At 42.5% G+C, this 202,026-nt stretch overlaps 3 protein-coding genes across 15 annotated transcripts; 1 reads left to right on the plus strand and 2 right to left on the minus strand.

Moving 5' to 3' along the window:
• Positions 1-4,555: 4,555 nt before the first annotated feature.
• LOC140134003 (DNA damage-regulated autophagy modulator protein 1-like) lies at positions 4,556-34,532 on the minus strand. Of its 8 annotated transcripts, none has more exons than XM_072154672.1 (16): positions 32,518-32,712; positions 31,951-32,018; positions 31,625-31,767; positions 28,443-28,614; positions 27,353-27,408; positions 27,134-27,220; positions 26,288-26,467; positions 25,958-26,151; positions 25,719-25,804; positions 24,869-25,393; positions 24,630-24,715; positions 23,773-24,297; positions 23,533-23,619; positions 22,246-22,770; positions 22,007-22,092; positions 21,249-21,674 (listed from the first exon to the last, which is right to left on the minus strand). In XM_072154672.1, the coding sequence occupies exons 1-7, from the start codon at positions 32,634-32,636 to the stop codon at positions 26,387-26,389; spliced, it is 726 nt and encodes a 241-aa protein (XP_072010773.1). In that variant the 5' UTR covers positions 32,637-32,712; the 3' UTR covers positions 21,249-21,674; positions 22,007-22,092; positions 22,246-22,770; positions 23,533-23,619; positions 23,773-24,297; positions 24,630-24,715; positions 24,869-25,393; positions 25,719-25,804; positions 25,958-26,151; positions 26,288-26,386. The 8 variants fall into 8 exon arrangements, with proteins under 8 accessions (XP_072010777.1, XP_072010773.1, XP_072010774.1 ...); XM_072154673.1 differs by having other exon boundaries at positions 24,869-25,062; positions 25,199-25,393; positions 25,958-26,467; XM_072154671.1 differs by having other exon boundaries at positions 23,773-23,966; positions 24,103-24,297; positions 25,958-26,467.
• A 22,084-nt stretch (positions 34,533-56,616) lies between these two features.
• TCEA1 (transcription elongation factor A1) lies at positions 56,617-70,027 on the plus strand. Of its 2 annotated transcripts, none has more exons than XM_072151904.1 (10): positions 56,617-56,913; positions 59,110-59,172; positions 62,048-62,153; positions 62,364-62,451; positions 62,818-62,966; positions 66,567-66,623; positions 66,951-67,105; positions 67,598-67,744; positions 68,209-68,280; positions 69,365-70,027. In XM_072151904.1, the coding sequence occupies exons 1-10, from the start codon at positions 56,839-56,841 to the stop codon at positions 69,371-69,373; spliced, it is 921 nt and encodes a 306-aa protein (XP_072008005.1). In that variant the 5' UTR covers positions 56,617-56,838; the 3' UTR covers positions 69,374-70,027. The 2 variants fall into 2 exon arrangements, with proteins under 2 accessions (XP_072008005.1, XP_072008004.1); XM_072151903.1 differs by having other exon boundaries at positions 56,618-56,913; positions 62,815-62,966.
• A 3,411-nt stretch (positions 70,028-73,438) lies between these two features.
• RGS20 (regulator of G protein signaling 20) lies at positions 73,439-190,327 on the minus strand. Of its 5 annotated transcripts, XM_072151908.1 has the most exons (6): positions 115,285-115,904; positions 91,620-91,700; positions 87,079-87,227; positions 81,528-81,614; positions 79,795-80,029; positions 73,439-74,360 (listed from the first exon to the last, which is right to left on the minus strand). In XM_072151908.1, the coding sequence occupies exons 1-6, from the start codon at positions 115,390-115,392 to the stop codon at positions 74,172-74,174; spliced, it is 849 nt and encodes a 282-aa protein (XP_072008009.1). In that variant the 5' UTR covers positions 115,393-115,904; the 3' UTR covers positions 73,439-74,171. The 5 variants fall into 5 exon arrangements, with proteins under 5 accessions (XP_072008009.1, XP_072008010.1, XP_072008011.1 ...); XM_072151909.1 differs by lacking the exons at positions 91,620-91,700; positions 115,285-115,904 and adding an exon at positions 189,946-190,327; XM_072151910.1 differs by lacking the exon at positions 91,620-91,700 and having other exon boundaries at positions 115,285-115,893.
• Positions 190,328-202,026: the final 11,699 nt, after the last annotated feature.

Below are 202,026 nucleotides of genomic sequence, written 5' to 3' on the forward strand. Positions count from 1 at the left end.
CAATGATCAGGTGTTTGTAATGAAGTTTTATTGATAATCCTCTGTCCCATTACAGCAAAAAATTTTGAAAATCCTATTGTCACTGGGACAAAAAGAATTTTGTCTAGAGTTATATATTATATTATATAAGTTCCGACTTGTATACAAATTCAGTTTAAGGCTACATTTACACACAGGTGTGCACGCCGTGCCGTAGCACAGTGGGCGTACGGGAGAGGAGGAGAAGGTTAGCGCTGCTCGCCCCCGCCATTCTCCATAGCAATGCCTGGTATACGGTGCTGGAAAGCAAGGAAAGATAGGACATGTCCTATCTTTTCCCCGGGTACGGAGCAGTACAGTGGTGCACCTGTGTGGCACCGTACTGCTCCATGCGCCCATTGCCGGCCAATGTATATACAGTGGCTGTATATACGTCCCCCAACGGCCATGTGAATGTAGCCTAAGAACAAACCCAAAGAACTTAACTTGTACGTAACCCAGGGACTGTCTGTGTTTGTCTTGTATGTGCACTGCCCGTCTGTTACAGTCTGTGGGGATAGAAAAAACAGCTGCCATAATGGGTTTATCCTCATAGAGATGAATATAGCAGCTATATGTGTTCTTGGGATCGTGGGGGTTGCACTGTTTGAACCTAACTAGCCAGGGACTAGCCATCCATCCTCTGGAAGTCATAGGGGAAATCCGTGTACAGTTATTATTTTTGGTCTGCATGGTTTCCAAGAAACCAAATACATTAAATGTGACAACATCTCATAGTTGTGAAATTAATTATATTTATAGCAATTGGTGTAAATCCAAAGTCTACCCATAGCAGCCATTTAGGTTGTAGTTTTAGCCCTTTCCCCCTTAATGTAACCCATAAAACTTATTTGCATATTTATTAGGGTTGAGTAGATGAGATGGACATTGTAGATTTTTACAGGTTGGTAGACGGACTTCCGCTGCATACTGTACATTTCATTTGTTGTCAATAAGACTTCATCAATGTTTCAGGACTAGCAATGAACTTAAGCCATATGTTCTTATCTGTATTTTACGCCCCTGCCCTCTTCCCTAGTTTGTGTTTTAGTCTTTAATGTGAAAGGATGCGGTGTCTATATTTTCTCAGAATACAGCAGTTTTTATGGCAGGAGGTATTTCTCTATGTGAGCAGTTTTCTGTCTGTTGGAAGACGGGGAGATATTTCATGATGAATATGACTGATGCAAAAGTGAGAAAACAAATGTGTAGCGTGGATGTGGTTATGTTATAAATTGCAATCCTATTTTCTAAAACCAATGTGAACGAGCGTACTCTAAGGCTTTTTTTATGATCAATCTAATTGTGGAATAAAAAAAAAACTTCAAATAAATTTTTGTTTTATTTCTGACCTTTATTGCCATGTAGGACCATGCATTGCACGTTCAGGGCCCCTCTAGGAATGGTGGGAGTAGTAGAGTATGAGGGATTGTTGGATTCTGTAGCTTAAAAGGGATGTCTGTGTCTTTCCCACTGAATTGGGGACTGACCAGGCTGCTGTTAGGAGCTAGTCACACTTAGGCTACATTTAGACAAATGTATGGCCGGGCAGGCATACGGTCCAGTGCATACATCCCCTCTGTATAGAAATGGACGGTATATGGGCTGTGCACATGGAAAATAAGGACATGTCCTATCATTTCCGCATGTACGGTGGGGCTATTGCCATATGTGGGGAAAGTATGTACGGCTGCAAGCTTCAGTGTCGGACTGGCCCACCAGAGTACCAGAGGATCCTCCGGTGGGTCCTGGCTCAACCTAATACTGAAACCCAGAGGTCCATCAGAAAACGACACAATTTGGAGTCTTCTAGAGTATATTTCCTGGGGGATAATGAAGTATGGGCCCCCAAATTGATTTTATCTGGTGGGCCTAAGGAAACCCAGTCCGACACTGGCAATCTTGTTCCCGTACATACATCCTCCATATTTTCGTCTGAATGCAGCCTAAGGTGTAGTAACCCTGGGGTACTTTCTAATAGTATCAAGCTGATGTTGTGTGGGAGACCTGTAATAGTGAGGTGCAAAAGAGCTCAGTATCACGAGGACCTAAGGTGGCATATTTTCCCCTACCTGCGGGATAGGAAATGTGTTGATCAGTGATGGTCTGACTGCCTGAAGCACCCGGACTCCAGTTACGCCTATGAAATTAAGCACAGTAAGACCATCCTAGAGCTATCGTAATTGGCCATCATTGTAAGTCTAATATCAATGGAGACTAAATTAAATCTCCTAAGATTGGGGACATGGCAGACTTGAACAATCCCCTGCCCCTGATTGGTGGCGATGGGCCACAATCTGTGACATATAGATGATACACCACCATCTGCAGTATATGATTATGCTCCACCATACTGAGGCAACGTGGCAACAGAGTCAGATTTTCCCGGTCGGACGTCTCCACTTATTCCTGATGTTTTCTTCAGCATCCCAGCGATGCCAATGGCTGAGGCTTCCTTCTACTATGTATCTTGACTGTTCCCAACTAACTGGCCCAACACTGTCCAGATAAGATGAGTTGTTTCCATGGTTCCTTGGCCTCTTCTTATGCAGGATTTTTGGGTCCTGAATCTTCTCCCTGAGGCAAATGAAGACACCTTCTCTAGACAACTTTAGAGACAAGTGCTGAGAACAAAAAAGAGACCCTGCATTACAATCCATTGTTATACAATATATTACCGTATATACTCGTGTATAAGCCGAGTTTTTCAGCACAAAAAATGTGCTGAAAAACGTCCCCTCGGCTTATACACGAGTCAATACTTGTAAAGAATAATTAAAAATGGACTTAAAAAAAAACAAACTTATTTACTCACCCTCCGATGGCCCCGATGTCATTGCGGCTCCTCTTCTTGCTTCCGCGCCGTCTTCTGTCTTCTTCAACATCGTGTTGGGCGCCGCCATTGTTCTCCCGTCAGCATGATGTCAGCAGCGGCATGTCATTCTAGGCGCCGCATGGGAGAAGAACAATGGCGGAGCCCAACACGATGTTAAAGAAGACAGAAGCAAGAAGAGGAGCCGGGAAGCCAGAAGAGGAGCCGCGATGACATCGGGGGAGCAGCACTGCGCATCGGGGCCACCGGAGGGCGAGTAAATAAGTTTGTTTTTTTTAAGTCCATTTTTAATTATTCTTTACAAGTATTTCCTATACTACTGGGGGCAGGCTGGTGTGGCTGTATACTACTGGGGGATGGCTGTATACTACTGGGGGCAGGCTGGGGTGGCTGTATACTACTGGGGGCAGGCTGTATATTATAGGGGGCTGGCTGGCTATGTACTTGGCTGGGTCTGTGACCAATGCATTTCCCACCCTCGGCTTATACTCGAGTCAATAGGTTTTCCCAGTTTTTGGTGGTAAAATTAGGGGTCTCGGCTTATACTCGGGTTGGCTTATACTCGAGAATATACGGTACTTCTTCTCAATCTCAATGTTACTCTTCAAGCATGAAACTCTCACATATTTTTATTTTGAAGCGTCAGCCTTAAAATTTTCCCCGCAGGCGCTGCGATGCCCATATCCTGTGAGATGTTCTGGCCTCTTAGAAGATAAGAAGTGATCTCCTGACCAACACTGATTTGAGATTTCTACTGTAATCTTTCCGGTGGAGACTATACTAACTGCAGTGAGCCTTATTTACTAGAAAACTGACGGAGTAGACATATTAGGGCACATTTACTTACCCGACAATGCACTGCGCTGCGATACACTAAGATCATGCGCAGATATCCTGCATATCCTGCTCAGGTCTGCCGGAGTTCACCATCTTCTTCCTGGTGCATGTAAGTGCATTGCCTTGCGACACAATTTGAAAGTTAAATCCCGCGCTCAGTCCGAATCAGTCGGATTGTCCGATGGCACAACCGCCAATTTTTGTCGTATGGAAGCCAGGCAGCTGCGACACAATCTGATTGCGTGCAACACAATGCCAGTGCAGACCCCTGTTAAATACCTGTCACAGCCGTGCAAATCCAGAGATGTCGGAAAATACGACGAAAGTGCGCTTAGTAGTAGTTCTAGTTCTCCCCCTCCTGCCCCAGTTCTAGTCCCCCTTCCTGCTGCCCCCAGTTCTAGTGGCCCCCTGCAGTCCCCCAGTTGTAGTGCCCCCATGCTGCTCTGAGTTCTAGTTTCTCCTCACTGTGAGCAGTCCTGTTCAACAGGAGGCTGCATATAGGAGAAGCCGGAGGGTCATGTGATGATGACATCATCACAGGTCCTTCAGTTTCTCCTCTGTACAGAAGCCAGACAGGTCCTCAAGGAGTGTGTGCTTAGTGCACACTTGCCTTCTCCTGTTTTTGCCGCAAATCGCGGCAAAAACATAATAAGATCGCGACCCCTGTGTTTTGGTCGTTCGACCCCCAGTTTGAGAATCGCTGCTCTAAGAAGTTCTGGCTTCTTAGTAGATAAGGAAGTGATCTCCTCCTGACCAGTTCTGGGGAAAACATTTCTACTATAATCTTTCCGGCAGAGAATATACTAAATGCAGTGAGCCTGACAGAGTAGACATAATAAATCTCCCCCACTGTCTACTCACCTGGAAATCTGTCTAGTTGGTCAATTGGTGCAGTGTCAGGGCGATGAATCCCAGATATTCAGAGCTAATGCTGAAAGCGTGGAAGATCTGCAGAAGATAGGATAGATGTTAGTGCTGGGTTGTCCTCTCAAGTATCTATGAGATGGCAGAAGAACGGCCACACAGAATCTCCTTATTACTGTCACATTGAACAAAATTACATAAGATGGTGAAAACTGAAATAAACTCACCTCAAGACACTGGTCAGAACATAGGTGGAAATAGAAAAAGTGCCTGGAAAAACAGGTTAAGGAGAAGACACAAATATCTTATCCCTATAAAACTTTCTATGCAGGGAGTAACTAGGGGGACCAGGCCCCCCGTCCCCCTTAACAAAATATACATATTTGTATACTCACACGTGAGTTACAATCACACACATTTATATAGTTATATACATATATATATATACAATTTTTCACAGATATATACATTTATGCACTTATACATACAATATATACACATCATATACACACATGTAGTATTATATACTTCCTATAAACACTGTCAGTATATATGCATCACATATGCACACACAAATAAACATATACATACAATACCCAAAGAAAAAAAAAACCAAGGGTGGCACAGTGAAACGGATCTAGTCCAATGATGGGTGCACGCTTAAAACGGGGCTTACTCGGAAACCCCAAAATCAGCAGAACCATCCATACAATACCATATACAGACATACAGCACATGCATACAGTATATGCGGCATATACACATACATAATCAAGTATATATACGTCACATATACACAAACATACAGCATATTCACATCCTTACATTTATACACTTAAACCTCAGGCAATCTTCTTAGCTGAGGATGGTGTCATAGGCCACAGATCTGTGCCAATGGCTGCTGACAATATGGGGGATGTACATGTAGCAAAAAAGAAAAAGAGTGTCATACCAGCCCAGCAATTGTCAATAATAATAGCAATCTTTATTAGAACAAATATAACGACACAAGACCTCAAAAACATAAAAACACTTAAAAAATTGCAATAAAGCACACTGTACACAACTCGGTGAGTTGCATTGAAAATGTGTGAGACACTGAACAAACTCTGACTGAAAACTAATTGAACTCAAATGCAAAATGTCAGTTTTTCACTGACCAAACCCTGATCGCACCCTGATCAAACTCTGACGTGAGATGCAACGCAAGTGAGGAAGGGGCCTAACTATAGGGAGCTGTATCTACTTACCTAGAATGGAAGCTACCATGAAGACGGTTGTGTACACCGCCGACTCTGGGAGCTCTTTTCCCGTGTCACTGTGAAGTACAGAAAAATTTTGGGAATTAGAATAAGACGTCCATAAAATGATAGAAATCTTGAATAATGCAATATACAATTGAAACGAGAAGATACATACACTATATAAAAACACATGTTTTTCTCACTACTTGAAATGAAATCAGAACGAACCGTTTTTGTTTCGGTCAATTAGGGTTACCAAAATTGTTTAAATTTGCTAAATGCCAGATAAATGAGAGAGATAGAATTTGTAATTAATTTCTATGATTTTCTGTAAAGTTAACAGTTTACATACATAAGATTATTGTGAATTTAAAACATTTGGGATGGCCCAAATATAGAGTGGTAATTTCTTTAGAAGCTTTTGATGTGGATGTATTTGAAGGCACACCTGAAAAACACTGTTTCTTTATTTAACATCATGGGAAAGATTAAAGAATTCAGCCAAGATATAATGAAGTCATAAAAATGCCTTTTAAAACTCTCTCTCTTATTATTTTGGCATTTGACAAAGTAATTTTAGTAATTCTAACTGACCTAAAATGGGAAAGGCTTATTCGGATTTCATGTCACTAAGAAAACTTACATATGTGTCTTTTTATACAGTGACCAGTAAACGTCTGGTTTCTACAGTTTATACTAATTCAGCAGGAATATTTTAGGCATAACACTGATAATAGAATAACTATAATAATTATAGTATAAAGACTAGAATCTTGTCCCATCCCCTCTTACCTGATGTATGGGTATTTTTCGTGCCCTGAAATGACCGTTAAGGCAACTAGGGTTCCCAGACTCAGTAGCATCCATGTGATCCATAGGAGAGGGAAGAATCCCAACCCCCTGATCTCCATGGTGCAAAGCAAAGAATTTGCTGAGGAACTACAAAGACAAGTGAGCAAGAGCCAACTATCTCTGCTTGTTTCTTCTCTGAAGTCACAGATAAGAATGACAGGATAATGCCCAGGCAGTGGTAGTTGTAGGTTCTCTCATCTTGACATCATAGATGGGGAAAAAAAAATCAGTTTTGATGTTATTGGTCTTTATATATAATTTGCATGTTAATAAAAACAGTGGGCCTGTCTATGTTGCTAGCAGCTACGAATCAGAGCTAAGCTTATATGTTTTCTAGAACAGCGTAGGAAAGGAAAGCTAAGTTCTATTAGGTCGCTATGGGAAACAATTGCTGACGGGTTAACGCGGGCACCGTAGTGGCCCACACAGAGGCTTTAAGATGGCGGGTCCCTCGGGTGGCGGTCTGCTTCTTAGGGTGGCCTGCTAGCTGTAGGGTCACAGTGGCTAGCGGGTTAATCCCACCAATCTCTGTAGTCTGCTGGCTGATGTGGGGCTCGCTGTGGTGTCCGAAGGGGGGTGTGGATTGGTGTAACCCCGGGGCTTATAATCTCCTCGTTTATAGGTTGTGAATCAGAATGCCCTTGATGTTAAAATAAGAACCAGGAGGCAGGAGCGGTGATCTTACAGGCCCAGCTCACGGCTCAGTTTACTTCAATGCTTACAAATGTCCATATAATGAAGGCACATTTACACTTGTTCACATACAGTTCTGTATCTTTAAGATCCAAGCCCTAAAACTGTCACTTTGCTGCACTCCTGTGGCTGTGCTCTATCTTCACTGGACCCTTATGTCTGGGCCTAAGCTCCTCTGGCTTCTCTATGGTCTCCTTATTGTAGGCTGTGGCCTGTATACTGGGACATTCATCCAGCTGCTCCTGGAGACAATGTGACTTGGGGGTCCTTAGTCTCTCACCTTGGTGATGGGGGTATCTTTCTCCCTCTCTGTGAGCTGCAGATGATGGGATTTTGCCTGTGGTCAGGCTCCTGCTGCTGTGTCAGGCTGACACTCTCCTCAGCACACACTCACTGACTGAGGGCACACTCACTGAGCACATGTCTGGGGAGTTGTTCTGACACTCATAATAATAGGTAGCTCCTGCATATACAGGTTCTACCTCCCAACCTAGAAGGGCTTGACCCCTTAGCATACATAGCATACATGGATAATGACATAGGAATAGTGTTATCCCATTATAAACAGTGCACTGCAGTACAAAACACCACATTAATAAACATTAACCCCTTTCACCAATGTGGAGGGGTGTAAAGGTGTACTTTGGGATACTACACAATGACATTCTTACCATTAGACACTAGGGGGAGCTCAATGCTTATTCATTTGTTACATCATTTGATTGGAGCTGTATAAATCCTTATGCAGGTATCTGCCCCTGGTGGTGGCTGTATGGTGGTATAGAATGAAGCAGGGTGTATGGACCTTTATATCACAATATCAGACTCCATCTCCTGGATATAGAAATGTCTACTGCAATTTTATAGGAGGAAACCCTCACCTGGCCACACAATGAAATAAAATTTTCCCATATTTCCTTGGACTGCAGCAGCATCCGCAGAATCTGCATGGGCACAGGAAACAACCATATACCCATTAGCTTAACCACCCACCTAACTAATAAAACACAAAGACAAATTTCTTCTTGGAAAGGTGAATGGTCACAGCTTTGTTAATGTTCTAAATCTTTTACTAAATCATAACATTACATAACATAACAATATATTTTTCTGATAGCAGAGCTCTTGGCAACAACCGCAAATTATCATGTTATTATTTTGGTTGTAACAACCTCACCGATAAAATCAGTCTCCATATAACCAAATTGCACGCTCAGCGCACACCCCCAGCTCCACTCGCTGCAAACCTCCTAGCTGAGTGGCGAATGAAGATGTGGCCCTAGACCAACCATTGGAGACCGTAAACAACACCTTCTTCCCGGTTAAACACCGGGTAAAACATATCTTGTTTTAATCAAAACCACCATCTTTTGAATTATAGTGGCTATATAGTATAACCACAGCTTTACCTTCAAACTGGCTGTTGCCAAGAGCCCGCCAGGCATGGCGACATTGACCCCCTCAATTCGCCATGCTCCCCCACAACCGTACACAAAACTCAGCCACTTCAGCCAAACCAAAATTAAAAACGTCAAGGCCCACATCTGTCAAATGCACACCATCAGGGCCTGTATAGCTCTTGTCCTCATCCAGTAGAGAATGCCTCACAACCAGACCACCATTCAACCGCACCATTTTCACCACACTCTTGTTGATTTTAACTCGGCAACTGTTCAAAGCAGACACCGACACTGCATTACGCCAACTCTCCCTCCTGATTATATCGGACCAAGCAATCAACATTCTCGGATGACGGTCCCACAGACACAATAGATCCCTCTTGCTAGCTTTTATGAAAGAGCGCATGGGAAAACTACCCACATCATTGCCCCCAACATGCAGTATAAGTACATCCGGCGGGCCCCATCTCCTAAAATTTTCTAGTAGTTTTGGCCTCACACGACCCCAAGTAAGCCCTCTAAAACCCAGCCAGTGTGCACTTACCTGTTCAGGGTTAAGCCCTAGGTACCTACCCCATAAACGTAATCTCGCCCTCCTTTCTGCCCAATAAACGAAAGAATGGCCAAACACCCAAATTACACATTTTTTCATTCCTGGTAGAAAATACATAACTGTAATAATCCGAACAATAAACATACACCATCCCCAACCAATCAGTCCACAGTCCCCCCACTAAGGCTCCAGCAACTTCATTCTCACATACGACTTAAAGCGCTGCGACTCCCAACGCCCGATTCTCATTATCTCCTCCTCCTTAAGCCCCCACTGTGCAGCCTCTGTCGCTGCCCCAATTCTGAAGGAGTGAGAACTGTAACCACCTGGGATCAAACCAATGTGGGTTATGCATTGTTGGAACACCGCCCCAAATTGATATCTCGACAATGAGGTGCCATCCTCATGCACCAGAAGCGATTCCTTACCCAATATCCTAAAATTCATGAAAGCTTCATAACAAGCCACCGGACAAAATTTGCAACCATCCAGACGATACAACTGCACTAAAAAACCCTTATCCTTCTTGTCCGTTTTGGACCCGAATAACCAAATTCGAATCGAATCACTGCCCAATAACACATGCCAATGCTGAATTCCCCCAGCCACCGTCCGGCTGCTGCTCACCAACCCCCCCACCCTGAATGCCCCAAAAAATGCCCAAGAATAAGCCAAGCAAAACAGACGAAACTCATAGTCAGATTAGCGACCACTTTCAACTCTTCTACTACTTCCCCCAAGATTGTAAAAGAAACTTGTCGCCTACCCCCCACCCTCGCTCCGCTTTTAACGAAACCCTTCGTCGCTTGACGGATCAAAAACAATTGTGTAGCATCACCACCCCCAATCAACTTAAACAGGAATGATAGCACCGACAAAGTCTTGTGAACCATGGCCCCCGACATTCCCTTATCAAACATACCAATCATAAAACAAAAAAGCACGTCGCCTCGACTGCCACCCATGCTTTCGAATCCACATCCATCCTCAAACTCAAACCAACTTCGCCATACCTTCTGATAAGCCGCCCATGTCGATGGGGCCAACGACTTCTGCACCCATCGCAAAAACCTTACCACACCAGCTCCCATAAATGCCCTGGACATTGCAGAGGATCCCTCGCCGTCCCAGGGGCCAGCTCCCGAAATCTGTCCAACTGCAAACAAGACAGCGCATCAGCGATGGTATTCTCAAACCCTGGAACATGTACAGCCCGAAACATCACATTCCACTGCAAACATCGCAGCACCAACCGCTGCAACAACACAACCACAGGTGGAGACGAAGCAGTTTACTTATATATCACCTCGACCACAGCCATGTTATCACAGTGAAAAACCATATGTTGGTTCGCAAGCCGCATGCCCCAAAGCTCCACCGCAACTACGATTGGGAACAATTCTAGCAAACAAAGATTCGCAGTCAAACCATTTTCAATCCAATGCAAAGGCCAAGCCCCAATACTCCACTCCCCTTGACAGTAAGCCCCGTAGCCCACTGACCCTGCCGCATCCGTAAATAAATGCAGTGCCTCATTCGCCACCGGCTCTCTCATCCACAGCGTCTTACCATTAAAATTCAAGAAAAAACTGTCCCACACTCGCAAGTCGTCCCTGTGCTCTTTCTTTAACCTTATCGAGCACTCAGGTCTCCTAACAACCGCGGTCGCCTGCGCCAGTCTCCTGCAAAATACCCTCCCCATCGGCATTATTCCACATGCAAAGTTGAGCTTCCCAAGTAACGATTGTAATAGTTTCAATGATATTTTATTTTTAACTAGCGCCTCCTGTACCCTTAATCTCAGATCCTGAAATTTGTCACTTGGCAACCTGCATTCCATCGCCATTGAGTCAAGTTCATTCCCCAAAAAAAACAACCTCGTCGTAGGACATTCCGTTTTGTCTTCTGCTAACGGAACCCCAAATCTTGAAAAAACATCTGTCAATGTCTGCAACACTTTGTGGCAACACCAAGTATCCCCTGGACCCACGCACAAGAAGTCGTCCAAATAGTGCAAAACCCCTTGTGACCCGGATTCCCTCCGAATCACCCACTCCAAAAATGTGCTGAACGCCTCAAAATATGCACACGAAATGGAGCAACCCATTGGGAGGCACCCATCCACATAAAAGGCCCCGTCAAAGAAACAACCTAGCAGGTGCATAGACTTAGGATGCACAGGCAGGAGGCGAAATGCTGCTTCAATGTCAGCTTTATCAGCGCCCCCTGCCCCGCATCCCGCACCAATGCCACCGCCGCATCAAAGGAAGTATATAACACTGCAGTCAGGATGAACCCCAAGAGCAAGAGCCCTCGTTGTATTTCCAGCGATACCCCTTTTTTAAATGCGCCCGATGAGCTCGTCCCTTTTGCTCCGTCGGGCCCGGAGTGAAAAGAAGACCCACTACTAGCCCCCCCGCCCCCGAAAGGATTCCTGACTGGGGTCTTAGGAGCTGTCATTGTCTGCATCCACAATGATATGTCTGTATGATCCCACTGTAATGACGGCTGCACTGCCATTTGCTGCCTGAACTGTTCATCGTATTTTAACCAAGCCGTTCCCCCGTATGTCTTGTAAGCATCCCATATAGTGTCCAAATGTGCAAACAATCCTGAGCAACATTCTGGGTTCTTTTCACCAATTACACTTCCCAGAATCGCAAATGCGTGCAACCAATTCCCAAAATGACGGTGAAGCAGCCTGTACCGCCTATGTTCATCATCCTCCTCCTTCCTGTATTCCTTCCCTTTCTCCTACTTTTCAATACTAAATCGCTCCAGAGGCAGTAGAGTGAAATGTCTAAATTCTCACGCTTCCAGATCTTTTCTTTAACTTCTTGATTCAAATGACCTGCCAACGGCCCATTAAAACATATGTACAGATTCCCATTTGCAGCATCCGACACCGGGAGTGATTTCGCTACAGCTTTCTTTGTCGGAATCCCTGCATCACTTGACACTCCCGTCACTATTTGCTGTTCTACTAACAGCAAGTGCAAGCTCTGCGACAGATTTTTTTTTAAAAATGCGGCGGTTTTTCCGAATCCGTCGGGTTTCCGTTCGGCCACGCCCCCCCCCATTTCTGTCGTGTGCACGCCGGGACCGATGCGCCAAAATCCGATTGCGTGCGCCAAAATCCCGGGGCAATTCAGGGGAAATGGGCACAAATCGGAAATATTCGGGTAACACGTCGGGAAAACGCGAATCGGGCCCCTAGTAAATGACCCCCAATGAGTCATAAAAAAATATCAGACGAATACATTGGTTAGGGACAGTAATGGAGTTATGGTCCATCTCAGCCCAAGGGTGAATACATTTTTGGACTCTCATCAGGGAATTGCACAGATGTGATCATTAGGCTCTAGCATCCTTAGGTCCAGTGATATAAATATCTTGAGATGGGACCATAGCAAATGGGTCAGGCTTGGTATCAATGCAATCCAAGGATTCACCCAGATCCACTGATACCAGAACCCTGACCCTATGACTTCCCCTTGAGAAACTATGACTTCTCCAAGGTTCTGGACTTAATACTGGTTAGGACGGTCTTATGAGCCCTCCTGGGGGTGTGCAGGGGTGTGTCTGCACCAAATATAATCAGAACACCACTGATGCCCTTGTCTTTCTTATGGAAAACCATTTACCATCAAGTTCTGGAAGGATCATTAAATGTGGCCTATCAGTTTCCATTAGGCCCACACACACAAGGTAACTAACATACAAATTGCTGATACTTGTAGTTCTACCTGTGTATTTGTACTCTGTATATGTATCTATTGTATGTACTCTTTGTCTAGTGTCCTCTTAAGGCAATTAAATATAAAATGTAACCTCTGTTGCTCCTTTATCTCGATCCACAGATCCCCACGTCCATGTCTCGGTTATATACATGCTATCAGGTTGGTTCCTCACCCTATATAATCCCGTTATGGACCGGGCTTATATCTTTTTTTTTTTTTTATTTGTTTTATTAGGAGCAGGAGCACAAAAAGAAAACCAGGAACACAGTCCTTATCACATTACGTTACATCAAGTAAGAGTCACATGAGATAGTACATGTTACATAAAAGTCTTCAGATATGGCTACCACAAATTCAAGTTCTAGTTCTACCCATGCCCCCGCCAATTTTTAAATGATTTAAAGAACAAGGCCAAGGTAGAGACTCCAGGCTCCACAAGGAGACCATAGAGAATTCTCCAAGGCAACACGTAACTGCAACAACAGGAAAGAAAAGTAGGGAATGAGAAGAAATTAGTCAAAGTGGTAGGAGGGAGGAATGTGAGGAGGGGCAGTAAGGTAGACAAGGAGAAGTGTGAGGGCGTTCACGCCAGGGGAAGGATGAACAACCAAAGGAGGTCGAAAGAGAAGCTTCTCAAGTATATCAAATAGATTGCCTGTATTCAGCAGATCGTTGAAAGAGGGTCCATCGCTGGCAGGTTTTACTGAATTTAGCGTATGTGCCATGTACAGAAGAGGTAAGGTCCTCCATGTGCATGATATCATTTATTTTAGCAATCCACATAGCAATTGTTGGTGGAGTAGTCTATTTCCAGAGCAGTGGAATGCTAGACCGTTTACTACATTTATTAGAAAACGTAGTAAAGATTTCTTGTATGTCCGCGTTGAGATGTCCCAGTGATGGAGGATTAGGAGAGGAGGATTTAGTTCCACAGAATATCCACAGACTGAGAAGATTAGGCATTGCAAACTCTCCCAGAAAGGGGTGAGGATCCGACAAGACCAAAACATGTGGAGGAAGGACCCCTCCTCTTCTCCGCATCTCCAGCATGTAGAGGGTACCAGTGGGAAAATAGTATGTAACCTAGTAGGAACCCTATACCACCTGGACATAAGTTTGTACCCTTCTTCTTGGTATCTTGAGCTTACAGAGGTGCTGTGACATAATTCGAAAATGCGTGTTTTATGTTCAGGCGTGATTGAGATGTTTAAGTCAGTTTCCCACTGCGTCAGGTATTGTGGGCCAGGGTCGTCAGGGATGGAGAAAAGGCTGGAGTATGAGAAAGAGAGCGTGTGACAAGCTGTTCCCGTGCTGGAGCAAAGGCTTTCAAATGAGGTAGGCCTTTTGGAGAATTGAGAACATGGAGGTAGGGAGGTCAGATAGTGCCATAACTGTTGAGCTTTCCAAGCTCCTAGTGGACACGGGTCTGTTAGTTCAATGAGTTGTTGCGTAGTCATTCACACCGAGTCCTTACTAAAATGTTCTGCCCTAAACTTACCCGCCCATCTCCACTGTTTGAATACGATATCCTCGCATCCTGGAGAAAAGTCAGGGTTCCCAGAATTGGCGTCTTCGGGGACTGCTTAGGCAATAATCTTTCCCTAACTGTTTCCCACTGACAGTTATTAACTGTTTGACTGATCGTGGGGTGCGATTTTAGGGCTATAGTTTTTTCGGTAGGCAGCCACAGCAGCACCTGTAACGGGATTGTCGTGAAGGACTGCTTAAGACCACCCAAGGCTTAAGACTGGAATTACAGCACCAATCGATGGTTCTAGCTAGATGAGCTTCTGTGTGGTAACCTTTGAAATCCGGCAGTCCAATACCTCGTGAGATCTTTGAGCAATACATGGCAGTACGCTTGATTCTGGCAGGTTTACCAGCCCAGACAAACTTATGTTGGATAGCATTGAGGGAGCGAAAGTATGCTTTTGGTATTTTAATAGGGAGTGCTTGAAAAAGATAGAGGAAACATGGAAGTATATTCATTTTGAATATAGCACATCTCCCAAACCATGAAAAAATGCCCCTGGTCCATCTGGAGCAGTCCTCCTGCACTCTTTTAAGCATCGGAAGGAAATTGAGTGTGTAAAACTTGGATAAGTCAGCTGGTAGTTGGGTCCCTAAGTAAGTGATACCCTGGGATACCCATTTAGAGTTGAATGATCCTCTCAGTGTTTCCTGAAGATGGTCCGGGAGAGAAACATTTAGGGCTTCCGACTTGGACCAATTAATACGGAAGTGGGATATTTGGGCAAACGTGTGTATCTCTTTCATCAGATTGTGGAGCGAGATCTGTGGATTAGTCAGGAAAAAGAGAAGGTCATCCGCGTATTTGACGAAGAAAGGGTTCCAGGGAGAGGACAAAAAGTAGGAGCGACAGCAGGCAGCCGTGCCTGGTACCATTTCGTATCCCAAAGCTATCCGAGAGAGTACAATTCACTTGGACAGACGCTGAGGGGCAGGAGTATAGAGACATAATCCAGAGAAACATTTTAGTCCGGATACCAAATGCGCGAAGAACTTCGGACATGTAGGGCCAGCTCACTCTATCAAAAGCCTTTTCTGCTTCCGTTGATAGAAGCATGAGCAGCATATGTTCCATTTGGGCTTTGTATATCAAATTGATGGCCTTTGTAGTGTTGTCTCTCGCTTCCCTTCCCAGCAAAATCTCTGCCTTGTGAATGGCTCTGAGTAGCAGGAAGAGTAAGTCTCATCGCTATGTTTTTGGCAAAACCGGGCTTATATCTAAGGAGAACAGCTTATTGGTTTGATAATAAGGGTTGTCATTTATTGTTGTGCCATATCCAGAGGTTGTGTCGACAAATCTAAAACACTTCCTTCGCCCCTCAGAACCCGTGTGTTCCGGGAGTGCCTATAAAAAGATAATTAGTTGACCTTGCGTACCCCTCAGGGGCCCAATATGTCACGGTTTTCTTCACAGTATGTATGGTCGGATTTTTAATCTTTTGTTCTCTTGAGTATAAATTTTATTACAATCTTTTGCAGAAATAAAGTTTAATGCTTGAAAATGGAAATAAATTTCTAAGGCTATTGGGGGCATGGAGAAGCCTCAGACAGCTCCGGGGGCAAAGGCCACCAGTAGCTACTACAGTAGCCACACTAACATTAGCCACTACAGACCCACCTCTACCCGCTCTAGACGGACCATTCTTCTGGCATGTCCCCTGCAGCAATCAAGCTCTGCGCAAGCGCAGTAGCTCCTGTTCCACTGCCGGCGACCTGCTAGCACTAAGATACTGCACGTTCACAGAGCTCCAATGCTGCCGGATATGGACTAGAGCAGGTAGAGGCGGGTTGTTGCTACAGCCAGCCTCCGGCTTGGATCGCATAGGCTCTGCTTCTGAGCCTGTGTGATACCCATGACATTGGTTTAAGGGGTTAATAAATGTGGACCAGTATGTATTTGAAGGAAAAAACACTCACTGACTAGCACATAATTGGAAGAAAGCACCTCAGAATGAAAGGAAGGAAGAACTGACATAGAAGCAAATGTGCAAGTGTGTATACCAACCCACAACATCCTAATATCCCATGTTAGGGGAGACTTGTATGTACATATCATTTGATCAAAAAGGGAGAACATCATGTAGAGAAATAAAACGCACAGAAAGTAGTCAAATTCTAAGATAGACATAATTCGGCATGATTCAAAAACGCAGTTGAATAATGCAATGTTACTGTTGCAATGCTACTCACTGTGACATACAATGGGTCTTATTTACTAAGGGTCTGTGGCCGCACTTTCGTTGGACTTTCCAATGTTTACGGGTTTTGCGCGGCTGTGACAGGTATGTAGTAGGGGATTGTGTCACGCGCAATCATATTTTGGTGCAGCTGTGCTGGCTTTCATGCAACAGAAAGCAGGGGCCGTGGCTGCCGGACGATCCAACTGATTCGGACTGCGGGCTTTAACTTTCAAATTGTGTCACAAGATCAGCCACTTACATACCCCAGGAAGAAGAAGGTATACTCTGGCAGACCTGAGCAGAGAAGCGACACATGCAGGATATCGGGCGGACAATCTTAGTGAGTGGCAGCAGAGTGCATGATCGTCGGACAATGCACTTTCTGTGAACTCCTCCGGACGGGTAAGTAAATGTGCTCCAATATATATAAAGCGATCCTACCTTTCTAGAACGTTAGTACCTACTTCAACAGAACTGTAGCTAACAGTGTTCAATGTGAACAATATACTATCAAAAGTTACCAATAGTTCCTCAATCAAAGTACATAAGATCTGATCTATAATTTAATCCCATAGGGTAGTTGTGGCGAACCTATGGCATGGGTGCCACAGGTGGCACTCGGAGCCCTTTCTGTGGGCACTCAGGCCATCGTCCCAATTTCACCAAACAGGACCACATCCACCAAATCATCCTGCAGTCCTAAGCAACTGAAGGGATGCTGCTCTCAGCGCTTTTTTAAAGCGCCACTTTACTGGCTGTTTGAAACTGCAGGAAAGGTGAGAAGGTGATGAAATAACTGCATGGTCTTTGAGGTCATCCTGCTGGAGCCACCATTCTACATGGAGAGAAGCTACAATGACGGTCTGAATTTGCCCACCTTCTTTCAACTGCATTGGTGGCCTTAGGAGAGCCAATACAATTCAATGATGTTGAAGAACAGGTAGCAATAAGTTACTGTTTGAAATGCCATGTTGACACTTCATGGTAAATAAGTGGATTTTGGTTGTAGTTTGGGCACTTGGCCTCTAAAAGGTTCATCTTCACTGCCATAGGGCAGTGATGGCAAACCTTTTAGAGGCCGAGTGCCGAAACTACAACCAAGTCTCACTTATTTATTGCAAAGTGCCAACACAGAAATTTAATTTGTGATTTATACTCCCTTCTCTGTCACAGTTTTCATTGATAGCAGCACCCTGAGGACACCAATATAGCAGAAAATAGTCCCAGGTAGAGTTGTCACTTTAAAATAGCTCTGTACACAGCAAGTCCTGGGCCGTCTGGGAGTGCAGGAATATACCTGGAGTCATCTCTGGTGATGGCCTGAGTGCCCACAGAAAGGGCTCTGAGTGCCACCTCTGGCACCAGTGCCATAGGTTAGCCATCACTGCCATAGGGTGTCTGGTCTTTAATTGGAAAATCCAAAAAGCTTCCCCACCATAGGAGACTTTTTTCCAATGACCTCCGCATTTAGGTTTGGTGACCTGCTCAACACTATCTAAACACTTAGATCCTGGGACCAGAATCCAAGTGGCACCCGGTTTTCACCAGAGCCCGTGGCAAAGCAGTATGGCCTTGCTTCAGCGTGGTACCACCAGGTTGTTCCACAGGGATCAGAGTCGGGGACGTAGCAATAGGTCAAGGCAGGCGGAACAGGATCAAAGTCAATAGGAGTACCGAGGTCACAACGGAAATACAGAACAATAGCACCAGGCATACGACAAGCTTTTTCTAAGGTTGTGAGGCACAGCAGGGAAAGCTGGGAGAGGCCAGCTTTAAACTATATCCCTAGGAGTCGGGGACATAATAGGTGAGGGGCCCCTTCAAAATGACAGCCTTTCTCAAGGATGTTTGACAAAATCGCACCTAAATGGGGTCGTTTCTCTTAATAATCTGTTGACACTCAACACTGTAAACGTCACCCCGACATTGAAAGAAGTGGATCTGGAATGTTTGGACTTCTTATTGCAAGTAGCTAACTTTTCTATATAAAGTGGTATGGAACATACTCTGTTTTTGGACTGTGTAATATCTACCGCCCGAATCGTCCACATTGTTTTCGAGTCTGGGCTCCCCGGGCCGTATTCAGATCATTATTATTATGTGCCCCGAGGCCCCCCGACTTCTAAGTTTCCTCCTCTGCCATAGACGATAGGAGGCATACTATACAAAGATGGCAGGGTGGCAGGCCGTCGCCATCTTGGAACACCTCTGATATCCACTAGCGAGGGAAGGAGCTTGGCACGCATAGTAATTGCTGGGGGAGCTGTATATAGTGATTGCTGGGAGCTGTATATAGTGATTGCTGGGTAGCTGTATATAGTGATTGCTGGGGGAGCTGTATATAGTGATTGTTGAGGGGCTGCATATAGTGATTACTAGGACCTGTATATAGTGATTACTTGGGGAGCTGTATATAGTGATTGCTGGGGGAGCTGTATATAGTGATTACTGGGGGAGCTGTATAAATTGATTGCTTGGGAGCTGTATATAGTGATTACTGGTGAGTCTGTATATAGTTATTGCTGGGCCGCAGTATACAGCGATTACTTGGGGCTGTATATAGTGATTACTGGGGGAGCTGTAAAAAAGTGATTACTGGGGAGCTGTATAAATTGATTAGTGGTGAGTCTGTATATAGTTATTGCTGGGCCACAGTATACAGTGATTACTTGGGGCTGTATATAGTTAATAGTGAATACTGGGCCCTGTATATAGTGAATACTGGGCGCTGTATATAGGGATTACTGGGGAGGCTGTATATAGTGATTGCTGGGGAGCACTTTATAGCGATTGCTGTTTCCTGTCTGGACTACATGCAATGGGGGCCCCCACCAATCTTTATCCGGCCCTAGTTACATAAATCATAAATTCACACAACTCCTCTGAGTAAGGCTACATTCATACGAACGTATGGAGGACTTATATACAGCGTATATACATCCCCCCAGAGACAGCAATGGGCGCAAGGTGAACTACGGGAGCGGTATGAGCACACGTGCGGCACCATACCGTTCTGTAGCCGGGAGAAAGATAGGAGATGTCCCATCTTTCTCCGGAATACGGTGCCATGCGCAATGTTCCCCTTTGTGGAATGGAGCAGCGCTCAGCTGGGTTGATAGAGCTCGACATCTGCTCTTGCGGGACCCGATGTCCCGCCATCTTCTTCTTCAGAAGAAGTACTCTTAATGGCTGCTCTTAATCCACTCTCAAAAAATCTCCAGAAAAAATAGAGAATAGAACAGGTTTCTATAAATATTTTATATTTTTAATGAATAGTATACAAAGAAGCACATGGATCATAATTCTGGCTTTTTCTATCTATTTTTGGGACTTTTCTTGGCTTTTTGCTGGTCAGATTTCCTTACTGATACATGTTTGGTCTTTTGTACCTTTGCGACTTTTTAAAACAAAAGTTGGAATCACTTTTATATGCCTAGTCAGGGGCAGCCATAGATTTGCGCCAAAATTTGCGACATTTTTGAAAAAAAAAATTTGCAACCTTCACATCTGGATTCAGGTGATAACACCGGGAACATTGCAGAAATCTATACAATGGCAAACTTTGAAGAGAGACTGTCTTAAGCGCAAAGGAAGTCGCAAATGAGCACAAGCACCATAAAAAGTTTTAAAAATGAAATAAAAAGGCAAGCCAAAAGTTTGATACATGTGCCCCATAGTACACAGGGCAGTACAAGTCCACCAGTGCCGCCTGCGGTTGTGCCAATCCTCTGCAGGTGGTTGGTAGTATATATAAATCCTATTGTACCTCTAGGAAAACCCCCTAGAGGAAAAAGACAGACTAGAAATATACACAAATAGTGAAAAACGATACTTTATTTTGACAATACGTTAAAACATTAAAACATCTGGGTGGTGGCAAAAGCAGAGGAAAAGGGGGGCATCACCAGACACAAAAATGAAGGAACATGTATGTACATATAATCAGATAAGACTTGTATATTGAATGAATGGGGCACTTAGTATGAGCCAACAATAGGGCTGTATATCGTTCATACGTTCTACATAGTGATCAAGTAACATGGCAACCCATCATAGTAATGGAGGATCTTACCCTAGCGTTTAGGAATGACGACGCTCCACTGTCCGGGATGACGAAGGCTCATTCTGATCTGAAACGCGTGTCGGGTAGGGTGCCATCCCGGACAGTGGAGCGTCATTCCTAAACGCTAGGACAAGATCCTCCTTTACTATGATGGGTTGCCATGTTACTTGATCACTATGTAGAATGTATGAACGATATACAGCCCTATTGTTGGCTCATACTAAGTGCCCCATTCATTCAATATACAAGTCTTATCTGATTATATGTGTATACATGTTCCTCCATTTTTGTGTCCGGTGATGCCCCCCTTTTCCTCTGCTTTTGCCACCACCCGGATGTTTTAATGTTTTAACGTATTGTCAAAAGAAAGTATCTTTTTCCACTATTTGTGTATTTTTCTAGGCTGGCTTTTTCCTCTAGGCGGTTTTCCTAGAGGTACAATAGGATATATGTATATTTATCAGCCATTGTCTAGGGTGCATCAACCGGGGATCTATATGCTTAGGCAATAGAAATGCAATGATCCTATTACTCTTGTCTCAATATAGTTTTCTAGGTGGTTGGTAGTGTTGGGCCACAATATGTGACATCTGCAGTGCATGATTATGCTCCACCATACTGAGGCAACGTGACAACAGAGTCAGATTTTCCGGGTCAGATGTCTCTAGTTATTCCTCTTCAGCATACCAGCGATGCCAATGGCTTTCTGCTGCTATGTATCCTGAAGGTTCACAACAAGCTGGTCCAACGCTGTCCAGATAAGATAAGTTGTCTTGATGGTTCTTTGGTCTCTTCTTATCCAGGATTTTCCGTGTCCTGGATTTCCTCCCTGGAGACACCTTCTCTAGACAACTTTAGAGACAAGCACTAGGAAAAAAAAAGAAAAAAGACCTTGTATTATAATCCACTGTTATACAATATATTACTTCTGATCCTAATGTAACTCATTGAGCATGAAACTCTCACATATTTTTAAACTTCAGCCTTAGAATTTCCCCCGCTGGCGCTCCGTCATCTGTATCCTCTAAGAGGTTCTGGCTTCTTAGTAGATAAGGAAGTGATCTCCTCCTGACCAGTTCTGATTTGGCAGAGATTTCTACTATAACCTTTTTGGCAGAGACTTTGCTAAATGCAATGGACCTTCTTTACTAGGAAACTGACAGAGTAGAAATAATAAATCTTCCCCACTATCTACTCACCTGGAAATTTGTCCGGTTGGTCACGTGGGGCAGTGCAGAGTGCTGAATCCCAGATATTCAGAGCTCATGCCAAAAGCGTGGAAGATCTGCAGGAGATAGGATGGATGTTAGTGTTGGTTTGTCCTCACAAGTATCTCTGGCATGTGATGAGATGGCAGAAGGTCGGCCACACAGAATCTCTATATTACTGTCACATTGAACAGAATTACACAAGATGCTGAAAACTGAAATAAACTCACCTTTAGACACTGGTCAGAACAGTCTGAGTTTACGTCTGAGTTTTCTGGCACCTGGGTTAGGCCACATACCATTTCCTCTGTCAGTGTGGCACATGGCACTTCAGGCAGGACGATGAATATCCCCCATGGTGTAGAGTCCACCAGTGCCTCCTGCGTTAGTCCTCAGCCTTTGGTTGGTGGCGATGGGCCACAATCTGTGACATAAAGATAGATGATAAACCACCATCTGCAGTGCATGATTATGTTGCATCACACTGAGGCAACGTGGCAACGAGTCAGATTTTCCCAGTCAGACGTCTCCACTTATTCCTGATGTTTTCTTCAGCATACCAGAGATGCCAATGGCTGAGGCTTCCTGCTGCTATGTATCCTGGAGGTTCCAAACTAGCCGACCCAACGCTGTCCAGATACGATAAGTTGTCTTGATGGTTCTTCAGACTCTTATTATGCAGGATTTTCAGGGTCCTGGATCTTCTCCCTGAGGCATATGGAGACACCTTCTCTAGACAACTTTAGAGACAAGCGCTAAGAAAAAAAGAGACCCTGTATTATAATCCATTGTTATACAATATATTACTTCTGATCTCAATGTTACTCATCGAGCATGAAACTCTCACATTTTTATATGGAACCTTAAAATTTCTGGTGCTCTGACGCCTGTATCCTCTAAGAGGTTCTGGCTTCAGAGACTATACTAAATTCAGTGAGCCTTATTTACCGTATTTTCCGGGTCATAAGGCGGACCGGACTATAAGGTGCATTACTAAAAAGGCCTTATATATGGAATAATTCCATATATAAGGCGCACCGGACTATAAGGCGCAGGGTCCGGGGGCGTGGAGGAGGTCCGGGGTGTGGTGTTAAAACCAGCGACTCTCCACAGACCCGGCAAGAGGTGAGCGGTCTCCCCAGGGAGATGGGGAAGGGGGTCTGTTCAGGTGGAGGAGGGCAGCGGACCCTACTTACATAGGTCCCCGCTACCGGAAACAGCAGATCTCCAGCGGGAACTGCAGACCACGCGGCAGAAGTTGGTTCGCGCTATGGCGCCTGTTGTTCGTGCCGCGTGGTCTGCAGTTCCCGCTGGAGATCTGCTGTCTCCGGTAGCGGGGACCTATGTAAGTAGGGTCCGCTGCCCTCCTCCATACATAAGGCGCGCCGGACTATAAGGCGCACTTTGGATTTCTAAGCAAATCTTAGGTTTTTATGTGTGCGCCTTATAGTCCGGAAAATACGGTACTAGAAAACTGACAGAGTAGACATAATAAATCTCCCCCACTATCTACTCACCTGGAAATCTGTCCAGTTGGTCAATTGGTGCAGTGTCATGGCGATGAATCCCATATATTCAGAGCTAATGCTGAAAGTGTGGAAGATCTGCAGGAGATAGGATGGATGTTAGTGCTGGGTTGTCCTCACAAGTATCTCTGGCATGTGATGAGATGGCAGAAGGTTGGCCACACAGAATCTCTATATTACTGTCACATTGAACAAAATTACACAAGATGCTGAAAACTGAAATAAACTCACCTCAAGACGCTGGTCAGAACAGTCTGAGTTTACGTCTGAGTTTTCTGGCACCTGGGTTAGGCCACATACCATTTCCTCTGTCAATGTGGCACATGGCATTTCAGGCAGGACGATGAATATCCCCCATGGTGTAGAGTCCACCAGTGCCTCCTGCGTTAGTCCTCAGCCTTTGGTTGGTGGCAATGGGCCACAATCTGTGACATAAAGATAGATGATAAACCACCATCTGCAGTGCATGACTATGCTGCATCACACTGAGGCAACGTGGGAACGAGTCAGATTTTCCCAGTCAGACGTCTCCACTTATTCCTGATGTTTTCTTCAGCATACCAGCAATGCCAATGGCTGAGGCTTCCTGCTGCTATGTATCCTGGAGGTTCCAAACTAGCCGACCCAACGCTGTCCAGATACGATAAGTTGTCTTGTTGGTTCTTCGGTCTCTTCTTATGCAGGATTTTCAGGGTCCTGGATCTTCTCCCTGAGGCATATGGAGACACCTTCTCTAGACAACTTTAGAGACAAGCACTAGGAAAAAAAAAGAAAAAAGACCTTGTATTATAATCCACTGTTATACAATATATTACTTCTGATCCTAATGTAACTCATTGAGCATGAAACTCTCACATATTTTTAAACTTCAGCCTTAGAATTTCCCCCGCTGGCGCTCCGTCATCTGTATCCTTTAAGAGGTTCTGGCTTCTTAGTAGATAAGGAAGTGATCTCCTCCTGACCAGTTCTGATTTGGCAGAGATTTCTACTATAACCTTTTTGGCAGAGACTTTGCTAAATGCAATGGACCTTCTTTACTAGGAAACTGACAGAGTAGAAATAATAAATCTTCCCCACTATCTACTCACCTGGAAATTTGTCCGGTTGGTCACGTGGGGCAGTGCAGAGTGCTGAATCCCAGATATTCAGAGCTCATGCCAAAAGCGTGGAAGATCTGCAGGAGATAGGATGGATGTTAGTGCTGGGTTGTCCTCACAAGTATCTCTGGCATGTGATGAGATGGCAGAAGGTTGGCCACACAGAATCTCTATATTACTGTCACATTGAACAAAATTACACAAGATGCTGAAAACTGAAATAAACTCACCTCAAGACACTGGTCAGAACAGTCTGAGTTTACGTCTGAGTTTTCTGGCACCTGGGTTAGGCCACATACCATTTCCTCTGTCAATGTGGCACATGGCATTTCAGGCAGGATGATGAATATCCCCCATGGTGTAGAGTCCACCAGTGCCTCCTGCATTAGTCCTCAGCCTTTGGTTGGTGGCAATGGGCCACAATCTGTGACATAAAGATAGATGATAAACCACCATCTGCAGTGCATGACTATGCTGCATCACACTGAGGCAACGTGGGAACGAGTCAGATTTTCCCAGTCAGACGTCTCCACTTATTCCTGATGTTTTCTTCAGCATACCAGCAATGCCAATGGCTGAGGCTTCCTGCTGCTATGTATCCTGGAGGTTCCAAACTAGCCGACCCAACGCTGTCCAGATACGATAAGTTGTCTTGTTGGTTCTTCGGTCTCTTCTTATGCAGGATTTTCAGGGTCCTGGATCTTCTCCCTGAGGCATATGGAGACACCTTCTCTAGACAACTTTAGAGACAAGCGCTAAGAAAAAAAGAGACCCTGTATTATAATCCACTGTTATACAATATATTACTTCTGATCCTAATGTAACTCATTGAGCATGAAACTCTCACATATTTTTATAAGTCAGCCTTAGAATTTCCCCCGCTGGCGCTCCGTCACCTGTATCCTCTAAGAGCTTCTGGCTTCTTAGTAGATAAGGAAGTGATCTTCTCCTGACCAGTTCTGATTTGGCAGAGATTTCTACTATAACCTTTTTGGCAGAGACTTTGCTAAATGCAGTGGACCTTCTTTACTAGGAAACTGACAGAGTAGACATAATAAATCTCCCCCACTATCTACTCACCTGGAAATTTGTCCGGTTGGTCACGTGGGGCAGTGCAGGGCGCTGAATCCCAGATATTCAGAGCTCATGCCAAAAGCGTGGAAGATCTGCAGGAGATAGGATGGATGTTAGTGCTGGGTTGTCCTCACAAGTATCTCTGGCATGTGATGAGATGGCAGAAGGACGGCCACACAGAATCTCTATATTACTGTCACATTGAACAAAATTACACAAGATGCTGAAAACTGAAATAAACTCACCTCAAGACACTGGTCAGAACAGTCTGTGTTTACGTCTGAGTTTTCTGGCACCTGGGTTAGGCCACATACCATTTCCTCTGTCAGTGTGGCACATGGCATTTCAGGCAGGACGATGAATATCCCTCATGGTGTAGAGTCCACCAGTGCCTCCTGCGTTAGTCCTCAGCCTTTGGTTGGTGGCGATGGGCCACAATCTGTGACATAAAGATAGATGATAAAGCACCATCTGCAGTGCATGATTATGTTGCATCACACTGAGGCAACGTGGCAACGAGTCAGATTTTCCCAGTCAGACGTCTCCACTTATTCCTGATGTTTTCTTCAGCATACCAGAGATGCCAATGGCTGAGGCTTCCTGCTGCTATGTATCCTGGAGGTTCCAAACTAGCCAGATACGATAAGTTGTCTTGATGGTTCTTCGGACTCTTATTATGCAGGATTTTCAGGGTCCTGGATCTTCTCCCTGAGGCATATGGAGACACCTTCTCTAGACAACTTTAGAGACAAGCGCTAAGAAAAAAAAGAGACCCTGTATTATAATCCATTGTTATACATTGGGGGTCATTTACTAAGGGCCCGATTCGCGTTTTCCCGACGTGTTACCCGAATATTTCCGATTTGCGCCGATTGTACCTGAATTGCCCCGGGTTTTTGGCGCACGCGATCGGATTGTGGCGCATCGGCGCCGGCATGCGCGCGACGGAAATCGGGGGGCGTGGCCGAACGAAAACCCGACGTATTCGGAAAAACCGCCGCATTTAAAAACCGAAAAAGTGTCGCTCGGGAAGCGCTTACCTTCACCTGGTCCGAGGTGGTGCATTCCGGCGCGTTGAGATGATTTTCAGCGCAGCAGCGCCACCTGGTGGACGGCGGAGGAACTACCTTCACAAATCCCGGCCGGACCCGAATCCTGTGCAGAGAATGCGCCGCTGGATCGCGAATGGGCCGGGTAAGTAAATGTGCCCCAATATATTACTTCTGATCTCAATGTTACTCATCGAGCATGAAACTCTCACATTTTTATATGGCAACCTTAAAATTTCTGGTGCTCTGACGCCTGTATCCTCTAAGAGGTTCTGGCTTCAGAGACTATACTAAATTCAGTGAGCCTTATTTACCGTATTTTCCAGGTCATAAGGCGCACCGTAGACATAATAAATGTCCCCCACTACTCACCTGGAAATCTGTCCAGTTGGTCAATTGGTGCAGTGTCAGGGCGCTGAATCCCAGATATTCAGAGCTTATGCCAAAAGCATAAACTATCTGTAGAAGATAGAATAGATGTTAGGGCTGGGTTGTCCTCTCAAGTATCTATGAGATGGCAGAAGGACGGCCACACAGAATCTCCTTATTACTGTCACATTGAACTGATGTTGAAAACTGAAATAAACTCACCTTAAGACACTGGTCAGAACATAGGTGGAAATAGAAAAAGGTTTGCGTAAAAGCAACTGGAATGGAACATGTTAAGGAGAAGACACAAATATCTTACGCCTATAAAGCTTTCTTTATAGGGGCAAGACCCCCTTTCCCCCTATATACATATGTGTATACTCACATATGAGTTACAATAAAACACATTTATATAATTATATACATACAGTTCTTCGCTCATACACATTTATAAAATCTCACACACATTTATACTCAGATATATAGATTTACACACTTATACATACAGTACATGCACATCATATACACACACACACAGTATATATACTTCTTTTACATAACGACAGTATATACATACAAATAGTATATACACTTCACATATGCACACAGAGACACATGCAATACCATATACAGACATAAAACATATATATATACATACAGTAGTGCCATGTAAAGACATACACTACATGCATAAAGTATATACACCTTGTACACATACATAGTACACACATGACATCTAAAGCATATACACACATATCCAGCATAAATTGATCACATATACACAAACATACAGCATATTCACATCACATATCCACATCTGTACATTTTTACACTCCTACACACATATGTTTATACTCACCCTCAGGCAATTTTCTTATTCCAGGGCAGTGTCAGAGGCCACAGATTTGTGCCAGTGGCTGCAGACCACATGATGGAAGTAGACGGCAGGAAATAGAGATGAGAGATTCCAGTCCATCATTCTGCTGTCTGCTTCCACTCCACCAATATTTCTTATCTGAGCTGCCGACTCAGGTGTGTGCTGTGTTATATACATATTTTTCTGTACAATGTGCAGAATAACATGTATACTGATGCACATCCTCCAGCCTTTAATTTTTCAGGTCAGATACAGGGGCCCCCTGGACACTGTGAGCCCCATAGCAGCTGCTATGGCTGTCACTGCTCTAGTTAAGCCCCTGTTTCTATACGAACAGGTCTAATATATGCTACATTAGAGCCACTACTTAGCGGATACTCTCCAGAGTATCCAGCACACAACAGGTTAATGTATAGCCAAGTATATAAAGGATACAAATCACCAGTATTAAACAGGTAACTGAGGCAAAAGCCAGTCTAAGGTGGCACATCCGGCGGCTGCCGAAGGATCTCTTATACAGGCGGACTGCCTGACACACGTTGAAAAAGGCATTACATAGAAATGCCACTCCAGCGCCGATCCTGTGGGCTGTAGGGTTGGTCTTCAGCTACAACAGAACCAGAGAAATAAATGTCATCAGATCAGGAACATTATAGAACAGAGGGTTGCAGGAGGAGTGGAATTATTATGGGGTAGTAGGTCAGAGGGAGGGGGGGGCACCATTATAATAAGCGTCCATTATGCACAATTGAAAACTGATCAGCAATATCTATATGACTAAGCGAGGCAGCCATAGCATTTGTACAACCTAAGAAACTACACAGGGGCCCGGTCAGTAAAGGGCCACATCACACAGATAACCAGTGTCTTATGATGACTGATGAATCTGGACACTGTCTTGCTGTAGACTTTATATGAAGTCATATCATAGGATGTTACCCACAAAATAGCACAAGACATAAATCAGAGGTAATTTTTACGCAAATACTGGTTCCAATAGTTCGTAGGTATGTACAGTTTAAAAACCTTTGTTAGCAATATGAATAAACCCAGTCTTCTCCTCAATCCCTCACACATTTTTTGTGTGTTTTTTTAAACTTTTTATCTTCCCATTACTAGTATATGAACTAGTGATCATGTGATCGCTAGTTCATACTAATGTACTGCAATAACCATGTATTGCAGTGCATTAGAAGTGTCCACCTATATGGTCCAGCCCCAGGCCCGTAAAGTCCTTAGGTTAGGCCGACGGAGAAACCCGTCATCCTAGCCTAAGGCCCCTTAGTGACCGACAGAGAAATACGTATGGGTGGTCACTAAGAGGTTAAATCACTGGATTTATTCATAGTATCATAGTATCATAGTATATAAGGCTGGAAGGAGACGCAAGTCCATCAAGTCCAACCTTCAAGAATTAAATAAATGTTTTATCCACATAACCTGTGATATTTTTTCTCTCCAGAAAGGCATCCAGGCCTCTCTTGAACATGTACATAGAGTCCGCCATAACAACCTCCTGCGGCAGAGAGCTCCACAGTCTCACTGCTCTTACAGTAAAGAACCTTTGTCTATGTTGATGGTAAAATCGCCTCTCCTCTAAGCGTAGAGGATGCCCCCTTGTCCTGGTCACAGGCCGAGGTATAAAAAGATCTTTGGAGAGATCCTTGTACTGTCCGTTCAGGTATTTGTACATTGTAATGAGGTCTCCCCTCAGTCGTCTTTTTTCTAAACTGAATAATCCCAAATTTTGTAATCTGTCATTGTATTCTAGTCCCCCCATTCCCCTAATAATCCTGGTTGCTCTCCTCTGCACCCGTTCCAGCTCTACTATATCCTTTTTATATACTGGTGCCCAAAACTGTACACAATATTCCATGTGTGGTCTGACCAGGGATTTGTATAAGGGCAGAACTATGTCTTTATCATGAGAATCTATTCCTCTCTTGATACATCCCATTATTTTATTTGCTTTAGCAGCAGCCGCCTGGCTCTGGTCACTAAAATTAAGTTTACCATCCACCAATACGCCCAAGTCCTTTTCAGCTTCAGTTTTACTAAGTAATTGACCGTTTAGAACATAATTATACTTTTTGTTTCCATGGCCCAAGTGCATAACTTTACATTTATCTACATTAAACCTCATCAACCATTTCTCTGCCCATCCCTCAAGCTTCCACAAATCCCTCTGTAATGCTAAACTATCGACCTCAGTATTTATTACTTTACACAGCTTAGTATCATCTGCAAATATTGAAACTTGACTGTGTAAACCCACTACAAGGTCATTAATAAAAATATTAAAAAGAAGTGGCCCCAATACTGACCCCTGTGGCACTCCACTGGTAACATCAACCCAATCTGAGAATGTGCCATTAATGACCACCCTCTGTTTTCTATCACTAAGCCAATTACTTACCCAGATACACAGATTTTCTCCTACTCCCAGCAGTCTCATTTTATATACCAACCTTTTATGTGGCACGGTGTCAAATGCCTTTGAAAAGTCCAGATATACAACATCCACAGCGTCCCCCAGATCCAGTCTTGAACTTACCTCCTCGTAGAAACCAATCAGATTAGTCTGACAGGACCGATCTCTCATAAACCCATGCTGACGCTGGGTTATAAGGTTGTGCACAGTGAGATACTCCAGGATAGCATCTCTAATAAACCCCTCAAATATTTTCCCCACCACAGCAGTTAGACTTACGGGTCTGTAGTTTCCAGGATCGCTATTTGATCCTTTTTTGTATATTGGTACCACATTTGCTATGCGCCATTCCTGTGGAACATAACCAGTCCTCAGTGAATCTTCAAATATTAAAAATAACGGTCTGTCTATCACCGTACATAATTCATGCAGAACCCGGGGGTGTATGCCATCATATGGCTGACAAAGGCATTATTTTAATGAATATGCTATAGGCTAGTGATCCCCAACCTTTTTCTGCCCAGGGACCAGCTGTAAACATACATTTTCTTCAGGGACCAGTTCGGTGGGGGGTTGCGGTCTGGTGTCATAGTTTCATAGCTAAAAATGTATATTTGAATGCTCCACCATAACTCCCTGTGTGCTTAGCTTACATCGTTCCATTTCCTGAAGAAGCACCCCGACTTGTATTGTCCTTTTTCCTGTAGCATGCTCCCCTCCCTTTACTGCATTATGTTTTCCCTCCATGTCTCCTTTCTTTTGCTTCCCTCACCATATGCTTCCAATGTCCCCTTTTCCAGCTGAACTCTGTCAAAAACAAAAATACTTACCTTCCTCATTCCCCTGCAACAGTCTTCTCTTCCTAATAGCATGATGTTATGACATCATGGCGCTTGTCGTCAATAGAGCAGTGCATTATTTGGTGGGGGTTTTTTGGTTTTACAGAGGTCAGGCGCGGCCCAGTACCAGGTGTTCCAAGGCCCGGTCTTGGGCCGCGGACCGGTGGTTGGGGAACACTGCTATAGGCCATTGGAACCAGTCATCAGATCAAAATGACCTCCCTGATGACAGGTTCCCTTTAAAATCAGTTTTTGGCACAAATTACCCCAGAACTGTTGTGCATACTAGCCTGGGTCCTGACCATCTGTGAACTACTGGAGAATTTACAGAATTTCTGATAACTCACCGAATATGCAGCGCTTACGGCGGTTCCTATACACGCAATCCATCCCATGGCAAGGAGGATTCTCTGGCAGATGATATAACGCTTCTCCGATGGTTGAGATTGAATGATCATGAATCTGTATTGGATATAAGTGAGGCCAGCTCCTGAAATAGACAATAAATGTTCTCAGTCAGAGATTTCCATCTGTTATTGCTATAGACACTAGTAAGAGTCTCCAGGACCCAATAATGATAATAATCTACAGTGATCGGAGATATAACATGATCACTGAGCCCTGAAACTGCTGATTTCTTCACATCTAACTATATGGAGCTGTATCTACTTACCTAGAATGGAAGCTACCATAAAGACGGTTGTGTACACCGCTGACTCCGGGAGCTCTTTTCCAGTGTCACTGTGAAGTATAGAAAAAAAGTGGGAATTAGAAGAAGACAAGGTTGAGTGAAGACAAGGCTGAGTGAAGGTAAGTGCAAGCTCCGCGACAGATTTTTTGTTTTAAATGCGGCGTTTTTTCCGAATCCGTCGGTTTTCGTTCGCCCACCCCCCCCCCCCATTTCCGTCGCGTGTATGCCAAAATCCCGGGGCAATTCAGGGGAAATGGGCACAAATCGGAAATATTCGGGTAACACGTCGGGAAAACGCGAATCATGCCCTTAGTAAATGACCCCCAATGTTTTGGAGCGGCCCTCACAAAGCCCTGATCTCAATCCCATTTAACATTGATGTCACTGAGAAAACATACATATGTGTCTTTTTATATAGTTACCAGTAAACGTCTGGTTTCTACAGTATTTATAATAATGCATCAGGAATATTTTAGGCATAACACTGATAATAGAATAACTATAATAATTATAGTATAAAGACTAGAATATTGTCCCATCCCCTCTTACCTGATGTATGGATATTTTTCATGCCCTGAAATGACCGTTAAGGCAACTAGGGTTCCCAGACCCAGTAGCGTCCATGTGATCCATAGGAGAGGGAAGAATCCCAACCCCCTGATCTCCATGGTGCAAAGCAATGAATTTGCTGAGGAACTACAAAGACAAGTGAGCAAGAGCCAACTATCTCTGCTTGTTTCTTCTCTGAAGTCACAGATAAGAATGACAAGATAATGCCCTGGCAGTGGTATTTATAGGTACCCTCATTGTGACATCATAGATGGGACGAAATCAGCCAAGATATCAGAAAGGTGAAGGGGTTCTGTGTCCCAGAGATGAACTTAGTTTTGGTTTAAAATGTGCAAATCAACCCAAGAACAAAAGCTAAAGACTTGTGAAGATGCTGGCTGAACCTGGTAAGATGTGTCATTATCCACAGTGAAACTAGTACAGTATCAACTAAGGCTGGAAGACCACTCTGCCAGGAAGAAGCCATTACTCCAAAAGAAACATCAAAAAGCCAGATTAATGTTTGCAAATGCACACAGGAACATAATTCCTAGTTTTGGAGACATTTCCTGTCGTCTGCCAAAAATAAAATTATACTTTTTGCCAATAATGACCATTGTTATGTTTGGAGAAGCTTGTAAGTCAGAGAAGACCATCCCAACTGTATAACATGGGGGGCAGCATATGTTGAGGAGTCTCTGGTGAACTTCACAAAATAGATACATTACGACAAAACAACATTATGTGGCAATACTGAAGCAACATCTCAAGATATCAGCCTGGAAGTTAAAGGTTCGTTGCAAAAGGGTCTTCCTAAAGAACAATGACCTGACGTTACTGCCAGACTGGTTGCAATGTGGCTTAAGGATAACAAAGTCATTGGGGGTCATTTACTGAGGGCCCGATTCACGTTTTCCCAACGTGTTACCCGAATATTTCCGTTCTGCGCCGATTTTTCTTGAATTGCCCCGGGTTTTTGGCGCACGCGATCAGATTGTGGCGCATCGGCGTCGGCATGCACACGACGGAAATCGGGGGGCGTGCCCGAACGAAAACCCGATGGATTCGGAGGAACCGCCGCATTTTAAAAAAAAAAGTGTCGCTGGACACGCACTTACCTTCACCAAGTATAGGATCGTGAACTCCGGAACTGCCTTAGTGAATCACTGGAAGACCCGAATCCTCCGCAGAGAAAGCGCCGCTGGATCGCAAATGGACCGGGTAAGTAAATCTTCCCCATTGTTTTGGAGCGGCCATCACAAAGCCCTCATCGCAATCCTTACATAGTTTAGTTACATAGTTTATACAGTTGAAAAAAAAACATGTCCATCAAATTCCATTGAGGAACCATGTTCCTTATTGAACATTTATGGGAAAAGCCGAAAAGTCAGGAATAAGGAAGGTGGCAACAAACATGTTCTGTCAGGAGGAATGGGCCCAAATTGTTACCAACTGTGCTTAGAAGTTTGTGGAAGGATATCCAAAACATTTAACCTAAGTCATACAATGTAAGGGCAATTGTACCAAATACTAATGAATTGTATGTAGCCATAAAAATGCCTTAAAGAATTCTCTCTTCTTATTTTGGCTTTTGGCAAATATAAATAGTTTTGTTAATTCTAATGACCTAAAATGGGAAAGGCTTATTCTGTTTTCATGTCACTGATAAAACATACATATGTGTCTTTTTATACAGTGACCAGTAAACGTCTGGTTTCTACAGTTTATACTAATTCAGCAGGAATATTTTAGGCATAACACTGATAATAGAATAACTATAATAATTATAGTATAAAGACTAGAATCTTGTCCCATCCCCTCTTACCTGATGTATGGGTATTTTTCGTGCCCTGAAATGACCGTTAAGGCAACTAGGGTTCCCAGACCCAGTAGCGTCCATGTGATCCATAGGAGAGGGAAGAATCCCAACCCCCTGATCTCCATGGTGCAAAGCAATGAATTTGCTAAGGAACTACAAAGACAAGTGAGCAAGAGCCAACTATCTCTGCTTGTTTCTTCTCTGAAGTCACAGATAAGAATGACAAGATAATGCCCTGGCAGTGATATTTATAGGTACCCTCATTGTGACATCATAGATGAAAAGAACAATGGGCCTGTCTATGTTGCTAACAGCAACCAATCAGAGCTAAGCTTATATGTTTTCTAGAACAGCGTAGGAAAGGAAAGCTAAGTTATATTTGGTTGCTATGGGAATCAATGACATTCTTACCATTAGACACTAGGGGGAGCTCAATGCTTATTCATTTATTACATCATTTGATTGGAGATGTATACATCCTTATGCAGGGATCTGCCCCTGGTGGTGGCTGTATGGTGGTATAGAATGAAGCAGGGTGTATGGACCTTTATATCACAATATCAGACTCCATCTCCTGGATATAGAAATGTCTACTGCAATTTTATAGGAGGAAACCCTCACCTGGCCACACAATGAAATATAATTTTTTCCACATATTTTTTTGGCCTGCAGCAGCATCTGCAGAATCTTTTCTGGGCAGGATGGCAGGACGAGTGACACAAACATAGACTTAGTCATTACCCAGACCAGCGGTGCCAGGGTTACTGCAATGTGGAACCTTTCTGCTGCCGCAATACTGAACCAACAAAAACAACAAAACAAGATGTATGAGAGAACTGCATGGCACAAGTTTTGGGGGAACAATACCGATAGCATTGTTAAAGGGTATCAAATAGACCAGCACCTGGACCAGAGTCAGAACTGTTGCTGAAGTCAGCAGCATCCCTGTGCCATTTGCTTTGCCTTTTGGATATACCCAGTATATCAGTGGCTGCCAAGGCGAAAAACAGATTTGTAAGGCTTGTCGTCGGGGACTGGCAGGAGGTCAAGACAGGCAGCACAGGATCAGAGTCAGGGACGTAGCGGTAGGTCAGGGCTGGCATCATGGGATACACTAACAGAACCGGGGTCACAACAGGAAGTAACATAGGAAACACAGGGCATCAAGGTCAAGCTTTCTCAATGGCTATACGGCACAAAGATCTGGCGGAGTGTGCAGAAAGCCCTTAAATCTTCAGGAGCCGGAGCACGTGCGTACCTGCCTCCTTGGACTGACCATCAGACCGGGAGGGAACAGGGCAGTTTGAGCTGCAGGGCACAGGGGTACAGGTGAGCCCGCAACCCAAGACATGGGTCACGGGAGCACCCATGACAACTGATATATTATTAATTGGTGAGGCACATACTTGCCTCAAGAAGCAGAAAGTTCAGGTTCACCTTTGGTGTCAGTCCTGTGAAATACATCCTGTCCTTCAGAAATCTTCCAATATTAAAAAATAAATGATCTATCTATAAAAAATTCCTTCAGTAGCCAAGGGTGTATGTCATCTGGACCCAATGATTTGTCTGTTTCAGTGGTTTAATGTGGTGCTGTACTTCCTCCATTTAATATTGAATTTACATTATTCTTTACTATGTATCTGTAAAGGGATTTTCCTGTTTCTTGTTTTTGTTTTTTTTAATGTTTATTGTATATATATTATATAATGTCTTCTATTATATAATAAAAAATAAAAAAAAGAAAGAAAAAAAAGAGATTTACTAGCTCCATTTTTCCTAAAGGGTACTCCATTTTCCAACTTTTTCTCATGGAAATTCTCATGTTTTATATTTATTGCCCCTATGCATACAGATTCAATATTCATGATCTTCAAAATCAGCGACCACGGCTCTATTGCCTCTTATTGTGATATGTGGAGTCTCCAGTAGGTGCAATCGGCATGTCCAAGATGGCAGCTCTTCTCATTATTCTGGCGCACATGTGTCTCCACCTTCTTCCCCTAAACGTGGATGTATGTCAGCATGCAGCGCAGATTGGGACATCAGATTGCACCTAGAATCCTTGCCTACCAAGGCCGACCTGGAGGGCCTGGTGAGAAGCCTGGAGGCCTCATACGAGATGGAGGTGGATTCAGACCCAAAAGGCAAGTCTTCTATCTAGTAAAATTCGGCCTTTAGGCAGCCTTAGTAAGCAAACTCTCCAAAAGGAGAACTCTTAGGCCTCTTCCACACTAGCGTTGCGTTTCACGTCAGGGTGCAATGCGTGAAAAACTGACGTTTTTGGCTGCGTTTTTGGTCCATTTTTCCTTGGAGTAATTAGCGTTTTTGCGTTTTTCGCGCGCGGGTTGTTAGCGTTTTTTTTGCGTTTTCGGCGCATTTTTCACGCGCGAGTCAATGGGAGAATCAAGCATTTTTCAAAGGGACCATGGTTTGGGATTAAAATGGGTTATTTAATTAAAAAATAATGTCTTCAGATAAATTGCAAACATCTGCAATCTATTCTTCACTGTTCCCCGTGTATATTATCTCCCGACAAGTTAGCAGATGTGAAGAACAGTGAAGAATAGAATAAAACCAGTGAACACAGTGAAAACAGTGACCACAGGATCATTTAAGAGAAAAACACAGTGCAGAACACAGTGCAGAATAGATTACAGATGTTCGGCACATCTGCTTACTTGTCGGGAGATACGCGCAGAACGGTGCGGCCAAAATAGCATGTGAAGAACAATATATATGTGTGTGAAGAACACATTGCAGATGTTTAAATACATCTGGTTTTACTTTTTTTTCCAGTCAGTGCAAGTCATTCACATGGCGTTTAAATGAGAATTTCTTATTCACATTATTTATCATTAGTCCTATGCAGCTTCTTGGCGTATAACTGTCACAAACTTTTGCGCAAACATCATATTGCGGAGGTTTTTGTGAGGAAATACTGCAACTCTAAAGTCACGCAATGGCAGAAATAATACACCACAGAGTGTGCAACACAACATTTATCAAGTGAGAATTTTTTAAAAGAACGCAAATTTAATCGCAGAACTACATCACATAGGAAGTGGTATATGTGGGTCCATTGTTACTGCAGGGGAAGGTTTTTGCTCAATTTTAAAGTTTTTTGAGGTATCTGCAAAAACATCACAAAAAGGCAGAAATTGAGCAGATGTAACACTGCACATACACCAGACTATAAATCCAACTGTTGGAAACCTGCCAGTCTAACACATAGACAACTGCTCAAAATCCTGCCCAATGATAAAGCTCCCCCTATGTGTGAATGAGGTGAATCAGGCCTTTGTTAATTTTGCCTAGACCCACTCTGGTTCCCCTTCTATTCCCCCTGTTTCATGGTAAGATCTTAAAAGCAAAGTTAGGGGCATTTTATCTCACATGGGCTTGGTCTGCAGAGGTCTCTGCTAAGGTTTCTTCTCTTTTGGCCTACCTTGCATTTAGGATCAACCAATAAGAAGGCGTTCACCTCCTCTATCCAGGTGGAGATTTCTAACACACATCAGGTATTGCTCATTTATCTGGATAAAATAAACTTATGGCTAGGGAAAAGCAGTATAGACAATACAATGAGCTTTCACACAAATGCGGCCGTTGGCTGATCTGAGCCATACATTCAAAAACTAGGACACGAACATTACGCACTTTACCTCTAGAGAAGTAGCTGTACTCCACACTTCCCCCCAAATTGCAGAGGAATTCCAGAAGTATTATTCCTCTTCATACAGCATTTGTTCCACATTTTCATGATAGAATAGCTAAAATGAAAGCGTAGATCAAGCTGGATTTGTAGCTGGTAGAGAAACCAGGAATAACACCCTAAAAACAGTGGCCCATATTTATCAAAACTAGTTTGCCTGTGGAGTGTTCAGAGTGCTGCAGAGTAATCAAAACTGGTGCATGGTCTTCATTAATCTGGCGCCCCTTGCACTGCTCTGGCAGAATGCACCATTGTGCACTGTTCACGCTGCAGAATTGTGGCGCAAATTCAGACTAAGCATGCACCTTTAGGTGCACATTTTTTTTGTCCTGTCGGACACAGTGGGGTTGCAGCCAGTATCATCCACCACTTATGTCATACCTAGGGGGTCCCATTGTGCCTTCTAACGATTGATAGTGAAAAAGCTGGGACTTCATTAGATCAACGCTTGAGGCCCTCTATGCTCAGGAATTATATCCCTTTCTAGTTGCCTATCTGTTCAGGTTTTGGTCAATGGCACCTTGACTTCCCTATTTCCCATGGAATTGCAAAGGAATTCCCCTTGTTTTATTCAACTTTTCAAAAATACAAAGAAAGGATAGTATACAAGATATTCAACATTAATACAAACATATACAGTCTTATAGGCATACAATTTGTTAGGTTATCAGAGACACAACACACAATACAATGTTAAAGAGGTCACACGCATTCTATATGCTATCCCCTATTTAATAGAATTACAAAATTAGACTAGTAATCGTCATTTCACAAACTCTATACCCTTTGCCTAGTGGAACAGTTAATTAAAACATAATATTATTAGAGATGAGCGAACATACTCGTCCGAGCTTGATGCTCGTTCGAGCATTAACGTACTCGAAACTGCTCGTTGCTCGGACGAATACTTCGCCCGCTCGAGAAAATGGCAGCTCCCGCCGTTTTGCTTTTTGGCGGCCAGAAACAGAGCCAATCACAAGCCAGGAGACTCTGCACTCCACCCAGCATGACGTGGTACCCTTACACGTCGATAGCAGTGGTTGGCTGGCCAGATCAGGTGACCCTGGAATAGACTAGCCCCTGCCTGCGCTGCTCGGATCATTCTGTGCCTGGATGCCGCTAGGGAGAGAGCTGCTGCTGGTCAGGGAAAGCGTTAGGGTGTTCTATTAGAATAGTGTTAGGCAGGAGTGATTCTACAAGAACCCAACAGCCCTTCTTAGGGCTACAATAACGTTATACTTTTTTTTTTTTTATTTGCTTGTGGCTAGGCTTGCTGGCACTAGTAGTGCAGCTAGGACCATATTGTGAGGAATTTGCAGGGGAACTTGCTACCGTTGTGTTTAGCTCTTAGTGACACACATATCCACCTCAAACACCAAAGTGGGACAATTTATTAGGGGTTTGAGTAGAATTAGGCAGAGTCTGCTGATTTTTTTTTTCTTTTTAGCTGTATTTCATTTTATAGCTCAAACTCATCTTGCAAAGCAGTGTGCTTTCAGTGTAGGCTACAAAATAGCCATAGGAGAACCCCAACGGCTTACTTAGGCCTACAATAGCGTTATATTTCCCTTTTTTTTGTTTGCTTGTGGCTGGCCTTGCTGGCACTAGTAGTGCAGCTAGTACCATACTGTGAGGAATTTGCTGGGAGACCTGCGACCGTTGTGTTTAGCTCTTAGTGACACGCATATCCACCTCAAACACCGAAGTGGGACAATTTATTAGGGGTTTGAGTAGAATTAGGCAGAGTCTGCTGATTTTTTTTTTTTTTAGCTGTATTTCATTTTATAGCTCAAACTCCTCTTGCAAAGCACAAAATCCAGTTGTGTGCTGTCAGTGTAGGTTAGAAACTAGCCATAGCAATAGGATAGCATCGTTTTGTTAAAAAAAATAAAAAACTTAAAAAAAATAAACACAAAAAATTTTTTTTTTCAAGTTTACACTTTAATTTGGAAAATGTTTAACCCGAGGGCTAGGGGTAGAGGACGAGGGCGTGGACGTGGGCGTCCAACTACTGCAGGGGTCAGAGGCCGTGGTCCTGGGCGGGGTGAGACACCACCTGCTGATGGGGGAGCAGGGGAACGCCGCTAGGGCTAGATTTTCAGAAGTCTGGAGGTTCTTTAAAGAAACACCGGATGACCGACGGACTGTGGTGTGCAACCTGTGCCACACCAAGATCAGCAGGGGTTCCACCACTACTAGCTTAACTACCACCAGTATGCGCAGGCATCTGAATGCTAAACACCCCACTTAATGGCACCAAGCCCGTTCACCTCCAGCCGGGCACACAACTGCTCCTTCCCCTGTGTCATCTGCTAGTCAGCCCCCTGCCCAGGACCCCGGCCCAAACACCTCCCGTGCGAAAACCCCATCTTCGCCTCCACGATCTTCCACAGCATCCACCAGCGTTCAGCTCTCCATACCCCAGACGCTGGAGCGCAAAAGGATACCTCCCAAGCGCAACCCACCCACACGCCCAAGCCCTCAACGTCCACATCTCCAAGTTGCTTAGCCTGGAGATGCTGCCCTATAGGCTGGTAGAGACCGAGGCCTTTCGAAACCTCATGGCGGCGGCCGCCCCTCGGTATTCGGTCCCCAGCCGCCACTACTTTTCCCGATGTGCCGTCCCAGCCCTGCACAAGCACGTGTCAGAGAACATCCTCCGTGCCCTGACCAACGCCGTTTCTGACAAGGTCCACCTGACCACGGACACGTGGACGAGTGCTGCCGGGCAGGGCCACTATATATCGCTGACGGCACATTGGGTTAACTTGGTGGAGGCTGGGACCGAGTCTGACCCTGGGGCTGGTCATATACTGCCGACGCCGAGGATTGCGGGGCCTACCTCGGTCCAGGTCTCAAAGGCCTTCTATGCCTCCTCCTCCTCCCACCCCTCCTCCACCTCCTCCTCTGAATTACCATCCGTGGGCATGGCACCATCAGTCGGTAGCTCTAGGCACAGCAGCAGTGCCATCGCTAAGCGACAGCAGGCGGTGCTCAAACTGCTGAGCCTAGGCGATAAAAGGCACACCGCCCAAGAGTTATTACAGGGCATCACGGCGCAGACTGATCTGTGGCTGACACCGCTGAACCTGAAGCCAGGCATGGTTGTGTGTGACAACGGCCGTAACCTGGTGGCAGCTCAGCAACTCGGCAGACTGACACATGTGCCATGCCTGGCCCATGTGTTAAATCTCATAGTTCAGCGGTACCTCAAGACATACCCCAATCTGTCTGATTTGCTCACGAAGGTGCGCCGCATCTGTGCGCATTTCAGGAAGTCCAGCACAGATGCTGCCACTCTCAGGGCAGCGCAGCGCCGCCTCCAACTGCCCGCTCACCGACTGTTGTGCGACGTGCCCACGAGGTGGAATTCAACACTGACCATGTTATCCAGAGTTTACCAGCAGCGCAGAGCGATTGTAGACTGCCAGATGTCAACTTCCACCAGAACTGGTAGTCAGGTCAGTCAGCTTCCTCAAGTCTACAATGAGGAGTGGACGTGGATGTCTGATATCTGTCAGGTGCTGAGTAACTTTGAGGAGTCAACACAGATGGTCAGTGGTGATGCCGCCATCATCAGCCTCACCATCCCGCTGCTTGGCCTGTTGAAAAACTCTCTGGTCAGCATGAAGTCGGAAGCTTTGCGCTCGTCACAAGAGACGGGGGAAGAAGATTCCCTTGTTGATAGCCAAAGCACCCTTAGGTCTGTTTCTCAGCGCATATCGGAGGAGGTGGAGGTGGAGGAGGATGAGGAGGAAGAGGAGGAGAATGTTGGCGAGACAGAAGAGGGGACCATTGTTCAGTCCTTCACTGCTCAGCGTGTATGGGCAGAAGAAGAGGAGATGGAGGAGTTGGAGGAGGAGGAAATGGACAGTCAGGCCAGTGAGGGGAGTGAATTCTTGCGCGTTGGGACTCTGGCGCATATGGCAGATTTCATGCTAAGCTGCCTATCCCGTGACCCTCGCGTTCAAAGAATTTATTCCAGCACCGATTACTGGGTATTCACTCTCCTGGACCCACGGTACAAGCAAAATCTTTCCACTCTCATCACTGGAGAGGAAAGGAGTGTGAGAATGCATGAATACCAGCAGGCCCTGGTGCACAAGCTGAAACAGTATTTCCCTTCTGACAGCGCTAGCGGCAGAGTGCGTAGTTCTGCGGGACAAGTAGCGAGGGAGAGTAGGCGACCAGGCAGCTTGTCCAGCACTGGCAGGGGTACGCTTTACAAGGCCTTTGCCAGTTTTATGTCACCCCAGCAAGACACTGTCACCTGTCCCCAGTCTCGGCAGAGTAGGGCTGATCTTTACAGAAAGATGGTGAGGGAGTACGTAGCTGACCATACCATCGTCCTAAATGATCACACAGCTCCCTACAACTACTGGGTTTCAAAGCTGGACATGTGGCACGAACTGGCGCTGTACGCCTTGGAGGTTCTTGCCTGCCCTGTCGCTAGTGTGTTGTCCGAGCGGGTTTTCAGTGCAGCTGGTGGCATCATCACCGATAAGCGCACACGCCTGTCGACTGACAGCGCTGACAGGCTGACGCTTATTAAGATGAATAAAGCCTGGATTTCTCCGCATTTCCATTCTCCACCAGGTGAAAGAAGCTGAACCTGAATAATGTATGCACTCCTCCTCCTCATTGTCCTCCTTCTCCTCCTCTTTGTACACTAAAGCAGAGGAAACTGGCAATTTTTTTGCCAGGGCCAACTGGCTCTGGCTATAGTACTCTATGGGGCAAATTTACTTACCCGGCCCATTCGCGATCCAGCGGCGCGTTCTCTGCTCTGGATTCGGGTCCGGCCGGGATTCATGAAGGCAGTTCCTCCGCCGTCCACCAGGTGGCGCTGCTGCGCTGAAAATCATCTCCACGCGCCGGAATGCACCACCTCGGACCAGGTGAAGGTAAGCGGTCACCAAGCGACACTTTTTCGGGTTTTAAATGCGGCGGTTTTTCCGAATACGTCGGGTTTTCGTTCGGCCACGCCCCCCGATTTCCGTCGCGCGCATGCCGGCGCCGATGCGCCACAATCCGATCGCGTGCGACACAATCCCGGGGCAATTCAAGTACAATCGGCGCAAATCGGAAATATTCGGGTAACACGTCGGGAAAACGCGATTCGGGCCCTTAGTAAATGACCCCCTATGTATTTAATTTTTCTGGAGGGCCAACTACCCTGTCCTCTGTTTTAAACAATTTTTAGGAGTGCCACATACAGGCACTCAATCTATGTAATTTTTCTGGAGGACCAGCTACCTGCTCCTCTGGTTTGAAAACTTTTTTGGATTGCCACATACAGGCACTCAATTTATTTAATCTTTTTGGAGGACCAGCTACCTGCTCCTCTGGTTTGAAAACTTTTTTGGACTGCCACATACAGGCACTCAATCTATGTAATTTTTCTGGAGCACCAGCTACCTGCTCCTCTGGTTTGAAAACTTTTTTGGACTGCCACATACAGGCACTCAATCTATGTAATTTTTCTGGAGGACCAGCTACCTGCTCCTCTGGTTTGAAAACTTTTTTGGACTGCCACATACAGGCACTATCCAAATTACATTGTCTCCATAGCAGCCTCCACACGTCGTCTTTTTAGCTGCCTTCACACGTTGTCTCCATTGCTACCTCCACACGTCATCGCCATAGCTGCCTCCAAAAGTAGTCCATATAGCTGCCTCCATACATGGTCCCCTTATCAAACGAGCTGTGTCAGGCAGAATTTTGGGTTGTTTTCATGGCTTCCAGATCAAACTTGTTAACTTTGTCGCCACCCTGCTGTGTAATCCACAAAATATACTGGCAAACTTTTATCATTTACCAATATTATTTCAGCGATTCTTGCGCATCTGTTTACATTCCCCTCACCCGCCATATCCTAAACTTATAAGAACGCTACTACACTTGATCTTATACAAAAGGTTCTTAAAAGTGCTGTTTGGGGAGTAGCCTAGAGACAGGGGCTTGGATTGGCGAAAGCCCGCCTGGCAGCGGAGCGCCAGCTCCATCCAAAGATCCAACTAACATAGTTTTAACTGCAGCACCTTTAATCTACTAATAGTTCACTGCCTCCATACATGGTCCCCTTATCAAACGAGCTGTGTCAGGCAGAATTTTGGGTTGTTTTCATGGCTTCCTTATCAAACTTGTTAACTTTGTCGCCACCCTGCTGTGTAATCCATAAAATATACTGGCAAACTTTTATCATTTACCAATATTATTTGAGCGCTTCTTGCTCACCTCCTTTGGTTCCTCTCTGCCACCCATTGGTTTTAAGCCTGAGTCCATTTGGGGTATGTTGCCAAGACACTCTCTAGCCTGCCGCTGCTGCCGCTGCATGCCGTCCCTTATAGTGTCAGGGTCAATTATTGGATGTTTTAGATGCTATCTAGCCTCATTCGGTCACTCTGTCATTGCCATGCTGTTGCCCATAGTTTTGGCATAATGGTGCGATTAAGCAGCCTTAGAGGCATCCATGCATGCTGCCCCTGCTGTTTCCTGTCCATTTCCGTGGTGTTTCCATCCTTTTCTGAGGTTCCCAGGTGCTTGGCCAAGCTTCCCTGTGCAGATCCTTGGTCCCCTTGAAAAATGCTCGAGTCTCCCATTGACTTCAATGGGGCTCGTTATTCGAGACGAGCACTCGAGCATCGGGAAAAGTTCGTCTCGAATAACGAGTACCCGAGCATTTTAGTGCTCGCTCATCTCTAAATATTATACATTGTCCACCATGTATCAATAAATAAATATCTTAACATATATCCTATACAATTACCTCGCCAACCTTTCCCACCCTCCCTCCACCCCTCAGTCAGCAGGAACAAATTATTACATAGCCATCTTTTACGCCACAAAGGCATTGCTGCGGTTAAACGCAAACTAGCAACTATGCATTACACACCGAAAACACAACAGTTTGTCATAGAACTTTTGGAATTGGTTTTGCAAAAACAATTATTTTCTTTTTGGTGATGAATTTTATTTGCAGTTGATGGGTGTGGCAATGGGGGCTAATATGGCACCCACATATGCCAACATTGTCATGAGAGCCTTGGAGAAGGACGCCATCTATGTCTCCACTCACTTCAGGCATTGCCTGCGGTGGTGGAGGTACATAGATGACGTCTTCCTCCTCTGGACAGGCACTGAGTCTGAACTCCTTGCATTCCACTCCTTCCTGAACACCATTGATGAATCCATCAAATTCAACCTAGTACATTCTAGAGAGTCTATTCAATTTCTAGATGTCCAAGTTACATTACATGACGGCATGGTGGAGACTGATCTCTACGTAAAACCCACGGATAGGAACACCTTACTTAGGTATGAGAGTCACCATCCTCGTGCGATGGTAAAAACATTACCCTATAGCCAGTTACTGAGGGTCAAAACGATCACAAGTGACCCACACAAGACGAATACTAATTTAACGACAATGGCCAATAAATTATCCGCACGTGGCTACCCCCGCAGAGTCATGAAGAATAATTTGGACAAAACACAGCAAATCGACAGAGTCTCCCTATTAACTCCCTCCACTAAAAATTCAAGTGCAAATAGAATACCATTTGTGTCTACATACAACGAGCAGAGCTCTGCTATTTCCAATATCATCCGGAAACACTGGTCTAAGCTGTCAGGCAGTCCTGTCCCGGTTGTTGAATTCCAAAATCCCCCCCTTTTCTCCTATCGCAGATCCCAATCCATTAAAGACCGACTAGTAAAATCCGATGTGGGCCCGACACGCATTAACAGGCAAACTGCCATATTTGGACAGTTGAACAGGGGATCTTTCCCCTGCCGCAACTGTATCAACTGTAAACAGATGAACAGAGGCTCCTCATTCACTCATAATAATACTGAGTATCGAGTTAAACATTATCTCAACTGCGCTAGTTGTTTTGTGATCTACATGTTGAGCTGCCCGTGCGGTCTTCTTTACATTGGGGAAACGACCCTTGAATTTAAAGTCAGATTCACTCAACATAGATACACAATACGCAATGGTAGAAGGGATTTACCGGTGTCTAAACATTTTATTGAGGCAGGATATCTCGAAACAGAATTACCTTTCCAATTGATTGATCATGTGCCCCCATTACGGAGAGGTGGAGATAGGGAACGCATTCTCAAAAGAAAGGAATTACAGTGGATCCATACTTTAGACACTTTGAGACCCAAGGGGTTAAATGTCGACTTTAAATTGAGTAACATCTGATGGGTTAATACTATGTATAGTTCTGTGTCTTAACTTGCGGAGTTTCCTCCTGCCCTTACTGAGATATAGGTTGACAGTGACAATAACCTGTTTTACATATCTCAATAGTGTTACATGTACTTTAATTTTGTCAATTAATTTGTCATTAATTATTTTTTCTGCTTTTGCAGATTGTATCACGTCTTAAAGGCCACATCGGGACCATTCTCACCATCCCTTCTCCTGCTGTTGCTGCCTTCCCTCTGCCCAATGACCGCCAATACCATTTTTATGGAACGCTCAAATTATGCTTTTTCTTCTCTTTTTATGGTTATACTGCATTAAAGATTATATTATTAATATACCTTTGAGAGATCATGTTATGCGCCATGGGAGTGGCTACTATTGGATTTCCGGCAGAATATCGTTGGGGCATTGTGACAACACATCTATAGTCCCTCATGGACCCACAATTGGTGCCAGGGACATTATCTCTAAGCCATTGGCTATATGCCTGCACTCTTTATGGGGCTGAACCCAAATTATACACTGCCCACACTGCCTTTGTTTTTGCAAAGCCCTCCGCTGTGCCATTGATCTTCTCATATACATTCCCTTCTCTGCCATAGTGTACACAGATGGCTGGTGCGGTGTCCGGGACGCTCTGGATGTCAGTGTACGTTTACACATGACGTAGGTGGTTCCCTAGACAAAGCGGCACGGCCCCTGTTATGCGCAGACCATCCTCCTTCTAGCAGCGCTGTGTTTGACAGCTCCTGTCATGCGCAGTAGACTTCCCCCTTTCTTTCTTTTTTGCAGCTTGCGTTCCACCTGCGTTCCTCATTCGTTTTTGGTCGGCGTGCGCTGGGCGTCTACATTGCCCTTTTGTGCACCATCGCGGCTGAGAGGTGGCGAGATACCCGATACATGTGTATTTAACCCTTTCTTTTTGTACACTGCTTGCAATTATACTTGTTGCACTTGTCACTTTATTTGCACTTTGCACAGTAGGTGCTTTACAAGTTTACAAAGTTTACAAGTGTACAAGTTTACAAAAGTAATTTATATATGTATGCACTAGCACTGTATATGTATGCACTAGCACTTTATCCAGTTTTCTGTATATAATCTTTTATGCAATGTAAAGGGGGATTATGTTTTGACATCCTGACACGATATGTTAATTCAGGGGGTGGGGTTCATTTTGATCATGTGATCACTTACTTGTGGTATATATGTATCCTGTTCACATATGTCACTTGGCTTGAAAAAGGCTCCTTGGAGCCGAAACGTTGCTGCTGTACCTTGTTGTACTTCTGAACATGGAATAAAGCATTTTCACTTTCTTCACCTAACTATTGACGCCCTGGAGTGCTGCTTAATTCTCGTGTATTACATCTTTTACGCCAGATTTCCACTTTCCCTAAGTCTGCGAATTTAATTTTTAAAAAATTTTTCAGTCTATTTAGTCTGGTTTCCCACTCTTTAATAGAGATCTTTTTTGGGGACTTCCAAGAATAAACAAGCATACTTGCTACTTGCAATGCTAACCCGAGCCATTTAATTAGATGTGGGGAGCCAGTGATATCACCCATATTGCCTAATACCAGAACATCTGCTGTCATAGGAACCTTCAAGCATGTCGTCCGGCACACCTCTATGTGTACTTCTTCCTAGAATTTCAGTACCCATTTACAATTCCAGATCAGGTGGAGGAAATCAGCTTTTGATTCTTGACATTTCATGCATTTTTTTATCTGTACCCTCCTAAATGATTTAATGCCTCTGTGGTGTAGTATAGCCTATAGATAATTTTAAATTCAATAAGTCTAATTGATTCTGAACCTACCACATTAACATTTTGAAAGATACTCAACCATTGCCTTTCTGTCAGTGCCTTTTCCCATTTTCTTCCGCTGACATGCTGCCCTAAATTACCATATATACTTGAGTATAAGCCTAGTTTTTCAGCACATAAAATGTGCTGAAAACCCAAACTCGGCTTAAAAAAATCTATCAAAACTCACCTTTCCGGCTTCCCCCGCTGCTGGCTATATACTGGGGCAGGGGGCTGGCTATACACTGGGGCAGGGGCTGGATATATACTGGAGGATATGGGCTGGCAGGCTATATACTGGGGGGGGGGCAGGTGCTGGCTATATACTATGGGGCAGGGTCCGGCAGGCTATATATTGGGGAGGCTGTGACCAATGCATTTCCCACCCTCGGCTTATACTCGAGTCAGTAGGTTTTACCAGGTTTTTGTGGTAAAATTAGGGTCCTCGGCTTATACTTGGGTCGTCTTATACTCAAGTATATACGGTACTTAAATTCTTAATAATAAAATTATATATTTTAGAAAGTAATTCCCCCCCCCTAATTTTATGCAAAAAATCTATTAAATTCCTTTCTTTTAAATTCTTCTTCTTCTCCCCTAAACGCTTTACTCTGTGAACCAACTTAATATAGTGAAAGTAATTTTTGTTATTAATATTAAATGTGTCAAAAGAAATTAATCTATCTTCTGAAAAAAAATGTGGAATTAACTGAATTCCTTTGTTTTCCCCAAAAAAACTACCATGAAAGTGTTTTAACTCTTTCAACCTCTGATTTTTCCATATTGGCGAAAATTTTGTGCTAGTGTATATTTCAAAATTCTTTTTAACCCATTCCCAAGTTTTCCGAAAACAGTGACATAGTGGTACTACGGAACATCTAGCAGTTGCCATTAATGACAACCCACATATATGGGGAGTTTCTCATCATTGCAAGTTGTCCCTCTATGCAGATGACTTACTTTTGTAAGTTTCTGATCCTCATATAACTATTTCTAATCTGCTTTTGGAATTTAAAGCATTCAGGGCTCTGAGTAACTTTCAAGTAAACATGAATAAATCAGAAATCACAAACATTTCTATAAATCCTTTACATTCAAGTAGGGGGTGTTAAATATTTAGGAATCAGCTTGACAGCAGACAGATGATTTGTACTCCTCCAGCTATTATAAGTTAATGCAATTATTTGAAAGCCCTTATTTCTAGCTTGGTTTGCACCCTCCCTAAAATACCTTACATCTAGCGAGCCCTGGCGATTCCCTTCCCTAGGTCCTTTTTTTACCAAGCTCCGGTTTCAGATCATAAAATTCTTTGGAAGAGACAATGCTCCTGCATCAGCTATTCTCTACTAACCAGTCACAAACTAAAGGGGGCATTGGTCTTCCAGACCTTGAGCTATATCAGAAAGTGGTGATAAGCACTTGTGTGTTGAATCTTTATCACAACTTCTACTACAAATTGTGGGTCCAAGTGTTGTTCATGATGTCTACGATTCTGCCGAATGCGCATTTATGGTTTCCTCAGAGGAATCATATTAAACTACCACAGGAGGCCTTTTTCCTCAGACAATGGATAGTAATGTGGGACCGCCTCATGTTCCATTGGCCCTTATTCTCACAATTGGGCCCATTCAATCCAATTTCTTTTAACCCTACTTTTGGTATGCCACAATAAAGGCTTTCCTCTCTCTTACTGCAGTCCTACCTATTGTCAGAATGAGAAATGTGCTCATGACGTGGGCATACTACCACACTCCTCTGTGTCACCCTCTACCACAAGAGATTGGCTGACTTATGCCTCCTTGACTAAAGGGATTGAATATCTGGGATCGGTCGAGGCTTTGACCTGTATGCTAATAATGTGTCCAACCTCCCCCCAGCCCCCTCACATACGATATCCTTGGTCTCACACTGCTTCGGGGAAGTGGTGGGGATTTGCACTTGTGCCATCCCCACCTTATTTGAATAAATGAGAAGATGATCTGAATAGATTCTTCTAAGATGACTAGAAAATGGTGGGAAGTGTCAGGAAAGGGATTTTAAGATACTATAAAGATGGTATAGATGCCCTATGGTGGTGCATAGGTTTTTTCTGGAGGTGGATGATACATGTTGGCAATGCTTGTCTGCCAGGGGCACTAACCTCCACAAATTGTGGGATTGCTTTATCATTCAAAAATTTTGGGAAACAATTTTTGATCTCTTTTATGAGAGTAGATGGTAGTCTGACTTGTCCTTCATCAGAAATTTTCTTGTTATCCTTGTTTCCAGGCTCAGTAGCAAAGGCCATAAATGTCTACGTAAGCACGTAATAATTGTTAAATACTGTATTTCTTGCTGCCATTTGTTTAAAGTGATCCAACTATACACCCACGTCACAACAGGATCCTAAAATGTTTGAGGTACTATGCACCGGCCTGGATTGTTGTAGTTAGGGGGGGGGGGAGTTTGTCTCTAAGAAAGGGAGGGTGGGATAGGGATCTGTGTATTATCATCAAATCAAATCATTAAAAAAGATTTGATTTAAAAAAAAAATGATTGAAAGTTTTCATAACAATATGGTTTCGGTGTCGTTGGAAATGGTACAATAAAAATGCATATATAAATATCATAATGCTTGTTTAAACTTCTTAGGCACATTTGCTAATGGACCCAACAAAAGATAGACTCCAGTTATCTGTACTTGAACATCTTATCATAGAAATACACAAGGCATATTATTCATACATTAGCTGTTATCAAATAAAACAAACAGAACCAAACTGGCTGGGCACCATAGTGACTTCCAATTCCCACTCCTTCCACAAGTGGGCGACCTTTGTAGATCAGGTAATATACCATTCAAAGTGTTAGCGTGTGTATTTAGTCCTCTAAGACAGTGATGGTGACTCTTTGGGAGACCGATTGCCCAAACTGCAACTCAAAACCTACTTACTTATCACAAAGTGCCAGTACGGCAATTTAACCTGGAAACTGATGGTTTAGTTTAGAATCAATAAAATGATGTATTCCCGATCAGAGGTAGCTTAGCTCGGTTGCTTTTTATTCGCATTTCCAAACTGCCATACTCGTTACATACTTAATGTGTGACTCCCTTACGTTGAGGAAGAGGCAGCAGTCCATGGCAGCAGCTCACCTTCCTTCTTAACTCTTGACTAAGAGTACATTCACACAGCCATAATGGGGACCGCACGTGGTCCCCATTGTTGTCTATGGCGCCCGGTTATGGTGCAGTGAGTGCACAAAATTTGTGTTTGTGTCTGTCACAGAGAAAGTCACAAAAAAATATCAAAAGTCGAAGAACATAGACCAGGGTGGGACTTTCCGAAACGGAAAGTGGCAAAATCATGAATTCGGTCCTATTGTGAAAACTAGTCCATGCAAATAATTAATTGTGTGCAAGCAGATGTCAAAGTGACTTTTCACTGCTCTATGATCAGTTGGCGCAATGGAAACAGCATTTGTACCACAACTGCACCAAAACAATGCCAAACATAGACAAAAAAAACCCCAATTATAAATTACCCCCAATATGCTTAAAGCAAAAATGTTCAAAATATGAATGGAAATATGAAAGGGCTTTCCTCCAAAGACCCATATACTTTAGAGCAGTGATGGTGAACCTTTTAGAAAACGAGTGCCCAAACTACAACCAAAACCCACTTATTTAACCTGATGTGCCAATGTGCCATTTTAAGCAGTAACTTATTGCTACCTGTTCTTCCACTTCTTTAATTGTAACAGCCGCCTGAGGACACCAAAACAGTTGAAAGAAGGAGGGCAAATTCAGACTATCATTGTAGCTTCTTTCCAGGCTCTCTCTGTTTAGAAATAATGGTGGGTCCAGCATGAGGACCTCCAAAGATAATGCACTTCTTTCAACACCTTCTCACTTTTCAAGCAGTTCCAAACAGTCAATGAAGTGTTGCTGTAAAATAGTGCTGTGCGCAGCATGTTATAAGTTGCCTGGGACTGCAGGAACATTTAATGGATTTGTTCCTATTTGGTGAACTCTGTCCTGGGCTGATGGCCTGAGTGCCCACAGAAAGGGCTCTGAGTGCCACCTCTGGCACCAGTGCCATAGGTTCACCATCACTGCTATAGAGGGACAAAGGGAAACAAGGTAATAAACCACAAGCACACTTCCTTCCTACTATAATTACTATACAGGTGGTCCTCTACTTAAGAGCATACTTACATACGACCCCTAGTTACAAACGGACCTATAATTTTGCCTTAATAATTTACTTCAGCTATCACAGTTATCAAATGTGTCTACAATTAAGCTTTATTTTTTTTATAACTTTATTTTTTTTTTTTTTTGAGAAAATAGTATAAAATACAAAGCATATGCATGCCATGATAGAATGAATTCTTGCAAACATGTGGGTATGTTACATATGCATTGTGAACATGTAGAAAACATATAAACTATAGAAAACAAGTGCCTGTCAGTTGTTACACAATGATGGTATTTGTTAAGGTGCAGTACTACATATATAGCAAAGAGAAATTTACATTATATATGATGCCTGGAGACATAATTTGCCCAGTCCACCCACTTTTTTGCAAAAGCAGGTTTGCTTTCTATGTGATATGTGATTTGCCAATAGGGATTCTATATTGTAGTTGTTTTGGACCACAGATAATATCTGTTGGATAGAGGGCAATGCGATTGAGTTCCAGTTTTTGGCTATTAAGTTTCTTGTGGAATTAAGAAGATAACAGAGATAACAGTAAGGTGGGAAGAGGGCAAATCCTCTAATCCCAATGATAAGAGGGCTACTTCTGGTCCCCAGGCTATATGATATGGTATAATTTCTGTTAATTTATTATTGATTAAGTTCCAGAGGGTTTGCACATGGTAGCAAGACCACCATACGTGCAGTAAGGAGCCTATGGGGCTTATTTACTAAGGGTCCGCGGTCACACTTTCATTGGTTTTTCCGATGTTTTCGGGATTTGCGCCGGTGGTATTTACCCGGGGAGTCGGGCCGTCGACCTATCTGACTGATTCGGACCGAGCGGGATTAACTTTCAAATTGTGTCATGAGATCAAGCACTTACATGCACCATGAAGAAGAAGGTGAACTCCGGCGGACCTGAGCGGGGAAGCGACACATGCAGGATATTGGGCGCACGATCTTAGTGAATCGCAGCACAGTGCATGATCGTCAGACAATGCACTTTCGTGAATTCTGCAGGACCGGGTAAGTAATTGTGCCCCAATATCTTTGTTGCACCTCCAACAGAGATAAGTCCTATTTGGGTATATAAGAGCCAATCTATATGGCGTGAGGTACAATCTGTACATCAATTTCCTTGATGTTTCTATATGATCTGTGCGATTAGAAGTTTGAGAAGTGGCTGATAGGGCATGTCTCCATGCGTTTTCATCAAATTCCATATTGAGTTCTTTTTCCTATTTTAGTTGGAATTGAAGTTTTCCATGATGTGTCAGTGTTAGAATTTCTTTTTATCCTCTACCTTTGCCCTGTTTGCACAATTCTGTATTTGCGAAGAAAGTGCCGTATAGAGTTTTTTTTTTGTATGTGTTTAGGTTTAGTTTATTTATGGTTTCCCTCAGTCTAAAATATTTAAAGAAGTCCTCTCTGGGGATTTTGAATACATTTGTAATCTCTCTGAAAGTGTTTAATATATTATTTGTGCTTAATTATCCCAAGTTTTGTATGCCTTGTGAAATCCAATTTGAGAAATCAACCTTGGGGATCATTTTCTGTATAGTTTTCATTGGAAGGTCGGAGTGGTAATGGGATCAATTCTCTGGTGGGTTGATTTTTGATCCACATCTACATACCTGCTTTGATGGGTGAAGGGCATTTGGGGATTTTATTTGTAATAGCGGCATGCCAGAGAAGAGGTTTCATGTTTATATGATGTAACATTTCTGCTTCCATTTTGACCCAATGTTTAGTGTTATCAAAGTTCCACCATGCTTTGATTTGGTCCAGAATTGTGTCTTAAAGGTAAGAGTTTACACATGGACTATTTAGGACCCCTAAGTGGTTAGGTAAGTAAAGTGTTGTGGCTGCTATTCTGGCTTTTTGCTGTTTCCATATAAATTTTAGTATAATTTGTTGGATACGTTTAATTGTTGAGGTGGAGGTGAATTTCAGAAATAGTAGATAATTTTGGGTAGGATTCACATTTTTATTGCTGCAATTCTCCCTAACCAAGCGATTGGGTAGGTAGAGAAGTTTTGTATTTGGATAATAAGTTGGTTATGGTTAGTGGTAGCTAATTTATTTATTTTCGGCCCATATGTAGGGGAATTTATCTGCCAACTTGTTACGAGTGGTGTCTGGGATACCCATGTTTAGTATTAAGGATTTGGATTAATTTACTTTGTAGTAGCTTACTGTTCCAAATCTTTTAATTATTTGAGATAAATGGGGAAGTGTGTTTACTGGTGAAGACATATCACATCATCTGTGAAAAGCCTTATTCTTTGCTCTGTTTGGCCTACTAGCATTCCTTTTAGGAAAGGTGATAATCCAACGTGTTGTGCAAAAGGTTCCATTAGTAAAGTAAAAATTAATGGGTTAGGGGACACCCTTGATGTTTTCCGTTATTTTAAACGGGTCTGGTATAGCACCTGAGCTGTAAGTTCTTGCTTTAGGGTTTTTATATAAAGCTGGCATAAGAGTTAAGAATTTGATTTTGATGTTGAACACTTTGAGTGTCTCTTCCATATATTTCCAATGTACTCTATCAAACGCCTTCTCTGCATCCAAAGTCAGGAGCAGCCAGTAGTCTCAGCCAGAGAGATCAGATTTATAAATCTGCGAGTTGTGTCATAGGTTTGGCGACCTTTTATAAAACCTACTTGACCTATATTTACTGGGGATGGGATGATGTCTGCTAATCTGGTGAACATCGTACAAAAACAAAAGGAAACCAAAATTGACGATTTTCTTTTCCTCCATACTTTCAAGAGTTAATAAAATCTCATCAATAAGCTACAGACCCACTAAAATGAAATATTTGTGAAGTGCATCACATGTCGCAGAAAATAAGCCCTTATATGTCCAAATTGCCAAAAAATAAAGACTGTATAGCCATGAAATTGTCATGCTTTGTGCAGCGCTGCGTAATCTGTGTGCGCTGTATAAATAAAGAACTATTATTATTATAATGTGGCGCCACCTGCACTGCCCTAACAGAGTGAACCAACTTTTTTTGGTGTACCTTTAACATGGGGCGTGCAACACATTTCTGTCCAACTTTGCATGATAAATGTGGCGCACAATCCGCCTGAGCACCGGAAAGCTGCATTCAGTGAAGAAATTTATGCTACGTGAAGAATAGTGGAGCCGCACCACAATTGTGTTACGTGCGCCAGAAAACTCAGACACTTCTTAAATACAGTTTACACTAAAAAAATGAACAAAGTCCAACAGAAAACTGGTGCAAGCAACTAAGTAAATGTGGGCCTATGTTTTTTGTAGCTAAGGGGCCTGCAGTGACTTTTTATCAACATTGCAGAATTACGTGCTGTTCACACTGATATTTATAATCATTTGATCAGCAAATGGTTAAAACACCTGCATTCTACATATGAGCTCTTTCAGACTAGCATTTTCCCATTGTTGCCTATGTGGCTATTCACACATGGGAATAAATAGCGCAGTATGCATTCTGTATTCGTGCCTGCTGACCATAGACCCCCATAGAAGTCAATGAGGGTAAATTATCATTGGGGTTTTTGTTTGGCGCTGTTTTGCTGCAGTTATGGTACAAATGCTGTTTCACGAATTTTCATTGCACCAAATGAACATAGGACAGTGCAAAGTCACTTTGCCATAGACCGGCTAGCACCAAATTCATTATTTGCATTGACTAGTTTTCACAATAGGAATGAATCCATGAATTGCGACTTTCTGCTTAGAGAGGTTTTGGCAAAAATTGGCGCCCAGTCCTGGCCCTGGTCTATGTGCTATGACTTGATGTTTTTTTTGTGACTTTTCATGTGACTGCCCGCAAATAAAAGATATGGGGGGGGGGGGGGCAGGGGTTATCATACATTCCCAATCAATCTCCCCCATTGAGTACAATGGGTCAGAGTCCATTGCAAGTCCCACACATGCGCAAAAGATGCATGTGAAAACCGCTGATGTGAATAGGTCCCTACAGGTCTTCAGAAGAGTCGGATCACATTTTGCGCTAGCGTTGTCTTTACAGCCATTGGTTACCGATCTCATGTGTTTTCTTGGAAACGCTTATGCGATGGGGCTTGGCCCCGGCTCCTGACAATAGCATTTGTCAGGACGACCACACCCTTAGTGTCTGGTCTGATCTCATATAACTACAGAGGGTTTGATTATATTAATCCTGCCCCTTTAAATAAGCCCCAACCCTCCCATTGTGGTTAGGATTTTCTAGTGTAGCTTGACAGTCTCTACAACATGTATCAGCAGCTCCATCGCCGCCTGCAGCAAGGAGCCGCTACAGTGTACTACTCCCTCCAGCCGCCAGGTGTCGCCCTGTCACATAAGACTCTACTAGAAGCGTTAGGGGATTGTTGGTGTCGCTGAAGTGTGACTCTATGGTGCGGCACCAGGAAGAGGCAGATCCCTCGTCTAATGACAACATAGCAGCGGCCTCGCTTTCCAGCAGTGTCGGGAGCAGCTTCCGGCCGGGGTGTGTGGAGGACGCTGTAAGCGGGAAAGGAGCAGTGAGTGCGAGCGTTATTACCGGGGAGTGTGTGAGCGGTGCTGCTGCCCGGGGAGCGGGGAAGAGACACCATGAGCGCGGCCGGCGGGGAGGAGATCATCCGCATCGCCAAGAAGATGGAGCGGATGGTGCAGAAGAAGAACACGGTGAGTGTGCGGAGGATGTGTGTGCATAGAGCAGCCCATCCATACATCACATCCATACTGTCCCTGTGTGTAATCTCCTGTATGTGACACTGCTGCCGGGGGTGCCAGTTCTGGCTGTAGCTGGGTCACTGCTATAGAAATCTGATGGCCTCCGTGGCCCCTATACACAGAGCACAGGCTGGACCTTCATGTTCTGTTACATGACGCACACTATGGACGAATATAATGAAGATCCATTGTGGCATTTCTGATGCAGATCTGCACATCACCCTACCAGAGCCAGGCATCCCCTCTCACCGCAGGTGGCTGTCATCGATGTCACCAGCTGTAGGCTAAGGCCGTGTTCACACCGTGCGCTCGAATAGCGTTTTTGAAACTCTTTTAAAGCACAGCAGAGCTACTTCTCGTTGGTTACATAGGCAAAATATGTGTTGCTGCTCTAATTTGTTTCTGTCAGGGTAAAATTACTTGGCATTTCTGAGAAGTGTGTTTTTTTTTTTTTAATGTAAATGAGCACGTAACTTGTAGTAATATGGCGGATACACATGTATGTGTTCAGTCCGGGCTGTGTGCTGGATGAATGCCAAAGACTGAGCAGGGGGCACAGGACTGTTATTGCAGTATCCACGCTGCAGGCAGGGAGTCGGTAAATCCTTTTACCCTACAATGCAAGGACTCCCTATGCCCTATTCCCTATTGATTGAGCCCCACTATAGGCTGAACATATAGTAAACCTAGGGAAAGTTTGTCCGACAGTCATGGGATATAATGGAAGATGTTGTCCAGAGCCCCTGTGTGGGTAAATGGTGTGATCTGCACAGATGTTCTATGTAAGGTTGAAAGACTTGGATGTTGATGTGCAGTGAGGACAGAGCTCTTTCATTTCTGACTGTCCCAGGTAGTGATAGCTTTCACTTTCTGGGGTTCTAGCTGACTGATGTCAATCTTTACGAACGTACAACAAAGTTATAAAGATATGATACTTGGCTGTTATATCTATCCCTGTTATAGCCATGTTGCGCTATTTCCTATGGAGAGGGCGTGGTTGAGCAGCGCTGATCCTTCCCATCTCCAGCATACGGAAGTGTCCGGGCTACGGCCAGCCCGGTATTGTGGTATTTATTTTGTTGCAATAGTGGTGGTCATCATTATTTCTCTTTTTTCTAGTGGTATTGCTGGTTAATATTGGGCTAAATTACCATATTTGCTTGGTAAGTTAGCTTTGTTTTGCTATTTGGGCCCTCAGTCTCTCAAAGGTTCGCCCCCACTGCAATAGCTTATGTTATGTTGATATTAAAAATGTCTTTATCGGCATTCTGAACAATTGCACTACTTTATAAAACTTTATTTTACATTACCTTGCTCCCCGCCAGCAGCATGTGGGAAGTCCCAGGGGGAGGAGCAGTTTCCCCCTTATCATCCCTTACACTGGTGTGCTGATGTTAGTGGGAGGACTGCGCAGGGGCGAGATGGAGGGGAGATGAAATACATAAGATGGAGACGCAGCTCATTGGAGCAGCCAAACCCCACCTTGGACTCCCCACATACTGCTGGCAGAGCCAGGTAGTATAAAATAAGGTTGCATAAAGCAATTGTTCAGAATGGCGATAAAGGCATTTTTAATAGCAACATGCCATAGGTCAGTGATGGCTAACCTATGGCACTGGTGCCAGAGGTGGCACTCAGAGCCCTTTCTGTGGGCACTCAGGCCATCACCAGAGATGACTCCAGGTATCTTCCTACAGTCCCAGACAGCCCAGGACTTGCTGTGCACAGAGTTATTTTAAAGTGACAGCTCTACCTGGGACTATTTCCTGCTTTATTGGTGTCCTCAGGGGCTGGTATCAATGAAAACTGTGACAGAGCAAGGAGTATAAATCACAAATTAAATTTCTGTGTTGGCACTTTGCGATAAATAAGCGGGTCTTTGTTGTAGTTTGGGCACTCAGTCTCTAAAAGGTTTGCCATCACTGCCATAGGTTATTGGAACCTGTCATCATGTAAAAATGACCTTCCTAATGATAGGTCCCTTTAAGTTCCTGTGACTTGTATTTACCACTAAGCTGCTTTTACTGCGTATATAGTAATGTAGTAATAATAATTTTTCACTGGGACTTTTTCATTTCTGCATCATTACTGTACTTTCGGTTTCATTTTCTTGTATAATGTGTAATAAGTTTGTTCTTCTCTGTATAGGTTGGGGCGTTAGATTTACTCAAAGAACTTAAAAACCTTCCAATGACTTTGGAGCTTCTGCAGGTAAGTTTCCAGATCTTTACACCCTGGGAGGGTGAAAATATGTAACATACATTCAGCACATAAGCACCTGAGGAGGTTCATCTTAAAGTGATCATCCAGTGACAACAAGTTGTCATAATCAAGCCTAAATGTGGATTGGTGAAGGTTTCAGTGATGGTAACCCCATGCACTACAAGAACGAGGGTCAGTTGTACTCCCGTTACACCCGAAAAGAATGGAGTTGCCAGGTAAAGGTTGAGGATGCCTTCTGACTCATTAGCATAATTGTAAAGGTTCATTTTAACCCCTTAATTTAACGACCTGTCCCTTTTTTATTTTTTTATTTCAATGTTTTTTACTCCCAGTCTTCAAAAATATATATCTTTTTTTATATTTTTTCATGTACAGAGCTCTGTGAGGGCTTGTTTTCTGCATAACAAATTGCAGTTCATAGTGATAGTATTGAATATTCCACGCCATGTACTGGGAAGCAGGAAAAAAATTCCAAATGTAGCAAAAATGGTGAAAAAACACATTTGCACCGTTTTTTTTTTGTGGGCTTGGATTTTACGGCTTTCAATGTGCGCCCCGAATGATATGTCTACTTTATTCTTTGGGTCGGTGCGATCACGTCGATACCAAATTTGTACAGGTTTTATAATGTTTTCATACATTTACAAAAATTAAAACCTTGTGTACAAAATATTTTTTTTTGCTTTTGCCATCTTCTGGCTAATACCTTTTTTATACTTCGGTGTACGGAACTGTGGGTAGTGTCATATTTTTTTGCAAATTTTGATGATGTTTTCAATGCTACCATTTTTGGGACTATACAACCGTTTGATCACATTTATATATAACTTTTTTATATTTTTCAAAATGGCAAAAAAGTGCTATTTTCGACTTTGGGCACTATTTTCCCTTACGGGATTAAACGCAGTGAAAAACCTTTATTATATTTTGATCTGGCATTTTCGGACGCGCCGATACCTTATGTGATTTTTTTTTACTGTTTATTTATATAATACTGAGACCTCTCAATAGCTGGTAAGTCTATCAGCCGATCAGACAACCTAGGGTTAAAGTACCCTAGGGAGTCTTAAAATTAGTAAAAATAAAAAAAAAAGTTCAAAAAAGTACAGTACAGGCAGTCCCCGGGTTACATACAAGATAGGGTCTGGAGGTTTGTTCTTAAGTTGAATTTGTATGTAAGTCGAAACTGTATATTTTATAATGGAAGTTCTAGGAAATTTTTTTCTTTTGCCCCAGTGACAATTGGAGTTTCAAAATTTTTGGTGTAATTGGACCAAGAATTATCAATAAAGCTTCATTACAGACACCTTACAGCTGATCATTGCAGTCTGGGACTATAGTAAAGCATCCAGAGAGCTTCACCAGAGGTCACAGTGGGCAGAGGGGTCTGTCTGTAACTATGGGTTGTCTGTAAGTCGGGTGTCCTTAAGTAGGGGACCGCCTGTACACGGCATTTTAAATACAGTCACTATGAAATGCAATTTGTTACGCAGAAAACAAGCCGTCACACATGTGCTTTACATGGAACATTAAAAGTTATAGGTTTCTGAAGCTGGGGAGTGAAAAATCAAAGCTCAGAAACGGAAAAGGGCCTCGGCGGGAAGGGGTTAATGTCTTCTGTAAAGTTTGGTCGGTTTATGAAAATAAATCATTATGTACCATATTATGTCCATTATTGGTTTTATTTTTGTCTTGCTCCAACAATATCCCCAACAGCAGTAATGTTCTGATGGGAGTGTTATTGTGTATGTGTGTACATGTAATATATGCAGGGTGTAACAAAATCTGAAAATGGACCTTTGCAATACTTTTCTAATATTGTTAGACACTGAGAAAAACCCCATCTTCAGAGGGGAGGAGTCTTAAGTTCATTGTCTCTCCGATGAGTGAGAGGCCGCGGCTCCCCCCACAAGAGAACAGAAAACATGTCGTTGTTCCTGGGTTGCGCAGAATGCGATTCTTAAATAAAAAAATGAACCCCTTGTCCCCGGGGGTGAAAATACAGGGTAGTATCATTGTATAGAAATTTGTCACATATTGTGAATGGAAATGGCTTAAATTATTGATTAAAGACATAATAAAATGTCATTGGATAAATTTGTAAAAATTATTTCTCTTCTATATTTTTCGTTTTTCTATCCGATGTGTCCAGACTTTTAAATTACCCCAATTATCCTTATAGATGGTGCAAGGGATAAAAAGTTGTCTTTATCTCTTCTTCCCTTTTACATTAATAGTATAAAAGCAGTTTCCCTGAATAGGATGACCCCGGTCGTTTACTCTTTTATACAGACCTTGTTGTTTTCTAAGCTCATTCTGAGACCATTGTATAAGATGCAGAAGATATATGTACTAAGAGTCATATTCCTCATCCGTTGGGGCATAATTCCCACTTCCTTTCCTCTCATGTAACTTATACCAGACAAATAGGACTGCAATATGTATCACTTTTTAAAATTTAGTGTGAGTCTCGGCTACAAGTTTAAGCCATGGCATCTTCTAGTTTTCCTTGGTTTTAGGGCTTGCAGTATATGTTTAGGTCTGCAGGTGGCGTAGGTGCATGCGCTGCATATAGCTCTCTGCTGAAACTAATGGCACAAATTAAGGGGTGCACGGCCCTTGTGCTGAGAACAAACCATGCATGAGTTAACATTATACAGAACAAGTATCTGAACTCTGGTCCAATCATTTGTAAACCTGCGCTCCATTCACTCAATGTATCTGTCCTTGAGAAAAGATCATTGCCTTCAGTCCACTAGATATAAAAGCTTTAATGATTGAGATGTTTTGGATGTTGCTTTCCTCATTCAGCTTTTACATGTGATCAGATATTAACAGAACTTTCCTGTGATGTTTCTGACAGTCGACCCGAATCGGGATGTCTGTAAATGCCATCCGGAAGCAAAGCTCCGATGAGGACGTCACCTCTCTCGCCAAATCACTCATCAAATCCTGGAAAAAACTGCTCGGTAACCTCAACCTGCCTATCTTGTCATTTAGTTGCTATAAACTTCCTTCTAGCTATATATTCTCAATTGTTAAACTTCTGTCTTGGGTGACTACATCCGTCAGTCTGTCCCGGACAGTAATGTTTTGAACAGCCTGTATTTGGCTTTCTCCAGTTCTAGGATGTATACAATGGATGGTTTTTATTCTGTCTTATTATCACATTTATCTAGACGGCCCATCAGCTGAGAAAGATACAGAGGAAAAGAAGAAAGAGCAGCCTCCTCCTGCACAGAACAGCCCTGAAGCTAAGGAAGAGAGGTATTCTGCTATTCAGTACATTATTATACGTATACATAATGTATATGACACTACCAGGTTCTGCTTCCATAAGTGTCTGTGACTCTGAGGATGAGGGGATGGGAGATGATTTTGGCTCAGTATCTTGTCCTGTGTGTAATGACATAGTTGAGCATATCATTAGGATATGCAAGTAAATGCTTCCGAGTCTTGACTAGAGCGCCAATACTTACTATGTTCCTCAGTAGTTTTATGTAAACGTGTTAGAGAAACTGATGTATGTGGATGTTTTATGTTGTATTCAATTCATTTATTTTTTGAAGACTCTGCTGAGAACTACCAAATGTTTAGCATGTGAGAATTTTCCTGTCCTACTATCCCCAGTAGCAGTTCCAGCTGCAGCTCCAGTGGCCGGAAAGAAGATTGTGCTGCCCCATCCGAAAGCTTCATTACGTCTTTCCCCCGAGCTCCCAGCACCTCGGACCCTGTCAGAATCAAGTGCAGAGAGTTACTAGCCACAGCTCTGAAAACAGGAGGTGAGTTTTTGATGTAATATTTATTTTTATTCTCCTTTCTTGATTTGAAGGAAACCTTTTCAGGGTGATTTGGGATACTAAACCAAGTACAGGTTTTTAAAGACATGGGGTTTAGTGTCCCAAATTGCCCTATAATTCATTATGGCTATAAAGGAGAAGAAACTCTTGTTCTTGCCTAGAGATGAGTGGCATCAGACTTATCTGCGAAGATCTCGGCACTGGCTTCAATGAATCCAGGAAAGTACAACCTGGCTTCATTGTGCATGCGCTGTACCTATGGCGCAGTAAAGCTGGGGGTGTACTCTGCTGGCTTCACTGAATGCACACAGTCAAATAGCAGACAGCACCGGATTAAAGTAATGATCAAGATGGGTGCATGTAACCTTGTAAATCCTAGTTCATCGGATCCAAGATTTAACCATTGAGAGAAAAAATGGGTGGATTTTAACCATCGAGAGATGATGGAAAAAAAAAAGGTAGCTATGTCTTGTAAATAAAGAAATCTACCTGTTGTGCTGTGATTTCCTTATTTTTTTATTTTTTTTTTTTTAATCCAATCTTTTAATTGTGCGTTGTAAAATAGAACAATGTTCAACAAAAAAGAAAACCCTCCCCACCTCTCCCTTCGAGAGTTGTACAGTTTGAATGAACATTCTCATTGATATTTATCTATAAGGTATCTATAAAACAGTGACCTATTAGTGCAGGGAACCAAAGCCCCCAGATTTTCTCAAACCGCCTCCTGCTGCTTTCCTTTTTCCATACAAATAACTAATAGAAATAATACACAGATTTGAGGCACTAAACTACGAGTCCATTTGACTGACTAGTATAGTGTCCTAAATGGCCGTGCCTGGGTCTCTTTAACACCTTGGCACTCCGCACTGTACATGTACGGCGCTGGCTCCGCTATTAGCACTGATGCCGGTTCGGATCTGCACCCTAGCCGAGCTGGCGACGTGGGTTGCAGGGTGTCAGCGGTAATCTACCGCTGACATCCCGAGTAACACCCACAGTCGGAGTGGGCTCGTTCACGGGTGTTTAACCCATTACATGCCACGGTCAGTGCGACCGGTGCATTCAACTTGCCTTTGGGGGATCTTTCCCCCACGTTGCCATTGCTATGGCAGCCCAAGGGAGCTGCCTGCTGGCACTGCCTGAAAGATGGCGTCATCTATGCATGTGCATAGGCTGACACTGCTAATACCCTGCAATACATGAGTATTGCAGAGTATTATCATGAACAAGCAATCATATGATTGTTTGTTCATGTCCCATGGGGGAAATAGTAAAAAAAAAGTTTTTCAATAAAAAAATAAAGTAATAAATCAATAAAAATGTCCATAAGCCCCATAACATGTATAACACTAAAAAAAAAAGTCTAAGTCATAGCACAAATCCCACATGTATAGTATCACCGCGTCCGTAACAACGCATAGAATAAAATGAAATAATTATTGAATCTGTATGATGAACGCCGTAAAAAAAACTTTAAAAATAGGTAAATGATTTTTACCTATTGAATCCCACAAAAATGCAATAAAAAGTGATCAACAAAACATATGTACTCCAGAATGATACTGTTGCAAAGTACAACATGTCCCGCAAAAAATAAGCCATCAACCAGCTCTGTAGCCAAAAACGTAACAATGTTATGCCTCTTGGAAGACGGCGATGAACAAATGATTCCCCCCCCCACATTAGGGTTTTAGTTGGAAGATTTATTTAAACATAAGAAAAAATTGTCAAGTCTGAAATCCCCGTAATCGTATCGACCCATAGAATAAAGACAACATGATTATTAGGCTACACGGTGAACACCCCAAAAAAAAAAAAATCCGGTACAGAATTGATGCTTTTCTACTCCTGACCTAAAAAAAAAAAAGTTCATAAATTTTCAACAATAGGTGATACCAACCCCAAAATGGTAACACTGGAAAAAGCATCTCATCCCGCAAAAAAAAAAATGCCGTCACATGGCCCTAATAACGAAAAAACGAAAATTTTATAGCCTGCAAAATGGGCCAATGAGGAAACTAAAATCCTGGCAGCTGCAGGGCGCCCCCTCCCTTCTGCGCCTCGCCGTGCGCCCATGAAACAAGTAACAGACACGTGGGGGGTTTCTGTACTCGGGAGAAATTGTAGAACAAATTGTTTGGTGGTTTATCTCTTTTTATCTTTTGGAAATGTGTAAATTTTAGGGCTAAATGAACGTATAACCAACAAAATGTGACCATTCTAAATTTCACCGCCATTTTGATGTAATTACTGTGAAGATCTGAAGGGGTTAACAATCTTCGTAAAAGCTGTTTCTCCTAGTTTGAGGGGTGCAGATTTGAAAATGGGTTGATTAAATAGGGGGTTTTAGTGCTAAATATGTAAAATGTAATTCAAAACTGTATTTATCCCCAAAATAGTTAATTCTGAAAATACAAAAAAGCGATATTCAATTTGTAAGCCGCGTGACATCAAAATATATTATCCAGACATTTCAGAAATTATGAAAATGTAAAATAGACACATGGGAAATGTTATTCAGCAACTTATTTAGGTGGTAAATCGATCTGCCTGAAAATGTAACGATTTCGAAAATGGCAAATTTTTCAAAAACTTTTTTTTTTTTTTTTGTAAATAAATGCAAAACTTTACCACTAAAATGAAGTACAACATGTGGGGAAAAACAGTCTCAGAATCGCTTTGATAAGTAACAGAGTTGAAAAGTTGTAACCATATAAAGTGAGGCAAATCAGAATCCAAAAAATGGGGCTGAGCCTTAAGCTACAAAATGGCTGCGTCCTTAAAGGGTTAATTATGTAGCTGTTGTTTGTAGTGATTTGGTTGGCATATTGCGGGTTGTTGAAGGTGACAAGATGAGATGGTTTATAGAAGTCTACAGTAGCACTGTGCTACTATTTGACAAATTTGAATATGTTGTCCAAGGTTTGAAGCTTGACAGCTTGTCAGCTGTCACACATGTCAATCTGTTTGTTATTCGCTGCCCTGTGGACAGAGGATAACGTACTAATTTGAGACTACTCCTTAAAGCAGCACAGGCACTAAACATAATATCCTCCAACAGTTTATGAAACTTCTGCCTTATTATTTATTTATTTTTTTTGTTAAAAAGATAAATTTGATAAGTTTACCCGGCTTCTTACCAGTTGTTTCCTGACTTCCCAGCGTGTGGAGTAAGGAGCAGAGCACCCACCTTCGCCTCTGCACCTCTGAAGAACACTATAGTTCTTCCTCACTTTAAAAAGTAAAAAAAAAAAGTAATATTGGGGGCTGTGCTATAAGAGGAGATTTCCACCGCCATAATTAACCGTTTACTGACATTTAAGGGAACGTCCACGGGGCACTGAAACACTGCAGTTATTCTACTTCATTTCTTTAAATTTCTGATACTGTTTTGTGGCAGTGTACAATGGCAGTTCCACTACAGAATTAAGAAATTCAAAACATGCAAAAAAAAAAACCTTTAGTGTTCGGATAGCCAATATAAAGACTTTGGTTATAGCATGGGGGCCCTGGGTTAGGTGGATCTTGTATCTGTATTGAGAATGACACATTTATATACATGTATCTGTTTTTGTCTTGCAGATGACTACATTACTATTGGAGCAGACGATGAAGAACTTGGAGCACAAATTGAAGAAGATATCCTTTTTTATTTCTGTGCTTTTCATGTGATTTTTGCACTGTATTTGTTAATCATCAGTTTTGGAGTGGATCTGTACAGCGCATTGTATCTGTAGTGATATTGTGCATTGTAGATTGTTAAAGACAATCCCAATCTCCTTGCCTAATTTCCTCTTAAACATTTGACCCCTCAACGAGGAGTATGAATGAAATATAGGCACACTGTTGTCTTATTTGATGTCTATGGATCTGATATACACTTGAAGGGATAAGAAATAACTGGATCCTGAGAGATTGCTGGGATTAGGCTGTTGTGTACTAGGTTATTCCTTAACTCCTCTGCACCTGTCTACCAAGAATTTAAAAACACAGATGCAAAATACAAGAACCGAGTGCGAAGTAGAATCGCCAACTTGAAGGATGCTAAAAATCCCAATTTGAGGCGAAATGTGCTCTGCGGCAACATTGCCCCTGACGTGTTTGCTAGGATGTCAGCAGAGGTGAGTTCTGTGCATGGAAGGAAGGTGACAATATGCTTGTTATAGATAATCACTTAGTGTCTGATGTCATCTGGGCCTCTACACAGCGTTCTGCTCCCCCGAGTCCTGTACCTGCACTTCCACAAGGGATTGATGGCAACGTAAAAGTCACGGAAAGCCAGTTACTAAACAGCTTCTTTCTTTGCACAAATCACTTCCCATGTGGGTTACTTACTTCCTCCTCCTTCCTATATTTTAATAGTGGTTTTTAATTAGTTGGAGTTGACAAGTTCGCAAAATTAAAATTGACAGCATGTCCTAAAATCCTCCGTGTGTGACTAGCCCTTGCCCGTACTACTGTAGCTGTATATGAATGGTGCAGCACTAAATATCTGGATGTCTGCACTGCTACCGGAAACCACAGTAAAGTAATGGATTTATAAAATGTGCAACACAAATTTTTGCAGTATATGTATTATATTATATATATTCAAATGTTAATATCGTCTCCAGGAAATGGCAAGTGATGAACTAAAAGAAATGAGAAAAAACCTGACCAAGGAGGCCATCCGAGAACATCAGATGGCCAGGACTGGCGGCACACAGACTGACCTGTTTTCCTGTGGTAAATGCAAAAAGAAGAATTGTACTTACACACAGGTAAGTGTCCGCGCACTGCTGAAAGACTAGATTTTTCCTCCCCTTGCAAATCCCACATTTTTTTTTTTTGTCTGCGCACATTTTGCTTATCTCTGTATATACTGGTAGGTGAATACAAAGCTTAAAAGAACACTCCAGTCCCAGCTGATGAATTATACCTTGTGCACGGCCTGAACGGAGGAGGAGGACTCTAGGAGCATGAGGTTCTAGGAATACGATGAAAATGAGCCCTGCTCCTCCCTCCAGGCCATGCACCATGCATTATGCAATGAATTATCTGTGACTGGGTGTTCCTTTTAAATCCAGATATATGCGATTACCCCAACTCTGAGTAGTTTATCTGGTAATAATGGGGAGCGGCACAAACCTCTCTTCACTTACATGTGATTAATAATTGTATTTTCAGCACCACCATGAGATATTCTTGCCAAACTGACATATTTTTAAATGTTTTTATTCTTTAGGTTCAGACCCGCAGCGCTGATGAACCTATGACAACATTTGTGTTCTGTAATGAATGTGGAAATCGGTGGAAGGTAAGACCTGTGTATTGTACACTATTGTTTTTGGAATAGTATATATATTATATTATATCCATTATGCTGACTATGTACTCATATTCATTTACTGTATTTTTCTGAAGAAGATTGTACTTCCAGCCCCAAATGTACCCTGTATTATGTGGTATAGTTGGAGATTGCTTGTGTACAATCCTTCCTAGCGAAGATCAGATGGGCAGGCACCACAGGCGCACTCTTCAGCCCTGTAAGACTAGATCACTGCAGTGCAGTATAAAACCAGTGGCTATTTCATATTGTGGGGCTTCTGTACTAGTTTATTTCAAGCAGACACTGCCAGCATGTTGTGACTACCCCTGTAAAAATTCTCTAAGTGCAGGAAAAACCTACTGGTGGCACACACCTTGTCTGACAGTTTTATGGCGGATAAGACCCCTGAGTCTAAACCCCATTACAGAGCGTTGTTTCGGTTTTCCTCCTTGCACACCACTTTAGCACATTGTATTTGCTGTAGTACAATATAGTACTGACCTGGTCTAATCTGGCGGAGAGTGGTGGGCTACACTTCTGGATCTACTCTTGGTGAATTAAACATGCAGGGGGTGATAAAGACTGTCCATTTAGTACATCAAATTCATGGGAAGTGGTTCTGTTTTAAAGCAATTTTATTATTCTGTGCTGTGTAGTAACACTAAGAATCACAATGCAGCAGAAACTAACACCCCAGAGACTTCAGTTTCCACAATGAAGCACCAAATCTAATCCTGGAATGATGATAAACCATTCAGACCACAGAAAATAAAAATTAACTTTGTTAAAAAAAAAAAAGCACCCCCTACAGAGATCGCATTAACGCCTCTACAAGCTTCTCTGACGCATGTAGACGCAGTGTTACCCCTTGAAATGGCCTCGTGCGTATAAATCCACATCTCGCCTCCCAGTGTCTGTGCCGGGAGCTGCAGCCTCTTTATGTCACTGCTGTAGCTCCCTGCACAATAGGAGATTGCATTCAATGTACTCTCTATAGGCCCGAATGAATGTTAACTTTTTGTTGCCCGATTTGCAAATAAAAACTAAGTTTAACCTTTTATTTTTATTGCAGTTTTGTTAAAAGAAAAATCTTATTCCGACATCAAAAGAAGGAAGAGGCAGTTTTGTAATTGGGATAACAAAGTTCTCTTCCACAATATTTTTGCCTGTTTTTTTTTTTTTGTTTTTTGTTTTTTTTTAATTGAAGCTGGATTCATCTTGTGGGATCTTTTTGGAATTTTAAGCCCGAAAAACCATTTTGAAACGTGTTTTGCTTTTGAAGTCAAAGAAGCCGCAATTTTATGGTGCAAGTTTAGAAGAAAAAAAAATTACTACAAAAAAAAAATCTCCTTTTTTATAACACAGTCCACATGACATTTTATGGAAACCGCTGTGGCATCTTGTGTGAATATTTCCAAATCCGTTTGACTTTAGATCACATCCTGATTGTATTGTATGCTTTCATAGTCTTGCACCCTCGCATCCCCCCCCCCTCCCCCGAGCTGTTATAAAACGTGTAAATAGATTGCAATGGTTTGTGGGAAAAGAAATCAAAAACTTCTCCCAGATTCAATGTTAGAAACGCTCTAATCATGTGATAAGAAATGTTAACTACCTGGCACCAAATTAAGTTATTTTGTTAACTCATGGTTAGATTGACCTTCATTCCCGTTTAAATTGTTGTGCTTAATTTTTGTTTTATATAGCTTTTCATTAAAACTGAGAATGTTTGTAATTTGTGGACTGATATTTCTTCAATGGTTTTATGGGAATGGGGGGGGGGATTTTTTGGGATCCCTAAATAAGTATTTAATGCAGGTGATAAATATTGGTAAGTAATAAAATTCAGTAGTTAATGGGAACTCGGAACTCTGTCGCTACTTACCTCCTTAATTAGCTTCTATTAAACGGCATTTACCACCAGGATGAAGGACTGTATTCAAATAAACCTGAGGGGCTTCAGACACCATAGATGTTAATGAAGCCTGGAGCCCCTCGGGCTGATTTGCATACAGTCTTTAATCCAGGTGGTAGGTGTCCTGGCTGGAGACCAGTGCGGCTGCGCCAGGATAAGTGCTACGGAGCATGCCCGAGACTTGCGGAGAGCCGGGTGATGTCACTGGCTGTCTGCTGCGCTTGGAGGAGGGAGTTTCATCATATCGTTCATAATTTATTAGCGGCCGGAGCCAGGAGACGCTCGGCTGACATATGCCTGAGCGCCTCAGGGTTATTAACATATTTTTATGAAATCTGTTTCTTGGACAAACTGACCTTACAAAGGAGCCGAAAACCGCTGCAGAAGGCCCCCCCAAGGTTAACGAACATGAGAATGCTTTAGAAAGGAAGCGGGGCGCACCTTCTTGGTGACGTCATTGTCTCTCCTCCTGTATGCTGAGTAGTGATGCTGGTGGAGCTTGCCCCTATTGGCCGACATCACTGGATGGTGGGCGGAGCTTAGGCTATTTATAGACATGTGTGCACGCAGGACGTGCGGCCAAACCAGTGCCAGCGGTGTGTCTAGACAGGTAGCTAGTGTCATGTGTCATGTCAATGAGCCAGTCAGGTTGTTAAAGCACAATACACACCAGGGCTCTCTACCAATGCATGGAATAATGACAATACTAGTCTAGACGTCTATGAGCGCATTACAAACAATGAAAGTAGCATAGTGAGTGGTGCGATATGGCACACTCTGGCTGCGATGCGCTCCTTTTCTGATTCAATTTCATTCACACCTCTGATGAACTGCTACGCGGACCACTAGCAGGGAAACGCATCAGTGTTAACTCTGGGCTGTGTTCACATACATCTGATTGTGACACAGCGTAGAGAGAAGCCATGAGATCACAGATGCAGATATAATCTCTGTTTGGCTCTGTTTGTGCACTTTAGTAGGTCTCTCCGTGGAGTACCTAGTGGGGAACTAATTCCGGTCCAACTTGCATTACTTTAGTGTTACTGAGGTTCTGGTTTAGTGAACATACTCACATCTATCCAGATTGTCTATAATCCGAGTTTACACATATGGTATTATATGGCTGGGTGATGTGCAATATACCCCACGTTTAGGTATACCATGAGTAAGGCTTAGACAAGCTGAAACGCGTAGGCTTCCATTGCCTACTTACACACCGATGTATGCCTTTTAAAGAATGAAGAATAAAGTGTTTTAATCCCGTTGGATGTGCTTCGATTTCCTTCCTTTCTAAAGCCTTTGCAAGTTCAAGCCATAACCACGTGTGCACTCCAGGCATCCAACTTCCACCACCACTGGGACAACGGGATACGTGAAACCTTTCCCTATATGAATATGATAGTGGGGCAGTCTACCACCAGTAAAGCTAGTGGTAGATGTTCTTTAATGAAATACTATATTTCGGTGTGACTGGCATTGTCTACATTGTCTGGGCCCACAGGTTCAGCGGATACACGATGCCACACAGATAAACAGCACTTTAAATTCCCAGGATAATGTTTACTCGGGAACAAAAGGAAGTGAGACCTGAGGAAATGTGTAACAATATACAACAAAGGATTTGGAATATGGAATAGAGTAACAAATAACGCTATACCCCTAGTTCTTGCAGAAACTTTGAGGTAGAGATAGGTACTAGTCCTTTAAGAAGGACTAGTGTCTTTTCTGGATTGTCCCCTTGTTGGGGTGCACCCTGACTATTGCACAATACTATTTGTAATCCACAGGTAATTGCTGCCTTCTCCTTCGCCTCACTGCAGCTCTCCACTTAAGAGAAGCCAGAACAATATTCACATTTAGGCTGCATTCACACTACCGCAAGGGGGACGTATATACGGACGATATACGTCCCCCATAGACGGCAATGGGCGCGCGGCGCCCTACGGGAGCTGTATGGTGCGGCACTGTACTGCTCCGTACCCCGTGAAAAAATAGGACATGTCCTATTTTTTCAGGGCATACGACGCTGTGCGCCATATATCCCTATGGAGAGGGGCGGGGGTCAGTAGCGCTCTCCCCCTCCTCCTCTCCCCGCGCGCTGCCGTGTGCCCGGCGGGCATCGGTCGTGTGAATCCAGCCTTACATGCATTAATACATGTACTGTACTTATGGGCAGTTGGTTACTTTGCTGCCACCCACTGACCATAGTTGGTTACTACAGATGTATTGCTATACAACCTTCCAATAGAGGGATGAACGCAAGGAAGAAACCATGTGTTGTTAAAGAAGGTTCTGATACGCACTTGCAATCACTCTGCCATGAACCTGTATGAGAGGTCCAACTTCTGCTGCAGAAAACATTCCCCAAATCATTATACTTCCTCCACCGCCTTTCCCTGATTTCTTTACACACTTTGGGTTCAGTCTTTCCCCAGTTTGTTGACGAACATGATGTTTCACATCAGATCCAAATAAATTAAACTTGCTTCCCTAAAGTGAACTGTGGACCACTTCTCCTCTGTCCACACAACATGCTCCTGAGTCTAGCCTTCTGATTCTTTCTGCTAATGAGAGGTTTGGTGACTGCAGAGTGAACCTTCAGCTCAAATGTTCTTAAACGTTGAGACACTGTATGATGAGACAAATCCTTACTCTGTTCAGTGGTGAACTGGCAAAAAAATTCCAGCTACAGTGTTGTAGAAATTACCCATGGAGCTTCTCTGCGTTATTCTGTCCTCTCTTTAATAAGTTTGTGATGTTGTAATAGAAATCGCAGACTTGGAACTACCAACTGCTCTTGATATGGCTGATGGGGTCACCCTTTTCACCTTTATCAAGACAACCTGCTGCCAGAGTGGTACAGTCACTTTGGAACGGCTTGTTATTTTTGGAAAGTTGCGCTGTCAGTTTAATAGGATTGGTTAGATAATTAAGGAAATTAGTACCAGGTGCTAGATTAACAACTTGCAGTAATCAAAGTGTTCTCTAATTCTGATCAGTGACTTATACAATTGCCTCATTTTACACTTTTTTACACTTCTGTGCTTTAGAATATAAACAATTAATGAAATAAGCTTAAAATACTGCTATTTTACTCACGTTGGGAAATATTCCCATAGAATTACAAAATCACCTTGACACCTTGCGTGTCGTTCTCTAATTTTAATCTCCAGTGTATAATCGGAGTGCTCACTGGATATGGGTTCCTATGAGGGGAAAAAAACACCAATCTTTGGATAAAACTATTGTGCTTTATTACAGTTTAGAATTGTTTTTCTTCAATTCTCCCATTGTAAAAGAGGAAAAGTGAATATTCAAACCCCCTTATATCATTCACACAATAATAGGTAATAGTAGAATCACTGGTCTTCAATAAAAGGCCAGATTTGTTCCATGCCAATGGAAGTTGTTCCGCCGGCACACCGCTTGTATGTCATGTGTAGGTACATATGCATAGCTATATATACACATACACGCAAACATATATCCCCGCAGATAAGTGGAAGTACCCTCCTTAATAAACAGATGGATTTTTAGATCATTTACATTGTCTTTGTGTAATAGTCCAATCTAGTCCTAGGAAATAGACAAACACATCAAGGCACTTCCACCAGGGTAACGCTCGTCTTTGAATATATACTAATTACTGTTGTAAAAATACAACTACTATATATATTATATCATTTAAAAAGATTTCCATGTGTTTTTTTTTTACTCTTATTTGGAAAATATCACTAAAATTGATCACTAGCTGCGTCAGGCATAGCAACGAGCCCTCAGCCGGAGACGAAAAGTAACATAGTCCCTATATAAATATGCCTGAGTCGAATTTTCAGGTGAACATCATGGTAGCTCTAAACTCCCTGCCAGGTGTAGTACCCATTTTTTTTTCCGTTTGCTGTAAATAAATAAAAAGGACAATAAAAATTATAATTTTAAAAAACCCACAAAAACATCAACAAAACTAAGATTCGGCGGTGGTTTCCGATAAGGTCTGAAGAAGGTTTTTGTAGATTGCAGAGTTCATGAAACGTGGGTAAGAGTCTCTGTGCATTAAGGTGTAGATCTGAAGTTGCGCGTCGTCGAACGTGTGTTGCGAGGGCTCCAACATGTTCCTGTTGATGACTTCCCGCACTCTGGAATCCAGACTCACCTGAAAAAAAAAAAGTACATAGATTTCTTAAATGGGATGGGGAACATCTTATTGTGTCCAGAATTTTCCACCCCTGAGGTTTCCAAAGTTTTCCACATCCACTAAATAACTAACTTTTATCTTTGAATAATCAGTATGTAAAGTACATTATCACAGTCAATGAGGTGGTGATGCTTTAGAAGGAAGTTAAGATTGTTTCGGATAAGGAAGCAGCTATCCGGCTAGCACATGTGCTGTTCTGGAACATGTCTGGTAATGAAGCCAGGGCAAATGCACTCGTATGATGTACGATGAAGCCCGGCACCGGTAGGTACATCAGGAGGCCCAGTATCTGGTGGCCGTTCTGCACAGTGCACAATTCTGCACTAGGACCTACCTGGTGCAGATTTGTGCTATTAACCAGCGACCATTCAGCATGAATGGTCGCCAGCTATAGCAGGGGCGCAGGGCGTTCTTGCTCACTCTGCGGCCAGACAAGCCTCTTGGTGTGGAGGTGAATTAAAGGGGAAAATAATCACAAGTCATATCTGCCCTGGTTTCTTTGTGCATGCACCGAGTGGCTCCAGTTTTTGAGAAGAGTGAAAGAAGTAAAAAAAACAATAGCACATGCAGAGAATTGGGATTGTATACTGTCCACATTGCGTTGAATTTGGATACAGCTAACATGTCTTCTTTTCTTAATAAAATCCAGCATCTGCCTAAGATATATAAGAAGACTTGAACACAAGAATTTTGTTGAAGGTTTGTAGTGTAAAAAGCTCCTGAGACATTCCCTTTAAATCATAACTAAATAAGTACTAAACAAATGCATGTTAATAGAAAACCTTGTAATATACTTCATGAAGTAAAGCAGCCTCTCTGTGTCTTTTTCCTGTTTTTTTCTCCTGCAGTGAGCAGTGTATCTAAAAGCCTTCTGAAGTTCGTCCACTTCAGACAGATAAGGAGGCTAATGATTAACTCTTTCCATACCTACATGATATTTTACTTAAATATACAGCACTCTGAAGAGATTAGACTATCCAGTGTCTGCAAAGAGTGAAGTGATTGCTAACATTATTGCCACTTCAACTCTGAGCTGTCAGTGGATTATGGGACAGAAATCTGATTTACACAAACTGCTTAACTTCTTCACGACTGCCATAGGGCTATATGCATCCTATTTGCACATACCCAACTTCAGCCAACTTCAAACGTCACCTGAACCCTGGTACCTATAAACGCAATTCTGGTGTTATACTAACTAGGAGAAACTACCCTTTAAATGGGTTTGCCCATGAAAAAAAGTTCTCAATTTTGAATCCCCTAGTGATGTTTACACAATAAAGCTCATTTTTATGTCCTACTTTACAATTTTACTAAGTGCTGTTTTAGCTCCTATCACTCAGTGATGGTCAGTGTAAGATTCCAAAGTTTCTCTCTCAAAGCAGACACTTCATGATTCCTATATGCTATGAGATGCTTTATGCTGACAATGTGCTTAGATTATCAGGGTCCTGGGTTTATCTACACTTTTATTTAGCTTCTAAACATTCTACTAGTATCTGGCACATAGAAAAAGAGAGATGAGACAGATCAGAGATGAGAGACCCTTGAGATGGATATAACACACAATGACACACATCAGTTCTGCTACATCTCAGCTATAACACACAGAGTGCCACTCTCCTACCTGGATAAAGACTTTATCTTATCTGTAGCTTGTAGTGTAAATTCTGCATGCTGCTTGTGTCTGTGCCTAAACTGGTCTTGTAATGTAGGGGGGAGGAGGTGGATGTAGAGAGCAAACTGCCTCATGCAGACAAGAGAAGCTATTTGTGAAAAGAATCTGCCCTGCCCGACCATAGTCAGAAAATTTATGGTCAGATCCCGGGGCAACTAAAACCAGGACTGATAGAGACCGGTTGGAATCATAAATGTGAAATGCTGTATTTTTGTTAATAGCAGTTAATTAGAGAAAGTGATATTTTGTTATCCTGAGTATATTTAAAATACAGGCGGTCCCCTACTTAAGGACACCCGACTTACAGACAACCCATAGTTATAGACAGACCCCTCTGACCTCTGGTGAAGCTCTCTAAATGCTTTACTATAGTCCCAGACTGTAATAATCAGCTGTAAGGTGTTTGTAATGAAGTTTTATTGATAATCCTTGGTCCCATTATACCAAAAAATTTTTAAACTCCAATTGTCACTGGAGCCAAAATTTTTTTTGTCTGGATCTACAATTATAAAATATACAATTTCGACTTACATACAAATTCAACTTAAGAACAAACCTACGGACCCTATCTTGCACGTAACCCGGGGGCTGCTTGTGTACATATACAGGCGGTCCCCTACTTAAGAACACTCGACTTACATACGACCCCTAGTTACAAACGGACCTCTGGATATTGGTAATTTATTGTACTTTAGTCCTAGGCTACAATGATCAACTGTAACAGTTATCACAGGTGTCTGTAATGAAGCTTTAGTGTTAATCCTGATTCTTATGACAACCCAACATTTTTAAAATACAATTGTCACAGAGACCCAAAAAAGTTCTGACTGGGATTACAATGATAAAATATACAGTTCCGACTTACATACAAACTCAACTTAAGAACAAACCTACAGTCCCTATCTTGTATGTAACCCGGGGACTGCCTGTATATTGGATTGTGTGTGGATGCTTCACAGAACCAGAGATATCCACTCTTACATCATGGTTCTGTGGAGCTTCCATATGCAATATATCATATTAAACATTATTCTCCTGTTTAATATGACATTAGAATTGTGTTTGTGTTTGAAATGTTCCCCCTCCAGTCTGTCAGCTGAAGGCAGAATATAGAAGAAGCTGCAGAAAAGTCTTAGCTTACAGTTTGCAGAATTGCAGTACAGTACATGCACCCTCTGCATCTGTAGCTGAACTTGGGGAAAGGGTGATGAAATGATGCTGTACATATTTGTGACATATTTTGGTAAAAGTTTATTCAGTTTTACTACTTATTAAAAAAACTTGAATCGAAAAAATGTCCAAAAAGTTTATTTTTTCACATTTGTAGTCATTTATCGGCTATTTTTATAAAGAAAAAAATATGTTATTAATAAAAGTATCCTAAAGTCTCACATGTCATGAAAGAAAAAACAAAGTAAAAATTGCTTTGACATGTAAAGCTTTTCGGAAGATATCTTAGTTTGAAGAAGTGCATAACAGAACTGCAAAAATTGACCTGGACATTCAGGCACCAAGGACCCTCAGTCACAAAGGGGTTAAATAAGGAAGAAAGGCAGGGGAAAAAGAAGGATACAGAAATAGCTTTCTTTATTAAAATATATGATAAAGTTCAGTATTATGGTGTGCACTATTGATTTATATAATGTTGAAAGTTTAGTTACGATTTTAGTAACCTTTGCACAGAGAAGACGACCACTGACTGATCCCCCTGACTGTGAGCAGTGTAGTGGCTGTGCATGCTGTGCTATAATAAGCCACAGTCTCTATGTACTAAAATCATCTCTGGTGATTGACAGCTTTGTTTTCTTATCTCGATTCCCACTAATCATTCCATCTTTTATTGTCTGAGAATATAATACCTGAAAGGTCAGACTGTTAGGAGAATAATTATTCTCTTTCTCTCCAAGCCTTAAGATTCACCCCTTGGGGATCTCACATGGAGACCGTCTTAAATGTCTTACCATTGTTTATACCTACAGAACAGTCTCTGCACACGAAGCATCTTCGCAGTTTATTAGCCTTAAGAATCTATTTTTGTTTTACTGTTTTGCAGAGAAAATATTGGAATCCTAATAATAGTATTTATCTTGATCCCAAGAGCTTGGCCGGGAGACTGTTCCATGTGTGATTCTGTTCATATGGCACGGCCGATGTGATCACACTTCTGCTATTGCTTGTTTATCCATCAGTAGAAGAAGCATCTGTCAGTGTCATCTGAGATTACAACACTGTGCTAGCAAATTACAGAATATTCCTCAATGCTGAGACGATTTCCATATCAGGCAAGTAATGGAAGTGACTGAGGGTTGTATGGTGAACCCAAGGTTGTGACTTTTGCCAGGGTCATACCGTGACTACATTCACTTATATTACATTACACGCGTGTTGCAAGTCAATCTTTAGTGATGCGACAGTGGTCATAGCCACAATCGCTGTGAGGCCAGGGAGCTCAGCCAACCTATGTCATGATAGTGGTAATTGTCACTCCTAAGGAAGAAAACCTCCGTACATACAGTCGGATGGAATCAACAGAAAAAAAGTAGTGTGCAAAAGCATACACCACCACATGGAGGTACAGAAAGGACCTATACACTCATACAGGTGGTATATAACGGCACGGATAGAACATAAGGATACTCCTTAGGCCAGTGGTGGCGAACCTATGGCACGGGTGCCAGAGGCAGCACTCAGAGCCCTTTCTGTGGGCACCCGGGCCATCACCCCAGCACACCAGACAGGACTCAAAGAATCTTCCTGCAGTTCCAAGCAACTTAAAAGATGCTGCTTTCAGTCATATATTAAAGTGATACTTACTTCGCTACTTGGGACTGTAGTAAGAGGGAGAATGAGTAGACAGGACCTTTTTCTGTCCCATTGATTCTCTGTGTACAGAGGGACACTGGAAAGAAGCTAAAATGATGCCAATTTTCCATCTTGTCCTCAGGAGGCCAATATTATCAAAAGTTGTTGCAGAACAGGCAGCAATAAGTTACTGCTTTATTTTTTGGTTGGCACCTCATGATAAATAGGCGGGGTTTTGGGTTGCAGTTTGGGCACTCGGCCGCTAAAAGGTTCGCCATCACTGCCTTAGGCTCTGACAATAGTTATTTCTATTGTGATATACTAAGGAAATCCTGAAGACAAGACCTGAGAAACTCATTCTACACGAGGGCTGTTTCTACATAGACATACTCAACCATTAATGGATTATATGGTGGTTTAGGCGATGACCTGGGTCCCATGGCCACACAAACCACCCACCAAATTTTATACATGGGCCTTCACCCATGGAATCCGAGTACATCTCCTCTTAGTACACATGTACACAAGAGCCATTTTAGGACCTTGAGACCAGAAGAATGAATTCTCTATTTTCCAAGAATTCCAGACATGTAGGGGCTATAATATTCATACAGCCCAGAGGTAATAATCTCATTTCTTTGTAATGTTTCTCCTAGAATGAGTATAGTATTAAGACACCTCCTCAGCTTCATCTATCTTCTAGCTAGAGGTGTCCTCAGAGTTTGAGAAACACCATTCATAGATTCCAAGTACCGAATACACTTCCTCCTCAGTTACTAAACTATATAATAATATAAATCTTTATATAGCGAATATCAAATTGTGCAGCGCTATACAAATCATATCAGGAATGGTGACAGGTTATGGAATAAAGATTGAAACATCTGCACATGTACGGTAAGCAGGATGTACCTCTTTTGGAGACAATATGGAGATGTAGTCCTCGTATATTAGCCGGGCTTTCTCTTCTATGACATTTTTGTTGGCTTCCTTTTTCAGATCTTCACACGCCATCCAGAAAAGCATGTTCTCCTCACTGAACTCTGTTCGGAGAAATTCCCGGAAAGCATTTCTTCCAGCAGGAGTAGTCATAAGTTTGTCGAATGACTGGCCCCAAGAGTAGACATCTTCAAGGGTAGGGGTTGGACTGAAGAGAACATAAAGTCACCAGTTACTTATGATGAAATAACACTGGAACCATTCAATATATTTACATAGAAGTGAAGACTCAAATATTATTCAGAGGTGGCTATAAAATGATGTCCCTCCATGGGCTCTCATATCATTTATAGTATTTATAGTACTGTCAGCAGCGCTATTTCCATCCTTACCCCCCCTGGAAATAAATATAGTGATTTTACACCAAGCTTCAGAAGAGATGCTTGAGATTTCATATAGATATCTGACCTGTATGTTATGTGAAACCAAGTGGTAACCGGAGCTACACTGTGGTAGCATCACTACTATTGTGGGTACCATCACCAATGGGGGTCACACTGCAGGTGCACTATTGGTATGAAGGGCACAATAACCCATGTAGATCAAGCAACTAATAAGGGGAACACTATTCCTAATGGAGTATATACTGCAGGGTCATTATGTCTCTAGGAGTAACTATTACCAATGGAGGACATACCGAAGGAGCTTTTTAAATATTAGGTACTTTAAGTAATGGGCAAACTGGGATTATTACTAAGGGGTGCACTATTTTCTGTAAAATTACTTCTGAGGGCACTATATGGGACACAATATTTGTGTGTTATTAATATTTTTTGAAATGGGTGTACCTGACACTGCATGTGTAAACTTGCGCCCCTGGTCAATTCGATATAGTGGAATTTCCATCAGCTAAATATTGGAACATTATATTTAATGCAGAGAACAACATATTAGTTCATAGATTGGGGTCATTCATGAATTATGAATCTCCATAACTGGCAGTTAAACTAACCCACTCTAACTAAACTCTGCAATTATAAAGCAGTACAACTATCCCTATACTGTTGCTCCGCATGCCTGTAAAGTTCCACAGTCTGTCGGTAAAGTTGACTCAACATCTATGCATAGTCATGTTCTAGCTCAGCCATGCCTCCAGCTTCCTAATTGACAAGGGGCCCACTTTCTCTCCAGCCAGTGATTTCTTCTATGCTATATCATTCAGGAATAAGAGAGAGACGCTGGCTGTGTGACTCGCTAAATTCCTGAGGATGGGTTGAATGAGGGGGGTTGAGAGATATACTGGCTGTATGTGACTGGCTGCAGATAAATCAGCTCACCCCTCCCTTATATATCCTCTTCAGAGAGGGGAATAAGCCGGAGCCATGGCTAAGCAGGTAGGACATAAATATGCTGGACACAGCTCAGAGGAAAGACAATGATCAGACACACATGGGGTAATTTGCAAAGATGGTAAGTCAACTTCACAAACAGACTGTGGAACTTTTCTGGCATGAGGAGGAGCAATATATGGATAGATGTACTGTTGTATAATAGCAGTTTTCAAAGATATATTCATTTGCACTATGGGTTATTTTAAGTGACAGGTTCCCTTTAAGTTATAGTGAACCCTTTCATAATCTTAACCCTATCATTATTCTTAAGGGCAGTCTTCATGAACATGTCATCACACAAGAGCTGCTACTTACCTTTCTTCACAGTTTGGTATACCAGCACCTCTGATTTCATTAGAAGACCTTCGTGTCCTTTCATCTTCTTGATTCCTGACTGTTAGGCTGTGAAAGATGATCATTATTCAGTAACAAGAAATCACAGACTTTTGTAATCTCTAATATTGTATGCTATTTGGTAGTTTAGAGGCACTGGAGCACATTTACTAAGGCCCTTGCATTACTTTTCTGTCAAACTTTGAACGTTCTTTCTCATGCAAACTGCTTGCACATGTATTTAAGAAGTGTCGGCGCCACATATGCGTCGCACGCTACGGGGCATATTTATTTTGCGCAGCACATTTTAGTTTGCTTGTGTATAGAGCGCCAGATTCAGGATTTCAGTATCAAACTGAATCTTTTTTTGGTGCACCATTAACATAGGGCGTGTGACACATTACTGTCGGACGTTGCTTGTGTCGCACGGTCCGACTGAGCACCAGAACGCCCCCTTCAGTGCAGAAATTTGTTTCGCATGAAGCATTTCTTAAATACATTTACAAGCAGTTTGCATCTAAAAGAACATGCAAAGTCCTGCAGAAAACTGGTGCATGACCCTTAGTAAATGTGCTCCTATGTATATATATCCTTTTTGTCAAATTCTGCATTGCTTTCTTCAAATTCCCTACCATGCTTACTTATGATCTTACAAGTTCAGAGCACAGTGGACATCCGTTGTGAAATAATCTCAAAATAAATTGTGATAGAATTGTGATAGGACCTGTCACCAGACAGGTTCCAAGAGACATTTATAGGTACTTTTAATGGTCTCAATAATATTGACTTAAAAGTATAACAGTGAGTCCCGGGGGCATCTTCTTTAAAGACCCGAATCCCTGACTCCTCTAGTAAACGGATTGCACCCGTATTCACAGTTCCATGTGCATGACAGATAGAGGGAGCTGGCTGAGAAAGCACAAAATTTGCTTGTGAATTTGAGGGAGCAGTGGGGGGTGGGGTGAGTGAAGAGGAGGAATGTTTACTCTAGGAGGTGGCACTCAGAGCCATTTCTGTGGGCACTCAGGTTATCACCCCAGGACAGAGTTTACCAGACAGAAACAAATTCACCAAATCTTTCTGCAGTTCCAGGCAACTTTAGAGATGCTGATCTCAGCGCTATTTTTAAGCAACACTTCATTGGCAGTTTGGAACTGCGGGAAAAGTGAGAAGGTGTGGACAGGGCTGCAGTATCTTTTTGAGGTCTCCCTACTGGACCCTTCATTCTTTCTCTACAGAGAGACCCTGGAGAGAAGCTACAATGATAGTCTGAATTTGTACTCTTTCTTTCAACTGTATTGGTGTCCTCATGGAGCCGATACAATTGAAAGATGGGGAAGAACAGGTAGCAATACGTTACTGCTTAAAATGCCATGTTGGCACTTCATGGTAAATAAGTGGATCTTGGTTGTAGCTTGGGCACTTGGTCTCTAAAAGGTTCGCCATCACTGACTTAGGCTCTGCTTCTGGTTGTACCTGACTCTTGTTTGCTACTGTTGCAGATCCCGAACACTGCAAAGTACACAGGCTCTTACTACCCAATGGGATAAGAGAAAGCATCTGATCGCAGTTGGATCCTCTCTACAGAAGCTACATAGCAGCTGCATTACCTTCCACCTTCCACCTGAGTGTGCATTATCTTTTTTTTTTTTAAATCTAGTTGCTTACCAAAAACAACCACGGTGGTCTCTTTATACAGCTGATCTGTAGGAGTACATGCCGGGAGTACCACCTATTTCGTAATAATTACAAGATTATATATATATAATCAATGCAATAAAGATATGTGAGCATGTATATTGCATAATGTGCTCTGCTTAGTGGATGCATTTAGAATCTGGGATTCATTGCATATTTTTTAAAAATCAAGGATGTTTTAATGGTTGAGTGGTATTTAGGTCAGAGAGCTGTTGGGCATACAGTTATACATTTTATACTATATTTCTTTGAAGGTACCATGATATATTTTTTTTTGCCATCTGTTTGCCTGGCAGGGTTGATCTTAGTTAAATGGCCGCTAAATATGTTCAGGAAAAAGGGGAATGTATAGTCGTATAAATATAGCCTTATATATTAATCACACCTTGTCTTGCTAAGGGAAAAATATTATCAGTCCTGCAGAGAGGCCATTACAAAGAATGAGCTGGCGAACGCAGGAAAATTGCCTACAGCAAAGTGATGTCACTCATGTTTTGTGTAGCAAGCTCTTCATTTGTCTGCGGGTACTGTACAATGTAATAGATTTACACTAATACCACACACATATGGGCTTAATACAATGTGTGATATTAGCTTATGCTCAGTTCTACTTACTTGGGTTTAGAGGGAATCAGTCCCCACCTTAGTGAGGGGAGCAGAAGGCAGTGACAGACATGCAGATTGCAGCGCTGTGATTGTTTTGGCTCCCGTTTTAAAGAATTTACAGTTGATTTGTGGCAGAATTAAAGGGAACCTGTCACCAGGGACCTCATTTTTCACTAAACACAGATTGTAAAAGCCCATGACACCTGCAGTGCAAACATGCCTCTCTGCCTTTTCTAAGCATTTGCACTACTATATAATTGTGTGTTATAACTTACTCTTGCATCCTGACAAAATCCTGGGGTAGTCACAGGGGCTGGGCTTTGGTTTGGATGCATTTCAAAAAACAACATGTGACTTGTCTGAGCTGCAGGCTGTCTCCATGTTTGTGCACCTGTACAGCTTGTCCCTCCCCCACTGATGTCAGACTGACCAGGCTGTGACCTCTGAGAAGAAGCAGGAAGTGGAGCTGTACAGGAGCACAAAGGTGGGGGCCAAGCTCTGAGGAGTGAGTAACACAGACAAGCCACATGTGGTTTTGTGAAATGCATCCAAACCAAAGCCCAGCCCCTGTGACTACCCCAGATTTTTGTGATGGAGCAAGAGTAAGTTATAACACACAATTATATTGCAATGCAAATGCATAGAAAAGGCAGAAAGGCAGATTAACACTGTTCGTGTAATAAGCTTCTGCAACCTGCCTTTAGTGAAAAATTAAGTCCCTAGTGACAGGTTCCCTTTAATGTCTCTGTAAGCCAGGAGTCCTCAGTAATCATGATAGTGAGCCCTCTACCTTTCATCACTGATTGTCAGCCTTCTCCTTTATTAATGCATAGGGAGAAATCAGTCAATCAATGTTGGAAGAAAGCCACAGCTAATGAAAAACAAGCACTCCTAGCTTACAGTACAATGTGAGCTCTGCAACTAATAAACTGTGTATTTCACAAAAACTGCTTTACTGTCAGACATACGTATGTATTAAAATTAGTGTACAAGGATCAGCACCTTTGTCTTGCATTTCTTATAAAATATATATTTGCATAGGTCACACTATTTCCATTTAACAAAAGGATATATGTCATCAATTGTGTAGTGCAAATAAAAAGGTAAGAAATTATACTATAGCTAAAAAAAAAATGTAAAAAATAACATAATTTGAATATAATATGTCATTGATTTATTATTATATATTCCTGACCATTAAAGGTTTTTTTAAAATATACAATGAGATGTTATAGTAGCAGTGGACATGATTTTCTGGATCATTGAAAGGGTTAGGCCCCTTCCACACTCGCGCTGCATTTCACGTCAGAGTCTGATCAGGGAGCGATCAGGGTTTGGTCAGTGAAAAACTGACATTTTGCATCAGAGTGCAATCAGTTTTCAGTCAGAGTTTGTTCAGTGTCTCAGTTTTTCACGCGTGTTTTTGATGCAATTTCAATGCGTTTTTCACGCGCTGAAAATGCGCGTGAAATGGACTCAGGACTGAGCTCTATCTTTTTTATGGCAATTGATGCGTGAAAAACGCATTGCACTTGCATTGCACTTGCAAGTGTCTCAGAGTGCAATGCGTTTTTGATGCATCTCCATAGACTTGTATGGTGCGTTTTTCACACACGTGACATGCAAAAGTAGAGCATGCTGAGATTTAAACGCGCGGTAAAAAAAAAGCGCGTGTGTGCGTGAAAAAAAATGTAAGTCTGAAAAGACTCATTGGTTACAGTAGGTCAGAGTGCAATGCAAGTTCTGCACGTCAAAAGCACGCGCAGAAAACGCGCGTGAAAAACGCAAGTGTGAAAGGGGCCTTATTGTTAGTGAAGTGGGTAGTTCAGAAGAAAGAGCTGTGCACTTGCACAGAGGCTCATTAGTTAAAGGCGTTGATCACTTATACTAAACATTAACAGGGTAAGTATAATATCGGTGACCCTATTAAGGTCTTATAATTATCCAGTTAATGTTTAGTATAAGTAGCCAAGTATGAGCAGTTTTGGACTGTGGTTCCTTGGGTCCACAAGATAAAATTATTATCTTAAACCCACAAACTTCTACAAACTTCTGCTGTATCCAAGGAGTCCCATATTAAGATACAGCGAGGGCCCAATGGAGCTTCCTCTGGTCCTCTGATGGTCCAGTCCAATAGTCAGTATGAGAGAAAATTCCCACGGTTTATTACAGAATATTAACATTATAATATTATACTTCTTTGAACCTACAGTGATCCAAAATGCTTTCCAATGTGGAAGTTAGTTGTGATATCCCAAATGTAAGCTACTATTATCTTTATCAGGTTAGCTGCTTTGATATTGAACTGTGTTTTGTTTTAGTCAGGTTAGCTACAGTGACATCACAAGTGAGTTCTAGTAAGCTACTATGACATCACATTGGAGTTTCTGTCAAGTAAGCAGATTATGACATCACATGTGAGTTTTGCTCATGTAAACCACTATGACATCACATGAGGGTTTTAAGATCTCATGTGGGTAAGGTGCTGTGACAACAATTTGTGTTTTAGTTATGTAAGCTGGTGTCATCACTTGTGAGCTTTAGGCTGCGGTCTCACATTCCGCTAGCGTCGGCCCGCCCCCTGTGCGCTAGCGTCGCATTATGAAGGCGACGATAGCGGAACGTGTGACCGCGGCCTTAGACAGGTAAGTGGCTATTATACCACATGTAAGTTTTAGGCCGCGGTCACACGTACCGCTAGGCGTCCGTCATAATGCGACGCTAGCGCACAGGGGGAGGTCCTCGGCCCGAACGCACATGCGTTTCCAGGGAAACGCATGCGATTGTTAAGTCAATCGCATGCGTTTCTCTGTTTTGGTGTTTTGGTTAGACAAGCTGCTATGACATCACATTTGGCTTTTAGTCAGGTAAGTTTCTATGGCATCAACATGGCTTAAAGTCAGCCAAGCCATTAGTGACATCACAAGTGGTTTTCAGTTAATTAATCTGCTGTGACATCACATGTGAGATTTCTGGTGTTTCCCTGTGACATGACAATTGTCTTTCTGTCAGGTGAGCAGTTACACGATCATAATCCATATAGGTCAGTGATTTGGGCATCACAGCTATGTTACAGTGACTTGACAAGTACTTTTAGCAAGATCCGTTCAGGCAATGTTATGCAGTGCTGTATAGATGCACCGCACGGTGACCCACATTTTTGTTTCCATTGCTCACTGTGTAGTGTACATAGTATTACTTGATAATATAAAGGGTGAATTACACTCACCAAGAGCAGCTGCAGCAACAGCACCAACAGAAGCAACAGGCATTGGATCCCCTATTCCCAACTCCCTGCTGTGCCTGAGAGGAGCTCACTGTCTCCTGGTGCACTGACATCTGCCGCTTGCGCATCTCCATCCGCTCTGATCCCATGGGCTGCAACCAAAACAAACAAACCGTGTAAGAGAAATGAACAAAAGACGTGATTGTTGTTGCGTAGGGAACCTCTATGCTTTCTTTTACCTAATTTCCATAGACTTATAAAATTGTGTTTTGTGGAAACCTGTTATGCGATATAAAACACAACACAAACACTGTGTCTAGTGTGTGCAGTTTTTGGGATTTTTTCTAAAGCCGGTGGCACACGTGGTATTTTGAACCCGTTTTTGGGCTGTTTTTAAGCAGTCCTTTAAAAAACACATGCGGTTTTTGAAAACGCATCCGTTTTTGACCCGTTTTAATTAAGATAATTGGTAAAACTGGTCAAAAACGCATGCATTTTTAATGGACTTCTCATAAACGGCCCAAAAACAGGTTCAAAACGCCACGTGTGCTGCCGGCCTAAGAGTGATGTCACACATGCCGTTTTTAGGCCGTTTTTAGGTCGTTTTTAGTTGCGTTTTCACCTGGTAAAAAACGTATGTTGATAAATGACACATGTGAGTGTCTTGGTTTTTGAGACTTTTGTCTTAAAAGTCACACACAAAAGTCTCAAATATTTAAGCAATCACCTATGCCTGCTTTGGACTGGAGGTTATTTGCACAAAAAATTGCTAATTTTCACAGCACCAATATTTGATACTTTTTCACACGTCCACATCTGGAAACTTATGACAAATCAGGTGCTCCACTGGAAAAAAAAACTTTGTGAAACAGCAACAATAGTCGCGTAAAGGCACAAAAACGCTAAAAAGTTGCAAAAAAGAAAGAAAAAAAACTAATAAAAAAGTCTGATAGGAAGAATTAATGTTCTACATTATGCATATGGTTATGCCCTATGTTGCAGCATGCATTCACAACCCTATAATGGACTAATTGGGGCACATTTATTTGCCGTGCCGTGATTCACTAAGATCGTGCGCCCGATTTTCCTGCATGTGTCGCTTCCCTGCTCAGGTCCGACAGAGTTCACCTTCTTCTTCCCGGTGTACGTAAGTGCATTAGCTTACGACACAATTTGAAAGTTAAATCCCACGCTCAGTCCGAATCAGTCGGATCGTCCAACGGCCCAAACCCTCAATTTGTGTCGCATGGAAGCCATTGCACCTGCACCACAAAAAACATTGCATGCAACACAGTCCCAGCGCAGACACTTAAATACCTATCCGAGCCGTGCAATCCCCCAAAAAAGTGCAAAGTCAGACGAAAGTGCAGACTGCTACCCTGAGTAAATGAGCCTCATTGTATGATGACTTTATAATTGACTTATCCTGTATAACAATCTGTTCTTGTGATAAAATGTGTTAGAGAATCTGAAGAAGTCTTTCCGACAGGGTGAACAACACATTTAAGGGGTGTTCCCATTTCAGCAAATAAATATTTTTTGTATAATGAAAAGTTACACAATTTTCCAATATACTTCCTGTAGCAATTCCTTGTGGTTTTCTAGATCTCTGCTTGCTGTCCTTCTATAGGAAGCTTTATTGTTTACTTACAGTGGACAGAAATCTGACCCTGGTCACACAGGTGCACGGCTCATAGTCAGAGCTGCGTGTTATAACGAGCCATGCGCCTGTGTGACCGTGCTCAGATTATTGGAACACTCTATAACTTTTCATTATACAAAAATTAAAATGAATTTGCTGAAACAGGACACCCCCTTAAAGAGGATAAAACCTCCTGTAAACTTGTGCCAGAACTGCAATAGTATTGAACGTTTATGAGGACAGATCCTATGATTTGTCTGAACCACAAATCATTTCTTTTTAATATTTGATCAAGCAAATACGTGTTGTCTCCATGTCTCTGCCACACACAAATTAGCATAAAGCAAACAGCTACTAACAAACACCATAATGGACAGTGACTATCTCAACCAATAAGATGTTGTACGTTTATTTAGATTGCAAATTAAAAAAAAAAAGATTGAATAATTAAGATGAGCGACAGCCGGCAGTGACAGGAAAATGAAGTATTGTTCACATGGTGCATTAGACAAATGTTTATCCATAAGATAAAACAATTTGCATGCAGGCGACCAGGTGCGCAGGCTGGAAATAGCCAAGGGTGAGCGCAGTCCTCAGGGGAGCAAAGTTCTGTAAGTGCAATCATTTCTAATATAATCACCTTCTGCTCGCCCGGTAAGAATACCATGATACCATGACATGGCGCAGCGCATTCATCCCTGCCTGACTAATCACATTACAGATCAGCAAAGTCTTCAGATGTTTTGGGGATTTTTTTTTTCACACAGAATGCTTTATGATGCAAATATAGTTCCTTTATTAGGTACCAGGGGTTGTCTATGAAAAACAATAAACCACTAATATTCACCTCCTCCTGTGCTCTAGTTTAGCCATAGTGTTGGCGGTCACTGCCAGTCCCTGACTGTTTACATAGACCGGAAGTGCTGTCCCAACCAGTAGACAGAAAATCAAGTAGATGCACGGCTGTGGCCAGGACTGCACACCGGCCTCTGTAAACAAATACAGACCAGCAGGGACACGTGGTGCCACGGGTGGACGGAAGCGCAGGAGGAGGGGAGTATATAGTGGGTACAGAAAGCAGGGCCAGCTCCAGGTTTAAGTAGGCCCTGTGAGACAGAGCCTTAGTGGGCCCCTTTTCAGTAAACTCATGTCCCGGTCTACACTGCCTCTCCCCAGTATCCACAGTGTCCATACCCCCCTCAGTAGCCACAATGTCCTCACCCTCCCCCTTAGCCACAGTGTCATCATATGCCCCTCCAGTAGCCACAGTGTCCTCACCCCCCCCCCAGTAGGCACAGTGTCCTCACCCCCTCAGTAGCCACAATGTCTTCTTGCCCCACCCATTAGCCACAGTGTCCTCATTCCCCCCCATAAGCCTCAGTGTCCTCATTCCCCCCAGTAGCCACTGTATCCTCATAAGCCCCCTGCTAGACACAGTGTCCTCATACCCCCCTCTAAACCAAAGTGTCCTCACCCCCCCCCCCCTCCAGTAGCCACAGTGTTCTCATCCCCCCCCCCCCCATAAGCCATAGCATAGTGTCCTCATTCAGTCAAATCTCCCTTCCCCCGGTAGCCACACTGCCCTTTAAATGGTCAGGGACCAGGAAACCTCTTGAACTGGTTAAGTATCCAAACAACCCTGCTTATAAAGGGAATGATTCAGGTGATAAGTATATATCAAAAATAGTCTTGAAGATAAAAGTATATATTGACACAGATAAATAGGTGCAGAAAAGAATAGACCAGATATGAGCAAACATTCAGCTCATGTGTGCAGTAAACCCCTGCATAGTTAGCACATTTTATGAACAGCCAAAGCCCATTGGAAAATTGCCCCCTTAGAGAGCAGCCGGTTCCTGTCTTGTTTTGCTCTTATTCCCTGGTGATCGCTGTTTTTATTTTCCACTGCTCACACAGGGCTGATGTTTCTGCTGAGGAACAATCAGCCCTTGTTGTAATTATAATAAAATGAGGTTTACTGTATCTAGAATACACAGAATTTACAGTAGACCACCGCTGTCCAACCAGTGTCCCTAGGGTCACATGTTCAGACTGCACACCCCACATCCCGCTAGTACTCGAGCGTCAAATTCAACCTAAAACAGAATAAATCACTGTTGGCACAATACAGAAAAGGAAAAAAAACTTAATATGCTCTATACATAGTAATATATATATATATATATATATATATATATATATATATACCGTATATACTCGAGTATAAGCCAAGGTACCTTTTTTACCATAAAAAAAATGGGTAAATGTATAGTCAGCCCTCATAATGTCCACAGTAGCTCCTCCAATTAATAAAATGTCCAGCAGAGTTTCCTCATAAGTATAATGCCCAGCAGAGTACCCCCAGAGTGACCTCATTAGAATTATGTCCATCAGAGTGCCCCCAGAGTGACCTCATTAAAATGATGTCCATCAGAGTGCCCCCATTAATATAATGTCTAGCAGACTACCCCCATAAATATAATGTCCATCAGTATACCCCCATTACTATAATGCCCATCACAGTGACCTCATTAGTATAATGTCCAGTAGAGTACCTTCATTGGTATAATGTCCAGCAAGGTAAACCCATTACTATAATGTCCAGCAGAGTGACTTCTTTAGTATAATGTCCAGCAGAGTGCCCCCATAAATATAATGCCCCGCAGAGTGCCCACCATTAGTATAATGCCCAGCATAGTGCACCTATTAGTATAATGTCCAGCAGAGTGCCCCCATAAGTATCATGCCCAGCAGAGTGCTCCCATTAGTATAATGTCCAGCAGAGTAACTCCATTACTATAATGTCCAGCAGAAATACCTCATTAGTATACTGTCCAGCAGAGTGCACAGATAAGTATAATGTCCAGCAGAGTGCCCATATAAAAATAAAGTTAGTACTCACCCTCTGGCGCTGACCCCCGGCATCCTCTTCTCCCCGCAGCACCTCTTCGGATTCCCTGCCTGGCTTCCACTTCTTTGCGATCTGCTGGCACAGAAAATATGATGTCAGCAAGCGGCGACACTAACACATCATAGTTTGTGTGCCAGCAGATTGCATAGATCTTAGGAACCTAAAGAAGTGCTGCGGAGAGAAGAGGACGCTGGGGGTCTGTGCCGGAGGGTGAGTACTTTTATTTTTTTTTTTAGCCACGTGGAACTTTTGCAGCACATGAATTGGCTTATACTCAAGTACATATACGGCATATAATTTACTGTACAGCTGCTCTTTGCCTTTTTTTACTTCTCTTTCATTCAGTGAGCAGCGTATCTAAAAGGCTTCTAAAGGCCATCCAATTCCGACAGATAAAGAGGCTAATGATTAACTCTTTCCATACCTAAAGAATATTTCCCTTGATTATTTAATTAAAGGGCATCTACAACCAGGATGCAGGAGTGTATGCAAATGAGCCTGAGGGGCTCCACTGTCTATAGGAGGTTGGATTCCCCAGAGACTGTTTGTAAAGAGTTAAAGAGAACCTCCCATGCAAATTAACCCATCCAAAATATATAGTTAATTAAAAACTAGGATTAAAAAGCATTGCCCGTATCAATAAATGGTTCCTTTCCATGGCTGCAATGTTAAAAAATCAGTTTGTAAACTTATATGCAAATTACTTGATTTAATGAGGTCAGGTTTATGCGGCATTCCCTGAACTTCCATGCTTTCCTAGTCCTGATTAAAAGTGAGCTGCTGTGTGAAACTTTGATAGAGAGCTGTGTTACATCATTAGGCATTTCATGTCATGTGACCAGGGTGATGTCATCTAAGGTCCTGTTACATTTGAAACGTCTACCCGATGTATGTATCTGATCACATACATGCCTCACTTTCCAAAAGTAATAACTCAATTTTTCAAAGTTTTTCTGAGCTAAAGTGAGCATAGTTAAAAGGCTTAAAAAATTTTTAAACAAATAAAACCAGAAAAAGCAGAAAAGGATGATAAGAAAGTACCACATTTAGATAGCAGAGTTTTCGGCTAACTGGACCTTTAAATAGCCGTGAAAAAATTACCAAGCCTTAGATATCCCATACACTTAGTATTGCAATGTCCTACACATATAATTACACTTCCCAAACAATGCAGCTGGCAGGAAATTACACAGCGTTGCATCCAGAACAATGACACAGTCCTGACAAATGAAGTGGCCTTGTGTAATGACATGTCATTACATCATCACTGACATCTCTCAGATGCCTTTAGTAATCCTTCCTGTAAATGACACAATACAGTAAGAAGAAACTATTCCCAATCATAGGTTGTATACACTAGAGTTACAGAATTTATGTGGCTTACACTCCATTTTTTTTGTTATACATGAACTAGAATATTTCTTACAATTCTTCCTATAACTCCTGTATTCCAGGATTGCTATTCTATTCATAAACCCAGAAAAGAGCACTAAAATAATCACAATTTCTTGCACACCTGCGTGCCACGCTGGCGTAGTGGGCGGGCTAGGGTCATTCCTGACCCAATCACTGTTTGAGGCCCAATCACTATTTGAGGCCGGGACTCTGATATCTGATATGTAAGAGTAATGGAGATATCTTAGTGAGCTCCTGATTTTCTTGTGATCTCTTGCTATCCTAACTTCTGGCTCATGTTTTGACTATTCTCTGCTCTTGCGATTTTCTACTGTGTTTGTCCTCCTTGTTCCTATCTTACTCTGCTGACTCCTTTTCTTTTTTTGTATCGTCTTGTAATGTATGATTTGCACTTTGGTGCAGGGAGGGAACGGCTCCTAGTTATCCCCTACACTGGGGTTTGCTAGGCAATCAGGCAGGGACAGCTGAGAAGTGGGTTTAGCAATAAGGTCCACTTTGTCTATTTTTCAAGTCTGTTCCCAGAGCATGTATTACAGCATGCTCATCCATCCTGTTTCATTACATCTATATGGCTCCCCTTCTGTTATGAAGCTGGTCCCGGTCAGACCACCAAACTCCACATGACCGCTTTGCCCAACTGTTGGACTCAGCAGCAACATGTGCAAGAATAGTAACATATCAGTAGTGATGCCTTCGTTCTTGTCTAACTGGACCAGCGGCTGACCATAACGTTGGCAGAAGGCTAATTTTTTTCGATTCCAGCCAATACCATAAGAAGGGTCTAAGGAGGCCATGTGGATGGAACACAGATGTCACGGGTGCCTCTGTGACCTCCCTCCCGGGTCGCAGGGGCACCCGTGCCGCGCTTCATGGCTGCCCCGGTCCCCCGGCTTCTTACTTACCCCTTTCCCACGCCGACTCCGGCAGCACGGCGCTCGCGTCCCCGCCTCCTAGGGCACGCGCGCCACCTTTGGCAAATTTAAAGGGCCAGCTCGCCACTAATTGGCGCTGGCCATTTTCACTAAAACTACTTAAGCCTGCCTCTTATTAGCCTGCGTTCCTGTGTCTCCTGCGTTCCTGTGTTACCTGAGCTCCTCCGTGTTTCCGTGTACCAGTGTTCCTCCGTGCTGCTGTTCTGTGTTCCAGTACCCCTCTGCTTGGACCTCCTGTTGCTGACCCCGGATTGTACCCTGACGTTGCATCTCTGATTGCCGTTCTTGTACCTCAACCTTGGCCGCCACTGCAGACAAGTCACGCCTGAGGAACGACCTGGTGGTACCACGCCGCAGCTTGTCTAACCCGCTTTGCAGCGGGCTCTGGTGAAAACAGGGTACCACTTAGACTCCGGTCCCAGGTAGTGGCTTGAGTCATCGTCTGCAGTGGTTCAGTGGATCCACTACCCGCAAGCCTGACAACAGAGACAATGGTTAGTATGTCTTTAATTTTGCCCATGATCATTCCAAAACTGTGATAACATCTGCATTTATGTTTGACTACCTCATCCTTATCAGACTTTCCAAATCCCACAGCATATGCTATGTGGACCAGAAGATATGGTAAGGTTAGCCATTAAAGATTTTGCCTTTTGGCTTTTTTACCTCCCAGTTCATCTACAATATCTTTTTTAGAAAGGAAGAGAAGGATCCATCACAAACAGGAGCCAATTTATTTGTGGTTTGTTCTTTTGGTATCTGACAGGGACAGACTAATAGCAAAAGGCTTAAGGACTCCAACATCTAGGAACCCCCACAAACCCATTCACTTATAAAGTAGATCTAGTTTTGAGGGAATCGGTTCAGTATGGGCTTCATAGCCCATAGGGTTGTCCTAAACTACAGCTATCTCAATCTGCAAGTTTTAAAGGGGTATTCCCACGAAGACAAGTTCCTTATATGTACTCAGGATAACAAAATAACACATTCTCTTATTGAAAAAAATGCAGCATTTCACAGATATAAGGCCAAACTGTCTCTATCAGTCCTGGTGTACACAATTTCAGTTTCCCCTGGACATGACCCTGTAACATCTGACTTAGGGTCGTGCCGCCATCTTGGATTTCTGTGTGAGATCGTGGAGATGAGATTTCTGTCCCTCTCTGCCGTGTGGCTGTAGCCACGCCCCCTGCACGGAACTCAGAGACACTTAGTAATCACTTCCTGCCAGGAGATTGTGAGCAGAGAGAGAGGCTGCAAACTACAAGGAGATAAGTGATCCGGAAGAAGGGGGAGGCAGGCACATATCTGTGAGAAGTAGCAGAGCTCACAGTGTAACAATGTAAAAGTCTGTCAGCCTCTGTGTAATCTCATGCACCTTTCATCTGTCTCATCCCTCTCTCTATGTATCAATGTGTTAGTAGAATGTTCAGAAGCCAAATGAAAGTCTATTTACACCTGTACCCTGATAATCTAACCACATTGTCACCCCACAGAACTAGAAGCATAATAATGTGTTTGCTTAGAGAGTCCCCACCCACACCCTTGGATTTTACACTGAGTAGCCTAGAGAGTGACAGGAGCTAAAACAGCAATAAATTTGTAAAGTAAGCAGTAAAAATGATCTTTATTGTGTTAACATCACTAGGGGATTGAAATGTGAGAATTTGCTTTAATGGGAAAAACCCTTTAACATTCAGAGCTGAAGTGTTGCATGTAGAATAAAAGCCTGTTCACATATGAGCACATGAGCTGTGATGGCGCTGCCGCTCTTTACAGAATTATTTATACGTATATAAAGGATGTGAATATCCTAGGTTGCCTATTAGAAATTTACAATTTCTTATAGACGAAGAAGGCTAAATATATATATATTATATATATATATATATATACACCGTATATACTCGAGTATAAGCCAACCCGAGTATAAGCCGAGACCCCTAATTTCAACACAAAAAACTGGGAAAACCTATTGACTCGAGTATAAGCCGAGGGTGGGAAATGCATTGGTTACAGCCTCCCAGTATATAGTCTGCCAGCCCCTGTAGCATACAGCCTGCCCAGCCCCTGTAGCATACAGCCTGCCCAGCCCCTGTAGCATGCAGCCTGCCCAGCCCCTGTAGTAGGAAAAAAAATAACACTGTACTCATCTTTCCGACGTCCCCCATAGGTCCTCTTCTGTCTCAGACTGTCTCCTATGGGTGACGTCAGAAAGGTGAGTTTTGTCTTTGTTTTTAGTTGACTCGAGTATAAGCCGAGTTAGGGTTTTTGAGCACAAATTTTGTGCTGAAAAACTAGACTTATACTCGAGTATATAAGGTATACGGTATATATATATATATATATATATATATATGGAAAAAATAACACAGTTTAGTACTTTGTATTTATTTCAGAAGAATTAAACTGATTTCAATCTCCCCTTACATGCAGATTATAGAATACAGTCTTAAACTTTTAGCTACAGCTGCATGCAAAGATCTGGGGATAAAAGTTATTTTCATGGACAAAAGAAGCTTAGCGCTGTCTGATTTAATCAGTTATAACATTTATTAATTCCGCAATCTACCATTCACTGTAGCATAAAAGACAGTGGGGACAAATACTCCACACATACTAGACTTTCCAGTGAAGAAATATATTGCCCCGAACTAGTGAAATACTGAAAATTAATATCATCTCCAGGCAGTATGCCTTTACTTCAGTCTACAGTTATTTCACCTCTTACTTTCTACGGGTGACGGGTAACATTGGTTATGGTATGCACAAAAACTGTACACAAATCCCAGATGTCGTACAAGAAATCTAGCATCAAAATGTCAAGCATGATAAACCAGGGACATTACTCATAGATCCAGGCACCGTGACTGTGATTATCATCTTATATATGTTATTCATGGCCTCCTTTCTACTAAAATCAACTTTTAATATTATGCTAATGAACCAGAAGTGCTTTTGGGTGTTAACAGAGCCCCTCCGTGCTGTAGCTTCACAGGCTATTACACTGTGCAGGAGCATGTTTCACCCCCACTCCCTCAGCACTTACACCTCCCTCTGCCTGCTGTAATCTCACAGCAGCAGAGATTTTATCACAAAGTGGTTGGGGGAGTTGCTCATGCACAGGGTAACTTCCTGTGGAGCTACAGAAGGGAGTGTTTCTGGTAACAACCCACCATAGTCCTTCTGGCTAATTAGCATAAAGTTTAAAGTTTAACGGAGGCCATTAATAAAATATATATAAGATGAACACAGTTACAGTGCCTGGATCTACGAATAAGTGTCCCTGGTTTATCATGCTTGGTTATGGTGATGGATATTCTTTAACCTTCAAGTCTCATGACAGCTGGATGTCTAAGAGACTATTCACATGCATGTAAAATAGGTTTTTGCAATCACACAATTCCTATTTAAAGGGCAAAACAGAACAAACAAAAAGCCCACGAATTCTGACAGCACCGGATGTATTTCTATCCCTGATACTCATAAACAGGTAGAGTTTTCTCTAAATCCCAACCTGCTGCATTTTATTCTACATAAATGAAGACACGAAAACAGATCATTCAATAAAAATCTATTCTGTAAATCAGTAAAATCGCATTAAGTTGAAACAAATGTAATCTGAGTTATTTGATACAAGTAATAATGAGTAATCGTAGCCAGGATTGTCTGAAACATGAGCAGGTTTTGGAAATGTTTGTTGAAGCTTTGCAATGCCATGTTCACGTTTTATCGTTCTTAAGTGGAGTTTAAGCCACATTTCTAATGATCGGGATAATCCATCTCTTGCGTGTGTTGCTTCCTTATTCTTCGTGGTGCAGTACGAATTGTGTGATACTCACTGTAGTTTCATGTTTTTATTACATGACTATTAGACATGTATCTACCAAGTCTCTCAAATTTATTTATTTTATTGCTTTCAAGGTTGACCACATATGTTATTTTATACATTAAAGGGAACCTGTCACCAGGAGACCCATTTTTAGCACTCCCCCAGTCCCCACAGAGCATAGTACATACACTGCCAAAGTGGTTTTGTATAAAACTTAGGTTTTACAGAAAAAAAGATATGTTATATTGTACCTTTCATTAGCATCTGCTGTGTGACTAGGCAGTTGCCAATTGGGAGGGACTGGAAAGAAGCAGTTCCCCCCCACCCTTGGGAAACATGTGACCTTTTCAAATATATGAATAACTCCCCACACTCGGGATTGGCTGTAGAGTAGCAGGGGGCGTCGCTAAACCCAGTGTTGGGTGTTTTCATATATTTGAAAAGGTCACATGGAGGAGCTGTTTCCCAAGGGTGGGGGGAAACTGCTCCTTTCCAGCCCCTCCCCATGGGCAACTGCCTAGTCACACAGCAGATGCTAATGAAAGGTACATTATAGCATATCTTTTTTTATGTAAAACCTATTTTTTATACAAAAACACTTTGGCAGTGTATGTACTATGCTCTGTGGGGACTGGGGGAGTCCTAAAAATGGGTCTCCTGGTGACAGGTTCCCTTTAAAGGGGTTGTCCAGGAATATTTTTGTATAAATGGTTGGAGGGGGTATAAAATAATAAATTTCTTATACTCACCTCTCTCTGTGCTCCCATCAACCACAGCCCATGACTGTCAATGTCTGTATGTGTACAGAGCCCGACAGTGCCATCCCGAACACAACTGCGAACCTGCTACAGCTTGACACTCCTGCAGGAGCAGAGCAGAGGCGTGGTGGGGACAGATACCAGCAGTGACAGCCGATGGCACAGGTGAACGGGAGGAGGGTAGAGGTGAGTATAAGAGGTTTCTAATTTTTACACCCCCTCCCGCCATATATTAAAATAAAATATCCCCAGACAACCCCTTTTAAAGTGCGAATATATATATATATATATATATATATATATATATAAACCCTAGGTTGTTTCTGTAGCCTTATGTGGACATTGGTCACCCTAAGATCTAGCGGCATAAGGAATAACATATGTGTGTACACAAAGGTATTTTAAAGTATTAGTTATCCAATAACTATTGTGTGTCTCCACACAAGATTAACTATAAGATGATGGAAGATTTAGAATTTCTGCTTCTTGTCAGTCAATCAAAGCCTTCCTTGCTGACATGAAGACCTCTGACCAGTTTGACTCACATGTTTCATTAGGTGTGTCCTAGATAACGGGATTGGACGTGGTTCTTAATGACCATAAGTTTTCACCCCCTACCATTACTAATCCTACTGCTTTGTGTGATCTTTGCCACACCTTTGCCCCCACGTGAGAACCTAGCCTTACATCATCTAGAAAGTGTCTATGTACAGAAAGCAAGAATGAACTGAAACACAAAGTATATTAGAAAGTAAAGCAATCTTTCATTATAAAATACATAGTCAAAACAAAAGTGGTTATCTACTGTATTGTGTGTCTGATGGTGGATGATAAATCTGTCACATTATTAGATCGTCTGAGGCTAAGGCTACATTCACACGACACGACCGTTACTGTGGCAGTGATCTGGTTGACCCAATCACGGCCACAATAGAGGTCTATAGCATCGGCTGCTTAGTTTTCTATGCAGAGGGGAGGGGTGAGGGGAGCTCCCCTCTTCGGTAACAGGCCAGCATGCACACAGAGGATCCGACCCCGGCGTGCACATGGTCGTGTGCATGTAACCTAACAGTTTGCCTCCTTTTAGATGGTTTGATTTGAGTGCAAATTTTTACCCCATATTTTGTACATTTCGCTTAATTAATTTCCTCCATGTTCAAAGACAACCTTAAAGGGGTTGTAAAAATGAAAAAACAAAAATTTACAACCCAGGAAACATGTGGTAGAAGATGCTTTGCTCATTTTTACATGACTTTGGAGGAGATTTTTTTTCACATAGAAGGACATTTCATACCCAACCTAAGGGGAATGCTAGTTTAAAGGGGTAAAATCTGGTGACAAGTTCCCTTTAAAGCTACAACATAGCAAAACTTGAAAAACATATTTTACACAACACCAATTTTGGTCATCCATGAACTTATATTTTATATCTCCGATGCTTTTAGCATTTAAATCATCCCATGGATAGTTAATAGAAACACAATGGTCCATTGACGGACCATGGCAGTGGTTTTTCAAATAAAGATTTGTCAATCGCGTCCTCTCCACTTGACTACTTTATTTCTCAGATTATGAACATATAGACCCGAGGTATCTCCAAAGAAAGAATCCAAAGATAAAAATTAATAATAAATGAAGCACAATAACACAGACAAAGGGCAGCAGATTGCAGATACATCCCCAGCTCAGCACTAATACAGCGATAATGGAACAGATCTACATGTTCACTGTAAATGTGCAGCCTCTTATAGTGATTTGGTTTGTATTTCCCTGGTAAAAACAGCAACTTTCTTACATCATTTAATGGTAGTTATTAGTTGTTGCACTTTTTACATGAGGGCTCGACATGCCCTAAAGACACCAGAGGGGATGGAATATCTGCAGATTTTTGCTGTGATTTTAACCCCTTATCTAATGCCCAGTCTATTTTTCATTTTTTCTCTATCATTGCTTTTTTTTTATTTTCCAGTCACCATGGCTGTATGGGATCTTATTTTTTTCTGGATGAAATGTTGTTTTTAATAGCACAATTTTGTCCTACAGGTGAACCTTTTCTGTATATATTGGGGCACATTTACTTACCTGGTCCTGTCACGATCCCCAAGGTGCGCTGTCTGACGAGGATGAAGTCCGGCGCGATTCACTAAGATTGTGCACTCGAAATCCTGCATGTGTCGCTTCCCCGCTGAGAGTTCACCTTCTTCTTCCCAGTATATGTGAGTGCATGGCTTGCGACACAATTTGAATTTTAAATCCCGCGCTTAGTCCGAATCAGTCGGGTTGTCCGACAGCCACGCCCCCCATTTGTGTTGCACAAAAGTCATGCATGAAAATTGCGCCAAAATCCATCGTGTGTCAAAAACCTGTTAAATTCGCCGCAATTCGGAAATAGTCGGGAAACCCGATGGAAATGCGGTGTGCAGACCCTTAGTAAATGTGCCCCGTTGTGTCCATATCCTATGTCCTTGTCATGTTACTCCAGGATTACTGACAATTTAAGGAGTTACTGAATTTACAGGGATTTTCCACACTCCGAGCCACAAATCTATGAAATTGTAAACCAGTTTGCATGTGGTTTAATAATGCTGACAAATACATAACCAAGATGATTTCATTGACTTGGTGTAACTGTGTCCACTTCTGAGCAGGTCCACACATCTATGCATAATCTGGCCTGTTTTAAGCCTGTTAAGCGGGGTAGATAAGCAGATAATTGCTTGGAGAATAGGATCCTGCTTTTGTATCACCTATTTGTCTGCTTACGTTAATTACACAGATTACTCACTGTAAGCTTGAGTGACTGAGTAAGCAATCAAGCATCACATAAGTTAACCTAGATATTCATATAAGAATGATCTATGTGTCCACGGGGGTAAATACGTCAGTGCTAGCGTTTGCTACAGCACCAATAAGGCTACTTAAAGGGATATTGCCTTAAACGTCTTAAAGAAGGGGCCTTACCTCTGTGACTTACATCTTTATCACACCCCCCCCCCCTCATACTGAGTCCTGTAGCTCACAATTCACCCCATCCCCGATGAGGGTCAGTAGTGGTCACATTTTATCAAAACAAACAGAGGAATTATGAAAACTGAGTGAGATTAACAATTTCTTAAACTTCTGAATTGCACAGTTCTCTGTTCTATTACTGTTTCCCAAATTACTAATCACTGCTATGGGAAATATGGAAACTGTGTAGATAATATGGAAACTGTGTAATACAAGGTTACAAGTGGTCTTGTTATCTTACTTATGTCCAAAAGAGACAATCGGGGGCATACATTAATTGTCTGCTTTTTGGCGCATGAAATGTGTGTTAAGTTAGACTTTAGATTTTGGCTCAAGGGCTTAGTGAATTGCAACATGGCTGGAATGGCTGAAAAAGTGTCTGGAACCTAGAAGCGCAGGTAAAGTGTCGGGATTGCTGAGCTGCGCCAAAATTGAGTGGCCAAAAAAATGGGGTGTGATTGTCGCAAAAGGTGCAATATTGTGGAGCTAAAACCTATGGTGCACAAGTGCAGCAAGAAAAAAAATCTGCCAAAAAAATGGCGGAAAGCCAATAATAAATGCCCACCAATGACTTCCCAGTTTGATCATTGGGAAATGTTTTTTGGTGTGGAGTCTCATGACAGATAATATATTCCAAAATCCACTGTGTGAACATACCATGAAGAATCAGGTTACACTTTCCGTTTAATGAGGGCGTAATGGAAACAAAAAACCTCAATGACTTTAATATACCAAAGGTTACCTTCCATTACTCTACTGTAATTAATAGTGATAAAATAATAACACTCCTGCAATACTCCATCTATTAGTTGGTCTAGTTAACGCCAAAAAATTAAAATGTTAAAGGGGTGTTCTCATCTGGACATTCACATTCAGTTACATTAATCTTCCATGTATAAACATTTCTTCAATTAGCTGTTATTACAAAAATGTTCCTGTGTGAAGATAATTTCCCATAAATGTAGTCATATGGTCCCTTAGAAACAAGACTAACTCCATGCATACAGCCACCTCTGCTGGAGGGATTGCACAAAAAAACAAAAGGTTTTATATATGAAATGTCCAGGAGTTACTGCAGGTCCCGCAGCCGTCCTGTGGTAATGATCGCCGAATCCAGGAGGTCAGACCGGACTCAATAGAGCATATCCGACCACTGCTGCCAAAATGTGAGGTGGTCGTATCAGAGGAAGCCATCTCATTTCTAAGGGACAACATGACTACATTTATGAGTAATTATTTTTACACAGGAACATTTTTTTAATAACATCTAATTGAAGAAATGTTTACATATGGCAGATTAAATGTAAATGTCCAGATGGGAATACCCCTTTAACTCTTTGCGCACAATCTTTTCCCATGAGGTCCAGCCTAAATAGTCTAAAACCTCTGATAAATGTGGTGCAAGACATTTGTTTTTGAAAAATTACCAAAATTCTAACTCAACCAACTTCATAACTGTGCCCCACTGTGTTCTCCTAGAGGGCCAGATTATAACCCCCATTAATTCCATCTATTTTATGCTCGGCCACATATAGATCAGATGTAAATCTTTACTTTATGCCTTATCTTTGTGTTGTCTCCAGACCTAATTTTGATCTACAATATCTGATGCAAAAACTGACTAAACTAAGGTGTAAATAGGGCTTAAATTTTTTTTCTTATACACTTGCTTTGCTAAATGAAATAGAAATGCAATAGACATGTGGTCACGGGGGAAGCCTTTGGATTGTGTCTCAAAACACAATGGAGCAGATTTATCAAGCTGTCTAAAAGTCAGAATATTCTTAGTTGCCCATGGCAACCAATCACAGCTCCCATTTAAAATATTCAGGAGCACTGGTAAAATGAAAGCTGAGCTGTAATTGGTTGCCCTGGGCAACTAAGAATATTTTGACATTTAGACAGCTTGATAAATCTGCAACAATATGTGAATACAGCCTCAGGTCTAAAATCCTTGAGAGAGTCTGATGCGACTAAGGCCTATTGCCCAACAGTGAGTGTCAGTTCAGTTCCGGTCTATAAGCGTTTGGGCCAGACATTCAGGCAAGCTTACATTGCATCACACTTGCTCATGGGCTACTTTCCTAACTCGCATCAAAGTCACCTCATCTGCCCGCCGGAATGTCTGGCCCTGGCCGGAATGTCAGTTGAGTTCTGGACCCTGACAGTTATGGCCGGACATTCCGGCAGGTACATGATGTGAGTTGGATGTGAGTAAGCCGCATTAGCCGCATTTGTGGGATTTTTAGGCCTAAAGGGCAACCAATAGGGTTGTTATTGTCACTCAGCATAAATAGCTGCTTCTGCCAGCAATGTAGAGTATTTCCTTGAGTCCTCATTCACCTTGTTTTGTACTACAGTTAATGGGCATCTGTGAAAAATGAAAACTACACAGACGAAAGTTAAACGGGACATTTTTCACAGGTGAGTTGCATCACTGATTTTATATAGGAATATGAATAAAGCCTTACAAGTACAGACAGCCCCTGCGTTACATACAAGATAGGTTCTGTAGCTTTGTTCTAAAGTTGGATTTGTATGTTAAGTCGGAACTGAATATTTTATAATTGTAACTCCAGCCCAAATTTTTTGGCCTCTGTGACAATTGGATTTGGAAAATGTTGGGTTGTCATAAGAACCAGCATTAAAATATAGCTTACTTGTAGACACCTTAGATAACTGTTATAGCTGTTAATTGTAAATTACCAACATCCAGAGGTCCGTTTGTAACTAGGGGTCATCTGTAAGTTGGGTGTTCCTAAGTAGGGGACAGCCTGTACTAAGATTATACTATTTATATTTGAGAAGATTTTGAAAGGATCATTTAAAGGGACTGGTCAAGTTTGCATGTTCTCCCCTGTTTGGGAGTCTGACTACTGGGACCACTGATCAGAAGTGTGCTCCTGTTCCGTCTTATGAACGGAGGTGGAAGTAGAGCTTACACCCTGTTGCTCCATTCTGTTGCCTAATAGAGAGCTGGCTGTGCCATATACATGATGTGGGGATGTGTTGCATCAGTTACATCTGGCTTAAAAATATCTAAAAATTGTTGTTATTGCCATTTTGTGGCAGCCCACTCCACTTTTCGACTCCATATTAAATATTTTCATTTAGTCGTAAAATTAAGAGCAAATCCAAGTCGTCCAGTGACACAGGAAACAAATATAAACTTGTTGTGACTTTTTTGCAAAAAAAAAAAATCACAAATGATCTGGAGGTGTTAACACCCCTTGTGCCAAGATAAAACCACATTCACCAAGCTGTCTAAGTCCCTATGGTAAATCTTCTAAGCACATGTGGAACATACAGTGGTACACATCTTTATATTCAGTGTGTGCGGAAAGAACACAATGGGGGGCATTTATTATTGGCTTTGTGCCAGCTATTTGGGAGCTGTTTTTATTATGTTGCTGCACCTTGTGATCCATATTTATTATATGTCGGCGTCACAATTTAACTTCCTTACACTTTTTCTGCTCTTCTAGTTTACAACACCTTTTTCTGGAGCAATTTATGTTGCATACTTAGACACACAAAAGGCAAGTCTAGCATGTCCTATAACACCTGCGTGAATATGGAATCACTTTCTTCTGTGCGCCAAATTATTAAGCCCTTGCGTCACAATCTAAAATCACAGTCTAAAAACTTGCACAATTTGTGTACCAAAAAAACCAGACCCTGTGATACAAATAACAAAATGTGCCCCTTTGTGTACAGAGCGTTGCAGATTTTACATTGGGGCACAGGAGCTTTACATTAGGTACATACATAGTACATTTTTATTTTCCAAAAGTTGATAATTGAATTTTAGTTGATTTTCTTCAGTAAGGGAACCTGTCATCACATTTTCACATATACAGCCAATGACAGGTTCTTATCCCCTGGCATCAGAGGAGGCATGCCCTGCTCAACCGTCCCGTCCCATCTACTCCTCCTTATGTCCCATGCCTCTTCTCAGCATGTCGTATCGCTAGGGTGATATCATCGAAGGTCTTTTCCCCACTTTCATTTGCAATGTCTACCCCATGTATACATCCGATCACATGAAATCACAGCATGGCTCCATGGACTTATACTGTTCCCCATCCTCCATGGAAGCTGCTGTGATTTCATGTGATCAGATACATACATCGGGCAGACGTTTCAACGGTAAAAGGACATCACCGTGGTCACATGATGAAGTAGCCAATGATGTAACAGAGTGCTCTCTAAATGTTCCGCACAGCAACATGTCCTAACAGATACCTGTCAATCAGGAACAGGGAGACAGGGCACCACAGTGATCACTGCATATACTGGACCACAGTACTATTATGTGAGTTGCATATAAGTTTACAAACTGATTTTTTTAAACATTGCAGCAATGAAGAGGAACCATTTAGAGATAAGGGCAATGCTTTTTAATCATCGTTTTTAGTGAAGGATTTATATTGGGTGGGTTAGTTGGCATGGCATATCCCCTTTAAATCACATTCCACATAACCATTCATTGCCAATACTATGAATGAATTTAACAAGTGCCTACTGTACGAGAGCCTGACTCACGCTGTTTACTGCAGTGTATTGCACACTGACTCACAAAATTACTTACACTTGTAATGACTAACACTATAGTTTCCATCGGCAGATGCTTCCTAAAATTTACTTCTGACTCACGTTTATACAATTCCTTAGGTTTTTGATAACAATGTAGCAATGTAAATCAAGAATTATTGGCAATAACCTGAGTCGCATGCAGTTTTGTCACATTCCAGTACACCCGCCGGAATATACTACGATGATACAACTGGTTACTGATGTCACTGGGGTGAAACATCAGACGGAGTGACATCACAGGGAAAGGACAATGACCAATGCAAACAGTCAAAGGTGACCCTAGGCACAGTGGCAGCCAGAGAACGAAGCAATTGACTGGTGGAATTCTATATAGAAGAAAGGCATCAATGTACATAGATTATACCTACAGTATTAGATTCTCAATATCAAAAACACTCAGCACCCCCACAGATCACATGTTATCAGCAGCTAATAAATAGAGAATGGAACAGGATACAGAATGCTCCATTCTAAGTGAAGTGGTCAGACGAGGTCACTGCAAATCATCTCTCCTCAGTTTGAGTATGAAATATCCTTTCTAGATTCCCCTCTTTTATGTGAAATCTCATCCGTTTACTCCAAAGTCAGGTAGATATGACTCTTCTCATTTCTTTTTTGCATGTGATGAGTCAAGTTTAGTGATTCCTGGGGTAGTGTTAATTCAGCCCCTATATACTGTTCTTTAGCACCTAAAACATGCTTTTTTGTGTCATATTAAAGATTTTCACTGAAGACAGGTTGTAAAAGCCCATCCCAGCTGCATTGCAAATATGCCTTTCTGCTTCTTTAAGCATTTTTATTAAAATAAAAATTGTGTGTTGTAACTTACCTTGCACCCTGACAGAATCCTCTGTGTAGTCCCAGGGGTTGGGCTTCGGTTCGGATGCATTTCAAAAAACACCATGTGACTTGTCTGTGCTGCAGGCTTCTCAGATCTTACCCCCATCTATGTGCTCCTTTACAGCTCCTCCCTCACCCACTGATGTCACCTCACCAGGCTGTGAGCTCTATGAAGGAGCAGGACAGAGGAGCTGTACAGGAGCACAAAACTGCAGGTCAAGAGCTGAGCAGTCTGCAACACAGACAAGCCACATGTTGTTTTTTTTAAACGCATCCAAACCAAAGGCCAACCCCTAGGACTACACAGAGGATTTTGTCAGGATACAAAGTATGCTATAACACACAATTTTATTGTACTGCAAATGCATAGAGAAAGCATAAAGACATATTTACCCTGCAAGTGTGATGGGCTTCTGCAACCTGTCTACAGTGAAAATTAGGTCCCTGGTGACAGTCCCCTTTAAAATGTAGGGAGGAACTGGATCTTTATCTGCAGCCTGTATTTCTTTAGCTGCCTGTATCTCTGGTTCTGTAGCTCTCAAAGCAGTAAGCCTGATGTGATCTGAAAGTCAAGATCCTTATCTTTAATATGATGTGTTTCCATGTGCTATAGAACTGGAGATATTGGCTTCTGAGGTGACACTCTCTTTGCAACCACTCTTCACTTGACACATCTCATATTTGCCTGACTTTGCGGGAGATTTTGCATGAAAGAGGGGATTCTAGAAAATATATTTCTATCCTACCTAAGACGTCTCACAGCTTGCAGGAGTAGAATCTGGACGCCTAACAATCTGATATTGTTGACTTATCCTTTACATAGTTGTTCAATATTTTTAGAACAGAGAAACACTTCAAAGGGGGTGTCCAACTAAATGTAAAATATGCTTATATGCAGCGCTGTGTTAAATAAGTTACAAAAATTGACCCCTCTGATCCAGCACGCGACACCCAGTTCTGCCTTTGGCAGTCATAAACACAGCACATCATTCACTGGCCTCAACACTCACATGTGTAATTGTCACCAATGAGGCCAGTGGAAGCTGTGAGCATTTTAATTTTTCTATTTTAACACAATGCTGTATTAAAGCAGATTTTATTGGTAGTCAGAACTTAGAAAACTATTCCCACCATTTGTAAAAACCATGACACACTGGTCATTGTTGATATCTCCCCATCTATAACCAGGGGTCATACTAAAGATACAGCTAAATTTCATCTGCTTATTGAATACATCTTCTGATCAATTACCTGGAGGCCATCTCCTGCATTACACTGACATCCCAGACCTGACGAATGGGTGATGGCTGGACGTTCTTTTATAAGCTACGTCCCTGTACACCACCATTAAGGGCTATTAATTTCCTCTAAAGTCGATGTTAACTATTGCTTGGGATTGATTATTGCCGGGGAATTCTGTGTACGGAGTAATGCCTCACAACCTGGAACCAGTGATGCTGGAGGGCAGGGAAACAACAGAGCAAAGATAGAGCACAGGTCCCTAGAAGGTGATATTTACTAACCCCTTTAATACAGACGGTCCCCTACTTAAGAGCACCTGACTTACAGACAACCCCTAGTTAAAGATGGACCTCTCTGCCCACTGTGACCTCTGGTGAAACTCTCTGGATGCTTTACTATACAGTCAGTCCCCGGGTTACGTACAAGATAGGGTCCGGAGGTTTATTCTTAAGTTTAATTTGTATGTAAGTCGAAACTGTATATTTTATAATTGAAGTTCTAGCCAAATTTTTTTCTTTTGTCCCAGTGACAATTGGAGTTTCAAATTTTTTGCTGTAATTGGACCAATGATTATCAATAAAGCTTCATTAAAGACACTTTACAGCTGATCATTGCAGTCTGGAACTATACTAAAGAATCCAGAGAGCTTCACCAGAGGTCACAGTGGCCAGAGGGGTCCGTCTGTAACTATGGGTTGTCTGTAAGTTGGGTGTCCTTAAGTAGGGGACCGCCTATAGTCCCAGGCTGCAATAATCAGCTGTAAGGTGTCTGTAATGAAGCTTTATTGATAATCCTTGGTCCCATTACAGCAAAAAATTTTTAAACTACAATTGTCACTGGGGCAAAATAAAATTTTGTATGGATCTACAATTATAAAATATACAGTTTATACTTACATACAAATTCAATTTAAGAATAAACCTATGTAACCTATCTTGTATGTAACCTGGGGACTGCCTGTAGTTTCCAACTCTGACTAAATTATACTTAGCATATTTTTGAGACACAAGGCCACATTGAAATGGACCCACAAAAGCCCCATTGTCTAACTGTCTTTAGTACATACCACCTTGAACTGCACTTTACCCTTTTCTGCTCAAAAAGAAGTTCTGCAGCAGCCAAAATTTGTATTGTAAAGAATTATAATAAATCTTAAGAGTCACCCGCAGAATCCTGTCATGTATATACATCACCTTTTAGCTACAAGGAATATGTATGTTCATGCAACTTACTGTGTGGGGTACACACCCTGTATATAATATACTAACATTCACCTACTGTTAATTCTGCATTTTAGCACTTACTAGTATTATAGAAAGTTAGTATACTACCAGATTCAAAGAGACCATGACAGGATATCATACTATATAGATGCAGTACAGTATTCACTACACATACAAGGTTGGTAAAATAATTGTATAGTCTTTGGCTATCAAGACACAATTGGGCCTATGGATCATTCTTTGTGCCCCATTCTGGCATGAAAAAGTCACTATTTCTGGCACACACCATTGAAGTTTTTACTCATTCCCTCTTTTGCACCAAGTAAAATGGGTGTCCCAGTGCAGGGGACAATGCCAGCCAGGGTGGAGATGCCTTGACCCTGCCAAATATACTGTAGATTTCGGATTTGGCGCACCAATTGATATACTGATCCTATTGATTTCATCCCGCAAGATGAGAAACATTATAATATAAACCCAACATAGTTAATAGGGTTCGGATTGGGATAAACTGGTGGCTGACGTATGCAGGATCTATCCTTCTCTAGCTTTACGTCACATAACAAAAAGCCAGACTGATAAAAGTACAACCAGAACTTTCCGACATCTTATCAGGCATCTAGTGTCACCTTGTATCATTGTATATGGTTAATAACATGTTATACTAGATATATATGGTGGGTATTAGTGCAATAAAGTGGATGTCCAACCTGCTATTCTCCAGCTTTAGGCAAAGTATTGCCCCACCGGCAGGCACTGAACAGAGGAATACACTTATAGGGCCAACACCCATAGCAACTTATACACAATAACCATTGCAGCAAAACATTTGTTGAAATACATTTTTGCAGCTGGCGAAATATTTCTCAATCAATCACAGTATACGGCGTCTATAACATAAACCAACCAAAGTAATACCTGAAGCCTAAGAGCGTATTCATAGTAGTAAAAAGCAAACGTCAGTATTGTGCCTAGTTCTGCGAGGATAGCCACATTGGCGCATATTTATCAGGGCCTCTGCACCACGTCAATGGTGTAGAAGCCCTGAAACAATCGCAAATGCGAGCTTATTGCTAGCACTTGTGATTATTTACCCCAATCCGCCACCTTCACGCCAGTGGCAGCCGAGCGGAGGGCGCAGCCGGGAGAGGGCCAGCCTGGGCGTTACTGTCCCTGCACACTCGCTGCAGCTGGCGACTTTTCACAAATCCACGGCTGCTTTTATTTCTCGTAGAAATAAATGCTGTGCAGTATCGGGGCTATTTTGATATTTCTGATAAATATCCCCCATTATATCTATGTTTCAGTATAATATCTCTATTAGTGCTTATTTTTACAGAACATTGGGTATTGAAAGTATTCAGACCCCTGTATATTTTTCTCTCTTTGTTTCATTGCTCCCAATTAGTAAAATTAATAAAGTTTTTTTTCCTTTATTAATGTACCCAACCTTGACAGAAAAAAAACCCAGAAATTTTGATAGTTTTGCCAAGTTATTCAACAAGAGAAATTGAAATATCGCATGGTCATAAGTAATCAGACACTTTGATCAGTATTGTGTAAAAGCAGCTTTTTCTTGGGAATAATGCAACAAGTTTTCCACACCTGGATTTGGGGATCCTCTGCCATTCTTCTTTGCAGATCCTCTCCAGTTTCCTCAGGTTGGATGGAGAACATTGGTGAACGCCATTTTCAAGTCTCTCCAGAGACGCTTAATCGGGTTGCGGTCAGGGCTCTGGCTGGGCAAGTCAAGAATGTTTGAAGCCAATGCCTTGTTATTTTAGCTGTGTGCTTAGGGTCATTGTCTTGTTGGAAAGTGAGCCTTCGGGATTGTATTTTGCAGGTGATGAGTAGTGCCTGGTTTTCTCCACACAAACTGCTTAGAATTCACACCAAAAAGTTCAATTTTCATCTCATCAGACCAGAGAATCTTATTTTTCATAGTCTGGGAGTCCTTCATGTGTCTTTTTTCAAACTGCATGCAGCTTTCATATGTTTTGCAGTAAGGAGAGGCTTCCATCAGTAGACTCTGCCATAAAGCCCCGACTAGTAGAGGCTGCAGTGATAGTTGACTTTGTGGAACTTTCTCCCCTCTCCCTACTTCATCTCTAGAGCTCAGCCACAGTAATCCTGGGGTTCTTCTTTACCTCTCTCCCCAAGGCTCTTCTCCCTCGATTGCTGGACAGCCATGTCAAGGAAGAGTTGTGGTCGTCCCAAACTCTACTGTACTCTTAGGGACCTTGAGTGCTGTAGAAATTCTTTTCTAACCATGGCCAGATCTGTGCTTTTCCACAATTCTGTCTCTAAGCTCCTTGGGCAGTTCCTTAGACCTCATGATTCTCATGTGCTCTGACATGCACTGTGAGCTGTGAGGTCTTGTATAGACAGGTGTGTGCCTTTCCTAACCAAGTTCAATCAGTTTAATTAAAAACAGCTGGACTCCAATGAAGGAGTAGAACCATCTCAAGGAGGATGAGAAGGAGGAAGGAAGGATCAGCATATGAGTTAAATATAAGTGTCACAGCAAAGGGTCTGAATACTTATGACCATGTGATGTTCAGTTTTTCTTGTTTAATAAATTAGCAAAACTAACTTTTTTTTTCTGTCAAGATGGAGTGCATAGTGTACATTAAAGGGAACCTGTCACAATGCGACCCATTTTTAGCACCCCCTCTAGTCCCCACAAAGCATAGAACATACACTGCCAATTTTTGTATTAAAAATAGGTTTTACAGAAAAAAAGATACCATATATATATATATATATATATATATATATATATATATACAAAAAATGTGCTGAAAAAACCTTTCCTTGGCTTATACACGAGTCAATATAAATATTAAACTTATATACTCATCCTCCAACGGTCCTGATGCTCGGCACGGCTTCCCGATGTCGTGTCGCATGGCTCCTCTTCTGTCTTCCCTGCGGCTCCTCTTCTGCCTTCGGTCTTCTGTACAGCAGGCAGGGACGCGTCATGTTATCTTCCTGGAGATAACATGGCTGCCTCTCTGCCTGCTGTACAGAAGACCGGAAAAAAAAGAGAAGCCGCGGGGAAGACAGAAGAGGAGCCGCGCTGAGCATCAGGGCAGCCGGAGGGTGAGTATAAAAGTTTATTTTTTTATTCAGTGCTGGGTGGGCTGGCTGTATACTACAGGGGGCAAGTTGGGCTGGCTGTATACTACAGGGGGCAGGCTGGGCTGGCTGTATACTACAGGGGGCAGGCTGGGCTGGCTGTATACTACAGGGGGCAGGCTGGGCTGGCTGTCTACTACAGGGGTCAGGCTGGCTGTATACTACAGGGGGCAGACTGGCTGTATACTACATGGGGGCAGGCTGGCTGTATACTACTGGGAGCTGGCTGGCTATATACTACAGTGGGCTTGCTGGCTGGGGGAGCGTGACCAATGCATTTTCCACCCCCGGCTTATACTCGAGTCAATAGGTTTTCCCAGTTTTTGGTGGTAAAATGATGGGTCTTGGCTTATACTCGAGTTTATACGGGATGTTATATAGTAACTTTCAATGGCATGTGCTCTGTGACTAGGAACATTTTAAGAGCTTACCAATTGGCTGCAATGAAACAAAGAGTGAAAAATTTTAACTGGTCTGAATACTTTCCATTCCCACTGTATGTCCTTTATTTCAGAAAAAAGAAGCCAAAGATGATAGGTACATTAAAACATGGACAGAGTATGGATGCCATCTGTGAGCTATCCCAATTCATGGACCACTGCTAGAACCCACTCAGAAAAGTTGCTTTTGTATAGTAATTTTCAGGAGATTAAACCACTTTCAAGTTTTTTTTTTACACAAAAAGCAAATAATACGTGGAAGGGAAGTTTAGGAAATAGGACAAAGCTAGAATGGATATCTGAGTAAGGCCTTTGCATATAATTTGTTACCCATGACCCAAATATTCTTAAGGTCCTTATTGACTTCTAAGTGAGATCCCATATACTGCAAGGACACGGGTGATAAACAGATAAAAATAAAAAAATCATCATTCTGCATTTTTATTTGACAGCCTCTTACTGTACTGTATATGTGAATGGAACCGTTTATATTGTAGGGTCAGTATCCTGCTTCTGGGTGTAGGGGTTCATATACTGACAAGAGATTAATGTATGGGACTGTATTTGATAAAAATGAAATAGATGATAAATACACAGACAGAAACATGTTAGATACATATATAGATTAATGTAGACTAAAAGATTACATGGTTAAATAATAAGATACTAAAACAGATACTTAAATGGATACTGGATAGATATTGAGCAATTGAACAAAATATATCACAGATAGATAGATAGATAGATAGATAGATAGAAATTCAAAAAAGAGGCAGCACTCCAGATATAAAGTGAAAAAATTGGAAGGGTTTATTCCAAAACCGGCGACGTTTCGGTGTTTATCACCTTTTTCAAGCCTTGAAAAAGGTGATAAACACCGAAACGTCGCCGGTTTTGGAATAAACCCTTCCAATTTTTTCACTTTATATCTGGAGTGCTGCCTCTTTTTTGAATTTCTACATAAGTAAGTCTTTTGCCAGGACTATAGAGCCTTTGCACCCCCTTTCCTACAAAGGTTTTTTTCTACACTGTGCTGCTGTGAAACTTTTTTCGTTCCTAGATAGATAGATAGATAGACAATTATAAATATATAATATACATAAGACAATTAGATATAAGATAGATAGAAAGAAAGGAATACGGGTAGATAGACAATCTATCATATAGATAGATAATATATATATGAGATCGTTATACATGAGATATATAGGAAGATAAATAGGAAGATAGATATAGATAATATATATGAGATTGTTATACATGAGATAGATAATATATATATATATATATATAAGATAGATAGACAATGTATCACATAGTTAGAGATAGATATATAAATAGATAGTTATATATGAGATAGATAATATATTGCATGGTTATCAATAGATAATATATATGCGATAGTTAGATATAAGATAGATAGATACAAATCCCTATACAATGTAAAGACATAAAACAAGAATTTGATGTAGGATTCTTTTAAATGAAGATTATACGCTGGGAAATGTCCCCACAGCGGTGAGTGCGGAGGGGGCTGTTATGTCACTACTGCATTTTATAATACCCAACCTACAGCTCTATAGTAAAGAGGATAAACTGCAGTGTGATAACATCCGATGTCCACAATGGAGGAATCACTATCAGTCAGTATATGTGAGAGAACTTACTCACCATCACACATGCACTATCATACATGGCTACATAGGTAACTTAGGTGAAAGAAACTACAAGCCCCAGCATGGGCTGCCCGTGTATCCTACGTGACAGGATGACTATTCGGGGGTCTATATACAATAGGTGATGTTATTTTGCATTGAGCAATGACATAACCAGCTCTGCTACATGTCAGTGTAGTGTGACAGGCGGGCAGCACTCAGGCATCTGTCAGGATGGTGTCTGCACTGGATGCCTGTGCACAAAGCAGGGATGTGATGTTACTATAGAGGAGATCCCTGAGCTGCAGCATCAGGACCAGACATGGTAGACCCTATATATCCATCTATATGACACATCACCGCGCTGCTTTCCTTCTCTCATTCATTCAATGCAATACACAACCTGCAGCATCACATCCCCCATCCACTGCTGCACTGGATTCCCTCATTGCAAATACTCTCAGCACTTGCATCATGTCAGAGATCTAAAAATGGAGCCCATTGATGTCTAGAGAAGCCCTGCACCCGTGCAAGCAGCGGATGATGCTGGTCACTGCAGCCAGGGATATACTTACAATGTCACCATCAATGCCGGGAGATTGCCGCAAGTCTTTGCCTTGATCACATCCGTTGTAGCTGGGCTGATCACCCGGGGCTGGCTGCGGCTCATCACCCATGCGCATGCGTCTCAGGCTCCGGCTCTTTGCAGACCGATGCTTATTATTATTATTAATATTATTATTAGGCTTCTCCCTATTAATTCCACTTCAAATATAGGACAAAATTCAAGAAAAGGAATAAAAAGAAATAAAAATGACTGGTGGTGCCGCTGCTGGAAGAAGGGATGGCGGAGATTATTATCCTGGAGTAAAGGAGAAGTGAACCGTGAATGGCAGGGAGTGAGATTAAAAGGCTGCTGCTTTCTCTGTGAGAAGTGCCTCCCTTTCCCATGGAGTCCCTAGACATTACAGTCAGCGCACAGCAGTGTGTGCACCCAGGGAAGGTGTATGTACATAGTAGTGAGTGTGTGTCAGCCCGCCTCATGCATGCATAATCATTACTGGATGACTCTCATAGGAATATGACACAGGTGGCCGGGACCATGTTTTGGAATGGCCGCGATGGGGTTAATGCCCTTATATGGTCACTGTCCCCCTGAGGGTCTGGCAGTGGCGGGAGCAGCTCCTGTGATGTGACGAGAACATGGAGGCTTCCCCTCACACTCACAGCGCTGTGTACACACACACTACTGTCTCTCCTGCAGTAAAAAAATGACTTGATATATAAATAACATTCACGTCACTTCCTCTGGTGTCACAAGAGCAGAAATCAGGGTTCCCTGGTTACTGAGGGGAAGCAAAACAAGGATTTGGGAGCAGATAGCTGCTTGTCAGGAGAGGGATGTCCTGAGGTGTAAAATTACATAAGAAAGATGTCCATTTCACATTTCCAGCACAATTCTAGTTATAAAGCTGGGTAACTACTACAGCAGCAGTACCATGAAGATTTGTGATGATTTGTCATGTAGGATTCTGGGAAAGCTGGGTGACAAACCCCAAAGGGGATTCATTTTTAGATGTGGTCACTTATCCTTGTATGATGCCATATTGATTAGACCCCAGATATTTTTTTTTAGCTTTTTGTCATCTAATGTGTTGTCAGGGACCACCCATTATAGATGTAAGGAGAAGGAAGGATCAGACATATTTGATCCCAGCATGTCCGATCCATAAGAGAATGCAAAGCTGCTGAGCACAATACAAAATATGTTCCAGACCCCATACTATAAAGCAGTGTTGGCGAGCCTTTTAGAGGTTGAGTGCCCAAAATAAGACCCAAAACACACCAGCTTTTCCCAAAGTGCCAACACAGCAATTTAGGCAGTAACAAACGTATTACTACCAGAATCTTTGAGCTCCAATCCGACCCTGTCCACACCTTCTCACTCTTCAGACAGGACCAAGCAGCACAGGATGGGTCACTTTAAAATAGCAGGGCACAACTTGGACTGCCTGAGACTGCAGAAAGATGCCATGTCTGGCAAGCTCTGTGCCTGGGAGACAGCACATGTGCCCACAGAGAGGTCTCCGAGTGCCATCTCTGGCACCAGTGCCATAGGTTCGCCACCACTGCTATAAAGTATTACTTATGGTACTGATCACTTTGTATCGGGTAGGGACACCTTGAGGGCCCCCTTTAGGGCTCCTAGGTCCTGATTTATCTGCACCCCTTAATAATACAATAATATATTAAAAAGATAAAGCCATTTCTGTATTTGTGACATATCCATGGGTGTAGGTCCCACCTCTAAGACCGGCACCTATTTTGGGAACAGGGGTCTACTGACCCCCAACCTGAATCAATAACGAGTTTGCCACTTTCCATTCATATCTATGGGAGCACTGGATATGGAAGACCATACAGACATGTACTGTACAGCAAGTACATCCATCAGATTTGCAGGAAGGGGGTCAGTGGACCCCTGTACCTATCATGTATTTATGACATGTCCTGTGGATATGTCATAAATACAGAAAATGGGAATCCCCTTTTAATGTTATTGTATGTTTAATATCACTTCTTTCTGGTTACTAACTCTGCTTGCTGTCAATCAGTAGGAAGCTATACTGCTTATCTCTAGCATATAAAAACCAATCCATCGTCATTGGATGGAGACCCAGGTGCGAAACAGATACAAACAATATAAATTGATGACCCCTAGGTTATCCCAATGTTATCTCCTCGTCCCATTGAAATAAAACATACGGACTTGGTTGATATAAACATGTATGTGTTTATGAAGGAGTCAGTTCTGAGGGAACCTGTCCTTGTCTTCCCGGTGGAGAGGAGGACATGTCTCTGACAAGTTGTATGCTTCTTATTTGCTTCCTTCTTCATAAAAATAGCTAATTCAAATATTTACTGACCTTTCCAGAAATTTGCATATTAACACATGTACACAATGTCTCTGCGGACGAGGCTGCTACGTCTATGTACGGACTCACTGCCGCTATATTACCATTACTTCAGGGCTGTTCTTTATTGTAGACTTCACTGTCTTGTTCCAATAACCCCTTTAGGACTGGCTTATTTTTGGGCCAAACATCTCAATTTTTGCAGGACTAGTTGTGTATTTCACTGACTTGATCCTTGGGTTCTTGCAATATATTGATTTGCTATCATTGATTTTTGTAAGGAAACAATAAAAAGTTATTCTGCTATTGTTATACCACCATCAAACTCTTAAAGGGATATATCCACTGAAGACTTGGGTATGACCTTGACCTTTGTGTGCCTATCCATACATATCGAGCAGTCCACACTAACATGGTGATCCAATCACTCGGATCTAATGAATGAGACAGTTCGCCTACAAAACATGTAATATAATAGTTAAATAATCCTTGCTTTCAATTTTTTTTATTTCTCTGGTAATTCTGGTGCTGCTCCAGTCCATCTCTTGGTTTTACTGTGTCTTGTATTGAAGGGCCGATACAACACATTAAACCTGACTGTTCAGTCAGCCGAATCTTCAGAATAAATTCAGGGCTCTGTATAAAGAGCACCTCAGCTATGCCCCCACTTTTAGGGTTTGTGTAAGAGGGTCCTCAAGTATCCAACAAAACTACTTCAGAGGGGCATAACCTCGTCAGGTATCTCCATTCTAAAATATCCAGATTAGGCCTTATTCCCACAACTGTGTACTCGCCTGGAATGAATCCCGGGAGAGCAAATGGCCGGAAGAAGGAGGGGTGATCATTTTTCACCCACTTCCCTCCGTAGGCAGATAATGGTTCGGTGATACACTGTGTGCTCCCCGTGGCGTGACCAGGAACCATAGAGGTCTATGGGGCTGTGATCTTGTTGCAAATCAAACCAAATCACAGCCCCCATAACGGGCGACTGAATGAGCCTTAGGCTACATTCACACAATGTATGCCCGCCATTCCGTAGTGCGCTGTGGAGAGGAGCAGGGGATGAGCGCTGCTCACCCCCGTCCCTCTCCATAGGAAGATACAGCGCACAGGGCCGTATTTCCTAGAAAGATAGGACATGTCCTATCTTTCTACGGGCTATGGAGCGGTATGGTGCCGCTCCTGTACGGTGCCGTGAGCCCATAGAAGTGTATGGGGGACGTATATACACCGTATATACGTCGGCCGTATATACGCCCCCCATACGTTCGTGTGAATGTAGCCGTATGGTGTGAATCCCAGTAACTCTACATAAATAATGATGTAATACCTATGATATAGCAACTATCATTCTCATGCTCGCAAATGTTGGTTTTGTCCATGTGTTATATGTGTTTTTTTCTTTATTTCAAAATTAAACATTACCTTTCAAAAATGCAACGCATCTATACATATGGTATCAATGACATATCTGTATCTCGGGCAGGTAGCCGTAGGTAGTTTTTTTTTACAGTGGTGTATATTTTCAGATTAATGCTGAACACATCTAATGTAGATGGATACAAGCATATCCCAGCACATAGACATACACCACTGAAATAGACTCAGGACAAGGCAGTGTTCAGCACCTTGGACAGCAGATCCTTCCTGCGCGCACTCACGGTGAGCAGTGACTGGTGTTTATTTGTCACCGGTTATCTCAGACGTCTATGACATGGATGAAGGCGGCTTTTATCAAGCACTTTGCACATAATAATAGTCAACTCCTTCTCATTACTTCCTTATTTTGACACATACAACCATGGCAACATATTTTGAGCAGACTGTACTACTCCCCATGTGTATAAACTGTTTTGTATTAGCTGTATTATTTAGCAGTTTTTTTGTCAGGGGAAGGGGGAATCTATTCTTAATTAATAATTCCCTTGCCTTAGAACAACCACTTACTGGCTACAACCACCACCTGGTGGTACACTGCCACCAATGCAGTGTTTGTCACCTTGAACCTATGGCACAGGTGACAGAGGTGGCACTCAGAGCCCTCACCCCAGCATAAAGTTTGCCTGACAGGACTCAAAGGATCTTCCTGCAGTCCCAGGCTCTTTATGCTGCTCTTAGAGGTATTTTAAAGCAACATATCCTTGGCTGCTTGGGACTGCTGGAAGAGTGAGAATGTGTAGAAAGGGATTATCTTTGGAGGTCATCCTGTTGGCCTCATGTTTCTACCTCTACAGAGGGACCCTGGAGATAAGATAAAATGTGATCCAAATTTGCCCTTCTTCTTTCAACTGTATTGGCATCCTCAAGAGGCCAGTACGATTGAGATCTGTGATACAGCAGGTAGAAATAATGTGCTGCTTAAAATTCTGTGTTGGCACTTTGCAATAAATAAGTGGGTTTTGATTGTAGATTGGGCACCCGGTCTCTAAAAGGTTTGCCATCACTGCCTTAGGGGTTATGTGGCAAGGTTTCTCCCATATTCAGGAACATCCTCTACACCAAATAACATAAATATGCAAATGAGCTAGAGGCGCTCAGGCCTACGGCAGCTGAGTGCCTCCTGGCTCCGTCCGGTAATAAAACATGGATGCCCCTTTATTAAAAATTCATTTTTACGGCCGCACGCGCTGTAGATGACTGGTGATGTCACCTGGCTGTCTGCAAATCTCGCACATGCGCAGGAGTATTACATCTTGCACAACTGGCTGGAAAAATGAATTATAATGAAGGGGGCGTGCATATTTTATTATCAGATGGAACAAGATGCCTAGGCTCACAAGAAAAGGTATCTAGGATAAAAAAATCCAGCGGCATAGAGCTCTTAAAGGAAACCTACCATTTAGAATGGCAGGGGCAAGCTGTAAGTACCGAGCACCAGCTCAGGGTGAGCTGGTGCCGGTACTTACTTTCGGTAGTGTTATAAACCGCGGTATCGCGGTTTTAACACTTTTTAAACTTTAGCGCAGGAGAGGCTTCGGCGCTGCGCGCGACCGTGCGCGCACGACATCTCCGCTATTTCCTATGTAGGTGTAGCCTGTTCTGGTCTAGAGTTTAAAAAGTGTTAAAACCGCGATACCGCGGTTTATAACACTAACGAAAGTAAGCACCGGCACCAGCTCACCCTGAGCTGGTGCTCGGTACTTACAGCTTGCCCCTGCCATTCTAAATGGTAGGTTTCCTTTAATCTAAAGTGTAAAACTTTTATTGGAGCCAAATAAAGACCACAACATAAATGCAGTCTGATGCAATATAGCGGTGCAGGGCACCCCATCACTGCTGCAATCAAGGTTGAGAAACAGTTTCTTCTGGAAAGAAGAAGGTTCCCTCAGTCGAGCCTTCAACTCCTCTGCAACACAATCAGGGGTTTTCCCATTGCAGCCAGAAGCTTGCCCTAAGGAAGCCTATTAGGCCCTGCCTGAGGCTTGAACTAAGGAAGCCTATTAGGCCCTGCCGGAGGCTGGGTCTAAAGGGCAGACTGTCAGTGGAAAATGAGAGTTATAATACACAGCGGTGATGAATGTGGATATAAGTTCCCTAGAGGGACAGTTAAAAAAGTGAAATAAAGTTCTAACAAAAATGATTAAATAATTAAGTAGGAAATAAAATTGACCCTCCTAAAAAAAAATGTCCCTTATTTTGTAAAAAATAAACTTATTTTAAAAATAACCCTCAAAATTGGTATTGCCTTGTCCGTAAAAACCTTGGCTAAGGAGATATTATGCCTGTATTGAGAAAGGCATAAAAAATTTCTGGGTTGTCATAAGACCCAGGAATAACAATAAATCTTACTTGCAGCCAACTTTGATAACTGTTACAGCTGATCATTGTAACCTGGGACTAAAATACAGTAAATTACCAACATCCGTTTGTAACTAGGGGTCATCTGTAAGTCAGGTGTTCTTAAGTTGGGGACCGCCTGTAGTATAGGTCTGCTTTGAAGGTCTCCAGTATTATACGTCTGCTCTGGGGTCTCCAGTATTATACGTATGCTCTGGGGGGGAGGGTTCTCCAGTATTATACATCTACTCTGTGGGGTCTCCAGTATTATACATCTGCTCTGAGGGTTCTCCAGTATTATACGTCTGCTCTGGGGTCTCCAGTATTATACGTATGCTCTGGGGGGGAGGGGTCTCCAGTATTATACATCTACTCTGTGGGGTCTCCAGTATTATACATCTGCTCTGAGGGTTCTCCAGTATTATACGTCTGCTCTGGGGTCTCCAGTATTATACGTATGCTCTGGGGGGGAGGGGTCTCCAGTATTATACATCTGCTCTGTGGGGTCTCCAGTATTATACATCTGCTCTGGGGGGTTTCCAGTATTATATGTCTGCTCTGGGGTCTCCAGTATTATACGTATGCTCTGGGGGGGAGGGGTCTCCAGTATTATACATCTGCTCTGTGGGGTCTCCAGTATTATACATCTGCTCTGGGGGTTCTCCAGTATTATACGTCTGCTCTGGGGTCTCCAGTATTATACGTATGCTCTGGGGGGGAGGGGTCTCCAGTATTATACATCTACTCTGTGGGGTCTCCAGTATTATACATCTGCTCTAGGGGGTTTCCAGTATTATATGTCTGCTCTGGGGTCTCCAGTATTATACGTATGCTCTGGGGGGGAGGGGTCTCCAGTATTATACATCTGCTCTGTGGGGTCTCCAGTATTATACATCTGCTCTGGGGGTTTTTCCAGTATTATATGTCTGCTCTGGGGTCTCCAGTATTATACGTATGCTCTGGGGGGGAGGGGTCTCCAGTATTATACATCTGCTCTGTGGGGTCTCCAGTATTATACATCTGCTCTGGGGGTTTTTCCAGTATTATATGTCTGCTCTGGGGTCTCCAGTATTATAGGTCTGCTCTGGGGGGTCTACGGTATCAAAATGAAGCTGAATTTATGAATGCTAAGGTTGGTTCCCTATTTTGTGTAGACTGATGAGAAAGACTTCACTATTTTTTCATCCTTCATTTGGCATCTGCCACACGTTTTTCCATCCATCATATACATATACTTTAATGTGAAAAAGGACTAGACAGCAATAAAAATAAAGTGCATCATTACAGGCCAGACAGGAAAAGATTTCATACAACGTTTCCTGCCCATTTTACATGATGTCCCTGGAGATGGATGCAACATAAACTCAGGCTCGATGTCACAATTAGGAATTATACACAGAATGGATCCGTATTGTTTACATTTTGCATTCTGCATTGTTTTTTTCATGTCTGTATGGCATCTATTGTCTGTTGTTGTTGTTTTTTTCAAAACTGGTGCAAACACTTTAAAGGGCACCTACCACCACAAATCTACCTATAAAGGTAGATTGGGTGGTAGGTGGATCAATGGGACGTGAGGATAGCCCTTTTAAGGGCTAATCCTCACGTCCCTGCACTTTTTTGATAACTTTTATTAGATATACATTCAAATTTACTTATGCGGCTACTGGGGCGTGGAGTAGCCGCATCTGAGGTTACACGAGGCGGCTACTCCACGCCCCGGTAGCCTCTTTTCCCCTCTTTTCCCCTCCTACTCACCCATCTTCGGATATGTGTCAGAAGGAAGGGGGCTTTTTACAAGTTCTAAGGTACGGGTGCAGGCCATGGCCCAATTGTGTATTGCGTTTCTATTGATACGTATATGATCGCTAACCAGAACCCCATGTTTTGTATTGAAACAATGTAAGATCCTGTCTTTCCCTCCCCCTCTTCCCTTCACTTACGGTTCTTCCTCCATTCTCTCTCTGTATCCTCTCTTATCTCTGCTTTTCTTTCTCTTCCTTTCCACACCAGCGCTCTTTTGGTGCGTAGGATTCCTATATATTGGGATCCTAACTTCATGGGTGCTTTTTTACTTATAACTGAATTGCCTATAACTGTATGACTTATTTACTGCATACATGAAACTTAATTGCACCAAACATATTCCTGGATTTTTTTCCCTTTCAATGTGAAATACCCAGAAATCTCCATGTGAAAGCATTGTATTATACTACCATACTTAATTCCTAAGATGTTTAAGCATGCATAATTTATTTGCAGTGCTGTCTTGTATGCAGTGCCACCACTAGGAATTTAGGAGCCCCTGACTGGAAGATTTTTGTGGGACCCCCATCCGTGTCCAATCCCACATTGATACATAACATTATACACAATTTTGTTTTGACCAAAACATTTTTGAGTCATGACAAGCTAAACTCTGCACATGCCCACTCAGTATATAGATAGCCCCAGCATGTGCCCACTCAGTATATATAGCCCCTGCACATGCCTACTCAGTATATAGATAGCCCATGCACATGCCCACTTAGTATATAGATAGCCCATGCACATGCCCACTCAGTATATAGACAGCCTCAGCATGTGCCCACTCAGTATATAGATATCCCCTGCACGTGCCCACTCAGTATATATAGCCCCTGCACATGCCCACTCAGTATATAGATATCCCCTGCACATGCTCACTCAGTATATAAATAGCACCTGCATATGCCCACTCAGAATATATATAGCCTATTCGCGTGCTCACTCAGTTTATAGACCACCAGTCCACAGTCAGCCCCCCCCAGTTCACAGCAGATGCTGTGAAATGAAATGTCATGCCAGATGCCCAACTTTAATGAAATGTCCCCCAAGATGCCCCCTTTAATGAAATATCCTTATATCCTGCCAGATGCCCCCTTTTAATCAAATGTCCTGCCAGACGTGACCTTAATGATATGTCCTGCCAGACGTGACCTTAATGATATGTCCTGCCAGACGTGACCTTAATGATATGTCCTGCCAGACGTGACCTTAATGAAATGTCCTGCCCCATGGCGCCACCCTCCTTTTGAGGCCCCGCAGCTCCGTCTTCCAGCTTGGAGGCATCACAATGAAGCGGCAATGTTGTGGCCGCAGGACGTCATAGTGTAAGGGCCTGTACGCCGCATACAATATGATATCACATGGCTGCAACAGCGCCGCGTCATAGTGATGCGCCCGGGCTGGAAGAGCACAAGACGGAGCCTCAAGGCCAGGGAGAAGAAGACGAAAGGTGAGTATACATTTTTTTTCACTCTTGTTCTAATAAAATCTTTGAATGTTAAAAAAAAAACTATGCAAGACACCGTGTTCTGGTTACCTATTGCTAACACAGCGCTATCGGTACATGACCGCACCCTAAGTTGTTTCATTTTCCTGTGCAGAAAAGAGATTCATTGCTGCAGCTGTGTTGGGACTTTATTCTTAGGTAATAAGAATGAGCTGAATGTGGTGCAATAGCTCAATGCAGTACTAAAAGACACTGGCAAAAGCGGAAGCATTTACCATTACATATGGATTGAACCATAAAAATGTTTGAATAATGCTCAACCCAGTTAAATGGAATTATTGTGCTCCTTCAGGATTTTTTTATCCTATTTTCTTGCTACGTGTATCATTTGTTTTTTTATTCTATTTTCTTGATATTCTTGATACGTGTATCATTGTGTATGATTTTTATCAAAGTTTTATTTGGTGTTATATCCTATCCTTCTTTTTTTTTTCCGACTTCCGCGTTTTCCCGATGTGTTACCCGAATATTTCCGATTTGCGCCGATTTCCCCTGAATTGCCCCGGGATTTTGGCGACCGCGATCGGATTGTGGCGCATCGGCGCTGGCATGCACACAACGGAAATCGGGGGGCGTGGCCGCACGAAAACCCAACGGATTCAGAAAAACCGCCGCATTTTAAAAAAAAAATAATTTGTCACGCAGCTTGCACTTACCTTCACTCAGCCCGGCTCAGTGAACTCCAGTGCGTTCCGATGCTTTTCAGCGCAGCAGCGCCACCTGGTGGACGGCGGAGGAACTACCTTAATGAATCCCGGCCGGACGCGAATCCAGCACAGAAAACGCGCCGCTGGATCGCGAATGGACCGGGTAAGTAAATCTGCCCCATTATGAAATACACTAAAGTAGTGAGTTGGAGTGTTTTTGCAACTTTTTCATACATGAAACATTTGGAAACCAATGACAAATCAGGCTCAACACTGAAAAATAACGAACATGGTGAACTTTGTAAAACCCCAGCAAAAGTCTCAAAAAAGGCGCAAAAACTTTTAAAAGGAAAAAAAAGAAACAAAGTTTGATAAACGCTTCCTGTCTAAATTGCAAAAATGCACCTAAAAAGTTCCAAAAAAATTTAAAAACATCATGCAAAAAAGAAAACACAAAACAAGTGTTAATAAATATACATGTTCCCCATTGAAATTTATTAGAGAGTCTTTAAGCTTCTGTAACTTGGGCAAAGGGATTTTAGGATCATTTTTTTAATAGATAAAATTTAAAACAGACACCATATATCCAACCTAAAACTTGGTTTAGACAGTAAGTTTTGTTGATAATAGATTTCATTTGAAGGGAATGTAATATCTGTGCCAACATCATCCTCAGTCAACAAAGTGCAGCTAATGATGTTCTGATTTACATTGTTCTGTCTGAACACTGGTCTATTTCTTCCTGACAGTGTTGATTAGTTACACACCACACCCAGTAGTTTCCTTTCTGCTTTACTAGAAGTTAACCTGCTGTGATGCACAGAATCCTTACCCTATCAGCATTGGAATCAGGATTTTGACATCACATAAAAGGTCCTGGGAACCTATGCTTAGTGCTTCTTATAGTTGATACTTGACCAAGCTTGTTCTGTCTGCTTATATCTGGTATCATCAAATATATTGTCACATAATTCCTTACTTTATTGAAATCTAGTAGCACTAACATAAAAACATTTAAAAACGTATGGCCACATGTGCCATAACACAATACATAAATACGTCAAATATGCGTAATATGCTAGCAATCCCCCATAGGTCCGGTATGGACCAACACTGGTGTGGATCTATACAAATCCCAACCTGCTAGGACTAGTCATATACACTCACCGGCCACTTTATTAGGTACACCTGTCCAACTGCTCGTTAACACTTAATTTCTAATCAGCCAATCACATGGCGGCAACTTAGTGCATTTAGGCATGTAGACATGGTCAAAACAATCTCCTGCAGTTCAAACCGAGCATCAGTATGGGGAAGAAAGGTGATTTGAGTGCCTTTAAACGTGGCATGGTTGTTGGTGCCAGAAGGGCTGGTCTGAGTATTTCAGAAACTGCTTATCTACTGGGATTTTCACGCACTACCATCTTTAGGGTTTACAGAGAATGGTCCGAAAAAGAAAAAACATCCAGTGAGCGGCAGTTCTGTGGGCGGAAATGCCTTGTTGATGCCAGAGGTCAGAGGAGAATGGGCAGACTAGTTCGAGCTGATGGAAAGGCAACAGTGACTCAAATCGCCACCCGTTACAATCAAGGTAGGCAGAAGAGCATCTCTGAACGCACAGTATGTCGAACTTTGAGGCAGATGGGCTACAGCAGCAGAAGACCACACCGGGTGCCACTCCTTTCAGCTAAGAACAGGAAACTGAGGCTACAATTTGCACAAGCTCATCGAAATTGGACAGTAGAAGATTGGAAAAACGTTGCCTGGTCTGATGAGTCTCGATTTCTGCTGCGACATTCGGATGGTAGGATCAGAATTTGGCGTCAACAACATGAAAGCATGGATCCATCCTGCCTTGTATCAACGGTTCAGGCTGGTGGTGGTGGTGTCACGCCACAGCCTATCTGAGTATTGTTGCTGACCATGTCTATCCCTTTATGACCACAATGTACCCAACATCTGATGGCTACTTTCAGCAGGATAATGCGCCATGTCATAAAGCTGGAATCATCTCAGACTGGTTTCTTGAACATGACAATGAGTTCACTGTACTCAAATGGCCTCCACAGTCACCAGATCTCAATCCAATAGAGCATCTTTGGGATGTGGTGGAACGGGAGATTCGCATCATGGATGTGCAGCCGACAAATCTGCGGCAACTGTGTGATGCCATCATGTCAATATGGACCAAAATCTCTGAGGAATGCTTCCAGCACCTTGTTGAATCTATGCCACGAAGAATTGAGGCAGTTCTAAAGGCAAAAGGGGGTCCAACCCGTTACTAGCATGGTGTACCTAATAAAGTGGCCGGTGAGTGTATACATGTGGTACATTTGGGATGTGAGGCTAGCTAGTCCATGTATCAGTATCTATATATCTGGTATCTTCTGACCCTTGGCATGTCTTCCGGGTTAACTCTTCAAAACACATCATCAAAACCAGTGCAGTCTGTACTATGTGCAGGTGCCTGTGGAGTGTGCAGAGTGTGTAAATTCATAAAAAGTGGCGCACTAATCTGGCGCCCCCTGCACTGCTCGGGAAGTGCAAACCAATTTTTTTGGAGCACTTTGTTCATGCTGCAGGATTGTGGCGCAGACAGAAATGTGGTGCATGTCAGTAATAAATCTGCCACAAACTCTGACTTCCTAACACGTCGCTTTAGGTGCACATTTATTCTGTTTTGTCGGACACAGTGCAGCCTTGACACAAAACTGGTTCAGGCACTTTATATGTGCAAGCAGTACAGAAAGTCAGATAGAAAACTGGAGCAAACTGGGCCAATGCTTATAAATTCGGTACTTCATTGTTCCCTAGGTTTTTGACTCAGCTCTGACAACTTATCTCATTTATTTGTCTTGTCCTTGTCTGTTGTCATCACTTAGAGTTAAGCAGGGACCGTCACCCAGTTACTGGTCACCGCCTATGGTGCTTTGAAGTAAGTAGGTAAGGAAGCTTAGTGTGTTCAGTTTTACAGCTCAGTCTGTGTCCGTCTTTCTGCCCTCACAGAAAGATGATTCTTTCTGTCCTATCAGATGTTATGGGCTGTGAGATATAGGGTCATATAATCTGAAGCAGTATTGTGATTGGCAGCCTGCCTGGTACATGGAAAGCTATCAGTCTGGAGTTTCCTGTTCTATTTTTTTTGCTTGGAGTCATTTTAGGGTATGCTCAAAAGTAATTCACAAAATCACTTAATCCTATATACTGTATCACGGAGCTTAGCTTCTATCCCTTTATCACTTGGTGGTCACAGTTAGGGTGGCAAAAATTTCTCCAGGGCATCTAACATTGAAAGCAAAGCAACTTTGCAAATAAACATGATTAATAATTTCTTGTTTTTGTATACAGCTTTTATGCAGGCCTATCCTTCTCCCTGTAACAATTCAAGCAAAGCCTGTGTATTCTGGACTTGCAGCTACACTCCTATATGACTCTTTCATCCTACTAATATGCATTACATAATAATAATAATAATTCTTTATTTATATAGTGCACACAGATTACGCAGCACTGCACAAAGCATTTCAAATTGGTCCCAGTCCCCATGGGGCTCACAAGCTAATCAACCTACCAGTATGTTTTGGAGTGTGGGAGGAAACCGGAGTACCCGGAAGAAACCCACGCAAACACGGAGAGAACATACAAACTCTTTGCAGATAATAACCTGGGTGGGATCCGAACCCAGGACTACAGTGCTGCAAGGCAGAAGTGCTACTCACTCAGCCACCGTGCTGCCCATAAATAAGTAGCAGCTATTTTAAGTAGCTAGACATTGTATATTAAAGGGAAATTACTTTACATGAAAGTTTATTCAGAACTATTTCTAATTAGAGCAGAAGCAGAAAAAAATGCCCACATTTATCAAAAACAGTGCAAAACTTCTTGGTATAGTGCAGCCACAATACAAATGTGTCGCGGACACTTTATAAATACATGTGCAAGTAGTTGGGATTGAAAAGAATTTGCAAAGTCAGAAAGAAAATTGGTGCAGGGCTTTAATAAATGTGGGCTATAAACTTCAACATGGGAAAGTACTTCACAAGGTGATTTGCAAAATGTACATTGTGGCAGTGAAAGATGTAGTGGTTTTTAATGGGAGTGCCTTAAAGAAGACCTGTAACCAGAATTTTATCCCTCACACCAGTAATACCTGCTGGTAAAGAGTTAAAACTTCTCCCCATATCACCTAAAATTATATGCCACTGTGGTACTGTATCTTAACATTTTTCTGATATGCAAATGATTATAGAAGACTCAATTTCTGAATAGAAGAGTCATGTTTTCTCCAGGCTACTCCCTCTTTTGATTGACAGTTCAGTGTTTCTTCAAATCGCAGCCTGAGCAGACAGGAAGTCCTCTCCCTGTCCACTGCATGGTGTATTTAACATTAAGCACTGTGTGGCAAACTGCAGATCTTGTCAACATTTCATGCACCCCAAAATAGGCGGAGCCAATTGTCAGCTAACATAGACAAAGGAAAAAAATGTTTCAGGAAAAATGTAACTGGCAGATTTAAGCTGGGACACCTGCAAAGCAATTTTCAACAAAGGCAGAGTAAGGGAATGAGTGAGGTTTATTGTGCCTGTTGTTGACAACAAGTTCCCTTTAAATAAAAAGGACATAGCTAAATATATTTAGGCCACTGATAATAACATCAACTAAACCAGTGGTGGCGAACCTATGGCACGGGTGCCAGAGGTGGCACTCAGAGCCATTTCTGTGGGCACTTAGGCCATCACCCCAGGACAGAGTTCACCAAATAGGACCAAATCCACCAAATCTTCCTGCAGTCCCAGGCAACTTAAGAGATGCTGCTCTCAGCGCTATTTTAAAGCGACATTTCATTGGCTGTTTGGAACTGCGGGAAAAGTGAGAAGGTGTTGACAGAACTGCAGTATCTTTAGAGGTTCTCATTCAGGACCCAACATTCTTCCTCTACAAAGAGACCCTTGAGAGAAGCTACAATGATGAATTTGTCCTCCTTATTTCAACTGTATTGGTTGCCTCAGGCGGCTGATACGATTGAAAGATGTGGAAGAACAGGTAGCAATAGGTAGCATGTTGGCACTTCATAGTAAATAAGTGGATTTTGGTTGTAGTTTGGGCACTCGGTCTCCAAAAGGTTCGCCATCACTGAACTAAACCATATGCTTTAGCAAAAAAGCTATTTTACCTTTGATATTTGTGGCATTAAGAAATTACTATAAACATTGGGTCCTCTGTATTATATGATTCTTACCGAAAATGGGTTTATTACATCAGCCGGCGAATGGGTGGGGGGATAATCCATGTATTTAATGGAAATTTGAGAGGTTAAAGACCATTAATAACAAAAAAGAAGCTAAAAGGTATATATATCTGTCTAAAAGAAATTGGACATGACACAAAATATGACGTTCCCGTCTTGCAATTTCTACAGAAAAAAATGGGCAAAACATGGATGCCATAGCTATGGAGTTGTTACTTTTGTTACAGTGCTTTTCCACTCTGAATGTGAGTCTGTTGTGGTCAAATTGCTTAGTATGTTTTATAATGGACCCTGTACAGGGCCGATATTAGCCTATTTGCTTCCTGGGCTGAAAATTGAAATGCCACCCCCCAGTGGTGTAACTTGAAGGGCCCCAGTGCAAAGTCTGTACCAGACCTCCTACGATAATCTATGGTTTATAATACTAATCTCCTCATATGGGAAAGTAACATCTTATGGGCCCCCTAAGCCTCTTGGGCCTGGTTGCAACCGCACCCACTGCACCCACTCAAGTTACGCCCCTGCCACCCCCCACCTCAACACCAGACCACCCCTGCTTCCAGGATATGTTCCGCCCACTAAATTTACATATTTTTAAAAAGCATTTACAACCTGATAAATAAATGCTGACAACATTACTAAAAATGAGTAGCTTTCCCTCTGTGACACTACATATGCTTAGAGCTAGGGGTCAGTCAGTGACACAGACAATAGTGGCATCTAGTACCTCACAGGTGATGATCTGCCCCATCAGGAAGAGAACATCAATACGTCTTCTCCTGGCCATGAATGTGGAATTGGCTGCCAGATGTCTTCAGCCCCCGGCACCACATCTCCGCACTGCACCCATAAAATACCACAGTCACTTACAGTATACACCTCTCATGACACAATGGACCATTCTGCCCCCCACACAGTAGATATAAAATCCATGATGTGGCCCTTCTTAATTTATTTTAAAATATATACAAACAGCTCTTCTCTCCCAATTAAATGATATACATCTCCAATAGTTTAAGTAAAATCTGACCCCTATATCCAGATTCTCCCACATGTTTAACTATATACAGACCCCTATATGCAGATTTACCCCAAAAAAATTATATTTAAATTGTGCCGCTATATACAGCCCCCACTTACATAAATTACATACAGTATCCCCCTCTCTTTTAAATGCATCCTCCTCCTATATTCATATTATATACAGCCCACTCCCATATTGATATAATGCCTTACCCACAAGTTATTTTATATATACAGCCCACCCTGATTATATAATATAATATAACTATGATAGTTAAATTATGGTTAAATTATAAAAAAGCCTTGCTTATATAATGTCCAGCTCACCTCCCATATTATATAATATGTAGCCCCTTTATTATATAATATGCAGCCCCAATTATTATATTATGTACAGCCCCCTTATTCTATAACATACAGCCCCCTTATATAATATACACCCCCCTTATATAATATGCAGCCCCCTTATATTATATACAGCCCCTCTTATTCTATAATACACAGCTCTTCATTTTCCAGGCTCTTTTCCTGCCTTGTGCTCTGTGTCGGGACGGAGGCGGAGTGACGTCATCCCACACTGCCTGAGTCCCCCAGAGCAAAAGAGCGACAACACAGAAGGATCTGTACCACTCTGTGCATCGTTCGCATCTGTATCTTAAAGATAGATTGATTTTTTTATGTGGGTAATTGAAACGCCCACATTATGGATATTTTGCCGCCGTCTCAGAGCTCGGACATCTGCCGTCTGAGGCCAGATTCTCAGCTTGCCTCATGGCAGATGCGACCCTGACTGTGTAGTCATTATCACTTCACAATCTTGTCATTCACAAGTTTGTCATTTATATATAAGTGACAGACAACAGAAGTCAGTGTATCTGTCAGTACTGAATGCCAAACTAAATTAAACGCCCTTTAAGTTCATTAGGAAATTATCAACTTCCTATACGACATATAGGGGCAGATTTATCTATTTATGTCTGAGATTTTTTGGTTGTATTTTAGCGACTTTTTGAGCGCATTAGGTTAGTTGCGCAGTTTTTTCGATTTTTTTAAGTAGTGCACTGGGTGATCAGGCTATGTCCCCCAAACATTTCAGGGAGCCTAGTTTTTTAATGTGTGCAAATCCCCCTTAGCGCTACCGGCCCCGTCCGGTTCCGTCCCCCCTCAAGAGCATAGATGGAGGGGGACGGGAAGGGGCCGCCAGCACTACGGGGGGTGTGCACACATTAAAATACCAGGATGAGAGCCCCTGGGACAACAAACAAAAGAGGTTGAGACATATTGTTCAGTTTACAAGTTAATGTCATCAATATACACAGAATCATATTTGTAGATTGTGGTACAGCATACAATAAGGAGTTTCTTTGCCATGTCATACTTGTGGACCACCGCTTAGTACAGTGATGGCTAACCTATGGCACTGGTGCCAGAGGTGGCACTTGGAGCCCTTTCGGTGGGCATTCAGGCCATTACCAGAGATGACTCCAGGTATCTTCCTGCAGTCCCAGACAGCCCAGGATTTGCTGTGCACAGAGGTATTTTAAAGTGACAGCTGTACCTGGGACTATTTCCTGCTTTAATGGTGTCCTCAGGTGCTGGTATCAATGAAAACTGTGACAGAGAAGGGAGTATAAATCACAAATTAAATTTATGCGTTGGCACTTTGCGATAAATAGGTGGGTCTTTGTTGTAGTTTGGGCACTCGGTCTCTAAAAGGTTCGCCATCACTGGCTTAGTACATCATTAAGCACATATACCATGGGTTGAGTCCCACCTGGAAAGTAAAGAGTGTGATCAGAGCAGAAAGGACCCTTGGGTAGACCAGGCTGTCACAGTCCTCCATAGAAGGTCCAAGAAGGTGTACTAAGTAAGTTAAACACAACAATTTAACACAATAATTTAACAAAGTCATCTACACAAATAAGAGGGGTTGGTGATTACTCGTACACCTTTATGTGTTGTGACATCAAGGTCTCAGTCAGTAGCCTAGGCCACCGTGTGCAGAGTACCACAATATCACAGGAATCGATAAAACTTTGCGTAACTTTTATAACTCTATATTTCCACAATAGCGGGATATAGAGTTATAATACGATGGTCCTCATGAACTTCTTACTAGGACACATCTACCATTAGTAAACTGATGGTAGATGTCATTTAACATTGTTTTGCAACTAAAGTTTCACTAAAGTTTGCACCTAAAAAGAAAATACTCTTTTGACAAAGAGACAGAACTATGAAGTCAAATGAGGTACTAAGAAAGACAAGAGGCTTAGGCCTCCTGATGTATTCAGCTGATCTGCCCCAATGAGTATATTTGGGCAGCATGTGAACGTTCACTTGTGGAGGAACACCCCTGCCGTCCCACTCCCCACTGGCCACACCTCCTTGGTGTGGAGATGGCGAAAAGGTGATAATAATTGCAATTGCTGGTGGTTATCTAGCATTTCCTATGATTTCAGGGCTTCTACGCTACTTTTCTGGCATATAATCCCTGATATATCTCCCCTTTGTGTACCCCAAGAAACACATATCACATGTACATATTAGGCTAATGTGTACCATTGCTTAATTTCTCAATCATCACCATATCCTACTTGTATCTGGATAGTGGCCACCATATCCAATGTTGAATCAAACAGATTAGCCACACAACAAGCAAATATGTGCAGTGCTGAAAATTTTCTCCATAAACACTGCTAATGGCATGTATAGAAATTTGGGCTACATTCTCACTGGGTTTTTGGACACGTTCAGCATAGATTCCAGGAAAGTTCCTGACGTAGACACTGAACGAGTCCATGGACATATGACGGACGGATGCCACCATTTTTGCCAGAATCAATGCCTACAGCCAATGTTAGCTCCTCCCACTTCCAGGGGGCGGGAGCCGAACCAAAGAATAAATTGCTCCTGCCCTCTGTTGTAAGAACTTTGGGAATCCTCCTAAACGTGATGTGAATGTAGCCTGAGTTTTATATTAGAACTATTTCAGTATTTTGCTGTAGTCCAGAAGATTATACATCTTGATTTGAAAGCGATTTCTTTCTGTAATCTAAATGCTCTATCCACTTCACTAATGCATTGGAAAAGCAAATTAAAGAATGAGCCTCAAACCTCTGATATGTCCCCTGTGAATAATTTTCCATTATTACCTGAATAATTTCCTTCTTTCCACATCTGTGTGGCTGCCCGAGTTTCCAGTAGTACATTAGGTTGTATAACTAAATCCAGAGGAGATCATTACTAAAAATCTATAACATGGCGCTCTGTCCTGGAATGAATCAATCCGATTGCTGAAATTAGCCATGTACATTCTGTATGTGCGTTATTGAAAGCCATATTTCTCTGTGTATGTTGACCTTTTACACACATAAGTGGAATGTATACTTTGATCCTGTATTTAGCATGGATCTAATTGATTCCCAGAAGGAATTCAGTCTTCAATTGTTTGTGTTTTTAAATGTAAAGTTTCAGTCAATGGCATCTACTACGGAGGATTATATTATATTCATTATATTCATTCATTATATGCATTCAAGTTGAAAAAAAGAAATATTGCAAATTACCAATCATATAGATGTGAAGGATATAAGAAAAAACTATATTGTTGGTAATAAAGGGCTTTGTATAATTATCATTAGGTGCTTTTTTGCTGCCTGAGGCAAAAATTTTAATGCTGCCCTGCACTCTCTATACCCTTGGTCACCTGCTATATTGGACTCATTGAATTTACAGACAAAAAAATGAAGGTACATCCTGATCAGAAAATGCGGATAACATTTCCAAACAACGTCACCAGATCACTGACAACCTGTGACTGACACTACACATGCTGACTCTTTCTCACACACTTGTAATCAGTGAGTGACAGACATTAGTAGCATCTAGTACCCTACAGGTGATGAATCAATCCATCAGGGAGAAGACTTCATTATGATTTCTCCCTTGTCACCGAGGAAGTCACTGACAGATATTTTCAGCTTCATGAAGCTCATCTCCATACTGCGCCCCTAAATATACCACAGTCACTTACAGTGTAATGTCACCTGGATAACAATGTCTCACACTTGTGTTTTGGCCTTTAATATTAGTAATAATTATTTACAATGCAAAACTAAATAAAACTATATGCATTACCCCATATACAGCCATTATAGTTTAATAGTTACAGCCCCCCTAAATTCAAAATATGCCACCTAGTTTTATTATTATATAGCTCACCCATAATAATGTACAGCATCCCTTGGTTTAATCATATTCAAAAGTATTGTACTGCACTCCCATAGTTTTAGTAGATATAACCCACCATATTTTAATGATATACAGCCATAGTTTGGATATGTATAACCCCCAAAGTATTTGTATATATACACAGCCCCCATAGCATTGATATATATACAAAGCCTGTCATATATATACACAGCCCCAATAGTCTTCATATATATAATACAGCCCCCCATAGAAATTATATATATACAGCCCCCATAGTATTCATATATAGAGCCCCATAGTAATGACATATATACAGCCCCCATTAGTATTAATGTATAGAGCCTCCATGTAAAGAGTTTGTACGTTCTCTCCTTGTTTGCCTGAGTTTCCTACGAGTCTTCAGGTTTCCTCCTACACTCCAAAAACATACTGGTAGGTTGACTAGATTGTCAGCTCCATTGGGGACAGGGACCGATTTGGCAAAACTCTGTGTAGCGCTGCCTAATCTGTGTGCTATATAACTAAAGGAATTATTATTATTATTATTAATTATAACACGGGTGACCTTGTAAGTAAATGTGTCCCATTAAGTGTTCTAATAGGGGATTAAAAGAACACCAGGTGGTGGCACTCAGAACCCTCTCTCTGGGCACCCAGGCCATCACCCCAGCATGAAGTTCACCATACAAAACTAAAAAGAATCTTCCTGCAGAATGTTCCTACAATGAAAGACCTTCCTCCTTTCAACTGTGTTGATGTCCTAAGGAGGCTGAACGGTTTAAAGTTGTCAAAGAACAAGGAGAAATAAATTACTGCTTAAATTGCTGTGCTGGCACTTTGCAATAAATAAGTGGCTTTTGGTTGAAGTTTGGGCACTGAGGCTCAAAAAGGTTTGCCATCACTGCCCTATGTCATAACAATATTTAGACACAGGAGGATTATCTGTAAAATTAGACCCATTAAGAAATTGTTTTGTAACAGAGACATTTGAGTTGATATTCTTAGAAAGTAAGGGTTTTTTTTAAGTTTTTTTTTTTTGTACAAATGCTGGTAATGTAGAAAATAATACCAATATTTCTAAGTGTCTTGTGTAGTTTGTCAGAGTGTGTGGGTATTATACTACGGCTCACAGGCAGGTGTCAGCATTGCACCATCCGTTTACAGCAAAGAACATTAGAATATACTGATGTGTAGCTTTCTGCAGTATCACTTCCTTACACTCTTACTCATACAGTGTGCATCTAAACAACACTATCATCTACATTTATTCAGACAATGGGGCAAATTTACTTACCTGGTCCATTCGCGATCCAGCGGCGCGTTCTCTGAGGTGGATTCGGGTCTGGCCGGGATTCATTAAGGCAGTTCCTCCGACGTCCACCAGGTGGCGCTGCTGCGCTGAAGAGCATTGGAACGCACTCAAGTTCACCGGCCTATTCCTAGTGAAGGTAAGTGCAAGCTCCGCGACACTTTTTTTGTTTTAAATGCGGCGGTTTTTCCAAATCCGTCGGGTTTTCGTTCGGCCACGCCCCGATCTCCGTCGCATGCATGCCAGCGCTGATGCGCCACAATCCGATCGCGTGCGCCAAAATCCCGGGGCAATTCAGGGGAAATCGGAACAAATCGGAAATATTCGGGTAACACGTCGGGAAACCGCGAATCGGGCCCTTAGTAAATGACCCCCAATATGTCTGTCTATCTATCTATCTATCCATCTATCTATCCATCTATATATCTGACTATACTTTTAGTATAACCAAAACTTGAACCAAAGAAGATATGAGTCTTTAGATTACAATAATCAAAATTAAACTTTATAAATGTATGAATAAAAACTACAAGGTAGCGAATAATGAACCACAACAAGTTAAAAAGTGTATGTCCACATTTTTTGGCAAATAATGCCTTAGGGTAGGTTAAATATCTCCTCTATACAGATATGCAATATGTGTATGTCCGGTAAAGGAATCTGCACCGTCGCCTTTACAGTCACCAAATTTTTCACTCTGTGACTCATGGAACATGGTAAATTAGGTCTTGAGCCAATGTTTTTACTCCACACTTTCCAAAATCCACTTATAAACCACCATATACAGGAGCCATTTTCTGCTGCTGCTGTGCCAGTTAAAAGCTGAGCCGTGATTGGTTGCTATTCTGCCACAGGTCATTAATATGAGCTCTGAGCTTTGGTTGGTTACTATAAGCAATAAGCATAAGACACTTATGTGTGAGGTAATATGTATAGGGATACAGAGATAGGGGTTAGAGATAGGGGGAGATTTTTCAGAACAGTTCTGCTTTCAGACACTTCTGATAAATCTCCCCAGACAGACAGTCAGAGACAGAAACAGAGATAGTCAGAGACAGAAAGAGATAGTGGGAGATGAAGACAGTCAGAGACAGTCGGTGACAGAGACAGCCAGAGACAGAAACAGAGACAGTCACAGTCCGAGACAGACAGACAGAGACAGAAACATAGATAGTCAGAGACAGAAAGAGATAGTGGGAGATCAAGACAGTCAGAGACAGAGACAGTCGGAGACAGAGACAGAGACAGTCAGAGACAGACAGAGACAGTGATAGACAGAGACAGTAAGAAACAGAGACAGTAGGAGGCAGAGAAAGTCAGACGGATAGACAGAGACTGTCAGAGACACTCAAAGACTGAAATGCTCCCAGAGACAGTCAGTCAGAGCGATTGATATAAAATTGTTTTTGTTAACCCATTCTATTTTATTATAGCTAAGAGCAGTTATTTACTATCCAGGGCAATGCCGGGAGCTACAGCTAGTATCATATAAATTACAAACATGTAGAGAGAAGTCAGAAGATCAAGGTTAGGTCTAGGGGCAAACGAAAGTGTGTACACCAGGACTAATAGAGACAGGTTGGAACTATATCTATGCTGTATTTTTATAGATAACATTGAATTAGAGAATGTTATTTTGTTATCCTGAGTTACATTATAACTATGTTTCATTTCACAGCTTATGTACATGTATTCATACCTCCCAAACATCTCGGATCCAGCAGGACAGTCCCGATTTTCAGGCTCTGTCCCACTGTCCTGGTATGTGCTAGGACATCAACTCTGTCTGTATCCTCCAGAAGCAGACAGACCAGGTCCTCTGGTTCTGCTGTGTGTAGCAGAGCCTGCAGGTGATGATATCATGGGATGATGTGATCTCTGCCTGCCAGCTTCACTGCTATATATATATAGCAGAAGAGAGGAGCTGCTGCAGGTGGAACGGAGAAAGGTGAGTACATGGGTTTATTGTTTTACTGTGGGGGAACAGTAGTGGGGGGAGCTGCTGGTATGGCACAGTAAGATGCATAACTGCTGGGGGGCATTGGCGTAACTGCCGCGTTAGCAGCCATAGAAGTTGCTACAGAACCCATGGAGCTAAGGGGCCCAGGAGACACGGTTGGATCATAATTTATTAATGTTGTGCCCCCTTTCTCTGTGTGTCCCTGCTGCGTTCCTAGGCCTGGACCACCCACCTCTGTGTCACGTCCAACCTCTTTTTTTTTTTGATGCTGAGGTCACGTGACTTTCACAATGTACTCTGAGCAGAGGTGCGGAGCGTCTTAATGCAGAGTGGATCCTCCCGTTTCCTTGTAAGTCCCTTATAGCAGGATTTCTACAGGAGATCATCGCTGGAACCATTTAGAGGTGAGTATAATAAATGTACCTTAATGGGTGCCAGCTACAAGCAGTGCAGAGGTGTGGGGCAGAACACATGGATCACAGCATCTCCCCCTCCAAGCCCAACTGGCTTAGAGGGGGGACAAGACTCAATTCCTAGCCTCTGCACTGCAAATAGAGACTGAATCATTGCTTGTACACCTGTATTCAGTCGTACCAGCTGTGGTAAATGTGGCCCAATATGAATGTATATAATGTGTATTTTTATGGACTGGTGCCGAGTACTTAACAGTGTATTCCAGGTGAGGCCTAACCAATGGCTTGATAGTTTTAATGAAGTATTTGCTGTTGCAAAATTCCCATACTCCCGTTGCCAAATGAGTCACATGAGGCATGTACAGAGTCTGGTAATAATATTTTGAAGCTATAATTGTCTTCCTGTAAATATCATAATTTTATTGCGTATACAATTTATGATTCTACCCAAAGTACTCAAATTTCTCTTCTGCGCATGGAAGCTGTGTACTATGATAGACATCCCACCACACCACGTTTCAGGCTAGTTTTGCACTTGGTAGCATACATGTAGAGTCCCAAAGTCTCCACTTACTATCCCTTACACTCTGCTCAGGCTGTGGTGCAATGGTTGTGTCATCTTGCCTGTCTGTTGGTGGTACAAGATAGATAGTTGGTTATATCCGGCACAAGGATTCAGTGAGGACACTGGTGAAATTATAACAGATCAGGCCTTATTTGTCTCCACACTGTACTAGCAAACATACAGGGGATATACAAAGCCAGTATAGTGCATTGTTATACGCCCATACCACAGTACAGTATGGGTCGGGAGTAGATGAAGAGAAACTATATTAGGTGCATTCAGCACACTTTCCTCTTTGCTGATTGCCCAAATGTAAGTTAATGAGATGCTTTTGCAACACCTCTGCCAATGCATAGGCAGGCTGGTAGTGGCAAATAGCACCCTCTCCAGGTGAAGAGATGTTAGGGAGATTGATCACCTCTGAGATATTGGGGCAGATTTAGTTACCTGGTCCTGTCGCGACCCCGCGGTACGTTGTCTGATGAGGATTCGGGTCCGGCGCAATTCATGTAGCTCGTGCACCCTAGGTCCTGCATCCGTCGCTTCCGCACCGAGGTCTGTTGGAGTTCACCTTCTTCTTCCCGGTGCTTGTAAGTGCATGTCTTGCAACACATTTCTAATTGTTAAATCCCGCGCGTTGTCCAAATCCGTCGGGTTGTCCGACGGCCTTCCCCCCGATTTCTGTTGCGTGCAAGCTGGTGCCGACAAAAATGCGTCCGACTGACCCTTAGTAAATGAGCCCCATTGTGTCATTGCAGCTGTAGATACTGCTTGGCAAGGCAACAGTTAATGGTGTAATGTGATTATCCAATGGTGTTTCTGTAACTCAAGCTGGGAGATGATTGGAGAGGGGCTACCACCTGACTAGGGGAGTATATAAACCCCTGCTGGGTGGAAGAACATGGCCAAAGTGAGAGACTCCATCTTGGATTCAGTCTTAGGTCTTTCCTCAAGTAAGAGTGAGCAGCACACCTTCAGTGCTGCTACAGCCATTAATCCCAGGAACTTCTAGTGCCTCACGCCTACTGCCTGGCACCCAGGGCAAGTCCGGAGACTTATGCCCAGAACTGCAGCTTCACCATCCGGACTCAGTTCCATCAGGCTGCATGCACCTTTCCTGCGGACCAACTCTCTAGGACTTTCCAGCTTAAAGAATCTGCTGTTCTTCATATTGGCCGTTGCCTACCGTTCAATAAAGAACTATAAGTTTATTTGCACAACGTTGCCTCTGTCTGATCCCTGGATACGGCTGCTTACCACCACAGGCTCCCCCATCCATCACCCAGGGACTCCTACAGCACCTCAGGGGTTGCTCCAGGGAAAAACCATTGCATCAGCCTCTCCCTCCATATTTCTTAGAAATACCACCTGCTGGAGACTTGCAAGGCTGTAGGACAGCACTCTGGTCCCCACACCAAGCACCGTGACCACAGCGTGCCCAAGGCCGCACTAGCCAGCCGCTCCGGTATTCTGGGCCCCGGCTGCCTCCAGTCCCCAAGAAAAAGATAGGCGCCAGTGGGGGATGTTGCACTTTTTTCCTTAAACCCCTCCCTTCCCATTGTTTAACATAAATCATGTCTGGGTGCGTAGCAGGTTTATTTTGTTTTTGGTGCTTCTATTTTTTATTCTGGTCCTTCCACATGCCATATCTTTTTAATTTTTTTTATATTTATAAAGTTATATGAGGGCTTGTTATCTGCAAAATGACAAAAAAGACACAATGTGGAACCATTTAATATTCTGTACTGGGAAGCTGGAAAAAAATTCCAAATGAGGTGGAATTGGCAAAAAAACAACAGTTGCACCATATAATAATGTGCTGTGTACTTGATCCCTAGAGGGTCAGGTCCATTAGACAATATACTACAACTGTAGTGCAGTGTATTGTGGATATACTGCCACTCTATTACAGCCTGCCTCTGGCAGAATGTAATTGTGAGTGCAGTATGACCGCTTTGGGAGCCTCTTATAGGCACCCAGCTATCATGGCAACTGATCAGCGCCCTCCAATGACGACGCAGGGGAGCCAGTCATCATCCCAAGATCTCAGCACGGTAGGTAGGAATACCTTCCAGATTCTCCTTAATTTTTGATTTTGTCGTTGAACTCAATTTACGCATTTGTAATGTACAATAGAGAATAAAGCTTGAAAAAATTATAAAAGTTGTATAAACGGGTGATACTTTTTATTCACTATACTATTTATTGTCATTGTCCACTGCAGTCATATACAGTCATTGCTCTATATATACAATTAACCGTGGTCTATTGCTTCTGGATGTATAGCTCCACAGACTTCAGCACTAAACAAAAAGTTGTGTAAAACAATCTACTTATACTATAGTGCCATAGTTTCAGATACAAAACACCCACTAAACCATTATTTATGGTATATTACATAAATGTTTAATTATACTACAACAGTACAGTATTAGGGAATAAACTACACCACAGAGGAGATATGACAGAAATATCTTAGAGACAGCAGATAATAAGCCCCACAAGAATGTGAATGTAATGTGGCACAAGGTCAAAGCAATTATTTTCTTGTGCTCAATTACCCACTGCTTATTCTGTGTATCCTGGAAATGCAAGAAATATAATTCCCCTCTTCCTTTCTTTTGCCTTTACCCATTCCAACATATGTAATCTGAATTCACCCACAAACACTAGAATGTCTAGATGTTACTTATGTAGCGTTTGGTGGGTAACCTCTAAGCATCTTTTAGTCCATTTCATACCATGTATTGGTAGATTTTTTTAATGCAATATATTCACTTTTATGATTGAAAACAATTCTAAAATATATTAGAACACATGTCACCATGTTGCACACTTCTAGGTCCTCAAAGGGAATCTACCATGAAAATCCATCATGATAAACCAGGGGCACTGATTTATAGATTCAGGCACTGTGACTGTGGTAATCTTATATTTGTTATCCCTGGTCTCCTTCCTTCTAAAATCAACTTTTAAAATTAAGCTAATGAGCCAGAAGGGCTCTGTGAGCTTTACCAGAGCTCCACTGTGCAGCAGATTCACAGGCCATTACACTGTGCCAGGAGCACTTCCCACCTCCCACTGTGTACTGAAACTTCCTCACCTGCAGTGATATTACAGCAGACAGAGGGAGGGGTTGAAGTGCTAAGCAGGATAGAGGGTGAGACACTGTAGCGGCCTGTGAAGCTACATCATGATGGGAGCTCTGGTAGTGCCGGCTCATTAGTATAATTTTAAAAGTTAATTTTATGAGGAGGAGGGAAGGAGGGCATTGATATGAAAATATAAGAAGATTACCAAATTTTTGTTGTAGTTTTTTTGTAGCACCATGGCCACTAACCTACTAGCACCTTCACGTAGGGTATGGAATATCTGCTCTAGAATTTTCTCTTTCTTGTGAAATATATATATATATAACTACAAAAAATGGGGCACATTTACTTACCCGTCCGAGAAGTTCATATTGTCTAACAATAATGCACTCTGACACGATTCACGAAGATCGAAGATCGAAGTGCGAAGATCCTAGATGTGCTGCTTCCCCGCTAAGGTCCGACAGAGTTCACCTTCTCCTTTGTGGTGCATGTAAGTGCATTGTCTTGCGACACAATTTGAAACTTAAATCCCACGCTCAGTCCGACGGCCTGAGCCCCCAATTTCTGACGCATGAAAGCCGTCGCAGCTGCGCCACATTCCAATCGCGTGTGACAGTGTATCCCCTGTTAAATACCTGTCAAAGCTGCGCAAATCCCGAAAACAGCGAACAAACCGATGAAATTGTTATCCGTGACCCTTAGTAAATAAGCCCCAGTTAGTCACTTTTAGAGACTGGAGGGACAGCAGTGCTTCCTATGCTTATATATATGGCTCTATAGTACTTAGAAACAAGATTTTTGGTATCATCTTAAACATAAGAAACTTATCTATCAAATTGTATCAGGATTGTGGTTCCTACTATTGCTTATAGTTTATTTGGGTAAAGATGATGTCAGTATCCCTGTAAATATCTGGCCCATAATATCATTGTTTTTGCTGTCTACTACTTCACAAAGAAGGTGAACTTCATTACATAATGAATATAATTACTTTTCAGCTTTAATGTTCACCAATTGGTTGAATAATGTTGGATATGCAATACTTGTAAATCACTGTATTTCATAAAGAATAACCATTATCGCATTTAGTGAAAAAATAGATTTAAATTACAGGTAATAATATAATCTATAAAAATGCAGCCATATAAATCTCAGGGGTCTGTGGTGTTGGGGTATATCATTACATACAGTCTATCGCTCGTCTGCAATTTAGAACTTACTACAAGCTGTGAAATAATGCCACCTACAGGCTACGTGCAGTATGGCAACCTGCTAAAATACAACTAGAAATGTGATCAGTAAATATATGATGAATTACGTATTCATTCATTGTTATTATTTCAGATAAGTTATCAAAATAAGTTGGCTTGCTGTTATGTCTTCATTGCATAGCAGAGATTCTGCCTCTTTGCATCTCAGAACTACGTCTAGAGAAGCAGCAGCCGGGACATTTTTCGAATATTGAGCAGTGAATACTGCAGTGGAAAAAGAAAACTTACTAAAGCCTGCAGCAGCATCTCTGTGCTTCTTTCTCTACAGCTCCCCTCCTCTCTCCATAAACAGATATAAATGGCACAAATACTGATAAAAATAAGAATCAATCTTTATTAGTAGTAGCCTCAACATATTCTGCAGCACTTTACAAACCACGGGGTACCTTTACAGTAAAAATAAGAAATTACAGAGTAAAAACGAGGTAACAAAAGGGAAAAGGGTCCTGCTCGCAAGAGCTTACAGTCTATAGCCTGATCCCTTTGTACTGAAGTCCTGATGAGAGTAATGCCTGAAGCACAACAATGTTTGGAAACAGGCCTGCATCACACAGATTGCACACAGGACTGTACTCCTAGCATCATACAGAAATATGATGTAAGGACTTCTCATTTGCCACCTGAACTGCAACAATGTTACTGTATTAACTGCCACATTGCCCGCACTGAAATTCTACTGGAAGACTGAAAGTCCTTGCATCATATCTCTGTATGATGCAAGGACTCCCATCCTGTGAAATGTGTGCAGCCTGTTGGATCGGGACAACATACAGGTCTGTTTCCACCGGCTGCAGATTCCAGCCTAAGTAATTAGTACAATTAGGTTAAAGAGATGGTAGGGGTCTGATAATTAGTGGTGCGCTGTCCCTTTAAATCTGCGCCCTAAGCAGCGGGGGCGCCCGCGCTGACCAGCCAGTACGGGAGCAGGAACGCGGGAGGTAAATGAGGTCCAGGGAGCGGGAAGGACTGGAGCCACAGGGAGGGTCACGGCTGCACCTGTGATCCTAGATGGGGATCACAGGGGCGCCGGTGAGAAGTAATAATAGTCGTTCAACTATACTCTCTATCCATTTTCAAACCAAATTTTCAGAAGTCAAAGAACTCTGTGGGGGTCATTTATTATGGCCTTTCAAATGGAAAACAGGTTTTTTTTTATTCTGCGCCTCTTGTGCCTGAATTTATGAAGTGAAGTATGAAGTATGAAGTGAATATGGGCGCAAAATTGTGGCACCGCTTGTAAATCCAACAGTTTTTGGCACTTCTATTTTTTTTCCGACTCATTTTGTGGCACAATTTGGTGTGCAAAAAAAGAGCAGCAAAATCTGGTCTAGGGAGTTCTAAACTTTTTAGTCCGTGCGTCAATTCATTAATCTTATGCGCAACAAACTTACATCTCACTGAAAAATATAGCACGGTTCCAGTGTCACCTTGCGCCCAAATTAATGCATATTTTTCTGTTCTTCTTGTATACAATGTTCTTATAAGATATATAGCTCTAGAGGCATTTGTAGTGTTGGAAAAAGTTTTAAAATCCTCATCATACTTTCTGTATTAATCTCTACAACACATGGAGATTTCATTGCTGATTTTGGGGCTGATTTCCAAGCTGCTCGGTTTAGTTATTAGAGTCTTCTGTAATACTCTAAGCATCTTTGTGTCTATCACACGACAAGGACAGATTTTTATCCATAAAAAGTTAGCAGCAAATCTTCATTTTACAAAACTGCAGAGAACTGACATGACAAGAGGATTGGAAAATTGTATTATCAGAACATAAAAATGATTTGTTTAACATAAACTGTGACAATATCCTTCAGAATGTTTCTAAATGTTTGTTAATAGAAGATGGTTTAACATTTGGAGAACACTTGTCTGTATTTTATAGAACTGCCTTAGCATCAGCTCCACTATAAGGAATGTATATTTATAGTGTATATAGGAATTTGGAAATCAGCACATAAACAATAAATGTATGAAATGCTTTAAAAGTATTTATAATAAAGACAATTGTTATCAGCTTCATGATAGATAAACATTCTTATACACTATTGGATTTATCACAGCATCTGATGCTGAATGATAAATGCGTGCCCCGTCATAAGACTCTCTCAGGCTAGGGGAACTTTACACCTCTAATTCTTGGCTAGCCAACACTTCTATGGTACATGATTGACATCTGCTTGCTCTACCTTCTACCTGAGGCTGCTTGTCCTGAAATGTCACCCATGTGTCTAGTGTTAAACCTACTGTCCAAGGCAATGGGGGAGATTCATCTTTTCTACTTTTAGTTTTCTAGTTGTCTAGTTCCTTTTTTGTCTAATTTATTTTAGGTGAATTCTCCTTGTGTTAAATTGCACCTGTACCTGTTAGTCTAACATTACTCCCTGGTGTGGAGAAAGCGATTTTTAAAAAAAAAAACGTACTAATCTTTGCACGGAAAAGACTCCCAGTCAGCTGTCCCATAAAGCCCCCCTTTCTTTATATAATGTTTTTGGTTATGTTGTCTGAATATTGCTGCAGAAAGACGGGATTTTTTTGTTTAAAAATGTCCTTACGGAAAAAAAATAAAGCATTTTATAAATACATTTTTACTTTTATCTATTTTCTATTTCTCTACTGATTGTACATTTTTTCCCCTATATTTTCTGTCTATGATTATCGAGAAGATTTGTGGTCGGATCCAGAGGCAAACCAAAATTGTAAAACACCAGGACTGATAGAGACAGAGAATCAGGTGTGGAGCAGCACCGTGCGAGGGGTAAAGTTGGGTGCAAAAATCTTCCAAACGGGTTCAGACACAACCCACCACGGTAATCAAAACAGCGATGAAGCAGCACTCCATATAGTGAAAAAATCTTGAGTTTTTATTCCACCATAGTGACCATGCAACGTTTCACCTTATCAATAAAGGCATTTTCAAGCATACAGAGTGAACAACTGAGTGGTTTATATAGAGGGTGAGTTAATCACCACAGCATGTGTGCATAAGTGACATCATAATTATTTCCTTAAAAACTGAGTTTCCGTGAATTTAAAATTTTAAAAGTGAACCAGTATAACGACATACGTGTATCCGTATGGCATACAATTGTGTGTGATTATACAAAGCCATCAAATACAGTTAAATACAAGCAAAAATAAGGGAGACACGTACTAGCTATGTGTCTCCATGGTGATGATGACTCCTCCTGGTGTGCATTTGTGGGAATCAAGTCCAGTTTTGGAGTCTCAGCAAAGTGTGATAGTGCAAAAAATTTTTAAAAAACCGATTTGAACACACAGACGTATGTCCTAGTGACCAAACACAACATACATTGCATATTATATATTAAATCAAATACCGCTCGGACCTCTATGTATAAACTAATGTCTATGGACATGCGCATAGAAAGTCCTAGTATTAGATATCGCCATCTTGAGTAGTGGAGTGTTTGCCCCTATTCAAAAAGAAAAAAGAAGAAGCTAACTCGGGTGTAACGGGACGAGGACGATCCACACGGGACTCAGCGGAGAACGTCGAGGAGCGGTCCACCAGTGAGGAGATATTGTCATCACACACGATCTCTCATTGCCCAATGGCCAAGAAGTACGTGTTCAGTCCCATCCGGAATCATTCATTCTCCTCATGTGGCCACAACTTCAGCGCAGTATTACACTCCGGAGTTCACCGTATCCAGGAAGGTCCCAAATTCATGTCCCTTAATCCATCCCGAGGAAGCACTATGGTATAAGAATAACAAAAGGCGAATTACTATATATCGTATTGTTCCACTTATGAATACAGATCACGTGTCAACTTTAGTGTGTTCAATATTACACATATTGGTCTGTCAATTTCGTACCAGAACTGGTATGTCACTAAACGGGGATTGTATGTAGTGATCCACGATGGTATCACTAAGGTAGGACATCTAGACAATTTCAACCATTACAAGAATACATTTAACGGAAAATCCCTGTTTAAACCATGTGGGTGCAGGGACTTTAATTTATGTATCCATTGGACCTCTCTTCGTTTTAATGTAAGTTCTCTATTACCTCCTCTTTTTTGTGGGGGAATCCTATCAACAATCATGAACCTAAGGTCCTCCACTCTATGTCCAGCTTCTGAAAAATGGAACGGCACCGGTAAATCTAATTTTTTAGTTCGTATACTCGATTTGTGGTTATTTAATCTTAATCTACATTCGGTTGTGGTTTCACCCACATATAGGAGTTTACATGGACACTGGAGCACATAAATGACATAATCACTCCTGCAGGTAAGACAAAAATTGATCTTGAAGGAGGATCCCGTAATTGGATGAATAAAGGTGTCCCCCTTCATCATCAAGGAGCAATTATCGCAAGACATACAGGGGATGCTACCTGTACGGGTTAGTCTTTCTTTGATAGGACCCGTTACATCGGTTTTAACCAATAGATCTCTCAAATTACGTCCTCTTCTATAGGAGAAAAGGGGCGGGGATTGAAAATGTTGAATCTGTTTGTAATAAGTGCTTAAAATACACCAATTTTTGCGAATAATCGCTGCGATTTTATGGCTATGGAAGCCATATGTGGAAATCATAGGTATACGGGTAGATGTTTTATTAGTAGTTCCTTTAGATAATAGTGTGGATCTTTCTAGGGTCTGTACCTTCTCCATATGTTTAGCGATGAGTGTTTTGGGGTAACCCCTCTTAATGAATTTTTTACCCATCTCTGTTAATCCCTTTTCCTGTTCATTCTCATTATCCACTATTCTTTTAACCCTCAACATCTGACTGAAGGGCAGAGAGCGTATCATCCCCCGTGGATGTTGGCTATCATATTTCAACAAAGTGTTACAATCTGTCGGTTTTACATACAGTTTAGTTTTAAGAGTGTTATCCTGTATATACACATCAGTGTCTAAAAATTGTAAATGAGAGTCAGAAACCACCATAGTGAATTTGATCTCCGGATCGATGTTATTCAAATATTCAAAAAACAAATCCAAAGAGGGACGGTCACCCAGCCATATTGTAAATATGTCGTCTATATAACGCCACCACTTCAGTACTGAACCAAAGTGGGGCGATATATAGACGTACGTTTCCTCAAGGTCGGCCATAACAATATTCGCGTATGTGGGGGCCACGTTGGACCCCATGGCCGTCCCGCGCAGTTGTACATAAAACTCCTCGTTAAATGAAAAAAAGTTACAAGTCAAAATGATTTCCAATAGGGTACAGATAAATTCCTTGCCCTCATTGGTATAGTCCGACCCCCTCAGTGCCTTGCACACACTTGCCAAACCTCGATCATGGTTAATGGACGTGTATAGGCTGGTTACGTCAAAAGACACCAGTAGTGCACCTGGGGGGAAAAAAATGTCAGAAATTTTGTTCAGAAAATCAGTGGTATCCTGAATATAAGATCTAGCATCAACTGCAAAGGGTCTGAGGACTTTATCTAAAAAAATGGCTGCTGGGCTAAATAAAGATTCGCGTCCAGACACAATCGGTCTACCCGGTGGTGAGGTCACACTTTTGTGAATTTTGGGTAGACAATATAGTAAGGGCAATTTCGGAAACTTAGGTAATAGATAGTCATGCAGATCTCCATCTATCACATCATGTGCATAAGCATGATCCACCAGAACCCTCAGCCTCTTAGAAAAGGCCGGTGTAGGGTCCATCTCAACCTTCTTGTAAACACTAACATCATTAAGTTGTCTATACACTTCATCCATATATTTAGTTCGGTCCATAACGACGATCCCTCCCCCTTTATCAGCGGGTTTGATAATGAGATCGTCGTTATGGGCCAATCCATCCAAAGCCCTTTTCTCATCAAGGGTTAAATTATTCCTCTGTATGCCATTTATGACAGATTCCTTATATAATTCAACATCTCTGAGGACCGCCGTGATAAAAGAGTCTATAGCGGGAGAGTTGGCAGGTGGACAAAAGTTACTTTTCAGAAAAAGACCACATTCTTTCAAGTTAAAGTCACAGAAACTCCCCCTATTGGGGGTATCATCACTCACCGTTGGCGGTTTCCCCAGGAACCAGGTCTTTAACTTGATGGATCTAAAAAAAGCATTTAAATCAATGTCAAGGTCCAACCAATTGGTGGACGTTGTAGGGCAAAAAGACAATCCCTTGCTTAGAACTTTCAGTTCAACATCAGACAGACTGTAGGAAGAGATGTTCACCACCGGGTGATCCTTCACTTCTTCTTCACCATTGGGGTCTTCATCGTCTTGCCACTTCTGGTTTTTTGTCCGTCTGTTGTGCTTGCGTCCTCCTCTTCGCTTCCTCTGTTTGCTATTATATCCTGTGGATTCCCTTGAGGAACCCCTAAAAAATCACTTGTCGTTGGTTTACGAACAGGTGTGTTGTTGTTGCGCTTCCTCGTGTCTCGCTTAGTCTTACTGTATTGTACTGTCTCCTCACGCTGCCACGTGTAGATACGACCCGATGCGTAATCTTCCTTATCTCTTGTCCATTTATGTCGTTTGGTTTCCTCCTGTTCCTTACGAAACTTGATGAGGATAGAGGAGGTCTTTTCTTTATAGGTATTGAATTCAGTCTCATTCATTATACTTTGTAGTTCATTTTCCACTTCAACCAGTTTAGGTTGGCCCGATTTCAACTCCAACTGAATGAACTCTATGTTAAGTAAAATGATGTCCAGGGCATATTTATTGGACAAACCCTCGAACCTCGTACAGAACTCTGTATTTGTCGGGAACAGGTTAGGTCTAAGTTGAGATCTGAGTCCACGAGGAATTATATTTTGTTTATAATATTGACATAGGAGGGCCAAATGAAGTTCAAAGTTAATGAGTCTTCTTGAGAGAGATTCAAACTTACGTTTTAAGTCAATCTTGGCTGGAATGTCCAGAAAGGTGCCATCACCTAAAGAACCACCTAGGATCCTGTTCACATCATCCTCCGTGTATGCAAAAAGATTCGGTGGTGGAGCAGATGTATCCATGTTTCAGGTAAATCACACGTGCAAAGCTCCTAGTCCAACGCTATCAGACAGAGAATCAGGTGTGGAGCAGCACCGTGCGAGGGGTAAAGTTGGGTGCAAAAATCTTCCAAACGGGTTCAGACACAACCCACCACGGTAATCAAAACAGCGATGAAGCAGCACTCCATATAGTGAAAAAATCTTGAGTTTTTATTCCACCATAGTGACCATGCAACGTTTCACCTTATCAATAAAGGCATTTTCAAGCATACAGAGTGAACAACTGAGTGGTTTATATAGAGGGTGAGTTAATCACCACAGCATGTGTGCATAAGTGACATCATAATTATTTCCTTAAAAACAGAGTTTCCGTGAATTTAAAATTTTAAAAGTGAACCAGTATAACGACATACGTGTATCCGTATGGCATACAATTGTGTGTGATTATACAAAGCCATCAAATACAGTTAAATACAAGCAAAAATAAGGGAGACACGTACTAGCTATGTGTCTCCATGGTGATGATGACTCCTCCTGGTGTGCATTTGTGGGAATCAAGTCCAGTTTTGGAGTCTCAGCAAAGTGTGATAGTGCAAAAAATTTTTAAAAAACCGATGTAAACTCCTATATGTGGGTGAAACCACAACCGAATGTAGATTAAGATTAAATAACCACAAATCGAGTATACGAACTAAAAAATTAGATTTACCGGTGCCGTTCCATTTTTCAGAAGCTGGACATAGAGTGGAGGACCTTAGGTTCATGATTGTTGATAGGATTCCCCCACAAAAAAGAGGAGGTAATAGAGAACTTACATTAAAACGAAGAGAGGTCCAATGGATACATAAATTAAAGTCCCTGCACCCACATGGTTTAAACAGGGATTTTCCGTTAAATGTATTCTTGTAATGGTTGAAATTGTCTAGATGTCCTACCTTAGTGATACCATCGTGGATCACTACATACAATCCCCGTTTAGTGACATACCAGTTCTGGTACGAAATTGACAGACCAATATGTGTAATATTGAACACACTAAAGTTGACACGTGATCTGTATTCATAAGTGGAACAATACGATATATAGTAATTCGCCTTTTGTTATTCTTATACCATAGTGCTTCCTCGGGATGGATTAAGGGACATGAATTTGGGACCTTCCTGGATACGGTGAACTCCGGAGTGTAATACTGCGCTGAAGTTGTGGCCACATGAGGAGAATGAATGATTCCGGATGGGACTGAACACGTACTTCTTGGCCATTGGGCAATGAGAGATCGTGTGTGATGACAATATCTCCTCACTGGTGGACCGCTCCTCGACGTTCTCCGCTGAGTCCCGTGTGGATCGTCCTCGTCCCGTTACACCCGAGTTAGCTTCTTCTTTTTTCTTTTTGAATAGGGGCAAACACTCCACTACTCAAGATGGCGATATCTAATACTAGGACTTTCTATGCGCATGTCCATAGACATTAGTTTATACATAGAGGTCCGAGCGGTATTTGATTTAATATATAATATGCAATGTATGTTGTGTTTGGTCACTAGGACATACGTCTGTGTGTTCAAATCGGTTTTTTAAAAATTTTTTGCACTATCACACTTTGCTGAGACTCCAAAACTGGACTTGATTCCCACAAATGCACACCAGGAGGAGTCATCATCACCATGGAGACACATAGCTAGTACGTGTCTCCCTTATTTTTGCTTGTATTTAACTGTATTTGATGGCTTTGTATAATCACACACAATTGTATGCCATACGGATACACGTATGTCGTTATACTGGTTCACTTTTAAAATTTTAAATTCACGGAAACTCTGTTTTTAAGGAAATAATTATGATGTCACTTATGCACACATGCTGTGGTGATTAACTCACCCTCTATATAAACCACTCAGTTGTTCACTCTGTATGCTTGAAAATGCCTTTATTGATAAGGTGAAACGTTGCATGGTCACTATGGTGGAATAAAAACTCAAGATTTTTTCACTATATGGAGTGCTGCTTCATCGCTGTTTTGATTACCGTGGTGGGTTGTGTCTGAACCCGTTTGGAAGATTTTTGCACCCAACTTTACCCCTCGCACGGTGCTGCTCCACACCTGATTCTCTGTCTGATAGCGTTGGACTAGGAGCTTTGCACGTGTGATTTACCTGAAACATGGATACATCTGCTCCACCACCGAATCTTTTTGCATACACGGAGGATGATGTGAACAGGATCCTAGGTGGTTCTTTAGGTGATGGCACCTTTCTGGACATTCCAGCCAAGATTGACTTAAAACGTAAGTTTGAATCTCTCTCAAGAAGACTCATTAACTTTGAACTTCATTTGGCCCTCCTATGTCAATATTATAAACAAAATATAATTCCTCGTGGACTCAGATCTCAACTTAGACCTAACCTGTTCCCGACAAATACAGAGTTCTGTACGAGGTTCGAGGGTTTGTCCAATAAATATGCCCTGGACATCATTTTACTTAACATAGAGTTCATTCAGTTGGAGTTGAAATCGGGCCAACCTAAACTGGTTGAAGTGGAAAATGAACTACAAAGTATAATGAATGAGACTGAATTCAATACCTATAAAGAAAAGACCTCCTCTATCCTCATCAAGTTTCGTAAGGAACAGGAGGAAACCAAACAACATAAATGGACAAGAGATAAGGAAGATTACGCATCGGGTCGTATCTACACGTGGCAGCGTGAGGAGACAGTACAATACAGTAAGACTAAGCGAGACACGAGGAAGCGCAACAACAACACACCTGTTCGTAAACCAACGACAAGTGATTTTTTAGGGGTTCCTCAAGGGAATCCACAGGATATAATAGCAAACAGAGGAAGCGAAGAGGAGGACGCAAGCACAACAGACGGACAAAAAACCAGAAGTGGCAAGACGATGAAGACCCCAATGGTGAAGAAGAAGTGAAGGATCACCCGGTGGTGAACATCTCTTCCTACAGTCTGTCTGATGTTGAACTGAAAGTTCTAAGCAAGGGATTGTCTTTTTGCCCTACAACGTCCACCAATTGGTTGGACCTTGACATTGATTTAAATGCTTTTTTTAGATCCATCAAGTTAAAGACCTGGTTCCTGGGGAAACCGCCAACGGTGAGTGACGATACCCCCAATAGGGGGAGTTTCTGTGACTTTAACTTGAAAGAATGTGGTCTTTTTCTGAAAAGTAACTTTTGTCCACCTGCCAACTCTCCCGCTATAGACTCTTTTATCACGGCGGTCCTCAGAGATGTTGAATTATATAAGGAATCTGTCATAAATGGCATACAGAGGAATAATTTAACCCTTGATGAGAAAAGGGCTTTGGATGGATTGGCCCATAACGACGATCTCATTATCAAACCCGCTGATAAAGGGGGAGGGATCGTCGTTATGGACCGAACTAAATATATGGATGAAGTGTATAGACAACTTAATGATGTTAGTGTTTACAAGAAGGTTGAGATGGACCCTACACCGGCCTTTTCTAAGAGGCTGAGGGTTCTGGTGGATCATGCTTATGCACATGATGTGATAGATGGAGATCTGCATGACTATCTATTACCTAAGTTTCCGAAATTGCCCTTACTATATTGTCTACCCAAAATTCACAAAAGTGTGACCTCACCACCGGGTAGACCGATTGTGTCTGGACGCGAATCTTTATTTAGCCCAGCAGCCATTTTTTTAGATAAAGTCCTCAGACCCTTTGCAGTTGATGCTAGATCTTATATTCAGGATACCACTGATTTTCTGAACAAAATTTCTGACATTTTTTTCCCCCCAGGTGCACTACTGGTGTCTTTTGACGTAACCAGCCTATACACGTCCATTAACCATGATCGAGGTTTGGCAAGTGTGTGCAAGGCACTGAGGGGGTCGGACTATACCAATGAGGGCAAGGAATTTATCTGTACCCTATTGGAAATCATTTTGACTTGTAACTTTTTTTCATTTAACGAGGAGTTTTATGTACAACTGCGCGGGACGGCCATGGGGTCCAACGTGGCCCCCACATACGCGAATATTGTTATGGCCGACCTTGAGGAAACGTACGTCTATATATCGCCCCACTTTGGTTCAGTACTGAAGTGGTGGCGTTATATAGACGACATATTTACAATATGGCTGGGTGACCGTCCCTCTTTGGATTTGTTTTTTGAATATTTGAATAACATCGATCCGGAGATCAAATTCACTATGGTGGTTTCTGACTCTCATTTACAATTTTTAGACACTGATGTGTATATACAGGATAACACTCTTAAAACTAAACTGTATGTAAAACCGACAGATTGTAACACTTTGTTGAAATATGATAGCCAACATCCACGGGGGATGATACGCTCTCTGCCCTTCAGTCAGATGTTGAGGGTTAAAAGAATAGTGGATAATGAGAATGAACAGGAAAAGGGATTAACAGAGATGGGTAAAAAATTCATTAAGAGGGGTTACCCCAAAACACTCATCGCTAAACATATGGAGAAGGTACAGACCCTAGAAAGATCCACACTATTATCTAAAGGAACTACTAATAAAACATCTACCCGTATACCTATGATTTCCACATATGGCTTCCATAGCCATAAAATCGCAGCGATTATTCGCAAAAATTGGTGTATTTTAAGCACTTATTACAAACAGATTCAACATTTTCAATCCCCGCCCCTTTTCTCCTATAGAAGAGGACGTAATTTGAGAGATCTATTGGTTAAAACCGATGTAACGGGTCCTATCAAAGAAAGACTAACCCGTACAGGTAGCATCCCCTGTATGTCTTGCGATAATTGCTCCTTGATGATGAAGGGGGACACCTTTATTCATCCAATTACGGGATCCTCCTTCAAGATCAATTTTTGTCTTACCTGCAGGAGTGATTATGTCATTTATGTGCTCCAGTGTCCATGTAAACTCCTATATGTGGGTGAAACCACAACCGAATGTAGATTAAGATTAAATAACCACAAATCGAGTATACGAACTAAAAAATTAGATTTACCGGTGCCGTTCCATTTTTCAGAAGCTGGACATAGAGTGGAGGACCTTAGGTTCATGATTGTTGATAGGATTCCCCCACAAAAAAGAGGAGGTAATAGAGAACTTACATTAAAACGAAGAGAGGTCCAATGGATACATAAATTAAAGTCCCTGCACCCACATGGTTTAAACAGGGATTTTCCGTTAAATGTATTCTTGTAATGGTTGAAATTGTCTAGATGTCCTACCTTAGTGATACCATCGTGGATCACTACATACAATCCCCGTTTAGTGACATACCAGTTCTGGTACGAAATTGACAGACCAATATGTGTAATATTGAACACACTAAAGTTGACACGTGATCTGTATTCATAAGTGGAACAATACGATATATAGTAATTCGCCTTTTGTTATTCTTATACCATAGTGCTTCCTCGGGATGGATTAAGGGACATGAATTTGGGACCTTCCTGGATACGGTGAACTCCGGAGTGTAATACTGCGCTGAAGTTGTGGCCACATGAGGAGAATGAATGATTCCGGATGGGACTGAACACGTACTTCTTGGCCATTGGGCAATGAGAGATCGTGTGTGATGACAATATCTCCTCACTGGTGGACCGCTCCTCGACGTTCTCCGCTGAGTCCCGTGTGGATCGTCCTCGTCCCGTTACACCCGAGTTAGCTTCTTCTTTTTTCTTTTTGAATAGGGGCAAACACTCCACTACTCAAGATGGCGATATCTAATACTAGGACTTTCTATGCGCATGTCCATAGACATTAGTTTATACATAGAGGTCCGAGCGGTATTTGATTTAATATATAATATGCAATGTATGTTGTGTTTGGTCACTAGGACATACGTCTGTGTGTTCAAATCGGTTTTTTAAAAATTTTTTGCACTATCACACTTTGCTGAGACTCCAAAACTGGACTTGATTCCCACAAATGCACACCAGGAGGAGTCATCATCACCATGGAGACACATAGCTAGTACGTGTCTCCCTTATTTTTGCTTGTATTTAACTGTATTTGATGGCTTTGTATAATCACACACAATTGTATGCCATACGGATACACGTATGTCGTTATACTGGTTCACTTTTAAAATTTTAAATTCACGGAAACTCTGTTTTTAAGGAAATAATTATGATGTCACTTATGCACACATGCTGTGGTGATTAACTCACCCTCTATATAAACCACTCAGTTGTTCACTCTGTATGCTTGAAAATGCCTTTATTGATAAGGTGAAACGTTGCATGGTCACTATGGTGGAATAAAAACTCAAGATTTTTTCACTATATGGAGTGCTGCTTCATCGCTGTTTTGAGGACTGATAGAGACAGGTTGGAATTATATCTGTGAAATGCTGTATTTTTGTTAATAACAGTGAATTAGAGAATGTGTTATTTTGTTATCCTGAGTATATTTAAGAATCTTGTCTTTATGGGACTACCCCTTTAACCCCTTAAGGACGCAGCCATTTTACAGTTTAAGGCTCAGTCCCATTTTTTAGATTCTGACCTGCGTCTCTTTATATGGTTATAACTTTTGAACACTGTTACTTATCAAAGCGATTCTGAGATTGTTTTTTCCCCACATGTTTTCCTTCATTTTAGTGGTAAATTTTGGCTGATAAGTTTTGCGTTTATTTACAAAAAAAAGAAAAAAATTATGAATTTTTAGAAAAATCTGCCATTTGCAGAATAACATTTCCCATTTGTCTACTTTACATTTTCATAATTTTTGAAATGTTTGGATAATTTATTTTGACGTCACGCGGCCTACAAATCGAATAGCGATTTTCCGTATTTTCAGAATTGACTATTTTGGGGATAAATACTGTTTTAAATCAAATTTTACATATTTAGCAACAAAAACCCCCTATATAACCAACCCATTTTCAAATCTGCACCCCTCAAACTATCAGAAACAGCATTTACAATGATTGTTAACCCCTTGAGATCTTCATAGTAATTGAATCAAAATGGTGGTGAAATTTAGAATGGTCAAATTTTGTCGGTTATACGTTCATTTAGCCCTAAAATTTACACATTTCCAAAAGATAAAAAGAGAAAACTCACCATATAATTTGTTCTACAATTTCTCCTGAGTGCAGCGACCCCCCACATGTGGCCGTTACTTGTGTTATGGGGACACAGCGAGGCGCAGAAGGGAAGGAGCACCCTGCAGCTGCCAGGATTTTAGTTTTCTCGTCGCCCCCTTTTGAAGGCTATAAAATTTTCGCTTTTCCGTTATTTGGGCCATGTGATGGCATTTTTTTTGCGGGACGAGATGCTTTTTCCAGTGTTACCATTTTGGGGTTGGTATCACCTATTGTTGAAAATTTAGGAACTTTTTTTGAGGTCATGAGTAGAAAAGCATCAATTCTGTACTGGATTTTTTACTTTTTTTTTTTTTCGTGTTCACCGTATATCCTAATAATCCTGTTATCTTTATTCTATGGGTCCATACGATTACGGGGATACAAGACATGAATATTTTTTCTTATGTTTTACTAAATTTGCCAAATAAAACCCTAATGTGGGGAAAAATCTATCATTTTTGCATCGCCGTCTTCCAAGTGGCATAACATTGTTACGTTTTTGGCTACAGAGCTGGTTGATGGCTTGTTTTTTGCGGGACATGTTGTTCTTTGCAAAGGTATCATTCTGGAGTACATATGTTTTGTTGATCACTTTTTATTGCATTTTTAGTGGGATATAATAGGTAAAAATCATAATTTTGGGCAGGTTTTTAACGTTTTTTTTTTACGGCGTTCATCATATGGGTTCAATAGTTATTTAGTTTTATTCTATGGATTGTTACAGACGCGGTGATACTATATATGTGGGGTTTGTGTTATGATATAGACTTTTTTGAGTGTTATATGTCTCTTTATATGTTTTGGGGCTTATGGGCATTTTTAGTGATTTATAAAGTAATTTTTTATTGAAAAACATTTTTTTTTACATTTTTTTACATGATCCACCATGGGATATGAACAAGCAATCATCTGATTGCTTGTTCTTGATAATACTCTGCAATACTAATGTATTGCAGGGTATTAGCAGTGCCAGCCTATGCAGATGCATAGGCTGACACTTTGCCTTTAAGATGACGTCACAGACGCCATCTTAAAGGCAATCCCTCCAGGCTTCTCTGGGGTCCCGATCGGACCCCAGAGGTGCCAAAACAGCGAAAACAGTGCGGGGGGGGGGTGGGGTGGGGGGGCGATCGTGGGGTAAAGACCCCCAGAAGGCATGTTAAATGCCGCGGTCGCGTTGACTGCGGCATTTAACGGGTTAAACACCCACGATCGGAGCCCACTCCGACCGCGGGTGTTAGCCGGGGATGTCAACGGTAGATTACCGTTGAAATCCCGCGGCTAACGATGCCGGTTCGGCTGCTATACAGCGCTGAACCGGCATCGTCTCTGCGCAGTAGCTGTACTGCGCTGAGCGCTATTCGCGGGACTCAGCGCAGTACAGCTACGGCGCAGAGCGCTAAGGGGTTAAAGTCCTGTTTATAAACATGACTTCTGTAGATGTTTTGGAAATTAACCCCATTGACCAGTCTATTTTGCAATTTCCCCTTGTCACATGCTGGGAGCGATACATTTATTATTTTTCTAATAAATGAATCCTTATTAGGGTTTATTTTTGCATTTTGGGGTATATGAAACGTATTAATAACATTTTATTACCTCTAGGAAAAAAATTAGAGAAAGTGGCTTCTTACATGTTAAATTCTGCATTCGTGCGTAATAAAAAAGATATCATTATTCTCTATTATTTACAGCTAGATCTAATAGGTTGAACATTCCGAATCAGATCTTCCTCTGATCCAGAGTCTTAGAAATATGCAAATAAGTTTTCCAGGATGGAACAAGGAAAACCACGCTTCTTTTGCTACCTTGTAAGGCAGCCCACTTACCACCAAGTACGACTTTCAGGAAGCCTAATGACATGATGTGGGATTAAAGTCAAACCAGTATTTATCTTTTAGCAGTTCCACAAAATGTAGATGGGTATGAGAGGGCAGTACCAATCAGGGTACATCCAGTACAGTTTCAGAACAACTGAATTGCAAACTTTCATTTTTTAATGATTCCTATTGGTAAAATGATTTTAATCGCTTTATAAATTCAATGGACAAAAAGGAAAAAATGTGGTAAAGGCTACACATTTAGTAATAGTAAACAATTGGAAACTGTATAACCTGTAATGGTTACAGAAAAACTACAGTTGCGTTAATAACCTTTTAACTATGCAAAATATGACTCCTCTCTGCTTGTTTTCACATGAATACCTGACAATACCTGACAATATACTGGTGCTGGTTTATTAGGTCAATTACTGATGATAGATTCCCCTTTAAAGGGCACCTACCACCACAAATCTACCTATAAAGGTAGATCGGGTGGTAGGTGAATCAATGGGACGTGAGGATAGCCCTTTTAAGGGCTAATCCTCACGTCCCCGCACTTTTTTGTAAACTTTTATTACTCGAATATGTTAATTTTGTTATGTGGCTACTTGGGCGTGGAGTAGCCGCATCTGAGATTACACGAGGCGGCTACTCCACGCCCCGGTAGCCACTTTACCCCTCCTACTCACCATGTTCGGCGCGCAGCTGCTCGTAGCTGCGCGCCCTCGTCCGCTGATCCTGCCGTCTGCGCATGCGCAGAACAGCAGGCCCGCGCCTGCGCGGTCACTGCTCCGAAGCCGGGGCTGCACAGGCGCGGGCCTGCTGTTCTGCGCATGCGCAGACGGCAGGATCGGCGGACGAGGGCGCGCAGCTACGAGCAGCTGCGCGCCGAACATGGTGAGTAGGAGGGGTAAAGTGGCTACCGGGGCGTGGAGTAGCCGCCTCGTGTAATCTCAGATGCGGCTACTCCACGCCCAAGTAGCCACATAACAAAATTAACATATTCGAGTAATAAAAGTTTACAAAAAAGTGCGGGGACGTGAGGATTAGCCCTTAAAAGGGCTATCCTCACGTCCCATTGATTCACCTACCACCCGATCTACCTTTATAGGTAGATTTGTGGTGGTAGGTTTCCTTTAAAGGAAATCTACCATCAAAATCAAACATGATAAAGCAGGAACAATTACTCATAGATCAAGACACTGTGACTGTAGTAATCTTCTTATATTTGCTATGCATGGCCTCCTTCCTTCTAAAATCAACTTTTAAAATTATTCTAATGAGCCAGAAGGGCTGGTACTTGGTGCTGGAACTGATCATGGCAGTTTTGACAGTGACCTCTAAGAGCGCTGCCAGGGGGCACTTCCATCTGGGATTGGCTGATTGGCGCCCCCAGTCTCATAGACTGCCAATGGAAGGCTATTAGAGATCAGCAGTAACATTACAATATACTGCAACACATTAGTATACCGGCAGTCCCCGAGTGACGTACAGGATAGGTTCTGAAGGTTTGTTCTCAAGTTGAACTTGTATGTATGTCGAAACTGTATATTTTATAATTGTAACCTCAGCCAAAATTTTTTTTGGTCTCGATGACATGATTTTAAAAATTTTGGGTCGTTAGAAGAACGAGGATTAACAATAAAGCTTCATTACAGACACCTGTGAGAACTGATCATTGTAGCCTAGGGCTAAAGTACAGTAAATTACCAACATCCAGAGGTCCGTTTGTAACAAGGGGTTGTCTGTAAGTCAGGTTTTCTTAAGTCGGGGACCCCCTGTATTGTATGAGCGGTCAAAGTACCCCAAAATATAAAACGATTATTCTTGGATTTGAACACCATAACGGAAAATAGCACCAAATTGTCTGAATCAATAATTTTTCAGCCTTTTTCTTTACACAAAAAATTTAATACAAAATGATCAAACAGTCATATACATCCCAAATTCATATAGATGAAAATGTCAGTGTGTTCATAGGCTGAACTATGAAGTTATTGGCCTCAGAATTTAGAAAAAATTTTTTGTACAAAAGATTCAAATTTTTATGAATATACTATAACACAATAAAACCTGTATACATTTTGGTATCCCTGTGATCACACCGATCCACAGACTAAACAGTAGGTGTCAATGAAAGTTGTAAAAACAGAGCCCACAAGAAAACGCTGCAAATGCATTTATTTCAGTGCACTTGGAATTTTTTTTTTTCCAGCTTTCCGGTACATTGCATGGAACAAAAAAAAAAGCAAAAATGTACAGTGCAGATAACAAGCCCATATACATCTCTGTAAACAGAAAAGTTCCTGGCGTTTGGAATGAGGGGAGTACAAAACAAAAACATGAAAATAAAAAAAGGGCTGAGTAATGAAAGGGTTAATATTTAATTAGCATCTGGCACCATTAATATGGTTAAGCAGAGGACACCACAAATGAACGGATCTTTATCTGATCTAGACATAGCAAATAAATTCCAGATGCCACCTGCTATAAAGAGCAACACTAACCAATAAGTGACAGCGTAGACAGCATTTAGCCACCAGACAAATCCAATTGTGCGCTATTTTTTTTTTTTGGTTTCCAAGTAGGACAGAATGTAACAGGATGTAATCTGTCTGACACTTGTCTTCTGGTCCTGGACACTAAATTGACTAGACTTAGGGCTTTAGTACTGCAGAAGATCACTACCAGCTGTGACACAGTTTAGATTAAAAACCAGACAAATCTACAGTCACAGATTACACAAGAACACAGGGCGGCAGCCGATGCTCTCATTTCAGGGACAACTTCCAATACATCTGTGGAGATAAAGCCCATAAAAGATATAAAGAATGTATAAATTATGGATGCACATTAATGATACTGGACCTATTGGTCCACATTTATTAACCGGTTAAGGACCGGGCCCTTTCCTGTTTTTTCATGTCCATTTTTCACTCCCCACCTATTTTTACACGTAAAGAGCTGTGTGACGGCTTGTTTTTTGAGTAACAAATTGCACTTCACAGTGATTGTATTAAATATTCCATGCAGTGAAAATGGTGAAAAAACACATTTGCGCCATTTTCTTGTGGGCTTGGATATTACGTTTTTCACTGAGCGCCCCAAATGACATGTTATTCTTTGGGTCGGCACGATTAAGGGGATAACAAATTTGTATAGGTTTTATAATGTTTTCATACATTTACAAAAATTAAAACCTCCTGTACAAAAATTATTTTTTTGATTTTGCCAACTTCTGGCGCTGATAACTTTTTTATACTTTGGTGTATGGAGCTGTGGGTGGTGTCATTTTTTGCGAAATTTGATAATATTTTTAATGATATAATTTTTAGGACTGTACGACCTTTTGATCACTTTTTATAAATTTTTTTATTATTTTCAAAATGGCAAAAAAGTGCCATTTTTGACTTTGGGCGCTATTTTTTCGTTACGGGGTTAAACGCATTGAAAAACCGTTAATATATTTTGATAGATCAAGCATTTTCGGACGCATTGATACCTAATGTGTTTATGATTTTTACTGTTTATTTATATTTATGTCAGTTCTAGGGAAAGGGGGGTGATTTGAATTTTTAGTTTTTTTTATTATAATTTTTTTTTAAACTTTTTTTATTTTTATTTTTACTATTTTTCAGACTCCCTAGGGTACTCTAACCCTAGGTTGTCTGATCGATCCTATCATATACTGCCATACTACAGTATGGCAGTATATGGGGATTTTCCTCCTCATTCATTACAATGTGCTATGAGCACATTGTAATGAAGGGGTTAAAACGAAATAGCCTCGGGTCTTTGGAAGACCCGAGGCTACCATGGAGACGGATCGCCGCTCCCCGATGACGTCACGGGGAGCGCGCGATCCCAGGCAAGCTTTGCCGGCAGCCATCGCTGTGATAACGTCTGCGATCAGTACTAGCACTGATCGCAGGTGCAGCAAAGACTTACCGGCTATGGAAAGGGCTCAGTCCGTGAGCCCTCTCCATGCAGTGCGACTAGTTAAAGTGTTTGCGCCAGTTTTCTGTCTGACTGTTTACTAAATTGAATGTGTAAACTTCTTGTACATGTATTTATAAAGTGTCTGCGCCAGTTTTTTGTGGGGGATGCACTGTCCAACAAGACAGAAAAGGGGCTTGTTACTGCTTAATTGGACCGTACACCACAATTTTGCAGCATGAACAAAGTGCCCCCCAAAAAAGGGTACACACTTCCCGAGCAGTGCAGGGAGCACCAGATTAATGAAGATCGTGCCCCAGTTTTGATGAATCTGCCGGCCTCTGCACACTTCACAGGCAAACTGCACATAGTACAGACTGCACTAAATTTGATAATGTGATCCAATAATTTATCAAAACCAGTGCAGTCTGTACCACGTGCAGTTTGGCTGTTGAGTATGCAGAGGGCGGCAGATTCATCAAAACTGGAGCATGATCTTCATGAAACTGGTGCTCCCTGCACTGCTCGGGAAGTGTGCACCATTTTTTGGGGGGCACTTTGTCCATGCTGCAGAATTGTGGCGCATATTGGAGAGAAGTGTGGCGCAAACTCTGACTAAGCAATAACTCGCCTCTTTTGGTGCACATTTATTCTGTTTTGTTGGACACAGTGCAGCCACCACTCAAAACTACACAGACACAACGGTTTAAGAAATGTGGGCCATTGTGTCAATATTTTATGCCAAGATTTTCTTAGTTTTTGCTTTTCTAATTTTTTTAACAGGCATGTGTAGTTTGCTATTAATTTCTGCCAAGTACTGGAGTTACTATAGTTCATATATAGATAGTAGACACATGGAAAATCAATTTCGAAAGATTCTGGGCAAAACAGTCAATACATATCAGAATAGATGGATGAAGGGGTTGTTCATTTTCAGCAAATAATTCTTTGTGTAATGAAAAGTTATACAATTTTCCATTATGCTTTCTATAGCAATTCCCCATGGTTTTCTAGATTGCAGCCGTGTACCCAGGGCATAACTTGAGGGGGTGCAAAGGTAGCGGCCGCACCAAGGCCCAAGAGGTTTAGGGGGCCCTTATGGTGTCACCGACATTAGTATTAGTACATCTTTTAGATGCTGCAGAAGGTTGTGTCATGGAGAAGAATTCATGGAATTCACTGACTGTTGTACTGCAAATGTGATACCAGCAGCTACCAGGATAAGAAAGGGTCATTTATGGAAAGTGCTTTTACTAAACAAAAGATTTTGGGGCCAATGATTCTAATAGACATGGAATCACAAGAAATACAGCATGAAATTCAGAGTTTGGAGAGTTATAAGGATGTTAGAGAAGTTGATTTTTTGTTCAACGATAAATGCAAATTATTGTTCATGGAAAAATAAGACATCCCCTGTCTTATTTTCAGGGGAAACAGGGTACTATTAACGATACATTATAGTCGGGGGCCTGGCACAGACTTTGCACTGGGCCCATCAGCTTCTAGTTACGCCACTGTGTGCACCTGTGTGACATCACATGACCGTAGACTGGTGTTTATCCACAGGAAGTGAACAATGAAGCTTCCTGTTGAATGACAGTAAGCAGAGATCTAGAAAAGCATGAATAATTGATACAGAAAGTATATTGGAAACTTTTATAAATTTAATTAAACAGACAATAATTCAAGTTATTCCTCTTGGGGATGTAAGAACAATTTTACAACTAGGAGTTTCCTTTCGCATTTTTATCAGACAGCACCAACAGGAGCACGCCTCCGACGGACCGTGGTGCTGGACACACTAGGTACTTCTATTCTATTCACATAGTGACACTTGACAATAACTGTTTTGTAATAAATAATAATAATTCCTTTATTTATATACTACACAGATTGCCAAATCAGTCCCTGCCCCCATGGGGATCACAATCTAGTCAACCTACCAGCATGTTTTGGAGTGTGGGAGGACCCAGAGGACCCAGAGGAAACCCATGCAAACACGGAGAGAACATACAAACACTTTGCAGATATTGACCTGGATGGTACTTGAACCCAGGACCCTAGCGCTATCCTGTTGTTTGTAGCATTCATATATAGTAAACTTCTACTTTAAAGTTATACATAAAATTAGATAACTTTTTCTACCCTGGTTGCTATCTATAGGTAATGCATCCATCTGTTAGGTCGACATCAAACCATATTAGCAATGCTATGTGAGACACTGAAGGGGTTAACTGTGGATGGGCGGTATGTTTCCCCTAGGTTTTGCTTCTATGCAAGGCCTTAGTGCTGAGGTGGGTTTGTCCAGCACCTTGGACACAGGTGAGGGGAACAGCCTAATCAGCCTGGATAAAATCACTCAGCAGAGCTGAAGTTGTTGTCTCTCTCTGGCAGGAGGCTGGGGAGCATGCAGCCTTGTTCTCTGGGCCTGGAGCAACAAAAGTGTTTTGTTAGCGGTGAGTCAGAGAACCTATGTTTAGTTAGCACCCTGACGGGTAGGATATTATTTTGTTTGGATGCCTGAATGTGAAGGCTGTTTTATTTTACTTTTGCTGCAATAAACGCAGGCGAGACCTGTTTTGGACTAAACCTTGGTGTCACTGTCTTGAACTGCATCACAGCACCCCGTTACCACAGTCTCTACTGTGCCAAATCCCCACATATGGTGCTTCGGATTGCGGGCAGTTCAAAAGACACACACCTGAAAGGCTCGCTACATCCTGCAACATTGCATGGCCTGGGTGAAAGCAGCAGGCAAATTGCAGGATAAAGCCAAGATGGAGGACTTTATTAAATACCTGCAAGAGGAGGCCAGAGCTAATCGGCAGCAGCAGCAGGCCATGCTCCAGCAGCAGGAGGAGAGGTTCCGCCAGCAGCAGGAAGAGTCCCAGGCTAATCGACAGCTGCAGCAAGCCATGCTCCAGCAGCAGGAGGAGAGGTCCCGCCAGCAGCAGGAGGAGAGGTCCCGTCAGCAGCAAGCCATGTTCCAGCAGCAGGAGGAGAGGTCCCGCCAGCAGCAAGCCATGCTCCAGCAACAGCAGGAAGAGTCCCGAGCCATGTTCCAGCTGATGATGGAAAAGTTTTCTGGCGTTATGGCAGCACCGCAAGCGACGACTACTCAGGGGTCCCATACTGGTTTGCAAGGGTACCCGGTTGTCCAGCATTCCGCACGGGCTGCAGTGCAGAAGGCTTTACAAAAGATGACGGCGACCGACGACGTGGAGGCGTATCTCACTGTGTTCGAGCGAGTAGCTGAGCGAGAGGAGTTACCGGCTGAGCAGTGGGCAGATGTCCTGGCACCGTTCCTGACAGGCGAGTCGCAGAAGGCTTACTACGACCTGAGTGAAACGGAGGCCCGTGAGTACCCCCAGCTAAAGGCGGAGATTCTGGCTCGTCTTGGGGTCACCGTTCAAGTTCGTTCCAGCCGGGTCCACCAGTGGGCATACTCTGAAAAACTACCCCCGCGCTCCCAAATGCATGACCTGATCCATCTTGTCCGGAAGTGGCTACAACCCGAGGACTGCACCCCAGCACAGATGGTCGAGAGAGTGGTTCTTGACAAGTTCACCCGTTCTCTGCCCTCTCGGCTCCAGCGGTGGGTTGGACAGGCCGGTCCCACAAATGCTGAGGAACTTGTGTCCCTAGTAGAGAGATATCGGGCTACGGAGGATCTTCTACTTATCCCTCCCACACGAAGCAGTGCCAGTGACAAGGCCATTAAACCATCTGGTAAGACTGCTACTGCAGAAAAAGGGAAACAGGTCAGGTTGGGAGGGGGTACACTGGGGGGCTTGGATACACAGAAACCCAGTGAGGCTCGTGACAGAGGTCATAGCCGTATCCAGTGCTGGCGATGCCATGAAATGGGCCATATTGCTGCCAACTGTCCCCTGTCAGTGGAGCCAATGGACTGCAACCAGACCCGACGAATGTCACTGTTTGCCCGGCCGGTTCTGGCAGCCGAGTCAGTCACGGATGCAGAACCCCAAGTTTGTATGGTCACAATCGGTGGTCACACGGTGGAAGCCTTGCTAGACTCAGGGAGTCTGGTTACCCTGGTGCGGGGAACTTTGGTTGATCCTGGACTGTACAGTGGGCGTAAAGTGGGAGTGTTATGTATACATGGGGACACTCGCGAATATCCCACTGCTGTCATCAACCTACATACCCCTTGTGGTACTATGACCCATGAAGTGGGGGTGGTGGGGACCCTGTTTCATGAGGCTATTATCGGCAGAGACTTACCAGTGTTTTGGGACCTCTGGAGACGAAGACCCACCTCAGGTGCTGTTGCAGATAATGGACGTCAGGTATGTCCGGCCTTGGCCCCTGAACCCTTTGAGGCCGATGTACCCACACCAGCAGTAGGGGTGACCCCATGTGATGAATTCTCTCCCCTAGAGGTCCTAGCTGGTGAGGTCGAGGGCCACGAGGAGATGGCCGACATGCTGGACCTTGAGTTTTCCCGTGAGAATTTTGGGGCTGCACAGCTACAGGACCCTACCTTGGTTAAAGCACGGGAGAATGTTAAGGTGATAAATGGGGTACTCCAAATACCAGGGGCTGATAAAATATACCCCCGAATGGTGATTATTGGGGAACTGTTGTACAGGGTCGACCAGATACGGGGTGAGGAGGTTGAGCAACTTGTAGTACCCCAATCTCACCGTAGGCTGGTGCTAGAGTTGGCACACAAACATGTGCTGGGAGGGCACTTAGGTGCTGAGAAGACCCGAGAGAGGATCCTGCAGAGATTTTTCTGGCCCGGGGTGTGGGAGGAGGTAAACCGGTATTGTAGCTCCTGCCCTGAGTGTCAACTTACTGCCCCGGTCTCCCACTTCAGGAGTCCTTTGGTCCCGCTACCAATCATAGAAGTGCCCTTTGAACGGATTGCAATGGATCTGGTTGGCCCCATAGTCAAATCCTCCAGGGGGCACCAATACATCCTAGTTATCCTGGACTACGCTACGCGGTATCCCGAGGCGATTCCATTAAGGAACACCTCCTCCAAGAATATTGCTAGGGAGCTGTTCCAGGTGTTCTCACGCACCGGCCTCCCCAAGGAAATCTTGACTGACCAGGGTACCCCATTTATGTCTAGGGTAATGAAGGAGATGTGCAAGTTACTACAGGTAAAACAGCTCCGCACCTCTGTGTATCATCCTCAGACAGATGGCCTGGTCGAGAGGTTTAATAAGACCTTGAAGGGGATGCTTAAGAGGGTGGTCAGCAAAGATGGGAAGGACTGGGATTGTTTGTTGCCCTATTTGATGTTTGCCATACGGGAAGTTCCCCAGTCCTCCACGGGTTTCTCACCCTTTGAGCTGTTATATGGCCGTTCCCCACGTGGGCTTTTGGATATAGCCAAGGAGACCTGGGAACAGAAGAGGACCCCCCACCGTAGTGTGATAGAACACGTCTCCCTTATGCAGGACCGCATAGCGGCGGTAATGCCCCTTGTAAAGGAGCACATGACAAGGGCACAAGAGGCCCAGTCTAGGGTCTACAATAGGTCAGCCAGACTCAGGACCTTTAACCCAGGCGACAGAGTGCTAGTTCTGGTGCCCACCGTGGAGAGCAAGTTCTTGGCCAAATGGCAAGGACCATATGAGGTCATGGAGAGAGTGGGGAAGGTAACCTACAGGGTATCTCAGCCGGGGAGGAGGAAACCCGAACAGATATACCACGTGAACCTCCTAAAGCCATGGAGGGAAAGAGAGTCCCTGGTGGCCATGGGAGTAGAGAAGGCGTCTGTCTCCAAGAAGGGGACACCGGAGGTAGGTGTACCCGATGCCAAGGTGCCTGAAGTACGGATCTCGGAGTCCCTCTCCAGGGCCCAGATTCAGGAAGCGAAGGAGTTTGTGCTCCGAAATATGGATGTGTTCTCTAAGTTACCGGGACGTACTTCAGTCATCAAGCATGACATCATAACCGAACCCCACATCCGGGTACACCAAAAACCTTACCGGGTCCCTGAAGCGTGCCGGCTTGCCATATCCGAAGAAGTCAGGCAGATGTTAGACCTGGGGGTTATCGAGGAATCTAAAAGTGACTGGTCGAGTCCTATTGTGTTGATTCCCAAACCTGATGGTTCCCTACGGTTCTGCAATGATTTTAGGAAGTTGAACGAGGTGTCCAAATTTGATTCCTATCCCATGCCCAGGGTTGACGAGTTGATAGAACGACTTGGACAGGCTAGGTTCTTCTCCACCCTTGACCTGACGAAAGGGTATTGGCAGGTACCCCTGACTGACAGGGCTAAAGAGAAGACCGCTTTTGTTACCCCTGATGGGCTTTTTCAGTACGTGGTACTTCCCTTTGGACTACATGGGGCTCCCGCCACATTCCAGAGGTTAATGGATCTCGTGCTAAAACCTCACCGGAGTTATGCCTCGGCCTACTTAGATGACATCATAGTCTATAGTAACGACTGGGAGAGTCATCTAGCCAAAGTACAAGCAGTGGTAGACTCCCTGAGGGCAGCAGGGCTGACAGCGAACCCTCAAAAGTGTGCACTGGGTCTGGAAGAGGCCCGTTACCTGGGGTACCGTATTGGGCGAGGGGTCATCAAACCCCAAGTAAATAAAGTGGAGGCGATCCAGCAGTGGCCACGACCTTTGAGCAAGAAGCAAGTGAGGGCTTTTCTGGGCATAGTGGGCTATTATCGCCGATTTATCCCCGATTTTGCGACAATAGCGACACCCCTGACTGACCTGACTAAGGGTAGCAGGGCGGTGATGGTAAAGTGGAGTGAAGAGGCTGAGGGGGCGTTTCAGCGACTTAAGACGGTTTTGTGTGAGGGACCGATACTGATCACCCCTAACTTCACCAAGACCTTTATTGTCCAGACTGACGCTTCTGACGTGGGCTTAGGGGCTGTCCTGTCCCAAGTAGTGGAGGGTGAGGAACATCCCGTGACATTCCTGAGCCGCAAGCTCACACCTCCTGAAAAGAACTATAGTATAGTTGAGAGGGAGTGCTTGGCGATCAAATGGGCTCTGGAATCCCTGAGGTATTATCTGGTAGGGCGGCAGTTTACACTAGTGACTGATCACTCTCCCCTAACCTGGATGAGTCAGGCCAAAGAGAGGAACGCCAGGGTCACAAGGTGGTTCCTAATGCTCCAGAATTTCAAATTCACGGTGGAACATCGAGCAGGAAAGCTGCATGGGAATGCCGATGCCCTATCCCGTACCCACTGTCTGATGGCCAAAAGTGTTCGTCCCCACAGGGTCAAACAGAGGGGGAGGGTATGTGAGACACTGAAGGGGTTAACTGTGGATGGGCGGTATGTTTCCCCTAGGTTTTGCTTCTATGCAAGGCCTTAGTGCTGAGGTGGGTTTGTCCAGCACCTTGGACACAGGTGAGGGGAACAGCCTAATCAGCCTGGATAAAATCACTCAGCAGAGCTGAAGTTGTTGTCTCTCTCTGGCAGGAGGCTGGGGAGCATGCAGCCTTGTTCTCTGGGCCTGGAGCAACAAAAGTGTTTTGTTAGCGGTGAGTCAGAGAACCTATGTTTAGTTAGCACCCTGACGGGTAGGATATTATTTTGTTTGGATGCCTGAATGTGAAGGCTGTTTTATTTTACTTTTGCTGCAATAAACGCAGGCGAGACCTGTTTTGGACTAAACCTTGGTGTCACTGTCTTGAACTGCATCACAGCACCCCGTTACCACAGTCTCTACTGGGCCAAATCCCCACAGCTATTACATTCACCTCGTTGGCAATGTATCTTAAGATTTCTTTCATATGATTTCTTGTGTGAAGTGGAAATGAGTTTGAGCATTATTTTTTTTCTAAATTGAATACATTTTTTGTGATATTAAGAAAAGTGCAAACCAATTTATATTGTATGTATCACTCAATGTATGAGAATTGAAATTGGCAGGTGCAGTATTTTATGATCTGTTTTGTATTCAGAATAGATATCTTGAGATCTTCAAAGGTATGCTCTGAACAAAAAAGCTGATTTCTAGAGATGAGCGAACATGCTCGTCCGAGCTTGATGCTCGTTCGAGCATTAGCGTACTCGAAACTGCTCGTTGCTCGGACGAATACTTCGCCCGCTCGAGAAAATGGCAGCTCCCGCCGTTTTGCTTTTTGGCGGCCAGAAACAGAGCCAATCACAAGCCAGGAGACTCTGCACTCCACCCAGCATGACGTGGTACCCTTACACGTCGATAGCAGTGGTTGGCTGGCCAGATCAGGTGACCCTGGGATAGACTAGCCGCTGCCCGCGCTGCTCGGATCATTCTGTGTCTGGATGCCGCTAGGGAGAGAGCTGCTGCTGGTCAGGGAAAGCGTTAGGGTGTTCTATTAGCTTACTGTTAGGCAGGAGTGATTCTCCAAGAACCCAACAGCCCTTCTTAGGGCTACAATAACGTTCTACTTTTTTTTTTTTTATTTGCATCTAGTACCATTTTGTGAGGAATTAGCAGGGGGACTTGCTACCGTTGTGTTTAGCTCTTAGTGGCACACATATCCACCTCAAACACCAAAGTGGGAAAATTTAGTAGGGGTTGGATTTCAATTAGGCACAGTCTGCCATTTTTCCTTTTTTATTTTACGTTTATTTTGTTTAATAACTCAGCGTCATCTCATCTGGCATAGTAGTGTGCTTTCATACTTGGCTAGAAAATAGCCATAAGAGAATCCAAACGGCTTACGCCTACAGTAGCGTTATATATTTGATTTCTGGTTGATCTGCTGGTGGCTGTACTTGCTGCAGTGCATCTACTAGCCAATTGTGAGCAATTTGTAGTGAGACTTGCGACCGCTGTGTTTTGCGCTTAGTGACGCACATATCCATTGCAAAGACCGAAGTGGGAAAATTTAGTAGGGGTTGGATTTCAATTAGGCACAGTCTGCCATTTGTCCTTTTTTATTTTACGTTTATTTTGTTTAATAACTCAGCGTCATCTCATCTGGCATAGTAGTGTGCTTTCATACTTGGCTAGAAAATAGCCATAGGAGAATCCAAACGGCTTACGCCTACAGTAGCGTTATATATTTGATTTCTGGTTGATCTGCTGGTGGCTGTACTTGCTGCAGTGCATCTACTAGCCAATTGTGAGCAATTTGTAGTGAGACTTGCGACCGCTGTGTTTTGCGCTTAGTGACGCACATATCCATTGCAAAGACCGAAGTGGGAAAATTTAGTAGGGGTTGGATTTCAATTAGGCACAGTCTGCCATTTGTCCTTTTTTATTTTACGTTTATTTTGTTTAATAACTCAGCGTCATCTCATCTGGCATAGTAGTGTGCTTTCATACTTGGCTAGAAAATAGCCATAGGAGAATCCAAACGGCTTACGCCTACAGTAGCGTTATATATTTGATTTCTGGTTGATCTGCTGGTGGCTGTACTTGCTGCAGTGCATCTACTAGCCAATTGTGAGCAATTTGTAGTGAGACTTGCGACCGCTGTGTTTTGCGCTTAGTGACGCACATATCCATTGCAAAGACCGAAGTGGGAAAATTTAGAAGGGGATTGGATTTCAATTAGGCACAGTCTGCCATTTGTCCTTTTTTATTTTACGTTTATTTTGTTTAATAACTCAGCGTCATCTCATCTGGCATAGTAGTGTGCTTTCATACTTGGCTAGAAAATAGCCATAGGAGAATCCAAACGGCTTACGCCTACAGTAGCGTTATATATTTGATTTCTGGTTGATCTGCTGGTGGCTGTACTTGCTGCAGTGCATCTACTAGCCAATTGTGAGCAATTTGTAGTGAGACTTGCGACCGCTGTGCTTTGCGCTTAGTGACGCACATATCCATTGCAAAGACCGAAGTGGGAAAATTTAGTAGGGGTTGGATTTCAATTAGGCACAGTCTGCCATTTGTCCTTTTTTATTTTACGTTTATTTTGTTTAATAACTCAGCGTCATCTCATCTGGCATAGTAGTGTGCTTTCATACTTGGCTAGAAAATAGCCATAGGAGAATCCAAACGGCTTACGCCTACAGTAGCGTTATATATTTGATTTCTGGTTGATCTGCTGGTGGCTGTACTTGCTGCAGTGCATCTACTAGCCAATTGTGAGCAATTTGTAGTGAGACTTGCGACCGCTGTGTTTTGCGCTTAGTGACGCACATATCCATTGCAAAGACCGAAGTGGGAAAATTTAGTAGGGGTTGGATTTCAATTAGGCACAGTCTGCCATTTGTCCTTTTTTATTTTACGTTTATTTTGTTTAATAACTCAGTGTCATCTCATCTGGCATAGTAGTGTGCTTTCATACTTGGCTAGAAAATAGCCATAGCAATAGGATAGCATTGTTTGGTTTTAAAAACTCAAAAACACAAAAAAAAAAAAAAACACAAAAAAAAGGTAAAAAAAAATTAAAGCTATAACTCTCATTTTAAAAATGTTTAACCCGAGGGCTAGGGGTAGAGGACGAGGGCGGGGACGTGGGCGTCCAACTACTGCAGGGGTCAGAGGCCGTGGTCCTGGCCGGGGTGAGACACCACCTGCTTATGAGGGAGCAGGGGAACGCCGCAGAGCTACACTCCCTAGGTTCATGTCTGAAGTTACTGGGACTCGTGGTAGAGCACTGTTGAGGCCAGAACAGTGCGAACAGGTGATGTCGTGGATTGCTGACAATGCTTCGAGCAATTTGTCCACCAGTCAGTCTTCCACGCAGTCCACCCATGTCACCGAAATCGCCACTCCTCCAGCTCCTGCACCTCAGCCTCCTCCCCCCCAGTCTGCCCCCTCCCAGGAAAATTTGGCATTTGAACCGGCATACTCTGAGGAACTGTTTTCTGGACCCTTCCCACAGTCACAAACCACTTGTCCGGTTGCTGCTGAGCAATTTTCCGATGCCCAGGTTTTCCACCAGTCACAGTCTGTGGGTGATGATGACCTTCTTGACGTAGTGGAAGTGTGTAAAGAGGTGTCCGACGATGAGGAGACACGGTTGTCAGACAGTGGGGAAGTTGTTGTCAGGGCAGGAAGTCCGAGGGGGGAGCAGACTGAGGGATCGGAGGATGATGAGGTGACAGACCCAAGCTGGGTTGAGAGGCCGGGTGAACACAGTGCTTCTGAGACGGAGGAGAGTCCTCGACCAGAACAGGTTGGAAGAGGCAGTGGTGGGGCCAGACGGAGAGGCAGGGCCAGAGCTGGTGCATCAGCGCCAAATGTGTCAACTAGTGAAGCTCCCGTGGCGAGGGCTCTTGCGGCGAGGGCTAGATCTTCAGAAGTCTGGAGGTTCTTTAAGGAAACACCGGATGACCGACGGACTGTGGTGTGCAACATTTGCCAAACCAGGCTCAGCAGGGGTTCCACCACTACTAGCTTAACTACCACCAGTATGCGCAGGCATATGAATGCTAAACACCCCACTCAGTGGCAACAAGCCCGTTCACCTCCGGCCGTGCACACCACTGCTCCTTCCCCTGTGTCAGCTGATAGTCAGCCCCCTGCCCAGGACCCTGCCACTAAAAACACCATCGTCGCCTCCACGATCCTCCACAGCATCCACCAGCGTTCAGCTCTCCATACCCCAGACGCTGGAGCGGAAACGCAAATATAGTGCAACCCACCCGCACGCCCAAGCCCTTAATGTGCACATCTCCAGATTGCTTAGCCTGGAGATGCTGCCCTATAGGCTAGTAGAGACCGAGGCCTTTCGCAACCTCATGGCGGCGGCCGCCCCTCGGTATTCGGTCCCCAGCCGCCACTACTTTTCCCGATGTGCCGTCCCAGCCCTGCACCAGCACGTGTCAGACAACATCACCTGTGCCCTGACCAACGCCGTTTCTGACAAGGTCCACCTGACCACGGACACGTGGACGAGTGCTGCCGGGCAGGGCCACTATGTATCGCTGACGGCACATTGGGTTAACTTGGTGGAGGCTGGGACCGAGTCTGACCCTGGGGCTGGTCATATACTGCTGACGCCGAGGATTGCGGGGCCTACCTCGGTCCAGGTGTTTCAGGCCTACTATGCCTCCTCCTCCTCCCACCCCTCCTCCACCTCCTCCTCCGAACTACCATCCGTGGGCATGGCGCCATCAGTCGGTAGCTCTAGGCACAGCAGCAGTGCCGTTGCTAAGCGACAGCAGGCGGTGCTCAAACTGCTGAGCCTAGGCGATAAAAGGCACACCGCCCAAGAGCTATTACAGGGCATCACGGCGCAGACTGATCTGTGGCTGGCACCGCTGAACCTGAAGCCAGGCATGGTTGTGTGTGACAACGGCCATAACCTGGTGGCGGCTCTGCAACTCGGCAGACTGACACATGTGCCATGCCTGTCCCATGTGTTAAATCTGATAGTTCAGCGTTTCCTCAAGACATACCCCAATCTGTCAGATTTGCTCACGAAGGTGCGCCGCATCTGTGCGCATTTCAGGAAGTCCAGCACAGATGCTGCCACTCTCAGGGCAGCGCAGCGCCGCCTCCAACTGCCCGCTCACCGACTGTTGTGCGACGTGCCCACGAGGTGGAATTCAACACTGACCATGTTATCCAGAGTTTACCAGCAGCGCCGAGCCATTGTAGACTGCCAGATGTCAACTTCCACCAGAACTGGTAGTCAGGTCAGTCAGCTTCCTCAAGTCTACAATGAGGAGTGGACGTGGATGTCTGATATCTGTCAGGTGCTGAGTAACTTTGAGGAGTCAACACAGATGGTCAGTGGCGATGCCGCCATCATCAGCCTCACCATCCCGCTGCTTGGCCTGTTGAAAAACTCTCTGATCAGCATGAAGTCGGAAGCTTTGCGCTCGTCACAAGAGACGGGGGAAGAAGATTCCCTTGTTGATAGCCAAAGCACCCTTAGGTCTGTTTCTCAGCGCATATCGGAGGAGGTGGAGGTGGAGGAGGATGAGGAGGAAGAGGAGGAGAATGTTGGCGAGACACAAGAGGGGACCATTGTTGAGTCCTTCACTGTTCAGCGTGTATGGGCAGAAGAAGAGGAGTTGGAGGAGTTGGAGGAGGAGGAAATGGACAGTCAGGCCAGTGAGGGGAGTGAATTCTTACGCGTTGGTACTCTGGCGCATATGGCAGATTTCATGCTAGGCTGCCTATCCCGTGACCCTCGCGTTCAAAGAATTTATTCCAGCACCGATTACTGGGTGTTCACTCTCCTGGACCCACGGTACAAGCAAAATCTTTCCACTCTCATCCCTGCAGAGGAAAGGAGTGTGAGAATGCATGAATACCAGCAGGCCCTGGTGCACAAGCTGAAACAGTATTTCCCTTCTGACAGCGCTAGCGGCAGAGTGCGTAGTTCTGCGGGACAAGTAGCGAGGGAGAGTAGGCGAGCAGGCAGCTTGTCCAGCACTGGCAAGGGTACGCTTTACAAGGCTTTTGCCAGCTTTATGTCACCCCAGCAAGACACTGTCACCTGTCCCCAGTCTCGGCAGAGTAGGGCTGATCTTTACAGAAAGATGGTGAGGGAGTACGTAGCTGACCATACCATCGTCCTAAATGATCACACAGCTCCCTACAACTACTGGGTTTCAAAGCTGGACATGTGGCACGAACTGGCGCTGTACGCCTTGGAGGTTCTTGCCTGCCCTGCCGCTAGCGTCTTGTCCGAGCGGGTTTTCAGTGCAGCTGGTGGCATCATCACCGATAAGCGTACATGCCTGTCGACTGACAGCGCTGACAGGCTGACGCTTATTAAGATGAATAAAGGCTGGATTTCTCATAATTTCCAATCTCCACCAGGTGAAGGAAGCTCAACCTGAATAATTGATCCACTCCTCCTCCTCCTCATTTTCCTCCTTCTCCTCCTCTTTGTACAGTAAAGCAGAGGAAACTGGCTATTTTTTGACAGGGCCCACTGGCTCTAGCTATAGTACTTTATGCATTTAATTTTTCTGGAGGGCCACCTACCCGGTCCTCTGTTTTAAACAATTTTTGGGAGTGCCACATACAGGCACTCAATCTATTCAATTTTTCTGGAGGGCCACCTACCCGGTCCTCTGTTTTAAACAATTTTTGGGAGTGCCACATACAGGCACTCAATCTATTCAATTTTTCTGGAGGGCCACCTACCCGGTCCTCTGTTTTAAACAATTTTTGGGAGTGCCACATACAGGCACTCAATCTATTCAATTTTTCTGGAGGGCCACCTACCTGCTCCTCTGGTTTGAAAAATTTTTGGGACTGCCACATACAGGCACTATCCAAATTAAATTGTCTCCATAGCAGCCTCCACACGTTGTCTCCATTGCTACCTCCAAAAGTCGTCCATATAGCTGCCTCCATACATCGTCCCTTTATCAAACGAGGTGTGTCAGGCAGAAATTTGGGTTGTTTTCATGGATTCCACATCAAAGTTGTTAACTTTGTCGCCACCCAGCTGTGTTATCCACAAAATATACTAATAAACTTTTATCATTTACCAATATTATTTCAGCGCTTCTTGCGCATCTGTTTACATTCCCCTCACCCGCCATATCCTAAACTTATAAGAACGCTATTACACTTGATCTTATACAAAAGGTTCTTAGAAGTGCTGTTTGGGGAGTAGCCTAGAGACAGGGGCTTGGATTGGCAAAGCTCGCCTGGCTGCGGAGCGCCAGCTCCATCCCAAGATCCAACTAAAATAGTTTTAACTGCAGCACCTTTAATCTACTACTAGTTCACTGCCTCCATAATAATAATAATAATCTTTATTTATATAGCGCCATCATATTCCGTAGCGCTTTACAAATCATAGGAAACAAATACAAATGTAATGTAACAGAGCACAACATTTGTATGGAACAACAGGAGTGAGGTCCCTGCTCGCCAGAGCTTACGGTTTATGAAGATGATGGGGTAACACGAGGTAAAAGAATATTTAATGGTCAAGCCATTCTTCTTAGGGAATAGAACAAAATATAATAAATGGAATTGCTGTCGCTTGAACCACTCAGCCGTCATCTTATATACCAGGTCCAGGGTGAATGGGACTGTAGAGAAGTCTGGTGCCTGTTGGTTGCTGGATAACAGATGGGAGGACGACACAGGACGGGTTAGTAGAAGAGTTAAAACTTCATGCAGTTAATGAGTGTTATAGGCTTGCCTAAAGAAATGGGTTTTAAGAGCACGTTTGAAACTTTGGAGGTTAGGTATTAGTCTGATAGTCCAGGGCAGAGCATTCCATAGAATTGGTGCAGCTCTAGAGAAGTCTTGGAGACGCGAGTGGGAGGTCCGCACTAGGGAAGAGGTTAATCTAAGATCACTGGCGGATCTAAGAGCACGGGTTGGGCGATAGACTGAGATAAGAGAGGAGAGGTAGGGGGGTGCAGCATTATACAGAGCTTTATGGATGAGGGTTATTATTTTAAACTATTCGAAAGGAGACTGACAGCCAGTGCAGCTACTGGCATGAACTGTAAGCATACATGGTCCCCTTATCAAACGAGCTGTGTCAGGCAGAATTTTGGATTGTTTTCATGGCTTCCACAACAAACTTGTTAACTTTGTCGCCACCCTGCTGTGTAATCCACAAAAAATACTGGCAAACTTTTATCATTTACCGATATTATTTCTGCGCTTCTTGCGCATCTGTTTACATTCCCCTCACCCGCCATATCCTAAACTTATAAGAACGCTACTACACTTGATCTTATACAAAAGGTTCTTAGAAGTGCTGTTTGGGGAGTAGCCTAGAGACAGGGGCTTGGATTGGCGAAAGCTCGCCTGGCAGCGGAGCGCCAGCTCCATGCCAAGATCCAACTAACATAGTTTTAACTGCAGCACCTTTAATCTACTACTAGTTCACTGCCTCCATACATGGTCCCCTTATCAAACGAGCTGTGTCAGGCAGAATTTTGGGTTGTTTTCATGGCTTCCATGTTAACTTTGTCGCCACCCTGCTGTGTAATCCACAAAATATACTGGCAAACTTTTATCATGTACCGATATTATTTGAGCGCTTCTTGCTCACCTCCTTTGGTTCCTCTCTGCCACCCATTGGTTTGAAGCCTGAGTCCATTTAGGGTATGTCGCCATGACACTCTCTAGCCTGCCGCTGCTGCCTCTGCATGCCGTCCCCTATAGTGTCAGGGTCAATTATTGGATGTTTTAGATGCTATCTAGCTTCATTCTGTCACTCTGTCATGGCCATGCTGTTGCCCATAATTTTGGCATAATGGTGCGATTATGCAGCCTCAGAGGCATCCATGCATGCTGCCCCTGCTGTTTCCTGTCCATTTCCGTGGTGTTTCCATCCTTTTCTGAGGTTCCCAGGTGTTTGGCCAAGCTTCCCTGTGCAGAGCCTTGGTCCCCTTGAAAAATGCTCGAGTCTCCCATTGACTTCAATGGGGTTCGTTATTCGAGACGAGCACTCGAGCATCGGGAAAAGTTCGTCTCGAATAACGAGTACCCGAGCATTTTAGTGCTCGCTCATCTCTACTGATTTCCTCTTTTATTTGTTATTTTTGTATTTTAACCGCTTCATGACCAGCCTATTTTACTCCTTAGTGACCAAACTATCTGGCATTTTCTGCATGGTTTATAAAAAGCCCTCTTTTTCTTGTTATCTTTAATGTAACAGTATGACGGCTTTCATTTTGCATTACAAGATGTAGTTTAATGTCATAATTTTGGGGTACATATATCTTATTGGCTCATTTTTAGGAAGTGCATATTCAGACAGCAGCAGATATCATATACCATATACAAACATTTCTTCAATTAGACATTACAAAAAAAACATCACTGTGTAAAGATAATTTCCTATAAATGTAGTCATATTGTTCCTTAGAGACAAGATAGCTGTTCTTGGACACGACCACCCCCCGCACTCTGGCAAACATACCCTTTTGTGTCCTGCTGGGCCACCTCGATTTAACAGGATGGCTGTGGAACGTTTTCCTTGAATAAATTACAAAGTTTATTATCACCTTGAAATTAAAAAAGGCTTCAAAAGTTTAGTATCTGTTAAGGTAAACATGGATTAAACAATAAAAAATGTTTTCAGCTGCTGAATTTTTTATTTTTTTTCTGCCAATGGTATTTCTGCAATAGCAATTTGCAATGGCATTTCATGGGTGAAAATAGGGGTAGTTACATACAGATGGAGCCCTTTCCTCTAAAATTACTTGCAGTTGCCATGGATTGAGCCATCTAAGAGGTTAAAGAGAAGTCATCATCAAGAATAGGCACACTAATCCCACCCCTGGGCCTTTGCTGAAAAGTGCAGTGCAGGTGTCCCAGCTTAAATCTGCCTCTCCCCACCAGTAAAATGGCTCCCCAAACTTTTTACACCTTTGCCTGTGTTGGCTCCTCCCACCGCTGCTTGGCTGCACTCGCCACAGTTTGGCTCTGCCCATTGCAGGGATGCATGAAATAGTGACAAGACCTGCAGCTTCCCACACAGTGCTGACTGCTAAATTCACCACGCCATGAGAGGAACATAATTCTGGTATTCACAGGAAGTAGACCGGGAGAGAACTTCCTGTCTGCCCTGGCTGAAGTCTGAAGAGATACTGAGCTGTCAATAAAAAGAAGGAGATGTGGTTCAATGGCAGCCTGGAGAAAACGTGAATCTTCTCTTCAGAACTGACTCTTTGGGGGTCATTTACTAAGGGCCCGATTCGCGTTTTCCCGACGTGTTACCCGAATATTTCCGATTTGCGTCGATTTCCCCTGAATTACCCCGGGATTTTGGCACACGCGATCGAATTGTGGCGCATCGGCGCCGGCATGCATGCGACGGAAATCGGGGGGGGGGGTCGTGGCAGAGTGAAAACCTGACGGATTCAGAAAAACCGCCGCATTTAAAAAAAGAAATGTGTCGCTTGGGACGCGCTTACCTTCACTCAGCCCGAGCCGGTGAACTCCAGCGCGTTCAGATGCTTTTCAGCACAGCAGCGCCACCTGGTGGAGGAACTACATTGATGAATCCCGGCCGGACCCGAATCCAGCGCAGAGAACGCGCCGCTGGATCGCGAACGGACCGGGTAAGTAAATCTGGCCCTTTGTCTTCTAATTTGCATATCAGAAAATTGGCTGTAATTAAGGAACAGAGCCTCAGTGGCAGATAATTTTGGATGACATGGGAAGAACCTTTACCAGTTTACTAGCAGGTATTACTGATGTGAGGGGTAAAATTCTGGTGACAGATCTTCTTTAAATACTCTGGATCAGTGTTTCTCCATTCTCCCTCCAATCTCTTTAATGCTGAGAGGAAAAAAGAGCTTATAGAGTAATAACATATTTAAAAGTTAAGTGGTCTTTTGAGTTTAGGTTTGCTGACCTTAAAAAGATATACTCAACACTGGCATAACTGTGTTTTCTTTTATGTTAATGAGTGGCAGGCATTTGGCCAAATTAGAATATCCAGACTGGTTGCCAACCAATTTGGATATAGTGAGAGATTCAACATTGTTGATTTAAAGGCGCAAAAGGAACTGGGTGCAGATGTGGTTTGTCATATAATAAAGTCTGTGCACCACCAGCTAGTTAACAGCTAGTCAGAAACACCACAGTTGTGTCCCTCCAAAATCAATAATGACTTCTTTGGGTGAAGACACACATGGCGTTTTTGGGCCGTTTTTGGGCCGTTTTTACTAAGTGTGTTTTCAGATCGTTAAAAACGCATGCGTTAAAAAACGCATGCGTTTTTTAAAAACGCATGCGTTTTTTGATAACGCATGCGTTTTTGACCGTTTTTCCGAAATTGCGCAATGAAAAACGGACAAAAACGCATGCGTTTTTAAAAAACGGATGCATTTTTTAACGCATACCTTTTTAACGATCTGAAAACGCACTTAGTAAAAACGGCCCAAAAACGCCATGTGTGTCTTCACCCTTTTATGTTGGTGAAATTTCATTTCAACCCCTTCTCTCCACAGCAATTTGAAAAGAATGCAACAGTTTCCATATAGATGGTATGATACAGCATCTATCCTTGACAGAAGGTTCTGTGACAGTATCATCAAAGTTCTTCTGCATAAAGCAGCTATTTTAATTTATTCTAAAATCAACAGTGTATATAACAAATTAAAAATGACACAAGAAATGTTCCCTGAGGTTCTCCAACACTGCATACAACCTCACTAGATATTGTGAAATACAGTTGTAAACTCCTAAGAGGCCTTCAAATGATCAACAACGAAAAAGCCATTTGCCATGACGGGACGGATATCGAATACAAGGTCCACATAACGGTTTAATGACCTCTACCACAGTTGAAGCCACACTTTTATGTTGGCCTGAACATAAGAAGGTTCTCCTATGGTTGTCATTGCTTTAGGCTCACACATGGTGACATTCTTTCTCGTTGCAGCATTTTTGGAGCATTGTTTCCATTTAATTTTTTTTACACTGTATTCCATGACATCCAACATTCCAAGCTCATTTAAACATGTACAAAAGTCCATCATGAGGATGCAATAGTGACTTCAAAGAGTCCATAGATGTTGACAACAGCTACGTGAAGTAGCTATTCAGACTAAAGTCACAAAAGGTATGTAACATTTTAAACAAAATACTGTATATACTCGAGTATAAGCCGACCCGAGTATAAGCCGAGACCCCTAATTTTACCACCAAAACTGGAAAAACCTATTGACTCGAGTATAAGCCGAGGGTGGGAAATGCCCCCAGTAGTATACAGCCTGCCCCCAGTAGTATACAGCCTGCTCAGCTTGCCCCCAGTAGTATACAGCTTGCCCCTAGTAGTATACAGCTTGCTCCCAGTAGTATACAGCTTGCCCCCAGTAGTATAGCTTGCCCCCAGTAGTATAGCTTGCCCCCAGTAGTATACAGCTTGCCCCCAGTAGTATACAGCCTGCCCCAGTAGTATACAGCCAGTCCCCACTAGTATACAGCCTGTCCCCAGTAGTATACAGCACTGCCCCCAGTAGTATACAGCACTGCCCCCAGTAGTATACAGCTTGCTCCCAGTAGTATACAGCTTGCCCCCAGTAGAATAGCTTGCCCCCAGTAGTATACAGCCTGCCCCAGTAGTATACAGCCTGCCCCCAGTAGTATACAGCCTGCCCCCAGTAGTATACAGCACTGCCCCCAGTAGTATACAGCACTGCCCCCAGTAGTATACAGCACTGCCCCCAGTAGTATACAGCACTGCCCCCAGTAGTATACAGCACTGCCCCCAGTAGTATACAGCACTACCCCCAGTAGTATACAGCCTGCCACAGTAGCATACAGCCTGCCCAGAATAAAAAAAAAAACAAAAAACTTATATACTCACCCTCCGGTGGCCCCGATGTGCAGCGCTGCTCCCCCGATGTCCGCGCGGCTCGTCTTCTGGCTTCCCGGCTCCTCTTCTTGCTTCAGCGCCTGTCTTCTGTCTTCTCTAACATCGTGGTGAGCGCCGCCATTGCTCTTTCCCGGGCGGCAGGCGCATAGTATGACGCGCCGCTGCTGACGTCATACTAGGCGCCAGTATTGACTCGTGTATAAGCCGAGGGGACGTTTTTCAGCACATTTTTTGTGCTGAAAAACTCGGCTTATACACGAGTATATACGGTAAAAATAAAAGAAGACAACATCACATCTAAGTCTCTGGGATTTCAAAAGAAATTAGCATTACACGCGCATATATGTATAGAACCTTTGAAAATTCAATTGGACCAATAGACCGTCCTTTACTGAAGGCGTAGATAGTGGGCCATTGACTCAAGAGAATTAGGATTGGAAAGTTTTGCATTTATCTTTTAGATTGCTATCATTTGGTGAACTTTTTCTTGTGCGTATTGGTATTGTTTCTATTTCTGTATAATAGGCTGGGTCACATCATGTTTTTTGCCATACGTTGTAAGGACACAGGAGGATTCCTTACAACATATGGCACAGACATATCCCACTATATGTCTATACAGTGGGATATGTCACCCGGGAATCCTCCTTCTCCCTGAATGTGGCGGGAGGAGTGCTGCTACCGATGAACTTGATGGTACTGACCTAATATGGACAGTCAGGTCCCCCCCCATTACAAAAAACAGCAAGTGAACCCAGCCTTACGTGTATCCAATTATAATGGGTATTTTTTCATGATTGTAACCATTTAACTTGCACATCCTTATGAGGATATTGTCTTATTTACACTCTTATTTACCTTATTGGGGTTGATTCTATCTTACATGATTCTATTTGTGGTGAGCCGAAGGTTTTCTAGGACTCACTCTGTGTAGGTTGGTTCACTGAGATCACCCCACTGTATGATGTATATTGCATACAGTATTTTTAAGTGATGTTAAACTGTTTTAAAAACTGTTTGAATATTATTCAATACACCTCTTTCCCAGATCTTTAAAATCTGATACAATCTCCAGTGTACCTTATGAAAGGCGGATTTACACTCATGCCCCTGTCTTATACTTGTAAGAGCTGATTGTTATGTATTTTGCTTATTTTTTATAGACATGTTAAAATCAATCGCAAGTTAAACATCTCATCTTATTCACATTAATTTATGTTTTCTTTAGTCACAGGATGACTGCCTTTGGGCACTAAATTAGGAGATGCTGATTGATTTTCAGGACATCTTTCAGGGCATAGTATTTGTGCCAGGAAACAAAGGCCATTTATTTGATGAGAAGTCAATGGTAGATGTACACTATAATCTTACATGGGTTTATATTGCATAGACAAGTTTCAACTTTGTAACATTTGTATTACTAAAAGTCTATTTATCACCGCCAAGGTCCAAATAGCACCAAATAGTACTAATACTTTTTAACAAAAGTTAAGAAAGTTAAAAAAAAAAATAGAAACCAAAGATACAAAAAAAGTTTAAAATAAGAATTAATTGCAATCATTGGAGCCTTGAACAGGTATTAAGTTTTTCCCTGGGCTAGAACACTGTCCTATAAATACATCAAAGCAAGTTCATTGGAATTTTGAGTTTTCTTCCATTTTTACTTACTGATACAACAAAACAATAAGTGCAAGAATCCAGTTCCCCCAAGAATTATTATGTGCTGGAAGCATGTTATAAAGAAATGCAATAACCTTTACAAACTACATTTATTATCTCTGTCCAATATGCTGTTTCTGAAAAAATCTCACTTTAATCCTAATGCTAATGAAGCATGAGTGCACCTATCTACTATATTCTTAGTACCCGGAGCACTGCTTTTCCTGCCAGGACCACTACCCATCAGAAAAGCAGGAGATTTGGCTTTTGAGAATTATGTGCCAACATAAAAAGAAGGAAGTGATTTAGATAGGAAGGACTTGACCATGGTGCACCAACTTCCTCATTAGCATATGGATTCAACTGGGAATGTCTTGGAAATGGTGTAAATAATAGAAATAATAACATTATGTTTGAAATCACAGTGCAACATGCACCCTACAACATGCATCCAGCAGAATATAGCTTGTAAAGGTGGTAGATCCCTTTTAAGTGATCCACAGCACTCAGTATCGATTTTGCTGATATTAAAGACTACTATGTAGGAGATACAGTATTTAGCCATAAAGAACCTATACATGTGATTAATAGTTTTCAACTATCATCTTTTAATAGAAAAGTTGTGTGCCAATTTACATAAAAACTAGTTTTAGATGCCCTTGTTTTGTTTGAGAATTATGGTCCATGTGCCAGCTGCATTTCCTGGACCAACCACGTCTGTGTGAACCTTAAAAGGAACCGCTCACCAAATTTTTCACAAACCCAGCTAACAGCAGGTGCCCATAGAGCCTTATTAACTAAATGCCACCCTTATTTTGGTAAAAATTGTTTTCCTCACTTCCCCATAAAATCAACTTTATGTCATCCTACCTGGCATCAGAGGGGCGTGTCCTGCTTGGACACCCCTCCCATCTACTCCTCCCTATGCCATATGCCTCCTCACAATTCAGCACTTCAAGTCATGTGACCATGGTGATGGCATCTAAGGTCCTTTACGCTGTAACATTTGCAAAGTCTACCCCATGTATGTATTTGATCACATAAAATCACAGCAGCCTCCATGGACTTCTACTCTTCCCCATGCCTCCATGGACTTCTACTGCTCCCCATGCCTCCAGAGCAGTGCATGTAAAATATAATATGCAAGACCCCATTGCATATAAGTTTATAAACTGATTTTTAAACAATGCAGTCATGGAAAGGAACCTTACAGAAATAAGGGCAATGTTTTTTAATTTTATTTATTTTAATGAAGTAGTTATTTTGGATGGGTTCATAAGGGTAAGGGTTGTCAAGTTCCCTTTAAGGGCTCATTCACACTCTCATCTGTGGGGATGTACATGTGGCTGTAAATTTGCGGCCACATACACTCCCCCATAGACGGCAATGGCGTCCCAGCGGCGGTGCATTGCCACACATGTGTGGCACCAATCCGCACCGTACACCTGGAAAAGGTAGAGCATGCTCTATATTTTCCTGTGTGTGCATCCTTGCGCCGCTGGTCTCCTCCTCTCCAGCATACCTCCATGTGAATGTACCTTAACTCTCTGTAGTTAGTTATGATAAAGTATGAATCTATAACTCACTATGATGTAATCATAGTCTATGTATATTTATTCATTTTTCTTTGACAATGAATGTGGATGTATGGTACTGCAGGCCTATACAGTAGCCTCTGGTTGAGGTATACATTGGTCATGAATACTAAATTGGCTTTAGTCCCAGCTGTGTTTTCTTCTGCTACTTGTAATCCTGGAGGCTACCATGAACAGCCATTAGACTGCACCAATCTAAACTTTTGGACCTATGGATAAGTCCTCAATATACATTACCAGGAAAATTCTGCACTTTAGAATACAAATATTTTGCTATTTGTATGTACATCAGCACATTAAAGGGGATGTTCAGGATTATAGTAATTTGGCTAAGACTAGGAAAGTCGTTAATGAAACAGCCATCTTTAAGTAAGACTCATAAAGATGATCATCAAGTGATAATAGCTTAGAATACAATATAAAAACATAAAAACATTTAAAGGCACTTGTGATAATCACAAAGTTCAGCAAACTGTATGTTATGTCTTTCTATATATCCCTCCTTCTCTGCGATATCTTGAGCTGACACATTTCACACAACTATAACGTGCACCTTTTGAGAAGGGCGCTATATCTTCTGGACAACAGTACTGGTTGTACAGTCGGGAGTGGGAGCTATTTATGAAACTCGAAGTCCTGTAACTTTAACAGTGGATATGCTAGTTATTTGGACCTTGTATGATATTAAAAGGTAGATTCTCCTTTTCTAAAATGACACTCATGTGTTTCTTTGTGCCATGGTCTAGAGCAGTGATGGCGAACCTATGGCACTGGTGCCAGAGGTGGCACTCAGAGCCCTTTCTGTGGGCACTCAGGCCATCAGTCTAGGACAGAGTTCACCAAACAGGAACAAATTCATTCAATCTTCATGCAGTCCCAGGCAACTCATGAGATGCTGCGCTCAGCACTATTTTACAGCGACACTTCATTGACTGTTTGGAACTGCTTGAGAAGTGAGAAGGTGTTGAAAGAAGTGCATTATCTTTGGAGGTCCCCCTGCTGGACCCATCATTCTTTCTAAACAGAGAGAAGCTACAAAGATAGTCTGAATTTGCCCACCTTGATTCAATTGTATTGGTGGCCTCAAGCGGCCGATACAATTAAAGAAGTGGAAGAACCGTTAGCAATAAGTTACTGTTTAAAATGGCACATTGGCACATCAGGGTAAATAAGTGGGTTTTGGTTGTAGTTTGGGCACTCGGTCTCTAAAAGGTTCGCCATCACTGGTCTAGAGGATAAAGCTCTTTGAAGTGTACCCCTTTATTCTTAAAAGTTGAAAAATATCAAAAAGTCACATGGATGGCCAAAAAAGAAGAAAAGTGTCAGGGTTTTTAAGCTGCTTTTTGGTTGTGCAATATTGCAACTTTTTTGCTACTTTCTAAAAAGTTGCAAGCGATAAATTAGGCACAAACTGAAAAGCACTCAAAACCAAGCCCATAAAAACGGTAAAGAAATAGGTGCAAGAGGCTCAAAATGGTGGAAAAAGGTAACCCCAAAGCAGACAATAAATAATACCCAATGGCCTCCCATGCGCTCAACCTCGAATATAAGAAGTCAAGTATTTATTTTATTTCCTACATTATAACATTATTGTTTTAATCACCGTCTATTAAACTCAGACTGTATTTGTAGACAAAGAAATCACAAAATACTATAGCAAATATATTGTATGCTAAAGTATGGTATAAGTCTTCTGGTAAAGATGGGACTACAGAAAATAAACACTATAATAATATTGAGCATTTAGTGCAAAAATTTTACATGGATTCAAACATTAATGTAAATTCCACATATAACATTGCTAACATTGCTAGTGTCCAATATAATAGTTTTACCTATTTTGTATAATTAACTCTAAATACTGTAAATGAAAACTTTTATGTAGTTAAAGTGCAAACATTTTAGATGGATTTACCCATAAATTCCACATATAAAAGTAATAAAGAATGTAAATTATAGGTAATTGTTTTACCTATGACTTTTAATAATTAACGGTGTTGTGATTATCTACATGTGTTCAACAGAAATAGTTATTACAATGACATTGATGATGATGATGATAATAATAATATAAACAATAATACTATTGAAAACGATATATATATAAATAAATATGGCTCTTAAATTAAATTAATAAAAATTAATCGTTAAAATACACAAATTAAAACAAAAGTAGACAGTTAACTATATCAAAATAATCATAGAATGCCTAAGCATGACATAACGAGATGGCAGTCTATAAAAACTATAGATTTTACAATTCTTACCTTACAAATCTGTAACATGTCCTTGTGATTTTCCTCCTCATTTCCATGCTTCTGATTTTTGCCCACCCGGAAAGTCGCAGCATATCTCCGTGCTCGAAGTGGAAACAGGAACTGCCTCCACATTGGAAAACCACGGCCTGGGAAGCACTAGGCCTTTCTTCCTCGGGAATATAAAAGTCACAAAAATGAAATATACTGTGGAAATCTTTTGTGAAGATCAAATCTCAGCAGTCGGCATGGTGGATAATCTTCTACTAATACATTGCTGGCAAAAAGGATTCTTGCATTTTGCCAGCTCTTTTGTTTCTTTGTTTACAGACATGATGAAGGCATAAGGGATTATCTTCCAGCCTATGTACCAGTGCCTTACTTACTCTGGGAGCATTAGTAAAGTGTTCCGGCTTACAGATTAAAGCTATTACATTGAATGCCTCAGTCTAGCAAGGCTAGCCACAAAAATAAAATATTGCACAATGCGAGTCTACAAGGAGGTTGTATCATAGGACACAATGCACACAACAGGCTAAGAAACAATTGTATTTTTACCTCCTTTTTACCAAAACTCACCCTGAGCGCAAAGAAGTTCTAGGCTTCTCTATGTCTCATTGATGTGTCTGTGTTCAGACAGATGGCCCATTCTACAATATAATCCTTTCTGCCTCAGTGAAAATAACATTTTAGCTGAATTAGTGAAGGGTTAGTCTTCAAACTTCTAATTATCATGACACAAGCTCTGCTCTCCATGCAATCTCATATTATGAGATGGATTCATACTGACAGATCCTTGTGTTTTCCTAATCAACATTTGCGTTCTTTGTCTTCCAAATATACAGCGCTCAGTGGGTAAATATTATTTATGAAGGGAAAACATTTCATGGTTGTGAAAACAGCTATTCTCTCAAACCATGAAGTAAGAAATAATGTGTGTTCCAGGCTATAATTTATAATTCTAAAGACTCCACAGTAAACTGGATACAAACTAGTCCCCCTAGTGGCTGAAATGGCCAACGGCAAATCGACAAGTAGATAAAGACATCATATCGCTATTACTCTGTATTTCAGAAGTGGCACTAGGAATAATTTCAATTAGACATTTCTTAGAAATCTAGGTCATCATCAAGTGTAAGTAGATTTTAATTTCTCAGGGAATATATTTTTATCTCTATGGCCATTTCTGTGAAAGGTTTAGTTTTTTGCTTTACAGGAAGTATTATTTTACACTGTAAATCACACTGGAGCAGATTTACTTACCCGGTCCATTCGTGATTCAGCGGCGGGTTCTCTGTGGAGGATTCGGGTCTTCTGGTGATTCACTAAGGTAGTGCGCCCGATGTCCACCAGGTGTCGCTGCTGTGCTGAATTCCGTTGGAGTTCACTGAAGTTCACCGTCCTGCGCTGGGTGCAGGTAAGCGCGTGTCAAGCGTCACTTTTTTTTAAAAAATGCAGTGGTTTTTCCAAATCCGTTGGGTTTTATTACGGCCACACCCCCCGATTTCTGTCGCGTGCATGCTGGCGCCGATGCGCCACAATCCGATCGCATGCACCAAAATCCCGGGGCAATTTTGGGAAAATCGGCGCAAATTGGAAATATTCGGGTAACGCAACGGAAAAACTTAGTAAATGATCCCCAATGTTTTTCATTTTCACTGATTCTATACAGGTTGTAACAAGTAAAAGAGTGGCATAGTTAAGAATTATATAATTAAGAATTATAAAAATTATATATAAAAGAAAAATATTTACTTAAATTAAACGTTGAAAGTATGAAGTTCTGGTAAGTATGGTAAAGTGGTCATGTTAGATTGTGGGTAACAAAGTTGCATTGAGTACTGGGAGTCTTGGCTCTAATCCAACCATGGGCAATATCTGCATGGTGTTTTGATAAGCTCCGTGTTTGTGCCCCCCTTTCAGATCTGCCCTCACCTCGAATTTGATTAAGGTGTAGTTTCATTAAAAGTTAGGCAGATTTGGGAATGCATTATTTTGAGTGATCATAATCTCTGGACAGTGCTGTATTAATGAATAAACTCACTTTGTCAACTGTATGGTATATTAGAAATTAACATACTGCATATACTCGAGTAGAAGTTGACCCAAGTATAAGCCGAGGCCCCTAGTTTTGCCACAAATAACTGGGAAAACGTATTTACTCGGGTACATAAGCATATGGTGGGAAACACATTGGTAACAGCTTCCCCGAGTAATGAAATGCCAAGTGACCTCTCCCAGTAATGAAATGCCCTAAAGCAGCCCCCCCTTTGATAAAATGCTCTGCAGCCATCCTCCCACCTATGAAATGCCCTGCAGCCATCCCCCCACCTATGAAATGCCCTGCAGCCAGCACCCCCACTATGGAATACCCTGCAGCCATCCCCCCACCTATGAAATGCCCTGCAGCCATCCCCCCACCTATGAAATGCCCTGCAGCCAGCACCCCACCTATGAAATGCCCTGCAGCCAGCACCCCCACTATGGAATGCCCTGCAGCCATCCCCCCACCTATGAAATGCCCTGCAGCCATCCCCCCACCTATGAAATGCCCTGCAGCCAGCACCCCCACTATGGAATGCCCTGCAGCCATCCCCCCACCTATGAAATGCCCTGCAGCCAGCCGCACACCTATGAAATGCCCTGCAGCCAGCACCCCCACTATGGAATGCCCTGCAGCCAGCCCCCCACCAAGGAAATGCCCTGCAGCCAGTCCCCCCATTGATGAAATGCCCTGCAGCCAGTCCCCCCATTGATGAAATGCCCTGCAGCCAGTCCCCCCATTGATGAAATGCCCTGCAGCCAGTCCCCCCATTGATGAAATGCCCTGCAGCCTGCCCCCCACTTATGAAATGCCCTGCAGCCCCTTAGTGTATAAAAAAATAAACTATGAGGCCTCTTTCACCCTTGCATTTTTCACACGAGTGTTCTGGGCGTGCTTGTAATGCGCAGAACTTGCATTGCACTCTGACCCATTGCAATCAATGGGTTTTTTAAGACTTGCATTTCTCTTCACGCACACACCTGCATGTTTTTTTTACAATGCATTTAATTCTCAGCATGCTCTACTTTTGCTTGTCAAGCGCGTGAAAAACGCACCAAACGAGTCTATGGAGATGCATCAAAACCACATCACACTTTGAGACACATGCAAGTCCAATGCAAGTGCAATGTGTTTTTCAAGCATCACTTGCCATAGAAAAGTTAGAGCTCAGTCCTGAGTCCATTATCTGCGCATGAAAAACGCATTGAAATTGCACTGAAAACGCGTGTGAAAAACTGAGACACTGAACAAACTGACTGAAAAATGATTGAAAAAATGCAAAATGTCAGTTTTTCACTGACCAAACCCTGATCGCCCCCTGATCAGACTCTGACGTGATCTGCAAAGCAAGTGTGGAAGAGGCCTTATACTCACCAGCGGCGCTCTCCAATGCTTTCCCAGTGGTTCCTCTTGATCTGTAACAAAGCAGGCAGAGACACTTCCACATGCTTAGCACCTGGGACACAGCTATATAAGAACAAAATACATGTAATAGATTTATGTATACTAGTTTTGACCTTCAATTTTCTGGAAATAATTTTCCTTCTGGTCATGTTTTAGGCATGCCTTTTAACCCACAGCTCATTTTCACCTTTAGGACACGGCACGATTTTTCAAATATGCTTGTGTCACGATATGCAGTTAGAACTTTGGAACGCTTTATCTTACCGAGTTTATTTTCAGACTGTTTTATGACATGCTTTACATCACAATAGTGCTATATTTTATTTTACATTTTTTGCAAAAATGGAAATTTGGTAAATTTGAACAGTAGATTCTTTTTAAAAAGTTAATTTCAGATTCGGGTGCCATTACACATTCATCACATTCATCAATGGTTAGACTTCTGTAATTGACACTTTCACCCTCTACTAACATTACTCTTTTCCTCTCTGTTCTGCCCAGATCTCAGAATTTTGACCCAACACCGCTGGGGTCGGCCTCTGATATGACTTAAAGGGGTGTTCTCATTTCAGCAAATTTATGCTATTGTTTGTATTATAAAAAGTAAAGGAATCATGAAGTGTCTGCTTAGATAGTCCCTGCCCACACTCTGAAATTAACTCTGACCATTACTGAGTGTAAAATGTGAGAACGTTCTTTCATGGCAAAGCCCTTAAAACTAAAAAAAATCTATATTAACCCCCGGCTTCTTCTCCCTGCATCTCTGTCTTCTTCTCTTCCTGGCAAAGTGGGCAGAAGCACGCTTAAGCACTCTGCCCACACACATATACTATATTATAAGTTTTGTGCACCTCATATATTTTCACCCCCTTTTTTCCTCCTCATATTTTGTGCTTCACCAAACCTCTTTCCTACCCCCTTATATGTTTTGTGCCACCTCACCGTTTTGGTACCTGTCGTGGGTCAGGTACTGTGCAGTCTGTAGGAGATGTGTTGATGTCACTTTATCGCAATTCTGGGGTTGTGATGCAGATTTCCCTGCACTGTCTTCAGCTTTTGCTAACTTAATGCACCATGCTGTGCCAAAGCTTTCAATATCATTGCATCCTTTGGAAACAAGGAGGGGCAGCGTGGCTTTTACTGGATCCTTGCTCCGATGCTCCCTCGAATAGGATTGCAGCAGGTCTAGAGCAGGCACTTCAATGATAAGTCAGCACTTGAGTATAATATGAGAGGGGCTCTTTAAGCCAAAATAAAAGAAAAACTTTGCTTATACATGTAGGTACGGTAAATTATAGTCACAATGCAAGACATCTGCTCTTTATACCCTTCCTGACATTATGACTTACAGGATCAAATGTTGAGAAGGGGTTAAACAGTCAAATTCCTATCTGCACATTGTCACAAAACATGTGTTTTTCACCAGAAATTGACTATAAGGCCAGTTGCCCATGACGTCTTCCTGATTTCTTGATAGCCAAGCTTCTTCCTTGAGTGCTTGAAAATCTGACAGCACTAGGATGGCATCTGAGCACCGTCCGTTTTTATTCACACATCAGTTGAGTGGAATGGGTGAGTTTCATGCATGATTTGAATGTTGAAAAAACTTTCAGTAATCCTGAAAACAGAATTCTCCTTGGCTAGAGAATTATCAGATAAACCCCTAATGACAGCATAGAGAAGAAGAAACTTTAGAGAATTCCTAGTCAAGAGTCACAATGTACCACACACTTCCAATTATTTCAATTCAAAAGGCCCTCCACATGGATGCTACACTTGCGGAAATTGTGTGGCTTATGCAAATATATATATATATATATTATATATGGAGGGCAGCTTAGGGCCCTAGATGTAAATCTTACCTTTCTTCAGAATGCTTTGGTTACTAATAGACAATGGCCCACATTTACTAAAATCAGTGTAGTCCAGTGATGACAAACCTTTTGGAGACAGAGTGCCCAAGCTACAACCAAAACCCACTTATGTGTCGCAACATGCCAATTTAAGCAGTAATTTATTGATCCCTGCTGTATCACAGGTTTTAATCGTATTCGTGTCCTGAGTTCACCAAAACAATAGAAATATGGAGAAATTTGGATTTTAGCTTCCCTCCAGGGTCCCCTGAAGAGGAAGAATCAGGGACCCAGAGCAGGAGCTCAAATGACAATCCATCTCTAGCCACACCTTCTCGCTCCTCCTGTAGTCCTGGCACCCAAAGATGTCACTTTAAAATAGCGCCGAGCATGGCGCATCCTGGGCTGTATTGGACCACAGGAGGAAGCTTTGAGTCTTATCTGGCAAACTCTGTCCTGGGGTGATGGCCTGGGTGCCCACAGAAAGGGCTCCGAGCGTCACCTCTGGCACCCGTGCCATAGGTTCGCCACCACTGGTGTAGTCTGTACTATGTGCTCTTTCCCTGGGTAGTGTGCAGGGGTGCCAGGTTCATGATTTCATATTTTTGTTGTGTGCACCACAATTGTGTCCAGGACACTTCTCAAATACCTGCGCAAGCAGTTTGCACTGTAAAGAAAGTGCAAAGTCTGACAGAAAACTGGTGCACGGCCTTTAGTAAATATGGTCCAATGAATGAGTCTTGGTCATGTAGATCAGAAAATTATAAGTGGTGAAGGGACCTAACAGATATGTGGATGCTAGGTGGGATCATTCCATCAGTTATAACATTAAAGAGACATATAGTAGGTTTCTTCAAAAATGTTTTTACACTTTTAAAGGGAACCTGTCATCAGCAATTGGACTAATGAACCACTACCAGTATATTATCAAACAACATAACACCTTCTAGTTTTTGTTTCTTTCAAGGTCAAGTGCGATCATCCAGCAAACCCACTTTGAAGTGAGATATAAATTGGTTATATAAAGTCAAGGAAGAGGAGAGTTCAACACTGAAGTCAAGGTGGAGAGCTCTGAACGTCTTCTCCTCTGTGATTGATATCATGCATCATACTTCAGAAGATCTGGTTAGTGATGTCTCTGGATGCAGGACCGTCAATTATATTGAGGAAGAGAGAGCTTGACTTCAGTGTTTTGAAATGTCTGGATAATTTATTTTGATGTCAGGTGGCTTATCCGAAATTTTCAGGATAGACCATATTTGGGGATAAACAATGTTTTACATATTTAACATCAAAAACCCCGTTATAATCAATCCATTTTCAAATCTGCACTCCTCAAAATCAGAAACAGCTTTTAGGAAGATTGTTAACCCCTTCAGATCTTCATAGTAATTAAATTTAGATGGGTCAAATTTTGTTGGTTATAGGTTTATTTAGCCCTAAAATTTAAACATTTCCTAGTGATAAAAAGAGAAAACCCACCTTACTATTTGTTATGCAAGTTCTCCCAAGTACAGAGACCCGCCAGATGTGGTTGTTAATTGTTTTTGGGCGCACAGGAGATGCAGAGGGAGCGGACTGCAGATTCCAGGATTTTAGTTTTCTCATTGGCTCCTTTTGTAGGCTAAAAATTTTTAGCTCTTTTGTTATTGGGGCCATGTGATGGCATTTTTTGTGGGATGAGATGCTTTTTCCATTGTTACCATTTTGGGGTTGGTATTCCCTATTGTTGAAAACTTTTCTTTGAGAGCAAGAGTAGAAAAGAATTTACTGTTATTCTACGGGTTGTTACGGATGCGGTGATACTATATATGTGGGGGTTTTGTTATGATTTAGACTTTTCTGCATTATATGTCTCTTTATATGTTATGGGGCTTATGGGCATTTTTATTAATTTATTTTTTATTGAATAACTTTTTTTTAAACTTTTTTTATTAGATCCACCATGGGACATGAACAAGCAATCATTAGCTTGTTCATGATAATACTTTGCAATACTGATGGTATTAGCTGTGACAGCCTATGCACATACATAGGCTGACACTGTGCCTTTAAGATGATGTCATAGACGCCATCTCACAGGTCCTGACCAGACCTCAAGGCTCCCATAAGAACAATCGGCACCCCCGAAGCGGATCCCTGCCAAACTGACATACAATTTCTATTGATGTCAATGGGATTTTTAACTGATACGTTAAACCTCCATTAAACCTCCATTCTTTATTTTTGTGAAAGAGGAAAGGAGTGGAGGGAAAGAACGGTAGTGTGAATTTAGCCTTACAGAGGATGTACTATGATCAGGTGATGTATTAATCCAGCTGAGCATGTCAAGTATTATAATAGACAAATCATTATCTGTTATGCAGCCCTTCCCTAAGTGGAAGGCCACTGGTTAAGATCATCTAGAAATGAAGCTGGGGAATGGAACCTGTAAATATTTATACGTTTTATAATTAGAAATTCTGTTAATGTAACAGCAAATTATATACATATTTCATAGCATAAATGTTACATGATATATTCTGCGATAAAATGCACAATAAATTTGGAAGCACTGGGACTATATTTCCTATATGTACATTAATGGATAATGACAGATAAATCAGTAAAGGTCAGAAAGCCTGAGAGATTTACAAGTGGATAATATTTTCCAGTTCATGAACATAATCTCCCAGTGATGAATTCCCTGTGCTCACTATTTGCATATGAATCTTGTCATTCCATCTGACCATCAATCTCCAGGATTTGTCCCTATTTATTGGTAAAACGTCAATAATTTAAGAATATTACGAACTGTGCTGAGTCTTGCAAAGATTGACTTGTTTTTACTAATTATTGAGTAGGTAAAGCGCATTTATAATTTCTACAAGTAGATTTGTTTTGACAATGTGATTCCTTAGGAAATTTACTCGAAATTTAATCTCCATCAGTTCCATAGACAGTGAATGGAGTGGCAGCAAGCATGTCACTCTATTCATTTGGGGTAAAATACGTGTACAGCGAGTTATCCCGTATACTGTGAATAAGTGATAATTTGTTAAGACAGGACAAAACTTAACAAACCTGAGGGGCTCTGGGGGTGTTCCCAGAGCCTCTCAGTGATGTCTTTTCATGAACTGTTACATTGAGCTGAGCAGGTCTCCCCTCTCCTTGCACTTCCTTTATAAACAAAAAAGCATAGAGAGACAGATAATAGTCATAAATGTAACAAATCAAATGACACTAAGAAACACTAAAAACCATTAGCTGGACTTGCTGACTGTGGACTCATTGCAAAGACTTAAAACTGATAATGGTAAAGATAGTGAGATCTACACAAATGACATTAACAATAGGCATTGCACAATATGGGTCTGCAGAGATGGATGATCCCCTTCACTTTGTTAGTTTTACCTTGAAGAGGCAAAGTACACTGATACATTTTGGCTGGAGCTTAAAAAACTTACTAAACTTTCTAAAGTGGGGGAGATGATGGGGGCCACAAAATGAAGGTGAGATATGGGGCCCACCATATGGGGGGGAGGCACAATATGAGGTGGGTGATGGGGGCCATAATATGAGAAGTGAGATTAGGGGACACTTTGCAATGGGGCCACAAAGTGAAGGAGAGATGAGGGGGAGGTGAGTGGAGCCCAAAATATAAGGTGGAGCCATTGGAGGCACTGATTGCTTTTATTAAGAAGTCCTAACTAATTTTGGACCCAATGGCCATGTTTACACGATTGAATTGCAGTTTGAAATACATTTCTAGCACATCTGGAGACTATTCTCCCCTATGTGTTTAGACCTAGACCAAGCATTTAGGTCTAAACACATACATGTTCGGTAGGAAATATTCCAAATTCAATTGAAATGTATTTTAAAACGCAATTCAAGTCTATCTCGTGAACATAGTCTTAGGTTGCGTTCACTCAGATCTATTAAACTGGCTGTGCCATTTATCTGTTGTACTTTGCACTGAGAAGAACATACAAACTGCTTGCACATGTATTTAAGAAGTGTCTGCGTCATTTTTGTGGTGTGGCTGCACTGTATGTGTTGCACCACAAAGGGGCGTTCCGGTTCTGGTTCAGACAGTGCAACACATAAGTTATAGCTTTGTGACATAATTGTGGCGCACACCTGTCAAACGATTGGCGCACACAGTTTGCACTACAATTGATAAATTTGGCCCACTGTGTTTGCATTGCATTTTAAAGCTCATTGCAAAAACAACGGGAAAAACGCAACTTAAAATAAATCAGCGTTTTTACCATCATTAATAACAGTGGGGCTTACTTACTAAGGGTCCCGCGGCCGCATTTGCGTCGGGTTTTCCGTTGATTTGGGGTACTCGCCACTGGGACAGGTAGTAGGCGGTTGTGTTGCATGCAATCGTATTTAGTAACAAATCGGGGGGCGGGCCATAAGACGATCCAACGGATTCAGACAAACCGTGGGATTTAACTTAAACAGGGCGGACCTGATCAGGGAAGCGACACATTCAGGAAATCGGGCGCACAATCTTCTTGAATCGTGGCACAGTGCAGTGTCGTTAGACATTGCACTTTTGGGATCTCCTCCAGACCGGGTGAGTAAATGTGCCCCAGTGTGTTTTGGAATTTGTTTTACCTAATGCCTTTGCAATGTGTTACAAAACACAATAAAAATGCATTGGGCGAATGTTGCCCAAAAATGTATAGGTAATATTTCCATGTAGTAGTAGGTGGGTCACCCAGAATCTATTCCACCATTTGCCGGTGGACACTGGCTTTTTCCACACATTTCACTTGTATTGCCACATCTCAAATATGCATAAAGACGCTTTGGGCCAGATTTGGACCGATATGTGCAGTTTGTCTTGCGACTGTGCAGGGTGCAGCAGGTTATTAAATACTGGAGCACGGTTTTCAATTATCTGGTGCACCCTGCACTGTTGGGAAAGTGTCCCCTATCTTTTTTTGTGTGTACCTTTAATCCCTTATCATCGACGCTTGTTTTCAGCTTAGTGACCAGACTCGATTTTTAGAATCTGACGTGTGTCAAGATATTTGATTATAACTTCGGAACGCTTTAACATATCCAGGTGATTTTGAGACACATTGGGGGCCATTTACTAAGGGCCCGATTCGCGTTTTCCCGACGTGTTACCCGAATATTTCCGATTTGCGACGATTTCCCCTGAATTGCCCCGGGATTTTGGCGCACGCGATCGGATTGTGGCGCATCGGCGCTGGCATGCACACGACGGAAATCGGGGGAGTGGCCGAACGAAAACCCGACGGATTCGGAAAAACCGTCGCATTTAAAAAAAAAAATCTGTCGTGGAGCTTGCACTTACCTTCACTTAGCCCGGCTCGGTGAACTCCAGCGCGTTCCGATGCTTTTCAGCGCAGCAGCGCCACCTGGTGGACGGCAGAGGAACTACCTTAATGAATCCCGGCCGGACCCGAATCCAGCGCAGAGAACGCGCCGCTGGGTTGCGAATGGACCGGGTAAGTAAATCTGCCCCATTGGGTCACAATTACCTACCCGATCCTGTCGCAATCCCCGAGGTGCGTTGTCCAACGAGGATGAAGTCACTAAGATTGTGCGCCCGATTGCGACACAATTTGAATTTTAAATTCCGCGCTTAGTCCGAATCAGTTGGGTTGTCCGACGGCCTGCCCCCCAATTTGTGTCGCATGAAAGTCAAAATCCGATCACATGCGCCAAAAACCCCCGTTAAATGAGTCGCAAATCGGAAATAGTCGGGAAACCCGACAGAAATGCGGTGTGCGGACCCTTAGTAAATGTGCCCCATTGTACTTCATGTTAGTTGCAAATATATGTTTATGATATATATGATAAGTTTTGTGTTTCATTCTGAAAAAAAATTTAAATATTGCAAAAGTTCAGAAAAATTCTTCACTTTCATATTTTGAAATGTTCTGCTTTCTAGGCAAAATACCTAAAAAGCTTGATAACTAACATTTCTGGAATGTTTCCTTTATGTTGGAATGATATTTTATGTGTCCTCTCATTTTTCTAGGATGTGATGAGAGATGTTCTTTTACTGTGAAATCACAACAAAAACACATTTTACACTAGCAATCTGCTTTTTCCATTGACCCTTTCATGCCCTGATTGTGTAGCTATATACATACACATTAATTCTTTCTTTCTACAATTTTTTTCTAAGTGTTCTTGTATGTGTTATATAGATATATACACACAGTAACTAATAGAAAAGTGTATATTAGTATATAGTGTATAGTATAGAGCAGGGGTCGGGAACCTATGGCTAGCTTGATGTGGCTCTTTTGATGGCCGCATCTGGCTCCCAGACAGGGCTCCTATCTGTCAATAGGATGGATGCCGTGCTCCAATGGGCTGCTGGTGGTGCATGCTGGTATTGGTAGTTTTCGGCTGGTCTGGTCCCCATTGGCGGCAGTGATACGTGGCACGGTGCTCAGACTACATTTCTGCTTCACTGACTCAGCACCTGCGACCAGCCTCGAAAAGCACCATTTGGATCTGCCTGCAGGACACTCCAGAACGCCCTGGCTGGGCTGCTGCTCTGCAGTAGCATATAACTGCAGATATAAAGGTGATTATTATAGCCGGCATGAATCCTGGACCCACCATTCACCTCAGGATGTGTCATTATACACAGAGTTGTGAAATCACCGCTGATTTAGTACCAATTCAGTGGCCAAGTACTATGGAGAGAAGTATTTATCTTCTTTTCCTAGACAGATGCCTCAAAATGTAAATGTATTTTGAGTTCCTAACACAATGATCTTCTTTTCATAGGCTAAACATGAATGTCTG

Source organism: Engystomops pustulosus, chromosome 5 (assembly GCF_040894005.1).
Source record: "Engystomops pustulosus chromosome 5, aEngPut4.maternal, whole genome shotgun sequence".
In the NCBI taxonomy this organism is placed as follows: domain Eukaryota; kingdom Metazoa; phylum Chordata; class Amphibia; order Anura; family Leptodactylidae; genus Engystomops; species Engystomops pustulosus.

Excerpts from the sequence above, each read along its gene's own strand:
- LOC140134003 (XM_072154676.1), bottom strand. The coding sequence starts at position 32,636 with ATGGAGATCAGGGGGTTGGGATTCTTCCCTCTCCTATGGATCACATGG. Across the intron at positions 32,019-32,517 it reads GAAAAATATCCATACATCAG|TGACACTGGAAAAGAGCTCC; the intron begins GTAAGAGGGGAT and ends TATACTTCACAG. Across the intron at positions 26,468-27,133 it reads CCAACTGGACAGATTTCCAG|CGCTTGTCTCTAAAGTTGTC; the intron begins GTGAGTAGTGGG and ends TTTTTTTCTTAG.
- TCEA1 (XM_072151903.1), top strand. The coding sequence starts at position 56,839 with ATGAGCGCGGCCGGCGGGGAGGAGATCATCCGCATCGCCAAGAAGATG. Across the intron at positions 59,173-62,047 it reads TGACTTTGGAGCTTCTGCAG|TCGACCCGAATCGGGATGTC; the intron begins GTAAGTTTCCAG and ends TGTTTCTGACAG. Across the intron at positions 62,967-66,566 it reads CACAGCTCTGAAAACAGGAG|ATGACTACATTACTATTGGA; the intron begins GTGAGTTTTTGA and ends TTTGTCTTGCAG.
- RGS20 (XM_072151908.1), bottom strand. The coding sequence starts at position 115,392 with ATGCGCATGGGTGATGAGCCGCAGCCAGCCCCGGGTGATCAGCCCAGC. Across the intron at positions 81,615-87,078 it reads TGTTGCTGCAGCTGCTCTTG|CCTAACAGTCAGGAATCAAG; the intron begins GTGAGTGTAATT and ends CATCTTTCACAG. Across the intron at positions 74,361-79,794 it reads CCATATTGTCTCCAAAAGAG|GTGAGTCTGGATTCCAGAGT; the intron begins GTACATCCTGCT and ends TTTTTTTTTCAG.